Source organism: Trachypithecus francoisi, unplaced genomic scaffold (genome assembly GCF_009764315.1).
Source record: "Trachypithecus francoisi isolate TF-2019V2 unplaced genomic scaffold, Tfra_2.0 Lachesis_group3, whole genome shotgun sequence".
NCBI lineage: Eukaryota > Metazoa > Chordata > Mammalia > Primates > Cercopithecidae > Trachypithecus > Trachypithecus francoisi.
This window is the reverse complement of record NW_022681468.1, coordinates 69479582-69746198: the sequence shown is the minus strand read 5'-3', so window position 1 is coordinate 69746198 and position 266617 is coordinate 69479582. Positions and strand designations below refer to the sequence as shown.

The 266617-nt window shown below is 39.2% G+C and overlaps 3 long non-coding RNA genes and 1 pseudogene across 4 annotated transcripts; 2 read left to right on the top strand and 2 right to left on the bottom strand.

Annotated features, from left to right (window-relative positions):
- Positions 1-34950: 34950 nt before the first annotated feature.
- On the bottom strand, positions 34951-39537 carry LOC117071310. Its single transcript, XR_004432239.1, has 3 exons — positions 39395-39537; positions 38146-38288; positions 34951-35496 (listed from the first exon to the last, which is right to left on the bottom strand). It is a non-coding gene; the product is annotated as an uncharacterized LOC117071310 (long non-coding RNA).
- Positions 39538-56744: 17207 nt separating this feature from the next.
- Positions 56745-159080, top strand: LOC117069804. The gene is made up of 5 exons (XR_004431672.1): positions 56745-56896; positions 79242-79386; positions 84311-84485; positions 157394-157628; positions 158938-159080. It is a non-coding gene; the product is annotated as an uncharacterized LOC117069804 (long non-coding RNA).
- On the bottom strand, positions 147563-149096 carry LOC117069803 (annotated as a pseudogene). The gene has a single exon (XR_004431671.1). The product of XR_004431671.1 is annotated as an interleukin enhancer-binding factor 2-like (transcript).
- Positions 159081-164135: 5055 nt separating the features above from the next.
- Positions 164136-250358, top strand: LOC117071309. Its single transcript, XR_004432238.1, has 3 exons — positions 164136-164394; positions 249184-249330; positions 250181-250358. It is a non-coding gene; the product is annotated as an uncharacterized LOC117071309 (long non-coding RNA).
- The last annotated feature ends 16259 nt before the right edge of the window (positions 250359-266617 follow it).

The window sequence follows — 266617 nt, the reverse complement described above, 5'->3', positions numbered from 1 at the left end:
TTCCCTTAGCTAAAATGATCTTTTTCCCATTTTAAGGCTTACTCAAGATCGAGGTTCTGTAGACTCCCTAGTGTCTGATTCCTTGGCTTAGTCCAGACCATTTACCTAAATCATCAGCTTTTGAACTCTTAGTTTCTGATCTTCACCCTAACACATATAATTGCATATGGCAACTTTGTGAAATGTAAACTTCTTTTGCCAGGCTTGGATCTAGGATGCTATCCAACCCTATCCCAGCCTAAATCTCCACCTGGAAAATTTGGCTTTCACATCCAGCTGATCATGAAGCCCTGCCAGTTTTGTGTCTTAGAAACTTCTAAACTCTATATCCTCAGCATTAGGCAGGACCATTTCAACTGCAAATTACAAAAACCCAATTCAAGCCAGTTTTGCAAAATAAAGGAATGTATTCTTCTTCATTACTAGAAATTGAGTAGGCTTCAGAGTCAATTAGTTCAATATGTTCAACAATGTCATCAGGAACCTACCTCTCTCCACCTCTTAGCTCTGTTTCTTCTGTGCAGCCTTTGCTTTTCAGCAAGCAGAGTCTTTTTATGGTGGGAAAGATGGCACTGTGCAGCTCAGGACTTACAGAGTGCTTGTGGCACATGACCTCTGAGTAAGGAAATTGGGGGACTGGGGCACAAGAGTGGGAAGGAGACTTACTTTGGCAGGATGTGTGCTTTTTACCTTGTGGTAATGACTAAATAAGTGCACCAACATATCATTACAAATTGTATTACAAAGTGAAAATTCAATCCGTGGAGATATGGGCTAAGTAGAAAATAAAAACCCTGTTACTAAGGTGGAAGGTGAGGACAGTATTGTCAACAGTACCAAATACTGTCTAAGGGACAAGCAGGAGAAGAGCTGAAATGTATAAGTTTGATTTAACAACATGGAGGTCAGGGGTGAATTTGACAAGAGAAGTCTTGTTGAGACCAGTAATCAGAATATGGTGGGTTGTGAAATGAAAGAGAGATGAAGAAAAGAAGAGGAGCAGAAAAGGGAGGTGACTGTAGGAGGGGAGATATTGGAAGGCAATGGGAAGGAACCAGCAGAGAGAGGCAGTTCGAAGATACAGGAAAGAGAAGAAACACGAACAGAGTAAGGTACTTGAGAAGGCATAAGAGGTAGACCACTTGTTCCTCTGAAATAAGAAAGAAAGACAAGAAGATTCATATATAGGTAGGTTTGTGTTATTGTTCTGGTGGCAGGAATTTGAGGAAGTCATTCTGATGGCTTTTGTTTCCCTTCTGAAAACAGAAGTCTGATTGCCTCAGATTGACTGCTGAATGATTTGGCAGGATAGGAGATGGCTGAACCCAAAAGTTTGAGAATAGAGATGTAGAGAATAAGAAAGTACCATAACTAGAAAAACATAGTTCTGTAGTTGTCATTCAGGACTGAGAGCCCATTTGAGGTTGATGATGGTAAAACTGTATTAGATTCCATCTACTTGACTGTTTGATTTTTCTCCAGCAAAGCTCAGAGGATGAGTGGATGAGGCAGAGGGTGATGTCACCCAGGGTTGGAAGGGCAACAGGACAAGGGCATTTAAGGCTCTGCTTTTAATATGTAGTCAATTCTGCTTTAATAACTTTTCTATTTTTTTCATAGTTTTTGATCTAATGGGTATGTTTAATTCATGTTTTTTTTTCAGAAAATTCTGTATTTGATATATATATTTAAGATTTTAGCAGAGTTGCTGATAGTGTTTTGTAGAGAAAAAACCCTGCCATATCTATGACTATAGCTTCCATTTCATTCATTACTTTCTATGTATATGTGTTCTTTTTTCTTGATTAGCTGGAGGTTTGTTTAGGATATACTTTCATTTTCAGAGAAACAGGTTTTAGATTTATTTGTCAATTTTACTGTTTTTAAGATACCTTTTAGCATTGCTCCTCTGTGTGTCTGCTTCCTACATTAGACAGTAGACCTTAGTGGAGAGGAGCACATTTCACCCATCCCTGCATTTTCTAAGGCAGTTTACTCGAATGTTTTCTACAACATGGGATTCAATTCATTTTTATAGGATTGACTTAAATGTTACTTTGTGATAATTTTATTTTAAATGTTATAAAAGAAACTAGGGATTTAATTAGATTCACCCTACTTTCTTTTAGTTTGGGACTTATATGTATGTGTTTTTCTACCCCTAAAAAATCAACATTTTTATGCGTTGTATTTTATGAGTTACAAGGCTGTACTTATTGGGGGACACTTGGGATAAGGAGGAAATGTCAGGAAGCTCTATCTTGTAATATCTGAAATTGGTATTAAGAGCTTATTTTTGAATTGGTTTTCAACTAGCAACTTGGTGACCTGAGGCAGAGCTTTAACACACAGTACTAAGTGGTGTGAATACAATAGAACTGACAAGATTAATTTTTCTTTCTGCAAAAATGTTTTGGTGGAGGATGATATGGTTTGACTGTGTCCCCACCAAAATCTTATCTTGTATTATAGTTCCCATAATCCCCACATGTCATGGGAGGGACCTGGTGTGAGTAGTTGAATCATGGGAGTGGTTACACCCATGCTGCTGTTCTTGTGATAGTGAGTGAGTTCTCATGAGACCTGATGGTTTTTTTATTTTTTGTTTTTTTTGAGATGGAGTCTCACTCTGTTGCCCAGGCTGGAGTACAGTGGCACAATCTTGGTTTACTGTAACCTCCACCTCCCGGGTTCAAGCGATTCTCCTGTCTCAACCTCCTGAGTAGTTGGGACTACAGGCATACACCACCATGCCTGGCTAATTTTTGTATATATATATATATATATATATATTTTTTTTTTTTTTAGTAGAGACAGGGTTTCACCATGTTAGCCAGGCTGGTTTTCAACTCCTGACCTCAGGTGATCCACTCGCCTTGGCCTCCCAAAGTGCTGGGATTATAGGTGTTAGCCACTGTGCCCAGCCAAGACCTGATGATTTTATAAGGGGTTTCCCCCTTTGCCCAACACTTCTTCTTCCTGCTGCTACGTGAAGAAGGACATGTTTGCTTCCTCTTCCACCATGATTGTAAGTTTCCTGAGGCCTCCCCTACCCTGTGGAACTGAGTCAATTAAACCTCTTTCCTTTATAAATTAGCCAGTCTTGAGTATGTCTTTATTAGCAGCATGAGAATGGACTAATACAGAAGGTTAGTGAGTGGATGGGCATTTGGGCATTCTTGTATACTATATGGGGAAGTGAATATCATTATGGCCTGTATGGAAGACCGTTGGCAATATCTAAAGCCTTAAATATGCACATGTCCTTTGTCTCAGAAATACTCCTGCTAAGAATGTATTTTACAGCACTAATATAGACAAGAGGGCAAAGGTATATATATGTACATAGATATTCATTGCATTATTTAGAATAGAAAAATGAAACAATTTAAATTTCTAATATATTGTTTAGATTTTGATACAGCTATACAATAACTGGCATATTTTGCAGGTACTTTGTTAAAAAAATGAATATGAGGGGTGTGTGTGTGTGTGTTTGTGTATACACTAACAAATCTATATAGACATAGTAGCCAAGGTAGCAGCAGGATACAGGAGGCATACTCAAATTGAATAACTTGACTAGGGTTCAATATAGGGACTATTTATAAGGCATAGGCAGAATATAGAGAAACAACAAGGAATAGTATAGAACCTGGAGTTTGTAAGAGTGTGGAGGATAGGATGTTCTTACCATGTATAGGCCTATCTGAAGGAGCCAGAGGAATTAGGTACGAAGATTTATGGGGAGGTGGGCCTTTTGACAGGATTTGTGACTTTTTGTAAAAGGATGTAGCCCTCTCACAGCAACTCTACAGCATGGTTGCTGGGAAATGAATGTCTTGGCCTCTCTTTCCTTCTTCCCCCTTCTCTCTCCCTGGTGTTCTTCATTGAGTAAGCCCTACCAGAAGTCAGATCTCAAAGGGAGTCTTTGATGAAGACCATATAATTAGTCTCTCATGGCACAAAGCAAGGTGGAGAGGATTGGGAGTAGCACTAAAGGGACAAACAGAAAATACTGACCTCAACGTATGTACACAACATGTTAGTGGAGGTAATTCTTGACAGTGGGGTTTTGGGTTAATATTTTCTTCCTTAATTTCATTTTCTAATTTTTGAAAATTAATACATATGACATGTAATTTTTAAAAGTTAAAATTTTTTTCCATAGAAATAATTTGCCTCAAATTATCTGATAATTATGAATTTGCTTTGCCAAAATTCAGTCGTTTTGTGTCTACGCAGCTGAATGCCCTCTTCTAACCTTTAATCCTTATTTACTTAAAAATATCCTCAGGGTTTCTTTAGTTGGAAAATAAGTTTTCCTAATTCCAGCCAATGTTAGCACTTGGGAGTGGGGTAGGGAATTGGCTTTATTTAGGAATATTTATTACCTTGATAAAATTTTGGGGACCACTGAGACCATTTGAAACCATATTATGAATACAAGTACTCTGAGTTCCTCAGAAGCAGCTTTAAAAGCCTAATATCATTCTATAATCCTGATAGAATATAGAATAGAGAATTTAGTTGGATTAACAGATAGCAGTATTAAAGCATTTTATTTACATAAATTATGAAACCAGATTAAGGTAAATAGCCTATCATATGTCCTTCAATGTACATATAGAAAAATTTCTATTACTGATTTGTGAACATTTCTCCTCCATGGAGCAGCTTTAATATATACCTTTTTTCTTCCTTTATTATGAAATCTTAGGTTATCAATAATAATATATAATCATTCTAAAGATGATGTTGGTATTGACTACACTTAACTAAGAGATGAGAAGGGTCTTTTTAAGGTCTATCTACAACCTTTAATAGAAGGCGTTCACTTTGAGAAATAACCTATATATGCATTGTTAAACTTTCTTCTTCTTTTTCCAAGCTATTGCTTTTTCCTTTAGTGGCACAAAACATTTTAAAATTGTATTTTCTATTAGTATTTTTTTCTGGGGAAAAGATGGGATGTGTGTATGGCATGTAAAAATGCTATGTATCAAAATCAACGATAAAAAGAAAATCTTAAAGGTAGCCAGAGAAGAAAAATCATTTATTAATTTCCTATCACTGCCATAGAAATTATCTCAAACATAGAGGCTTAAAACACAGATTTATGATCTTACAATTCTCTAAGTCAGAAGGACATGGGCCTCACTGTGCTAAAATCAAGGTGTGAGCAGTGATTCAAAGGAATCAAGGCTTCATTCTTTCCTGGACACTCTGGGAAAGAAAGTGTTTCCCTGCTTTTTCCAATTTCTAGAAGCCACCCGGATTCCTTGGCTCATAGCCCCTTCCTCCATCTTCAAAAACCAACAATAAGGCATCTCTCTGATTCTGCTTCCATAGTCACATCCTTTTTCCTGACTCTCTTTTGTCTGTCTCTTCCATTAAGGACTCTTGTAATTACATCGGACCCAGCCATACAATCCAGGATAATCTCCCTATTTTAAGGTAATCTGATTAGCAACCTTAATTCTATCTGCAGACTTAGTTACTTTTTGCTATATAACCTAACATAGTCACAAGTTCCAGGAATTAGGATGTGCACATCTTGGCCATTATTCCACCTAGCACAGTCTGTCTTCTGGCCCCTAAATATACCTCTCTGTCTTGAATGCAAAATACATTCACCTCATCCCCAGCTCTCCAAAGATCTCATCCTGTCATAGCATCAATGCAAAGTCAAAAATCTGAACTATTCACTAACTCAAAAGTCTCAAATCTTACCATCTAAACCAGGCATGGATAATTGTTTTGCGTACCACATACATGTTATATATGAAGGAACAAAGATAACAATGACAGTAGATTTCCCATCTGAAACAATATAAGTGATAAAGCAGTAGAGGAAACATCTTTCAAGCAGTGAAAAAAAATTTTAATTTTGGATTCTATACTCAGCAAGAATATATTTATTTTATTCAGTGAACCCCAAAGAAGACAGAAAAAATGGAAAAGGGAAAATAACAGATGAAGATATAAAATATAGCCATATGATAGATTTAAACTAACCATATCAGTGATGATAAAATGCAAATGGTCTGAATACCCTAATTGTAAGGCACAGCTGATCAGATTGGATTGGAAAAAAAAGCAAAATCCAATTATATGCTGCTTACAAGACACACACTTTAAATGTAAAGACACAAACAGGTAAAAAGTAACAGAAAAGCGAGACGGGTGGATCACGAGGTCAGGAGATCGAGACCATCCTGGCTAACACGGTGAAACCCCGTCTCTACTAAAAAAATACAAAAAATTAGCCGGGCGATGTGGCGGGCGCCTGTAGTCCCAGCTACTCGGGAGGCTGAGGCGAGAGAATGGCATAAACCCGGGAGGCGGAGCTTGCAGTGAGCTGAGATCCGGCCACTGCACTCCAGCCTGGGCGACAGAGCGAGACTCCGTCTCAAAAAAAAAAAAAAAAAAAGTAACAGAAAAGAAGAAGATATTCCATGCTAATATTAATTAAACAAAAACTAGAATAGTTATTAATAGCAAACAAAGCAGATTTCAAAACAACATTAGCATGGATGAAGAATGTGATATCATAATGATAAAGGAGTCAATTCATCATGAGCAAAAAACAATACAAAACATTCAGGCACCTAATAACAGAGATTCAAAATACACAAACCACAAATGTACAGAATAGACAATTCCACAATTACAGAGATTTAAAAACTTTTTTTATCAATGACTGATAGGACAACTAGACAGAAAATCAGCAATGGTATAAAATACTTGAACAACACTGGTAACCAACTTGATCTAACTGACCTTTTTAGAAAACTCCAATAGCAGCAGAATGCACATTTTTTTTCACATGCACACAATACAAGATAGACCATATTTTGAGTACATGAAACTTGTCTCTGTAAGTTTAAAGGTATTTACACATAAAAATGTGTATTCTCCACTCACAATGGAATTAAATTAGAAATCAATAAGCAAAAGATCTTTGGAAAATTCTCAAATATTTGGAAACTGAAAAGTACATCTAAGTTCTAAAGAACCCGTGAGTTAAAGAAGAAATCAAGGCCGGGCGCGGTGGCTCAAGCCTGTAATCCCAGCACTTTGGGAGGCCGAGACGGGCGGATCACGAGGTCAGGAGATTGAGACCATCCTGGCTAACACGGTGAAACCCCGTCTCTACTAAAAATACGAAAAACTAGCCGGGCGAGGTGGCGGGCGCCTGTGGTCCCAGCTACTCGGGAGGCTGAGGCAGGAGAATGGCGTAAACCCGGGAGGCGGAGCTTGCAGTGAGCTGAGATCCGGCCACTGCACTCCAGACCGGGCGACAGAGCAAGACTCCGTCTCAAAAAAAAAAAAAAAAAAAAAAAAAGAAGAAATCAAAAGAAAAATTAGAAAGCATTTTGAATTGAATTGAAATGAAAACACATCACATCAAAACTTGTAGAATACTGCTATTATACTAAGCAGATGTCTGCAAACCAAAAACCAAACCAAACCAAACCAAAACAAAACCAACAAAAACTCTCAGCAAACTAGAAATAGAAAAGAACTTCCTTAACCTGATAAAGTGCATCTGTGAAAAATCTAGATGGGCAAAGATACAATGCACTTTCCCTAAGGTTGAGAAAAAGGCAAGGATATTTCTTTTCAAGATTTCTGTTCAACACTGTATTGGAGGCACTAGCCAGTACAATCAGGCAAGATGTAGAAAATCTGAAGGATTTTAAAAAAATGATATGAAATATGAATTTACCAATGTTGCAGAGTGTAAGATAGTCAACCATCTTATAATTATATATTTTATATATTATGAAGTCCACTCTTGAACAAGATGGCTTTGAACTGCACAGGTCCACTTCTACGTGGATTTTCTTCCTCCTCTGCCACTCCTGAGACAGGAAGATCAACCTCTCTTCCATTTCCTTCTCAGCCCACTCAGTGTGAAGGCAATGAGGCTGAAGACTTTTATGACAATATGCTTCCACTTAATGAATAGTAAATACATTTTCTTTTCTTATGATTTTCTTAATAACATTTTCTTTTTTCTAGCTTACTTTATTACGATATAGTATATAATACATATAACATATAAATTATGTATTAATTGATTGCTTATGTTATAGGTAAAGGCTTCCGGTCAACAGTAGGTTATTAGTACTTAAGTTTTGAGGGAGTTAAAAGTTATACACAGGCCAGGCATGTTGGCTTATGCCTGTAATATCAGCACTTTAGGTGGCCAAGGTAGGATGATCCCTTGAGGTTAAGAGTTTGAGACCAGCCAGGGTAAATAGCAAGATCCCAATCTCTATAAAAGTTTTTAAAAAATTACCTGGGCATGGTGGCACATGCCTGTAGTCCCAGCTACTTAAGAGGCTGAGGTGGGAGGATTGCTTGAGCCGGGAGGTGGAAGTTGCAGTGAGCTATGATCATACCACTGCATTCCAGCCTGGGTGACAGAGCAAGACTCTGTCTCTAAAAAAAAATTAGGAAAAGTTATACATAAATTTTCAACCCTTAATCCCTGCACTCAGGGTCATATATATATATATAATATACATTATATATATATATAAATCATATTATAATGAATTATGTCTCTGAATGCTAGAAATGGACAATTAGAAATTGAAATAAATAATTCTATCTATACAGCATTAAAAATATGAAATACTTAGGAATAAATTTGACAACAGATGTGCAAAACTTATATACTGGAAATTGCAAAACATTGTTAAGAGAAATTAGAGACCTAAATTAATGGAGAGGTGTAGGATAGGAAGATTCTGTATTGTTAAGATATCTGTTATGAGAAAAACTTGGGACTGTAACATATCCCCAAAAAAAGGGAAGAAGCCAAGAGACCAAAGAATGACTTAGACAAGTCCAGCTTGTTAAGTAGATGAGTTTATTAGGACTTACATACAGTGTACTCCTGGACAGCAGCAGGATAGCTCTAGAGATCTGGGCCACTTCCTGTCTCTAAACTGCCTTTAAGCTAATTTTCTGGCTTTTTGGCTATTGTGTTTGAGTGATGAGACTATTTTTCTTGGTAGATTCTTGAATACTCTCTGGGATATTTGGGTTCTTAGAGACACCTGCTCCTCAGCTGGGCACCATGGACTTGGCTCACCAACCAGCCTTCAGGGTTCAGGCAGTGGACATACACTCTTAAGTAACCTGGTGGGGGACCTGTCACACTACCATCTACCTTGTTCCCCAGCTCTTATACTCTTCCCACCAATCTTGCACAAGAGTCCCTGCATGGGGTATTGGGGTAGAAGTTTATGGGTCTGTTATGTATAACCATGGCTGTGCATACAGACCACATCTACAGTATACAAAACAGCATATAAAGCAGAAACTACAATTATGGTGCCTATTAGAAAAACCTAACTCCGGTAAGTAGGTAAGGTGTGTAACCAATTTGAGAATGACTGATTAGGTTATATCGTGGATCTGACACCTGATTGGTTATATCATGGATCTGAGTTGGAAAATCATTGAAAGCATCTGTGACTGTATTAATCCATTATCACACTGCTATAAAGAACTGCTCAAGACTGGATGATTTAGAAAGGAAAGAGGCTTAATTGACTCACAGGTCCACATGGCTGGGAAGGTCTCAGAAAATTTACAGTCATGGCAGAGGGTGAAGAGGAAGCAAGGCATCTTCTTCACAAGGCAGCAGGAGGGAGAACGAACACAGGAGGAACAACCAAACACTTATAAAACCATCAGATCTCATGAGAATTCACTCACTAGCATGAGACTAGCATTATTCAATTACCTCCACCTGGTCTTTCCCTTGACATGTGGGGATTATGGGGATTACAATTCAAGATGAGATTTTGGGTGGGGACATAGCCAAACTATATCAGTGACATTGTTCTCTTCATCAGGGTTATAGGTGCAACAGGTAGTGCCTATAAGGGTACATGTTGTTGGGTCTCCGTGGAGTTGGTAATCAGGCGTCCAGGTGGATGTAAATCCCTAGTGAACCTGGGTTGCATTATCACTGCTGTTGAATCAGTCACTCCAGTTATGTGGGGGGAAAGGCAGAATATTCCAAGGCATATCATTCTTATTGGATAGGGGGAGGTATACTTATACTCAGTAATCAGACTGGTTGCTGACTGCTGCAGTAGTCAGAGCTCCGTTTAGAAAGACATTACCAGCTGCGTGTAAACTAGTCAACCATTGTGGAAGACAGTGTGGTAATTCCTCAAGGATCTAGAACTAGAAATACCATTTGACCCAGTGATCCCATTATCGCATATATACCCGAAGGATTATAAGTCATGCTACTATAAAGACACATGCACATGTATGTATATTGCGGCACTATTCACAATAGCAAAGACTGGGAGCCAACCCAAATGTCCATCAGTGATAGACTGGATTAAGAAAATGTGGCACATGTACACCATGGAATACTATGCAGCCATGAAAAAGGATGAGTTCATGTCCTTTGTAGGGACATGGATGAAGCTGGAAATCATCATTCTCAGCAAACTATCCTAAGGACAGAAAACCAAACACCGCATGTTCTCACTCATAGGTGGGAATTGAACAATGAGAACACTTGGACACAGGATGGGGAACATCACACACTGGACCTGTCGTGGAGTGGGGGGATGGGGGAAGGATAGCATTAGGAGAAATACCTAATGTAAATGATGAGTTAATGGGTGCAGCACACCAACATGGTACATGTATACATATGTAACAAACCTGCACGTTGTGCACATGTACCCTAGAGTTTAAAGTATAATAAAAAAATTAATAAAAAAAAAGAAAGAAAGACATTACCAGCTGCCATGGGTAGCAGGAAAAACAGCCTATGGGCATACATACATGTTTAGTAAGGACATTCATGAGTGCATTCACTGTTTGTAATGTTATTACCATTGTATTTTCTGCCATTGGCCCTATTAGGGAGACAACAACAGGCTTCAGGCCTAGCTGACAGTATCACATATGGCTTCCTTTCCCAGGAGCAGGCATAATAGCCAATTGATAAGTTTCTGGCCTTGCCCATGCTACCCATACTGTGATTGCTCCAGCAGGTATCGGTGCTGCTGTGTGTTGATGTCTAAGGCTCTTGGACCTCCATCAAGGGAGCACAGCTGGGACCATCTCCCCTCCCGTAGTCTTCATGGCACTCTCTGGTGCCATAAAACTGACCCAATATGGGGGCATTTTCCAGCTCAACTTCATGTCCACGTAGCTGTCACTGCTTGGCAGATCCATGCATGTTCTCAGGAGCACAGCCCAGCTGTCTGCTTCAGGAGCATGTCTCAGTGTCTCAGAGGTAACCCTGAGAGTTTGTGGGGCCTGTTTTACAGGTCCTGCCAACCATTCATAGGAGTGACGCCATGTGTGGTAGTGGGGTGATTCATTTAAAGTTTGTATGGTGGCTCACACCTGTAATCTCAGCACTTCGGGAGGCCGAGGTGGGTGTATTACTTGAGGTCACGAGTTCCAGACCAGCCTGGCCAACATGGTGAAACTCTGTCTCTACTAAAAATACAAAAAAATTAGCTGGGCGTGGTGGCCTGGTGGATCCCAGCTACTCGGGAGGCTGAGGCAGGAGTATTGTTTGAACTTGGGGCGGGGGCAGAGGTTGCAGTGAGCTAAGACTGCATCACTGTACTCCAGGACCTTAACCAGCTGTCCTGGGATAGTGCACATAATTGGGTTTTTTACAGGCCATTCTTTTTTTCTATGAGGCCTGCCCCTGTTAGGTTATAGGTAAATGAAACTACCATTTTATGTTTTGTTCTAATGCCCAGATACCTTTGCTAGACCCCTCAGTGTACTAGGCCCCAACAGGTGTTGGTAGGGTCCCCTCATATATGGTGGTTTGGCCTGGGAGGTAGCTCTGTGGTCATGTCAGCTCCTTCCACTTCTTCACAGTAGGTGGGTCTGAGCACCTCCTGCAGTGCCTGACTTTGAGGACTAGTGGACAGGACACCCCTCCATGGTGGACAGGCATACCTTTTCTGGAGGATGTGTGATTGTGCCATCCCAGAGGTGGGCTTGGCTAGGAGGCCTTTCATTTACCCTTTTATGGGGCAGATAGTTTTTATTGTGATGGTCTGTTTTGTGATGATGGCCTCTGCTTGTCACAATGCCTTATATATGGCCAATGGCTGTTGCTTTAGGACTCTATAGTGGGATTCCGCCCCTTTCCATTATTAGGATGAAAACCCTACAGGTACTATTCTTGTTGGTTGCTTTTGCCACAAACCCCATTCATCCCCAAGGCATCTCTAGCAACTTCTAATATAGAAAGCTACTGCGGCAGTGGAGCTCTAGTGCTTGGACTTGTTTCACTAATATTTTTGTTTTGTCAAATGTCTCTTGCTCTATGTGTCCAGTCCCTTTTTTTTTTGAGACAGAGTTTCGCTCTTGTTGCCCAGGCTGGAGTGCAGTGGTGCGACCTCCGCCTCCCAGGTTCAAGCGATTCTCCTGCCTCAGCCTCCCGAGTAGCTGGGATTACAGGCGCCCACTACCATGCCCGGTTAGTTTTTTGTATTATTTGTAGAGATGGAGTTTCACCATGTTGGCCAGCCTGGTCTTGAACTCCTGATCTCAGGTGATCCACCTGCCTTGGCCTCCCAAAGTGTTAGGATTTCAGGTGTGAGCCACCGTGCCTGGCCTTTTTTTTTTTTTTTTTAAACCATTTTTTATTAGAGTGTTTAATAGCTAGAAGGTTTGTGCCAAATGAGGAATGAATATCCTCCAGTAACCCAGTAAACCTAGGAAAACCTGAAGTTGCTTTGCTGTCTGGGGAACAGGCTGCTGTGCTATCTTATCAATCAGAGTTCTAGGTATGTTTTGTGTCTTACCCAACCAGGTAACTCTCAGGAATTTGATGGCTATGCCAGGACCTTATTTCTTCTAGGGGTTGCCTTTCCATCTTCTGTCCTTTAGGACATCTGTGATGGTTTGTAGAGCAGTGATATGGTTTGGCTCTGTGTTCCCCCAAATTTCATGTTGAATTGTAATTCCCAATGTTGAGGGAAGGACCTGATAGGAGGTGAGTGGATCCTGGGGGTGGATTTCACCATGCTGTTCTCGTGATAGTGAGTGAGTTCTCATGAGATCTGATGGTTTAAAAGTATGTAGCACTTCCCCCTCATTCTCTCTCTCTCCTGCCACCCTATGAGGAAGGTACTTGCTTCCCCTTTGCCTTCTGCCATGATTGAAAGTTTCCTGAGGCCTCCCAGTCATGATTCCTGTTAAGCCTGTGGAACTGTGAGTCAAACCTCTTTTCTTCATAAATTACCCAGTCTCAGGTAGTTCTTTGTATTTTTAGTAGGGACAGGATTTCACCATGTTGGCCAGGCTAGTCTTGAACTCCTGACCTCAGGTGATCCGCCTGCCTCAGCCTCCCAAAGTGCTGGGATTACAGGCATGAGCCACTGTGCCCGGCCCAGGTAGTTCTTTATAGCAGTGTGGAAACAGACTAATATAAGCAGTCTCCAGATCTGCAAGAGACTCTGAGATTAGCATGTTATCATTAGTATAGTGAAACAGGGAGCTTGGGATTGGCAAAGAGAGTCTAGACTGGCAAAGAGAGTCTGTGCAACCATACTGTGGCAGGGGCTAGGCAGGTATCCTATGGTAGCACCTGGCCAGTCCATTGTTGGCCATCCTAAATGAAGGCAAACTGGTCTTGTGAATCTTCTGCTAAAGGACAACTGGAAAAGGCATTAGTCAAGTCAATCACAGCATGAATATTCCTCAGCTTAAGGATCATTTAGTCTAGCAGGTGAGCAATATTGGCTACAGCTGCATGTATGGGGACACCACTTTGTAATCCACCATCATTTTCCAGGTGCCATCTGGCTTCTTCACAAGTCACACAGGGCTATTATAGGGACTCTGGGCTGGCCTATCTGTACCTTATTTAATTGCTGAGTTGTTTGGGTGATTTCAGAGTGTCCTCCTGGCAGGTGGTATTGCTTCACATTCACTGCCTGCCTGGGCTGGGGCAGGTGTGCAGGCACCCATTCTGGCCCATCCTCTTTTTGCTCCTTGATTACTTTCTGGACTTTGTTCTTGTTTTTGTCCAGCTCACTGAGGTCTGCCAATGCTTCTCTCATATCATAGATTTTATTTCCCATTAATGGACTCAGAAGTGTAACCAACGCTCCACATCTAGCCCTTTTTAAGTTGAAAATGACCCAGATATTTAATGAGTATCTAAAATAATTTTAAGATTTAAAACTACACAAAAAGTTTCCTACAAGCATTTACCTCATTTATACTTACATAATTTATTCATTTTTAGTAGTTTATCTAAATTATTCATGAGAACCAAGACATTGGACAAAGCTAATTATCATTCTAAGTTACTTCCTTCTTAACCATTTTAATAGCCTCTGAATATCAGGTGTTCACCTAAGCAAGAAACTTAAACACTTGGGAAGTTTTGCTGATAACTCAGAAAATTTAGCTGTTTTCATTGAACCCACAATATTAAATTAGCCTTATTTGTCCAAAAAATTACACAAACAGGCCAGGCACAGTGACTCATGCCTGTAATTCCAGCACTTTGGGAGACTGAGGCAGGTGGATTGCTTGAGGTCAGGAGTTCGAGACCAGCCTGGCCAACATGGTGAAACCTCATCTCTAATAAAAATATAAAAATTAGTTGGGTGTCGTGGCGTACGCCTGTAATCCCAACTAGCTACTCGGGAGGCTGAGGCTGGAGAAAAGCTTGAACCCAGGAGGCTGAGGTTGCAGTGAGCCGAGATTGCGCCACTGCACTCCAGCCTAGGTGATAAGAGTGAAAGTCCTTCTCAAAAATAAATAAATACGTAAATAAATAAATAAATAAATAAAATAATAAAAAATACACAAAGATCATTCTATATTTGGCTGGGTTGATCATCTTATAACTTTCACATCAAGCCCTGACATCTTAAAATATTTTAGCAGAAGCAAAATATGTTGCTGAAAAATATATTTGCAGAAGAAAATATAAAACTCATCTAATCAGTAAATGCAGACAAAAATGCACGCTGAGAATTCTGAAGACATTTCTATTTTCATTTTGCCAATAATTTTAAAGCCAACTTAACTTATGTTTTACATCTTAGCTAGAACTGACTGAACTGTATAGAAAAACAAAATATCCAAGTGGCCTTGAATTGGCAAGACCATAAACAGTGAGTTTTATCTCAATACCAGTAGCTTAATAACAGGAGATTAAAAGCAGGCAGAAAAGAAAATAGCGTTAGAAGACTCGACTTAACTCTGTAGTTGCAGGTTAACCATTTGAACTCTGATTTTATTTTATTTTTTTGTAATTTGCCTGCCAGTTTTAAAATGTGCACAAGAAAGGGCCATAATACACAACCAGCTAGAGTAGTAGAAAACCTGGCATGGGTTTAAACTTCTCCAGGGGTTTTTACCCTTTCTCCCATTTCTACTCTTAATGATTTCTCAGTACCCAGCCTTACTGCAACCATAGCATGTTTGCTATCCTTATAGTACTTTAATGTCTTAGCTTCTTGGAGTACATGCTCAGTCCCACCAGTGTTTTCTGAGTGTCCTCGTACTCATGTGGTAGCCCACAGGGTTGAGTAGTTGGGCAACTCCACCCAACATGAATGTTGCTAACTACCCTGGGGATTCTCCCTGCAGACACCCCTTCCTAACTCATCATTTGGTCTCGTAGATCCTGTTGGTGATGCCAATAGTTATGAGAAAAATTTGGAACTGTAACATCTTCCCCAAACAGGGAAGGAGTGAAGAGACCAAAGAATGACTCAGACCTAAGTTCAGCTTGATGAGCAGATGAGTTTATTATGACTTTTATACAGGGCACTCCTGGACAGCAGCAGGACAGCTCTAGACATCTATGCCACCTGCTGTCTCTAAAATGCCTTTAAGCTAATTTTCTGGCTTTTTGCATACTGTATTTGAGTGATGAGACTGTTTTTCTTAGTAGGTTCTCAGATACTCTCTAGGATGTTTGGGTTCTCAGGGACACTTGCTCCTTGGCTGGGCACCATGGCCTTGGCTCACTGCCCAGCCTTCAGGGTTCAAGCAGCGGACATACGACCTTAAGTAACCTGGTGGGGGACCTGTTACACTACAATATCAAATGTCTCCAAATTGATTTTTGAGTCAATGCAGTTGCTGTAAAAATCTCAGCATATCTTTTTATAAAAATTAACAAGTTAATCTTTAGATTCTTTTTTTTTTTTTTTTTTTTTTTGAGGCGGAGTCTTGCTCTGTCGCCCAGGCTGAAGTGCAGTGGCCGGATCTCAGCTCACTGCAAGCTCCGCCTCCTGGGTTCCCGCCATTCTCCTGCCTCAGCCTCCCGAGTAGCTGGGACTACAGGCACCCACCACATCGCCCGGCTAGTTTTTTGTATTTTTTTTAGTAGAAACGTGGTTTCACCGTGTTAGCCAGGATGGTCTTGATCTCCTGACCTCGTGATCCACCCGTCTCGGCCTCCCATTTAGATTTTTATGGAAATCAAAGGATATAGAATAGCTAAAACAATTTTGGAGAAAAACCAAAGTCATGGGCTTATTATAAAGCTGTAGTAATCAAGACAATATGGCCTTGGATAAAGATAGATAAATAGATCAAAGAAACAGAATAGAGTTCAGAAACATATACATACTGTCATAGATAACTGATTTTTGAGAAAAATCAGTGGAGAAAACTTTTTAACAAATGCTTCTGGAAAAATTAGATATCTATATGCAAAAAATGAAATTTGATCAATACCTTGTATTGTATATAAAAATTAAATAAAGATGGATTAGAGTTCTAATGTAAAGCCCAAAGTTAATAAAACTACTAGGAAAATATATGAGAAAATTTTTGTGATCATGGCTTAGGCAACGATTTCTTAGATATAATAACAAAAGCACAATCCTCAAAAGAAAAATCTGATAAATTGGACTTCATCAAAATTTAAAACTTCTGCTCAAAATTCACCAATTTTATACCTATATATAATCAGTTTATTGTATATTAATTACATCTCAATAAAGGTTTTATTTTTCTCAAGATGTATATTCATTCTTCCTTGTTCAAATAGTAATGGGTTGTGATAGGAATGAAGAATCCCCAGAATACGTTTGTAAGCTAATTTTTATAGGTAAAATATTAGTTGGAGAGGCACAAAAGGTCAAGTTTTTTTTTTTTTTTTGAGACGGAGTCTCGCTCTGTCGCCCAGGCTGGAGTGCAGTGGAATGATCTCAGCTCACTGCAAGCTCCGCCTCCCGGGTTCACACCATTCTCCTGCCTCAGCCTCCCGAGTAGCTGGGACTACAGGCGCCCGCCACCTTGCCCGGCTAATTTTTGTAATTTTAGTAGAGACGGGGTTTCACTGTGTTAGCCAGGATGGTCTCGACCTCCTGACCTCGTGATCCGCCCGCCTCGGCCTCCCAAAGTGCTGGGATTACAAGCGTGAGCCACCGCGCCCGGCCAGGTCAAGATTATAAAACCATGTGTCCCCCAGGGCTTTCCTTTCAGTGATATGCTGCAGTATTACTATGCGATCATCTTTTGGTCATTACACAAGGAGTACTAATGAAGTGTTTGAGACCAAAAACAAATTGCAAAATCTCCTTTTTCTTTCAATGTTGCGTAAATAATAGTAATAAGCACTTTCCAATGTTCACTTTTTTTTTTTTTTGAGACAGAGTCTCACTCTGTTGCCCAGGCTGGAGTGCAGTGGCGCCATCTCGGCTCATTGCGACCTCCACCTCCTGGGTTCAAGTGATCCTCCCGCCTTAGCCTCCCAAGTAGTTGAAATTACAAGCATGTACCACCACGCCTGGCTAATTTTTTGTATTTTTATTAGAGATGGGGTTTCACCATATTGGCCAGGCTGGTCTTGAACTCCTGACCTCAAGTGATCCACCTGCCCTGGCCTCCCAAAGTGCTGGTGTTACAGGCATGAGCCACTGCACCCGGCTCAATGTTCACTTTGACAGAATGTGAAAACATCTGAAATTGTCTCATTATCCTCTGACTTCTCTCCTTGCAGATCCTTAGCAGGCAGTGTGCATGTCACACAATTCTAAAAAGCATCACCTTGAGGTGGTATCTAGGCTGGTTGGGTTCTTGGCAGTATCATGAAGTTTTCATACATACAAAAAGGAAGCTTTTAGAAAGAAACTGCAGGTTTGTTTCCTGTGATATCATTAAATATGTTTTTCCTTTTGATGCAAATAACATGGCATTTTTTTCAAAGCTCAAGATGCAAAACATGTCTCTGGAAGAATAAATGTTTGGGAGCCTTGGACATTCTGGATAGCAGAGATTGTTCGTGAAATTTGTCTTTGAAGGATATTGAAAGTTTGGGAGGGTTTTTTTTCCCCTCTCTGGTTTTTACCCTTGAGTTAAAAAAGATTAGCCAAGAGACTGAGTCCTCAAAGATTGCTCCACAACTTTTCTACCAGTGCATTTCAATCCTGAAGAGTGAAATCAGCCTCTTTTACAGTATGTTTTATATCAATTTTTATCTGGTCTCTCTCAGTCGCTAATTGCCTCTAATTTCAGCTCAACTTATATGGTGGCTGACATAGAAATCTAAAATAATTGTATTGGTCACTTTTTATGTATTTTTTTTTTTTTTTAGAGGCAGGGTCTTGCTATGTTGCCCAGGTGGGATTCAAACTCCTGGGCTCAAATGATCCCCGCCTCAGCATCTGGAGTAGCTGGGACTACATGTGCACTTGTCTTGTATTACATTTTAAGAATGCAGGCATTAAGGAAGTCTCTAAAGGTGAAGCAGGGTAATGGATACATGACTTTCTTTTTTTTCCATCTTTGATCGACTATGGACATTTATGGCTCATAATGAGCACATGTGGCTAATATTTCTAGTTAGAGCCAATTGAGGCAGGTGATTTGTCACTCTCTAAGAGATTAAGTATCTCTGCTTTTCAGCGCTGACTGCAGTGCCCTTGGCTCAGCTGACATCTCTACATTTGTTTGGTTTTCATTTCTCCAGAATTGGAGTTCAGATTATATGAGTTAAGGTCTTGCACAATACTTATTAATTATTTTATCCTTTAAAAACAAGACAAATATGTTTAACAAGCTAGTTGGTGTGTGTGTGTGTATGAATAGATACAAAAACAATTGTTTTGACGGTAAGCTATACAAATGCAACATACATTTTATTAGCAAATTTATAGTCTATACCTTATTTTTCAGGTCATACAATGCTGCATATGTATACCCTATTGGCATCATTACGAAGTAATTCCTAGTTTTCATGTGTAAGTTGTGGCATAGGACTCAATGCTTGGTAAGCTGATATTCATATATTTTGTTTTATTTTAGCTCTTAGAATGAGCCAGATATTTGAAATATTTGTGGCACTTTTCTTTTTAAAGGTCAAGACATTTAAAACTATGTGCTTTGGGTATTATGAAGTTAGTTCTACAGATAAAGAACAAAACTGATAATTCCCTAAAGTTTTATTAAAGTCAATTTATATTTAAGCTATACGTATAGCTCCTAAACATTGGTGAATCTATCTTAGTCCAGGACCTTACAAATTTTCACCAGGACAATTGAAGTATCCTTTCAATTGGTTCCTGCTGTGGACAGACTAAATGGCTGTAGGATGGCTCCAGTGATTCTACCCCTAGTGGTCTGCCCTGTATAACTTCCTCCCCGCAAATGTATGCCACGCCTGGGACTTGCTTCTCACCTACAGAATATGACAAAGATGAGGAGATTTTTCAGATATAATTAAAGTTCTAAATCAGGTTTTGAGTTAATTGAAAGATTATCCTAGGTGGGCCTTACTTGATCGGGTGACAGCCCTTCAAAGAGAGACTGGGCTTCCCCTGGGGTGACAGTCTCTCTTTCTTGATAGTTTTGAATAAATAAACTGTCATGAAGTCAGTGGCCTTATTGAAGAAGCCCATCTGGCAAAGAACTGTGAGTGACTTTTTAGGAGCTGAGAGTAGCCTCTAGCAAGGATCTAAAATCCTCAGTCCTATAGCTGCAAGGAAGTGAATTCTGCCAATGACCTCAGGAAGCTTGGAAGATTTCTCCCCAGTCCAGTTAGCCTGAACTTTCTTAATGAAAATTTTGATTGTATTTCTCCTTTGCTTAAAATGCTGCAATAAGTTCCTATGGTAAAAAAGATGAAGTCTAAACTTTGCGAGTGTGCTGAGTCTTCATGATTCGACACTCGCCTGCCTTTTCCTCTCCTCCTCATGCTTTTCTCCCCCGTGCAGCCTGTGCTTTCATCGTCGAAATCACCATGAACCACCATGCACCAAGCACGTTTTCACTTCTATGCCTTTGCACGTGTCCTTTTTCCTGGAGTTACTTATTCACTTCAATCCTTGGGAGGTGTTAGGGTGATTCCTCAGTATTCCTGCTCTTTGCCTTCTGGGTATATTGTAGGAAGGCATTGCCCTTCCCCATAAAACTAGGTATGATTGTGTGACTTGCTTTGGCAAATGAAAATGGTGCAGAAGTGACACCTGTCTTATAGGTGGAGATGCAAAGAGCCAGTACATGATCCATCATTTCCCCTTTCCTTGCTGTAGCCACCAGCCATGCACCAGATGCTGGAGGCTCTGACATGGGAACCAGAGTTCCCACGGCAACCTTACAGGTTTTGCAAGCAATCTTGGACATTTATTGTCATAAGCCATCAAGATTTGGGGATTTTTGGTTACTATGGCAAAATTTATGTTGTACAGGCTGATACATCACTCCCCTCTTGTTGATATAGTTATCCTATAAGACTCAGCTCAAATGTCTGACCTTTCTAGGCAAAATGAAGTGTTTTCTTCCTTGTGTTCCAGTAGACCCTTAAATGTATCTTTTTAGTTTCTTTCTCATAGATTGCTGAGAGGATTATCTGAGTAAATATATAAAGTGCTTATTAACAATGACTGGTTTACTATAAGTGCTACCTATTATTACAATTTTATAGCACTTCTCTTGTTTTATTGCAATGATCTCTTAAATATTTGTCTTCTTTTAGACTATGATTATTTAGATGGCAAAATCTATGTTCTCTTTCATCACTGTATCATAGACACCTGGCCCAGTGCCTAGAATATAGAAGTCACTTACTAAATATTTGCTAATAAATGTATATTTAACATATACCAGAAATCTCTATTCCTAAGTTTCTTCATGTAGAACTTTAATCCCAATGTATATTTTGTTACCATAATTTATAGACAGTGTATAGGATAAAGTTATGCTTTTCTTTAGTTTCATAGCTGTTAAACAATGAGGAACAGTTACTAGACTATGATATTAAAGATTTTAGTGACTTGAATTCTGTATCTGTGACCTTGGACACAAGCTTCTTCTACTCAAACAGATTTACAAGAAAAAACAACCCCATCAAAAAGTGGGCAAAGGACATGAACAGACAATTCTCAAAAGAAGACATTTATGCAGCCAACAGACACATGAAAAAATGCTCATCATCACTGGCCGTCAGAGAAATGCAAATCAAAACCACGAAGAGATACCATCTCACACCAGTTAGAATGGTAATCATTAAAAAGTCAGGAAACAACAGGTGCTGGAGAGGATGTGGAGAAATAGGAAAACTTGTACATTGTTGGTGGGACTGTAAACTAGTTCAATCGTTGTAGAAGACAGTGTGGTGATTCCTCAAGGATCTAGAACTAGAAATACCATTTGACCCAGCCATCCCATTACTGGGTATATACCCAAAGGATTATAAATCATGCAGCTATAAAGACACATGCACATGTATGTTTAATGCGGCACTATTCACAATAGCAAAGACTGGGAGCCAACCCAAATGTCCATCAATGACAGACTGGATTAAGAAAATGTCGCACATATACACCATGGAATACTATGCAGCCATGAAAAAGAATGAGTTCATGTCCTTTGTAGGGACATGGATGCAGCTGGAAACCATCATTCTCAGCCAACTATCCCAAGAACAGAAAACCAAACACCGCATGTTCTCACTCATAGGTGGGAATTGAGCAGTGAGAACACTTGGACACAGGAAGGGGAACATCACACATTGGGGCCTGTTGTGGGGTGGAGGAGGGGGGAGGGATAGCACTAGGAGATATACCTAATGTAAATGACGAGTTAATGGGTGCAGCACACCAACATGGCACATGTATACATATGTAACAAACCTGCACGTTGTGCACATGTACCCTAGAACATAAAGTACAATTAAAAAAAGAAAAAAAAAAAAACAAGCTTCTTTTTCCTCATTTGCACAATGGATACTTACCTTGTGGTTTTTATAAGGAATTAATTAGAATTATTTTTGTGGAATAGCACAGTGCTTGACACATGGAAAATATTTAGTCATTTATTATTTTTATATATTGGCTATTATGTAAAAATAATTATTGGTTCTTATTGTACTTTGGGCTTTCCCTGGCTTGCTTAATCTACATGTTTTAGTGTCTGTTTACAAAACAAGGAGTCTAATACTTAATCCTTTCTTTTTCATAAAAATGATATAATTTATAATTTTTGCCACATGCCTTGAGTTTCATACTCTAATTGTAAGTAACATGAAATAGTATTGTATACCTATAACCATTTGAGTTAAAAACAAAACCAGATGTTGTCATTGTATGAGGAATTCACTAATGTATTTAGCATTCTCAATATAATAAAATCCTACAAATTATGCTTACTCAAAGAGAAAAGTGAAAAGCACATTTTACATATTTTTCCTGCCAATGTCACAATTACACTGTTTCTATCTAAAAAAACAACAACAAACAAACATTACCTGCATTAAATCTAGATGTACCACTTTATATAGATCCTTGCATCTTTTTAAAAAAATTGTAATTTAACTTAATTTTAAGTTCCAGGATACATGTGCAGGTTTGTTAAACATAGGTAAAGATCCTTGCATCTTTAAAGGTAGCTGGCAAAAATACTCTCCATGTGTAATCTTTAACTCATTCTAGAAAACCTGTCCAATTCTTTTCAAATGAAATTGCAATCTAGTCAAAACTAAGTATCCCTTTAGAAACAGAATAGAGGAGTAAAGAAGATTAAAAAAGAAAACGGTCCAAAACGTGACTCATTCCTCTGGTTTGAGGTTTTTAAAAAGACATGCAAGGAAGAGCAGAATATAGATTTTCATTTTGTGGTGAGTAAAAAATTACCTTAGTGGTAAAGTGGGTACCATTTTGCATGAAATACTGCAATTTCTTAAAAGCGTAATCTAAAAACTTATTTGGGTCATTGTTAGCAAAGTTCACACCAAGTTTCTTCAAAACATAGCTCCTAATCTTTTTCTAAACTTTTCAGAGTAACTACAATTTTAGAACGAAGAAAATATTTTGATATCAGCAAATGTTTCTTCAGCATTGTAATAAAATGCCCAATTCATTATCTTAGCAAGACTTACATTACTATAGTTAATTTTTTAGTCCTTTTTTCATTCATATACCATGTTCTAAAATTAATTACAATACTCTAAAATGTAAATTGTGGAAACGAGTATTTAGAATTTATTTTTTTTTCTTGTAAAAATGCTTTTAAAGTTAGAAGTACCCTTCAGTGGTTGGGCCAGATATACTTTTTAAATTTACTTAACTTGTGAAATAAATTAAAATATTTTGTTTCACCATCTATGAAGACCTTTCTTTGTCTCCTTGTGAAATAGGAGTAGAGTTCATCATTGTTAAAATGAATGTTTGAAACTTAGGATTCTTAGGGTCTTGCTCTGTCACTCAGGGTGGAGTGCAGTGGCGTGATCATAGCTCACTGCAGCCTCAACCTCCTGGGCTCAAGTGATCCTCCCACTTTAGCCTCCTGGGCAGTTGGGACCGCAGGCATGCACCACCATGACCAGCTATTTTTTTGATTTTTTTAATAGAGATCAGGGTCAAACTTTGTTGCCCAGGCTGGTCTTGAACAACTGGGCTCAAGTAATCCTCCCACCTCCACTTCCCGAAGTGCTGAGATTACAGGTGTGGACCATTGTACCCTGCCTGAAAATGTGATTCTTATAAATTCTTAACTAAAATAAAACTATTTAAGAAAATACTGTTTTATTTATACATCTGTTATTTCCATACCAGGAAAATTTCTAGATTAGGAAATTCAGATGTAGAATTGGCAATTATGTATTTATTTGAATACAAAAATAATGTAACTCTCACCAGTATTTTCTGGTGTCATAAATGTTAATATTAAATATTTAGAAATCTATTAACAAGTCATGATGTTATTGGTTCGTGTATACAACACTTATTAAACCCATACGAACAACAAAATAAGAATAGAAGCAATTTTTGCTAGAGTGTAATACTTTCTGTTTTACAAAAGCAAGTACTGAATAAGAAAAGCAATTTAGAAAAATCCTTTTATGAACAAAATATGACGCATTTCAACTTGCTAATTCAGGACAACACGTGCATTTTTGAAGACATAAATTGTCAGTCATGATAAAACGACCAAAGTCTAATCTGGGGAAAAAGACAGCATTATTGTCATAACAATCTCTTTTATAATATAGTGTGCGTCATGTGCATGAGTTTGGAAGACAGACAGACCTTGGCTTCTTTCCTGGTTTCTCCCTTTCCTGCTGCGTAGCACAGTTAAGTGACTCAGTGTCTCTCATTGTCAGGTTTATCATTTATAAAATAGGGATATCTCCCGAGGTAACACACACACACACACACACACACACACACACACACACACACATACACGGTAAATGATGCTTTAAGTGTTTATTTAACAATTCTCTACCCAGCTGAAAATTAAACAAAAAGAGTTTCATGGAGTCATTCTGAGATGCTCATAGAAGTATTAGCAAAAAGGAACTAGTCTGTTTTATACTTCATGTTCACATGTAGAAATCCTTGTAGAAATCCTTGTTTCACACAGCCTAGTACAGGTAAACACTTAATACCTATTACTATTATTGTTGCAAGTATAGTATTTTATTCCTTACAATGTATTTTCACATAGAATCTCTCATTTGAGATAATAAACTCCTGGATGACAGCACAACTTTTATTACAGAAGTATATACAAGTATTTAACAAGTGTGATTGTTACTGAATGTGTTCAGATGAAAAGACAGCAGATTACATTCCCTGTGCTTTCATGTAAGATCACAATGTGTTGAAGATATTATTTTTGTACTTAAATAGTATCTGACTTTAAAACCATTTAAAGACATTATTTCATTTATTCACCCATGTCAAGCTTTATCCCACAAATCCATCTTTTATTCCCACTTTACAGATGGGGAAGAGAAATGTGAAATAACTTCTCTAAGGCCATTGGGCAATCAGCTCTATAATAAACCCTCTCTTTATGATGGAATACTCAGAATGTGCTACCTTCTGTTCTGGATGTTGATAAATCCTGAAAATTCCAATCTTGTTTGTAAGTGTTTGAATGCAGAGAAGTGAAAAGAAGGCATTAATCAGTTGTGGTGTGAAGCCTTTGGTAGCAGTCTTGCCATCCAGTCATGGCTATTTATGCCTTTAATCTCTCAGTGACCAGCAAGTGTTAAATCCATTTTTAAAAGTACCTTGTAACCTCCAACCTTAAGAAGATGAAAAATGGTTTGGGGAGCAATTAAAAGCCCCGTGATATGTGGAACAATTTTTTAATGAGATTTCCTGAAAGTACTTACATTTCACCCAAAGGCTGAGAATTCTTTTCTCTCTTTGTCTGGATGGAGTTAGCTTCTTGCCAGGAGGAAGCAAAGTAATGTTGGTAATAGTCTCAAAATGACCTATGAGAACATTCTGCTTTAGGGGCTACTTCTAGGAGGCAAATGACAATTGCTGCCATTCTGTCACACCAAAACATGCTAGTGGTAGTGGGGACCAATTTGTATACTCAGCAAAGAGGTCTGGTTGCAATTGAGCCAATTGACAAATTTCAGTTTTTTTCTTGGGCACAAAACACGTTCTAAGAGCCTTGTGGGAAAAGGCGATATATGTGGAGCTCCTATTATTCCATTCTGATTTACGTGCATTGCTACTTATGAATGGCTTCCTTTTAATTAGGTGTTTAATTTAAAACAGAACCTGTGACTATAATAACCCCCAAAGCACAAACTTGGAACATTAACCATTTGGGGTTGGGGGTAGGTGGGAATTCAGAAAGCCATTCTGCCACAGGGCTAAAACTGATGTACAGCACATGAAAGAATTATTTATTATTTTATAGGACCATTAAGAAAACATTACGGAAAACAGCTTACACTGCTAAATAAAATTTAATTTGTTTTCCAGAATTATGATTTTTGTAAAAAATTATATCTCAATGAATGTATTTCTTTTTAACTTTTGAGTAAAGTAGGTTGGAAAGGGTCTTTAATTTGGGTGTTTAACCAGAAAACCTATTTTGAAGAAAAACCTCTTTCTTAATTCCTTGTTGCTTTGCAGACAGTATGTGAATCTGAAGGCAGGATTTAGGATGAAAGCAAATGAAAAGGGACATTGAATAATTAATGGTCATAGGAAAGAAAGAACACTCAATGGAGTCATCAGTAAATTTCTGTAACTCCAAGACTCTAACACCCTTGAGAAAATACACACACACACACACACACACACACACACACACCACACACCACACACACACACAGTAAACGATGCTTTAAGTGTTTATTTAACAATTCTCTACCCAGCTGAAAATTAAACAAAAAGAGTTTCATGGAGTCATTCTGAGATGCTCATAGAAGTATTAGCAAAAAGGAACTAGTTTGTTTTATACGTCATGTTCACATTTTAGAATAAATGTAATGTGATCATTTTTTAATGGGAAAATAAAATATAGGTGACTTCTCCAGGAATCAATATCCTTTTTCTCCATTCTTGGTATTTTGCAGGCTGATTAATTTGCAGAGGTTGGCTTTGATTGCTGCTGAAGTAGAGAGCACTATAGATTCTCTGTTATTCTACAGTCCACTTGGATGAGCTCTGTGGTTCTATCTCTATATATTATCTACCTTTCCGCATGGTGCTTAGTACCGTAGTTCTGTGCCTCTCCTAAACACATTGTGAAAATCTATTGTGCTGAACTCTCAAGTCTCTTGCTGTGAATAGATAACTACTCTTTTTTCCCTCCCCCGGGAGAGCTGTTCTGTTAGGTAAAGGTAAATGAGCCAGACAAAAACAGGCATTTAGAAAACAGCTTTGTGTGTGTATATGAAGGATGTTGCTGGCTAACTTTGAAAGCAAAAAGGGAAGGCACTGAAGGTCAGAAGATTTATATAATTCGTATAGCAATTAAAGAAATAATGACTGAGAGAAAACATGCTCAACGTGGAATGTGGGATACTCTCCAATGCTTGAACGGAAGAGTTCGATATTTGCAGTCTTTAACACCCATAGGTGTAGTGTCTTGGTTACAGTTGTTGGCCATCAGTCAATCCTGGATAAACCTTTTTTCAGTTTCTAATGAACAATTAAATGAATGATATCATAACTAGTCTCTAAATCACCTCTTTTCAAAAGTTTGAGATAGAAACAAAGCATAAAGATATGTTTTTTTTAGTTCTAGTCTAGCTAGGAATGTTTCTGATAGATTACTTCTTTGATCAAATATTTCTCTACATTTGAAATACTTCATCATTAAATGGTGGAATTATTGTAAGCCCTTTGACTTTTAAAGTATAGGTATATTTGAAGTTGCTTAAATGTGTACATTGGGAAAAACTGGGTAAAGTTTGCATAGATCCAAAGGTTAAATTAGTTTAAATACATACTGAGTCAAGTATTATAATATAAAAATCTTTAAATATATTTGACCAATTTTTTAGTATTTGATGATAACTTTATTATACAGCTTGTTCAAGTGACTGTCAAAACCATCTTAAAAATGCATTTAGAAGGATTATATAACCCAGTTATATGTTAAATATATTCCTTATGCAGAAAGAGATTTATGCTTTAATAATTATGGTGATCTCTAAATAATTAGTAGTTGTTGAAAATATCATTTAATTAATTATATTTTCTGAAAAATAAATATAGCATTAAATACTTTTATGTGAAGCCTATGTATAAAATAATCTGAATTCCTTCTCAGGAGCAAATCCAGAATGATATTGCTGAATAAACACCATTATTGCTACTGCAAACTGCTACTTAAGAAATTTGCTCCCTATTAACCTTATAGAAAAATGAAAAACCATCTTCTAGAAATGAACGCATTTATTGCTGTGAATATGTAAATTCCTCAACATTTCTGCAATGTCAAAATAAACTATTTTTAATCTATATTTATAGATCAGAGTTGGGAGCAATTTCTCTGTCTTTTACAAACAGCCTTGACTGCCTACTCTGAGTTCAAAACTGCCTTAAAATGTGTCATTTTTTTGTATACAAAAGGCATTCTAAAATTGTATTATGCAGTTATTGTGCTGAAAGAATGACCCTTGCCATGCTTTGTTTACTGAATGTCAAATTTTCATTTGTATTACAGCTGTGTACCATAGCAGTTTCGGTTTTGTATGAAGGGCAACTAATGCACAAAACAGTCAAACCACAGAGCAGTAATTAGTCTGGAAAAGATCAAAGTGTGCTCTTCTAAATCCAGCCAATTTGCTCTGGGTGTGCAAAACCAATAGTCTTTCTTTTGCTAAGGTCTCTTATTAATTTTTGCTTTCGTTTGTTGCAGAGCAGCTGCTTTACTGTCAATCCAACATCCTGCTTTAAAAAAATCCATTTTGATGCCACAAATGCAATTTCAATGGGTTTAGGAATAATAACCAGCTTTCCCCCCACCCCACTTCTAGGAGATAGAAACTTGAAAGTTTTCAGCATCTGTAAAGTGAAAGAAAGCAACATAAAGCATAGCACTGTTTAGATTTGTTGCTCTAGAAAGGGCCGAAGAAGACTGATTAGTAAATGTTTCTGCTGTTAGTGCTTTTAATTAACTCTATTATATTTTGTCACTGTATGTCTATTGCTTTCTCTTCTTCTTAATGTGAATTCTTTTTATCCTTATGGCTGCATTGTGAATTTCCATGGAAAAATTATTTAGTACTCCAAATTATTAATTAAGTTCAATCCAGCTGAAAAAAACTTAAACTAATACTTCACACATCTCAGGATAAATACAGTAAAATAAGTAGTATCACTTGCTATTTTCTTGCTGTAATTATTATTTTTTGAGTGAGTATGAAAGTTGCATTTGAGGATGATGAATAAACCTTATCACAGGAGGTAAGTGAATAAGACTGGAGAAGGAGAAAAAGAGCATAATATCATCACTTTAAATGTCTTTATCCAAGCAATAAATATTAACACGTACTAGCTGAATAAATATGTTTTTTGTGTCTAGTGTTACAACAATTTCCCGGTTTCACAATAAACTATTTAAATTTGATTATGAACTAGTCTACTCCAAATGTGTGGCAAATCTTTGTTTTGGTGTCAATGTCACTAGCTAACCAGACACTAAAACACAGTCAAGCAAGCCAAGAAGTGTAATGATGCACAGAGTTATTATAGCATGGTAGAGCTAGTGCAGTGGCTCATATCTGTAATCCTAGCCCTTTGGGAGGCTGAGGCAGGAGGATTTATTGAGCTCAGGGGTTCAAGACCAGCCTGGGCAACACAGGGAGACCCTGTCTTCACAAAAAATAAAAAATTAGCCTGGCATGGTCACTCATCTCTGTAGTCCCAGCTCCTTGGGAGGCTGAGGTGGGAGGATTGCTAAAGTCCAGGAGGTTGAGGCTGTAGTGAGCTATGATTTTGCCATTGTACTCTAGCCTGGGCAACAGAGACCCTGTCTCAAAAAAAAAAAAAAAAATCAGCATAATGAAGAGAAGTACATATAAGTAATTTGCAAAAATTTATTTATATACTAATGTGCAATGTCAATTAAATGACCAAATAGGTTTGTTCTTGAAACATTTTCACTTGAACAGGAATTAAGTGCTTTTGAAAAGTGACAAAATGATCATGTAGTGAAGTTAAGACATCTCTTTCTTTATATAACAGGTATAAGTCAGGTACTAACTCTTGATTTTACTCTGAATTAGCCATGACATACTAAATGAACTTCGGCTTCAGGGTTCTTCATCCTCATATAATATTACATGGTGTCTTACTAAAATCTGTTAACTCCTGTAACCCCTATGATGCACCGCATGCTTTTCCATTTATTATTATTTTAGGGGTCAACTCTGAAGACGATAGTAAGTGTGATGGGAGTAAATCTATACTAAAAATGAAATTAAGATATGTAACCTACATTTCAGCTACTATTACACAAAGTCTTGAGATTCAAATAAAATCTCATTGCTTACCTTTCTCTAGCATCATCTAGGCCTTAACCTGAATCTCCCTATAAGACAACTCAAAACATGGCATTTAGCATTTAAAATTGCCTCAGGAAATGCATACAAAAATTCTGAAAATGCTTGAACTGAGGATTTTTTAAAAAAGATATTGAAAATGAGCGCTCTTAGAAAATTCAATAGTCTTTTTTTTTTTTTTCCAAAAAGAGAAGAGAAGCTAATTTGTAAACTGTCGGTTGGTGGTCTCATTATCAATTATTAGGAGGGTGGTTTGTAAATCCTTGCAAAAGTAATTGTCTCTGCTAATGCAGCAAGGCAAGAAAATATAGAAAAAGTGCAAGAACTGGAAGGGAAGAGACAGTATTGCCATTATTCTTAGATGATTTGACATTTCATTTTCACAGAAAATTTAAGACAACTGATAGGCTATTAAAATTAATGAAGGAGTTCAGTGAGGTTGCTAGATAGACTCCAACAATAGCAACAACAAAAATATTAAGAGGAGTTCTACACTTTCACCAAGCAATTAAAATATGCAATGGAACATATGATGGCGTTTATTAGAGCAACAAAGCTTGAAGAATCTAGAAAGTGACTTGAAATGCAGAAAATACTGATGGAAAAATATTAAAACTTGATAAAAACGATATAAAGAAACTCTTAGAGTCTGGAACATTGTAGGGACCGAAGAAATATTTGTTGAATGAATGAATCTGAATAAATGGAGAGATATGGTTCTCTCTCCCTTTCTTGCCTCTTTTCTGAATAAATGGAGAGATATGGCTCTCGCTCTCTCTCTTTCTCCCCTCTTTGTTTTTTTAGAGACTGCATCTCACTCTGTCATCCAGGCTGGAGTGCAGTGGAACGATCATAGCTCACTGTAACTTCAAACTCCTGGGCTCAAGCAATCCTTCTGCCTCGATCTCCTAAAGAGCTGGGATTACAGGTGTGAGCCACTGGGCCTGGATGGCATTCTCACAGATGGGAAAGTTAACATTGTACAGCCCGTATTATTTATTTGTTTTTTAATGTTAATTCCAATATGGTGGGAGAAAATGTAAGGGGAAGAAACAATATTGGGAATGTGGTATAAGGGGGGAGCAACAACGACAACAAAATAAAAAATAAAATAAAATAGGGCCAGGCGCAGTGGTTCCCACCTGTAATCCCAGCACTTTGGGAGGCCGAGGTGGGTGGATCACTTGAGGCCAGGGGTTCGAGACCAGCCTGGCCAACATGGCGAAACCTCATCTCTACTGAAAATACAAAAATTAGCTGGATGTGGTGACACGTGCCTGTAATTCCAGCTACTCGGGAGGCTAAGGCAGGAGAATTGCTTGAACCCAGGAGGCAGAGGTTGCAGTTAGCCAAGATCATGCCACTGCACTCCAGCCTGGGCAACAGAGTGAGACTCCATCTCAATAAAATAAAATAAATAAAATAAAATAATAGACATGCAGGTACTGATGACGATAGGGTGCCATGAGCCAATCGATTTCATAGCACGTGCCTGAGAACCAAGAGAGGCAAAAAGAAAGAACACAAAACTTTTCAATTTACAGAAGCTAGAAAGTTACAAAATAAAGCCAGAAGCTATGGCGGATGTGCTTGATGGTGATCATCATCCCAGGAGAGCTTGAAAAGTGAATTGATGGATTGACTTTAGCAAGATGAAATCAGATAGGTGCAAGGGTAAAGTCTTGTCCTTAGGTCCAAAAACTCAATGGCAATAACAAAATATAGAGAGAAATGCCTTAACAATATCACATGTGAAAAAAATGTAAGAGTTTAAGCTGTGTGAATTAACTGGATGTAAAACTGACTTACCCCCCACCACACAAAAAAGGAAAATAATCTGTTTTTAGGCTGCATTGATAAAGTAATAAAGTGTCATATAAACCAATAATTCTCAACTTTATATTTGTAAGCCCAGCCTTCTGACATCAATACTTATTTCCCACAAGCATCTCAGATGCAGCAGATACATTAGCTTTTTCTCCTAAATGTTATTCTCTTGGTATTTTCTATCTGGGAGGTCCTGTCTTGGTGAATGTACCACCAAGAGTGAAGTTACTTATGCCCAAAACTAAGAGCCAAGTCATCTTCATTTCGAATCTTCTGTGATGCTCACACACAGTTGGTTTTCCAGGTTCTATTCACTTTAGCCACTGTTCATATCTCCTCTCCATCTTTACTATGTTGATTTAGGCGTAATTATCTTTACTGGACTGTCAAGGTAGTTTCCCAGCTCATCTGTTTCCAAACTTGCATGGCTATCTACTCTTCCTCTAGATTATACTTTCTTTTATTGAGACAGAGTCTCACCCTGTTGTCCAGGCTGGAGTGCAATGGCGCGATCTTGGCGCACTGCAACCTCCGCCTCCCGGGTTCAAACGATTCTCCTGCCTCAGCCTCTCTAGTAGCTGGGATTACAGGTGCCCACCACCATGCCCAGCTAATTTTTGTATTTTTGGTAGAGATAGGGTTTCACCATGTTGGCCAGGCTGGTCTCAAACTCCTGACCTCATGATCTGCCCACCTTGGCCTCCCAAAGTGCTGGGATTATAGGTGTGAGCCACCACACCTGGCCCTAGAATATACTTTCTAAAATACAAATCCCATTATGTTATTTTTCACCTCCAAACCCTTTAATAAATTTTCATTCAGGCTTTTCATTGTCTCTATATATGTGCCCTATCCATAGGGATATTTGGAGCAGACATACCCAATATGTATATATTTACTGATTTTGTATATGATAAAACATACACAAAATATAAATTTTAAAAGGATGAGATACAATAAAAATTAAATTTGTTCTGAATATCATTTACTAATAGTACAAATTAAAACAGCCAGCCTACTTTTGCAATGTGCTTAAGTAAATAATGTTTTAAAATAATGTTTTTTAAAAACTTGGCTTATTAACAATATTTTGATGTAGTGATTCAAAGATGAGGCTTTTGAATTTTGTGTTTGTTTTCGGACAGAGTATCACTCTCTTGTCCATGCTGGAGTGCAGTGGCACAGCTACAGATCAGTGCAGCCTCCACCTCCTGAGCTCAAGCAATCCTCCCACCTCAGTCTCCCAAGGAGCTGAGACTACAGGTGCACACCACCACACCCGGCTAATTTTTCCTTATTATTTTGTAGAGATGGAGTCTCCCTATGTTGCCTGGGCTGGTCTCGAATTCCTGGGCTCAAGCGATTCTCCCCGCTTAGCCTCCCAAAGTGCTAGGATTACAGGCGTGAGCCAGCAAGCCTGGCTAAATTTATTTTGATACTTGTTTTTGATTGCTGTAATGGTTAAACACAGATAACTCAAAAATAAATGAAAGAAGGGCATCACTGGCTATAAGTAAAACACAATTTTTATTATTTAATACCATTCAATTTTTCAAACTTTTTTTTTGAAGTTCATCTTCCTTTCTTTTAATCAGTTGTTCTTGTGCACGAAGAGGTATTACATTTCAACATTTTTAGTGACAACAAAACCTCTGTTGAAACCTTTTATTTACAAAGTTTTTGAGTAAGTTAGAAAATTTCCTTTGCATGCTTTTAAGTATGCAGATATGAGAACTATACTCATACACTGTTTTTGGTAATGAAAGCACATAATTATCGAATTGCTGCCATTTTGAAAATGCTCTGTCCACCATTTCTTCTGGAAAACAGTTGCTTTCTCACTTACTGTTAAACTCTTACCTCTATTCTGAAAGTATGAATTAAGTCTATTTATTTAGAAATATGTTAATGGCAATATATTCCCATTATAAAATCGGTAAGCACATTTTGAACATTTATTTGTATGAGAAAAATATGTAACTCATCTTTAAGTATGAAAGTTCTTTTTAACTTCTTTGCTGTGAGACAATCAACAGATCTCTGAGTAATATGTAAGATTTTTGTGGTAATTTTTTTACCTCATTAAAAGATTACTTTAAAGTATTATAGATTTGACTATAAAGATTTTGTTTTAATAAAATTAATTCCATCAATAGAGTGTTCATCTGGCATCACTCTTCTCCCTCCTTCCTTCCTTCCCTCCCTCCCTCCCTCCCTCCCTCCCTCCCTCCTTCCTTCCTTCCTTCCTTCCTCTCCTTCCTTCCTTCTTTGTTTCTCTCTTTCTTTCTTTCTTTCATTGTTGTATAATGCTTTTTTAAAAAAATTTGTTTTTATTTTAAGTTCCGGGGTACGTGTGCAGGTTTGTTACATAGGTAAACACGTGCCATGGTGTTTTGCTGCACCTATCAACCCATCACCTAGGTATTAAGCCCCTCACACATTAGCTCTTTTTGCTAATGCTCTCCCTACCCCCACCCAATCCCGACAGGCCCCAGTGTGTGTTGTTCCTCTCCTGTGTCCATGTGTTCTCACTGTTCAGCTCTCACTTGTAAGTGAGAACATGGTGTCACTGTCTTTTCATGCATGTCTTGCCTGTAATGATGTGGGGAATGAATTTCACTATGGTGCTAACTTTGTCACTGTACCCTAGGATCTCCTTTTTCTCCTTTTTAGTTAGTTTTTATACTATTTACTTAACACAGTGTTTTAATAGATAGTGATGAAAATATATGCTTACGTTTTATTTTATTGGCTCACAAAAAAAGTTGCTCTTCAAGTATTTTATTATTGACACAGAGTCTAACAAACATAAAGAACAGATACTTGTTAGAAACATTTATATTTTGATCCAGCTATTTAGCAAATTTTGTAATATGTGTTTCTTCAAATATCAAGCTCTGTTTCTCCTCCTCCTTCTTTCTAATACCTTTTAGTCACTGTTTTAGGTTGGGTTCCCAAGGAAGCAGATCCTGAGGCATGGATTCGAGTGTAAGAATTAATCATAGATTTGGGAGGAAGAGATCCCAGGAAGGGATGGCAGCAGTGAGAAAAGGCAGGAAATGAAGCTACCGCAGGGAATGTTCTCAAGCAACTTTCTGCTGTGGGCAGCTCCCCCGGGGCGCTCTGGAGCCAGTGCAAAATTTTTCTGAGTTGTTTCACATGGAAGGCAATACATTCTCCAGCTCTTATCTGCCTGTCATTGGCTAGACACCAATAATGAAGCACTTCCGGCCTACCTATCTGTGGTCCTGGAGAGAGCCCTCAGGTGGAGAACACAGGTGTTGGGACAAGATGCAGTTGTCTGGCATAGGCACAATCCGGACAAAAGGAATGTGGGTAGGGCCACTGCATCCTGTGAGAAGGTCACCACACCGCCCTCAGAATGTTGTTGACCATGCTTCCTAAGGCAGAAAGAACAGGTATTTTTAACTGGGTGATGAGCAAGACTCCATCTCAAAAAAACAAAACAAAACAAAACAAAACAAAAACAAAAACAAAAATCCTGCAAAAGAGACTTTTTAATCTTTATCAAATTTAGTCAATTTTTGTAAAGTCTTCATAGCCTAGATATAAATCCATATTTTAAATAGCCTTCTTCATATATATGTATATATCTATATACACATACATACACACACACAGACACACACACAGACCCACATATTTGTGGTTAATGAATTGTTAGTATTTTTACCCGGCAAAGATATTATACAAGGAATAGAAGAATCCGTTTTGCCTTTTTCTCAGTTTCTCTTGTGCTAACTCTATTAGAATTATCTTCAGTGTGGTATTTCTTGGAAGAGTTCTTTTAATTTACCTATTTTATGAGAATTATTTGCTTAAAACTAGGTAATATTCATAAGTTTATTTAACTGGACACCATAAAATGCAACATGTTACAATACTTAAAAAAAGAATGACGAGGTGATGGTCCAACCCTTCATATTGTGGGATTCCATTTTCCTGCAGGATGCTCTGCTCACAGTATATGACATGTGACAGTTTGACATTCAGACCTATTGCCAATTGAAATGAAATATTAGTGAAGTTTAACATTTCCCTAAATCTTGGAGTAAAAATAAAATAGAAGTTCCGATAACTTACCCCAGTGGATCATCTGGTGCGTTCCCTGTGGTGTGTGCACCCCAGTTTGGAGACCCCTGGACTGTAGGACACAGTTCAGATGCCTTCGTGTGGCACACACTGTCCTCCATTGGTTACGCCTCCAACCTCAGTTCTTGCCTGGTCATGCCTCATACCTTGCATTTTGGTCAAAATGAACTTTTTGAAGTTGAATTTATCATGTTGAATTGTATGACAGAGCCTTCATTTATAATTGCTTCTGCCTGGAATGCTCCTTCTTTGGACTGTCCGGTAACACCTCCTCCATGAAACTTTTGCTAGTCCTTTCCCATGCCCGAGGGAGAACTGAAAACATCCTCTTGGGAACATTATAGTACTTTCCTCCTTAGCCCTTAACCCTTCTTTTGGACATACTTGCTAACCTTCTTGGCTCCCTTTTTTTTTTTTTTTTTTTTTTGAGATGGAGTCTTGCTCTGTCACCAGGCTGGAGTGCAGTGGTGTGATATCGGCTCACTGCAACCTCCGCCTCCTGGGTTCAAGCGATTCTTCTGCTTCAGCCTCCCGAGTAGCTGGGACCACAGGCACGCACCACCATGCCCAGGTAATTTTTGTATTTTTAGTAGAGACGGAGTTTTACCATATTGGTCAGGCTGGTCTCGAACTTCTGACCTTGTGATCAGCCCGTCTTGGCCTCCCAAAGTGCTGGGATTACAGGCATGAGCCATCACGCCCGGCTTGGCTCCTCTTACAGACCTTTATCTCCTTGAAACCAAAAATATTGTCTAACTTATCTTCATATCTTGGGCATATAGCCCTCAACAGAAACACAGTCACGCTGTTGAATTAACTATGGAGGTGGCACTGCACTGGTCAGCTAGAGTAGAGGACTGTGTTTAGCTCTGTGAGCCTCTTGAAGAAGGATTTGGAAAACTGATGTGTACCCAGAAGGAAAGAATTGCAAACAATCCCGGACAAATTCTAGCCTGGGACCAAAGTATAGAATAGCAGAGAAGAGGGATTTGATTCTAATATAAGGAAGAATTATTTAACAATTAGAGCTGCTTGAACAGAGGATGAATAGCTTTGAAGTATGGTGGTTTTGAAGTATGGTTTCTCACCACTGAAGATGTTGAAATAGCCTGAATGGGTAACCTCCTTGAGCAGGCTGAACAAGGGCTTAAAGCATCTGGAGTGATCACAGTGAGTGAAGGAGAATTTAGATAATCTTTGGACTGCACAACAATCTAGCTGAGATTTGAACCCCTTTGATATGTCTAGTGATAGGTTTAAACTTTAATAGATATTGTTTGAAAGAAAAGGAGTAAGGATATTTTAAGTAAACAATCCCTCTGTCATTCTGAGTCTCTGGATCTAGGTGAGACACAATAGTAATGCTGTTTTGCTTTCTCATGAGTCAGGTGACACTAAAGGCTAAGAAAGTCTTTGAGCTTGTACTGATGCTCTTATTTTTCTTTGTAACTACAGACAACCAAGTTGCTTCCTTTTTTCGTCTTAGAAGTAGTCTATCCTCACCCTACCCAACCATGGATTTAAAATTTGTGGTCTGAGAACCCATAACAAAGTGATAAAGTCTCTTGGGTTTGGGAGCAGAGGCAGTTGTCTTAATCTTCCATATATTTAGGGCTGCCTGAGACAGAATTTTAAACTACAATATTGAATCAATTAAACTTAATTCAGGATATAAATAGTAAACATGGCCAGGTCCAGTGATTCATGCCTGTAATCTCAGCACTTTGGGAGGCTAAGGTGGGAGGATTGCTTGAGGCCAGGAGTTCAAGACCAGCCTGGGCAACATAGTGAGACCCCATCGCAAAATAAAAAAAAAAGAAGTAAATATATACCACAGGTTTAATACTTTAGTCAGTATAAAATAATCCAATTATTACACCTTTATGGGCATGAATCTTATATGGAAACAGAGGCTCAATGAGGTTAAAGAGACTTACCTAAATATTGAACAACTAATTGGTTTCAGAACCTAGACCACAATTGTTTGCATCTAATTCCACTTCCATGGGTTTCTTCATTGTATCACGCTGCCTCAAAAGTAGAAGATGTGGTTGCTGCCCTGAAGGACTTTTGCAATCTCCTAAAGGGATAAGACATATCCATAAAACAATGATGGAATAACAAAAGTAAAATGAAGTGCACTATATGTGTTACAGCTAAGGAGTAGTTGGAAAGGTCAAGAAGGTGAGAAATCACAGGCTGGAGGATATGGAGAGCAATCACAGGCTGGAGGATATGGAGAGTAATCACAGGCTGGAGGATATGGAGAGTAATCACAGGCTGGGAGAGATGGACTTTTTTATTACGAGCAACTGTGAAAACAGTTCTGAAAGATAAGTAGGCTTACAAAATTTTTCTTTGGTTCCCAAAGTGCATGTTGGCTTTGTCCACATTCACCAGCGTCTTTTCTTCTCTTTTATTTCTTTTTAGTTTAAGAAAAGAAACTATCTGTGTCATACTGGCCAATAGGACACAAGCATCTAATTGCAGCAAATTCTTATACATTCCAAGTTACCCCCACAAAAACAGGTCACCATGGTAACCAAACAAAAAGAGACTAGAAAACAGAAGCAGAGTATTTACTTAATGTCTGATGGGCTTTCTGCATGATTTTCATTAGACCTGCTGCTGGCTTTCTTTCAGGTTTGGGTGCCAGTCACTGTTTACTTTGTAAGTTGTTAAAAGATTAAAAACTTTATCAGGCCTTACAATACAGAAAATTGTACTGAGCAGTGAAGTCAGAGCTGTTGATTTTTAAATACACAAATCTTACTCAGATTTGTTAATTTGTTACATAGAGTTAACCCAGGAGCTATGTAACTCTTGCCAATGGAATTGAAGAGAACAGAAGGGTCATTTGATGATGGTAGAGTCTTTTAAGAATGCTACCAGAAAAGGTGATAGATCTGAAATAATTTTGTTAAGGGCCCTACTGTTTATTTTTGCCACCTCCATTAAAAAGGTGTACACTAACCAGTTGGTGTAGAGAATTCATTGCTAAATATTTTATGTCAAAGTCTTTAATAGACCATACTAATTAATAAAATCCACTGTGCTCTATAGTTTTAATCCTTGGGTGAGGAAGATTTTGACGATGAAATAGAAAGCCACTTAGGTTCATAAAATATATCTGACGTTTTCTGAATGTTTGACCCACTCTCTTCTTTCCTACTATTGTCTTGGTACCTCTTTGAAATGCAAAAACATTACAACTTCAAAAGCGGTCCAGGAAGATGGCGTCTGCAGCTTATGACAAGCTCTGGAAGTGTGGCCAAATATGCAGCATGTCACTAGGTGGTAGCTTTGCTAGGGATCTTGACATAATTGACTTTCCTTCCTTAAAGAAAATTAAAATTTGTGTACAATAAATTGTTTCAATTGGCACTTGCTTTTAAAACTCAAACTCCACGTATGTCTTGCTAAAAAGTGATTCTACAATGCAAATGTTGTTTGTTGGAGAAGAAAAGAAAGCTGGATGCTTGTTTAGAAGCTTAGTGGGCATGAGGGAGAAAAGTTATTCCACAAGGGAATAGATCTTCTATGGAATGTTTCTGCTGTGTGATATAGATCTACCCATGTACATATATGGAATTTGCTGTGTTGACCTAAGATACCTTCTATACATCTTTCTCAGCTAGTTCTCTTTATCTAGTAACTGAGTGTGGAATACTTGCAGCAAGATTTTCTTTCAATGAAGGAATTCGCCTCCCAGGAGTAGAGTCCACACAATGCCAGACTAATTCTGCACTAGGGTCAAAAGGAAGACAGGTAAAAAATAAACATGATTTTTTTTCATAAAAATAATATTTGTGGCTGGGCGCGATGGCTCATGCCTGTAATCCCAGCATTTTGGGAGGCCGAGGCGGGTGGATCACGAGGTCAAGAGAGCGAGACCAGCCTGGCCGACATGGTGAAACTCCGTCTCTACTAAAAATACAAAAATTAGCTGGGCATGTGGCACACGCCTGTAGTCCCAGCTACTCGGGAGGCTGAGGCAGAAGAATCGCTTGAACCTGGGAGGCGGAGGTTGCAGTGAGCCAAGATCATGCCACTACACTCCAGCCTGGGCCACAGAGCAAGACTCCGTCTCAAACAAATAAACAAACAAAAACCAAAACAATATTTGTTTATAATAACAATAACAACAAAGTACACAGGAGAATGTTTACTATGTATATTTGTATTAATGTCTCAAATATGATCTATGCTATTTTTGTTCTTTGGGATGTATACTAATCCTTCTACCTTCTAAATTGAGCTGTTTATGTGAAGGGCGGTCATACAACCCTCACCAGTATCATCAACACCTTCCTCACCTTGTAACCATAGAGGAAGAATTGGAACCAATGTAATGATTGATTGTTATTTGGAATGTTTCTGTCCCAGCCTCCCAATTTAGTCATTCTTTGGAAAGGAGGGGGTAGGTGTGAGTGAATTTTTGGAGTTAGGATCGAGTAAGAACAGGAGTTACTGAGTTTCAGCTTTAAAGTTAATGGAGGCAGATTTTGCTCCCAGGAGACGCGCTGGTGGATGTATTCCCGTCCTTGAGTTCCTGCACATAATATCTAGTCCATACACAGAAAAGGCCAAGCTTTAAGGACTTGAAAACAACACCAGAAGAATCTTGCAAAGAGTTCTTTCCTGAAATTATGGAAATTGGGAAAGTAACTTTGTCCTTTGTCTATCTTCAGGGAAAAACGTAGGCCAGTGGGAGAAAAAAGGGATTTTTGCTAAATTCTTTCTGATTCTTCCTACAATAGCATTTAAGTGCTTGCTTTCTAACCCTTATCAAATGATTGATATTGACTTTTCCTCGCTTAAGTAAAATTCATTCTTTGTTTCATTTCTGTCCAGTGAACAAAATGCTAGTAACTTTTTCCAGGTGTAGTCTCAACTAGTTTCAATTAGCTAAAAACTTTATTTAGAATCTTCAGCATGTGGCATAGGCAAGATTTAAGAAATTAAATTACTTACCTCTCCAATTCCCCTTTTGAACTCCCCCACCCAAAAGTCAGCAGATTTTATTTCACTTGATTGCATAAAAGACCTAGCAGAACTACCTCAGCTGCTTTTTATTTTTTTAATTTGTGAGTTTGAGTCTGCTGAGCCTTGTCAATAATTCCCTTAAGTGTCCAAAGGAACTCTTCTCTTTCTTTGGCTTCTTCTCTCCCACAGGGCCCATTATCTCTCTTAGCCTGCCTTAGAGAAAGAAGAGACATTCGCAACATGGTCTAACTTCTCTGAAGTCAAGGAGGTCTTCAAAAGCAAAGTTTGGGCCACTGGGGGAGGGAGTGCAGGAAAGGAGACCACAGGGAGGAGGGAAGGAATTGTAAACAAAGGGACAGCTGGGGATTGACCCATTCTTTCTGGGCAATTGTGGAACTTCTTTAGAGCCAGTGAAGAAAGTAAAATCCAGAGGCAACTTTTAAAAAGTGCCATTTAAGGTCTGACTTCTTAAGCTTATTTGCATAAAAAATGAAGATAAAAGAAATAATGCAAGCCAGGTGGCAAGGTTCTAACCCAATCCAGTTTTCACTTACGTTTATTTTGTAAAAAGGGACCATTACATTTTCTATTTGGCAATGATGGGGTTCAGGACATGGTACTCCAAAATATTGCACCTTGGCATGTGAGAAAACACAGAAGCAAGGAAGTCATTCTCACCCTGTCCGCGTTCTTCCCCTGAAGCAGGTAAGAAAACCTGGAAGGTTTTTCTGATTTTCCTGTGAAGCGGGTCATAAGACACTCATTTGAGAGGTGCCCTTCCTCTACCAGGAGGAAAGGAACATCCTTACCTCTGAGGACACAGGGACACAGAGAAGAATCTGAACAAACAGGCCTTGCTAAATACTCCCCACCCCCATTTATTACATTAGATCATACTTTTTATCCAATCATATGTCTTCGTGACTCTCTAGTTGTTTGTCAAACTTAAAGATTATAAAGGTTTACCACTTTCTTCCGGTCTTCATTTCCTTATGAAGGCTCCCGTGTTATGCAAAGTGTTATGCAAAAGTTATATTAAGTAAATTTGTATGCTTTTCTCTTGTTAATTCTTCTTTTGTTATAGGGGGCTCAGCCATGATCATAGAATGGGTGAGGAAAAGATATTTCTCTTTCTCTACAAAAATATGCCAGAGTAACCCAAATGGGTAAGCCAGGGCATCCCTTGGTTGTAGTTTCCTGGACCAAGACCTGAATACCCTGAGATGCTACCCCACTTAAATGATCTATGCTATTTTTATACTTTAGAATACATACTAATCCTTCTGGCTTCTATATTGAGCTGTTTATGTGAAGGATGGTCATGTAGCCTTCAGGTCCCCATAAGAAGTCATAGATTAAAAAATTTAAGTTTAGGCTGGCGCTGTGGCTCAGGCCTGTTATCCCAGCACTTTGGGAGGTTGTGGCAGGTAGATCCCTTGAGCTCAGGAGTTCCAGACCAGCCTGGGCAACATGGTGAAATCCTGTCTTTACAAAAAACTACAAAAACGAGCCAGGCAGGGAGGCGCCTGTAGTCCCAGCTACTCAGGAGGCTGAGGCAGGAGAATCGCTTGAGCCTGGGAGGCAGATGTTGCAGTGAGCTGAGATCGTACCACTGTACTCCAGCCTGGGCAATAAGCCAAACCCTGACTCAAAATAAATAAAATAAAATTTAAGTTTATAAATCTTAAATAGCTTTGGGTGAAGTATGATTAATAAGGAAATTATGGAGAGAGAAAAAATAATTTTTTTTTCCCCTTGATTGTGTAGTTTGGATTTTCTTTCCAAATAAATAGCTGCTTCCACTAGCCAGGTGGAAGCATCTAGGTCTGTGACCACATTGAGGCACTAGGAAGGTGGTGCACGCAGAGTGTGCCTTGCCCTCAGCATCTCTTCATTTAGCTGCTCCTGAGTTGTATCCTTCATAATAAACTGGTAGGAGTAAGTACAAAATAAAAATTAGCCAGTTGTTTCTTTTACTAACATGAAATGCAAATATTTAATTTTCTTAACAAATTGAGGGCAAAATTCCATTTCTGAGGAATGAAAGATCAAAGATTAATTAACTTTATTATTTAAAAAATAACTTTTTCTAAGTACAAAATTAATTCACTTTCATTATGAAAAATTAGGGGAAAATGAATGTGACATTACATAAAAAATCACAAATAATTTGCAAGACCCTCTTTACTTGCTTCATAATCAATCTAGCCTGAGGAAAATAGTAGGAAAAACTTATCAGAGTTAGAAGGCGAGGAATAGTGAGGGAGAAACCTTTCATATGCCAGCAAAAGAGAAAGAAAATAAATAAAGATTCTTAGGGCTAGTTAGTGGCTTTGGGGCACCTGTCTCTTTCCCTCTTGAGCCTAGAACTGCTGACCTGGAATATGATTCCCCATAAGACATTAACATATGTGAGTGAGAGGATTGTGTGGGTCACTTTGGAGCTGAAGTCTTAAAAGGAAGCTCCTGTGGGAGAGCTGCCCAGCACCATGCCGGCTTGGTGACCAGATACAGTGAGGCACCACGAGGGCCCCTGTGTAAGATCAGACAGATGATGTGGGCCCCTGAGAATTCCCTCCACGAAACTCATTCATCTTTAAACGAGATCATAACAAGTTGTTGGGACCTACTCTTTAGTTGGGATTTCCCCAATGTTACCATTCTGGAATATTTAAAAAATCATGGACCGGCGTGGTGGCTCACACCTGTAATCCCAATTTTGGGAGGCCAAGGCGGGCAGAGGACAAGGTCAAGAGACCAAAACCATCCTGGCCAACATGGTGAAACCCCATCTCTACTAAAACTATACAAATTAGCCCGGCGTGGTGGCATGCGCCTGTAGTCCCAGCTACTCGGGAGGTTGAGGTGGGAGGATTGCTTGAACCCGGGAGGCAGAGGTTGCAGTGAGCCAAGATCACACCACTGCACTCCAGCCTGGGCGACAGAGTGAGACTTGTCTAAAAATAATAATAATAATAATAATATCGTGTGTGTGTGTGTGTGTGTACACTGTATGCTTTGGACTTTATCTTCCAATAAAATTATAACTTTGAAAAGTTAGCTGAGATAAGATATGCTATACATTTTTTGTATGCTATTTTTCATTTGGGACTGGAGAAATGGTTTTGAAGGAGCTGAAGAACTAAAGTAGTATATTTTGTATACTACTTCTGTATATTTTGACTTGTAGTGAGTAGCCAAGCAAAATCTTGGGCCCTCTGAGAAGGCTGAGGTTGTCATGCAATGATCTCGTTCTGTAGACTATCACCAACATTTAAGGATTAGGAATCTGGGAGACTTTGGGACTGGTTCATCTTGATGTGAAGTTTGGATGATAGTGGGATTATAATTGTGGGCTATTCTTCCATGTGAATGTGTGGGAATCCAGTATATTTGTGAATAATTCAGAAACTCAGGGATCTTAAAGAGAATTTTAAAATAACTATAACAATCCTCACTTTTTAGTTCCTTTTATGTTTCTTCCCAGAAATACCTATTTAGAAGGAAAACTTGGGGGCTGCTCCATCATCTTCTTTCTTTCATTTGCCGTGATTAGGGGAAGAAGGGCTACAAAATTGGCTTGATCATTACCTCTTCATAATTTAGTAGTGATTCAAGATGTTCTGTTACGAGAAGTAGCAATATGGGGCCATAATGTGACATCTGTTTTACACAATCAAAACATTAGTTTGCTGAGCTCAAATGCCCTTTTAGTGCTTCTGGGATAAGCCCCGAGAAAATGCTTTATCTGCTTCTGTACACCTGTGAGGAAATAAACGGCTTTAAGAAAGCTTCTCAACTGGAGGTGTAACTCTAAGAAAAATTAGAACAAACACTCACTTCATCTCTCACCCAAAGTGTCTTCTGCAAACCAATTCAAAGAGCCTCAGAACCAGAAAGAGAAGGAGGCATATCTACACAATGTATCTGGAGATTGGAAGCTGGAGAGAGGATTGAATTGCCAGCGAACTTTGCACTGTGATTTCATATTGAAGTGGCTGCATCTGTGCCACCTGTTGATGGCATGATTGGAGCATTAGTCCTTGCTCAGCCTCCGCACCATTGATAACTCTGCTTAACATTGCCACAGCGGAAGCTTTGTTGGAAGCCGCAGTCACTTTGCCTCGGCAATGGTGTACATTGGTGCCCCATTCAACCTTTTTTTCTGACATTAGCACATTTCAATGGGCCACCAGTGAAGCCATTCAGTGAGAACATGCAACCGGGGTTTCTGGGTGGCCTAGGGCTGAGCTGAGAATTCTCATTAATGGACTGCAAGACTTAGCCTATTGAGGTACATGAACTCAGTGACCAAAGAAAAGTGAGACAAAGATGTCCCTCACAGGAACATGTAGGTCAGAAATGGACAAAAGCAGACACGGACCAGTCAAAGCTATTTGATTACTGAGCTGAAAAGGGAACACCGACCCATCCCTGCGGTGGGGCAGCCCAACTGATTTGATAGAAATCTCCAAATGCCTGCACACTCTGAGAGTGAGGCATTTACTAGAATTGCAGGTGCTGTGTGAAGTTATTTTTAAAATGTTTTTTTCTTCCACTTGTCTTTGTGGTAATTTCCTATTTGACAGTACTTAGAAAAGGCCCCAAATAACTAGAATGAAAAGAAAGGGCAAAATTGAACTAGAAAAAGCATGCTTAAAAGTGAAAGGTGATCACGGGCAACATTCCCCCTACTGCTGGTCCTCTGAGCTACTTTCAAGCTCTTAGGGACTAGAAAATGTTCTTTGAGAGCCAGAACTTTTGCATGTTTAGGATTATAACTTTAATACATTAGCATAATTTCAAAACTTTTTTACTCTAAGATATAGGATAAAAAAATGTAAGTATGAAATTTTGCAAAAAGATAAAGGAGAAGCAAAACTGGAAAAGTTTAAGAAATCACTTTGGGGTCTATGAACATGGTCAGTAAAAACATGCTTAACTTGAATTAATCCTACGCTCTTGCTTGTTGAGGTATACATTTCTGTGGGAGATATATTAGTCCCATACTTAATATGATCTGTGCAAATATCCTGAGAGCTAATACTCAGATGCATATGAAATTTGAAAAGCATTCTGCAATTTTTCCAAATGGTATTTAAATAACTGTACTAATATTAGGTTGGTGCTAAAGTAATGGCAAAAATTGCAATTACTTTTGCACCAACCCAGTAATTCATTCCAAACCAAGTTTAATTATTAGGACTTGGTTAAAAACTTTACCGCTTCTTGAGATAGTAATATATTTTAAAATGTTCAAAATGTTGGTGTTATGAGATTTTGGGAACCTAAAAATACCTGTAATCCAGTTCTTTTTATAAAAGGAAAAGGGAAGAAAATGTGTTTTTTATCCCATCATACATAATGCAGCTGTTTTTTTGAGTAAGAGATACAATTTAAAAAGTGTGGCTCAGGGTAAAGGAAGAGACACATTCTTTTTTTTTTTTTTTGAGACGGAGTCTTGCTCTTTCGCCCGGGTTGGAGTGCAGTGGCCGGATCTCAGCTCACTGCAAGCTCCGCCTCCTGGGTTTTACGCCATTCTCCTGCCTCAGCCTCCGGAGTAGCTGGGACTACAGGCGCCCGCCACCTCGCCCGGCTAGTTTTTTGTATTTTTAATAGAGACGGGGTTTCACCGTGTTAGCCAGGATGGTCTCGATCTCCTGACCTCGTGATCCGCCCGTCTCGGCCTCCCAAAGTGCTGGGATTACAGGCTTGAGCCACCGCGCCCGGCCGGAAGAGACACATTCTAACAAGTGTCATATCCATTTACATTGAAACAACTTCATGAGGGAGAGGACTTCCGGGTCCATTTAACCTAGCTCTTCTGTTATATCCATAGTGTTACTGAAGCCTACAGAGATTTAGCAGGCTGCCAATGGCCCACCTAGCACCTGGAATTGAAAGTAGCACTTCATCTCCTTATGGGAATTGTTTCATTAGAATAGTTATAAGTCTTTTCCTATTAAAGAGCTAGAATCCTTAAATTTATTATTTGTTCTACTGCATGTTAAATTTAATAAATGTAAAATAGATGTATATGCTGCACACATATCTGTGTTATGCTACTTCTAGTAAATATTTCCCTACCCATTTAAAGCTCTAGTAAAAGCTAACAAGAACAACATCAAAAGTGGCTGTTCTCCAAAAACAAACCTTTGAGACAATCTAGCTTTGCCTTTTCGAGAATTTCTAAAGTCAGTTCCCTTTCTCTTACCTTCATACTGTCAGAGGCGTTTGAACCAAAGTGACTCCATCTTTAATAGGGGCTGGGTAAAATGAGGCTGAGACCTGCTGGGTTGCATTCCCAGGTGGTTAGGTGTTCTTAGTCTCAGGATGAGATAGGAGCTCGGCTCAAGATACAGGTCACAAAGACCCTACTTATAAAACAAGATGTGATAAAGAAACCAGCCAAAAACACATGGCGACAAAACTGACCTCTGTTCATCCTTGCTGCTCATTCTATGCTAATTATAATGCATTAGCATGCTAATCTACACTCCCACTAGTGCCATGCCAGTTTACAAATGCCATGGCAACACCCAGAAGTTACCCTATATGGTCTAAAATGGGGAGGGACCCTCAATTCCAGGAAATTCCTGCTCCTTTCCAGGAAAATTCATGAATAATCCACCCCTTGTTTAGCATATAATTAAGAAATAACCATAAAAATGACCAACCAGCAGCTCTTAGGGCCGCTCTGCCTATGGAGCAGCCATTCTTTTCTTCCTTTACTTTCTTGATAAATTTGTTTTCACTTCACTTTGCCCGAATTTCTTTCTTGTATGAGATCCAAGAACTCTCTCTTGGGGTCTGGATTGGGACCTCTTTCTGGTAACAATAAAAACTCTTTAACTTTCTTTTGGCATATCTTATCTAGTTCACTTCTAATATTTCTCCTTTAGGCTACTTCAAAATGTGTAGGCAAAATAATTTTTTCCACCTACATTCTATTACTTAGAAGAATCTTCTCCTGGAAACTCTTCAACTTGAGGCTTCAGTTGTTTTTTAGTGAAGGGGTCCAGAATATGCCACCCCCAAAAATACCACTTTGGCATAAGGATTACTTTAAGCTGAGGGCAACTGAAGAAACAGCAGACCCAGGAAAAGTTCTTTGCCCTCTCTGCTTCTGCCTTAAAGCAGGGCATAAATTTCTCTTTGTAAAGGTGACAGAAATTGCTATTTGTAAAAGCATTTCCCTCTTCCATTCCAGGAAGACCAGAGAGGGCACAGAGAAGAGTGTGCGTAACAAACCTTTCTAAACAACCTTTATCCATCATATATTTCCTAGTAACCTTCCCACAATTTATTATACCACCCCTAGGAGGCCAAACCCACTTTCCTTTGTCTAGTCACTTCTCTATAATTTATTGCCCTTTGTTAAAATTGTATATAAGCCCCCTCTCTAACTGCTTCTTTGGGTTTTTACTTATTTTCTGTGAAGCCCCTCACACATAACATATGAACTCAATAACTATTTATTCCTTTTCTCCTGTTCATCTGTCTTTTGCCAGTTTAATTCATAGGCCCCCAAACTCAATAACTATTTATGCTTTTCTCCTGTTAATCTGTCTTTTGTCAGTTTAATTCATAGGCCCCCAGATGGTGAACCTGAGAGGGAAAAGGTTTTTCCTCCCCTACATTAGCTAATCACTAAATTCTCACCCCTTCTGCTCCAATCAAGTCCATGTATGTTTTTTCACCTCCAGTTTCCAGCTCTTAGTGCATGGTGCTTCCATGTTGTCTTGCCCAATATGGTTTTATCTCATTTGAATTGTTCTTTTTAGTTAAAAATTTACTCTCAAATGCTTTACTGTTAGTCACACATGTGTTGGCAATGAGTGAAAATGGGCCCACTAGGAGACACTATAACATAATCTTTGTTATTGTTTTTGGAGGGCATGGCTTAGGATTAGAAGAAATGGGAATTTGTTTATAAAATTTGAAACTGTCTATTCAATAAGTAATTGAATCTTTAGGACCTCTTTTAAGGACAATGATTTTAAATATCTCAATTTTGTTTGAAGATACTGCCAAAGCAAAGTTGGGATAAATCATCATATTATTATCTGCTGAAATTTTATCTAAATCTAAGCTTTTTATTATACAGATTAATGGAAATAGGAGTTAATTTGGGTTTTCATATCTTTGTTTTATTTTTCCACCCAAGAAACTGCTGGGTTTGGATTTATTACTATATTAGAGATATAATAATAGTTTCCATTTAGCTAATAATACTATGTGTGAGAAACCATGCTAAACATTGACATGCATTCTCTAATCCTCATAACGACCCTATGAAGTAGGCACTTTACTATCTAAGTTTGACAGATGGGGAAACTTCAGCTTTGAAAAGCTAAGTAACTTGGCCATGGTTACTTGGTTATTAAGTAAGGAATTGGAGAGAGAGTTCTTAGAAATGGTTTAGCCCTGGTTTCTTTAAAGAAACAAAGTCTTATTTATATCTTTTTTTGTTTTTTTTTTTAGACAGAGTCTCGCTCTGTCACCCAGGCTGGAGTGCAGTGGCGTGATCTCAGCTCACTGCTGTTTTGTTTTATGCGACCACCGAATCAGGCGCCAGAGATGAGGCAAGTAGGCAAAGTAGAAAAGCTTTATTAGCTAGCCAATGCGAAGGAGGAAAGGGCGAGGTTCACCGGTCTCCTGCGGTGGAGGCCGAGGAAGTCGCTCCGGCATTCTCAGGTGAGGTTCTCCGGTCCACGAATGCGGGGGCCGAAGAAGTCACACTGGTTCCTGCCCGCAGCGTACTTTTATGCATGGGTACTGGAAGGGGGAAGGCAGTGGGTGGGATAAGGGCGTGGTAGGGGGCGTTCCCTAGGCGCAGCCAGGTAGGTTTCGGTTTCCTCCATCGGACGTCACGTTGCACCTGCGCAGTTGGTCTGTATTTTTCCCGGGCGCAGGCTGCATTTTCCCGCGAGTGGGTAAGTTGGTGATGAAGAACCCGGAAATGTGCCATCTTAGTCATCTTTGTCCTTTCCCCCTGTCCAGACAACTGCAACCTCTGCCTCCCTGGTTCAAGCGATTCTCCTACCTCAACCTCCCGAGTAGCTGGGATTACAGGCACATGCCACCACTCTCCACTAATTTTTTGTATTTTTAGTAGAGATGAGGTTTCACTGTGTTAGCCAGGATGGGCTTGATCTCCTGACCCCAGGTGATCCGCCCACCTCAGCCTCCCAAAGTGCGGGGATTACAGGCATGAGCCACCACGTTGGGTCTATAATTATATCTTATATGCCCTCTGAGTCCCCTTTCTCTTTACTATGTTAATGACACATGATGCTTTCCCATTAGTTCAAGGTTGGTAAGTGTACAGCCAAGGGCAGGGAAAATGTACATGGATATGTCAGACCACCATGTTGTAGCTAAGACTCATGGTCACAGTGGCTTTCATATGGAAGATGCAGGGAGGGGCATGCTCAACTTTCAGACCAGTGCCTAGGTACATTCATATTAGGAACTTGTTTGCTAACATTGGCAGCTGGCTAAATGGAGGTGATAAAACGCTCTTGTTCTCATTTCTTATTATGCTCACTGATTCTGACCTCTGCTCCCACAGATCTCCATTTGTTTTATCCTTCAGGTGTTCTGCCCTCTGTTTTGGTTTCTCTGGAACACAAATGAAATTATTTTCTGAATTGTGAAAGTCCACATTATCAACTAATTCAATGTTACAGTCATGTTTCTGCTGTTTGGATGCTTGTTCTATTGTGAAAACTTACTCAGGCTTGGGGTTTAGGAAAGGGCCTTTTATAGTTTTCATCAACTGAAGAAAGAGCAGCATTAGGTATAATTATACATTTTGATAAAGTGAAGCACAAATCTGTTATGGTTTATGTTAACAGCCTAAACAATGGTGGTCTTACAAATGGTCTGAAGTTAGCAGCTCATGGGAGAAGGCTGACATGTTAAAACACAAATTTGCCTAATCTGACACTTCAGGTTACTCCAAGGCGGGTGGAAAGTTGGCAGCAGCGACTTGTGTCATTGCCCTAAGGAGAAACAAAATATAAACCTTTTACAATCTCCCTGGGAATTTTAAAAAAAATACCTTAAGGCCCAAGTCCTCCCACTTCAGACCAACAAAATAAAAATGATCTGGGGACGGGGTCCAAGGATCAGACTTTTTAAAAGCCTCCCCAGGCGATTCTAATGTGCAGCCATAGTTGAGAAGCACTAATCAAGCATAACGTACAGATGAAATATTATCATGTGTAACATTGTACAAGGTTCTTTGGGAGATATAGAAATCAGGAAAGACATGGTTCTTGCCTTCAAGGAACTTTTGATTTGGATGAAAAGACTCTTGCCACAAAAATGGTCACCAATAATATAATGCAGTCACTCATTGTTAGTAAGTGATGTCATAGTTTTAGTGGAGACTGCTTACCAGTGTGTAGCCTCCAATCCCTATCCTCCTACCACCAGTAATAATAATTGCCTCCTGAGATTTTATATGCCCCATTTAATCTTCTCAACTGCTTATCACTTACGTATTATTCCCATTTCACTGCAGAAAGACTAAACCTATGAAGTCTGAGAGACAAGTTTTGAACCCAGGTCTGTTGGGAACCAGCATCTATGCTTGCTAACCATTAGGTTATACCATTTGGTCTCAGTAGATGCATGGTCAATAATAGCTAGAGTGAGTGATAGGCCATAAAATGTTTCTGAGCACTTTAATATAGTTATATTTCTTAATTATTTTTTAAACTGCCAATTAAAAATTTTAAATCACAGAAAGGTTGAAAGAATAATACATTGAACATTGTATAGCCTTTACAACTACATCCATCAATTATTAACATTTCACTACCTCTGCTTTATTTTGCTCCCTATTTATTTATTTACTTATTTAGAGACAGGGTCTCACTCTGTCACCCAGGCTGGAGTGCAGTAGCACGATCTTGGGTCGCTGCAACCTGCACCCCCTGGGCTCAAGGAATCCTACCACCTCAGCCTCCTGAGTAGCTGGGACCACAGGTGTGCACAACCATGCCCGGCTAGTTTTTGTGTTTTTAGTAGAGATGGGCTTTTACCATGTTGTTCAGGCTGATCTTGAACTCTTGAGCTCAAACGATCCACCTGCCTTGGCCTCCCAAAGTGCTGGGACTATAGGTGTGAGCCACCGTGCCTGGTCCCCATTTATATATATATGTGTATCCTTTTCTGTTATTATTGAACCACTTGAAGTTGCAGACATTGTGATAGTTGACCCAGTAATACTTCGGTTTGCACTTATATCTAAGTGTAAAGACAATTTTCCATATACCCATTACACTGTTCCTACCGAAGACAATTAATGTGAATTCAGTTTTGTCATCTAACATACGGCCCATTAAACATTTCCCCAGTTATACCCAATATATCTATTTAGGTGCTTTTGTTGACCCAAGATCCTATGAAAGTTGATTAATTCTGTGGTTGTAATGTTTAGAGACTTTTAGTCTAGAAGGGGTCTACGACTTCTTTTATCTATGATATTGACTCTGTTTTAATGATCTAGGTCAGTTACCTTGCAAAAATGTCTCCTTTTGGAGGATTTGTCTGATTGTTTTCTCACAATTAGGCTCAGGTTAAACATGCTTTGCAAGAATATTGGATAGGTGATGTATATTTCTTTCTTTCTTTTTTTTTTTTTGAGACGGAGTCTCGCTCTGTCGTCCAGGCTGGAGTGCAGTGGCACGATCTCCACTCACTGCAAGCTCCGCCTCCCGGGTTCACGCCATTCTCTTGCCTGAGCCTCGCGAGTAGCTGGGACTACAGGCGCCCGCCACCGCACCCGGCTAATTTTTCGTATTTTTAATAGAGACGGGGTTTCACCGTGTTAGCCAGGATGGTCTCGATCTCCTGACCTCGTGATCTGCCCGTCTTGGCCTCCCAAAGTGCTGGGATTACAGGCCTGAGCCACCGCGCCTGGCAGGTGGTGTATATTTCTTATTGAATCCACCAGGAGGCACACACCAGGCTGTTCTACTATTGGTGATGCTAAGTTTGATTACTTGGTTAGGGTAGTGATGTCATGCCTGATTTCCCTATTGTAAAGTTAACCCATGTGGTGATATTTTAAAACCATAATCTTTGACCCAGTGATTTTGGTATCCACTAATCATTTTTACATTGGTGGTTGAAAAAAGGTGATTTTCTAACTCTATCGTTTCCTCAATATTTTTTAGTTAGTGTATTCGTCTGCTTGGGCTGCCAAACGAAACACCACAATCTGGGTGGCATAAATTGAAATTTATTTTCTCATAGTTCTGGAGGCTACAAAGTCAAGATCAATGTGCTGCCAGGGTTGGTTTCTGGCGTGGTCTCTCTTCCTGCCTTGGAGATGCCACCTTCTCACTTTGTCCTCACAGGATCTCTTCTCTGTGTATATGCATGGGGCGAAAGAGGCGGGGGGGTGGAGAGAGAGAGAGACGGCAAGCATGAGAGAGACCTTTGGTGTGTTCTTCTTCTTCTTCTTCTTTTTTTTTTTTGAGACGGAGTCTCGCTCTGCGGCCCAGGCTGGAGTGCAGTGGCCGGATCTCAGCTCACTGCAAGATCCGCCCCCCGGGTTCACGCCATTCTCCTGCCTCAGCCTCCAGAGCAGCTGGGACTACAGGCGCCCGTCACCTCGCCCGGCTAGATTTTTGTATTTTTTAGTAGAGACGGGGTTTCTCCGTGTTAGCCAGGATGGTCTCGATCTCCTGAGCTCGTGATCCGCCCGTCTCCGCCTCCCAAAGTGCTGGGATCACAGGCTTGAGCCACCGCGCCCCGCCAGGTGTGTTCTTCTTCTTATAAGGATACCAGTTCTGTTGAATTAGGGCCCAACCCTTAGGGCCTTGTTTAACCTTAATTACCTCCCTAAAGATCCTCTTTGCAAATACAGTCACATTGGGGGTTAAGGCTTTAACCTACAAATTTTGTTGGGGATGTAATTCAGTCCATAACAGTTGGTATTCTTCTGTAAAGTAGAGCCTTCTTTTATTTTTCCCTTACCTCCTCCTCCTCCTTCTCTTTTCTCCCCTTCTCTGCCTCCCTGTCTTCTTCTAAGTATCACTATGGACTCATGCATTTATTTTTTATTTAATGTCATAACCTATCTCTGTCATTATTAATTTTAATGATCAAATTGTCCAAGATATGGACAGTGGGAACTCCTTCAAATTAGTTCTTGTGTCCTTTTGACATGCCTCTATTAGTGTGTAAGCACTGTCTTGCTTTCTTGAACAAGATATTCCAGGTTGCCTTGTATTTTCCCTATTCCAACCATTTCTGGAATCAGTCATTTCTCCAAGTAACCCTGGTTCCTTTCAGTGAGAAATGGTATTTAGAAACACCATTTGTGTGCTTGTTTTTACTAGTTATGATTACCTTCTAAACCAGTTATTTTTAATAAAGTTTTCTATATTATACCTATAGAACCTGTGCCAGTGAAGGCTTTATTGAATTAGAGACTAACTCTTCAAGAGTACAATCAGGCATTTAATAAGCATTTGGAAAGCCTTTGAGTGGCTTGGGACATAACATGCACTTAGTATATGGACAAAAGAATGAATGAATGAATGAATGGCCTTGGGTCGTGGGTTTTTCTTGATCTGCTGGGAGGGTCTTCTAACCCCAGTATATTTACTCAGGCTGTGGTGAGTAGAGGAGATTGAGATCAATTCTAATGTTTTATCTACATTTTCAGCATGTATCACTCTCTCCTATTATTGAGAAAAATCCAGATTCCCATCTCCTGAGCCTCTATAAGCTCTTACGGCTGTTTTCCCAGGCAACGAATCTGTGGCGCCTCCAACTCCTCATTTGTGTTTTTCCGTGCATCCCCTCAGGTTTCTAGGGCGGTGAGATGACTTATCTTGAAAGAAATACTTGAAATTTTTTCCCCAGTTTTACAAAGCAGATAGCTAAGGAATTTTTTTCACAGATGAAGAGAATCCAGTTAAAATGAAGCCAGGAATACAGATTTCAGAGCACTTGAGAATCTCGTACATTTAATATCTATTCTGAGGAGCAAGGATTCAGTAACAACCACTCTTTGAGGATCTATTTACTGTCAAAGTGTAATTGGATTTTGATATAGCAGTTCATTTTGGTGGGGGTGGGGATGGGAAGGTGATTACAAAGTAACAAACCAAATGTAAGCGATGGGACCTTTGATTTATTTTTCTTTTCTTGCTCCTGGATCTTTACAGATACTGGGAATAAACCCCTTATCCCCCACAGTGGTCTTAGAAAACAAGGCATACACTTCAACTACTTCTGCTGTGAATAATCCATTGAATCCAAACAGTATTATACTAGATTCATCAGTGTTCACACAGAGGTCATATCCTTACATATCTCTTTGAATTTGTGGGACGCATATGGTGTACCACTTCTATAGAAGAAATATTTTCATTTTAGAATTCAACTTTTATAACCTTTGGCAACATGTAGTATCAATGGCTCTTTGTTGTTCAAAAAAAAAGTAAAACTGTAAGCTATCCCCAAGGATATTCAGGGCGTTGCTATAGCAACAGAATCTGCCTCCCAGCACCACAAGAGAAGCTATGAATAAAAGATGGTGTTCTAAGGACAACAGAATAGAAGAAGTTGTTTCGATCCTTCTAATACCTGATATTTGCTGTTATTTTGTTAAATGCAAAATAAAAATCTTGGGGAAAGGCCCAGTTTCAATATAGAAAAGGATGAATTTCTATATTGTACATCAGATGTTGTGAGGAAAAAGACATGCTTTCTGAATAGTATCAGCCCATGGTAGGAAAACCAGGGAAGGGCCAAAATATTTGATTTATATATTTTTCTGTTTAGCTTTGTACTTCAGATGAAGAACCTCAAAGACAAATGTGTTAATCAGACATACAAAAGAATGAGATTATTTTAAATTCTGATCCAAAATAGTTTCCTGATTCCATATTTAAACACAAGCGTAGTTTACATAAAGGTATCATAAAACAAAATGTCCTAATTTCAACTTGCATTGTTTATTCTGAATCCAGTTCTTTCATATATACCTACTTTGGTCATCGATTTTTAATGATTTCAACATAGCTACCTATCTACCTACCAGCCTAGCTATGTTTCATGATATCAGGTATTTTAGGACCTAAATCTGAAGGTGAAACAAAAGGTTTCAGTTGATTCAAAAGTGAATGAACTTTGAACCTCTCTATTCCCTCCCTCCCCACTGACATGTACATATGTATATCTTGCCATGTGTGTCTTCATATCATGTTTAGTTTTTATGAAGCTTATTTTATTGTGTGACGCTATTGGTGAAATGTTATTCAGAGAGGAGGTGAAGAACTTACCCCTCTGTAAATGCTTATTTTCAAAATATTCAGAGCTACATAAAATTACTGCCAGAAAATATGACTATTGGAGCAAATGGAATGCTATAGACTAAATTGTATCCCTCAAAAATCATGTGACTAACCCCCAATGTGACTTTATGGACATATGGCCTTTATGGAAGTGATAATGACTAAATGGGGTCATAAAGGTAGGGCCCTGATCTGATAGGATTAGTGTCATAGAAGAGTAGGACACCAGAGCTTGCTTTCTCTTCACTTGCAGGCATGAAGAAAAGGCAATGTGAGGTTACATCAAGAAGGTGGCTGTCTACAAGTTGGGAAGAGAGCCCTCACTAGAAATTGACCATGCTGGCATCTTAATCTTGGACTTTCAGCCTCCAGAACGGTGAGAAAATAAATTTCTGTTGTTTAGGCCACACAGTTTATGGTATTTTATGATGGCAGCCCAAGCTGACTAATACCCCTGTATTAAAATTATAATATTTTGTATAATTATTTTCTTAATTTTCCATCAAAGTCAAAGTATAGCTCTGTTTGTAGGGGAAACAGGCAGGTGCAGAAATAATCTTAAAGTTTCTGTAGAACTTTTCTTTTGCTTGTATCACCTTGGCAACTTTACACAATTAGTAATCTAAAGGTTACTTAGTTATCCAATGTGTGTCTCAAAAACATAATTTTGGCTATGATATCTAGAAAATATGACCTTTTGCTTTGGTTGGAATAATTTTCCCACTGAATTCATGGATTAATACAAGTATAGGGGCTTAAGGAAAACGTAGCATTTTGTTTTTGAGCTTTATTTTAGTTTAGGTGTGGGTAGACAATGTTTGGGAAGGATGGACTAGTAGACTGTGTGTTACTGCTAATCTTATAAGAATAAATTCTGGGTAAGCATTGTCAAAATTTTAGAGACTTCCCTTATTGTTGTTAATCCTCCTTGGATCCTTCCATAATTTAAAGTCTCCAGGGATATTTTGATTAGTAAGGAACCTATTCAACCGAGCTGATTATATGACTTGGCTGTTTCTGACTCTTAAAACTAGGCACTACACCAAAATGTTAATAACGTGTGGTGAGAACAGTGGTGGGAACATGGGCAATTTTTTCTCCTTACTTTTCTACTTACTGTCTAAATTTTGTATAATAAGCAGTCATTACTTTCATAATGGAAAAAATAATAAAGTGAAAAAATACTAGATACAAGAAGAACTTAATAAAAATTTCATCTTCTTTCAAAAAGAATTTGAGGTGGTTTACAACAAAAGACATTTGAGGTACTATAAAGCTAGACAAGCTAGAAATTAGAAATCTAAAATTATGAAAAGAGGAGGAAAGTAAATACTTATGAGATTTAATATAGTTATGATAACTGAACATTGTAGTAACCGAATGTTGTAGTCAGCGCTGAGCTTCCTGACAGTCAAGAAAAAGAGATACTGGATTAGAGATTTCTCACTGTCCAGTCAAAAGAAAGTATATAGTATTTTGTAGAAGAACATTTTTTCCTTCATAAACTCCTAAAAGGAATTTGCCATAGTATATTCTTATTTGTGTAAAACATAAAAAGAATATATTTATATGCTTGTAAATTCAGAGAAAATTTCTGGAACCTAGAAAACTACTGATGATAATATGATGTCTTTAGTCACTTTTGCTGTTTAGCACAACTTCCTGCTTTTTTTGATGACAGTGTCCATCTTCCTTAAGGGAACTACTTTTCTTCTATTCAGTCATGAGTTTCTGAGCACTGCCAATCACAACACTTCATTGACCTAAGCCAAGCCAACTAGAGCATACCTCTGGAATTTTTCTAAGGGGGAAGAAAATCTCTTTTCCTGTTGGATGATGTTGATGGAAGGCTATGGTCTCTCATCACTGGAAGCCCTGTTCTCCTCCACCAGAGAAAAGTGAGAGAATGACTAACAGCTCATAGAAGCAGAGATAAGAAGTTTACACCCCATGTTCCATTCCCTGTGGCCCTTAGGACTGCCCTTCTCATTCCTCTCTTGTATTCTAATTCAAGCTACAGGTCTGGCATTTGCAATGGAAAGAATCCTGACTACTTGATGGCCTCTGGGGCTTAGAATTGTGTGGGTAGGAAAGAAGATAGATGTGGGAGTTTTTCTATTGCTTAAAAACTTTTTTTTGGTAACAACATGAAAAATTACTTTTATAATAAAAATGCCAGTGGAAATAACAAGGAATTTATCATGAGAAAATATGTGTAAAGGACATTGAACAAATAAAGAGGTCAGTACCTCAGAAAAGACCTTAAAGCAAATGCTCCAGGGTTTTATTCATGTCTCTTTCTTATATTGGGCTTTGTTAAAATCTGAGAATAACACTGAAGAGGTACTCAATGAAGGAACTAAGTTAATGTGGTACTTTATACTAGACTGCATGGTAGAATATTTAGAGAAGTGGACAGAGAATAAATCTTAGGCTATCAACCTTTCAACTCAATGGCCTTCCATCAGAACTGGAGAGCAGTCAATCCCAGGTGAACTTTTCTGGTGAGAAGTAAGTGTGCATATACTGTTGAAGGCACACTGATATGATTTGGATTAAAGATGAACAGATGGCAGGGGTGACGTATGTGGTTCTGCTCTTACCTGAATGAAGGGTCATGTCACTTGCAAATGGAGGTGAGTCACTCAGGTCTCTATGGTGGGGTCACATTTTTCTTCAAGAGGCAACTTCAGATCTGCTCAAGTCCTTGTAAAACATTTCCCTGAGACCACAGGGTAGCTTAAGATGGATATAGCACATCATAGAGAAAAGAGACTTGAACTCTACCCTTCTTCAGCATGACTCCCTGATACCTATAAACTCAGCAACCTCCCAGTGCATCTACAGATCCACGGATACAACTGTTCTTTGGACAAATCTGTTGGAAGTACTTCAAAGTCAACATTCTAAAGCTGAACTTATTAAATATCCCTGTAAACATGTCTATATTTTTTGTTCCCTCTCTGGTTGTAGGATATCTCTATCTATGCAGTTATCCTAGTCAGGAATCTGGGAACCAGTCTAAATTTCTTCTTTCCCCTCACTCTCAATATATAATTGCCTCTTTGCTTAAAATATTTATAGATTTTTGTCTTCTCCTTTCCATCTCAACTCTCTATTTTTGGTTCCACCTGATTATTTTTCCTAAGATTAATTAATTGGTGAATCAATTAATTCAACAAGTATTTATTGAGCATCTGTTGTGTGTCAAGCATGGTACTAGGCTCTGAGGATTCAGTGGTGAGCAAAACTGACTACCCTGTCTTCATGAAGCTTGTAATCTAGGGAGTTACTGCAATGCATCTCGACTGGGCTCTCTGCCTCAAAAACACATGCTCAGTCTATCCCTCTTAGTACTGCTTGAGCTCTTTCTAAAATAAAACTCCAAGATGCAAATCTGAGCTAAGTGTATTACTTTCAGGATAAAATACAGACTTCAAAGCCTGGCACACAGGTCAGTCATGACCTGACTCTGTCTTTAGTCTCATTTTTTTTTTAACTATAGTAGCATAAAGAGTGATTAAAGAGTGAACCTTCCTCCAAAGCCATTGCTGAACATTACTCTCATTATTTATGCCAGGCCTCATAGTAGGGTAAAATCACTAGATAGTCTGTATAAAGAATATGAAAAGAAATAATATTTCCTTTCCTCTCTGTTTTTAAAACTTTATATTTTGTTTCCTGGCTCAGAGAGTAATGGATTCAGGTACTTGATTTGGAAGTTCCTTTGCCCTTCATGAAATACTCTCTTAAAAGAGGGTTTATAGTCTAGGCGCTACAGCTCACACCTGTAATCTCAGCACTTTGGGAGGCCGAAGCGGGCAGATCACTTGAGGTCAGGAGTTTGAGACCAGCCTGGCTAGCATGGTGAAACCCCGTTTCTACCAAAAAATACAAAAATTAGCCAGGTGTGGTTGTGTGGGCCTGTAGTCCCAGCTACTTGGGAGGCTGAGGCAGGAGAATGGTGTGAACCCAGGAGGCAGAGGTTGCAATGAGCCAAAATTGTGCCACTGCATTCCCGTCTGGGTGACAGAGTGAGACTCCGACTCAAAACAAACAAACAAACAAACAAACAAACAAAAAACAAAGAAAAAAGTGTTTACAGATAAATTATTAGGCCTTATGAGAAATTTCAGCAATATTACTGGAAAAAGTTCAATACACAAAAAAATAGAAAATATTAAAGCAATGACATGCGCAATAGCAACAAAAAATGCAAGGTACTGAGAATATATTTACCAAAAGATATGCAGGACTTTAAAGGAATTAATTGTAAAACTTTGCTAAAGGATATAAAATATAATTAAGTAAATGGAGATATGTAATAATTCTACAGTGAGAAGACTCAATATTGATGTAATTTTTTTCCAATGTAACCCATAACGTTGATTTTTCTATTAAGAGTTCTAGTTTTTTTTTCTTGAAACTTGACAAGTTGAAACTAAAATTCATATAGAATAATAAAATGCTAAGAAGAGCCAAAATAATTAAAAAAATAAGTGAGGGGAGGGATATCTTACTGTATAACAAGATTTAATAAGAAGTGAGAGCAATTGGCCAGGCGCGGTGGCTCACGCCTGTAATCCCAGCACTTTGGGAGGCTGAGGTGGGCAGATCACGAGGTCAAGAGATCAAGACCATCCTGGCTAACACAATGAAACCCCATCTCTACTAAAAATACAAAAAAGTTAGCCAGGCGTGGTGGCGGGTGCCTGTAGTCCCAGCTGCTTGGGAGGCTGAGGCAGGAGAATGGCGTGAACCTGGGAGGCAGAGCTTGCAGTGAGCTGAGATCGCGCCACTGCATTCCAGCCTGGGTGACAGAGCGAGATTCTCAAAAAAAAAAAAAAAAAAAAAAGAAGTGATAGCAATTAAAACAGTGTGATATTGGCATAAACATAGGCAATTAGACTATAGATAGATGTGAGATGTTGGAATATAACAGCAGTGCCAGGATATATCAATAAGAAAATTACAGACCATTTAATAAATGATACTGGGACAATTGGCTATCTATGTGGAAAAGAATTAAATATTTATTTCATACCACAAGCAAAATTAAATTCTAGAAAGATTCAAGACCTAAAAGAGAAAACTAAAACTTTTTAAACTTGAGGTCATCTTTAATCTCCAGGTTGGGAAGGAATTTTTTACATGAAAAGCACAAGTCAGATAGGGAAAATAAATATGTTAACCATATTAAAATTTGAATGCAAAAAGTACCATAAAGTTAAATTTAGTCATTTTGAGAAGATATTTGCAATATATTATCTGAAACTGAATTCATGAACTGTTACTAAAAAATGTACCTGAATTTCTTTCTCTCTTTTCTTTTCTTTTCCCTCCCTTCCTCCCTCCCTTCCTCCCTTCTTCCCTTCCTTCCCGCCTTCCTCCCCCTTCATCCCCCTCCCTCCTTTTCTTTCTTTCTCTCTCTCTCTTTTCTTTCTTTCTTTTCTACTTCTGCAGCTCCAACCTGTATCTTTATTTTCCCTCTGTATGAAGAATACTATTATCTACTCAGTAATCCAAGCCAGTGACTAACATATGAAATAAATTAAGACGCAAATCAAACAACACAACAATAAAAGGGCAAATGGTATAAGAAATCAAATCACAAAAGAAGAAATCCTCCTGGTTAATATATACAAGATATTCAACTTCACCTTTGGTAAGGGAAATGCATATTAAGCTATAAGGCATTACTTCATGCCCATGAGATTGGCAATTTTTTTTTTTTTTTTTTTGTTTTGAGGCAGAGTCTCGCTCTGTCGCCCGGACTGGAGTGCAGTGGCCGGATCTCAGCTCACTGCAAGCTCCGCCTCCCGGGTTTACGCCATTCTCCTGCCTCAGCCTCCCGAGTAGCTGGGACTACAGGCGCCCGCCACCTCGCCCGGCTAGTTTTTGTATTTTTAGTAGAGACGGGGTTTCACCGTGTTAGCCAGGATGGTCTCGATCTCCTGACCTCGTGATCCGCCCGTCTCGGCCTCCCAAAGTGCTGGGGCAATTTTTTTAAGTCTGGTGATACCAAGCATTGGCAGGAATGTGGTGAAGGAGGAGCTGTTTTATGATAAGGGAAAGCAGTTTGGCAAGACCTGATAAAGTGGAAGATGTACAGTCTTTAGTGATTCCACTTTCATTTTTGTTAGTGTATTTTTGTCATAGCAAAAACTTGTAACACCTGAAACTTCCTTGAGAGATAGAGTGGATAGATGCATTACTGTGTATTCACATATTTATTGTAATTACTAATATGTTTGGGATATATATGCTGTCTTTTCCTTTACATTTGTCCCATGTTCTCTGTTCTCTTTTGTTCCTCCTTATTTTTGTCTTTTTAATGAATTAAACTGTTTTTTTGAGACGGAGTCTCGCTCTGACACCCAGACTGGAATGTAATGATGCGATCTTGGCCCACTGCAAGCTCCACCTCCCGGATTCAAGAGATTCTCCTGCCTCAGCCCCCTGAGTAGCTGGTACTACAGGTACACGCCACCATGCCCAGATAATTTTTGTATTTTTAGTAGAGCTGGGGTTTCACCATGTTGGCCAGGCTGGTCTCAAACTCCTGACCTCAGGTGATCTGCTTGCCTCGGTCTTCGAAAGTGCTGGGATTATAGGTGTGAGCAACCGCACCCATCCTGAATTAAACATTTTAATGATTTTATTTACTCCCTCTATTAGCTCGTTAATTTTGTCCCTTGTTCTATTCTTTTATTGGTTAACCTTGAGATTACACGTGCCCTTGGCCAATTAAATCTACTATAAATTATGTAGTAAGACTTCACAGTTTTTTTTATTTCTATTTAATCTCATTCCTTTTTGTGCCATTACTGTCATGTTTTTTTTTTTTTTTTGAGGTAGAGTCTCACTGTGAAGTGCAGTGGCATGGTCTTGGCTCACTGCAACCTCCACCTCCTGGGTTCAAGCAATTCTGTTGCCTCAACCACCCCAGTAGCTGGGACCACAGGTGTGCACCACTACACCTGGCCAATTTTTGTATTTTTAGTAGAGATGGGGTTTCACCATGTTTGCCAGGCTGCTCTCCTGACCTCAAGTGATCCACCTGCCTCTGCCTCCCAAAGTGTTGGGATTACAGACATGAGCCACCACGCCCAGCCTAATTAAACCATTACTTTAAATATATAAATTACCAGAGTAAAACATATAAAAATGAGTAACACTGTTGGAATTTAACTTGCTCAGAAAACCATACCTGATTCCTGTTGTTAGATAGTTAAATCATGCTAGAATTATTTGTATTACTCTCTGAAAAAAAGAATGAAGCTGTCTGTAGAAAACATATTCATAGATTTTTATAAAGCCATGAAACTCAGCAATGAGGAAGCCTGACTTACAAACCTTTCCTCCATTGATGTCATTAACTTTTTTTTGATCTGAAAATTATTAAAAATTCCTTTCTAGGATTTCCTAACTTTCATAGCTCTACTGGTGAATAAATAGTTTCTTTATGGCCTGAACTCACTGAATCATGAAAATCTTACCTAGGGTTCAGGTCAGAATTTTCCTATACTAAATTCTCTCTATCCATTAACTCTGTAGTCTCACCATTGTGAATTTTATAAAATTAAGACTCAAGTTGAGTTAGTGGAAGGAACATGGAATAGGGGTTCAGATTTCTAATTTCTAGTCTTACTCTGCTACTGACTGTGATTTGGATAATACAGACTTCTCTGGGCCTCTGTTTCTTTACGAAAGTAGGTAGATTTTGTTTTCCAAAGATGGCTGTACCAATGAATATATCCCATCTCACATTTTCTTCTTACAGTGTGACTGGTAGTCTTCTCACCAAGAGATGGGAGTCTGTGTTGTCTCCTCTTAATCTGGGCAGGAACTTGTAACTACTACTATTGTAGCAGAAGTGATGCTATGTTACTTCTGAGGCTAGATCATAAAAAAAAAGCAGTCTCCATTTGGCTCTTTCTCTTTTGGGACACTTGCTCTTGGAACCCAACAATTCTACTCTGAGGAATCCAAATTAGTCCATGCAGAGAGACCAGACAGAGAGAGATGAGACTCATATGGAGAGGAATTAGTTTTACCATTTCAACTTCACTCTGTATCCTGTCTTCCAAATTCCTGGGTATTTCTGTAGAATTGATGTACATACATCTTGTTGGCTTTCCTTAATGCAGGCATTTAGTTTTTAACTTTCTCTGGTTTGTTAGGTTACTGACCATTCATCCTTCTTTTTTCCAGATTCCAAGATTTTGTTTTTCTTTATCTTTCATTCGATGTTGTCTACCCTCCTGCTCTCTTTATCCTTGAGGCATCATGTCTTTTTATTTCTCTTAATTTGTTTAACAGGATTAGGAATGAAGCAGAGATAACTTTGTATTCTATCCTCCATGGTTAACTGGCAGTGCTGTCTTTCTCTTTCTGAATTTATATTACAACTATATTTTCTTCTTTGGCCTTGCACGATCTTTGAGAGTTCTGACTATAACAACTACTCAGACTTCCCGCAGGGTCAGAGGTTTGCTATGATGTTTCTAGTCAAAGACACTGTTAGGTGCTTTGTTTTAGTAGCCCATGCAGAAAAGAGTGGGAATTAAAAGGCAACAAGTGATCACATATATGATCACTTGATTTTTTTACAAAGATGCAAAGGTAATTCAGTGGAGAAAGAATATTCTTTTCAACAAATGGTACTGGAACAATTAGATACTTGTATGCAAAATAATAGATAAATAATCAACAAAACCCCAAATCCACCACATAGCAATTCATAACTTGTACCATATACAAATACGAACTCAAAATGGATCGTAGACCTACCTATAAAACTTAAAGCTGTAAAATATATAGACAAAAACATAGGCAAAAACCATTGTGACCTTGGATTAGGCAAAGATTTCTTAGATGTAACACCAAAAATAAAAATCAGTAAGTTGGTCTTCATTAAAATTAAGAACGTTTGCTCTTCAAAAAACACTGTGAAGAGAATAAAAATATAAGCCACAGACTGGGAGAAAATACTTGCAATCCACATACCTGAGAAAGGACTTGTATTTAGAATATACAAAAAACTCTGAAAACACAGCAATAAAAAATATCAAAGGAATGAGTTGAACGAAAATAGCCGTTTTGAACATCTATCATAAAACATAAACAAAGAATTGTTTTTTAAAAGTTATTTTAAAAATATTTGAACAGACATGTCATCAAAGAAGATATGTAATGGTAAATAAGTACATAAAAATGCCCAACATCATTAGTTGTTAGGGAAATGGGAATGAAAACCACAATTGATACTATTCTATTACATACATATTAGAATGTCTACCATTAAAAGGATCAACCATATCAAGTGTTGCTGAGGACATGGAACAACTGAGACTCTGTTACATTGCTGGTGGAAATGTAAAATGACACAAACACTTTGGAAAACGGTTAAGCACATACCTACTCTGTGATGCAATCGTTCTACTCTTAGGTATTTACTCAAGAAAAAAATGAAAGCATGTGTCCACACAAAGACTTGTGCACAAATGTTAATAGCAGATAATAACCAAAAACATTTGCAAATAACCCAAATTCACCTTCAACGGGTGAATAAATTGTCATAGATTCAAACCATGGAATACTGCTTACTTATATGAACAACATGAATAAATCTTTCTTTTTTGAGACAGAGTCTCATTCTGTCACCCAGGCAGACTGTACAGTGGTGCAGTCTCAGCTTACTGTACCCTCCATCTCCCAGGCTCAAGTGATTCTTCTGCCTCAGTCTCCCAAGTTGCTGGGATTACAGGTGCGTGCCACAGTGCCCACCTAAATTTTTTTTCTGTATTTTTTGGTAGAGACAGGGTTTCACTGTGTTGTCCAGGTTGGTCTCAAATTCCTGATCTCAAGAGATTCTCCTGCCTTGGCCTCCCAAAGTGCTGGGATTACAGGTGTGAGCTACCATTCCCAACTGAGCAACATGGATAAATATGAAAATAATTACTCTGAGTGAAAGAAGCCACACTAAAAAGAGTACATACTATAGGATTTTATTCATGTAAAGTTCTAGAAAATGTAAACTAATCTATAGTGATAGAAAGCAGATTACTGGTTGTCTGGGTATGGGTGAGGCAGGAGTAAGAAGGCGCTACAGGAAGAATCTTTTGGAAGTGAAGATTATGTTCATTATCTTGATTTGGGAAATTTTTTTCACCTATATACACGTTAGAATTTACCAAATTGTATACTTTCAATATGTATGGTTTATTAAATGACAATTATACCTCAATAAAACTGTCAGAAAAGGGGCAACTTAGAAATTCTGTCTCTGAAGAGTTAAAAGTTGTCATTAGAAAATGCTCCACTAACTTGAAATGCTTCTTGGTTCTCATTTGGAAATATAAAATGATGACTAAAAACTACTCAATATGCATGCCAAATTGAAGCTGATTAACCTCTGACCTTTCTACATCATTTAATGAGGCAGCAGGCGCGCTGGCACGAAGAAGGTTCTGTCAAAATGCTGAGTTTGCGATGATTCCTTTCCTGCAGCTCTTTGTTTTGCTCCCAGCCCACCTAATTTGACTCTTGTGTTCATACGAGTACGAGGCCGAGGGCTTTCTGTGAATCCCAATCAGTCACAGTTGTTGGCAGAAGCAGCCTTGGGAGAATGATAGTGTTGTGATTATTCATGTATAAAAAGATGTGTGTGATCAACAGAAAATAAAATTTCCTTTTGTCTCTGGTCAGTACAATGTAACAATTATTACCGTATTTGAAGAAAACGTCAGTGTGGTCATTTTGTTTAGGTTATTTTGCATCCTGATAAGCCAAGAAAAGAGAGTGAACGCAGAGATAGGTGTTGTGTGATAAAGAGCTGACTGAATTTTCTGTGCTGTACACAAAGACTGAAAACAAATTGCCCACAGATTGAAATAATTTCCATGGGGTCACAAATGTCAACAACATCTTTCAGAATTGGTTTTCTTTTTAAAACTGGGAATTTCTTTCACGATGTCATCCAGCTTTGAAAACGAGCCTCACGTGAAACATGTTCCAAGCCTTTAGAGGGCAACTTGGAGCTTTTAATGATATGTCATTCTTTATATTATTTATTTCTATTACTGTTATCATCATGATCACTACCATCATTGAACATTTACTGATGTCATGTGCAGAGATTAAAAAAAAAAGCAGGTAAACTACACATTTAAAACAATGTGAAAATTAAGGCCCCTTTTTATAGTTTCATTTAATCATGTGATGTCTGTATATGATGGAGTATCTATAATTTTCACATAAGCAGTGGAGACTTTTCTTTCTTTCTTTTCTTTTTTTTTTTTGTTGAAGTGGGGTCTCACTCTGTCACCCAGGCTGGAGTGCAGTGGCACCATCTCGGCTCACTGCAGCCTTGACTTCTTTGGCTCAAGCAATTCTCCCACTTTAGCCTCTCGAGTAGCTGGGACTACAGGCGTGTGCCACCATGCCTGGCTGATTTTTTGTATTTTTTTGTAGAGACAGGGTTTCACCATGTTGCCGAAGCTGGTCTCAAACTCCTGGGCTCAAGCGATCTGCCCGCCTCAGCCTCCGAAGTGCTGAGATTAACAGATGTGAGCCACTGTGCCTGGCCAGCAATGGAAACATTCTAAAAATTAGCTGTTAAAAGGAATTTTAGTACAACAAGCTGGGTGTGGTGGCTCATGCCTGTAATCCCAGCACTTTGGGTGGCTGAGGCAGAAGGATTACTTGAGCCCTTGAGTTAAGAAACTAGCTTGGGCAACATAGTGAGACCCTGTCTCTATTTTTAATTTACAAACAAAATTAGGCCCGCTCAGTGGCTCACACCTGTAATCCCAGCACTTTGGGAGGCTGAGGCGAGTGGATCACTTGAGGTCAGATGTTCAAGACCAGCCTGATCAACATGGTGAAACCCCATCTCTACTAAAAATACAAGATTAGCCAGGCATGGTGGTACATGCCTGTAATCCCAGCTACTTGGGAGACTGAGGCAGGAGAATCACTTGAACCCTGGAGGCAGAGGTTGCAGTGAGCCAAGATCTTGCCACTGCACTCCAGCCTGGGAGACAGAGCAAGACCCCGTCTCAAAAAAAAAAAAAAAAAAAAAAATTAAAGTAATTTTAGGATAACAATTACTGGATGATGACTATTAGTATGAGGTTAAGGCAAATCCTTCTAGGATCTTCCTATCATTATTACATAAAGTTGTTTAAAGGACTATAAAGATTGTTATGGGGAGAGGCCATGATGTAAGGTGATTTTCTTACTCATGCACATGACTGAGGTACAAAACATAAACTCTTAGCAAGAAAGGACCACTTTGTCATCTATCTTACCTCTTTTAGCATGCATGCATACATTCAATAATACTCATGGAGTAGCTACTATCTAGGAATACACACAGGTAATAAGCAATCACTTGGTAAGGATATGGTAGCACAGAGGTATGATCTGGGTATTTGAAGGGGCACAGAGAAGACTCCTAACTTCATGTTGCAGAAGAGTGGTGGTGTTCAGAAAAGGCTTTCTGGACGTCTCCGCTAAGATCTGAAAGACAAATTGGTGTTATCAAGGCAGAAGGATTGAGGAGGTAGAGGAAGGTCGACGCAGTGGCCCGCACACATGAACACTCAGGGGAGACAGAGAGTGGCCTGACATGTTTGTAGAGCTAAATATAGTCCGGTCTAGTTGGGGCACAGAATCTATGGAGGAATGGTGGGCCATGCAAGTGGGGAGGTAAACAAGGGTCAGAGTAAGACCTGCCATAAAGGTCAATGCAGAGTTACTCACATAGTTTAAGCAGTAGACTCACTTGTTTAGAATTTCATTCTAGAAAAGACTTAATATTGTTTGTTAAGAAGAAAAACAATTAGATTTGAAAGCAGATGATTTATAAAATATTATAACATTTTGTTAAATATATGAATATTAGCAAGTGTGATTTATCTAGCTCTTTTTAGATACATGTTTTGGGTAGCTTTCATTCTATTTCATTGTAATATGGCTTTTGAAATAGACTCATGTTCATGTGTGACTATATAATTCAGAAGTTAAAACCACAGGTGAAATGCTATTTCCCTTGGACTTGAGGAGATAGAAGCCTCTCCCATTTTACTAAACTAAGAAAAAAAAATCTTTATGCATCAAACAGATTAATAGTGTTCTCACAAACACAGATTTCATGAAAACCAACTAAAATGAAATAGAAAAGAGGGCAGAATGCTGTTATACTTACTTATTATGTTAGCTGGGTTTGTATTTTTTGACTTAATAAGGAAAACTCAATATATTTGGGAAGTGGAAATTAAGATATCCAATAGATACACACACACACACACACACACACATATATATATATTTTTTTTTGTAAAGACAAGTTCGTGCTATGTTGCCCAGGCTAGTCTAGAAACTTCTTGACTCAAGCAATCCTCCCGACTTGGACTCCCAAAGTGCTAGGATTACAGGCATGAGCCACCATGCCCAGCCAAGTATCTGTATCTTGAGTCACGGTTTTCTATATAGCGATGCATGAACCCATGCATGAAGTAGTTAATTTATGTATTCAGCAAACATTTATAAGTGCAAATCATATACCAAGCATGTTGCCAGAAGTATGAATGAAACAGGCACATACAACCCCTACTCTCATGAGCACATGGTCAGCGTGTGAGGAAGAGACATATTGACTAACCAGTTGCAGGGATGGTAACCTGTCCTCACAGTCAGTGCAAAGCTTCCTGATGTCTAGGGGCAATGGTAAGCTTGAGTGCCAGGTACAGGAAGGCGATTTGGATATCTCTCTCCAGTCTCTGAAGAATCTCTGTAAATTCTCCAGCCTATATTATGTTCAATGAGCTCCTAGCCCTTATTCAGTCATCAGCACTTTAGTCCTTTCTGATGTGGCTTATTTGATCAATTCCAGTTTTCCAATGTATATTTTTTTCCCTTGTGAGGTAGGAGTTTTGCTGAAGAACCTCATCTTTGGAGTGGTAAGATGGCTGGCTCAGAAGTTACTTGACCACTGTAGGACCAAGGAAGAGTCTGGAAAGGTGGAGTTTGAAACATACTCTTTTTAGAGAAGCTGTGACGCTTGGGCATGGCCTGGACACTCTAATTTTGGGTGGTTGTCAAGCCCTGCACTATGTTAAACAGAATAGTTTTTTCCTCAGTTAAAAGTGTTTTTCAATGGGTATTATCATTTTTGCTTTGCAAAACTCTTATAGGTTGAAGTTCATATTCTTTTTAAATTGATGAACAAGGTGGGATCCATGGAGCTTAAATTGAATGGCAGGCTCCGTGGTTCTTATATTTACCTTAAATCACTTTTTATTTGCCCATGCTAAGTCACAGGATTGGTTTGATTGCACAGTAGGCTCTTTAATTAAATGAATGGGTGTGAAGCTGGGACCATACTGGATTTACTACACTAAGGCATGGTTAGGCGTGTATCTTTTTATTTACTTATTTATTCATTTTAGGCCTGTATCTTAAAAGTATTTTATGCATCTTTGAATGGAGCAAAACAATCATAGCTGGTGAAACATCATAGAGGTGACTTGTTTTAATTTCTTTAGTTTTTATTTGGTAATGAGATTTGTTTGAAGGTACATCCAGATGTGGGAAAGCAAATCTGCAGCATTGATTTGAATGTTTTTCATTCATGTTTTCACTGTGTTTCTTTCTTTTATTTTTAGAAACTAGTCTCCTCTTCATACTTCCTGTAGCACATTGCCGAAAAGTTTGCCCCTTTAGCTTCTGGGGCTCCCTGATAAAACTGTCACAGTCAGTCATTGGCATGTGTGCTTAGTTATTTGATGTACTGCAAGAAAAAAAAAACCCATATATGTTGCATAAAGTTGGGTTCATAAGCTGCATGTCTGAACAACTAATCTTTTTCACAGAGAGAAAACTGTATTCACATAATTATGGACCCTAACAATGCAAATCCATTTGTTCACTACTGTTGGTGCATGACTTATTGGAATGGATTTTTTTTTCTGTCAGGCTGCACTGTGGGTATGTATACACATTGAAGACAGTCTTTAATGCTTCCAAAGTTTAATTAGTGGAACATTACAGACACACGAGAAACCCCCTTGTGGTGGAGTTCTCTATTACGCTGCTCGCTCGTGTCTGATTTGCTTCAAATGTGGTTTCTCCATTTTAGAGAGAAACTGGTATATAAGGTGGCTCTGGGAATTAGTGAAAACCACTTAACATTTACATAGAGATATAGGCACAGTATAACTAATACATAGATCCTGTTTGATTTAAAATATTGTCACTTTTGTTTCCTATTTTGCAAAACCCCAAAAAGTGATTTGGTAGACAGAGCCAAAGGGAGTCCACAAACCATAAGAACAAATCACCCCCATCTGATGGTATTGTAGTTACAGAGTATTTAACAATCCCATGTGACTCCTATATGCCAAAGCTCTTGTGATCTCAGAAACAATCAGTTGTTTATTTCATTAAATTACTGGGCAGTGAACTGTGGAAAACAATTTTGGCTTTGTTGCTGGGAAAAGCTGAGTTTAAGGCATGGATCTCTGCTCATTAGCTATGAGATCCTGAGCAAGATTTTTTTTCCTTCTTCACGTCTGTAAACTTTTGTTCATCTGTGACATGGGGCTAGCAATAGTACCCATCTGTGAGGGGGTTGTGAGGATTAAATGGGACAGTGTGGGTGAAGTATTTAGAAGAGGCCCTGGCACATAGTCAGCGCTCAGCAAATGTGGTTTTGCTTCTATCAGCCTCTCAGTTGCCTAACTGGGCCCTGAGGAAAGAGGACCTTCTCTGTAAATTTGCTTGTGGTTTTGCTTGTGTAGAAATGTGCCTGCCTGAGAATGGAAAGCTGTGGCAGACATTAACCCATGTTCTCAGAGCACAGCGGACCCTTAGGAGGAGCAGGATGTAGATGGAGAATGCTTTGCCAGGGATCAAGACATGGACTCTGGTCCAGCATTCAAAACTATGGGACTTGAAATTTTCTAGATTAGTTCCTCGTCTCTCAGTGCCTAGCACACAGTAGGAGTTTGTAAATATTTGTTGTCTAGATTTAAAAAATTAATCTGTAAAATGAAGTGATTGGATGGAACCGTTCAATCCATATCCTCTTACAGGGCTCCCCTTCCTAATGGAGAAAGTTCCTTAATGAATGGACATCTGCTCTCACTCCATCATGTAGAGCTTTCTGTGGCCACTTCCAGTTACTTTGATTGTCAGGGGCTCCAGTTTTGGGTGGTAGCATGCTTCTGGGAATGGCAGTGGTTTAAGGAAGAAGCATCAGAGGGATAAAGAGATGGCTTTGTCAGAAGATGCTAAAATAAGATGTGGAATGCTTCCATAAGCAATCAGCCCTGTACTCTTCATTGTCCCCAAAGCACAGGCCTGCTCTATCTCCTTAGCATTCTCCATAGCTAGGACTTCTCCATAGTCCAATCAAACTCTACCTTTTATGTTTATTGGAATCCTTTGGTAATTATTTTTCTCTTCAGCATTGCCCTTGGAATTTTAACCCAACAGCACAAAAGGTCTTCAGCGGAAGGGAGGAGTGAGATGATTTAACTTCGGCATGAACTATTAGGAATGCATCTGGACCCTAAGGAGTTTCCAGGGCTGACTGTGCTGCTTTCTTTCTACTCTTTTAGGGTTGACCATAGGAGCAGTTCATGAGAAATTGTTCTTGTGTCCTGTGCTCCAGTGTAATTCGAGGTGGGTTTCTTCCACACTCATTATACTTGGGTATGTGAGGTTGCCAGGATCATTACAGAACCTGAGCTGCCTTGTTCTTCAGCTTAGGGCGACTGAGGGAAAAAGGAGCTAGAATGGTGAGAAATGAATTTTGGACAGGTCTGAGGAAGTCAGAAGTGAAATCACCTTCGCAAGAATTGTAACTGAGAACATTATTACAGTGAAAGAGATCTGACTTAACCAACTCCATCTTGCTTCTGACCTTCAGGCTGTCCTTGTTTATTCCTGGGTATAGGCCAATTAACTTTTGGAGGAACTTAGTTTATAGTTTAACTTTGAAACAAAGTTACGGCTGACAATAATAGCCCTTTCCCCTAACAAATCCCCTTCCTGTCTAGGGACTAGACTGCCTTTGGGAGATTAACAAGTTAGCCACAACATTTGAAATTATGGTTTAGGAGTCATGCAGCTGGAGGCTGCAAGATTCTGAACCTCCCCAAATTGCCCCTGGGAAAACATCACTGTTGTAAAACCTAAGATTAGGGCTTGAGATATTTTGCAGGCCCTGTACTCAATGGATCAGCTGGCACCACTCAGATTGATAAACTGGCTCATGTGGTCTTATGGCCCCCACTGAGGAACGGACTCAGCAGAAGAGGACAGCTTTGGCTCCCTATACTTTCATCTCCGACCTGACCAATCAGCACTCCCCACTTTCCAACCCCCCTACCCACCAAATTATCATTAAAAACCCCAATCCCTGAGTTCTTGGGGAAACTGATTTGTGTAATAATAAAACTCCATTCTCCCTTATAGCCGACTCTGCGTGAATTAAACTCTTTCTTTCTTTTTTTTCTTTTTTTGAGACAGAGTCTCACTGTGTCACCCAGGCTGGCGTCTCGCTCTGTCTCCCAGGTTCAAGCGATTCTCCTGCCTCAGCCTCCCGAGTAGCTGGGATTACAGGTGCCTGCCAGCCACCACACCCAGCTAATTTTTGTATTTTTAGTAGAGTTGGGGTTTCACCATGTTGGCCAGGCTGGTCTCGAACTTTTGACCTCAAGTGATCCACCTGCCTCAGCCTCCCAAAGTACTGGTATTACAGGTGTGAGCCACCGTGCATGGCCTAAACTGTTTTGCTATTGCAGTTCTCCTGTCTTGATAAATCAGTTCTGTCTAGGCAGCAAACAAGGAGAACCCACTGCATGGTTACAGCAGTTTAAGAAAATAAAGTTGAGATAAAACATAGCATGATATTTAAAGAATTACTGTGTATCAGGTATTGTATAAGCTTCTAAAATACATCACTACTCTCAATCTTCAAATTATCTCATGACATGAGTAATATAGCTATTCTCATTTTACAGGTGAAAAACTGAGGCACAGAGAGATGAAGTAAATTGCCTAAGGTCACACAGGAAGTGGCAGAACTGGGATTTAAACTTAGAAAGTCTTGCTGTAGAACATGCACTTTTACACAGCTAACATTTAGGGAAATGCCATAACGATACTCTGGTTGCCTTCAGCTTGGGCAGCATGGGAGCAAGTCTTGCAGGGGTCCTGCATCTTGAGCAATATCCAGAATTATACAGGAACATTTGGACATCCATGAGAGCCAACAATAGACCAGCAAGGGCAAATGACTCCTATATCTACTTCTGAATGTGTGGTGTCCCAGGCTGTCATTTCTATTAGAGATGTACTTGCCTTCCTAGGGTCATAGTGCAGTGCTTCAAGCCACACCTTCACTTTTCTACCCCGCTGTCCAACCACTGTCGGCTCCAGCCATCACTATTCTACACCATTTCACTCCATAGCAGTTGGAATGGCTGACGATATTCCAATAATTGTCTTGGTTTTGGCGAGTGTTCCACACTCAAATATATCTGCTCTTTATTCTCAGTGCCTCCCAGAAAATACCACCATAGATAAAAATAATGTCTAGGTCCCCACTCTTGTTTGCCTCTAGGTGTGGCCATATGACTCATGTTTGCCAGCAGCATGTGAGCAGATGGGGCCTCCCAAGTCTGGGCCTTAGGACCCTGAGCATGCACTCATCCATATGCCCTCTTTCCCTTCTAGAGAGCTGGAATACAGAGGTGCCTATGACCCAGTTTTGATCGAACAGGAAATTGCAACACCCTAGGCTCCTCCTACTCAGAGTACGCTTCATATCCCTGCAGCCGGGCATCACCTGGAAACTTGTTAGAAATGCAGACTCTTGCCGGGCATGGTGGCTCATGCCTGTAAATTGAGCACTTTGGGAGGCTGAGGTGGGTGGATTGCTTAAGGTCAGGAGTTCAAGACAAGCCTGGTCAACATGGCAAAATCCTGTCTCTACCAAAACATACAAAATTTAGCCAGGCGTGGTGCATGCCTGTAGTCCCAGCTACTCAGGAGGCTGAGGCGGGAGAATCACTTGAACCCGGGAGGTGGAAGTTGCAGTGAGCTGAGATAGCACCACTGCACTCCAGCCTGGGTGACAGAGCAAGATTCCATCTCTAAAATAAATAAATAAATAAATAAATAAATAAATAAAGGCAGCCTCTCAACCCCTATCCCAGACCTTAAATCAGAACCTGCATTTTTTAAACAAGAGCTGGATGATTCACTGCACATTAAAATCTGATGAAACAACAGCATAGAAAAATCCTGGTTCTCTGAGTGATCACATGGAGCATGGCTTTCCCGATGACTGTTCCTCTCATTTTAGGAATGTTACAGCAAGAATAGCATAAACCTCTGTGGTCAGCCACTCTAATGTGGGGTCTCCTTGTTAGAATGGCTTAGCCCTTATCCTAAGTAATGCTGTATCGTTATCCTGGTTTTAAGGATGAGAAAAGTGAGATTTAGAATGTGTACCTTCAGGGCTCTGACAGGAAGCAGGATTTAACTTGAGTGGTTTGAATGAAGAGATTAAGGATGGAGGGCTGGTGTTCAGGATAGAGTGCTGATGTAAGGTTTTTTTCCAGGAAGCTTGGCAGTAAAGGAAGGAAACCAACCGTTGGCTGAAAGTAGCCTGGGGGTCAGGAACCTGAATATATTGGTGGGCAGTGGGAAAGGAGCCAGTAGCATGGAAAAGATTAAGGTTAAGGAAGTGTTTGATGGGATCCTGAAGTAGGGGAAGAACAAAAGCATGGTCTAGGCCAGGTGTGGTGGCTCACACCTGTAATCCCAGCACTTTGGGAGGCTGAGGCGGGCAGATCCCTTGAGGCCAGGAGTTCAAGACCAGCCTGGGCAACCTGGTGAAACCCCATCTTTACTAAAAATACAAAAATTACCAGTGCATGGTGGTGCACACCTGTAGTCTCAGGTACTCTGGAGGCTGAGGCAGGAGAATCGCTTGAAGCCGGAGGCAGAGGGCTGATGGTGCCACTGCACTCCAGCCTAGGTGACGGAGTGAGACTCCATCTCAAAAAAAAAAAAAAAATAAGCATGGCATTAGGGGAGAGGACGTTTCCTCTGAGATGGGGGAAACGATAAAGATGTGTGTGGAGTTGGTCAGTGTATGATGTGTGTGTGTGTGCATGCCTGTGTGAGTGTGTACGCATGAGTGTGACTAGGCTTGAGGGAGCTCATATCTTCTCTGTGAAGTGGGAGATAAGGTCTTGTTCTGAGAGAGAAGGGGCTATTTCCTGCACTAGTTTGAGGAGACCCTGTGTGAATCAGGAAGGGAAAATGGTGAGTAGATGTGGGACAGGGCTGTGTGTAGAGTGAACATCTCAACTGCTTTAAGTCTCTTTGCTTTGTTCCTGGGCACAAGGTGGTCAAATTGGAGAATCACTCTGGTCTGGTAGGAAGTTGTAGTTTTGATGAGGAACATCCTATATTAGATACAGTTTGGTAAAGAATTTCCTCAGAGTAAAACCTGGACAATGGCATCATATCCTGAACCAGCACATAATATTTGAGGCAGTAAAATGGCATGATCATTTCTTTGTCCTTTGATAGAAGCTGCACCCTGGACCCGGGACTGAAGCCCATGTGTTCCCCTGGTTGCTTCGAGAGAAGGAGACTGTGTACAATAGAGTGTCCTGCTTTTGCTTCACTAACTCAAGCCCCTGTTCAGAATTCACATGTGGGAAAATTATTTGGAAAGGGCCATAACCAGAGCTGACTGCCAACAGTTCTGTGTGTTGTGTGCCAGACAGCCTGGAAAGGTGGGGAGTTGGCCTGGGGGACTCAAGGTGCTTGTCACCTACTCAGCAGGCTCTGGCTGGCGATACCCAGGTCCCTGGGACATTGCCATCTGATAATCATCTCCACATTAGCCGGCTTTGTAGGCCAAACCATCGGGCCAGCTGGTGGCTTCTCTTTGGCAGCTGTTTCAAGAAAAGGATTTCTTTTACAGAGACAATGGATTTTTTCATCCATGTTGGGATGGATTTGGGGGTTTCTCCAACAGTGCTGAATTGTTTGTCCGACTTAAAAAAAATAAGTGAACAGGGACACATAATTTTTGACCTCCCTGTAACTTCTGACTCTAAGTCTACGGAGTTAAAGTGCTCCACTTTGTATGTAACCATTTCTGAAAAATTTTTTCGTGTTGGAATATCATGTTGTATATAGGCAGGGGATGATTTTAGAAGCATTATTAAATGTTGTCACAAGTTTCATAGAAAGATTTATATTCACATAAGATAATATGGCATAATGCATGAATTACTAGATATTTAATTACATAATATTTTTGATATAAATTCATTCAATACCTTTATATAAAATTTTTGACCTTTTTTTCTTAACTTCAGGAATAACATAACCAGGACTTCTTGGGAGAATAACCTTGTTCTGAACACTGTTTCTTTTTAACAGAAAAAACAAACTTGATTATCTAATCATTAATTAAATAGAAAGAAAAAAATTAAAATTTAGTTAATGGAACAATCATCTGCTTTAGTTTTGTCATATATTTCTGGCTAAGGTAGTATATTGATTTTGCTTTGGGAAAAAAACTGTTTATTAAATCTATTTTCTAGTTATAGGCAAACATAAAAAATAAGCATGCATGAAAAAAGTCCTCATAGATGTTGTTAAATGGAAAAAGCAAGTTATAAAATAATACGTATAGTATGATTCCCAAACTTATAAAACAAATAAGTAATGTATCTACATACAGATATACAGAGATGCATTTGCATGTATCTAGGTGTGGAAAAAGTAATTGGAAGTAATGCTGAGATTTTAATTTCATTTGTTATTGACTTTCTTGCATTTACTGTTTTCCCGGATGCAGGTACTTCTCATGTGTGGGCAGATGGGAGTAGGTTCTTCAAAATAAAGAGCATGATGCTTCTCAGATGAGGGTGGTAACTGAGGCCTCTTGATGAACTTAAAATGCTGGATGTCACGTTATTTTCCAGGGGAAGATAATGACGCAAAATTAGAGGTCTAAAATAATTGAACCCTCTTGTTTTCCTCAAAATAAAAAAATGTGTATGCAATGTATTCATTTATTTCTAGTTGTTACACTGTCGGCACTATATATTTGAGGATTGGATAAAATTTACATAATCAGAAAAGAATTATTAAAAGTAAAGGAAATTTCCAAGTGATGACTACAAACAATTCAAACAATTTGTTAACCTGTGGAAAATGTACCTGATTTTAAGTCAAACAAATCACATTCACTGCATTAACAGGTACTCTCATGAGATGATGGTTAAGGAAATAAAAATGGAGAGAGGCCAAGGACGAAATTGAACATGTGGCACACATTGCCACTGTGTGTCTCTGGCTGGTCTTACACCCATCGCAAACGTGCATGTCTTGGGGTGTGGCAAATTGTTACACAGAAGATACTTAGTGCTGAACAGATTCTGCTTTATATAGCAAGGACATTTTATTACAGTCTTGGAGCCAATATAGTCTGATTTTTTGAAGACTTAAAAACACACCCACAATTTAAAACAGGCCTAAGGGATGCGCGTGGTGAGACATCAAGCCCAAGGCAATTTGTTGGCAGAATTAAATTCTGGCTAATTTCCTTAGTGCCAAAGTGTCCAGCGCTCTCATTAACTGCACTAGTTACCAATGGAAAATTTGTCTTTCAGTGCAGGGCACTTTGCTGAAGTGGAGCCAGCCTCTTGAGAAGTGCCTGGAAGATTGGCTTGGAGTATTCTGAAGTGGTTTGGGGCTGCCCAGAGATTCATGGGCATGGTACAGTGACTCCTGCCAGGGACTCCTTTGGCCTCAGAGGTAGGTTCTGAAATGAGGACTTGTGCTCATGCCAGGCCCTGTTGCTAAGACAGCTTCTGTGTGTTATTGTGTGGGAAAAGGAGGTTCAGCTCCGTGGCCCACCTCCCAATCACTGGGAGAGGAATGTGAAAGGCAGAGCAGGGGACCTGGAGGAGGAATGCACAGTGATGAAAGTGCAAAGGCAGGAGATGGGTCTGGAAAAGACTCCAGTCACTGTCACTTCCAGGGCAGAAGAAGCCATAGTCAAGGGTAATTGCAAATCAGGGAGCATGCAATTTATTGAGTTCAGGTATCTTGGGAAAGTATAAAGAAGTGAGAGGACTGGGACATGAGGTAAAGATGCCAAGGTCTGCTGCAGTGAGGTGCAGGAAGGGTAAGCTGGGGTATAATGGGTGGGAGGTAAAATCAAAATGCCTTTGGATTTACAGGTTGAGTGGTATGCAATGCAGAATTTTAGAATGTTCTCTGTGATGACTTCTGCATTTTTACTCAACAAACTCCCATTATCCTATTGTGTTTTCTGTTTGCTAATGTAATCAACAAAAGGAATGCCTTTATTAAGTGACACTCAAGTAAAGGAATGACCATATTTATCTTCAGCTTCTTTCTTTTTCTTTCTCTCTTTCTTTCTTTCTCTTCTTTCTTTCTTTCTTTCTTTCTTTCTTTCTCTCTCTCTCTTTCTTTTTCTTTCTTCTTCTTTTTTTTTTTTGATGATGTCTTGCTCAGGCTGGAGTACAGTGGCACAATCTCGGCTCACTGCAACCTCCGCCTCCCAGGTTCAACCAATTCTCATGCCTCAGGCTCCCAAGTAGCTGGGCATGCACTACCATGCCTGAGTAATTTTTGTATTTTTAGTAGAGATGGGGTTTTGTCATATTGGCCAGGCTGGTCTTGAACTCCTGACCTCTGGTGATTCACCTGCCTCAGCCTCCTAAAGTGCTGGGATTATCGGTGAGAGCCACTGCACCTGGCTTTAACTTCATTCAGTCTCTAAATTGACTAACAGCTTAATGCAATGAGATGAGGTGGAGATTGGGGGCTGTGGACAACTGGACTTTGGCCATATTGGAGAACATGGCTGTCAAAGAGATATGCATATCTCACCCTTGCTGTATGCTATGGTCTGAATTATGTGTTCCTCCCAAATTCACATGTTGAAACCTAATTACCAAGGTGATAGTATAAAAGATGGGGCCTTTAGGAGGTGATTAATCATGAGAGGTATGCCCTCATGAATGGGATTAGTACCCTTTTAAAGGGCTTGAGGGAGGGAATTTGGCCTCTTTTTTGCCCTCTTGCCCTTCTGCCTACTGCCTTTGAAGACACAGCGATAGGCACCATCTTGGAAGCAGAGACCAGCCCTCACCAGACACTGAATCTGCTGGTGCCTTGATCTTGGACTTGCCAGCCTCCAGAGCTGTAAGGAATAAATTTATGCTGTTTATAAATTACCCAGTCTCAGATATTTTGTTTTAGCAGCACAATTGGACTAAGATACTATGGTAAAACACATGGCAGAAATACTTTGGATTTATCCTGTAGAAGTTCACCTTGGGACTGTTTTTTTCCTTTCAAGAAGTGTTTTTCCTGGCTGGGCGCAGTGGCTCATGCCTGTAATCCCAGCACTTTGGGAGGCCGAGGCAGGCAGATCACCTGAGGTCAGGAGTTTGAGACTAGCCTGGCCAACGTGATGAAACCCCATCTCTACTGAAAATACAAAAATTAGCTGGACGTGGTGGTGTGCACCTGTAATCCCAGCTACACAGGAGTCTGAGGCAGGAGAAGCGCTTGAACCCAGAAGGCAGAGGTTTCAGTGAGCTGAGATCATCCCACTGCAGCTCCAGCCTGGGTGATAAAGTAAGACTCAGTCTCAAAAAAAAAAAAAAAGGAAATGTTTTTCCTTTTGAGAAAGGAGAGACTAAATTTATGTATTACTTCAGGCATTGGGATGATGCCATCCTGGGATGCAAGAAACTCTTAGATGAAAGAACAAAATGGGTCAGGTGTGGTTTCTCACTCCAGTAATCCCAGCACTTTGGGAGGCTGAGGCGGCCAGATCACTTGAGGTCAGGAGTTTGAGACCAGCCTGGCCAACATGGTGAAACCCCATCTCTACAAAAAATACAAAAATTAGTTGGGTGTGGTGGCGTTTGCCTGTAGTCCCAGCTACTCAGGAGGGTGAGTCAGGAGAATCGCTCGAACCTGGGAGACAGAGGTTGCTGTGAGCTGAGATTGCACCAGCCTGGGTGACAGAGGGAGACTCTGTCTCCAAAAAGAAGAAAATAAATAAAATAAAAAATAAAAAAAACAGGATGGTTTGAGACATGGGATATCATTGGAGCTAACAAGAGAGAGGGTATGATTAGAATACCTTGAGTACAACCGGAGAGTCATAAGAAGAAAAAAAAAGAAAGGAAAAGTTGGAAAAGTTAAAGATTCTGCTAGGAATTGTGGTGTAGCTGCGAGAAACTGAACAAGTTAGAGTAGACTTATCAGTAGATGTCTGGAGGAGCCAAGTAGAATGATTTATTTTATATGCCTAAGAAAATGGCTGCAGAAAATAAATACAGGAAATAGGAGTTAGGATAGAGTAGGGAGGCGTCCTTCAAAGGATCCCCCAAGTCCACAAGTTACCAGAGAGAGCTATTTCATCTATTCTGATAGACTTGGTGTTTTAGGATGAGAAATTTCCTTGTGAATACAGCATATAGTGAGCTATGAACAGCCAGATGGTAAAATTTTAATGTTTATATACTATTTACTTATTTACTCATGCTCTGTGGTTAAAGAAAAGAGGCTCACATTCTCACTTTTTGCTGTATGTTGCTTCTGTCTCTGTAATTCTTAGTGTGTTAAAATGCAATCTTTTTTCGAGATATCAGTGTCCTTGCCCCTCTAATAAACTTCCCTAGCTCCTGGGAAAGAAAGGGCAATCTTATGGCCACAGTTTTGTCTGATGCCATTGGAGAGCATAAATGACAGTTTGGGCAAAGTATTATGAGAAGTCTTTCAGTAACGTCTAGTTTGCAGACTTAAATATAATAGGGAATTTTCTTTTTTAAAAAAGATTCCCCCAGCTCCATTAAGGTATAAATGACATAAAATGATATACATTTATTGTATACAATGTGATGTTTTCATATATGTATATGTTGTGAAATGATTAAATCAAGTTAATTAACACATACTTAACATTTTTTGTGGTAAGAGCATTTAAAATCTACATTCTTAATTTTAAAATATATATTATTATTAACTGCAGCCACCATACTGTACAAGAGATCTCCAAACCGTATTTATCCGATTTAACTAAAACTTTGTACCCTTTAGCCAACATCTCTCCCCCACCCCCACCATCCCAGCTCCTTGCAACCACCATTCTACTCTCTGTTCCTATGACATTGACATTTTTAGATTTCACATGTAAGTGAGATCATGCAGTATTTATCTTGCTATGTCTAGCTCATTTCACTTATCATGTGCTCCAGATTCATTATGATGTTGCAAATGGCAAGATTTTTTTTTCCTTTTCGGGCTGAATAGTATTCCTATGTACATAAATGCCACATTTTCTTTATCCATTAATCCTCTGATGGACTAGATTGATTTATTCCATATCCTGGCTATTGTGAATAATGCTGCAGTGAACCTGGGAGTGCAGATCTCTTTGACATAACTAATTTCATTTCCTTTGGATAAATACCCAGAAGTGGGATTGCTGGATCATATGGTGGTTCTATTTTTAACTTTTTGAGGACCCTCCAAACTGTTTTCTATGATGGCTGTACTGATTTTCATTCCCACTAACAGTGAACAAGGGTCCCCTTTTCTCCATATCTTTGCCAAAAACTGTTATCTTTCATCTTTTGAATAATAGCTATTCTAACAGGTGTGAGGTGAATATCTCATTGTGGTTTAGATCTGCATTTCCCTGATGATTAGTGATGTTGAGCATTTTTTCATAGACCTGTTGGTCATTTGTATGTCTTCTTTTGAGAAGTGTCTAATCAGATCCTTTGCCCATTTTTTGATCAAGTTGTTTTTTTCCTTGCTACTGAGTTATTTGGATTCATTATGTATAGTTACATGGATATTAATCCATTATCAGATGTATGGTTGGCAAATTTGCAACATGTAACGAGCCATACAGAGCAAGGTGGCATTATTGAGTAGTTCTAGGCAAGAATCTTCTGACTACTTAGCCTGTGTCAGAGTGTGGTTCCAGGACCATCTGCATGAGAATAACCTGTTAGAAGACATAACATGTGAAAATCCTTCTTAAAAATGCAGATCCCTGGGCTCTACCCCAGGCCTGCTGAGCAAAAATTCTTGGGAGTCTCAGTAATCTGAGTTTGCGAACTTTCCAGATGATAATAATCCACAATAAAATGTGCAGATCCCCACCTTAAGGGAAGGAAGAGGATACAGAACACCTTGCCCCCACTTGTTATTGCAGCTGGGTCTGCTCTGAATTCTCTCAGTTTTGGAGACCACATTTTAAATTCTTGCTACCAAATCACGGTCCGTGGACCAGCACCATCAACATAACCTAGGCACCTGTTAGAAATGTAGCATCCCAGGCCCCATCCCAGACATACTGAATCAGAATCTGCATTTTAACAGATGATGTGCATGCACAATTAAAGTCTGATAAGCACTGCCCCACATTACGCTAATGTCAAACAGCAGGGGAAGGATTGAGCTGGCAAGTGTAAGGGCTGAGCCCAATAGGTAACTCTCTTTTCCCTCATCTCCCAGCTAACTTAGAGACAGACCCAGGAATCAGATAGATGGATGATACCCACTTTTTTTTTTTTTTTTAACTGAGAAAGGCTGTATTGGAGGACATGACTTGAGTCAAGTACAGTTACTAACTCTTCCTGGAATTGAATGTAACCTCCCAAATGTCTGGCCTCTTTGGCAGCTCTGCCCCACTAAGCTCTCTACACGGCCGAGACACCAGACCAGAATGCGCTCTTTTGACAGGCAGAGAGAGCCAAAGGGGAAAAGAGCTGAGTCAAGGCCGCCAAGTTCCTGCTTCCAACGGTACCATCCGGTCACTCACGCCTAGCAATGAGGAAGCCGGGAGTCCTATCTAGGTAAGTCGTTCTGCCTGGAAACTCGAGGCCTGAGGAATGAGTGCTCTTTCCTAACATCAGATGTAAAAACTCAGAGCTTTTGTCCCTTTGGAGACCACGAGTTACATTGGGCAGCCAGCTCAGTTGGCTTCAGAGTCACTGTGACATAGGGTTTCTGATGATGTCTTGTGGAGTCTGAGTGAGTAGCCCCTCTGTCCTACCCAGCGACCTCTTTCCATCACATGCGGGTTCCACAGCTAGCAGGGCTGGAGGACCCCATGGAAACCCAGGTGGTGGCTGCATCTGCAGATGAACTTCTGAAGGCAGGACCCAATTGGCAAGGTGTACGTTTTTGAGGATAGAGAGCTGTATTTCACCCCTTGCTAAGGTCTTGTTACTTTAGAATCTTCCTTCGGTCCATGAAGAAGCCGCTTTCCTTCCAGGCGAAGGGTTCTCACCTCCATTACAAGAAAATGACTGAATTCAGACTGATTGCCTTAATGCCTGATGGTGTGTTGTTAGTGATATGTAAAACCAGGCATTGAACCCCAGTGTGTCTAGCATTGTCTAATCATTTAATTGGCCATAATGATTTTATTATCTGGGTTGTAAAATGGGACAATTGGCAATTTTTTCCCAAGTGTTTCCAGGTTGATTATATACGTAAAGGGGAGGAGGTATATAATATCTATACACCCAGTAACTGCTTTTTCAAATTACATTCATTCCTCTTTATTTTATTTGAAAGTGTATGGAGTTCAACATAGTTCAAGGAAAGCATTGTGGTAAACAGGCAGCTTAAATGTGAGCAGTGTAAAGAGCAGCAGCTTGCAGAAATATTGCTATAGATACTAAGACCGCATCCTGCCTCGATACGGACCACACATAATTGAATCATGTTCAATAGAAGGCCATTACAAAACCGAACTTATTTGCAATGCTAATGTGGGGAAGACAGCTGTCACAGGGAATTAAATATGATCATTCAGAGCTTGAATAAATGAGGTGTCCATTATCTTCTGGCTGTGTTGCAGGCTGCCTGAAGAACACAAATAAATGATACTGTTGCAGTAACCAGCCCATGGTTTTGTCTTTTAGTCATAGAAATATGAGAGAGAGGGAGGTGGGGGCGGGAAACAGGAGTATAGAAAAAAGGCTTGGCAGATAAATATAGGCAAGAGTTTTGTGCCCCTCCCCCTAAGAAACCATGAATGCACAGACATAATCAAACTCTATTTTTGATGCCTGAAATAGATTTTAATTCTATTAAAGATTTTCGTCAAGATTCGTCCTTTCTAAGACTCAAATCACAGCCAACTCACAAAGGAGGCTGAATGTTGAAAGGGTAGAGTGGGGAGTAAACAAAGCGAATCCTTTCGTCCCTTCCCCAAGGCCTTCCTTCCCATCCAAATGGATAATAAATATAACAGAACTTCTTCATGGATAATCAATCTGCCAATGAGCATAAAAGGTACTTGGATCAATGCTGGTTTGAAAAATGCCATTAATTATCCAATTAACAGAAAAGGAGGCTTCCTTTGATTAGATCTAAGCAAACTATCTACAAATCAGTTTTCTTACATTAATAACAGATACTAAGCTGTCATCTTTTGATGAACACGTAAGAAAGTTCGGGACAATCTTTAAAAAAAAGCACTTAAAGATATAAGACCATCCTTGTTTCCTGAGGAATATCTGATACACGTAATGCTAGAGCATGGTTTATTACTCTGAAATTACATGACACTGTGATTGAGAGAGAAAACCCAACCTTCTATGAGCAGTGGTCTTTCTTTATGAAAGACAGCTTCTGGTGCAAAATGACCCCTTGGAGATAAACAAGGTCTGTGGAAGGCTTGGGTTCTTGTCTTTTTGATTTTATTCTTCTCTATAAATATCAGGAAACTTAGCAGTCATCCAAAATGCAAAAAGAAAAAAAAAAATGATACTAAAAGAAAGAAATAGATTATGTGTGTTTGTATCTATTTTTGTATATCCTAAGGAACTTAGCATTGGATATTTTCAGTATTATAGTATATAATTACATTTATGCAGCATATAAATTCAATTCAAGAAGGTGTTATATTTTTAACTTCTAAGGGCTCTGGGTTTCTTAGTGCTGCTTGTCTGTAAATTCTAAGAAGGTGGTTTCAGGCGTTTGTGTATTATTTTAGAAATGAAATGTGAAAACTGGAATTCCAAGAATTTGTAGTGTAACAGAGCTGTATATAAAGATTATTCCTCCACACTCAAAATATAACACTTCTTCTATCAGGGCTCATTTTTTTTAGGTGGTTAAAAATCTCTTCCTTTGAGGGAAGATTATTGGTAGGATAGTCATTGTGATGTGAAGAGAAAAGATAAATCGGATTTTGAAATTCTCTAGAACCGTGTCTTGGAAGGAACTTTAAGGAGTGATGGCACTAATGCCTGGGCTGGAAGAGCTGCTACCTCAAACAGAAGTTATCCTGGATTCAGGATTTCTAATTTACTAGAAGCTTGAATAATTTAGTAGAGGATTAAGTATATGTCTTGGCTGCAGCCTTAATGATTTTTTCTGAAATAGAATTTTCTGTCTGATTGCAAATATATATGTTTATAATAAAAACTTCAAACAGGACAGAAATGTATGAAATAGCAAGTAAAAGTTTCACATAATTTCAGCCTTCCAGAGATAATCACTATTAACAGTCTTATTTCTACATTTTTCCCTGTGCGTATACAAATCTCTTTTTTCTCAAAAATATATGTATGGTATGAGTCCACAGGTTTTATTTGCTTAGTTATATGTCAATAGGCATCTTTTCACATCTGTACAGATAGATCTGCTTTTTTTTATATCGCAGGTATAGATGTACTTAATTTTTAAAAATGAAATATTCTGTTGTGTGTAATAATACTTATTATAATTTAACCCAAGGGTTGGCAAACTATAGCTTGCAGGTCAAATCCTCACTTGTTCAAGTAGATGAAGTTTTACTGGAACACAACCACACTCATTTGTTTAATGTCTGTGGCTGCCTCAGCACTACAGTGGGCAAGCTGAGAAGCTGCAATGATGTATAGCCTTCTAAGCTCAAAGCTGTACAGCTATGTTACTGTATTGCGCATTTACAGAAAAAGTTTATCAGCTTCTGATTTAACCAATCATATGTGTTGAGTGTGTAAATTGATTCTAATTTTGTACCATAAAAATAATATGGCAATAAATATATTTGTACATATAAATACTGAAACCCATGTTTGTGTATTTATTCACTATTTCCTTAGGATGGTTTCTGAGAGAACTGCTGAGCCTTGCCTTAACTTCTGTGGCCGATTAGTCTTCTTCCACTTGATAAATTCCTTTGCTAAATGATGTTTCATAACAACCAATTTTTCGTGACATAGATTTTAGAATCAGGAAGACCTGAACTTTCTGCTTCTATAATTATTAGCTGTGTGATTGCACAGGTTTTTGGCTGCAAACAACAGAAATCAATTGTAGTTAATTAAAGCCAGGAGATTTATTGGATGTTGTGCAGTCAAGGGTGAACCCAGCAGGTGCAGATTGCTCAAGCCCTGAACATTCCAAAGAAAGGCCTGTCTTTAGGAGGACTGGCCCTTGACAGGTTCTTGGGAGACAGCCTCTGAGCCCTTGGAGCATCATGCTTGAGACAAGTGTTTTGTACTCCTGAGGCCTTGTGTCATGTTGTATCAGTGTGATCTCTGGGGACTGGACACTGAGTAGCAAAGTAGTGGTCACACAGGTACTGCCTAGCTATCTGACCGGCTGGCAATAGACACACCCTAGACACCAAGAATTGGGTGAGCTTCTGTGGTTGGCAATGCTTCCCTTGTGTTGCTGCACATCACTGATGGGAGAATTAAGTGCTGTCCATGCAACTCTGCTCAGAGAGGACAACTAGAGACTTGCTTCTGGTTCCTCTTGGACTCCACCCTAGGAGTCTTTTTCCTTTGCTGATTTTATTTTACTTTTAATTAATTTCTTTTTAAAGAAATGGTGTCTCACCCCGTTGCCCAGAGTGGAGTGCAGTGGCACAATCACAGCCCACTGCAGCCTTGAACTCCTGGGCTCAGGCTATTCTTCTGCCACAGCCTCCCGAGTAACTGGGACTACGGGTGCTACCATGCCTGATTAAAAACTTTTTTTTTTGGTAGAGACAAAATCTTGTTTTGTTGCCCAGACTGGTCTTGAACTCCTGGCTTCAAGTATTTCTCCCATCTCAACCTCCCAAAGTGCTGGAATTACAGGTGTGAGCCACCACAGCTGGCTTCTTTGCTAATTCTGATCTTTATCCTTCTGCTGTAATAAACCATAATCATGAGTATACATAACAGTTCTTCAGAGTTCTGTCAGTTCTTCTAGTAAATCATGGAACCTGAGGGTGGGCTTGGGACACCTGACATCTGCATATGTATGTGTATGCATTGTAGTGAGTAGCTCATACATGTAATGAGAAGGCTAGAGAGTGAGGCTTGGAATCAAGACAGAACCTGTACAAAAGCATGGTCCATTATATTTCTTGTCAGGTCAAGACCATTGAAATGATCAGGCACTAACTTTTCTGTATGGGACTCAAGAATCAAAGTTCTGGAGAGTGCTAACTTAGGGCATGTGCTGCCCTCCCTCTCTTGCTGCATAGGTGATGGGAGGGAACCTCTGAGGGAGAGAGCATGTGAGGCTGTAGGCCCCTTGCTGTGGTGGGCAAACAGTACACACACCTCAGTCAGCAAATACTTATTATCTACTCTATACCTGTGTTATGAGCACTGAGGATATAGGTGAGAACAGGAAAACATCCTGCCCTTAGGGTGCTTATGTTCTGCTAAAGGTAATTCTTCAAAAGGGAATTGATGTGCTCTTAGGGAGGAGTTGTGGATGCTGGATAGTCAAAAGATAGCAACCATCTACTTCAGTAGACAATTACTCAACCTTTGTAAGTCTCAGTTTCCTTGTCTGCAAAATGAGGATCAATGATGATGTAATTAGACTATTGTATGGGTTATCTCGAGATAATCTTTATGTTTGGCTTGATTCAAGAAATTATATTTATTGTTTGAGGATAAGAGAGTTCTAAATTTTGAAATCAAACTTACAGGGTTCAAACTCCAGTTACTTTTTAACTCTTGATCTTACAGAAGTTATTTAATGTCTGAGTTGGAGTGTCTTCATATGTGTACAATCTGTGCAGTCACACAGGTCCCTGAGCTTAGTTTAATACTCTGTTGCTGTCGCTTTGACACTCTTGGTAATTTTTGCACAAGAGGCACTGTGTTTTCATTTTGTACTGGGCCCTGTAAATTATGTAGCTGTGGTCCCATCTCTGAGCTTTCGTGTCCTCATGTAAATGGAGATGGTAATACATACTGCATTATTTTTCAATGGTCTGATTTTAAACTCTTGGTTTAAAGTTTTACATGAAAAATCTTATCCTTTTCCATTTGTCTCCCTTTCAGACATAATAGTATCACATGGTGCTCATATGGGTCCATTTCATTTATTTTATGGAAAGAAAGCAAACCTCATTTCTTTTTTTTTTTTTTTGAGACAGAGTCTTGCTCTGTCGCCCAGGCTGGAGTGCAGTGGCACGATCTCAGCTCACTGCAAGCTCCGCCTCCCGGGTTTACACCATTCTCCTGCCTCAGCCTCCTGAGTAGCTGGGACTACAGGCACCCGCCACCATGCCCGGCTAGTTTTTTATATTTTTCAGTAGAGACGGGGTTTCACCATGTTAGCCAGGATGGTCTCTATCTCCTGACCTCGTGATCTGCCCGTCTCGGCCTCCCAAAGTGCTGGGATTACAGGCTTGAACCACCGCGCCCGGCCACAAACCTCATTTCTTATAGGAAGATGAAATATTAATAAGCCCAAGGCATAGACAAGTTTTGTGCTCTGCAATGAAGAATCATACCCTGAGTGTTTCAACATCTTTCACAGACCACTCAGTGTTTTTATATGAGGAAATTGTTGCATTTAAAGCTGAAGATATAACAAAATGTAGAGCAATTCATCAACTTGTATAACAGGAATATAGCTGGCCCTTGAAGGCTGGTGCTTTGATGTAGAGTGTGGTATAAAAGCAAACTTCAGTATTGTTAAATGCCCTCTTATAACTAATTCTTGCAATTTAGGTCCTTGCAGTCTAGGGCAGAAATAAATAAAGAACCATGTCCCCCTATACTGGAGAAAGTAAATTTGAATGAAAGGTTAAAGTAAAAGGAATAAACCATTTCAGAGTGCTTCAAGCATGACGGCATGGTTGTCTTTTTAAATATAGTACTTGTATTTAATTTGCACCCATCAGCAGGTAGAAAGAGAAATGTAAAAAAGAGAAAATAACTTTACAGATCGTCAGAGGTCTATTGAGGTAATAAGAAGTCTAAGGTAAGCATATGTTCAAATCCTAGCAATTAAAAAAATTCATATTTGGATTTCTATCTTCAACAATAGTAAATTATGTGTTGGTATGAAATCTAGTACTATTTGGAGCCCTGACCAAATTTCTTCGAAAACTTTGAGGCCTCCAAACATGCCAGGAAGATGCATGCATGTATGTGCATGTGGGTGCGCCTTTGTTTGTGTATAGTGTGAAGGTAGGAAGTGTTTGGGACTGCCTCATGGTCAGGTGGAAGTACACTTTAGGTTTGATTCTCTTGGTGGCTCTGTGAAGGGTTATATGTAAACAAGCTAGGATTTTATAATTTGGCAACCAGGGGCTGTTTAAAAATTCAGAGAGAAGCTGTATTGAAAACAGAAAAATCTTTAACTGGTTTTTTAAAATACCAGTGGAAAAATAGTTTGCGAAAAGGAAATATACCTCAATTGAGTTAAAAAATGAAATTATTGAAATTCATTGAATTGAAAAGTATTCCTACAGAAGGAGCAAAAATTGGATTAAAAACAACAAAAGTATTCCTCCTGTGATGGTTATGCTAATTACCCTGATTCGCTCATTATACATTGTATATGTGTATCTATCACAGTATCATTCTGTACCCTATACACATGAACAATTATGTGCCAAAAATAATTTAAACAATAGGGTATACAAAAAAAGAAGGAAAAAAGTATTCCTCTTAACTTCATGACTCTATGATTAGCAGTGAAGAAAGACAAGGAAGAACACGTACAGCCCTACAAGCAGGCTCTGCAGTGCGGGGAGCGAGGGTGGTGTCGGCTGTGAAAATGGTGGACCCCTTCCAGGAAGAGCTTTTAATTTTGCAATTAATAGAATGTCTGTTTTATTTTGCACCAAATTTAAGCTTACAATGCTACCCCCACTTGAACTTTAACCAATAAGAGGAAAATGGGCATTGGCATGGGGTCCAGGGGATGGGAGAGTGAGAAGAGCACGTGGTTTTAAAATTCATCGTTCATTAGCTCATGTTTGTAAGCTGAAAGCTTCTCTTCCAACCTCAAAGGTCAACAGTGTAATAATGCTCTTTATTACCATAATTATGATAAATAGTTACCTTTTGCCACTTTGACTGTGCCACTTTGAAAAATTACTTTTGAAAATAGTTTTTCTTCAGTCCTCCCCTCTCCCCTACCCCCAGAGAGTGGCGAAAGGGAATTACTGGTGTTGAATCATGCAGGGACTCAGAGGATACACAAGTGGGTGGGCACAGGCGCACAGAGTGCGCATGTCTGGGAGAGGGGTTAGTGAAGAACAAGACAATATCAATGGTTTCCCTTTCTGCAGTGGGAAAGTGATTGGATTTCAATTTGGAGACTTTAGGGTTGAGTCTGGAGTTCAGTAAAGCTGCTTGTAGAATGCGAGTGACAAATCCTTTTTGTGTGTTCATATAAGGTATATATGTGTTGGGTTTTTTTCAAGGACCTCAGAGATAACATAACTTGAATCCATGACATGGAGTTGGTCAAAGTGTTAGGGAGAAGTTCAGCCAGGGTCTACAGCATAAATGGGGACTTAAGTTGGTAAAATAGTCTAGGTTTTAGACTTAGCAGCTTGTGTATTTTTTGTTAAGCTTGAGAGAGGAATGAAGGGGCTGACAAGAGTCAAAGAGGTTTTGGGAAAACAACTTCTTTAAGATGTTCCTCAAGAAGGGTGTGTGCAACACCTTATGATCGGTAGAGTTCAGGGAACATCAGAAACATGAGGATAATACCTAAAAATGGAATGCCTCCTATGGGACCTGGACAATTTATAAGAGGAATATTATATTTTTAATGTTAATGAAACAATCTTGGATTAGAATGTAACCTGCTAACAAGAAGGCGTATTTCACTTTAGGCGATTGTTAAGTTCTAGCCTTGCTAGAATTTTTCTTACCTGATTTTGTCATTGAATGAGCAGAGAGATATCTTATACTCAGTGTTTCAACCTTGATAGTGTCATTCAAGTATGAACTACGATATACTATCATAGTTGGCTAATTTATAAAGTGTTATATACCAGGATAATCTCCCAGACATAGTTGAGATTTAGGTGTTTGAAAAACACTCTGTAATACTTAAAATGAAAACCTGTCAACCACCTTTTACTTCTAACTGTTACTCACTGATTGATTTTCACTAATACCCAGTGTTTTCTTCTTACCTTATCTCTATCCTTAATAGGATTGAGTAATATTTTGACTTTTGAAGAAGAAAGATGCTGGGCGTTCCAACCAGATAAAAAGCACCAGCAAAGGCACAGAGGGCTGGAGATTTAGGGGTGGTGGAGTTGCCCAGAAGTGTCTGGAGATGCAGTGTGATGTTTTAGCAGGGACTCTAGGGTGAGAGGAGAGGTTGAAAGAGACTATTGTAAGATGGAACCAAAAGATAGATTGGGGTTAAATCGTAAGGACCATTACAATCTGTGATCTGTGATTTCAAAAAGTGACTCTGGTGGCAGTGTGGAAGCAGGATTAAAGTGGACAAAGTACAGTGAGGTCAGAAAACCAATTATGTTGTCACCTGATGAGAGACGATGAGGCAGACTCTGTCCATGTCTGCAGGATGGGGAAAAGACAGAAAGTTATTTCCTGGGCAGAGCTGAAAGGATTTAGCGCAAGACAGATGAGATGGTGGAGAGAAAAGGGCAAGTCAAAGGTGACCTTGTGGTTCACAGTGAAGTGGCGAACTTCACCTTCCAGAGCTGTGTGGTGCAGCTCAGGGTGGGTGTCTTAGGCTGCCATAACAAAGTACCACAAATTGGTGTCACAGGGTTCTGGAGGCTAGAAGTTCATGACAAAGGTGTCAACATAGTTGGCTCCTTCCAAGGGCACTAAGGAAGGTTCTGTTCTAGGCCTGACTCCTAGCTTCTGGAATTTACTTGGCTTGTGGTAGCATAACTCTAACCTTCACATGGTGTTCCCCCTGCATGTGTGTCTGTGTACAAATTTTCCCTTTTTATAAGCTCACCAGTCATACGAGATTAGCGATGCACTCTATCCTGTGTGACCTCATCTTAACTAGTTAGATTTGCAACAACCTCTTTCAAATAAGGCCACATTCTGAGATGCTGGGGGTTAAAACTTCACTATATGAAGTATTTGGGGGCACATGTTTAAACTCAACAGGGGTATGTGAGGTGATAACAATTAATTTTGGATTAAGTTTTAGGTGCCTGTGGGCCCAGCATCAGCTGGCTGATAGAAATGGGGTATGAACTGTGTGCATAGATTTGGTCATCATCTACATATAGAGAACACCCATCTACTGAAGAATTGTCCATGGATTATTTCATAGCGGTGGGAGAGGAAGCATTTGCCTGAGGAAGAAGAAAAAGAGGAAGAACATAAATACATTGAGTACCTAGATGGGGCTGAGGACCTGCTGTCCCCAAATGTGACACATTAGTATTTGAGAAGGCAGCAGAAGCAGAAAGCCCCCTCTTGCCTTCTTCTCATTCTTCTACCCTGCAGCAGGCCATGAGATCCTCATCTGAGAAGTGCCCTCCCTATACCTGGAGGAAGGAAGAGGAAAATGTAGAGATGCCAAGAAGAATCTCAGCAGGCCTTGCCAAGTCCCCCCTGAGTTTATTACTTTTAGTTCATGCATGCTTTGTCCAATCATACTTCTCCACGGCTGTCCACCTCTTCATCAAGCCTAACATAAAAAATACAAAAATATACTTTCTTTGGGGCTTCATTTCTTTTTCTTCTCCTCTTCCTCCTCCTCCTCCTCCTCCTCCTCCTCCTCCTCTCCTCCTCCTCCCCCTTCTTCTTCTTCTTCTTTTTTTTGAGATGGAGTCTCGCTCTGTCATGTAGGCTGAGGTGCAATGGTGCAATTTTGGCTCACTGCAACCTCCGCCTCCCAAGTTCAAGCAATTCTCCTGCCTCAGCCTCCCAAGTAGCTGGAATTACAAGCATGTGCCACCACACCTGGCTAATTTTTGTGTTTTTAGTAGAGATGGGGTTTCACCATGTTGACCAGGGTGGTCTTGAACTCCTGACCTCATGATCTGCCTGCCTCAGCCTCCCGAAGTGCTGGGATTAAAGGCGTAAACCACTGCACCTGACCCGGGGCTTCATTTCTGAAGGCTCCTGTGTTATGTAAAACTTACCTTAAATACATTTATTTGCTTTTCTCTTGTTAATCTGTCTTTTGTCATAGGGGCCTCAGCCATGAACCTAAGATGGGAAGAAAGGATATTTCTTCCCCCTACAACCTCCCTATGATCCGGCTTTCTGCTCAGTGCTCAGATATCTGAACTCTCACTTGATCCTCATGGGGACCTGGTGAGGGAAGGTTTGAGTGGAAACTGAGGCCTGGGATTACATACATAACAAGTGGATGGTAAAACTGGGATTCCCATCCAGATGTTTTTGATTTTAGTGGAAGATGCCGCCTCTTCCTGTGGAGAGAGTATAGGATAAGAAAGAAAAGGGCTGGGTAGAAAACCCTGGAGGAACTTGTGTGCTCAAGGGGCAGGCAGTGGGAGACAGTGAAGCAGAAGAGAGAAACGAGAACTAGAAAACATAGCCACTGGAAATCCAAAGTAGAGTTTCAAGAGCAGGGGGAGAGCAACAGTATTAACCATTTTAGACAGGCTAAGGACCTAGAAGTGTCTCTTTGGTTTAGTGCCCTCTCTGCTCTTTGAGCATCCATTTGATTAAGAAGTGAAATTATAACAAATTTTCGTCCACAGTGATTACAGGCAACAGATTCACTATAAAATATAAAAGAGAATTGCTGTCAATTTTATTCCAAGCTCACCACAGTCAATGTGCTCGTTGGGGAGAAACACCAATTCTGATAAATTGCTCTATCCATGTATGTACATTGACCTAGTGATGGCTTTGGAGGCAGATTTTCTTCTTACGTTCTGAGCATTGGGACTTGTTGCCAAGGTTGTGGGCACACTGTGTGTGTGTGTGTGTGTGTGTGTGCTGTTGTTTGGCTGTTAAGAAATGCTTTGCTTTGTATAAGCATGGCATACAAGCTAGCAGGGAAATCTGAGCATATTCTAAACGCTAGGTTAAGGCATTTGAGGACATGTGAGGCTATTCGGTGATAAATAAGCACTTTCTGGCTTGTTGCCCGTACCTGCTTTATATTCACTTCAAAGAAGCAAATTTTCATTAAAAACAAAGCAGTTAAAATGTCAAGGTGCCCATTCTCTTTTTTCAGATTCTCCTTTTTTACATTACAAAATAAGTGGATTGAGGGAAGCATAAACTGCAGCTAAATAAAGGCTTTTCTTGGCATTCCTTGGAGAAATCAAATCCAAGACCAGTGGTGAAAGGTGATTGTACTATATCCACTACACAGACTATTTCTTCTAATTATCAGCATGAATGTAATTACTTACAAGCATCTCAGGCTTCTATGATCATGTCCCTTAGAGCATTTCATCTTTAATGATTTTCCTTGATAGAAAGCCAGTTGGAAGCATTTGTTGCATAACATTGCTCAACCAGAAAGAAAAATACGTACTTCTCGAAAGAAAGATCTGTATGCTTTCTTCTCGATGGTACTTATATTCTGCCAGAATTTGATTAGGAGCTATCTTGGCACAAAGATTGCTAATGACCGAGTCAAATAACTTATATAGATTAAACAATTTCTTGGAAAAAAATACAATGTAGTATAACATCCCTTTCCCAAGAATATTGAATTTCAGAATTGTAACCACTTAAGGTGAACTGTTAAATTCTCTAACTTCTGGGGGCAGACAGTATGGGAAGAACAGCTTCCTGAGGGAATCTGTAGATTCTCAGGTGAGATAGTTTCAAGGGAAGAAATTTCTGGGCCTGGGGTGAGACTATAGACTTATATGATAGATTAAGATTTTTAAAGAAATATGGGATATAAGAGGTTACCTAGACTCCCTCCTTCAAGAAATGAATGATTTATCCAGAGAAATTACAGTCCAAGTGCTTAGTAATTTGCCCCTTGTCGCACAGTTTGTTGGTGTTAGAGTCACACCAGTTGCCAGGCCTCAAATTCCTTCCCAATTATTTTTCTTGTCACTTTTTTTCCCTAGGATTTAAAAAAAAAAAAAAATTACAAAAGACTTCATTTATTTGGTATTGTTGAGAAACATGTTTTAAATGTTTTATATCGGCTTTCTGGATAACTAAAGTTTACCCCTTAAAGTGTCCCTTTAACGTTTTTAAGGAAACTGGTCATCTTAAAGAGTACGCTGAACATAGCTGTTCTTTGAGGAAGCAGTGTCATTAGTGTGAACATCAATTATTTTGCCATGATTGCATGGAATCCACAGTTGCCCTCTGGAGTAATTGAGGTGAAAGGGCAATTGCTATTCAGTGGCCATTCAGTTGCTCAGCTGTGTTTTATTTTGATGTCTCTTATCACCATTTTGATGCCTAGCAGGCGCTTCTCCCTCCACTCTCCAGCATGCTCTCCTAGGTGCTGGTGCTGCCTCTTGCTGAAGGTGATTGGGAGACTCGCTTGCAGGATACAATGTGAAGTTTTCTGATCACTATGTGGTTAAGGATTTTTTTTAATTTGATTTTTTAAAAGTTTTTATTTCCATGGGTTTTTGGGGAACAGGTGGTATTTGGTTACATAAGTTCTTTGGTGGCAATTTGTGGGATTTTGGTGCACCCATCACCCGAGCAGTAGACATTGAACCCAATTTGTAGTCTTTTATCCCTCACCCCCTTCCCACCCTTTCCCCATCCACTGAGTTCCCAAAGTTCATTGTATCATTCTTATGCCTTTGCATCCTATAGCTCAGCTCCCACTTATGAGTGAGAACATATGCTATTTGGTTTTCCATTCCCGAGTTATTTCACTTAGAATAATGGTCTCCAATCCCATCCAGGTTGCTGCGAATGCCATTAATTCATTCCTTTCTATGCCTGAGCAGTATTCCATCATATATATATATTCCATCATATATATATATTCCATCATATATATATGCCATCATGTATATATATATATATCACAATTTCGTTATCCACTCATTGATTGATGGGCATTTGGGCTGGTTTCACATTTTCTCAATTGCGAATTGTGCTGCTATAAACATGCATGTGTAAATATCTTTTTCGTACAATGGCTTCTTTTCACCTGGGTAGATATCCAATAGTGGGATTGCTGGATCAAACAGTATTTCTACTTTTAGTTCTTTAAGGAATCTCCACACTGTTTTCCATAGTTTTAATAGTTTACATTCCCACCAGCAGTGTAGAAGTGTTCTCTTTTCACCCCATCCCTGATAATGTCTATTATTTTTCAATTTTTTTGATAATGGCCATTCTTGGGGGAGTAAGGTGGGCAGTTAATGATTTTAGCTTTCTTTTTGCTTGAAAACTGAGTCTAATAAAATTAAATACCTTTTGTAATCTCTATAATCTTGACTTAATTGTTGACAATAGGACGCTCACATAGGGGGTTTCTTGTTTCCCTAAGTAACTCCTGATTGCTGACTCAGTAGCTCTCTTGCCTGCAGACTGTCTCTTGTTCCTGGGAGATGTTTTGGGGGTGATTCTTAAGCTTCAGGAGGCATCAGATTCACCTGGAGGCTTGTTAAGTCACAGATTGCTGGGCCTCACAGAGCTTCAGATTCCATAGGTCTAGGATGGGCCACGGGATTTGCATTCATAACAAGTTGTCAGATCCCAGGGTCTGGGTCCAGCCCATGCTGAAGTCCGAGGGAGCGGGTGGATGGGCAGAAAGAACACCTGGGGGGCCGTAGGCAGGTGAAATGCAGTTATTTTCAGCAGCTTTCTCATCAGTGGTTTTCTCACTGTCTGCTGTGTCTCGGCTGCTTGAGCTGGCCACCCCCACACACAGCTGCGTGGCTGGCTCTACCTTGCCTTCAGGGTCAGCACCTTAACCCTTTCTCTGGGCATGAGCAAGCCGAGATGTATCCTGGCTCTCTCCTGTCTGTCTGCAAAGACGGACAGCTCTGGCACTCTCTCTCTTTCTCTCTGGGTGCCAGCGCGCCTGCCATTTTAAGCCGTGTTGAGCCAAGTCGAGCCAAACCCCCAGGAGTCCCTGTACAGCGTCAGCAGGACAGTTATACCTTTTACAGACAATAGTGGCATAGGGTCAAGTATGAACTTATACAAACAGATTATATACCAAGTGGAGGTGTGCGCTTACGTGCCAGACTCACTGAATCATGCAGGCCTGGATATCCGCCTCGGCCTATTCCTTGACCAAAGCACATCCATGTACCTTATACTCTACCCGCCAGGCCGAGGGAGACACAGGTTTTGGATACACAGGTATGACACATAGGCTTTGGGCATGCAGGCCCGATATACATAAGCCTTGATAAACTGCCCAGCCATAGGCGCAGATTACCACAGGTGTCACCCTTTGGGTGATTATTATTTACACTGCCCTGAGTTTAGCTCATTAGCTACTCTGTTTACACCTGGTTTCAAACCATATGGCATCAGTACAAGGCTGGACTGTGACAACAGTCCAGACAGCAGTAGCACCCCAGCTAGACCTATCTGTATATTATGCCCTATTAGGAATGGGGGATGCCCTTCCTAACAGTGAAGGCTCAGGATCTAGAGGTGCCTCAGGCCCCATGGCCTTATCTTCCATTAGGACTGCAGGCCCCAAAACCTCTTGTAAATCTGCTCAGGGACTTGCACTTAGTGTACTTCACTGTTTGAAGTAGGTGCCCCACTTCACTAAAGTGGATGTCTGCACTCCGGGGGTTGTTATCCACAAACACACCCATCCTGCTACTGGGTAAGTTGTCTGCACAATGACTGTAACTGTCCTGACATGCTTTTATGAGCCTGAAGGGCAGCATATGCAGTTACTAACTACTTTCCCAGTCTGGGGGGTGGTTATCCATGAATGCACCCATCCCGCTATTACTAACTGCTTCTCTATTAAAGGATACTGGAGCTCAGCTCCCTTCCATAGTTGGGACCAAAAGCCTACTAGCATACTCAGGCGCTCCCTGCACTGCTATAGGCCCTAACTGTAATTATCTGTGGTCGTATGCACATCTAGCTTAAACGGGCACCTCTGGTTCACTACTCATAGGACCTGTACCTGTTGAATAGCCTGCTTGGCTACCAGGAAGGCTGTCTCAGCCGCATTATCCCAATCCTAGGTAAGAGGGGTGCTGCCACTTCTAAACCTGCAAGCGAATCAGAGGTTAATATAACATCATCAACAAAACCATGATATATGATGGGGCTATACATATAGCCTATGCATAAGCCCACCTACTTAGAACAGTGAAGTACACTAAGTACAAGTCCCTGAGCAGATTTACAAGAGGTTTTGGGGCCTGCAGTCCTAATGCAAGATAAGGCCATGGGGCCTGAAGCACCCCTAGATCCTGAGCCCTATGCATATAACACTGAGAAAGTCCATTGTCATCTTTCCATGAAGGCAAACTGTTCCTGGCTCTCAGTGGACTGTCCCAGTTCCATTGTCCAGCAGTCCATGAAGTCTGTGACAGACAGCACAGCTGCCAAGCCGTGCAAAACATCCATCCCCAGAATCCCATCCTTAGGCATGGGAGAGACATACACACTGCATAAGCAGAGAGCCAAGTGGCCAATGCCAAGATGCCAAGACGCAGGTTTCACTTTCACTGACCAGTTTTCATGGTCATCAATAAATGCAGCTCTGCCCGGAAACTTATCCAGGTGCAGCGACCAGTGGATTGCCAAGTCTACAGGTGACTCTGGTCATCCAGTGCTCCCCATAAGCCGGGTATCTTGGCTAGTTTCTTATCAAACAGAAAAGGCTTTGTACTTCTGCCAACTGCAGCAGGTACTCTTTGAACTGGAATGGTCCGGCGGGACGGGGCAGTACAGTAATGTCCTCCTCCTCCTGAATGACTTGCAGTAAGTCTGTACATGACTGCAGACATTATTTGCTTAACGGGGGCACAGGCACCATAGGAAATGTGTTCCGCCATGATGGGGGTGTCTGGGCCCAACAGCTGCTCATGCTCTATTTTCTGGCGGATCACTGGGCGAGCCTGCAATGAAGGTTCCTCCTCCTCCCTGCGCTGCATCCTGCAGGGACTGGGCATGCACTTCCCGCAGCACAGTTACAAATGCCCCCCCGACTCTGCTGGTAAAGGCATGCTGCTTCTCAGTGCTGCGTACTTCCAGGTGCTTCCGTGCTTTCTGTACACTCGCGGGGGATATGTCCACTGCCTCCCATGTTTCCACTAGGGCTCATCCAAGCAGCACGGGTACCACTGGGTACCACAGCCCATGCTGCAGCCACATAGCCGAGCCTAGAGCCCTGGAGGCTGAAGACCCACTCACTTCATCCCATCCTTGTCGCCAATTGTCAGATCCCAGGGTCTGGGTCCAGCCCATGCTGAAGTCCAAGGGAGTGGGTGGATGGGCAGAAAGAACACTTGGGGGGCCATAGGCTGGTGAAATGTAGTTTTATCCAGAAGCTTTCCCATCAACAGTTTTCTGTCTGCCCTGTCTCAGCTGCTTGAGCTGGCCGCCCCCACACACAGCTGTGTGTCCGGCTCTCCCTTGCCTTCAGGGTCAGCAGCTTAACTCTTTCTCTCTCTGGGCACAAGTAAGTCGAGCTGTGTCCTGGCTCCCTCCTGTCTGTCTGCAAAGATGGACAGCTCCGGCTGTCTCTCCGCATCAGCAGGCCTACCATGTTAAGCCATATTGAGCTGAGTTGAGCCAAGCCCCCAAGAGCCCCTGCACAGCGTCAGAAGGACAGTTATGCCTTTTACAGACAATAGTGGCATAGAGCCAAGTATGAACTTACACAAACAGGTTTTATAAGAGTGGAGGTGTGCGCTTATGTGCCAGACTCGCTGAGTCATGCAGTCCTGTATATCCACCTTGGCCTATTCCTTGACTAAAGCACATCCATGTACCTTACACAAGCTATAGGACATGTTGCTAGGCTTGGGAGCATGATTTTGAGAGTCACTGAGAAAGTCATCATTCTCCATTACTCTCCAGAAAGAGACAATCAAGATGGACTGAGACTCTCTGGGCCTCCAGGCATCTACTGCCAGAGGACATTGTCCAGAGCCACCTGTGTGTTCATGGGGGCTGCTGTGTGGCTTCTCATATTGGAGAATAAAGAGTCTGCTCTCATGTTATTGTTAATAGGTTCCTACCCTTTGGCTTGAGAGTCATAAAAAGCTACACTTTTACTGGTGTCTTTGGTAGCAAATGGGCTTTATTCTTGCTTTCCTATTCCAGAACATTTGTTATTTAATTGGATTTCTTACATACACGTCTCTGGGGTTTCTTAATAACTTTCAAAATCAAAGCATGATAAACCCTTTAGCATTCACTTTAATATCCCCAGTCACAGAGAACTTGAGTACCGGGCTCACAGGCCTCTTTTCAACTCCAGCTATGTTGATCTTGGTCTTTGTTCTCCCTCACTTGCATGTACATGTAAATGTGTGCATATGTATGCATGCATATTCCACATAGAAACATCATCCTCAGGAACTTTAATATCCATATCATCGACTCTGCCAACCTCTTGAAGCATTGCCCCTAACCCTCTGTCTGCAGTAAGAGGTCATGACTCCATGAACAGTGACATTTGTCTCTTGACCTCCCCCCCCCCACCTTCCTGCTTAACCCTGCCCCCTTTTGAACTCACTGAGCCTATGCTAGGAGATTGTGTGGCATAATAGAAAGAACAGGGGCTTTGGAGTTAAATGTGCCCAGGTTTAAATCCTTTCCAACTGTGTAACCTTGGGTTTTTATGTCTGTTGTGGGAGATAATACCTACATTACAGGGTTGTTGAGAGAGTTAAATTAGGCAATACATGTAAAGCACTTAGCATGTAGCAGATGATGAACTAGTGATATTCATTACCCTCCCTACACTTCAGCTGCCCACAGGGTTAATCACACCTTGGGCCTCACCTGTCACATAGATTTGCTCTGCTTCCAAGACCTTGAATCTGGAGTTTCTCTCTAGAGCCAGAACATACCATGGGGAGGTAGGATGGCAGGGGATGCTGGAACAGCAACGGGAGCAGAGGAAAATGGCAGAGATCCTAAGCCACTGGGTAGCTAGCCCTTATATCTCACCTTATTGTAAAGTTAGGGGGTTGATTCAGAATCTCTAAGGCCCTCTCTAGCTCCAATATTATATTATTCTTCAACTCCAGCTGAGTTTCCTCATTGCCATCACCATGACCTTCAGTTCTCTGTACTTTTGCAGCTCATTAGTTCTCTTCTCAGCAAATTTGCCTTCCATCAATCTTTCATGTAAGTCTTCTCTCTTCTATTTTTCTACCATAAATCCTATGTTCTAGACAAATGGAATTATCCTGGTTTATTTTTCTTCATGGTGTGCCTTTCTTTCTACTCTAATGTGTTACTTATTTTGCTTTCATATGTCTTCCTTACAAGGATATAAGCTCATTGAAGGCAGAGACTTTTACTCGCTGCTCTACTCCTGAACCTAGACTAATGCCTGGACATAGAAGGTGTACAATAAATATTTGTTGAATAAATTCCCTGCCTTCCCATCATGCTTCCAAATTTGTGTTCCTTAGGGTTACTCCAGTTTCTGATTAACATAGGGGCAGGAAATACATTGGAAATGTAAGGATGATGGATCCTGATCCTCCTGACTTGGAATCTAACCTGACCCTGTGTACCTTCCTTGGCAGTGACTGCCTGCCAGAGAGTACTTTCCTGCCAGTGGTAATGGTCCAAGTGTGTGCACCCATGACAGTAGGTGTTGGACTGCTGGCCACCTTTCTGGGGCTTCTGTCCCGCTAAGACACATTCTCTCTCTCTCCTTATCGGGTTTGTTCCTGAGGTACCTTAGACCCTGGCATATTCCCATTATAATGACATTAAGTTTTCTTCAGGTCAAATCAGCTGGCCCCAGTGATGGAAAGGCTAGGCAGGTGAGAACCAGGAGGAAAGAATCCTCATTCCAAATGAATGTCTGACATTTGACTGGACAGAGATTTCCCAGTGTAAGTCTGAAGACAGGTTCTGCTCTCTAAGAGATTGCAATCTGATTGGGAGACAAGACACACATACACAGAACCTTTTATTTTGTCTCTAAATTATTTATCGAATGTGTCTTCTTCTTCCCATCTCCATAATCTATACCCTAGTTTTCTCCATATCCAAACTCTGCACCCCGATTTGAGATACCATCTCCTTTTGCCTGGACTACTGCCGCTTCCTACCTCATTCCAGCATGTCCAATCTTGCTGCTTTTAGTCTATTCTCCCATAGAAGAATGACCTTTCAAAAATCTATATCAGATCATGGTGCTTTCTTACTTGAAGCTTCCTGGTGGACTTTGAATTTAATTGACCCCCTACCTTGACTTACTGGGATCTGCTTGGTTCTTCTATGCCCACGTCTCCTTCTTCCTCTGGTGATCTCTCCACTTACCAACTTTGATGCAGTCACAAAGAACTTCTGGCACTTCCTTAAACACTTGATGTCTTTCCCACTTCAGGGCCTGCCTGTGCACATGCCATAGGTCTGCCTGAAATGCTCTGCTTCTCCATCATCCACCCTCGTCTTCACATGGCCAGCTCCTTCTTATCACTGAAGTCTCAGCTAAAAAGGAATCTTCTTGGAGGCCTTCTCTGAATCAAATTCCCTGGTCATTTCACTGTGGGGTATTTGTTTCCATCATAGACCTTATCACAGATGGCAATGATTTACCTGTTAATGTACTTGTCTGTCTGCATCACTAGACTGTGAGCTCCCTGAGGCCAGGGATTATGCCTTCTTCAGTGTTCTACTCTTCTAACCTCAATACCTAGCACAGTACCTGATATGCAGTAAGCCCTCAATATGTATTTTAACACTAAACAAATAATGAGTAGCTGCCAAACACGATGCTCCATGGAATGGCACTGTGTCTTTGTATAAGATAGCAAATCAGTGAAAGATTTTGTTAATTGCATTTATGGTAACTATGCTCTGTGCCAGTTGTCTTCAGGATACCTTTACATAATTAAAAACATTTAAAAGCTATGTAATAGTTAAAATCATGCAAAAATATTAAAATTAATGTAAACTGTGTATTCTGCCATAATGGATACTTTGGTATTTGTCATGTAGGTAGTATATTTCAAGAACTTCTATTCATAATGTGCATCATGCTTGCTTCATTTAAAATCAATACTGAGATGTAGTTTCCTTATCCTGAAAAACATCTTTAATAAAGACAATTGCACTTTGAGGGAGATGACCCTCCTTTCCTAAGGATTCCTTTCAGACTCTCCAGGAGTGGAGGGTAGCTCTCAGTTACAAATCCTTCTCTGTTAGGCCTTGAATTGTAACAGTCTTCTTGGAGGTTACAAAAGATAACTTTCTCTGTTGCATCAACTTTCAAAAGACAGTTATTCTAAAACATGTACTGCAGATTGCTTAGTAAAATATCTGCCGGATGTGGTTGTAAGTCATCTTATGAACATGCTACATGTGGTACTCAGCACGGGGTATGTTTCTGAAAGAGCAGCTGCCTCTCATTTCATCTGACCCTATATTGATTCATCGTATTTACTGGATTCAGTGGCCGGCTTAGTTGTGTTGGAACATAGGCCTGATGCCTGTTGGCAGCTCTGGCTGTCTGGGTGCCTTTCAGTTTTATCCCTTTGATTATCAAGCAGTTTTGTGTTATTGATAAATTACAGGTATGGTACTCAGAGGGAGGATGGGGGGCAGCTCAGAGTGAATGGCGGTGCCCTTGGGTCTGATGCTCACTTGGACTCATCCATCTAGACAATTCTATGTAGTGGAAGGTGTGTTTATGGGATTAGTTATTAATCACGAAACAGGATAGGAGTTACTTGACTGCTAATGATAACATTGGATGAGCACATAAAAATCATCATAATAAATAATATCATCCCTGTAGAACTCTTCACATGAAATCAGTCCCGTCAGACAAATAGTTATTTACATAACACAGAATCTTAAAAAAATTCCAAAAAACAACCACCAAATAAGCAAAATGTGTGCATAGAATCTAATAAAAATTAGTACCTTAAAAAAATCGCTGCAAGCTATGTTTTCTGTAATTATATCAAACCCTAGAGTTTTAACCATGTAATAGTAATTTTTTAGTGTTTTTGCCGTTATTGTCCTTTTGATTTACTTAACTATGTCTAACTTGAACAAACAATGTTAAGTGGGGAAACAGATGCGATTAAATAGTCTGTAATTATGTTTTTAGTCAACTGCCACCATCACAGACTCCTCCTGCTACTCGGACCAGAAAAAAAAGTGACCTGACTGATTTCACCAACTGCTTTGCCAGGCCCTGATGCAGAATAGATGGCCTTATTAAGCAATCAAAAAATCAGCCATTACAGAGGAATGGTAATCAACGGTGTTTATACAGCCCACACACTAGCCCCACAATACACAATCAGGACCGTGAATTCTGCTAATTGGGTACCTTCTGTGTCCAGAGGTGCCTGCAAAGGGAAACAAAAGGGACTTGAAAATTAGTGTTTGTAGCAATTAGTTTCTGTCTAAAGGCTTAACCCAGCTCAGGGAAACCATGATTCAAACAGGGATTATTATAGCAACTCTGGTATTTAAATGTCTTCTGCCATTATTTGAGGTAGGATTTAGCTTTGGCAAAAGTAACGTAGATTCATCTTCTTTTTAAAATTTACTTAAAATGATTTTTGTTTAGAACTTTTCAAAAATCAAAACCATTAAGCCATTTGCTGCTTTAAATTTTCTGGCACTGAGTGTTGTGTGTGGATGTGTGTGTGTGTTTATACCTTATGATCTTGTTCAAGACCAGTTGAAAAGACTGTTAAATACATGTATTGTTGGGAAGCTCTGCCCGAGGAATAATATAGTCGAGTTTGCTGTGCCATTATATCTCAGAATGATCTGTAGTTTAGTGGGAACCACAGGGTGTAATTCTTGGTGAGGGAAAAAGGGACAGCAAGTGTTTTATTTAGAAATGTATGTACAAATTCACATTCTAAGTAATAGTGCTCAAATAGTCCAGGAGGAGAATGTAGAGTCTCTGTGTGTATTTCATCTGAGTAAACTAGCAGGGCATTTCCAAATGGACCCTACTGAAAGCCCAGTGGATTTTATAAAATTGATTACAAAAAGCCTTTTGCCCTTTTCTTCCCTTTTAGTCTTTAGCATTTCTGACGTGATAATCAGACAGACAAACCTCCATGCTTTGCTTCTGTCTTTATGGACTCCCTGCTGTAGATGCTCAAAGGGCAAATTAACAGTAGCACAATTCGAGGGACCTCTTCACCTCCCATAGAAAGCATCAGCTGCAGGTTCTTGCTGTCCTGAAGCTCTCCACACGATTATAGAAGGATCATAACAATGAAGAAAAATAAAAGATTAGGGAGGGGAAGGGAAAAACCTAATGATTCAGAAAAAAACAAAAAAAAAATCGGCGCTTCACTTTCTGTGATTTAGAGGCTACATGAGCAAATGGCAGTTTGTCTTTTTAAATTTATTAATCATTTGCTCTCTCTAATTATTTAAATGATGGCTCACCATTGTGTCAATAAGTATAGTAAAAATTGTATTATTAACACCAAATTTCACGTTAAGACAGAAATTATTGAAAGAATATTGGTACTTTGAAAACAATCAGAATGATAAGTATGATAGTTTTAGAGACACTAACAACATTTTACTCCTGACTGATTACATTACATATTGATATTAGTGAGCATCAGTATGTAGTGCAATCAGTCAGGAGAAAATGAGTGAAATGTGAACTAATGAGAGCTAATTGTATCACATAATAGCAAGGACACAATTCTACCAATTAAATTAGTTTGAGATGAAACAAATATGAATATAATAATGTTTATAATAATGAAGCAATTACAGCTAATGAAATAAACATTAATAAAGACTAGAATCCCTAGCCCATTTCTTCCCTTCTCCTTCTAATTTCTCCAAACTTCGAGTTGTGTTGTATTCACTGAAATCTTTTCAGCCATTGATGCTTGTTTCTTTGTATATTGGAAGCTATAGGGATGAAGAATAGAAACCTTTGTTATCTTCATGTTTCTTACTGTCATCCCTATAGAAGGCTCCTCATGGTCTGGTGTATTTCTTGGCAAGGTACCCCTTTCCCTCTGATGAATAAATCATGCCTTGTTCCACAGAGCTTTTACTTTCATATACTGTCTTTTCTTTACCTGGGTTAGGAAATTGGCACTTCTTGGTGTCAACATTGATCTCTCTTGACATATTGGAGAGTTAACTGCTCAGGTCTAGTGCCTCTCCGTTGTGTAATTCAACCGGATTTTGCTTATTAGTCACTTCCTTGGTGTCCCTAAGTCTTTGATGATCATGCCACTTAGTACCCAGATACAGAGAGTCTCAACTGGGATGGCAAAGCCAGTTTCTTAAATATCTGATTAGGAATGTACTCTCCAGGAGAAATTGCACTCATGTCTCTCAGAAGATAGTTTTGGAGACCCAACTTCAGTCTTTCAAACTATCGACATCAGTGAAACAATCAGGAACCATATTCTGTATTACAATTTAGATTTCAGCCTAAATGTCTATGTTGCTGAGCATCTTATAGAACAGCGGGTGTAGGTATTAGGGAAGATGATACAGCAGTATGTTTCTGATCAGCTTTGAAACTCACCCATTTAGTGAAGACTATTACCTTCCAAGGAATGATGCATTAATATAAATTATGGATTAAGAAAAAAGTATTTTCTGTGGTGCATGCCTGTTCTATTATGAACACTACATTGGTAATTAGTGGCAATCTTGAAATGATTTAGTAATTTCTTCTTGATTATCTATTTGGATGTTACTCTGGTTGGTGTATTTATATTTATTCTCAATCTAGGCTAGTTAGTAAATAATATTTGGCCATTAAAGTAGGTGGTACTCTGTGCTGTGAAAGTTTCAACAAACTTCCTCATTTGGCTACCGTGTTTTTATCATGTATATTATTGTGTTTTTGCTTTTGCTTTTGTGTTACATTAAAAAGACATCAGAACGAGCTGTGAGTTAATGTTTCACTTATAAAAGGTTATGGATTACTCTCAGCTGGTTTCTCAGGCTGACACAGGGTTCATGATTAGAAGAATGAAAACAAACATGAATTGAAAATGTCACTAACCTTTATTGGACTCTGAGAATCCCGGAGTCTGCGTGACAGGAGGCTTTCCTGTTTTCAGCAGTATAAAGAAGATTGAAACAAAACAGCACGGATCTTAGCTATTTACATCTTTTAATGAATGCTCTTCACGTTTGGGTTCCTTTGTCTGTCTCCCAGTTTTCAAGGGTTTAGCTGTGAAAAGTGCGGATGGTATCACATACTCCTATAAACCATGGAGCATCTGTCTAGTATGCTTTTTCCTCCAAATTACACTTAATGTTAAGGGCATATATACAGCTGTGCTTGTATAAGGTAGCCTCTCAATGTTCACCAGCACTGAGTTGGAAAGTATTTTCAAATATACTATTAGTAAAGCTGTATGTTTTTGTGGGTGTGTGGTGAAGGGATATTTAAGATGAGATCTATTTTACATGTGATGGGCCCATTAGGTTTGAATCTGAGAGTGCTGTCTTTAAAAACCTTTTATGAATGGTAAACCCTACACCCCAGGACCTCATTAGACTAGAGAAAGTAAAATGAACTGAAACAGTTTGTTTACATGAACCATAAAGTATCCAGAGATTAAAATGTGATATAGGAGATAATAAACACATCTGACCATCAATAATTTGTTTGAGCTTTAAGTTTCTATGAAGAATCCCTGTCTTTGTTTCTATACAATGAATTGGGCTTGGTTGTTCTTGACCTATATATGAATAACCTTACAGCATCTGAAACATATGTATATTTTCCTTTCCCCCTTAATTTCTCTCCCTGCTACCTCTTGATCTGGCACACTTTGTGACAAATTGTACTATATTTTTCACTGATTTCATGTGTAATTTGAGAAAATATTCTATAAAGATCACTAAGGAGATCTTAAAGCATATTCCTTTAAACTGCAAATATATAGTGGGTGAGGAATTTTAGACTTTTACAAAGGTATTTACTTGTTCCCAAATTAAAGTGAGTTCTATAGCCCCATGCTTAGTCCAAAATTATTTCAAATACTGGTATTTCATGGTGTAACTTTGGCCTATAATACAGATTTAATGACATTCGTTGATGGAGTATAAGTGTTTTGGAAACAGATCTATGCCTTTGTATTCCCAGTTTGTCTAATTACATATTATTCTTTTAACCCAGAATTTGTTTTTCCTTTTAAAAGAAGATCAAAGTAATCCTTTGGCCAGAATAAAATTTCATTTAAAAATATGGAGCATTTTCTGTTTTTATTTTATAATAGTCTTAGAAAAATTATATCTAATTAATAATAACATAATAAAGCAAAACTTATGCCCAAATATTAATCGTTAAGATCGACATCATTATTATTTTTTTCTAAAGAGTTCAGTGCTTTTTAGAAAGATCACTTCTAAGTGATCACTTGGAAGATCTTCTATTGATTTATTTTTGTTTTTTATTTTTACAGGTACATAGTAGGTGTATATATTTATAGGGCACATTAGATACTTTGATATCGGCATACAATGTGTAGTAATCACATCAGGCTAAATGGGCTACCTGTCACCTCAAGCATTTATCCTTACTTTGTGTTAAAATCATTCCAATTACACTCTTTTAGTTCTTTAAAAATGTACATTATTGTCGATTATAATCACTATGTTGTGCTAGCAAATGTTAGATCTTATTCATTCTATCTAGCTATATTTTTGTAACCATTAACCATCCCCACTTCTCTGTCCCCTCCCTCCATTACTCTTCACAGCCTCTGGTAACCATCATTCTACTCTTTATCTCCATGAGTTCATTGTTTTAATTTTTAGCTCCCACAAATAAGTGAGAACATGTGATGTTTGTCTTCCCATGCCTAGCTTATTTCACTTAACATAATGTCCTCCAGTTCCAGCCATGTAGTTACAAATGGCAGGGTCTCATTCTTTTTTTTATGACTGAATAGTATTCCCTTATGTATATGTACTACATTTTCTTTATTCATCTGTTGATGAACCCTTAGGGTGCTTCCAAATCCTGGCTATTGTGAATAGTGCTGCCATAAACATGGGATTGCAGATATCTCTGACGTGCTAATTTCCTTACTTTTGGGTATATACCTAGCAGTGGGATTGCGGGATCATATGGTAGATCATATTCTAGTTTTTGAGGAACCTCCAAACTGTTCTCCATAGTGGTTTTACTAATTTACATTTCCACCAACATTATAAGAGGGTTCCCTTTTCTTCACACCATCGCCACAGTTTGTTATTGCCTATCTTTGGATACAGGCTTTTTAAATTGGGGTGAGATAATATCTCATTATAGTTTTGATTTGCATTTCTCTGATAATTGATAATGTGGAGCAACTTTTTATATGCCTGTTTACCATTCATATGTCTTTTGAGAAATGTCTATTCAGATTTTTAAAAATCCCATTATTAATCAGATTATTAATTTTTTTCCTACAGCATTGTTTGAGTTCCTTATATATTCTGGTTATTAATGATGGGTTGTTGGCAAACTACCCATTTTCTCCCGTTCTGTGGGTTATGTCTTCACTTTGTCAATTATTTCGTTTGCTGTGCAGAAGCTTTTTAACTTGATGTTCATTTTTTCTTGGCTTGCTTGTGCTTGTTGGGTATTACTCAAGAAATCTTTGCCTAGACCAATGTTTTCTTTTAGTAGTTTCATAGTTTGAGGTTTTAGATGTAAGCCTTTAATCCATTTTGATTTGATTTTTGTATATGGAGAGAGATGGGGATCTAGTTTCATTCTTCTGCATATGGATATCCAGTTATCCCAGCACCATTTATTTGAAGAGACTCTTTTCTACAAGGTACGTCCTTGACACGTTTGTTGAAATGAGTTCACTGTAGGTGTATGGATTAATTTCTAGGTTCTCTATTCTGTTCCATTAGTCTATAAGGTGAACATTATTTTTAAGCATGAAGTTAGAAAACTTGGTGAAAAGAAAGTTACTATTTTGGTACTTGTTTGGCTCAAAAGTGACAATTTTATTATTGCTTCAATTTAAAAGATTTATCTATACATATAATATTCTTTTATTTCAGAATAATCAAATGGGCTTTTTTCAATTTAAAGTGTTTCCTCTTTGGGAAAATGTACAGGTTTTTCAGAGAAAGCAAATCACTCAGGCTTAAATTGGAAAGATTGTGGGACAGGAACCTGGTTCCAGTTTTGATCTTGCTGCTCTTGGTGATTTCTGTAATGTTGAAAGTCACTAAACTCACTGTCTTCAAATTTCCTTTCCTTCTTTCTTTTCTCTCTTTTTTTTTTTTTTTTGAGACAGAGTCTCACTCTCTTGCCCAGGCTGAAGGGGCGATCTCGGCTCACTGCAACCTCCGCCTCCCAGGTTCAAGCAATTCCCCTGCCTCAGCCTACCAAGTAGCTGGGATTATAGGCACCTGCCACCATGCCCAGCTAATTTTTTGTATTTTTAGTAGAGATGGGGTTTCACCAGTTTGGCCAGGTTGGTCTTGAACTCCTGACCTCAAGTGATCCACCCACCTCAGCCTCCCAAAGTGCTGAGATTATAGGCGTGAACCACCGCGCCTGGCCCAGTGTTCACTTTGACAGAATGTGAAAACATCTGAAATTGAAGACATTATGAAATAAGCCAGATACAAGACAATAAATACTGTATTAGTCACCTTATATGAGGGACCTAGAGTAGTCAAATTTTACAAAGACAGAAAGTAGAATGGTGGTTGTCAGGGGGAGGGAATATGGAATTATTGTTTAATGGATACAGTGTTTTAGTCTGGGAAGATGAAGTTCTGGAGATAGAAGGTGGTAATTGTTGCATGACAATATCAATGTATTTAATGCCATTAAATTGTTCATTTAAAAATGGTAAAAACTGTAAATTTTATGATTTGTGTATTTTACCACAGAATTCTTTTCATTGTCAAGGTTACCAATGACCTGGAAGGTGCCAAATCCAATGCTCAGTTCTTGGTTTTCACCATACTGAATCCCTCAGCATCATTTAACACAGAAAATCTTATTAAGTATTTTCTTCATTTGGTTTCCAGAGAATTGTAGTGTCTTAGTTTTGTGGTTTCTTTCTTTCCCTGTCTTTTCCTTTCTTTCAGTGGCTGCTCCTTCCCAGTAATCTTTGCCATATCCTCCTCCTCTTAGTGATACCAAATGCTTGGGAGGCCTCTTCTCTGCATATCTAAACTTGCTCTTCATGTGATCTATCCAGTCTCATGACTTCAAATATCCACATGTAGATGACCCACACTTGTATCTTTAACCCCTATTTTTCCCCTTATGTAGACACTATTTTAAATATCTTCATTTATATGTCCAATAGACATTTCATATTTAACATTTAAAACAAAGGTTGATTTATTTTTTTCTCCTAAACCTGTTTTTCACCCATTGTTTACCATCTCAGTAGCTGGCAAAACTCTACCTGGTTTCACATGACAAAAATAAATAAATAAATAGAGAAATCTGAGCTCATTCTTGACTATTCTCTTTTTTACATCATGTATCTGTTCCATTAAAAAAATCCTGTTGGTAGTGCTACCTTCAAGATAAATCCCAAATCTGATCACTTGTGACCATTTCTTTTTCTGATACACTGGTCTAAGCCATCTCTATCTTTTTCCTGGAACTTAGCATTGGTTTCCTAACTAGTTTCCCTGCTTCTTCTACTCTTACTACTTCTCCCTCCTTCAAGTCTCTTCTCTTTCTAGCACCTCTGGTGTTCCTATAAAAATCTAAATCTGATCATGGCAAATACTCTAATTCTTCCAATCCCACTTAGAGGAAACTGTAGTAATAAATATTTTGATTATTTTAGAAAAATACTGATATTCTTTTTATCAAGTAGAGTTTGGTTAATGCTATGGCCTGAATGTGTCCCTACCCCCACTGCCATATGTTGAAGCCTAAATTCCTAATGAGGGAGTATTAAGAGGTGGAGCCTTTGGGAGGTTATTAGGTTATGAAGGCTCTGCCTTAATAAAAGAGGCTTGAGGGAGCCTGTTTGCCCCTTCCACCTTGTGAGGACAGATGGAATGCACCATCTAGGGGAGGTGGGCTCACACTAGACACTGGATTAGCTGGTGCCTTGATCTTGGACTTCCCAGCCTCCAGAACTGTGAGAAATAAATTTCTGTTGTATATAAGCTGCTCAGTCTAAGTTATTTTATTATAGCAGCCCAAATGGAGTAAGACAATCAAATTTGTTATATGATTCTTTTAGCCCATGTATTCTTTATGTTGGGATATAATCCAGAATTTATAGAGAAGGAGTGTTTTGTTGATAAACAGTTTCTTACTATCTTTTCCTCAGGTCACCCATTTCTCTTAAGTGGCCTGGTCAAGTAGTGATGATACTAAAACAGGTAAAAAAAAAATCCTGCCCACCTCTCTTATCTTTCACTATTTTCAACACACAAGATTAGAATGAAAATAAGGTGACATTTATATTAACGTTTTGCTTAGGGGTGCCAAATTAAAGAGTAGATTAATACATTTACCTTGCTTTTTTGCCAATGATTTTTTAAGCTTTTATTGTTCTCCTAGTAGGTTCTTTTGACTCTTCAGTATTTTGGTAAGGCCTTTTTTTTTTTTTTTTCCCAAATTTTCATCACGTACCATTATTTATTTCTTTTTCCATCCAGGTTACTAACAGTGAGTCTGAGTGATTGTGTTCTTCAACCTCTCTTAGATTCTGGGGCCTTGCACATCCACAACAACCATACAGGTCTTAACGATGGGGTAGCAACATCTAAAGTATGGCCATTGCAAAGGACACTTATCTATCAGGTTCTTTCCTGGGTTGTCATTTAAGGCTGCTTTCTGCAGCATACTTTCTGGTATTTGACTCCAATTTGTTTTAAGGGTCCCGTATAATTGGACCTCCATCCTTTGGGTAAAGAAAACAGCTCTTTCAGGGACAAGTCAATTAACCACCCTCAGCCATGCATGGTGCCTTAATAGTGTGGGCAGGGAATTGAGTTACTCTCAGCTACTCGCAGGAATATGCCCAACTTTAGCCTAATAGTTGCTTGGTTAGTGCATAGTTTGTTAAATCTCCTATGGGAGGCAAAGACTTTATAATTTTTCTGATACTTAATAGAGTAGCTTCAGAGTAAATCTAGTGGTATTTTTCTGAAGTTGTACTCATATTTGTGCTGTTTAACAAGAGAGTAACGTCTCCTAAGTTGTCCAGGTCATGCTCTAGAGAGAAGCTCTTTTTCATAATTTACAGGACGTGAACTGGATTTCTTAAATCACAAAAAGCACTGACCTAAATTTTGGTCTTTGTTTTTTTTTTTTTATTTTTTTGAGCTCTTGTGACCTTGCGGTGATGAATTCTAGTGAGGTGGGAGCAAGGTGTGACAGTGTTTGTGGAGGAAAAGGTAGACCTGGCAGGTCTCAAATTGGCTTCTAAGAGTGTCCCAGTGTCCCAGCCTGACTCACGAGCTGCCTGCTGCAGTTCTGAAACTTTCAGCACCTTGAAATAGTGTTAATTATTTGGATATTGCTTGACTTCTTCCAACCCCTTTAAGTCTTAGAAAAAAGAAAAGATACGATTTTATTGGTGGTGAGGGTGGCTAAGTATACACCACTAGAAAATGACATTTTCTGTTTTCTCAGCCCAGGTGAGCAATTAACAAGCAAGCTTTCCTGTATCCTTTTCCCCATACTGGACCTGGTGAGACCATGTCTGGCCTCAACTAAATAGCTTGTGATATGCCTGATTGATGCTCTGGGAAAAGGGAAAAGTATTCCAGCAAATAATCCAGATATCGTACGCAGTTATTTAGACTAGCCCACGGGTATGATAACTGTAACTCTAAACTTAGACATATTCTGGAACCACATGATGCTTTTGTTGGTGATTTTGGGGTGAGTGTTGTGCATTTTTATGTCTCTTCTGGTGAAGATGCCTAGGCAAATGTGTAATATGTACTAGACTAAATCTAGTTTTCTGTGCTCTCATTAGATATGTGATAATTGACTCATTTTTTTTTTACTTTTAATCTTATGAGGAATGCCCTTTGCTAATGTTTCATGAAAAGCTATGGCTGGCCGGACATGGTGGCTCACGCCTGTAATGCCAGCACTTTGGGAGGCCGAGGTGGGCGGATCACCTGTGCTCAAGAGTCGGAGACCAGCTTGGGCAACATGGTGAAACCTGGTCTCTACTAAAAATACAAAATAATTAGCTGGACATGGTGGCACACACACTAATCCTAGCTACTCAGGAGGCTGAGGTACGAGAAGAATTGCTTGAACCTGGGAGCAGATGTTGCAGTGAGCCGAGATCATGCCGCTGCCCCTAGTCTTGGTGACAGATCAAGACTCCATTGAAAAGAAAAAGAAAAAGAAAAAGAAAAGCCATGGCTGAAATATAGAACTCATGAAGGTTTACTCCATTGTTACTGAAGTGCTGAGCACTGATCTGTAAGCCTATGCAAAGACATTGTAGGATGGGCAGCTTATCCCTTTGCTGATTGCTGTAAATTTTACTGAACACCCTGTATGTACTAGCCACTGAACTAATTGCTGTCAATTGAACTTGAAAGGAGAGTGGCACTTTCCTTTCATTGTCTGTTGGGATGCAAGGGTCTCTGGTTTCTTTACTGTTAGTGTTATTCCTAACCTCCAAGTTCATTTTTTTATTCTAATTGACAGTTAAATCCAGATAACTAGAAGAATGAACTAGCAAGAGAACTGTTGGCATAGCTTCTTTTAGTTCTGAGAGCCTTACAAAACTCTGAAAACTAGAGATTAAAAATACTTGGGTCCAATCTCTGAATTCTAGTAACTGAAAATGAAAATTGGAATAGTATAAAGAGATTTGGTCTTGGCATCATAAAGAAGAGTTTTGACTTCTTAGCAACAGAACACAGCCTCTCTATTGTTTTTCTACAAAGTCATTGATCTACAAAGTTTATCCTTTTAAAATATATCTATCTTTGTCATCAATAGGAATTTTATATCTAATGTTGTTTCCTTTCATTCATTCACAAATTTTACTGAACACCCTGTATGTACTAGCCACTGAACTAACTGTTGGTTATTGTTGCTGCAAATATCTCTGCTCTCATGGAGCTTACAATCTGGTGGGAAAATATACAACAAACAAACAAACAAACAAGCAATTATATACATAGTTGATTCCTATTGTAATAAGCCTTTCTTCATATGGCGGTTTAGACTTTAAAAATGTTTTTCTCTCCAGATTTTTCAATTTCTTAATAATACACAATTTTTTGAATTACAAAAAAAATCCGACTTTGTTTTTCTTGAGATGGAGTCTCACTCTGTTGCCCAGGCTGGAGTTCAGTGGTGCGATCTCAGCTCACTGCAACCTCTGCCTCCCAGATTTAAGTGATTCTCCTGCCTCAGACTCCCGAGTAGCTGGAATTACAGGCGTGCACTACCATGCTTGGCTAATTTTTGTGTTTTTAATAAAGACGGGGTTTCACCATGTTGGCCAGGCTGGTCTCAAACTCCTGATCTCATTATCTGCCCATCTTGGCCTCCCAAAGGGCTGGGATTACAGGTGTGAGCCACCATGCCCAGCAGAAATTCTATTCTTTTCAAGGAGCGTTTCTATATCCAAATTTGGCTTTTGATAAAATGAAACTAGATGCTGACTCTGTACTTGCATGCTGTTGGAAATAAATATCAGAGATTTAGTAATAAAATACAACTTGAGAATTATTTAGTACTCCTTTGTATAAACTGAAAATACTCTAAATCATTTAATAAATATTTATTGAGGGATTTATTTATGCACGTCACTGTGCCAGGCCCTTTAGGGGATGCATAATGTATCTGCAAAGTGCTTAATATATAATAAGTGATATAAGACTTGTAAAAAATAACTATAGTATAAGGCAGTCTGTGACAAATGTCTTAAGAATGAAAGAAGAATAGTAAGAAATCAGATTAAAGAGATATTTCTGTTTGATTATATGAGTAATCAAGGAGGCTTTATGAATGGAGTCATGTTTCAATTGGCCTTGAAGGATGGATAGATTTAATTTAAAAATCCAATAGTAGGCGCGGTGGCTCACGCCTGTAATCCCGTCTCTACTAAAAATACAAAAAATTAGCTGGATGTGGTGGCAGGCACCTGTAGTCCCAGCTACTGGGGAGGCTGAGGCAGGAGAATGGCCTGAACCTGGGAGGCGGAGCTTGCAGTGAGCCGAGATTGCACCACTGCACTCCAGCCTGGGTGACAGAGTGAGACTCCCATCCAAAAAAAAAAAAAAAAAAAATCCAATAGTAACAGTTCATTTAAAAACTTGGAACATATATAAAACCATAAAGAAGGAAACAAAATTATCCATGACACAACTCAGACACAGACACTGTTCTCAGGTGTATCTTTTTCTAGTTTTGTTGTACACAGACATACATAATTAGGAGTGTATTGTTCATATAGTTAGGTGACTTATTTTCTCATTTCAATTATATCTTAATCATTTCTTTATTATTAAACAGTTTTAGAAAATTTCATTTTAAACTTATACATAGTTTTCCATCCTATGGATTTCTGATGGATAGACTCTAAAGGAATGGTACTAGGGAGCTTAATGAAAGGATTTTGAGCAATAGAATGACAGTCAACATGTGGAGAAGATGGTCCAGGAGCCACATTAGGATGGTTTGAAATGAACTGAGCCTGCAGCAGGGAGATGATGCTAGGACTCAATTACATTAGCCTGAGTGTCAGTTTGTGTGAGACTAAATGGAAGAACTAGAATGGAGATGTAAGAGAAGAGGAAGAAAGCATGGGAGATGCTGTGACGGAAGATCTGAGAAGACCCAGTGACTTTTGAAAGTAGAGGGAAAAGGGGAAAGAAACAGTCCCAGGGAAATCTCAAGATTTCTAGCATACAGGGTTGGGAGAGGGATTGTACTATTATCAGAAATGTAGACTTTACAAGTGAGCTGCATTTGAGAAACTGAGAAATGCCATTTGCTGGAAATTTTCATTTTATGCCTCTGGAATTTGATAGGCCAAACAAAGAGATAAGAATATTTAGCGGGTAACTAAAATACAAGATGAAATCTTATGAAAGAAATGGGGATGAAAATAATTGGTAGTCATTCATTCATTTTTTTCATGCATGCATAAATGCTTTAATGAATGTTTATTGAGCATCAAGTATCACTTATTTCTCCTAGATTTTCTTTTCTTTTCTTTTCTTTTTTCTTTTTTTTTTTTTGGTGATGGAGTCTAGCTCTGTTGCCCAGGCTGGAGTGCAGTGGCACGATCTTGGCTCACTGCAAGCTCCGCCTCCCGGGTTCACGTCATTCTCCTGCCTCAGCCTCCCGAGTAGCTGGGACTACAGACGCCCGCCACCGCGCCCGGCTAATTTTTTGTATTTGTTAGTAGAGACAGGTTTCACCGTGTCAGCCAGGATGGTCTCGATCTCCTGACCTTGTGATTTGCCCACCTCGGCCTCCCAAAGTGCTGTATTTTTCCTAGATTTTCAAATCTGCTAAGTTTTAAATATTTCAACTACTGTACATTTTTTAATTTTCAAGAGCTGTTTAATTTCTGATTGTTCATTGTTCTTGCTTCATGGATACATTTATTTTCTTAACTCTGTGAGGTATTATAATTTATTTGGAGTTATTTTCAGCTCTATATTTTGTCTCTTTTTTTCGGCTTCTTTCTTTTTTACCTGTTTGTTTGGGTCTCTGAGGCTGTCTATTGTAAGAGTTAGTCAGACACCAGGAGGCTGATTGGAAGGGGTGTGTGTGTGTGTGTGTGTGTGTGTGTGTGGTGGTAAGGCTTGTTGGCTAGCAGGCTTCCCTGTGAGGCTATTTGGTGATCTGAAGGTCTGGGTTTATTTTTTTCCAGAGACAGGTGCTCCATGTTCTGCCCTGGGTGTGTGTTAGTTGGGACGGTGGATTTGGGTGTGGGGAGAAGAGGTAGAACTCCGGCTGTTGCTTTTCTGAGGTTCTGTGGGAGAAGGGGACTTGGTGGGGGGTACCACCATTTTGTATGTAACCTTCCTTAATTCTTTCATTTTCAGTTCTGGCTCTGTGTCTGGTGTCTCTCAGTCTGGAGCCTGAAGATAGTTTTTGATTTCCCTTTTGATTTCTTCTTTGACCCATGAGTTGTTCAGGAATGTGTAGTTTTATTTTTATGCATTTGTGAATTTTCCTCTTGTTACTGATTTCTAGTAAACATTTTGTTCAGAAAAGATACCCAGAATGATTTTAATATTTTTGAATTTGTTAAGCTTGTTTTTTGGCCTAACATATTGTCTGTCCTGAAGAATGTCCCATGCGTGCTTGAGGAGTGTGTATTTTGCTGTTATAGGATGGAATGTTCTGTATACGTCTGTTAGGTCCGTTTGGTCTAACGTGTAGTCCAAGTTCAATGTTTCTTTATTATATGTCTGGATGATCTGTCCACTGCTGGAGTAGGGTGTTGAAATCCCTACTATTATTGTATTGTTTCTCTCTCTCCCTCTAGATCTATTAATATTTGCTTTGTACATTTATATGTTCCAATGTTGAGTGTATATATATATTTTTTCCTTTTCTTTTTTTTGAGACAGAGTCTCAGTCTGTTGCCCAGGCTGGAGTGCAGTGGTACAGTCTCAGCTAGTGCAACCTCTGCCACCCGGATTCAAGCAATTCTCCTGCCTCAGTCTCCCGAGTAGCTGGGATTACAGGCACCTGCCACCACACCCAGCTAATTTTGTACTTTTAGTAGAGATGGGATTTCACCATCTTGGCCAGACTGGTCTTGAACTCCTGACTTCATGATCCACCCACCTTGGCCTCCTAAAGTGCTGGGATTACAGGTGTCAGCCACCGCGCCTAGCCTGTGCACACGTGTGTGTGTGTGTGTGTGTGTGTACATATATAATTGTTATATCCTCTGGTGAATTGGTCCCTTCATTATTATATGATGGTCTTCTTTGTCTCTTGTGCCAGTTTTTGACTGAACGTCTATTTTATCTGGTGTAAATATAGCTATTCTGGCTTTCTTTTGGTTTTATTTGCATAAAATATCTTTTTCCATTCCTTCAATTTCAGTGTAAGTGTATTCTTAAAGCTGAAATGACTCTCTTGCTTGTAGGCAGAATATAGTTTGGCTTATTTTAAAAAATCCATTCAGCTCTTCGATGTCTTTTGATTGAAGAAGTTAATTCATTTACATTCAAGGTAACTACTGACAGGTGAGGACTAACTACTGCCATTTTGTTAATTGTTTTCTGGCTGTTTTGTGCTTCTATTGTTTCTCTCTTTCTTGCTGTCTTCCTTTGTGATATGATTTTCTGTAGAGATATGCTTTGATTCCATTCTCTTTATCTTTTGTATATCTATTACAGATTTTTGCTCACATTTATCATGAGGCTTGCTTACATAAAATACCTTGTAGCTATAACAGTCTATGTTAAGCCGATAACGTTGATCACATACAAAAACTCTGTACTTTTACTTCTTCCCTCAACATAAAGTTTTTGAGATCACAATTTGCATCTTTTTTTATTGTATGTCCCTTAACAAATTATTGTAGCTATAGATTTTTTTAACCATTTTGTAATTTAACCTTTATATAGACATATCTCATTTTATTGTGCTTCACAGATATTGTGTGTTTTGCAAATGGGAGGTTTGTGGTAGCCCTTTGTCAAACAAGTGTGTTGTTGCCGTTTTTCCAACAGCATGTGCTCACTTTGTGTCTCTGTGTCACATTTTGTTAATTCTTGTAATATCTCAAAATTTTCATTATTATATCTATTATGGTGGTCTATGATCAGTGACCTTTGATATCACTGTTATAATTATTTTGTGGTACCACAAACTGCACCATGTAAGATGGTGAATGTAATAAATGTTGTATGTGTTCCGACAGCTTCACTCACTGGCCATTCCCTTTTCTCTCTCCCTCTCCTCGGGCCTCCCTATTCCCTGAGACACAATAATATTGATATTAGGCCAATTAATAACCCTACAATGGCCTCTAAGTGCTCAAGTGAAAGGAAGAGTCACAAGTCTTTCACTTTAAGTCAAACGCTAGAAATGGTGAAGCTTAGTGAGGAAGGCATGTTGAAAGCTGAGACAGGCTGAAAGCTGGGCCTCTTGTACCAAATGGCCAAGTTGTGAATGCAAAGAAAGTATTCTTGAAGGAAAATAAAAGTGCTGCTCCAGTGAGTACACAAGTGATAAGAAGGTGAAACAGCCTATTGCTGATATGGAGAAAGCTTTAGTAGTTTCAATGGAAGATCAAATCACCCACAACATTCCTTTAAGCTAAATCCTAATGGAGAGCAAGGCCTTAACTCTATTCAATTCTATGGAGGCTGACAGAAGTGAGGAAGCTACAGAAGAAAATTTGGAAGCTGTCAGAGGTTGGTTCATGAGGTTTAAGGAAAAAGCCATTTCCATAATATAAAAGTACAAGGTGAAGCAGCAAGTGCTGATGGAGAAGGTGCAGCAAGTTGTCCAGAAGATCTAGCTAAGATTATTGATGAAGGTAGCTACACTAAACAACAGATTCTCCATGTAAATGAGACAGTTTTATATTGGGAGAAGTTGGCATCTAAGACTTTCATAGCTGGAGAGGAGAAGTCAATGCTGGCTTCAAAGCTTAAGGGACAGGCTGACTCTTATCTGCTAATACAGATGGTGATTTTAAGTTGAAGCTAATGCTCATTTACCATCCTGAAAATCCTAGGGCCCTTAAAAATTATGCTAAATCCACTCTGCCCATGTTCTCTAAATGGAACAACAAGGCCTAGATGACAGTATGTCTGTTTAGACATGGTTCACTGAATATTTTAAGCCCACTGTTGAGACCTTCTGTTCAGCAAAATGATTTGATTCAAAGTAATACTGCTCATTTATAATGCACCTGGTCACCCAAGAGCGCTAATGGAAATGTACAGGAAATCAATGTTATTTTCATGCCTGTCAACACGATAACCATTCTGCAGCCCATGGATCCAGGAGTAAATTTCAACTTTCAAATCATATTTTTAAGAAATATATTTCGTAAGGCTGCCCTAGATAGTGATTCCCTTGATGGATCTGGGCAAAGTAAATTAAAAGCCTTCTGGAAAGGGTTCATCCCTCCAGATGCCATTAACATTTGTGATTCATGGGAGGAGGCCAAAATATCAACTTTAACAGGAGTTTGGAAGAAATTGATTCAAACTCTCATGGATGACTTTTAGGGGTTCAAGACTTCAGTGGAAGAAGTCACTGTAGATATGGTAGAAATAATAAAACTCAAATGAGAAGTGGAGCCTACAGATCTGACTGAATTATTACAACCTCATGATAAAACTGGAACAGATGAGGAGTTGTTTCTTACAGATGAGCAATGAAAGTAGTTTCTTGAAATGAAAAGTACTCCTGATGAAGATGCTGTGAACATTGTTGAAATGACAACAAATAATTTAGAATTATACATACACTTAGTTGATAATGCAGTGGCAAGGTTTGAGAGAATTGACTCCAATTTTGAAAGAAGTTCTACTGTGGGTAAAATGCATCAAACAGCATCACATGCTACAGAGAAGTCTTTTGTGACTAGTCAGTCAATGTGGCAAATTTTATTGTCTTATTTTAAGAAATTGCCAGAACCACCCCAACTTTCAGTTAACTACTTCCCAGATCAGTCAGCGGCTGTCAGCATTGAGGCAAGACCCTCCCTCCACCAGCAACTTGCTTAAGGCTCAGGTGATTATTAGCATTTTATTTAACAATAAAGTGTTTTTAAGGTCTGTGCTTTTTTTTAGACATAGTGCTATTGCACACTTAATAAACATTGCAACCTAATATAAATAATACTTTTATATGTACTGGGAAACCAAAAGATTCATGTGACATGCTTTATTGAGATATTTGCTTTATTGTGGTGGTGTGGAACTAAACCTGCAATATCTCTGAAGTATGACTGTACTAGGAATAAGTAATTTACACACCACCATTACAGAATTAGGGTATTTTGAATTTGATTATGTACGTATTTTGACCAGTGAGTTTTATATTTTCATACATTTTTATGTTAGTAATTGGTGTTCTTTCATTTCAGATTGGAGAATTTCCTTTAGCATTTATCATAAAGCAGGTCTAGTGGTGATGAACTCCCTCAGCTTTCATTTGTCTGGGAAAGTCTTTAGATATATAATTTATTTGTTAGCTTCTTATTTTATTCATGCATTGTTTTCCTAATTTAGTTTTGGCATCTGTGTTTTCTGGTAGTTCACTGAACTTTTAAAAGGATTATTCTGAATTCTTTGCTTGTCAATGTATAGATATCTGTTTCTTTAGGAGTGACTCTTGGAACTTTGTTAGCTTCCTTTGGTGGTGTCACACTCCCCTGATTCTTTATGATCTTTTTATCCTTGCATTGGTGTCTGTGCATTTGAGGAAGTAGTCCCCTCTTTCAGCCTTTAGAGGTTTGCTGTGGCAGGGAAATACCTTCACCAGTTAGCCCAGCCTGGGGTTGTGGAACAGCCAGCTGATAGTGTCTGTGGGCCAGTGGGGCTTGATCCTTGGGTCTCTGTTGGGTGTGGCTGCTGCCCATGCCCAAGGTAGGGTATGGTTGCCGACTGGGCTCTCTTGTTGTAGGGGGCTGCTGGCTGTGCTCTGTACTCAGTCAGGGTTGCTACTGTGCTCCTAGATTGACATGACTGCAGTCTGGGCCTTGCAGTTAGGTGGTCTGTAGGCTGGACTCCCTGGTCAGGCAGGGCTGCAGGCTGTGCTTTGCAATTGGGTGTAGATAGACTGGGCTCTCCGGTTGGGCAATGCTAATGGCAGGGACTTGGTGACACCGTCAAGATCCTGACACTGGTTGCTGTGAGTCCCACTCTCTCTCTTTATTTCTACCTAACTTTAGGTGGTCCAGCCCTGCCAATTCCCTTAGCATTCCCTGTGAGGTGAGATGGCAGTGGGTCTCCCAGACTCCCTGGGCCCAGAATACTGGGAAAGCTGGATGTCTGCCTCAGGCTTTCTTTTCCCCACTGGAGAAACTGTAACTCTACTTGGTGTGGTGCTGTGTGGCCTCAGCGAGGGGTGACATAGTCAAAGTGAAGTTTACCTTTTCCTTCTAAGGCAGTTTCTCTGCATTTTTGAGCTCCACAGTGGATGCTTCAGCCACTTCATCCCTGGATTCAGGGATTTTCACAAAGGCATTCATGTCTGTGAAGTTGCCAGTCAGTATTTTTGTGAGGTGGATTAGAGCCAGGAACTTCCTATTCCACCATCTTGCTGATGTCCTCCACCTTGAAATTCTGAATCATTTTTTTTTTTTTTTTTTGTTTGTTTTTGTTTTTGTTTTTTTTTTTTGAGACGGAGTCTCGCTCTGCCGCCCGGGCTGGAGTGCAGTGGCCGGATCTCAGCTCACTGCAAGCTCCGCCTCCCGGGTTCACGCCATTCTCCTGCCTCAGCCTCCCGAGTAGCTGGGACTACAGGCGCCCGCCACCACGCCCGGCTAGTTTTTTGTATTTTTTTTTAGTAGAGACGGGGTTTCACCGTGTTAGCCAGGATGGTCTCGATTTCCTGACCTCGTGATCCGCCCGTCTCGGCCCTGAATCATTTTTGAATGAGGGGCCTTGCATTTTTATTTTTCTCTGGGCCTTACAAATTATGCAGTCAGTCCTGTAACAGTTGAGTGGAAAAGGTGTAGAATCATTCGCTTCTAAGTGAGAATAGTGGCCATCGAACAGAAACATCACAGCCAACGTCTTGTCGGGAGGACTGAGGGCAAGGAGGGAGTGCCTTTTGAGAGAACGCACAGTTCGAGGAGTGACAACTCTTTCCCCGCTTTTCCCCTGTTTCAAGTGGTGAAGGCCGTGGGTCATCCACTTGTCCTCCACCCCAAGAGAAGTGGCAATTCTGGAATGGTTCCCTGCCTCACTAAGTTGGGGAATGGGAATCTGTTTTTTTTTTTTTTTTTTTTTTTTTTTGAGACGGAGTCTCGCTCTGTTGCCCGGGCTGGAGTGCAGTGGCCGGATCTCAGCTCACTGCAAGCTCCACCTCCCGGGTTTATGCCATTCTCCTGCCTCAGCCTCCGAGTAGCTGGGACTACAGGCGCCCGCCACCTCGCCCGGCTAGTTTTTGTATTTTTTTAGTAGAGACGGAGTTTCACCGTGTTAGCCAGGATGGTCTCGATCTCCTGACCTCGTGATCTGCCCGTCTCGGCCTCCCAAAGTGCTGGGATTACAGGCTTGAGCCACCGCGCCCGGCCGGGAATCTGTTTTTGTTCAAATGTTGCCAACACAGCTGGGTAAGCATCTGGAAGAAATGGCTATGAGAGAGTGGGCCACGATTCCTCCCACACCAGGTCTTGGGAGGCAAGACTAGTCTGCACTAGGGAAGAAGGGACAGAGAGCAAGCGAAAATGGTGTGGGGTAGGAGGGAAGTCTTAAAATGAAAATGGGAATGGAGTTTTATGATGAACAAGAGTGTTAAGAACCAGAATGAGAGTGTTTTGATAATCGAACAGTGAAAGCTTGAGGAATTGGGCATTTAAGTGTCATTAAATGAGCACACCATCCAGAGAGAAGCGGTGTTTAACAGAGCACTTCAAAAAAGAATCTGGGTTAGGGGAAGCTGGGGAAAGAAGGTAGAAGAGTGAGGAGGAGAAAGGAAGTAGGAAGTACAGGTGAAATAAGGTTGGTTACAGGTTGATGGTTGTTGAGCAGGTGAAGTACATAAGTGCACCTTGCTGTTTTCTTTCCTTTTATATATGTGAAGGCTCTATAATAAAAAGTTTAAAAAGTATGGACCCAAACGGATCACCTGAGGTCAGGAGTTTGAGACCATCCTGGCCAACATGGTGAAACCCCGTCTCTACTAAAAATACAAAAATTAGCCAGGCGTGGTAGCGCATGTCTGTAATCCCAGCAACTCAGGAATCTGAGGCAAGAGAATCATTTCAACCCAGGAGGTGGGGGTTGCCGTGAGCCAAGATCATGCCACTGCCCTCCAGCCTGGGTGACAGAGCGAGACTGTCTCCAAAACAAACAAACAAAAAAATTGGCCCCAAAATGCTTTAAAAACCTGCTTTGGAATTTTTGTTGTTTGAATATATTTGACCCATTTTAATTTGTCTTATTTTTTATTTTTAAGGCATAATGATTTTATCTTTTAATATTCTTTTTGTTTGTTTTTGAGATTGAGTCTCACTCTGTCTCCCAGGCCGAGTGCAGTGGCGCCATCTGGGCTCACTGCAACCTCCGGCTCCCAGGTTCAAGTGATTCTCCGGCCTCAACCTCCCGAGTAGCTGGGATTGCAAGTGTGCACCATCATGCCTGGCTAATTTTTGTATTTTTAGTGGAGACAGGGTTTCACCATGTTGACCAGGCTGGTCTTGAACTCCTGAACTCAAGCAGTCCACTTGTCTTGGCCTCCCAAAGTGCTGGGATTACAGGTGTGAACAACTGCACCCAGCCTAGATCTATTCCTAGTTTTACCTTTAATTTTTTATGCCTTTACATTAAAATACCTGTCACTTTTTAATATATTAGGAGAGTCCTAGTCTTACCATTTTACATTTCTGAGGTTCTTGTTCTCTTTTCTTGATATTTTAAAATATTTTTAACTTTTAAATAAGTTTAAACCTTAAGTGTCCTTTTCTCTCTCTTTCTCTCTCTCAGCAGCACTAACCTCCACCACTCTCCTCTAGAGTTTTACAAAAATTATTTAGGCTAAAAGCACTTTTAAAAACCCTGTTAATCTTACTGTGCAGATAGCACATTTGATTTGCTAAACATTGTTATTTCTTATATCACGTAACTGGTCTCTTCCAGTTTCTAAAATATGCAGTCCTACCACACACCATTGGCAGCATGTATCAGTATACAGGTATACACTAGTGGTTTGCTGTGTCTTGGACTCAAATACTTGGCCTTATATATCTTTTTGTAAAACTCATTTTGGAATATTTTTGCCATTCTGACTATAGCCAGCTCTTAGTTACTTGTAAGAATGGAAGTGTAGAAGTGAGGGTTTTTTTGTTGTTGTTGTTGTTTTTTTTTTTTTTTTTTTGAGACAGGGTCTTGCTCTGTCACCCAGGTTGGGGTGCAGAGGCACGATCACATTTTGCTGCAACCTTGACCTCCTGGGCTCAAGTGATCCACCTCAGCATCCCTAGTAGCTGGGACTACAGGTGTGCACCACGAGGCTCAGTTAATTTTTGTAATTTTTGTAGAGACGGGGTTTTGCCATGTTGCCCAGTCTGTTCTCAAACTCCTGGACTTAAGCAGTTCACCTGCCTTGGCCTCCAAAGTGCTGGAATTATAGGCATGAGCCACTGCACACCCAGCTTTTTTTTTTTGTTTATGTGGTTACACCTAATATTCTCTTCAAGCCATTCTCAGGAGACCTGCTTCAGAAGGCTCTGAAAGTTCTCCTTTTTGCAGTTTTCTTTTCACACTGCTTGCTTCTTTGTTACATTATGCCCTCTCTATCCTGAAGTGGCTCTGCACTTTGAAGCAAGGATGATTATTCTGTTTTTATTTCCATTAAGGGTCATAGAAGTCTAAAACTTCAACCAAACAAATAATTAAGTGAAAGTATAGGTAACGTAAGTGAAATTTCTTTTAGACCCTTGCTTTACAGGAGCCTAACTGGGTTCTTTATAAAATTGCTGAAGTCTATCATGGTAGACCTTTTAAAATATTTAAATCAGTTTCCTACAAAAAATTAAATACTGTACACATATGCATAAGTATAAGCGTTTGATTTATTCCCAGGATTATGTCAGTATACTAATAGTGGTTCAGTTTCTCGAGGAAAAAGTCATATTAACCAAACTGTTGATGGTTGTATAGATAAAATATTTAATAATCTGCACTAAGAAATATAAGAGATGGGGAACACTCTTTGTGTAGAAGTACCTTGAAAGGTTTAAAGTCAGAAGCTTGGAATTCGGTCAAGGAGGGTTCATAATTCTGTATAAGAGTGCCAGGGAGTCTGATGAACGTGCAACCATAATAAAGAAATTTTTCTCTTACGACTGGTCCCCGAGTGGGCCATCCTTTTCCTTGGTCAAATGTGTAGATAAGCATTCATTTTTCTATGTTCCAGCCTACGCATTCTTCCTTCTGACCAACAGTTTCTTTCTTTAGGGATGTTGTACCATTGATTTGCTCATAGTTATATTCCTACTTCTACCTATTTCTGGCCCAGACATTCCTTTTTTTTTTTTTAGAAGGTCTCACTGTGTCACCCAAGCTGGAGTGCAGTGGCATGATGACAGCTCACTGCAGCCTCAACCTCCCAGGCTCAAGTGATTTTCCTACCTCAGCCTCCTGAGTAGCTGGGACTGCAAGCATGCCCTACCACACCCAGCTAATTTTGAAAAAAGTTTTGGCCGGGCACAGTGGCTCACGCCTGTAATCCTAGCACTTTGGGAGGCCAAGGTGGGTGGATCATGAGGTCAGGAGTTCAAGACCAGCCTGACCAACATGGTGAAACCCCATCTCTACTAAAAATACAGAAATTATCCAGGCATGGTGGTGCGTGCCTGTAATCTCAGCTACTCAGGAGGCTGAGGCAGGAGAATCACTTGAACCCGGGAGGCGGAGGTTGCAGTGAGCTGAGATTATTCCACTGCACTCCAGCCTGTGTGAAAGAATGAGACTCCATCTCAAAAAAAAAAAAATTCTTTTGTAGAGATGGGGTTTTTCTGTGTTGCTCAGGATGGTGTTGAACTCCTGGAGATCAAGGCTGCAGTGAGATGTGATTGTGCCATTGCATCCCAGCCTGGGTGACAGAGCAAGACCCTGTCTCAAAAACAAAACAAAACAGTAAAACCTTACTTCTACACTTCCATGATATTCCAAAATGAGTTTTACAAAAAGATGTATAAGGCCAAGTATTTGAGTCCAAGACAAACCACCAGCTCAGATTAAAGCCTGTACGTCTGAGATGGTCAATGAAGATTTGTTTGGATTAGACAGATCGTTGCACTTCATTTGTTCAGTGTCAAACATTAAAGAGGGCTTGCATCCTTAGACACTAGCACATCTTGTTAAAAAGTCTGATGTTTGCTCCTGTTTCCAATACTTGGAAACTTTAGGGTTCTTCTCATTCTCTTTTTTGTTTTGTTTTTTGAGACAGAGTTTTGCTCTTGTTGCCCAGGCTGGAGTGCAACGGCTCAATCTTGGCTCACTGCAATCTCCACCTCCCGGGTTCAAGTGATTCTCCTGCCCCAGCCTCCTGAGTAGCTGGGATGCACCACCACACCTGACTAATTTTGTATTTTTAGTAGAGACAGGGTTTCTCCATCTTGGTCAGGCTTGTCTCGAACTCCTGACCTCAGGTGATCCACTCGCCTCGGCCTCCCAAAGTGCTGGGATTGCAGGTGTGAGTCACTGTGCCCAGCCTCTTCTCATTCTTGTACCCATAGTAGAACTTGCTTTCTCTCATCTTACCACCACTTGCTTGGTTCCTCAATATTTTCTCTCCTCTTTCCAGCTGGAATCCCCCAACAGGAGCCTCACTCTCCCATGCCTAGGAATACGTACTCCAAAAATATTGAAACTTGTGCCCAAAGATGTATCTGCTAGGATATTCAACAACCTAAATATTCATCAAAAGGAAATCGTTAAATGGATGTATAACCGTGTACATCCATATAGATATTATTTGCATGATTATATTTATAAACATTATATATATATATATATATACATACACACATATCAATTGTATATCTGGTACTAGAATGTTTTGAAAACATTTACACAGTAAATTCTGAGCAATGGCTGTCCAAGAAAGAGGAGGAGGAGTTAGTTGAAGGATTGTGAGAGAATAGGTAACCTTTTACTTTTTATACTGTATACTTCTGTATTTTTTGAAAAATGGCCAAATGAGCATCAAAAGATTGAATGATATACACAGATTTCCTCTAGCTAATATTTTATCTGGATTTCATTTTTCTATGAGTCAGAGATCTTTCCCATTTCTCTTTGCCTATTCTGATGATAGATGATTCCATCTTGTGATTTCTCTGTCAATTTGAAAACTAATATGACTTTGAATAAATAGTTTGGATGACATTTCTTCCTTGATACCAGCGTTTCTGAAAGAGTGTAGACCTAAAACACTAAAAACATAGTATGAGTTATTTGTTCTGCATTCCCTTGAGACATAATGTTGAGCTTGAAAGTAGGTTTAGTTTTTTGAATACACAGTTCTTGGTTTAATAGTTAAGTGTCAGGCCAGGTACAGTGGCTCATGCCTGTAATCCCACCACTTTGGGAGGCAGAGGCAGATAGATCACCTGAGGTCAGGAGTTCGAGACCACCCTGGCTAACATGGTGACACCCCATCTCTACTAAACATACAAAAAAAAAAAAAAAATTACCTGGGTGTGGTGGTGCATGCCTGTAGTCCCAGCTACTCAGGAGGCTGAGGCAGAAGAATGGCTTGAACCTGGGAGATGGAGGTTGTAGTGAGCTGAGATTGCACAACTGTACTCCAGCCTGGGCAACAGAGCAAGACTCCATCTCAAAAAAAAGAAAAAAAGAAAAAGTTAAATGTCTGCAGAGTGCTAGATACACAATCATATGTAGAATAGGCATGTTGTGCATTCATTATTTCTATAGTATGAACCAAAAAAAAAAAAAAAAACAAGCAAAAATGCACACAGAATGAGGAAAGAAAGAACAAGCAAGTGTATTTTATTTATTATGATAATCCTCCTCAAGTCCCCTCTTCGCACTTTTGATCTAGGTGAAAGCAAGCTGGGAACCTAATTAAACCAGTGCTAGAGAGGCCAGGAGATACAATGCACAAAAAAACCCGATTCTGATCAACCAGATTTTGAAGTTGAAGTTAATTAAGGCAATATACAAATAATCCCTGCAAGCAGTGACATTTAAAAATGCATGTTCAATATTCTGAAGCAGTTATGTAAATTATCAAGAATAAGACTCCAGAGGAAATGTAAAAACGCAGGCTCAACTTTTAATACCTTTTGGTAATGTTTTTATTGGACTTAATGTTTGCTGGGGGACCGTGTGTTTAGAGGTAATCTGACAACAAAAATGCAGCCCCATGACGTGGGGAGCCATGGAGGAGGGAGCCCACCAGGAAGGAGACCTGTAGTTAAGGGTCAATAATAACCATAAAAGTAAGAAAACTAATGACATTCTCTGTGGTTCTGTGGTGGTTTTGAGCCTCCCTGCAAGGTAAGAAGCAGAACCAAGATGCTGAGGTGTGACCTTAGTGCTTATGAGGTTTACACCTTGGATAGGTTCTTAGAATGGGGATGACAAAAATTTTAACTGTGAAATTGTATCATATAAGTTAGAAGTTGCACAGACTTTCAAAGAATTCTAGTTCAGAGATTTCTATAGGACGAGTAGGGAACGTGGTAATTGTTCTTTTTACATATCTGGGAAAAAATGCAGAATATTTAATATTTCTAAGATCATACAGCTGGCCAGTGGCAAAATGGGGAACTGGCCCCTGGGGTTCTCATTCTCACTTCTGTAAGGTATCTGCAAATTCTGGGGGCAGCAACTTCTGGCACAGTTTTCTCTAGAAGCAATTCTGTTAACACAGGATGTAATATCATCATGAATTTCTCCCTGCTTCCCTCCCAATCATGCTTGTTTCTCTGTCCTTCCCCATTCCTTCCGTCTTTTTCTTCTATATCATTGGCATTGGCCAGCCGTTTCTTAAGACCTTCTAACTTTGCTCCCCTCCATGGCATTTCATCTTTGTATATATGTCCAGAGATCATCCTAGAAATTGTGAATTCTCTTGTATATTGTCAGTTCTATTTTGGTTGGGTGCTTCTTTTTCTCTTGATGGGAGAGGAGAGGAGAAATTGTGCTGATCTATTTTATGTAGCTCAGAATTGAATTTCTAGAGCCTCAGAGACTTAATAGAACTGGAAATGTGCTCCACATTTTGCCTATCAACAAAGTCTAATCAAGAATACATTCTTTGCCAGCAACATTCAAAATGGAGATGATTCCAAGCTGTGGCTTGGAAATAAACTCCTTTTATTGCATTTCAATTTATAGTGTTCTTCGCTTTTATTTTGTACAAATATTCAGGGAATTTTCCCATGTCGAAGAACCTGATGCATAAATTAAGATATTTCAAGTAATGTCATTTATGATCTGTGGAGAGATCATTTTGGGTTGATATGCGATACTATTCTGAGTTTCAGACAACAATCTATGTACTTATAATGTGTTCCTACATACACTTCTTACAGGAGGACTAATTGTCTTGGGATTAACAACATAATTTAATGGGACTGGTATATTATTCAGACCTCAGTTTGCAAACCTGTGGGTGTTCTTTTGTTTTTGTTCTCCCTTTTTTTTTTTTTTTTTTGCTTTTCTTTGATTTTCCTCCACAAACTCTCTCATGGGACACAGCTCGCAGAGCTGCTCAAAATTAATTTAAGACCCCAAGACAAATCACCAGTTCTTTGATTTGTAATAGCAGAATCAGGTAACATTTAAGAGCAGGATAAACAACATGTGAAGTATTCATGGGAATGGAACTGTCACTCAGGTTGAACAATTCAAAAGTTTGGAAACTGCTATTTGCAAATTCATCTTGTGGATCTACTTGGTGGAATGCTGCTTCTAACTAAAAACAAGGGAGAAAAAAAATCAAGTGGAAGAAATGTTTAAGTTCCCAGAACCAGAAAAAATAAAATAAATCTCAAATACTCACATTAAATTAACTCTGGGAGGGGCGGAGCAAGATGGCCGAATAGGAACAGCTCCAGTCTCCAACTCCCAGCGCGAGTAACACAGAAGACCGGTGATTTCTGCATTTTCAACTGAGGTACTGGGGTCATCTCTAGGGAGTGCCGGACAATCGGTGCTGGTCAGCTGCTGCAGCCTGACCAGCGTGAGCTGAAGCAGGGCGAGGCATCGCCTCACCTGGAAGCGCAAGGGGGAAGGAAATCCGTTTTCCTAGCCAGGGGAACTGAGACACATAACACCTGGAAAATCGCGTAACTCCCACCCCAATACTGCGCTTTAAGGAAACAGGCACACCAGGAGAATATATCCCACACCTGGCCGGGAGGGTCCCACGCCCACGGAGCCTCCCTCACTGCTAACACAGCCGTCTGCGGCGATCTATCCGCAAGGCAGCAGCGAGGCTGGGGGAGGGGCGCCCGCCATTGCTGAGGCTTAAGTAGGTAAACAAAGCCGCTGGGAAGCTCGAACTGGGTGGAGCTCACAGCAGCTCAAGGAAACCTGCCTGTCTCTGTAGACTCCACCTCTGGGGACAGCCCACAGCTGAGGTCCAATAGGGAAAGCAGCGGGGGCAGTGCAGAGGCGAACGACTCTGTCTGACAGCTTTGGGGAGAGCCGTGGATCTCCCAACGCGGAGGTTGAGATCCGAGAACGGACAGACTGCCTGCTCAGGTGGGTCCCTGACCCCTGAGTAGCCTAGCTGGGAGACATCCCCCACTAGGGGCAGTCTGACACCCCACACCTCACAGGGTGGAGTCATCCCTGAGAGGAAACTTCCAAAGGAAGAATCAGACAGGTACACTCGCTGCTCAGCAATATTCTATCTTTGGCAACCTCTGCTGCTGATACCCAGGCAAACAGGGTCTGGAGTGGACCTCAAGCAATCTCCAACAGACCAACAGACAGTCCTTCTGACTGTCAGACGGAAAACTATCAAACAGGAAGGACACCTATACCAAAACCCCATCAGTACGTCACCATCATCAAAGACCAGAGACAGATAAAACCACAAAGATGGGGAAAAAGCAGGGCAGAAAAGCTGGAAATTCAAAAAATAAGAGCGCATCTCCCCCTGCAAAGGAGCGCAGCCCATCGCCAGCAACGGATCAAAGCTGGTCAGAGAATGACTTTGACGAGATGAGAGAAGAAGGCTTCAGTCCATCAAACTTCTCAGAGCTAAAGGAGGAATTACGTACCCAGCGCAAAGAAACTAAAAATCTTGAAAAAAAAGTGGAAGAATTGACAGCTAGACTAATTAATGCAGAGAAGATCATAAACGAAATGACAGAGATGAAAACCATGACACGAGAAATACGTGACAAATGCACAAGCTTCAGTAACCGACTCGATCAACTGGAAGAAAGAGTATCAGCGATTGAGGATCAAATGAATGAAATGAAGCGAGAAGAGAAACCAAAAGAAAAAAGAAGAAAAAGAAATGAACAAAGCCTGCAAGAAGTATGGGATTATGTAAAAAGACCAAATCTACGTCTGATTGGGGTGCCTGAAAGTGAGGGGGAAAATGGAACCAAGTTGGAAAACACTCTTCAGGATATCATCCAGGAGAACTTCCCCAACCTAGTAGGGCAGGCCAACATTCAAATTCAGGAAATACAGAGAACGCCACAAAGATACTCCTCCAGAAGAGCAACTCCAAGACACATAATTGCCAGATTCACCAAAGTTGAAATGAAGGAAAAAATCTTAAGGGCAGCCAGAGAGAAAGGTCGGGTTACCCACAAAGGGAAGCCCATCAGACTAACAGCAGATCTCTCGGCAGAAACTCTACAAGCCAGAAGAGAGTGGGGGCCAATATTCAACGTTCTTAAAGAAAAGAATTTTAAACCCAGAATTTCATATCCAGCCAAACTAAGTTTCATCAGTGAAGGAGAAATAAAATCCTTTACAGATAAGCAAATGCTTAGAGATTTTGTCACCACCAGGCCTGCCTTACAAGAGACCCTGAAGGAAGCCCTAAACATGGAAAGGAACAACCGGTACCAGCCATTGCAAAAACATGCCAAAATGTAAAGACCATCGAGGCTAGGAAGAAACTGCATCAACTAATGAGCAAAATAACCAGTTAATATCATAATGACAGGATCAAGTTCACACATAACAATATTAACCTTAAATGTAAATGGACTAAATGCTCCAATTAAAAGACACAGACTGGCAAACTGGATCAAGAGTCAAGACCCATCAGTCTGCTGTATTCAGGAGACCCATCTCACATGCAGAGACATACATAGGCTCAAAATAAAGGGATGGAGAAAGATCTACCAAGCAAATGGAGAACAAAAAAAAGCAGGGGTTGCAATCCTAGTCTCTGATAAAACAGACTTTAAACCATCAAAGATCAAAAGAGACAAAGAAGGCCATTACATAATGGTAAAGGGATCAATTCAACAGGAAGAGCTAACTCTCCTAAATATATATGCACCCAATACAGGAGCACCCAGATTCATAAAGCAAGTCCTTAGAGACCTACAAAGAGACTTAGACTCCCATACAATAATAATGGGAGATTTCAACACTCCACTGTCAACATTAGACAGATCAACGAGACAGAAAGTTAACAAGGATATCCAGGAATTGAACTCATCTCTGCACCAAGCGGACCTAATAGACATCTATAGAACTCTCCACCCCAAATCAACAGAATATACATTCTTCTCAGCACCACATCGCACTTATTCCAAAATTGACCACATAATTGGAAGTAAAGCACTCCTCAGCAAATGTACAAGAACAGAAATTATAACAAACTGTCTCTCAGACCACAGTGCAATCAAACTAGAACTCAGGACTAAGAAACTCAATCAAAACCGCTCAACTACATGGAAACTGAATAACCTGCTCCTGAATGACTACTGGGTACATAACGAAATGAAAGCAGAAATAAAGATGTTCTTTGAAACCAATGAGAACAAAGATACAACATACCAGAATCTCTGGGACACATTTAAAGCAGTGTGTAGAGGGAAATTTATAGCACTAAATGCCCACAAGAGAAAGCAGGAAGATCTAAAATTGACACTTTAACATCACAATTAAAAGAACTAGAGAGGCAAGAGCAAACACATTCAAAAGCTAGCAGAAGGCAAGAAATAACTAAGATCAGAGCAGAACTGAAGGAGATAGAGTCACAAAAAACCCTCCAAAAAATCAATGAATCCAGGAGTTGGTTTTTTGAAAAGATCAACAAAATTGACAGACCGCTAGCAAGACTAATAAAGAAGAAAAGAGAGAGGAATCAAATAGACGCAATAAAAAATGATAAAGGGGATATCACCACCGACCCCACAGAAATACAAACAACCATCAGAGAATACTATAAATGCCTCTACGCAAATCGACTAGAAAATCTAGAAGAAATGGATAATTTCCTGGACACTTACACTCTCCCAAGACTGAACCAGGAAGAAGTTGAATCCCTGAATAGACCAATAACAGGCTCTGAAATTGAGGCAACAATTAATAGCCTACCCACGAAAAAAAGTCCAGGACCAGATGGATTCACAGCTGAATTCTACCAGAAGTACAAGGAGGAGCTGGTACCATTCCTTCTGAAACTATTCCAATCAATAGAAAAAGAGGGAATCCTCCCTAACTCATTTTATGAGGCCAACATCATCCTGATACCAAAGCCTGGCAGAGACACAACAAAAAGAGAGAATTTTAGACCAATATCCCTGATGAACATCGATGCAAAAATTCTCAATAAAATACTGGCAAACCGGATTCAGCAGCACATCAAAAAGCTTATCCACCATGATCAAGTGGGCTTCATCCCTGGGATGCAAGGCTGGTTCAACATTCGCAAATCAATAAACGTAATCCAGCATATAAACAGAACCAAAGACAAGAACCACATGATTATCTCAATAGATGCAGAAAAGGCTTTTGACAAAATTCAACAGCCCTTTATGCTAAAAACGCTCAATAAATTCGGTATTGATGGAACGTACCTCAAAATAATAAGAGCTATTTACGACAAACCCACAGCTAATATCATACTGAATGGGCAAAAACTGGAAAAATTCCCTTTGAAAACTGGCACAAGACAGGGATGCCCTCTCTCACCACTCCTATTCAACATAGTGTTGGAAGTTCTGGCTAGGGCAATCAGGCAAGAGAAAGAAATCAAGGGTATCCAGTTAGGAAAAGAAGAAGTCAAATTGTCCCTGTTTGCAGATGACATGATTGTATATTTAGAAAAACCCATCGTCTCAGCCCAAAATCTCCTTAAGCTGATAAGCAACTTCAGCAAAGTCTCAGGATACAAAATTAATGTGCAAAAATCACAAGCATTCTTATACACCAGTAACAGACAAGCAGAGAGCCAAGTCAGGAATGAACTTCCATTCACAATTGCTTCAAAGAGAATAAAATACCTAGGAATCCAGCTTACAAGGGATGTAAAGGACCTCTTCAAGGAGAACTACAAACCACTGCTCAGTGAAATCAAAGAGGACACAAACAAATGGAAGAACATACCATGCTCATGGATAGGAAGAATCAATATCGTGAAAATGGCCATACTGCCCAAGGTTATTTATAGATTCAATGCCATCCCCATCAAGCTACCAATGACTTTCTTCACAGAATTGGAAAAAACTGCTTTAAAGTTCATATGGAACCAAAAAAGAGCCCGCATTGCCAAGACAATCCTAGGTCAAAAGGACAAAGCTGGAGGCGTCACGCTACCTGACTTCAAACTATACTACAAGGCTACAGTAACCAAAACAGCATGGTACTGGTACCACAACAGAGAAATAGACCAGTGGAACAGAACAGAGTCCTCAGAAATAATACCACACATCTACAGCCATCTGATCTTTGACAAACCTGACAAAAACAAGAAATGGGGAAAGGATTCCCTATTTAATAAATGGTGCTGGGAAAATTGGCTAGCCACAAGTAGAAAGCTGAAACTGGATCCTTTCCTTACCCCTTATACGAAAATTAATTCAAGATGGATTAGAGACTTAAATGTTAGACCTAATACCATAAAAACCCTAGAAGAAAATCTAGGTAGTACCATTCAGGACATAGGCATGGGCAAGGACTTCATGTCTAAAACACCAAAAGCAACGGCAGCAAAAGCCAAAATTGACAAATGGGATCTCATTAAACTAAAGAGCTTTTGCACAGCAAAAGAAACTACCATCAGAGTGAACAGGCAACCTACAGAATGGGAGAAAATTTTTGCAACCTACTCATCTGACAAAGGGCTAATATCCGAATCTACAAAGAACTCAAACAAATATACAAGAAAAAAACAAACAACCCCATCAAAAAGTGGGGAAAGGATATGAACAGACATTTCTCAAAAGAAGACATCCATACAGCCAACAGACACATGAAAAAATGCTCGTCATCACTCGCCATCAGAGAAATGCAAATCAAAACCACAATGAGATACCATCTCACACCAGTTAGAATGGCAATCATTAAGAAGTCAGGAAACAATAGATGTTGGAGAGGATGTGGAGAAATAGGAACACTTTTACACTGTTGGTGGGATTGTAAACTAGTTCAACCATTATGGAAAACAGTATGGCGATTCCTCAAGGATCTAGAACTAGATGTACCATATGACCCAGCCATCCCACTACTGGGTATATACCCAAGGATTATAAATTACTCTACTACAAAGACACATGCACACGTATGTTTATTGCGGCACTATTCACAATAGCAAAGACTTGGAATCAACCCAAATGTCCATCTGTGACAGACTGGATTAAGAAAATGTGGCACATATACACCATGGAATACTATGCAGCCATCAAAAAGGATGAGTTTGCGTCCTGTGTAGGGACATGGATGCAGCTGGAAACCATCATTCTTAGCAAACTATCACAAGAAGAGAAAACCAAACACCGCATGTTCTCACTCATAGGTGGGAACTGAACAATGAGATCACTTGGACTGGGGAAGGGGAACATCACACACTGGGGCCTATCATGGGGAGGGGGGAGGAGGGAGGGATTGCATTGGGGAGTTATACATGATATAAACGTTATGCACATGTACCCTAGAACTTAAAGTATAATAAAAAATAAAAAAAGAAAAAAAAAAAGAAAAAAAAAATTAACTCTGGATTTATCTTGCTAACATGGCAAGTCGTTATATGCTTAATACAATTGAGATACACGATTTTGGTGAGTGGACAATATTTCTTGAAACAATATTTTTCACAGTACGTGAAATATAAGAGGTTGGGATAACACCAAATTAACCCTGAGGGAGACAGTCACTGATATGCTCATTATTTTATATGGGAAGCTGAGGAGAGTAAAGCTGAAGAATCCGATAGATAGACAGACAGGTCTCAAGCTGTGAACACATGTGTTTTCAAAGTCCATTTAAAATTGGTAGTTTCTAACTTTTCAGCACATTTTCCTATGATGATAATAGTGAATTCTCAATAATGTTAGCTATGGGCTAGGCCCTTTCTAAGTGCTTGTGTGAATTGTCTCATTTAATTCTTTCAAAAATCCTATGACTTAGATTATAGTTAACTTAATTTTGCAGAAGAATCTGAGGCCTGGAGATATTAAATTGTTCAAGGTTACACAGCTGGATGCCAAGCAGTCTGACTCTAGAACCTGTTTTCTTACCCACTTTGCACATACAGTTGATGGTATGAATCATAATTAGGTTCTGTTTTGATGATCTGTTACTGTATAACAATCTACCCTCTTCCCCCTGCACATTTTATTTTACTTACAATTTTATGGGTCAGAAATTTAAAAAGGGCACATCTGGGCATTTTACATTTGTCCTACCTGTTGTCAACTGAGGTAGCTAGACTGAGGCTGGGGGATTCACTTCCAGTGTGGCTCACATGGCTGGCAACTTGGTGTTGGCTGTCAGCTGAGAGCTGGATGGGGGCTGTTGGCCAGGGTCCTTGGTTCTTCTCTACAAGGGCCTTTCTGTGGGGCTGCTTAGGCTTCCTCACAGGATGGCGGCTGGATTCCAAGGGTGAGTGTTCCAAGAGATGTGAAGTGGAAGCTGCCAGTTTCTTTTTTTTTTTTTTTTTTTTTTTTGAGACGGAGTCTCGCTCTGTCGCCCAGGCTGGAGTGCAGTGGCCGGATCTCAGCTCACTGCAAGCTCCGCCTCCGGGTTTACGCCATTCTCTCGCCTCAGCCTCCCGAGTAGCTGGGACTACAGGCGCCCGCCATCTCGCCCGGCTAATTTTTTGTATATTTTAGTAGAGACGGGGTTTCACCGTGTTAGCCAGGATGGTCTCGATCTCCTGACCTCGTGATCCGCCCGTCTCGGCCTCCCAAAGTGCTGGGATTACAGGCTTGAGCCACCGCGCCCGGCCCAGTTTCTTATGGTCTGGGCCTGAAAAACTAGTACAGCGTTATTTCTGTTTGTCAAAATTGTGATAGAGGCCATTTAGATTCAAGGAGAGGTGGTCTACTTCTCAGTGGAAAGAGTGGCAAAGAATTCGCAGTCATCCTTAATCTACCACAGGTATGCCAAATAGACCATAGAAGTCCACTTATTTACCATGTGACCTAGATTAATGTTCCTCAAAACTCATGTTTAACCTCTTCCTCTATCAGTGTAGTTTTAATTTAAATCTTACTTTTTTTTTTTTTTTTTTTAGAGACAGGATGTTGCTCTGTTGTCCAGGCTGGAGTGCAGAGGTGTGATCATAGCTCACTGCAGCCTTGACCTCCTGGGTTCAAGCAATTCTCGTGCCTCAGCCTCCTGAGTAGCTGGGACAACAGGCGCTCACCACCATACTGGCTAATTTTTGTATATATGTATATATATATGTATATATATATTTTTGGGTAGAGATGGGGTTTCACCATGTTGCCTAGGCTGGTCTTGAACTCCTGGCCTCAAGCAATCTGCCAGCCTCAGCCTCCTAAAATGTTAGGATGACAGGTTTGAGCCACGGCACCTGGCCAAAATCTTAACTTTTAAAATATGTTTTCTTCCAACTCTTATGGTTTATGATTCTTTGAGACAAGTGTGCATTATTTTACAATATAAAATCCCTAGAACAGAGTTGGGATTCTAGGTATGTTTACCATTTTTCCTTTTGCTCTTTGCAACCATAAGATTTAACAACAATAAAGAATTAGGGCCAGGCGTGGTGGCTCATGCCTCTAATCTGAGCATTTGGGAGACTGAGGCAGGAGCAAAACCCGACTCTACAAAAAATATAAATATTAGCCAGGCATGGTGGTGTATGCCTGTAGTCCCAGCTACTAGAGAGGCTAAGGTGGGAGGATTGATTGAGCCTGGGAAGTTGAGGCTGCAGTGAGCCATGATTATGCCACTATACTCGAGTCTGGGTGCCTTAGTGAGATCCTGTCTCGGAAAAAAAAAAAAAAAATACAAAGAATAAAGAATTTGGCCAGGGACAGTGGTTCATGCCTGTAACCTCAGTGCTTTGGGAGGCTGAGGTGGAAGGGTCCCTGGATCCCAGGAGCTCCAGGCTGCAGTGAGCTCTGATTGGCCATAGCACTCCAGCCTGGGCAACAATGTAAGACCCTGTCTCTAAATAAATAAACAAATAAAACCCAAAAGAACAAAATGGATTGTTTCTAAGTGCAAATATTCTACTTTATTGGTTGGGCATGGTAGCTCGTGGCTGTAACCCTAGCACTTTGGGAGACTGAAGCAGGTGAATCATTTGAGGTCAGGAGTTCGAACCAAGCTGGCCAACATGGCAAAACCCCATTGCTACTAAAAATACAAAAATTAGCCAGGTATGGTGGTATATGCCTGTAATCTCAGCTACTTGGGAGGCTGAGGCAGGAGAATTACTTGAACCCAGGAGGTGGAGGTTGCAGTGAGCTGAGATCGTGCCCCTGCATTCCAGCCTGGGCGATGGAGTGAGACTCCATCTCAAAAACAAAAACAAAAAAACAAAAACAATAAAACCCAAATAGTCTACTTTATCTTTTACAACATAAACATTTCATTTTCCAAGTTGCATAGTAACATTTCGTTGTTTGTCATCAAACTCTGTATCTGTGGTCTCTTTAGTAGGGACAGGGGCTATGTCTGATTCATCCCTTATACTGAATTCCCAGAGTAAATACAGTAACCTCGGAAATAGTAGGCACTCAAAAATATTTCAGGAATGAAATTTAACAGGCGAGAAAACAACTTGAAAATCTAACGTGTTGATTCCTAACAAAGGAAAAAATGCATCAGGTGATGTGACAGTTTAATACATGTGTTTTTCACTTTAAATGTTTTAACACAATTATAAACCAGGGACACAAATCATCCTATTCTGATAAATTTAAAATATACAAAGTTAATATTAATGCACAGTTATGAGGATGTGTATCTACCAAGAGCTATTTATTGATACCTCAAAAAGTAAGACCTCTTTGTCTTTCTAGTGAAAATGTATTTTAATCTAATTGTCTGCCATCAGGCATTTTCCATTTAGCTAAAGTTAACACAAATATCAAATACTTGGCCTGAAGTACCATCTACTTACTTTGATTTAGAGCAGTCATGTCCAACTTGCGACCCTCAGGCCACATGCAGCCCAACATGGCTTTGAATACGGCCCAACACAAATTAGTAAACTTTCTTATAACATCATGAATTTTTTTGTGATTTTTATTTTTATTTTTTAGCTTATCATCTAGTATTAGTGTTAGTGTATTTTATGTATGGCCTAAGATAATTCTTCCAATGTGGCTCAGGGAAGCCAAAAGATTGGACACCCCTGATTTAGAGTTTCTCTTTTCATTTGGTCTTTTATTTCTTTCTCAGAAATAAAGAATAAATAAGACTGAACATGCAGAGCACTAGTTAGTTTGAACATTGGCCTTTTAGGTACCAAGCATACATTTGGACCTCCTTCTGCCACTCAAGGCCTATGAAATCATATTGTTAAGCTGCCTCATAAGACATCTAGGGGCCTCTGAATTTCTGGTCTGAGAGTTCTGGGATTATTAAATCTTGGCTAAGTTCAGAAATGCCACTCACTGTTCACATGTGGAGAAAAAGGTTTATAGAAATTATTTTCTTCAGCAGTAGATTAAAATATTTAATTAGAAAAAGCGAAATTTGTTTGTGTCCTCTTTTATTTCACTGAGCAGTGGTTTGTAGTTCTCCTTGAAGAGGTCCTTTACATCTCTTGTAAGCTGGATTCCTAGGTATTTTATTCTCTTTGAAGCAATTGTGAATGGAAGTTCATTCCTGATTTGGCTCTCTGCTTGTCTGTTACTGGTGTATAACTGCTTTAAAGTTCATATGGAACCAAAAAAGAGCCCGCATTGCCAAGACAATCCTAAGTCAAAAGGACAAAGCTGGAGGCGTCACGCTACCTGACTTCAAACTATACTACAAGGCTACAGTAACCAAAACAGCATGGTACTGGTACCAAAACAGAGATATAGACCGATGGAACAGAACAGAGTCCTCAGAAATAATACCACACATCTACAGCCATCTGATCTTTGACAAACCTGAGAGAAACAAGAAATGGGGAAAGGATTCCCTATTTAATAAATGGTGCTGGGAAAATTGGCTAGCCATAAGTAGAAAGCTGAAACTGGATCCTTTCCTTACCCCTTATACGAAGATTAATTCAAGATGGATTAGAGACTTAAATGTTAGACCTAATACCATAAAAACCCTAGAAGAAAATCTAGGTAGTACCATTCAGGACATAAGCATGGGCAAGGACTTCATGTCTAAAACACCAAAAGCAACGGCAGCAAAAGCCAAAATTGACAAATGGGATCTCATTAAACTAAAGAGCTTCTGCACAGCAAAAGAAACTACCATCAGAGTGAACAGGCAACCTACAGAATGGGAGAAAATTTTTGCAATCTACTCATCTGACAAAGGGCTAATATCCAGAATCTACAAAGAACTCAAACAAATATACAAGAAAAAAACAACCCCATCAAAAAGTGGGGAAAGGATATGAACAGACATTTCTCAAAAGAAGACATCCATACAGCCAACAGACACATGAAAAAATGCTCATCATCACTCACCATCAGAGAAATGCAAATCAAAACCACAATGAGATACCATCTCACACCAGTCAGAATGGCAATCATTAAGAAGTCAGGAAACAACAGGTGTTGGAGAGGATGTGGAGAAATAGGAACACTTTTACACTGTTGGTGGGATTGTAAACTAGTTCAACCATTATGGAAAACAGTATGGCGATTCCTCAAGGATCTAGAACTAGATGTACCGTATGACCCAGCCATCCCACTATTGGGTATATACCCAAAGGATTATAAATTACTCTACTACAAAGACACATGCACACATATGTTTACTGCGGCACTATTCACAATAGCAAAGACTTGGAATCAACCCAAATGTCCATCTGTGACAGACTGGATTAAGAAAATGTGGCATATATACACCATGGAATACTATGCAGCCATCAAAAAGGATGAGTTTGCGTCCTTTGTAGGGACATGGATGCAGCTGGAAACCATCATTCTTAGCAAACTGTCACAAGAAGAGAAAACCAAACACCGCATGTTCTCACTCATAGGTGGGAACTGAACAATGAGATCACTTGGACTGGGGAAGGGGAACATCACACACTGGGGCCTATCATGGGGAGTGGGGAGGAGGGAGGGATTGCATTGGGGAGTTATACATGATATAAATGAATTGATGGGTGCTGACGAGTTGATGGGTGCAGCACACCAACATGGCATAAGTATACATATGTAACAAACCTGCACGTTATGCACATGTACCCTAGAACTTAAAGTATAATAATAAAAAAAAAAAAGAAAAAGAAAAAGCGAAATCAAGGAAAAGAGGAGTAGACCACACTAATAATCTGCTATATAAAGATATGTTCTTAATCTTCAATGGAAACATTCTTATGTGAATAGCTAATCTTCAGGACATTGGCTCTCACAATTTTCGGTTGTGAATAATCCAAATTCATTGCTTCTCTTCCTATTAAAATTTGTCCTGTTTACATATGCACTCTAATTCTTGTTAGAGTGCATTGCCCCAGGTAGCAATTTAGCAAACCAATGAGTAGAAAGGAAGTGCCAAAGAAGAGTCTTAAATAAATGCGTTTGGCTACTTATTTTGTACTTTAGTAACAGCTCACAGACTAAAAAATTATAATTATTGGGTAAAAGTAAGTGTGGATATTTATTCTTTATAGATTTTATTAATGCTTGTGGTCTTTTCAATGACTGCTGTAATAAAGATTAGCCTTTCATAAGGATGAAGACCTATACAAAAGAAGGACTAACATTGAGAGCATAAGATGAGATTAAAAGATAAAAAATATGCATAGAAATTCGTACCCTTAAATATTTAAGGAAGATAGTCTGCAAATAAGTAAAAATCAGGTCTTTTAAATGATGATAAGGATAATGATATGGTGATAATGATGATATGGTGATGATGATGATACATAAAGGTAATGATAATGAAAACCAAAATCCATACTCTAGCACATACATTTGGAAAAGAAAATAAAATAAAGTAGAAGAATTCAGAAAGGTAACTAGTCTGAGTCAGCTTCTCACCTCCTTTACATACTTCCCCAACTCCAATCAGAACACTCCAGTACTGCAATGGGAAATGATGAACCAGGGCGTTTAAAAAACCTCACTTCTAATTTCATTAAGGCCGATTGCAAATGACTTATCTCAGGGAAATGAAGCACCTTCATCCCAGCCGTTTCAATGGGGGGTTGCATTTCAGAAGCACACACAAAAAATTATGAAAATGAGTATGCATGAAGGTTTAATAGCTAATTTTCCAAGTTGATTATCTTGGCCAGTTCATTGGGATGCTCTTGCTTCTTTGCTAATTTGTTTCATCCTTTTTATTGTCTCCTTTAAATAGCAATTACGGAAGATAGCACTCCATTTTGCCTCCTACTTGCCCTTTTGCTAAATCATGATTTCACCCTGTGCCAGATAGTTACGGGTGTATGAAGAGATGGCACTGGTGAAAGGCAGAGAGGGTGAACACACTTGACTCAAGTCTGAGGAATCCAGGAAAAAGTTGCCAAGATGAAAATGTGTGTGTGTGTGTGCGTGCCCACACATGCATGTGTAGTGAATACTTTAGAACAATTCCTCTATTCACATATTCAGAAGTGTAAAACATGCCTATTTGGAAGTACGGATTCACTTACATAGTGTCTATCAGTGTGCTGCAGCTATTTAAAAGCTAGCTGTCAACTTGGTAAGATATGGGAACCTTTCTATTTTGTACCTGCTGTTTTAAAACTACTGTATATATTTGTACATGTGGCAGGCATCTACTAAATGTTATAATGATTTTTTTTAGTATACTGTCATTAAAAGGCATTTATCAAGTGCTTGTTTTAATATAGCACTATCTTAGGTGAAAGAAAAGATGGCCTCCTTGATATGTAACACTCCACTGATAAAATTTGCAGTCTGTTCTTAAAACACTGTATTCTGATGAGGAAAGTACAAAAGGTCTCAACTTAACATGTATTGATTTTATACCTTTTTTGTAGACGAAGTAGGAAGAACAGTTTCTGTTCTCAGGCAGCTCTATTTGGGGGATAAAAATAGAATATGAAATAGAATGCAATAAACAAATTACATAGCTATACTTTTTGAAGTCCAGGACGGGCAGTGAGGTTAGGCTGTAAGACCTCTTAAGTTGTGAAAGCTTAGTTAAAGACAGGAGTTGACATGGTCAGGGTGTCAGCCAGTGGGGTTCTCTGTAGCCAGATGGCTTTGTTAATTTGCAAAATTCACAATAAAAGTCATCCATAGTCATTGCTCTCTTTCTCTACCGAGTCCCTTAGTCTTCAGGCTCATATCATCCAAATTAATGAAGGGAAAATCTATAAACAACAGCTTCATTGGGAATTATGTCACTAAGGAAAAAGCAGAAATTTGTAGATCTTCAAAGCAGTATTTGCTCTCAGGTTATCTCCTTTTATATTTATTATTTATATATGCCCTACTAGGAAGTACTTATGTTGTTTTTCTTAGAAACAGTTTTCCAGACACTAACAGTTCACAACATTTCAACAGCAAAGTTATTAGTTGAGAGAGGGGTTTTCAGGGGCTGGGGATTCTAGAGTATGAGGAAGAAATGTTGGTATCCCGTTTCATTACAGATGGATGGCATAGGTCATAAATGGGAGACTCTGGCTGCTAAGTCAATATCAAAACCCACTGGACTGACACTTCCTTCTACAGGGTTTATTTTCCTTCCTGTTGTCTTCCTGACCCATGAAAATGCCTGCCACCATGTAAAGCCCACTGGCAGCTAGCTTAGGCTCCAGTCTTCCCCCTTGGGTAGGAAAGGAAGTGAAGGGAAGGCCACTTCTGAGTTTCCATGCTTTCCTCTTTCTCTTCTTGAGGTGGTTCTTCTGTCTTCTCCTTTTCTTCTCTCCTTCCTGTTTCTCTGGCAGCTTCCCTTAAGCCTTTTCTGAAGATGTTACTATCACTCCATCCCAGGTAGATATTTCAGAAGCAAGATGGCTGGCATCACCCTCCTGGCCAAGGATCTTCCTAAAGCCACCATGTGAGAGGATTCGGACCAGAGTTGGAGCTGTGTGGCAGACCATGTCCTGCAGTTGCATGGTCATGACTGTGTGTATTCTCACAGGGGTCAGTGATACCCACTGACCCTGTTGGGAACGGTCCTTCAGTCAGAGTCTGCAAGCAATGCTCGTATGCAACGGGGCCAAAAGCTGTCTAGTGAGGTTGTTCATCACAGCAGAATGACACAGTAGCTCAAGGATCCAGAATGTGAGTGGCTCAAAGTCAGGAAAATGAATCCTCAAGTCCTTGAGTAGTCTGATGAAAACTTTATGGACTGAGAGTCATTTCTCTCAATCCAGCAGGCAGGTGGGATGGCTGCCAAGGCATTCTGCAATACCTTGCTATCCAAATAGACTTTGGGGTCCAGTTTTCCAAGATGCAGTGACACTGTTGTAGTGAGAGCCTTCACTGGAGCATCAGAAGAACTGATTTCAAGCCAGTTTTGTTGGTCAGCACAGTCAAAACTTCAGCAGGATCTTGTGCTGTGAGACTTTCCACAGCTTTGTTCCCCAGGGCAGTAACAGCTTCCATTGTTGGCAGAGTCTTTAGTATTACCATCGGGGCAGCTGCATTGTGGCCTGTAGCCATCATTCTCTCTTTGCATGATCCTACCTGTCAGACTTCTTGAATTTGCACTTCAAATTAGAGCCACAATCAAATATCAGTCACATTGTTTATTTTTGTCACCAGAGAAAGGACAGAGTCCTGTTCAGCAGAGTTGGGAGCCAGGTACTGATTTCTCTTTAGCAAGGCCTCACTGAAGGACATTTCATCAGGTGCTGGCTTAACCCGGGGGAAGGCCATTTCACACAGAAATCAAATAGGATATGTGGCACAAAGAGCCCGAACCCTCCTGCTGGGCCTCTTCTGGAACCAAAGCACCCACCATGACCCTGTCCTCTGTCATCTCTCATGGCACCTTAAAATCCCCCACACTGGAGGCTGCACCAACCATCCCTTTCCTCTCAGATACCTCGTTTTAAATCATGGTAGGTTTAGACTTTATAAGCCTTTAGCATTACATATTCCATTGTTTATCTTTCATTCTCTAACATTTATGAAGGTAGAATTTTCCTCTCCAAATTGTAATGTGATGATGAAATAGCAGAAAAGATCTCACTTTTCTCCTCTTGGAAGAAATATGGAATTCAGAAATACAATCTAAAATCTGTCGTCAGCTCAGCCGTTCCTGACTCAGTGTTACAGTTGTTCAGAGAAGACAAATTGCCATTAGAGCTGAGAGGGACTGTCACAAGATTCTCTAGTTATTCCTGTAACTAGAATGCATTAGCCTTAGAAGATGTGTTTGTATACTGGGTGAAGGACCCTAGTTTGAATGAATGAATGAATAAGTGAGGAATCTAAAAGGCCATTGGGCGGCTTAAAGAATGGCAGCTCCTTCTTCTCTTGCTCTGTTGTGAGTCATCATTGGGAAAATAAGCAGCCTTCACTTTAGTAGAGAGGAAGGCAGCATCCTCAGTGGAAATCCTGCCATGCAGATGGAGTTAGTGTTCTGGGAAAAGACTGAGAGTTCAGCGGAGTTTATTAACTTGGGAGTTGGAATTCTAGAAGAGCAGCTATGGGAAGATTATTTGCTAAGGAAGAACATAGAACCAAATTGGAGTGAGTGTGTGGGAGCGGGGGGATGACTAGAGGGGCTTATACTTTGGTAGCTTAGGAAGACCTGGATGAAACGCAAGGTCAGATGAGATGGGCTCAAGCTTCCATTGTGAAATTGTTTCCATTCTGCAGCTTCAGGGGTATGTGTGATCTTGTCATCTTTCCTCTGTCCTATAATCTCTCCACAAGGCATGTCCTCCATAGAGCCCAGCACATAGTGGGTGTTCAACACAAATTTATGGATAGTATGAATTCATTAAGAAGCATACAGACAGGAAATGCAGGATACAGGCTTAGGTCTTCATTGCTTCTAATTGCTAGATCTTCTGTGTTTCCAAATTATTTTTGTTAAATTAGTTCAAATACTTGCAGTGGTTTCCTGTGGAAGATGGATTCAGCCAGTTCAAAACTACCTCTAAGGGCAGAACTGAGGACACTGGTAGAAGTTAGTGAGAAGTAGATTTGGCTTAAAATTTTCTAATAACTAAAGTTAGGAATTAAAAAGGTACTGTTTTTTTAAAAAGTAGTGAGCCTCCTAACACAGGAAGTATGCAAGTAAAAAACTGAATGTCTATGTCTTGGGGATGTTTTAGAGAGGATGCCTTCCACCAACAAGAGTTTTGTATTATTTCTGATATTGTATTAAGTGATAGTCTAATATGATAAAATACAAGTAATCTATTTTGGAAAGGACACATAGATACAATTATTGAAAAGCACAATAGAGAAAAGATTGCATCTATATTATTGCTATATAACCATATGCCAATATGTCTAGTACATAATATTAGAAAATGTGTCAGGGTGTAATAAGTCACTTTTTAGAATGCCCTAGGCAGAATGTAGGAGCAAATCTGAATTAGAAAGGCAGAAACTGAAGAGGACTGGAGTCATTAGGGAAGGCTTCATGGGCCAGCTGGTTCTTTCATAGGGCCTTGGAAAAGGTTAGAATGAGGACAGGCAAAGGGGAAGTCCCTCCAGGGAGGACTGTGCAGGAGTATCAGTGGGAGGAGGTGTTGGGAGGAGGCAGGATGATTGGGCTCACTCAGGCTCTCTGTATGTATGTGCTTTGCACAGAGAAGATGGGAACAATCAGTGGTTATTTGAGGGAATGACACACGTTGAAGTCCCTGTTGTCTGAAATCCTGCAGTATCCTGAGTTCCACTGGAGCTTAGAGACCTGGGAGTCCCAGCTGGGTTCCTAACTAGCTGTTTGGTCAGACACATCACTTAACCACCCTGAGCCTTATTTTTCTCAATTATAAGCCAAGACGGTTAAATCAGTGCTGCTTAAACTTGAATGTGCAAATGAAGAGATCGTTAAAATGTAGCTCTGATTTCATGGGTCGGGGTAGGGCTTGAGATTCAGCATTGCTAACAGGCTCCCAGGCGATGGGCAGACCACCCTTTGAATAGTAAGGGGTTGTATGACTTAGGTACCTCCGTGATATGAGCACTCTACAAACTAGTTTTAATTATGGTCTCATACTTTTTTTTTCATAGTTGCTTCTTCTTAGGTAATACGATTGAGAAGTATCTAGCACAGAGCTTAGTCCGCAGTGGGTACTCAGTAACATTTGTTTATTAACGTAAAGTTTCTTCCTTGGATACTGTGTTTACCTTAGAGATGCAGTCGTTTTTGTTCAGTCCTGCATTTCAGACATGTAGTGCACGTTCAGCAAATCTAATAAAACTCAAAGAAAAATCTCGGTGCTTTTTAGATCTCTTCTCTTGTCTCATGACTCCTGTTTCTTCCAGTAGGAAAGGAAGTAATGAGCTGTCTAAATATCTGATTGTTGTGTTGCTTTAGGGAAAAACAATTAGACTGCCTTGCCATTTGCCAAGTAGATGGAATGAAGGTTTCACTCCATTAACACTCATTCCATGAGTCATTCTAAATTTTTGACAGTATGCCAATAAACCCCAGTTAATTCACCAAAATTGCCGCTGGTAGCATTTTGCCTCTGCAGGTAACCAGCAGCACTGTAATCACTTACTCCACAAAGATAATGAGGTTGTATGGTTTTTATTTATGCTACCAATTTGTTTTAATATTGTTATTGTTCCTTTTATAGTAAGGCAGATTGGTCTCTGTCTTAAAGGACTGAGAAAGAAGGGATATTAAGGTTCCCAAACTGAATGTAAGTATTAATATTGAAAATAGTATTATTGTTTTTTGGACTGACAGTAGTAATTTAGAAGTGTTCTAAAGAGGTTGTATTGATTGAATATATACTTATTTTATTCTTCAAGATTTTTATCAGACTCCAGTTGGCTTCTAACAAAAGGTTTATAAAGATAATGAGATTCCTTCCAGTTCTAAAACACTATAACCTCATGAAATATGACCAAGAGTAATGTATACACAGGACAATTTATACTTGGAACATGAAGTCTACCAAGTTGTTCCTGAGGTTTTTTGCTTGCCACCAAATATAAGACAATATCATTGAAAAGAAAGAAGAGAAAATACAGATACAAAGGTCTGTCCTTCAAGGTAATCTAATAATTCAGTAATAAAAATCTGTCACACAAATTTGGTATGAAATCTCTGCAAATTAGAGAAATCCATTACAACAATCAATCTAATAGAATATCAACATAGCACTGAATTTGTTTTGTAAAGAAATACGCTGTCTGTACCCAAGCCATATTTAAGGGTTATTCCGTAGTTTATTTGGGTTGAGAAAAACTAATTTGAGTTACTAGACTTTAGATAAGTGTCAGAAGTCCATATTTAACTCATTTAGGCAAAAGGGATATTTAATGGAAGGGTCTTGGGGTAGTTGACATGACTGAAAGAAGAGTAGGATGACCAAGTCACCAGCCGAGCAGGAAGGAATGCAGCGGGGCCTCAGGAACCCTCAAACCAGGAACCAGCTTGTCAGGACTTTGTCTCTCTTTTTGGTTTCTACTTCTCTTGGTGCTGGCTCTATTTTCTCCCACTGCAGACCAGCTTTCTCCACTTGGCAGTTAATGGGGTTGTTGACACCTTGCATGGGAGTTCTCCTTTTACAGCTTCTTCTGTCAGAGAGAAAGACTGACTCTCCCAGATCCATTTATTTAAAAAAGGTAAGGGAGAACTCTGGTGGGCTGGGTCAGGTGGCTGCTCAGCCTTGGATGCCAGCTGTGACTAGAAGGTCAGGATCATATAAGAACATGCCACATTTTCCTGTAAGCACGTGGTTGGAGTTGGGAAGGGGGAAATTAATTCCAACATGAGGGAGGAATACATTTGCTAAAAGATGGAGGCCCGTGGCTGGGCAAGGACTCCCAGTGTGTTGGTCCATAAAATAGTTTGGAGTAGCACCCTATCCGTGCTTTAATTCTCCTTGCCCCTCTATTGGTTATAGCAGGTTGGGAATTCTATGCTAGATGTTCTATAGTCCCATCATGTAAGCTGCAGGGGTCTTGCACTGTCTACTTCTTGGAAAACAAAACTGCCAGTGTTTCCTGGGCCCCACACTTGTCTATGTGGTGGGTCTATTACTGCTTTTGTAATCGATTAGCCTGAGTTACAGAAGAGGGAAAAGATAGGCTGACAGATGGTATTTGCAGTAGATGCAGAAGAAGATTTGAGTGTCTCCTAATACAAGTCCCCTTCCTACTCCTCCCTCCTGTCTGCCCCCACCAGCCAAGGAACATGTGTGGTCCTCACAAGTAGACTGCAAGCCACCCAGGAGGCAAGAACAATAGCATGCATGCCTTTAAATCCTGGGAATCTCTGAATACGGTTCTTACACAGCATGAAAGTGTAACACATATTTGTAGATTTTATGTTAAACCAAGTTTAACCTGTATAAAAATGTAAGAGATGTAGCTGAGTTACATTGTGATTTTTAAAGTTCCTCCAATGTGAGCATTTTGCATGCAGTATGCACATTGCTATTGTTTCCAAGTGTAAATAAGAGGGCAGAGTCCTATTTATTAGTAATTCTATTATAGATCTATAATAGTTATAGATGTATGATACTCTTATTAAAGACACAGCTACAGCAGTTTTAATTATTCACCCATAATGAATGAACCTGGTCCCTGTTTAAGAAATGCAAGATTTGTATGATTCAAGCATATTCTCTCTTACAGGCAGACACTAATGAGTCCTATGAAGGTAATAGACTCTTATCATTGAACCAGAGCCTGAACAAATGTGTTCATTAGTCTTACTTGTCTTCTGATGATAGATAAGTTGAATCTTGAGCTGGACACATGTCCAGATTTGAACTTCTTTAAAACATAGGGGTTACATTTTAACAGAAAACTTCATAATCAGTAGATTGTTATCATTTGTTGTAGAAAAGAATTTGCTTCTGATGCTTATCATGAAGATTCTCATGGATACTTTGCATTTTTTCCTAAATGGGAATCTTTTTATTATTTTTTCCTGATTTTATAAGTAATACATTCTCTTTGTAGGGAATTTAAACAATTCAGAGGTGAATATTAAATTTAATTCAAAACCCCCATAACAATATTCCTCAAAAGAATCACTGTTAACATTTTGATGCATATTTATTTATATGATTTAACAAGCCCTTGTACAGCAATTTGTGTACACTAAGCTCTTGTCCATCCACTTTACAATTGTGCTTCATTTACTCCTCTTGACAACCCTATGAGGTAGGTATTATTATTTCCCTATTTACAGAGAAGGAAATGGAGTCTCAGAGGCTTTAATAACTTGCACAAAAGTACATAGCTATAAGCGGCAAAGTTGGGATTCCAACAGAGACCCTCTGACTCCGGAGTCCCTGCTCTTAGTTATATACCGGGCCTCTACGCATCCTTCCATCTCTCCATGACTAAAATTTAAAAAAATATATCCCATGTTTCCAAGTTGACCTGCCTCCTGCAGTCAGTTTTTCCTTTAATAGCCTCTTAAAATGGGTCAAGACCCCATCCATGGAAAGTGGGAAGTCCACTGTGCCTTTCCCCAGTATTTCTGTGGATTCCCAGTGGTGGTGTGTTCTGGGACATTCTTCTGAATCCCACTCCCTCATAGCATCTTGTCCATGCGTTTGCCATCTTGTCTCTTTGTCTCTGGACACCTCCTCAATGTACCAGTAACATAGATAAGGTGGTTATATGTAGAGAACTTTTCCTGAAGATCTGAGGATAAGGAAGATAATTAAAATTAGGAAAAAAATTAACACAATGTTTGAAATGATTGTTCTTAGACCCTGAGGGAAAATTAAAATGTCAAAAATTTAAAAATGGTTCCTTTTTGTACACATTCCAACATCCAATATTACTTTCCTATCTTGTGAGCTGCTTTCTCTCTGACTCCTTCTCTCAATTACTTTTTTCCTTGTTTAATATTCTCAACGCCCACCCCTCCACTTTTTTTGAGGCAGTCTCCCTCTCTTGCCCAGGCTGGAGTTCAGTGGTGTGATCTCAGCTCACTGCAAACTCCGTCTCCGGGTTCAAGCGATTCTACTGCCTCAGCCTCCCAAGTAGCTAGAATTACAGGTGCCTGCCACTACTCCCGGCTTATTTTTGTAGTTTTAGTATAGGGGGTTTTGCCATGTTGGCCAGGCTGGCCTTGAACTCTTGGCCTGAAGTGATCCACCCTCCTTGGCCTCCCAAAGTGCTGGGATTACGGTAGTGAGCCACCATGCTCAGTCCCCTTTTTACCTATGTTATCACCCCCAAACCCCAGTCCTTTCTTTCTCTATTATGCAAAATGACTTAGCTCTACTTCTAAATTTTAAAATCTGTTGTTTTTCCAGTGGTTCTCAATTGGTGGGTGGTGGTGTACGTATGAGTTTACCTTTCAGAAGATATTTTTGTTGTGATAACTAAGAATTATTCAGCTCTGAATGTCAACAGCACTGAGGGTGAAAAACCCCAATCTATAAAAACTGTTTATTTTGCTTTTGGGAACTGTTTTCCTTTACTTGAATGGTGTAATTTTGGGGGAGCCAAAATTACCTAGTAGTCATAGTATATATACTATGTACTATATACATAGTGCCTATATAATACCTACAGAGTAAGCCACAGTACCTGCTCTCTGACTTTTACCGTGAGCACCCACAAGGCTGGGTCCAATTTTGCGGGACTAGGTATGGACATTTGGATCAAGTTGGACCAATCCTCACCTGGGTTGTATTCTACAGATGCCTTCCATGTGTGGAGGGAGGGAATTGACAGGGATATTCATTGCAACACCATTTGTGATAGCAAAAGCTCAGTAACAACCCAAGTGCTCATCAATAGGTGACTGATTAAATTACGGTAAAGCCGTACAAAGAAATACTATCATGGTAGTTTGTACCAGTACCAGGTTAACTGGGTAAAACTTAGAACTATGTTTCCCAGAATCCTTTCCTGTAGGATTCTAAGTGAGAATTGGCCAAAAGAGGAATTAGTGGGACATTTGCAAGGTGGAAGTGAACAGCACCTGTTACTCTCTTAAAGGCATGGAGATTGGATGGGAGACAGACTCAGAGAGGCTGGTGGTTGCTGGCAAGCCCTCACTCTTCTTTGTCCCATGTTCAACTTCTCCTCCTGACTGGCACCTTGCTAGAGACCCACAGAGGAAAGCAGCTTCCCATAGGTTCCCCCCAGCTTCCCCTTTGTTGAACTGCTTTGTGGCCTGAAGTACTGTAGGGGCTTCTCATATTGACTAGTAACTCTTCAGAAATGTCAAAATCTCCCTCCCAGATCTTTACTTCTCCAGCTCCTCCACCACTTGTACAAGGTCTAATTTCTATACTATCTCTCTCAGCCCGTAACTTTAAGTGGTTTTGCCTCCCTGATAAACTCTGGCTGATACAACTACATGACCTTAAAAAATAATGTGGCAGCTCCATATACCAATATAAATTCATCTCCTAGATAAAAGGGAAAAGAGCAAGGTGCTAAACTGATGAAAAATGTTACAGATAAAGCTAGAGTCCCCTTTGACCAATACCTCTAATCCTGGTCCCCATTTCTTTCTCCCAGAGATTAATACTATTATTAGTCCTAAATCAATTCTTATGGTCTGAGGAAGAGTCCTTGGCAAATTGTAACTCCTGTAGGAGACATTTTGCTAAGATTCTTTTATTAACATATATATAAGTAACATACAATAAAATGCACAGATTTTAAGTGCTCACATTTTTGATAATTTTATGTACTTGTGTAATATCACCCCTTAAAAACATATGGAACATTTCCACCCTCTGCCATTTTCCTTGTGCAATTTTCTAGTAAATTACCCTAATTCTGCAACCATGATTTCATTTCTAGCTCCATAGATTTCATTTACCTGTATTTGGCTTTCATAGGAATGGAATTGTACAATGAGTACTCTTATGAATCTGGCTTCTTTCATTCAGCATAATGTTTTTGAGATTTGTCCATGTTGTTTTATGTATTAGTAGTTCATACTTTTTATGCTTGAATAATATTCCATTGTATGAATCTACTTTCCTGTTGATGGACATTTAAGTTGTTTCCAGTTTGAGGCTATTATAAATTCCTGTAAGTTTTTTAATACAGCAAAGAGATTGTTGAGATTATGATTATTAGTATTTTAAAGACTGTGCAATCTCTAATTTTCCTAGAGAACTTCCTTCTACAAAAAAATCACAAATTAGGTACAAAGTTATGATTTCTGTTTTTTTTCAGAGCCTTTCCCATAGTTGTGGGAAAGAAGATGGATAAAGTTATTGTTAATCTATAGATGAAGGAGTGATGCCAAAGTTTTCAAGGCTTCCAGAGTCACAGGAGGAGTCACTTGGCAAATCCAGTAGCAGAAGCCAGGTACCAGTTGGAAGACCACAATGTGTTTGTTCAGACCTGTGGGCCTCCTGGATCCTTAGCAAAAGACCACAAAGACAAGTGTTGAATGCAGCTTTTAAAAGTATGGAAGAGACAGTAAGACAATTCTAAGCATGGACTAGAATATAATTTAAGGTTTCTGTGACATGGTGATAGAACTCTTTCCTAGAATTAGGAGAGCTGAACTAACGGCTCCCAGATAATTGAGTCATAATAATTAAACTAGAAAAGTGGCGTCTTCTTTTCTGTGGTTGAACCTAAATGTAGTTTTTACTTTTAACTAAAACTAGGTCAATTAAGACCATTGGTGTGTGGTATTTATTGGGGATTTAAAATAAAAATATTTTTGTTCTTTTATAAAATTTAAATATAAATAGATTGTTTTCCCTATAGTATCTAGTGTTAATTATTTGGGCTGACACAATTAATGGCATCAAGAACACATAATTTTGTTTATTATACTAAGAAATTATTCAATTACATAATTGTTTTAATAGGTTAGGTGATCTTATAGATTTTTTATCTGTTTTTGCAATAGCTCTATTCTGATTTCTTTGTGAGAAAGCTTTTAATGTTTCAAATATTTTGAGATAGACTTTTGTTAAATTAATCTCATAAAAAATAGTATATATTTTTCAGTAACTGGAGATTTTCATAAAAGCCATTGAAGATATAATATTAAAAGATCTGCGGTTAAGATAGCTGTTGTCATAAAAATCTGTTGATGAATTTTGAATTTTGACTATTAACTGTCCGTGCTAATCAGATATTCAGAGAACAATAAGCAGCATTTGCTGAATTCATTTTTAAGGAAGTCTCAGTTAATATAACTGATTCTTTTAAATCTCCTCCTAAAAGAAGGTATTTCTTTGAAATATGCTCTTGCTCAAAGTTTAAGATCTGCAACAACTTCTTATGCTCTCAGAGTCTATTCTTGAGCAATTTAATATTATTGTGACAGGTATTTATTTACCATTGAAGTAAGAATCATTATTTGCTGACACTTTGTGATTTCTCTTCAAGTAGTCCTATTAGATGTGATAGGAATGAATTAACTGAATTTGACCATGATGCTCATAACTTTATTTCCCCCGCAGAGGCAGCAAAGCAGTCTTCTTGCATGCTACACATCTGATTTTTCTCTTCCCAATGCTGTTTTTTTTCAGTTCATGCTTCATTAGTAAAAATATGGGTCTTAATTTAAAACACACTCAATTCTGAACCCAGAAATTCCGTTAAGTAGATATATTTGAATAGGTCAGTTCTCTTGAAGGATAGTTTTCACCCAAATGTAGTGTCTGTTTAGTATTTTTGTACCACAGAAAAATATGTTTTGAATGTTGTTATTTACCTGTAAGTTCTTTACCCTTAGTTTTTTGCTCTGTCTGCAGGTTAAGTGACCAGCCTAAGGCAAGAGCCAGATTTGGAGCTTGGAATATGATAGCCCTTAGGGTGCTTTATTCTCTGAGACAATCCACACTTCTACCTCAGTAAAGGAATCAATTGAGGGCTCAACTTTTCCTCTGCAAGAAACCTGCTCTCTGGGACAGTAAGTCACGCCCCCTGTGAAAAGATCTAAAAAACCAATTCATCTTTGTTATTGCTTCATGGCATCCTAAGAGTATAGAGTGATAGCCTCTTCATGAGGAAAGTCAACTGAAGGCAGGCTGCTGTGTAATGCCATGGATCTGATTTTCAGTGGACCACTCTGTTTTAATCATGTCGTTATACAGAGACCGTAAGGCATGAATGACATTGCATGTGTGAAAAAAAAAATACGAGTTTTGTGATTTGGCTGAATGGAAAAGTGCTGTGTCTAGCATCACAATATCTTTTCTGACCTCAGCTGAATATTGCAGTCTAAATCACCACACAGTTCAGGTCTTATTTACATATGGTAGCATCTGATACTGTTCATTTACTGTTTGGGTGTTAGTCTTGCCTCTCCCAGAACATATTGAACTATTTGTGTTGGGGGAGCAAATCATATCATTAGTATCCCTTAGTACGTCTGCTATGGTCTGAATGTTTGTGTCTCCTCCCCTACAAATTTATATGTGGAAATTCTATCCCTCAAAGTGATAATATTAGGAGGTGGGGCCTTTTGGGAGGTTATTGGGTTGTGAGGGTAGAATCCTTGTGAATGGGATTAGCAATCTTGTACAATAGTCCCAAGGGAACTCATTCATCCCTTCCACCATGTGAGGATGTGGTGAGAATGTGCTGTCTATGAACCAGGAAGCAGACCATCAGCAGACACTGAATCTGCCAGTCCCTTGACCTTGGACATCCCAGCCTCCAGAACTGTGAGAAATTCCTGTTGTTATAAGCCAGCCCTTTTATAGTATTTTGTGATAGCAGCCTGAATGGACTAAAACAATGTCTAAGACATTTGGCTGATTTAATTGTTGACTAAAAGAACTTTTTTCAAGGATATGGTGCATAATTATATAAATGTCCTTTATTGCCAGCCATACTGACTGTACAACTTATGAAGTATCATTCCGTGATGATTAAGAGCTTGCGTTCTGGAATCTGACTGTAATGTTTCTTCTACTTGCTGTCTTTGGAATCGAAGACACATTCCTTAACCTCTTTGGGTCTTAGTTTCCTCATCTGTAAATAAGAATAATAATGGTTACTACCCATAGTGTTGTTATGAGTTTTAGGTGAGTTACTATTAGTAAAGCAGAGAACAGTGTCTGGCTCATAAGAAGGGCTTGCTATTGCTATTTTAAGAAATAGTTAAGCCTGTAGGGTCTTGACATCCAGGTTGGCTATAGTTTGTGGGTTCAGGAAACCTGAAGATTCTATTCACAGCTGGCCTAGAACCTCTGTGAAAAGTTTTGAATTATGACTCCAGAGCTGGCTCTGGAAAGTTCCCAAATGGTCAGATGAGTACACATGAGAAATGGAATTGAGTATGAATATAGCCATTTGCGAGAATTTTGGCCTGAGGCTAAGATGAGTTAAATTGATTGACTCAGAAGTCATGGCAGTAGGCCAGCCCTATGTACCAGAAGTTCTGTTATTTCAGCAAGAAATAGTTAAGGAAAATTCGATCAGAGGATCCTAAGGCTCAGTGAAATTCTGAATTCAAAATCTCTTTCAGCAAAGTCACTTACTATTGTAGTAGGTTCCAGTTAGTTGAAGTGTAGTCAACCCCAGCTTTGGTCAAATCATCATATGGTTCTGAACCACATGGAGCAAATGGTAATGGAGAATGTGGTCACTCATCTCCAAAGATGGCACACAGGGAAGCCTCCTTTCCAGCACTCATACTTGTTTGATCTTCTCCCTGTGAATCTAGGATGGTCCTCCCAACTTGCTTTTGCCCCCACACAGTGCTGGGGATGCAGTGCTATATGGCTTCTGAGGCTAGGTCATAAGAAAGCTCACAGATTTTGCCTTTCTTCCTGGAAGGCTCTGGGGGGGGCTAGTCATGAGGCAAAAAGTCCAACTCTCTGAAACAGCCATGCTGTGAGGCAGTGGTGTACCAAGGCACTTAAAAGTACAGAGATTAAAGGGATGCATTGTCTATAAAGAATTTTAAAAGTATGCTAAAACCAACTCAAAGTTGGTCTTCCTTTTATTATCAGCATGCACAAGTAATTCTTAACAAGGCTCAGTGATAACATATCCCTTCCCATGAGTGGATCAGTCCCACAGCCTCTTCTACCCACCCTGCCTCCTGCAAGCCAGTGCTGTGAAGCCCAAGCTAGCCCTGTGGCAAAGGAGATGTCTGCCCAGTCTCCAGCTGCTTCAGCCATCCCAGCCCAGGCTCCAGCCATCCCAGCCCAGGCACCAGTCACTTGAGGGAAGAAGCCATCTTGGATGTCCAGCCTAGTCTGGCTTTGAGAAGACTCTAGCTCCTGCTGCCATCTTACTGCAGTTGCATGAAGGATCAAATGTCATAGCCATCCAGCTGAGCCTTGGCAAACTACAGACTGTATGAGGAGTTTTTTTAGGGCACTATATTTTGGGGGTAGTTTGTTATACAGCAATTAATAAACAGAAAATAGAAGAGGCATGCAAGAAGAAGAGAGCCTCTTCTATCTCTTAAAACAGCAGCAGGTATCCTTGGCTGTGTGGGGACACCAGATATCAGCTTATCTTGATGTTGACAGAGGCCAAAAATACTTGATTTCACTACCGGATGGAAATTATATTTGTGTAGATGTTGCTAAGCAACAAGAGATCAGAAACCTATAAGGAGTGACCATATAATGCAAAGCATTGGGTCAGCCAACTAAGTTCCTCCTGCACTTACTTTTTAGAACCTGCTTATGAAAGAAGCAATGTCCACAATGCGTGGGGGGAGGAAAGTCTCCTGGGACCTTAAAGGAAAGTGTACACTTCATCATAATTTGCCTGCAATGATCAGCAAACTAAAAAGTCAACAAATAACCTGAAAAATGGTCACTGTTTGTGATGTAAAAGAAGAGTAAGCTTTAGCAATAAATACTAACAGCACTGGGAACTCTGTCTCATCCTCACATCCTTTGAAAAGGCATTTGTAAGTGTTAAAATCCTTTCCCCTTGAAATACCGCAAAGCTGTAAATATTTATTAAAACATCCAAATCAGTAGGCAGTAATGTCTTTCTGAGCTTTACAAGGGTATTATTAGGTGGTCAGTGAACTTGAAGGTTTTTTTGGAAGTCAGTGGGACCTAAAAACTTTTCCTTTGACTGGTCAGAAAAGCAGGCTGAGAAAGGGGGAATCTTAACAAGGGTTTTGTGAATAGCCTAGTAGCAGGTGCATGCGAAAACACTAGTGGTCAGAATAAAGTCTACACCCCTTAACTGTTCCTCACCAGCAATCATTTTCATTATTTCTGCTCAGTGGCCTTTTGTTCCCTCCATTTTTCTCTGATAATTAGATTTCTTAAATTACAAAAGGTAGGGGGAGAAATGGTAAGCTCAATAGAAGACAAACAGGAATTGAATGTATGTATGCATTTATTTTTAATATGTTTTAGCAAAACCTATATGTACCCACCCCCCCCAACACATATACATCACTGGGCTTTAGAGTCCTTGCTGAGACGTGGGTTTGAGGGAGACAACCACGCGTGGTGAGTTGCAGAGCCTGCCCTCCGCCTGCCAGCGTTGCTGTGGGGAGTGCACTCTCTGTCGAGCACTGCTCTAGCAGACCCACCAAATCCCATGTAAGTGGTCAGAGCACAAATGAGGCTGTCGGTGGGTAGTCCTACCCTATTCATGAGCTCTTTCAGAACAATTTTCATTACTTTTTTTAAATACTGTTTTTGGCAAACACTTGATACTTGAAATAAAAAATGCATGAGTCACCTACTGGGATAGGCACAGTGTGTGGTTCATTGAATTTAGCTAAATTGTGAGTCATCCATCAATAGTCCTCTTGGTGAACATACTTGTAATAATTTCACACATTACAAACAAAAATAGGTATGATTTTCAAGATTCTTGAAGCTGTTTCCCTTGGGGATTCTTTGGATTGTGTTTAGAGTTTTTTGTGTTGCTAGGTGGTGAGAAACTTGTCAGCCTTGTTTTTAGATGGATCCAAAGCTTGTGTCTCTGTCACATGGTAAAAGAACTTTGGTTTGGGAGGCTCAGGGGCAGAGTATGAAGCTGAGCATCGTGAAGTGGGGGAAACAGGAATTAGTAATTAATATTTGTCCTTGTCAGATAATTGACTTTTAAGATTGATTTTGGCGTCTGAGAAATGTCTGGCTCCACTCTCAGAACACAGTCAGAGCAGTAAGAATATGCACCTGTGCCCCCCACCCGCTTTTTTTCTGATAGGAGAGAGCTGAGCAGGGTGGTTATGTGTCTGTGCACTACTGCCCTCTGTTGGATGGCACTAGAGTTTCTCTGTACCCACACCCCGGTTGAATGAGTGCTCCTGGTTGACTGACAGGTGACCCAGGCAAATATGTCAGTATTGGACTAAGACCAATGAAAAAAAATAGTTGGCCTGTATAAGCTAAGAGAGACTTCTGTCTGGTAGAGAAATAAGAGTGTAGACTTTCTGACCTGTTGGGTTCTTGTGTCTATTCTGGTGGCTGCCAGGCAAGAGGCTGGCATCTGCTGCTGAATGACAGGACAGACTTTGTGATTAAACTGCTAGATCTTTGGCTTTTCAGGAAGTGAAAATAATCACAAGATAAAGTATCCTTACTTGTATTTTTCCCCTTTCATAAGTGCAATAGGGCATAAAAGGGCTTTGACTTTTGGCTACAACCGGAGGTGAAAGTTTTTATATGGGTATAAAAAGAGAAGTTAAAGCTCTTTGCAAGCTATGGCTAAAGTGCCCATGTCAGTAAGATGTATGCAGTGACCCAGGACACTGGCTGGGAAGTTTTCTTCATTTTGGCAGATTCCTCTGCCCTCCTTCACCTTCTCCAAGGTAGTGAGAGTAAGTGTCCAGGCAGGAGCTTTGGGGATCCTGTCCTGCCACTACTGGCTGAGTAACTTGGGAAAATTGTCTGACTCTTGGACCACATTTTTTTCTCACGTGTAAAATGAGGCATTTGAAATAGATGCTATCTCAGAGTCGTTTCATTTCTGAGATGCAATAAATTATCTTTTGTTCCTAGATGATAATGTAAGCACAAAGGACAAAACTATTTAAAGATCACACACATACCCTCTCAAACACATCATCTGCCTTTGGGAAAGCAACGTGTTCACTGTGATAATTCAGCACCAGGACCTGAGGTGGTGGGAACAGCTTTGGCTGGTTTGCTGCTCTCCAAGGAGCTCCTGTGCCGGCCTCATTGGACAAGCATCCCTGCCCTGAGGCGCAGAGTCTCCAGGACCAGCAGATGGCGCACTTGCACAGTCCACACGTTTTCCAGGTTCTCAAGGTAAATGGTACTGATTAACATCCAGAAATAACATCCACTGATGTTTGAACAAATTGCAGCGTTTTCCAGGCCACTAAAACCATGGCACTTTGTGAGCTGGAATATTTGCTAATATTTAAAATGGTTAGAAAGATTGTTAATCTATAATACTTTCGAGTGTTAACAGCCTCTTTCACCCACACATCAAAAAGCCCTTAATAAATTGGCCTTTTTTTTTCAGGTAGGGAAATTAGGGCAGAGGGTCAATTGGCTAAGATCACAGCAGAACGAGTCCAAATAATTCAGACCATACACCTTGGTGATCTTTTAGAATTGTCTTTCCTCTTGCCCTTCCTTTCTTTAATGCCCACTTCTCTTGGTTGTGGAGAGGAATGTGCGTGTTGACTGGGGATGTGGAAGAGGAATTGACATCTTTTGCGCTTTGGGGCATTGCCACCTGCCATGGTCATCATAACTCCTGATCACCTCAACCTATATTCCGAATACCTGTGATCATAAGAACTGGCATTTACTGATTACTTACTTTGAGCCAGGCATTGTTCTAAGCACTTCTCACACATTAATCATTTAATCTTTCCAGCAGCCCATAAAGGAGGCAGAGAGAGTACGTAAATTACCTAGAATAACAGATCTTTGCATTTCTCTAGGCTCTAAAAGCAACAATGACTTCAATCTATTTTTTAGTGGTAATCACTCTTTCACCCCAAATATTTTCCAGCTAACAGATCATTAACTGATTTTTACTTTAATATTTAAATTGAGAAATTTATTGGAGCTTTGGTGATATCATGTAAGTAAGCCTTGGTTATAGTAGCTTGTAATGCTATTATTAGTGTAGAAGATTTCCTTTCACAACCTTGTGCTTAGAAGGAGTGATTCACTAGAAATGGAAATAAGATGTAAATGAAATGGGAAGCTTGGCAATTTAATCACTCAAGTAATATATATATTTTCAAAGTGCTCACTTAATCCATTAGTCACAAAGCAGCATTAGAGATGTGTTGGGTGGTTTCACTCCAACAACATTTATTTGTTTCAAAAACATACGTAGTGGTTACTGCATACCATGCACAAATATTAGTTCACTTAATTCTCCTCACAACTATGATAAGCCCCCTTTACAGATGAGAAATCAAGGTAAGAGAGGTAAGAAACATAGCTAGTAAGTGGTAGATCATGATTTAAACCAGCCCCTAGCTTCAGATCCATGCTCATAACTACTAGGTTGTGCTACCCCTATCAATAGCAAGCAGGTATGCTGGCAAGATATAGAGTAATTTAACCAGGGTCAAAGACAGAAACAAACAGTTATAGTGTTGATTTCCTCCTAACAACAATCCTTATATAGCAAATAATTTCTTTCTTTCTCTCTCTCTCTTTTTTTTTTTTTTTTGGAGACAGAGTCTCACTCCATCAGCCAGGCTAGAGTGCGGTGGCACGATCTCGGCTCACTGCAGCCTCCACCGCCTGGGTTCAAGCGAGTCTCATGCCTCAGCCTCCTGAGTATCTGGGACCACAGGTGCATGCTGCCATGCCTGGCTAATTTTTGTATTTTTAGTAGAGACAGGGTTTCGCTATGTTGGCCAGGCTGGTCTCAAACTCCTGGCCACAAGTGATCCACCTGCCTTGGCCTCCCAAAGTGCTGGGATTATAGATGTGAGCCACTGTGCCTGGCCATTATATAGCAAATAATTTCTAAAATAAAAAGTGAGACTAAAAATAGCTAAGTTAGCTGCTAGCCTTGATAAAGGAGAATAGGAATTATAAAGAACAAGAAACTATAGGGAGACCTACAGATGTTTTGTTTGTTTTTGAGACAGAGTCTCACTCTGTCTCCCAGGCTGGAGTGCAGTGGCATGATCTCAGCTCACTGCAAGCTCTGCCTTCTGGGTTCAAGTGATTCTCATGTCTCAGCCTCCTGAGTAACTGGGACTATAGGCGTGCATCACCATGCCCAGCTAATTTTTGTATTTTTAGTAGAGATGGGTTTTCATCATGTTGGCTAGGCTTGTCTCAAACTCCTGGCCTCAAGTTATCTGCCTGCCTCAGCCTTCCAAAGTGCTGGAATTACAGGGGTGAGCCATTGTACCTGGCCTGTGTTTTAAAATGAGTATTAATGTTTGTGATACTTAGAATAATAATTAGTTCATCATTTTTACTGAAGACTAATCAAAAGGAAATTGTGTAGCATCACAGTTGTGTGTGAGTGAACATCTGTTTTTTTCCTCCTTCCCCTTTCTGTAATGATGTCATCCTTCACGGCACCTTTCCCAGGAGAAAAACCTTCTCCATTTATAAAGTGCATGGGAGTCAGCTGGGGATCTTGTTGAACTCTGGATTCTGATTTGGTGGGTCTGGGATGCAGCTCTGGATTCTGATTTGGTGGGTCTGGGATGCAGCTCTGGATTCTGATTTGGTGGGTCTGGGATGCAGCTCTGGATTCTGATTTGGCGGGTCTGGGATGCAGCTCCAGATTCTGCATTTCTCACCAGCTACTAATGCTGCTGATGTGAGGCCTGCTGGGAGTGGCAGGACTCCTTCCCTTCCTCATCCTGCTTGGGTGTGGGATTGCCAAAGACAGTACCTTCCACATCACATTCCTTCTACCTTCTGCATAGGAGTGGTTGTCATGTGATCCAGATTTGACTAGATATGATTCCTATCTGGAATTTGGTTCTCTTGCTTCCAACTCATATACCTAGGAGAAGCCTGGCTTCAGGAGGAGGCAAGGAAGTCAATTCGTTGAGAGCTGCAGAAAGAGGAAAGGAGAAGGAGGAGAGAGAACAAGGATGACTAGATGATGTACTTTGAATTCTGGAGGCCAGCTCTATCCAGGAACACAAGCCAATAAAGTCCCTTTATGCTCAAGCTAATTTGTATCATTTCTGCTACTTGCAATTAAAAGGCCTAATACAGAAGTAATTTAGATTTGATATAAAGGAGAATTCTTTACTGTAGCAGGAGGGTGCTTCGCAACTGTTGCTAAAGACCATTGGGAACAGAACAGATACTGAGGTTATTTTGGGGAGACTTGCAAGAATAATATTAAAATATTTAATAATTAGCATGGCATGGATGCTGACCAGTCAAAACAGACACCAGCCACAGTGACATTCTGGGAACACCAGCCTTGGTCACCTGGATGCCATTTGTAGTAGGTACAGGATCTGCAGTATTTTTGTGTTGCGAATGATATGCCTGAATTCTTTAGTCATATAATTTTGCTAAAGAGGCTTTCATTAATGCTTTACAAGATATAATGTTCTCTTACTTTCTTTTTTAATAAATTATAAACTTCCATTTTGCCCCAATATTTTTACACAGGGTTAATTCATTGTCATGTCAGGTGATCATCTTCATGTTTTTTTAGAATAATCTTCAGAATGTTCTCCTATAAAATTAATTTTAATATCCCTAGCCTTTACTTAAATAGAATGATCTTATATTATTCTAAATGCATTAAGTAGATAACTGATTAATATTACAAAAATGGATACCTGTAATCTTTAGGAATTCTAGAATATTAGATGAAGTCGAGAGTGATACTACAATTTGATTTAAACATGCTAAAAATATACCAGAAGAAGCCAGAGTCAGTTTCCAGGAGTTACAACTATGGTGGATTCTATCTTTAAAATATGCTGTTATGAAGAGAAGTGGGCTAAAAGGCACAAACATACAGTAAGATAGAAGGAATAAATTCAATGTTTGATAGCAGAGTAGGATGATCATGCTTAACAAACATGTATCGTATGCAGGTGACGGACACCCCAAATACCCTGAGTCACTCAGTACCCATTATGTGTAACAAAATGTCTGATGTACCCCACAAATTTGTGCAAATAAAAAAATAACATATTCTATTAATGTCACCAGGAGTAAAATAAATTTTTGTGGGCTGTGGATTGGTGGACAAGGGGAATATGGTGATGGAAAAATCCTGGAGACACTTAGGCCCAGCCACTCTTTTAATGCTTTCTCTGCTTACTTAGTTTAAAGGCGGGAGCACTGCATTAGAAACCCAGAGATCTGGCTTTTAGTCTGACACCTCCCTGAACTCCACTCTGCACCCCCACCTCACCTTCTCAGTTCCCCCTTCCCCCACCTGCCCTCAAGCCCCAGACTTTTGTTGTAGAACAGCAACAACAGAGGGAAGAAGCTCTTTCTAGGAATGAGATGCTCTATGTTATTCTTTTTTTTTTTTTTTCTGAGACAGAGTCTCGCTCTGTCGCCCAGGCTGGAGTGCAGTGGCCGGATCTCAGCTCACTGCAAGCTCCGCCTCCCGGGTTTACGCCATTCTCTCGCCTCAGCCTCCCGAGTAGCTAGGACTACAGGCGCCCGCCACCTCGCCTGGCTAATTTTTTGTATTTTTTTAGTAGAGACGGGGTTTCACCGTGTTAGCCAGGATGGTCTCGATCTCATGACCTCGTGATCCGCCCGTCTCGGCCTCCCAAAGTGCTGGGATTACAGGCTTGAGCCACCGCGCCCGGCCTGCTCTATATTATTCTTAAAGGGAACATGCAAGCTCATGACCAGAGGTTAAGATTCTCCAAGAAAGAGTCAAAAGGCCTTGATACAAGAAAACAGGATTCCAGAGCAACCTGGCATTGTTCCAGTCTGAAGTATGGGGTGGTTCCAAAATTGGGGACTGTGGAAATATATTACAGGGATCTGTGGCTCTAGAACACACAGCAGACACTGTGAATGCACTGAATAAATATCTCCCACGTATTGCGCTACTGTTTTCTAATCTATGGAAGTGCCGTTTAAATGACCAAATTACAGTTATTAAAAATGGGAATGAATTCATAGTAGCTTTCTGTTATATTTTTCCTTAAAGACCTAAGATCTAAAATATGAAATGCTAAGTCTAGATCATATGGCAGTCTCCTCCTTTAAAAGTTTAAGCATGTTAAAAAAAATAAGTCCATGAAATTTTATAGGTAACTTGGATTTTTTAAAAAAATGAAAACTGAAATTCTTTCAGCAGTGAATGTGTGTGTTTTTTTAATTCCCTGGATTGATCAGAGGGTGCTCTCTCTCTATCCTTAGGACTGTGAAGAATTACCTAGAGGCAAGACAAGAGCTCATTAATTAAATATTTCCGCGCTGGACACTCATCTGCCTGACAGTTCTCTCATTATGTGCCCCTGAGAGGGGGACTAGTTGTCAGCAGCTGATGTAAAATAATTTTCTCACTGTTATAACTGCATGAGCAAAGCCTTGATAGCAGTTCTTCATGTCTATTAGGTAAATCATTTGAGGGAAAAATGGTTTTGCACTGAAGGGAAAGTCAAAACATCTCATGCAAAATCTTAAATAACTTGTTTTTTAAAATAAGAAAATAATGAACTTTCTCTAACTATAAGTATCTTTTGTTTGTGACCCAGGGATCTCTCTACCTTTGCTGTCTCTTTCCTCAGGTATATTTCTCTATTTATTCATATAGAGAATATTCTATATGCCCTGATGTGCTATATCAGAAATACCAAGCATGACTAATTCAGTTATCCTCAGTAAATATTATTAACTGAGAAATTTGGCACTCTTTGTGGCCTTTTTGGTGGGCAGGATCTCTGGGTACTCCTTCCGTATTCTTTTGCTTGATAGAGATGAGCACATTTAAAATCCAAGTCTATGTCTATGATCTATATCTGCCTGCAGCTAACCCAGTTGAAAATTTTGCTTTGTGATTTCTTTTTATTAGGTTGGTGCAAAAATAATTGCAGATTTTACAGCCTCTAGTTATCTGGTCAATTATTCGGGTTCCAACTAATCACACCCTATTTCTGTAGTTGATTTAAATGCAGTAAAAGAAGGCACATCTTGACATGTAAAAAGTCATCAAAGATCTACCTCCAGAAAAGCACTGGATTCATAGTTTTACAAACCAATTCCTTAAAACTTCAATGAAGGAGATACTATTTTAAATATTTCAAAACTTCACAATGCATTTTATAATCACTCTGATGCTCAAGGAAAACAACATATAAAACTTCCATACAAAGATGCCTTAGTGCCCTGCCCACATCCCATGGGGCAAGGGTGAGTTCTGACTTCACCACAGCCAGTCTGTTATTTCTTCTGTCTCAGACTTTCCCAAGCCCTGGGAGCTTGCTCAGCCTGCATGTGGGAGCAGCCCAGGATTGCGGGGGATTTAGTGTCCCCAAAGAGAACTATCAGCCACCGGGGTTAAAACTCAATAAGGAGGCATTCCGGTATGCATGGTACACAGTTCCTCTGAGGATCCCCAAGGGGAATGGAGCCCCAGTTGCCCTCAGTAGTAATAGCTCATCAATGTACCCTTTATTGTCTTTTCCTCTGTCTCTGTCTCATCTCTCCACTCCCTCACTTCAAGTACATTACTGGACTAATGTCCCTATATCAGGCTCTGCTTTTGTGGGGGATCCTAAACTAGGACTGGAGGAAGACAAGTTTACTGAAAAAAGTAACTGCTGTCAACAACTAGTATTCAAGTCACAGGTTTTCAGCAGTCAGGGCATCATGCCACAGAGGCTCCTGCTTTAAGAGTCAGCTGCTGGACAGAATCCAGGAACCTCAGCTGCCATCCCACTGTTGCTGCTGCTGTTGGCTACCGCTGCTTTTGGTATTACTGTCGCCGCTGCATCAAGTTTAGACTGTCCTTGCAGCTGCTGCCACTATCAGATATACCATCAGAAACCAGAAATAGGAAGAGGATGGCTTCTCCCATCCTCCAGCCTTCCAGTCTTCTCCCAGTGCCTTCCATTGGCAGAACATGCTGGAAGCTAGTTGGAAGAGTGTCTGGAAGATGCAGTTTTCAGTGTTCCTGTCTCCTTACCATATATATCAAAGCACAAACTTTTGTGAGTGAGGCCTTAGAGCAAAATGATTGGCTATTGAAACCTATAACCAAAATCGTACGTAACTGAAATTCTAGCTTTTTAAAAGTCAGGGACAAGCCAAAGATTCAGGTTATCCCAACTCTGTTTTTTAAGTTCAGGGGTACATGTGTAGGTTTGTTATATTGGTAAACTCATGTCATGGGGGTTTGTTTACAGATTATTTCATCACCCAGGTATTAAGCATAGTACCCATTAGTTATTTTTCCTGATCCTCTCCCTCCTCCCACCCTTCACCCTCCAGTAGGCCCCAGTGTGTGTTGTTTCCATCTATATGTCCCTGTGTTCTCACTATTTAGCTCTTATAAGCGAGAACATGCAGTATTTGGTTTTCTGTTCCTGCATTATTTTGCTAAGGATAATCAACTTAGGTTGATTCTATGTCTTTGCTATTGTGAATAGTGCTGCAACGAATATACATGTTCATGTGTCTTTATGATACAATGATTTATATTCCTTTGGGTGTATACCCAGTAACGGGATTGCTGGGTCAAATTGTAGTTCCATTTTTAGGTCTTCGAGGAGTAGCTATACTATCTCCATAATGGTTGAACTAATTTACACTCCCACCAACAGTGCATAAGTGTTCCCTTTTCTCTGCAACCTCGCCAGCACCTGTTATTTTTTGACTTTTTAGTAATAGCCATTTGGACTGTTGTAAAATACTATCTCATTGTGGTTTTGATTTGTATTTCTCTAATGATCAGTGATGTTGAGCTTTTTTTCATATGCTTCTTGGCTACACGTATATCTTCTTTTGAAAAGTGTCTGTTCATGTCCTTTGCCCACTTTTTAATGGGGTTGTTTTTTTCTTGTAAATTTGTTTAAGATCCTTCTAGATGCTGGATAGTAGGCTTTTGTCAGATGCATAGTTTGCAAAAATTTTCTTTCATTCTGTAGACAGTTCTTATTTTTTTGAGGTGTATTGATATCTAGTTCACATACCATACATTCATGGATAATGTGCAACCACAATCAGTTTTAGACATCACCTCAAAAAGAAGCTTTGTACCTTCCATCCCACCTCCCTCCACTACCGCATTCCTCCCTCTACCCCACCCTTAAGCAACCATTCATCTATTTTCTGTCTCTATAGATTTCTTTATTCTGGACTTCAGTATAAAAGTAATCATACAATATTTGGTCTTTTGTGACTGGCTTCCTTCACTTAATGTTTGCAAGGTTCATCCATGACTGTAGTATTTATCAGCACTTCATTATTTTTTATGGCTGAATAATATTACATTGTAGGATTATACCATGTTTCACAATGTTTAACATTTTCCTTTAAGTTGTTTAAAGTTTAGTTTAAAAAGAAGCACGAATCTTGGGAAATTAAAGGTAAAATTGTCCCTATTTTCTGATTATAGAATTGTGTGCCTTGAAAAGTCAAAAGGATTAAGGAAAAATGATTATAACTAGAGAATTCTGCATGGTGACTTTCCTGTATGCCAAACAGTTAGCAAACATTTTGAAAACTACTTAATTTATATCTATGAAAGCTTCTATACTTATGAACAAAAATAAGATGCAATGTACAGGCTACACACACACACACATCTTCTCAGAGACATGCAACTTCTTTAACTCAGAAGCAACATGTTCCTGGAGTAAAGACATATTGTAAATTGAGTGTAAATTAATTTATAAGTATGGTACTTTTGTATCAAAATCCTAATAACATTTAGGATTTTGTTTCTAACTTTGCAGAATGATTCTTAAGATTACCTGAAAGAAAAAAATGATGGGAATATATGAGTAAAATTTTGAAAAAGAAAAGCAGCAAAGTGAGAATATATTATTAGATATTTAATGTATTATAAATCAAAAATAAATAACAGCTTGTTTCCATAGCAAGAATAATAAGTAAAATGTAATACGAAACTCAGAAGCAGAGTTCAGTATGTATAAGACATTTGTATGTGATAAAAGTGTAATTACAACTCATCGTTATTATTATTAACTCATCAATTATTATTGAATGGGACACCTGACTAGTGATTTTCAACCCTGTAGTCATCAAAGTTCCTAGTTGCAGACAACAAAACACATTTTAATAAATTACCTTTTGCCTAAAATTAGCTAAAGTTATTAGGTAGCCTTCAGAATCTCCAGGACAACTGGAAGAAAGTAACTGTCAACCTAGAATTCTTCACTCAGCAAAAGTATCCTTCAAAGAGAAGGTAGAATGAAAATATTTCCAGACAAAAACCTGAGAGAATTGTTCACAAACAGGCTTTACTAAAAATAAAGTACCAGAGGGAGGTCTTTAGGTAAAAGCAAAATGATTCCAGACAGAAACACAGAAGCACAGGAATAAATGAAGAGTAGTTGAAGAGGCAAATAGAACAAATATAAATGAATGTTTGCTATATAAACAAACAAAGGGCTCATGAAGTTTAAAATGTGTGTACAATGAAAAGGATAAAAAAGGTGGTGGTCGGGGGTAAATGGAGTTAAAGTATGCTAAGGACCCTAACATTATCTGGGGAATAATACAAGAATTAGTTTGTACTCTAAAAAAAAAAAAAAAAATCAAGAATGCATGCTGTCAAGGAGGGTAACAACTAAAAGAATAGTAAAATAATATGTAATTAACAAGTTAATAGAGGGGAAAATAGAATAACAATATACGTAATTCATTAAAGACAAGAAGAGAAAAAGTAACGTAAAACAAGTTGAAGAAATGGTAAGTAAAACAGGAAAACAAACAAGTTGGTAAATATAAACCCAAATTTATCTGCAAGTACATTCAATATTAATAGACTAAATTCTCCAATTTAAAAAGAAAAGTTGCCAAACCGTATTAAAAATGAACTCTGCCCAATTTTATTATACTTAGAAGAGATACATCTTGAATGTAAATACAAAGGAGAATTGAAAGTTAAAAGAAGGCTGGGCATGGTGGCTCATGCCTGTAATCCCAGCACTTTGGGAGGCTGAGGCGGGCAGATCACAAGATCAAGAGATCAAGACCATCCTGGCCAACATGGTGAAACCCCGTCTCTACTAAAAATACAAAAATTAGCCAAGCATAGTGTCACATGCCTGGAGTCCCAGCTACTTGGGAGGCTGAGGCAGAATTGCTTCAGCTGGGGAGGTGGAGGTTGCAGTGAGCCGAGATCGTACCATTGCACTCCAGCCTGGGCAACAGAGTGAGACGCCGTCTCAAAAAAAATAAAATTAAAATAAATAAATAAATAAGTAAAACAAATACCATAGAAAACCTAAGCAAAAGGAGTTATTCTGATATCAACCAAAAACAAACATTACTATAAGTGAAAAAAAGACATTTTAAAATGATAAAGGGTCAAATAACCCTCAAATAAAGCGATTATAAAATTGTATGCATCTAATAACCCAGGTCCCAAATATAGGAAGCACATTTTTTAGAACTAAATGAGAAATGGAATCATAGTGAGAAACTCCAGAATCATAGTGAGAAACTCCAAAACATGTCCATCAGTAATTGATAGAACTAAAAGATGAACCTCACAAAACTCTTAAGTATATAGAAGATTTATTAATATGATTAATGAAACTAACAAAATGACTGTTATCCACAGATAGAATACTGTAACCAGCAACTGCAGAGCATGGAACATCATCAATATTGCACATATGCAGAGCCATATAGCATTTCTCGACACATTTTACAAGATAAAAATTTGCAGATATGTTCTTAGGCCTCAGTGCAGTTAAGCTAGATAATAACAGAGTGATAACAATAAAATGCCCAAATCTTTGGAAATACACTACTTAATTACATAAGGGTCAAAGAAGACAGTACAATGAAAAGTAGAAAATACTTTCAACTGAATGATAATAAAAATATGATATAGCACAACTTATTGTAGAATATAACTAAAACCATGCAGAAAGGAAAATTTTTAGCCTTAAAATGCTTACATTATTTCACTGAAAAAGTCATGATCAAAGTATCCATTTTAAATAAATTAGAAATGCTACAGAAAATTGGGCCCAGAGAATGTAAAAAAAGGAAAAAAATGAAGATGAAAACAGAAATTAAAGAAGTAAAAAACAAACATACAATAGAATAAAAATGCCAAATCTGATTATTTGAAAAGATTAACAAATCGATAAGCTTCTAGCAAGACTGATCAGGGAAAGAAAGAGTGAAGCCACAAAATAACTAATATCAGAAATGAAAAAGGAGACATCACTGCAGATTCTACAAAATCAATAAGAAAATAAGATGATATTACAAAGAACTTTATGTGAATAATTTTGAAGATGTAGATAAAATGGACAAAGTGCTGGAAAATAACAGCTTAGCAAAAATAATACAACAAGATATGGAAAATCCGAGTAGTCTTATAGCCATTAAAATAAGTTGAATATCTTCCCAAATGGAAATCTCTAAGCCTAGATGCTCAAACCTTCATTTAAAAAAGCATCATTCTTAAATTATCCCAGAGAGTAGAAAAAAAGTATTTATTCTTAACGTGTTTTATAAGGCCAACATAACCTTCATACCCAAACGTAACAAAGACATTGTAAGAAAGTACACCCAATCTTTCTGTGAACTAAGATGCAAAAATTCTAGATAAAACATTTGCAAATCAAATCTATTGATTTATAAAACAATATCTATATCTCAATCAAGTTACTTTTACACCAAAGTTGCTTTAATATTAAAAATATTAAGGTAACTTATAACATGAAAGAACAAAGAAAAAATATGATTATTTTAGAAGATACAGAACAAACATTTGACAAAATTCAATGATTATTAAGAAAACTTAGGAATAGAGGTAACTTCTTTAATCTGAAAATATGTGTCTTCAAAAGACAAAAAATTAGCGAGGTGTGGTGGCGCACGCCTGTGGTCCCAGCTACTCGGGAGGCTGAGGCAGGCAGAGAATCACTTGAACTTGGGAGGTGGGGTTTGCAGTGAGCTGAGACCATGCCACTGCACTCCAGCCTGGACAACAGAGCAAGACTCTATCTCAAACAAAACAAAACAAAACAAAACCCTATAGCAACTTCATACATATTGGTGAAATATTGAAAGCTTTCTCTTTGATATCAGGAATGAGACAGACTGCTTTCATCAATACTATTCAACACTTTCTGGGAATCCTCGACAGAGAAAAAGGCAAATAAAATAAAAGTTATAAAAACTAAAAATAAATAAACAAAAATAAATAAATAAACAAACATAAATATTTCGTTATTTGCAAGTGGCATGATTATGTGTGTAGAAAATCCAAACAAATCTGCAGAAAAACTGTTAGAAGTAATGAGTAAATCTAGAAAGGACCTTATATATGATGTCAATATAAAACGCAGTAAACAATTGGAAAATAAAGTTTTTAAAATAACACAATGTCATCAAAAACATTAGATAACTAGAAGAAAAATCTAGCAAAAGATGTGTAAGTCTTCTCTATAAAACATTATAAAAACTATAAAACTAAGTGAAGAGACATGCCATTTTTATGTATTGCAAAAGTAATTTTTTTTTTTTTTTTTTTTTTTGATGAGTCAGAGAGTCTTGCTCTGTCACCTAGGCTGGAGTGCAGTTGCTCAATCTCGGTTCACTGCAAACTCTGCCCCCCAGGTTTAAGTGATTCTGGAGCCTCAGACTCCCAAGTAGCTACGATTACAGAGGCGCCCGCCACCACGCCCAGCAATATTTTATGTTTTTAGTAGAGATGGGGTTTCACCATATTAGGCTGGTCTCGAACTCCAGATCTCAAGTGATCCACCCACCTTGGCCTCCCAAAGTGCTAGGATTATAGGCATGAGCCACCGCACCTGGCCTGGAAAACTAAATATTGTAAAGATGTAAATTCTTCCAAATTTATCTAGGTAGGTTCAGTGTGATTTCAAATAAAGTTGCAGTAGACAGTATATATAACAAAACTAGGTGACATGGTGTGTGAGGGATGGAGATGTGCCACCCAGGGAAGACTTGCTGCCTAGCTGCAAGGATCTGTTAGCTACTTCAGGAGCTGTCTCAGCTGCAGAGAGCTGCCTTCTTGGGATCATACCTTCCCAGGGCAGCCCACATGCAATGACGGAATGAGGTGAGGTATAAACTCCTGGCCATTTTGGCACAATATGAGAGAATTCTGACAGCATTCAACAGTCAGGTTCTGGGAGAAGATTGAAATTGGGAAGGGGCACCTGGAGGAGCTCCAGTACTGGCAGGCAAAGTTCTATTTCTTTTTTTTTTTTTTTCCCCGTCTTCATAAACATAATTTTAATTGCAACATAACAGTCTCTTCTAAAAATTCCTCCCTTCCTTCCTTCTTTCCTTCCTTCCTTCCTTCCTTCCAAAAATTTCAATCTTTATTTTAGGTTCAGGGGATACATGTGCAGGTTTGTTACCTGGGTATATTGCATTATGCTGAGGTTTGGGGTACAGTTGATCCTGTCACCAAGGTAGTGAGCACACTGCCCATCAGTTAGTTTTTCAACACTTGTCCCCTTTCTTCCCTCCCCACCCAGTAGTTCCCAGTATGTATTGTTGCTTCTTTTTGTGAGAACATGTGGTATTTGGTCTTCTGTTCCTCTGTTAATTTGCTTGGGATAATGGCATCCAGCTGCATCCACGTTGCTACAAAGGACATGATTTCATTCCTTTTGTGGTTGCATAGTATTCCATGATGTATATGTACCACGTGTTCTTCATCCAATTCACTGTTGATGGGCAGCTAGGTTGAGTCCATGTCTTTGATACTGTGAATAGTGCTGCAGTGAACATATGAGTGCATGTGTTAAGTTCCATTTCTTGACGTGGGTGGTGTTTGACTCATAATAATTCATTAAGCTATACATTTGCCTCGTGATATTTTCTGCATCTATGTTTTACTTTATAAGTACCTCATATCATATGGAAATGTCAATTTCAGGTTGATTATAGTTATAAATGTGAAAATTAAATGTCTGCAAGAAGTAAAAAATAAAATTTCTAGAAGAAAACAAAGAAGAATATCTTCATGACCTTGAGAGTGCAAGGATTTAAAAAACAGGACTTAAAATGCACTAAAGCTAAAGGAAAATATAGATAAATATGACTAAGTTAAAATTAAGAACTTTTGTTCAGCAAAAGGCAACACAAAGAGGCTGAAAAAGCAAGCCAGAGAGTGGGAGAAGTTATTTGCAAAATATTAATACATACCCTACAAAAAACTCATATCAAAAATTTATAAAGAACTCATCCAAACTGATGAAAAAGTAACCCAATAGAAAAATGGGCAAAAGACTTGAGCAGGCACTTCGTAAAAGAGGATATCTAAATGGCTAATAAACATGTGCAGTCTCCAGCCTGCTGGCCGACCCTGCAGAATTTGGACTTGCCAGCCTCCTCCATCATGCAAGCCACTTCCTTAAATCTCTCTTTATATACATATCCTATTGCTTCTGTTTTTGTGGAAAACCCTAATACAACATACAATGTGTAATTGCTTAGTACATCATTAAGAACAAAAGCACTTAGAAGTGGCAACTGTATACTCTTTCTTGAATGTGTTAGCCTCCCCCTCCTACCTATACCCACATCTAGCATATGCTACGTTTTCACTAATTACTTATAAAATTGATGAATAGGCCAAGTGCAGTAGCTCACGCCTGTAATCCCAGCACTTTGGGAGGCCAAGGCAGGTGAAACACTTGAGGTCAGGAGTTCAAGACCAGCCTGGCCAACATAGTGAAACCCTGTCTCAACTAAAAATACAAAAATTAGCCGGCATGGTGGTGCATGCCTGTAATCCCAGCTACTTGGAGGTTGAGATAGAATTGCTTGAACCCAGGAGGCGGAGGTTGCAGTGAACTGAGATAGCACCATTGCACTCCAGTCTGGGTGACAGAGGGAGACTCCATCTAAAAAATATAAATAAAACAAAATGGATGATTAAATTCACAAATCAATTCTACAGAGGGGGGTCTTAAAGGAAAAGGCTTCATGTAATTTAGGAAGTGTTATATATATAAAGTTGACTCAAAACTTGGGAATGGTTTTTATTTAATTTTTATTTTTGATTTGTTACTAAACACATAAAGAGAAGGCCTGTGGCTTTATAGAGATTATAATAATTGGAAGCAGAGGAAGCTTGGTTCATTAGTTGGGACATGGGCAGAGAATGTGTGCTTTCCAGATTTGGCATTGGAAAAATAACACTTAGGAAATAGGAAAGTGGTTCTGTGTGGTCACCAGCCATGAGGGCCTTGAAAGATGCTCTCGAACAACAACACAAATAATATATGGATGTCTTTCTCTCTGTCTCTATCAATCAATCTATTTAATCTATCATATTTTTAAGTGACCAGGAGAAAAAGATGGGAAACCCAGAGGGACAGGAGAAAAAACTGAAACCAAAACCAAAACCAAAACACCATGTTTGCTCTACATTTTCAATCTGAATTAAAATAAATGGAGTTTAAAGTATTTTACAAAGGATCAAAGTGATCAGATCATGAATTAGAAGAAATAAAAATGAGGGTTAGAAGTGACAGATGGGAACCTGGCCTGGAAAGCAAGCTGAAGCTTTCTGCCACTGAAGAGGTTCAGAGGAAACAATCAAAACGTTGTGAACAGTGAAAGCTTTTGCCACAATGAGAAGAGATAATGCCCCAGAAACTCGAGGCCACCCAAAAAAAGAGACTTATTGTCTATAAAATAATACCTGAAATGTCCTTTTTCCCTCCTCTGGTGGAAAGCTGCCTCCCTTTCTCTTACTCATCTCATCTTACAAGTCAAATTGCTCTTACCTGTGATTGACTGAGGGAGGTGATGATGCCTTCAAATTGAATCCATTTGGTGCATACTCTAGTGATGGCTTCTATGACTCCAGCAAAGGCTGCTCTGATGCTAGAGGCTGGGAATTTTTGTTGGGAGAAACAGCTGAGAAGGAAGAGAACCAACTATCCTAAAAAAAATAGCCAGTGAGCTGATATTATATTCTTGGCATCACTTATAGGTTCCAGAGATGAATCAATGACCCAGGCAAAGTTTCTGTATTCATAAAGCCTGAATTATATTGGGAAGAAACAGACAATAAACACATATAAAAATATAAAATAATTTCAGGTAGTGACAAATGCTAACATACAGAGGAACTGAGGGGTGCTGTTTATCAGGATTAGGTGGGGAAGCCCTGTTGTTAAAGTTGAGACTGAATCATTAGAAGGAGGCAGCACATCAAACTCCCCATGAGTAGAATTCCAGGCAGAGGCGATAACGTCAGGAGCAAATACATGTGTTTAAGGGACAAAAAGAAAGGCAGGTGTCAGGAGCGTGGTTGTGAGGGGAGATGGCAAGAGATGAAGTAGGAGAGGGATGGAGAGGTCAAATCACGTGGGGCTTTAGGGACCAAGATAAAGAGTTTAGATTTTATTTTAATTGCCATGGAAAGTCATTGGCAGATTTTTCAGCAGGAGAGTGATATGATCTGATTTATGCATTCCATCCATTTTTGACCCTTTCACTTGAACTTTGCCTAGCAATTTTTTAGCCTGGCAGTGCCATTAGAGAGCCTCAAATTACTAGCTCTAAATCAAATTGATGAGAAGTGCTGTCATTCTTAGAAAAACATTGAAGTCAACATAGCAAGAACCAACTCAATTTAAAAAATAAGAGATTTTAACAGACACTTCAGCAAAAGAAGATATATGCATGGTCAATAAGCATATAAAAAGATGCTCCACATTATTAATCAGGAAAATGCAAATTAAACCAATGATGAGGTACTACCATACATACACTGTAATGGCTAAAATTAAAGGCAGGCAATATTGAGTGCTGACGAGGATGTGACGTGAGGGAACTCTCACACATCACTGGTGGGAATGTAGAGTGATTCAGCCACTTTGGAAATGGCTTGGCAGTTTCTTATGAAGTTAAAATATTCACTTTTTTTGCCATACAATTCAGCAATCCACTGCTAGGCGAGTGAAATAAAAACATGTCCACACAAAGATGTGTGTACAAATGTTCATAGTAACTATTCATAATGGCCAAAAATCTGGAAGCAAAATCTGGAAACAATTGAAGTGTCCATCAGCAGGTAAATGGATAAATACAGTGTATTCATGCAGTGAAATTCTATGAAGCGATAAAGAGGAGTGAACTACTGCTATAAACAGTACAAATGAATATAAAAATTTTTCTCAACAAAAGATAGGCACAAAAAGCATATATAAAGCAGAACTTCACTTATATGGAAATCAATAAGAGGCAATGATTCACGGTAATAGAAGGTAGATGAATGGTTGCCTAGGGGTTGGGGGTGGTAGTGTAGACGGCTTGAGGAAACTTTTGGAATGATGGGAATGTTATATATCTGGACTGTGGTGATGATTACATGGATGCGTACATTTATCTAAACGTATCAAACTGTGTACTCAAAATAAGTGTATTTTATTGTTTGCGAATCTTAATACATAGCAGGAAATACTTTCTGTATATTCTCATTAGGGAGATGTTACCTCTCAAAAAAAATCCTGTAACCTGGCTCTGTCAGCCTTGACCCAGTGAGGAGGTGAAGACCCTGGCCTAATCAGTACAGAGACACAACTTTCTTCCTTCCTTCCTCCCCTTTCCTACTTCCAACTCATTCCCTAGGCCCTCCTGTCCTCTGCTCTGACCCTTGAATCTTAGGTCACAGAATTTCCTGCCTTGGTTGTATAATTCACATCCTTAGACTTTATTAGGGCGGCCTATCATCTTCCAGGAGCTGTGGATCCAGTTGGTGTAATCATTTCTTTTGGGAAAACTGGCTAATTCATCCTCTTACACCCTTTTGATTGGACCACTTTGTATCAGGTTATTTTTGAAGACTTTCAGTACTAATCTTTTCTCATTTTTGATCTAGTTCTTGTATTTTTCCTGGAACTATTCAGCTTATTATAATTCTCTGTATTCCTCATTCCTTCCTTACACTGAAAGAAATATATGAGTGTACTTTACAGACAGATATATCCTTCATAGAGGCAACAGAACACCCATAGATGCCAATAGTTACATGTGCTACTGCAGAATAATGAAAAGAAGACTTTTCTTTATGAGCACCCTAACTGTGGGGTGCCTAAAATTGGGTCTACCACTTGAGTAAGTGGCTGAGTTAAATATTTTGACTTGAATTTCATAACTTGTCACAGTGATCCCATTGGCAGTAGAGTGGTAGGTTGCAAAGAAGGCAATTAATTATCTCTCTGTCGCCCTGTGTATTAAATTTTGTTCCCGCTCCCTAAAGAGAGGTGATGCTATGGCTTACAACTACTGTGCTCTTGCAGAGCTCTCCACACCAATTAGAAGGGTTCTGTGTTATGACAGTCTTTTATAAGATGTTATGACACTCTTTGATAGAAAGCCGTTGTCCCATTGAAGCAGAAACTTCATCAGAGGCACTAAGAATCAATGGTGTGCTCTAGATACCCTGAATGAGAGGGGACTCTGTGCTCACTGGGTCCATCAAACAAAGCGCCTCCACATAGGTCTTTCCATGTGATCCAGCTATTTCCCTACATTGATCTCCTAGCCCCACCCTTATTTAAGTATACAGTTGGAGGAAGGCCTGTAATATCGCGTTTAACTCACTACTGGGAATACTTTATTGTGTTTATTTAAAACTCTTAAAGCTCTCTTCTGTGAAAGGCAAAATTGCCCTTAGCACATGAGTGGGTAAAGGGTATGGGATTACTTCTTGATTAGAGTCATGTTTTTGGTTAGGAAAAGGTGAAAGTCACTGCTGTAAGCCATGTCATGACACTACTGGGAATTGTGGATTTTAACATCTCCAACTCTAATTTCCTTTAGGAAGCCTTGCCTGTGGTCTCACATCAAATTTTCCTATCTGGACAGTGAGAAGTTTAATCTCAGAGACGTGAGACCAAGTTGTTAATTACTTAGCACCTGAAATTCTTAGATACTGTTATGTTTCCATTATCAGGGCCAAGAACTGCATAAATAACTCACTGCATTGGTTGTCTCAGTCTCATTTCTCTGTAACTTTCTTTAGCTTTAAGTACAGCCAATTTCAATAACAAATAATAAGCAAACAAAACAACAAACTGGAGATTCAAAACTTGCTAACTTTCTTCCCCCTGGACCTTTTCAGATCAAGGGGTCTTAAACTGAGCACATGGAATCTTAAGAAAGTGTGAAGTTTTATGGGAAGATGTGCAATTAATTCAACCACTTGCGGTCCTAAATATATAGCTGGATACTTCTTAACCTTGGCATATCTATTCTTATCACATTTGTTGGTGTCTTTGAATCCAAACAGGTTCTGGTTAGACCAATAGTGAAGAATTATGCTGAATTAAGTAATAGTTTTCAAAAGTGTATAAGATGTACATGTTAATGGTGCTATCCAGTTGCTCATTTTCGTCTTGGAAAGTTTTCCTATTTTTATACAGAGGAATTACTCTGCTTGTTTACCTGTAGTCCTTCCTGATCCTGATATACTGTCTAGGACAGTATATATGTCTATATTTTCCTGTTCATCAGTACATAGCAGTCATTACTCTGCTGGCAGGTGTTTTGTTTGTGTGTGTTTTGTTGTTGTTTGGTCTAATATTTGATATGTAGAAATGTATCATAAAAGGATGAGACAATGGAATAGACCTCTCAGAAACAGAACTGGCCGGGCGTGGTGGCTCATGCCTGTAATCCCAGGGAGGCTGAGGCAGGTAAATCACAAGGTCAGGAGATCGAGACCATCCTGGCTAACACGGTGAAACCCTGTCTCTACTAAAAATACAAAAAATTAGCCGGGCATGGTGGCGGGCACCTGTAGTCTCAGCTACTCAGGAGGCTGAGGCAGGAGAATGGCGTGCACCCGGGAGGCGGAGCTTGCAGTGAGCCAAGATCGCACCAGTGCACTCCAGCCTGGGCGACGGAGCAGGACTCTGTCTCAAAACAAAAAGAAACAGAACTAAACTGTAACGCAGGAAGCCTGAATTCCAGTCTAAGCTTTGCTGTGTACTAGCTGTATAATTTTGGGCAGATCACTTTAATCTGTATCTTCATTTCTTCATTTTAAAAACGGAGGTGATGACATTAACTTTAAGCATTATGTGGAAGCAAACACAGAGCCAGGCATAAACTCAATGTTGAATAAATGTTTGTTAATTCTACATCTAAAAATGTTAATGTTCTATAGCTCTAAGTTTTTATAGATTCTACAATAGCTCTAAATATTAAAAAATATGCTCGTGTTTCTCAAAACCAGAAAATGGCAGAAGTTGAGGATTATTGTGATGAAGGTAACAGCAATGAATTCTGAAGAGCATGCATTTGTTTTTAATCTTTAAATGATTCTAAGATGTTGGTGCTTACCAACATATTAGAGTCAAGATAGGAAGAAGGGAGAGGATACAAAAATGAACAAGATATTATTCCTGCCTTCCGGGAGCTTACAGACTCAGGCCTACCATCAACATGATAGGAAATCTTGGACACTGGTGCATTTGTTTTATGCTCTATGAGCATCTCAACTTCAGTAGAGAATTGTTAATTTATTTGAAGTTGTTTTACATTTGTAATGGTATAAAATATATTTTATAGGACTTTCTATTTGTATTTAGTTAGAAGTTCTTACTTTAATCTAGAATCATTTCTGTCATGTTTCCAGCTACTTTCCGTTAAAATTCCTCTTAATCATTACCTACCCTTGTTATCAAGAGCTAGTCAAACCAGTCTCATAGTGTATGTGTTTGTGTGTGTGTTTATATATATTTTTTCCCTCCTTATTTGTTTACTCCATTAGTTGTCATACAGGCTAAATTGCTGTAACAGAGACCCAGAAATGCAGTGGCTCTGTCCTATGAGTTCGTTTGAGGATCTGGGCTGGTGAGTCAGCTCTGCCATGTTGAACACGTGGCAGTGGCTTGTCCTATGAGTTCATATGAGGATCTGGGCTGGTGAGTCAGCTTTGCCATGTTGAACATGTGGCTTCCATTTTAGACATCCAGGGTAGCTGTGTTAATTATTGACACTTCTCAGCCAAAGGGAAGAGGGCAGAGGAGGTCCATGGCAAGGAGCTTTATCATTAAGTAGGTGACTCAGCAGCTACACACAACACTTCTGTTCACATTCCATTGGCCTGAACTTCATGTTACTACTTCTGGCTGGAAGGGAGGCTGGGCAATATACTGTCTAGATGGGCAGTGGGGGATCCTATACTTAAAGGAAAAAAGAGAACGGGCACTGGCTGATAACTAGCAGTGTCTGCCACAGTCACTTACTCCTCCATCAATATTAATTCACATGTGAATACCAGTCTCTCATTTGTTCATGTTCTTATTGGCAACATAGGGATGTGACTGATAATTCCAGCAAGACAAGAATACAAGAATGATACTGGTTCTTGGAGTTAGTTTCTTATGTCTGTCTGTCTGTCTACCTACCTACCTACCTACCTGCCTATCGACCTTATTTGTCCTGTGGGTACACAATTATCTGCAATTCTGATGTATGAACCTCTTGGTTATGGGTACGTTCATTTTTGCCAAGAAATCTATATTTCCTTGGGAAAGTTAACTGCATGCAAATGAATAACTACGAGTTAACTAAGAGTAGAAATAATTATAAAACACTTGTCAAAAGTGAAGTGCCATAGCAAAGCTAAAAAATGACACTAAGAAAAAACTGATTGTCGTGACTTCAAAGGAAGTGTGAGGTTGGAGTGTTTTGACGTGTATAGCATTTAAATGATCTAAATAGGTGTTTAGGTGCTCACATGAGAGACTGTTCTAGCTACTCAGGGGGAAATAAGAGTCTGTTCTATCCACTCAATGCTTAGATGTTTCCGTGAGAATTTTATCATCTTTAAATATTATTTAAAAAGTAAAGATTGTGTTGTTCCTGGTTATATTTATCTAAAGGAAAAACATTGCCTAACAAAAATATGACATTCTTCTTAGACTGCTTTGTTCCTAGAGCCTCTGCCTCTGGTATAATCTGTTGCTTCTAGATCCATGTGTTGACCAGACATACAGGAGTTAGCGCTGCAAACCAGCAGTGAACTCTTGTCAGAGATGGAACTTTGGGTTAGGCAACTTTCTTGTTTTAAAAACGTGTATTTACATATTTATTAGATATAGGCAGCCTCTCCAAAGGCAATAATCTGGTTATTTGAATGTTAAGTGAAAGAGAAAGGAAGAGATTATATTGCTTCTAAGTATCAGCAGTTTTAAAATAAGAAAACATAAATAGTTTGCATAGGAAACCTTGGAGTGTTTGAGATATCCCAAAACTCAACACCATCTACACCCACGAATGCTTTGGTTTAAAATATTTATTCTGGTGTGTTATTTAGCACAGTGGGAAAACCTCTGGCTCTGGGCTCAGTTAGAGTTGAGTGCAAATCTATCCTGTGATCTTGAGCCACCAAGATCTTCTTTCTCCATACCTGAGTTTCTTTACTGGTAAAATGGGTACTGGAATAATAATAGTACATAATAGGGTTTCCTTCCTTACTCCCTCCCCTCCCTCCCTGCCCTCCCTTCCCTGCCCTCCCCTCCCTCCCTCCCCTCTCTCCCTCCCTCCCTCCCCTCTCTCCCTCCCTCCCTCCACTCTCTCCCTCCCTCCCCTCTCTCCCCTCTCTCCCTCTCTCCCTCCCTCCCCTCTCTCCCTCCCTCCCTCCCTTCCCCCTCCCTCCCTCCCTTCCTTCCTTCCTCCCTTCCTTCCTTCCTTTCACATAGTCTCACTCTGTCGCCCAGGCTGGAATGCAGTGGCACAATCTTGGCTCGCTGTAACCTCCACCTCCTGGGTTCAAGCTATTCTCCTGCCTCAGCGTCCTGAGTAGCTGGGATTACAGGCGCACACCACCACCCCCAACTAATTTTTGTATTTTTATCAGAGACGGGGTTCCACCATGTTGGCCAGACTGGTCTCGAACTCTTGACTTCAGTTGATTCACCTGCCTCAGCCTCCCAAAGTGCTGGAATTACAGGCCTGAGACATCGTGCCTGGCCTTTAGTAGGGTTTTGAGAAGTGAGATGGAGCATGTGAAGTGCTTACCACAGAATATGGTAAATGTTTGACAAATGTCAGGAATGCTTTTCTGTTTTTCTTTGCTCAGATATTTTGTACAGAGTGGCATTCACAGTATTTTTCTGTGGATTATTTCAAATCTCAGACTCGCTGGGGTTCCATAGAAATATTCTCTTATGATGTGGCAGTATACCTTAGTGGTTGGGCCCAAACATCTTCCACTAATCTCTACCTGTGTACCTTGGGGCAAGTTAGTTAATCTCTCTGTGCCTCGGTTTTCTCATTTGTAAAATGGAGATCATAATAGTACCTACCTCAGAGGTTCTTATAAAGACTGACTGAGATATGTGAAAGTTCTTGTGAAAATTAAAAGGTAGGTGAAGTGCTTAGTTTGACATACAGTAAATGTTCAACAAATGTAACATATTAATTTTAAGGCTTAATTTTTTTTTTTTTTTTTTTTTAGTGAATTGGTAAATTTAGTGAATTTGGGTGTCTAGTACCACCATTTTGAATATAGTTCAATTCCTCATTTTAAGAACAGTTCTTTCAGTGCCCCGTGGCCTTCAAAGCAGTTTCTCAACTACAGGGTGCGCTATCATGAACACGTGGCAGAAAGAAACACCACGCTGATAATCTAACATTCTAACTGACTGTGAAGTACTTAGTTCTAACACCACCCTCAGGTTTGTTATAGTAGAAGCTAATTAATAAATCTGGATGTTTATATTTTCCCTTTTCTCCTTTTTAACTTCCTAATGAAGTAAGCAGATGGCAGACAACTGGCACCAGAGGTGAAGAGAACTGGCAGTGCAATGGTTAACTTCCTTTCCTAAAGGACATGTGGGCTTTATCCTAGTATCCCAACTCATTACTTGTAGCATTGATGGAGAGGCCTGAAGAAAAGGATCCCAGGTAGAGAGCAGGTGTATCGGGCTGCTGGGGTTCTCCCTCAAAACTAACTGTAGACACAATACAGGTGACATGGCAACACTCAGAAGTACCTTCAAACCACGTCTAGTGGCCTGTGATGCTGGGAATCTGCATGACCTTGTGAATGCTTTGAAGGCAGGAGCGTATCTTACTAGACTTAGTTTCTCTGGCATCTAAGTAACACTGGCATATAGTAGGTGCTTAATAGCTTTTTGCTCATAAGATACCTGGAAGTAAAACATACTCTTCATAATTTTGTATTAGATTTGATTTTATTTAGATGTTGCCAGTGCTGGGAGATTATACTCTGCTACTTTATACTAAACAATTTTGTGAAGGTTTATATTTACTAAAGAAACTTTCTATTTAAAGAAATCTGTGAAAATCCTTTTGTAAAAATTGATTAATTTTTAATACTGTATGCTTTGTAAATTTCTCTCTCTGTAAACAAAGAAGCATGAATCTAAAATAAACTGTTACCGAGCAGGCATAACAGCCAGGGGAATCTGAAGTAGCACCTTCTTCCATTTAAAATGTAGATCTGTCTTACTCCTTGCTTTCTTCTTTCGGGGCTGCCTGCCACTAAATGTTAAATGGAGACATCTGTACTGGCAATTGAAGAAAATAGACATGAAGGCACAATAGACTCTTCAGAATGAAAGTATTATATTTCACCATTCTCTCGTTATTTAAAGGTGTAAGGCTTAATTCCCATAGAGCCTATTCCTAAGTAAGATTTTAAGGCATCCCCTTGGGGCAGAGGTGAAGGGGGTGAGGGAGATAGGGTGAAATTTGGGGGTTTCTTTCAGAAGTTGTGCATAGGAGGCTCTCACAGCGACTGTCCCCTGGCTCTGCTCCCATTGGCTGTGGAAAGTGGGGTGGGGTTAGCCATTTCTGTAGTTGCTGCTGGGGCAAGGCATGGACCTCTGAAAGAACCAGACACAACCTGCCTGATGTGGATCACTCTGTGTGTTCTCCAAGAGAGCACTCTGGCGCATGGCTTGACCTGCCTTTCTCTTTCAACAAAAGGAGGAAAGTGAATTCCTTCTAGAGCTTGTTTAGGTCCTCCTTGGCTCCTTGGTGCTGGGCTCTGGCAGGATACAGCCGCTGAAGTGTAGTGCATTTTAAAAAACTCTTTCTGGGAAATGAAAACATGATTTTGAAGTAGTCTGTAGTATTGAAATGCAGCACTCTGCTTCTTTGCGAAGCAAGACTTACTGGAGACTCACTGGTACAGAAGGGCCCTCAAGGCAAAGAGGCTCAGAAACAGCAGGAATGGGATCTTGAGAAAGGTACCGCTCATCCTAGGAAACAAATTGCTCTAATTAAAAAAAAATGTGTCACGTTAGCAAGAGGAATTCAGCTGGCAATGTGACGGTGGAAGCAAGTTGTAAAAAGCCTCCATAGAAATATCTACTCTACTGACTTCATAATCTCTGCTGCTTTTTGAGGTGTGATGAAAGGGATGGGAAATTGTTGGCCAGTGGCCTCCAACACTTCTGGCCATTCCCTTCTCCCCTCACCCTCTTCTCCCAGGAAAAAGAATCTCTTGAAAACATTTTCATTTTCCTTTTCATCCTCCTGTCTGAGTACATGGCTTCAACTGGGAAAGATGCTTTAAGACATTAACATTTTATCAACTTAAGCCTCTTTCAGCAATTGCCCACAAATCCCTATGGAATTTTGAACACTTAAGATGAATTAAGTTGTGCATTTGTTAAAAATTCTGTGCCCTTAATAATAAAATAGGACCATCAAAGGGAAAAAACATTTATTAAAATATACATAGTATTTGAGATCACAAATTTCTATGTCTACCTGGAAGCACTATCCTCTACTTTCATTAATGTTTATATTCTTGCTTTTATTTGATTCTATTTGCATGAATTAAAATGTTTTGTTTTATTTTGCCATTTGCTTTTAGAAATGCTAAAATTTAACCAACTTTAATTGAATCATATTGTCTATTGGTATAGGACATTCTCATTCTATTTCATAATAGAAAAACACCAAAAGCAAAACGCTATAATGAAGCAAAATACAGTCTACATGTTTGGGGATTATAAATCTCTGTAGGTTCTTTGAAGAATTATCCAAAATTCCCATAGAGACATAGTTTTTTTTATGTCAGTGGTTCTCAAAGTTTAATGTACCTGTGAATCACCAAAGGGATTTTTGTTAAAATGCAGTTCTGATTCAGTAAATCCTGGGCAGGGTCCAAGATGATACAATTGTGACAAGCGTGCACATGCTGCTGATGCTTCTGGGATACAGACACACTTTGTGGAGTTAGCACCTACAGACATTTGCATTTTAGTTTCTTTGGTTTCAGTGTGCTTTCACCGGTTGGTGGAACTCAAAGTTTACTTAGAAGGATTTAATAAAACTTACATTTTTCATACTGACTTAGCAATGATAAGCTTTCTTTTCTTAAAGGAAGAGAAGGTGAGATTCACAGACGAGTTCTCAGCTTGCCCTGGGCCCTCATGCCCCTTCTATAGTTGTCTAATGGGACTCTGGAGCTTCTCCTTTTTTCTCCTAGTCATGTAGAATTGAACTTTGCATTCTAGATATCAATTAGAGATGGGCTTTTTTTTTTTTTTAAAGTGTACTCCTATTTTAAAATATTTCCTTATCATCAAACTTTTACCAAGAGCCCTGAAGAATATTCAATAAATCGCAGGCCTTAGAGATAACAGCTTGTCTGTATATTTTTGGCTGATTATAACACAGAAATAAATATTTCAGCTAAATAATGATAAAATCATCTGTTTTAAATGTTGGTTGTTTAAATGTTGTCTCTCCCATTAGACTATTAATTCCTTGAGGGCAGGGTCTATGTGTTAGGTTGTTCTTGCATTGCTGTAAAGAACTACCCAACACTGAGTAATTGATAAAGAAGTGGTTTAATTGGCTTACAGTTTTGCAGGCTGTACAAGCATGGTACCGACATTGCTTGGCTTCTTGGGAGGTCTCAGGGAGCTTTTACTCATGGTGGAAGGCAAAGTGGGAGCAAGCACTTCACATGGTGAAAATAGGAGCAAGTGACAGAAAGAGAGAGACCAAAAGGTGATGGGGTGTGGGGAGGAGCCACACACTTTTAAATGATCAGATCTTGCGAGAGCTCACTATCATGAAGACGTCACCAAGCTAGGAGGGATCCATCTCCATGATCAGAACAGCTCTCACCAGGCCCCATCTCCAGAATCGCGGATTACAATCCATGGTGAGATTTGGGCAGGGACAAATATCTAAACTACATCAGTCTACGTATGTTTCACCTGTGTACAGTTGTATAACTGTAGTTGCCAATAGAGGTTTTAGATAGAGCTGGCAAACCATAAATACTGGATAAATGGAATTCAAGTATCAAGTTGACATAAAGATTGTCACACAAAAAGATCTCTAAAAATGACAATGGCCACTCATGGAGAAGGCTAGGGTTCTTTTTCTTCTTAGGACTTGCGGTTCCTCAGACATGTATAGGCCTGCCATTGACTCTGTGTTGCTCTCTGAATCTTAATTTTCCCACTGTTTTTTTTTTTTTTTTTTTTTTTTTAGGTGGAGTCTTGCTCTGTTGCCCAGGCTGGAGTGCAGTGGAGTGATCTCAGCTCACTGCAAGCTCTGGCTCCTGGGTTCATGCCATTCTCCTACCTCAGCCTCCCAAGTACCTGGGACTACAGGTGTACACCACCATGCCCAGCTAATTTTTTTTGTATTTTCAGTAGAGACGGGGTTTCACCATGTTAGCCAGGATGGTCTCGATCTCCTGACCTTGTGATCTGCCTGCCTCAGCCTCCCAAAGTGCTGGGATTATAGGCGTAAGCCACAGTGCCTGGCCTATTTTCCCACTTTTGAAATGGAGATGAAACATCTGTCATGAGTAAGGAATGGTAAGAGTGAGCTATAGGTGTGGCTGTTTAGTGACTCTACCAGTGTGCTTTGCTGGAAATAGACAAATGGCATATATAAAATGTCCTCGGTAGGAGCCAGCCTTCCTCTCCAACAGGCAGAGACAATGCTTAGTGTTCATTACACTGTGTTTTAGTCACCATGCAGAAAGATAATTTTTTTTTAATTTTTTATTTTTTTGAGACAGAGTCTTGCTCTGTCACCCAGGCTGGAGTGCAGTGGCTCGATCTCGGCTCACCGCAACCTCTACCTCCTGGGTTCAAGCGATTCTTCTGCCTCAGCCACTCCAGTAGCTGGGATTACAGGCATGTGCCAGCATGTGCCCTAATTTTTGTATTTTTAGTAGAGATGGGGTTTCATCACATTGGCCAGGCTGTTCTCAAACTCCTGACCTCAAGTGATCCACCCACCTTGGCCTCCTAAAGTGCTGGGATTACAGGTGTGAGCCACCACATCTGGCCTAAAATATTACATTTTTAAACTTTCTTTGTAGGTGGATAGGTCTGGAATGATATGATTTGGAAAATGAAATGTAGGTAAAAAAGATGATATAATTTCCAGACTTGATCCTTAAACACATCTTGCATTGGCCAGGCGTAGTGGCTCATGCCTGTAATCCCAGCACTTTAGGAGGCTGAGGTGGGTGGATCACCTGAGGCCAGGAGTTTCAGACCAGCCTGGCCAACATGGTGAAATCCCTTCTGTACTAAAAATGCAAACATTAGCGAGCGTGCTGGCATGTGCCTGTAATCCCAGCTACTTGGGAGGCTGAGGCAGGAGAACTGCTTGAACCGTGGAGGTGGAGGTTGCAGTGAGCTGAGATTGTACCACCACACTCCAGCCTGGAAGACAGAGTGAGACTCTATCTCAAAAACAAACAAACAAACACCATCCTGCATCAACTGCTAGCCTTCTCTTCCCATTTTCTGGTAACACTGGAAGCCACATGCCCCAGATGGGGTAGCCACAAGATGAAAGCTGTTTAGGTCCCCGAGCTTGGAGGTTAGTCACCCAAGAGAGCCACATAACCCACATGGGACTGTGCTGTGAAAGAGGAAAACAAAACGAAACAAAACAAAAAAACGACCAAAAACCTTGATATGTGAAGCCACTGAGATTTTTGTGGTTACAATGGCTAGCATTAATAATCATTAATAATTCTAATTAATATGCCCCCTAAGAGATTTTCTAGTCTGGGGGAGGGAGGAGAAGCAATAGAGGGGATAAAATGAGATAGAGGGGTTGTGGTGCTTGAGAGAAGGGGATAGGGGTGTGGATACCATGTTCAGAGTCAGTCTACTTCTAGGAGAACTTCTTACTGTTCAACAACAGCTGTGTTTATTGTCGGTCCTACTGGCATATTGTGAACACGTTCCTTTCACAGTAGTCAGTAGGTCTCCCTAGATGACTGGCTATAACGCTCATCTGTATTTCAGAACTCTGTCTGGGGCTGGGCGTGGTGGCTCACATCTGTAATGCCAGCACTTTGGGAGGCTGAGGCAGGAGGATCACTTGAGCTCAGGAGTTTGGATCAGCCTGGACAACATAGTGAGACCTCATCTCTCTCTCTGTATAAAATCTTTGGCTGGTTACTGTCTAACATAAATCAGTTGGACTCCTCTCTCTCTTACTTCCTCTCTCCCTAAATACAGAAGGTTCCTGTTCTTTTGTGAATCAAAGAACATGAAGGTGGATCCCTGAATATCCAAAATAGTAGGATGGAAGGAAAACATCTCATTGGTGTCCTTGGAAAAAGGTATACAAAACTAGCTCATAAGCAAGGACAGTATGAGAAAGCATAGCCCTGTTATAAAAATAGCTAACATGGCCGGGCACAGTGGCTCATGCCTGTAATCTCAGCACTTTGGGAGGCTTTATGTGGGTGGATCACCTGAAGTCAGGAGTTTGAGACCAGCCTGGTCAGCATGGTGAAACCCCGCTTCTACTAAAAATATAAAAATTAGCTGGGTGTGGTAGCATGCACATGTAGTCCCAGCTACTCAGGAGGCCAAGCAGGAGAATTGCTTGAACCTGGAAGGTGGAGGTTGCAGTGACCCAAGATTGCACCACTGCACTCCAGCCTGGACAACAGAGCAAGACTCCCTCTCAAAATAAATAAATAAAATAAATAAATAAAACAAGCTAACATGTAATGGTGTTTATTATGTAACCAGCACTGTGCCAAAAGATAGACACATATCATCTCATTTAATCATCACTACAGCTATATAAATTATTTATTGTTTTATTTAATAAAAGAAGAAACGTTTTATTTTTTAAATAAAAGAAGAAGTCACAGAAAGGGTAAATTGCCCTGATCCCATGGTTAGTAAATGCAAGACTCAATGATTTCTCATTGCTTTTGAGACAGATAACAAATACCTCAATATACCTTACAAAATCCCATATGATCTGGTTCTTGTCTATGAACCCATCTTACTACTGAAGCCAGACATACTGACCTTCTTTTAATTTCTCAATCATATAATGTTTTTTTCCCACTCTAGTAACTCTTTCCCCCATTCCCCTCCTTCCTTTTTTTTTCTTTTTCATTTGGAGAATTTTTCCTTGACTAAGTCCCGACCTGAAATTCTGTCAAGTCCTCTTTCTCCACACACTCATAGTAACTTGCACTTTGGTTCCTGGCATTATCAGAAACATTTATTTGTATTATCCCTGGACTATTGTCTGTTTCTTCTAGAATGTGATCTCTGTGAGGCAAGGACTAGGGCTTGTTAGCTCAATATCTCTATTTGGCCCATACTAAGCTCACAGTAAATGTTCAGAGAATGAATAAAATGAATGATCCTTAGGTTTCTAAATTGGTCCCTAGAATAAATATTGATGGAAGACGGGATGAGGGTGGGAGAATAGGTGAAGAATATTGCTATTTGAAAAGAACTCTGAGAACATATCACTTGCTGGTATTCTTAATAGATTCATTGTTTTGGAAAGAGATTTCTGTTTGCTTTTTAAATATTTTTCACAGTTTTGCAGTGATAGGTACTCTTGATATTTTTTTGAAGATAGTATTATTCTATACAAGTGGAGGATGGTGGTGCATGCATGTAGTCCTAGCTATTTGAGAGGCTAAGACTGGAGGATTGCTTGAGCCCAGGATTTCAAGGCCAGCCTGGGCAACATAGTGATACACTGTCTCTAAAAAACAAAAGTAAACAAAACCCCTGCCAATTTAAAATAACAAACAAACAAAAAAACTGAGTTTTCCAGCTCCTGGTGGCCCTGAATTTATCAGAAAGGATTCTTGAATTTATAAAAGTATTGACCAGGGGTGACCAGGTGCGGTGGCTCACACCTATAACTCCAGCACTTTAGGAGGCCAAGGTGGGTGGATCACGAGGTCAGGAGATCAAGACCATCCTGGCTAACATGGTGAAACGCTGTCTCTACTAAAATTACAAAAAATTAGCTGGGCCTGGTGGTGGGTGCCTGTAGTCCCAGTTACTCGGGAGGCTGAGGCAGGAGAATGGTGTGAACCCAGGAGGCAGAGCTTGCAGTGAGCGGAGATCGCACCACTGCACTCCAGCCTGGGCTACAGAGTGAGACTCCGCCTCAATAAATAAATAAATAAATAAATAAATATTGGCTGGGCGCAGTGGCTCACGCCTGTAATCCCAACACTTTGGAAGGTCGAGGCGGGCACATCACGAGGTCAGGAGTTCAAGACCAACCTGGCCAATATAGTGAAACCCCGTTTCTACTAAAAATACAAAAAATTAGCCGGGCGTGGTGGCAGGCGCCTGTAGTCCCAGCTACTCAGGAGGCTGAGGCAGACGGATCGCTTGAACCCAGGAGGCGGAGGTTGCAGTGAATAGAGAGTGCACCACTGCACTCCAGCCTGGGGGACAGTGCACGACTCCGTCTGAAAAAAAAAAAAAAGATTGGCGTTTTGTGTAGATTGAGTAAATGACATGTCTTTACATATGTGTACGTATCTACACTCTTCAAAAAATATATGTAGATGCTACTGTAAATAATACAATGCCAATTTATTTAATAGCATGAATAAATTTCACAGTAATTTTTCATAATTATGCTTTCCCTCTATCAGCAGATACCTTCACTCTAATTGTTTTACATATTCTTAATATGAAAACATGGTCCTCATACTTAAGTGGCAAAAAGAGGACTAAATCTTCTAACTAATACAAAATGAATTTTAGAAATGTTATTAAAATAGAAGTGATCTTTAGGTATCAGTGTTCTAGTTTTATATTGTATTTTTACATTCCTCATGGAAACTGGCTTCTTAAATCAAGGCCATCTCCAAAATTATGTTTGGTTCTTCTTTTTATGAGATATTTCTTTGTTTGTTCTCTCCTTAGCTTTTTTGTGGTATAGAGAATACTCGTGGACCAACTACTAAAGGAAAAAATTGATATTTAAGGGACGTTATAAATTAATTTTGACTTGTTAGAATATTAGGAAAATATTGTCATGCTACAAAAAATTTTCATTTGCTTATAATTATCCATTTGATTATATTAGTAGGAATTAAGAAAAGTGGAAAAGTATCTTTCCAATAAATCAAAGTTCTTACAGTATCTCTTCAATCCATCCTATGCATGTCTCCAAAGTAATTTTTCTAGATTTCTTATTTAACATTTTAGTTTCTGCTTAAACACCTGCAGTGGCTCTAATCACCTGCAGATTAAAGCCCAAATATTTTAGCTTAGTGTGCCATGTTCTCCTCAATTTGTTTCCAACTTGTTTTTCTATTTTTATTTCTCAATATGTCCCTGCAAATCTGCTAGAGTGTGGAGGTTAAGCATTTGGTTGAGAGCAAGAAAAACTTGGATCAAGCCCTAGTTGTACCAGTTGCCATTAGGCATTGAGTTGAGTGCCTAACACTCAAAATCACATTTAAACCCCACAGCAGCCATTGTGATCTTGACTTTACAGCTCAGAACACCAAGACTTTAGGGAGTTAGGCAACTGGCTTGATGCCATGCCAGCTAAGTATATGGCCTGAAGAATGAGACACGTTTTCAGTTTCTGTAAACTGGTCAATTCTTTAATTGAAACATGGTCAATTTTTAAATTGAAGATGTGAGGCATACATGGTAACTTTGAACATATTCGATTAAAAAATATCCAAATCTAAATGAGAGAATGTAAATACTGCCATAGAGTTTATCAAGTGGAAATTAACTTATTTCCACAGTTTTACCCTAGGATTTGTTTCGAAATGAAGCCTGACATTTAAGGAAGAAGGATGATTGGATGGGAGCAGAGTGTGTGGAGCCACCTCAGGCCCTCTGTGACTTGGCATGCCACTTGGTCTCCCTGAGCCTTACTTACTTTACCATATTGTAGAATGTGCGCCCCAAGGGTCTTCTTTCTGGCCTCACACCATCATTATCAGGATATGTAAAAGTACTAGAAAATGTATCAAACGCTGGGCAAATAAAAAGTACTACTACTATCTTCTGTTCAAGATGTAACTATTTTTCCCATAGCAATAGAGGATGGAATCATACTAATTTCTACCATGGAATCATACTATTTTCCACCTTGGTGATAGGAATACTTTCTTAGGACATAACATTTTTTCATTTTCTCCTACATGATTGTGTACATACTTGAATTTAGTTTAATTTTCCACGGACACAACTCCATTTTGACTGCTGAGTAGATTAATAAACTGATTCAGAAAATCACTAGACGCTTGGTTGGCTGATGAATAGGACAGAGATTAATAAGCAACTTATTTTTAAGTTTTAAAAATATAACCGGGAAAACATCAGCCAGTTGCAAAAACGTTGTCGTATTTTCTCTTTACCAATACCTTACCTCACTGTTCACAAGCTCTAAGCTAAGGGAATATGTGCAGACTAATCAACATTCCCACCTGTGTAGCAAGACAATTGGTCAGTGGATGGGAGAATCACTACAGTTCACAGGATCTCCTTGATCTGGTTTCTCTTTTTATCTTTTTTTTTCTTTTTTTGAGATGGAGTCTTGCTCTGTAGCCCGGGCTGGAGTGCAGTGGCGCAACCTCGGCTCACTGCAAGCTGCGCTTCCCAGGTTCTCGCCATTCTCCTGCCTCAGGCTCCCGAGTAGCTGGGACTACAGGTACCCGCCACCACGCCCAGCTAATTTTTTATATTTTTAGTAGAGACAGGGTTTCACCGTGTTAGCCAGGATGGTCTCCATCTCCTGACCTCGTGATCAACCCACCTTGGCCTCCCAAAGTGCTGGGATTACAGGCGTGAGCCACGGAGCCTGGCCCTTTTTTTATCTTAAGTATATGTGACAGCCTGATTGTAGCATGTGAGGTCAAAACTGTACTCATGTGGTTTAAAAAAATACAAAACTTAAGTTTCTAGTTTTTTTTTTTTGCATAAGAGGCAGTATAAGTCAATATAAAAAGCACCATATCCGTAATTACTACACATTGCTTTGCTTTCATATATGGAATAGATTTTGTGAAACCAAGTAAATCATTTCCTAATGTTTAGTCCTCATATGATATAACACATAGTAAATAGTGCCAAGTACTAAGATGTGAAATACAAGCAAAACGATTCACAGAATACAAAGCATTCATTCCAAATACTCATAAGAATAAATGAAGAGTAATAAATGAAAACAATCCACCTATTTTACTTAATTCTCAAACGTAGCATAATTTCACGTTTAGAAAAGAAAAAATACAAGATATAAATATTTTCCATAAAGCTGAACCGAAGCTTTGAAGAACTTTTTCCTATAAAATTATTTACAAGCAGAAATGTTTGTCCTGAATATCAAGATGAACACTTGAATGTTTGTTTCAAAGAATTAAATTATTTCAGTGCTGTCCTAAAGCTGTAGTTTCAAAATCATGGAAAGGTTTTTGAAACCAAATGCATTTCTTTTTTTGAGGATATAGATACACACATGCACACACACACACACACACACACACACTCTTAAAAGACCTGGGCTCATTTTTCAAAATGCAGAATACATTTTTCCAACTCCATTATTCCTCTCCCTCTGGCTTGTTGAGATGAACACTTTACTAGGATAAAGGATTTCTTCTGTAAGCAAGTCTTATGTCAGATTAATTGGAACCAATTGAGAACGCAAACACCATTCACTTTCTAGCATTGATAACGCTGTTGGGTTGGAACCCATCTGCTGCTGTTGCCAAAAGTACTTGGCCACAGTTGCAGTTTGGAAAGAGATGGAGGAAAATGGACAAGGGAGCACTTCTCAGAGTGCAAATTTAGGCTCCATACAAGGAGCTTTCCCTTCCTACAGGATGAGTAGTGGAATGGCCTCACAATTTTTTTTTTTACCGATATGATTTTTAGAATTGCTGTGGATCATAAAATGCTGTATATCTCCTATTATTTCCCATTAATTTTTTTTTCTTTTTTTGAGAGGGAGTTTCGCTTTTGTCACCAGGCTGGAGTGCAACGGCGTAATCTCGGCTCACTGCAACCCCTGCCTCCCAGGTTCAAGCCATTCTCCTGCCTCAGCCCCCTGAGCAGCTGGGATTACAGCTGTGCACCACCAAGCCCAGCTAATTTTTGTATTTTCAGGAGAGACAGGGTTTCACCATGTTGGCCAGGCTTGGCTCGAACTCCTGGCCTCAAGTGATCCACCTGCCTCGGCCTCCCAAAATGCTGGGATCACAGGCATGAGCCACTGGCACCAGCCTATTTCCCATTTTAAATGGTAAAATTATTGTTGAGTATCCTGTCCTTGTTTCTCTATTGTATGTTAAGTGCGGTGAAAGCAGAGAACTTTAATTTTTTAATTCATAGGTTATCAGACCAAGGGGAGCCCCCAGGGAAAGACTGAATATCAACTGGAGAGCCTAAATTTTAAGCTGATTGTGGTAATTGGCTGAGACTTTGTAGGTGTTTTCTTTGGTTGGAGTGTTTTAAGTGTAGAAAGAAGAATGAAATATTTTAGTGACCAGAAGGGCAGAGCAAAATCCTACCCATTCACCACACTGTTTTTCTTTCTGGACAGAAAATTATTAAGATCACTTTCAATCTGACATTTTAATAAAAAGGCTGAAACTGGAGTTATGGTTGTAGATGAGATGGAGTAAACATGTGTCACCTTTTCTCTCCCACTGAATATAACTATAAAACCCCAATAGAATGCATAGCGGCAATTGTTGGAAGATTCTGGAAAGTAAATAGGAGCAGGTGGATTGGAACAAAACAGAATTTGAAGTATAATCCAATTCATGGTGAATCTACTATTTTCCCTCTTTGATGTACCCCAACTTGAACTCAGTGTGCCTGTTAACCTGGAAGTGAGCACTATAGTTCAGGTGGAAAGGGCTCCAAGAGAAGCCTCTGTCCTTGGTTTGAAGCCTAGGAAAGGAAGCCCCTAATGCTCAAGGAAAATGTGAATATGCACTCATTCCTGTTCTGTTTTCTTCATTGTTTTATTTCCTAGCCCACTCAGGCAATTCTGAATGGTAACAGTGGAAGCAGCTATGACAACCCCAAAATCCAAAACTTTGAGGAAGAGGACCCCTCCTCTCCATTTGCTGGAGCTGTTGTTCCAAGACAGTGGGACAAACCCCTGTTGATTCCCTGCCTCTGTTCTCCCTCTGCTTTGGCCAGGACACAGGTTTAGTCATGCAAGTGTGTGACACAGAGTGTGACACAGCAGGGTAACCAGAACTCCAAGTGTTTGTCTAGTGGACCATGTAGCGGAGGCCCAGGGAATGGGAAAGTATTGGAGAGCTCTTGGGAAGGGAGGAGCTTGTGAAATCAACCCCATAAAGTTGTTTATGAGCACCAAGCTCACCTTTAAGCTGCACCAATATAGGTCTGATCCTCATATGCATACCAAAGACTTTGAGAACTGAACTAATAGACTGTCCAGGGTTCAGACTGACCATTTGGCAGTACACACTTAGGAAAGATCCAAAAAGCATGACAGAAGCTTTGAAAATTGAACTGACTTTGGAATCACAGGCTATAGAGAGTGTACTGAAACTTGTGTCTTGTACATACTCAGTCAATTGCCTGCTAAAACCAAATATCAATATTCTTCACAGAACTTAAACAAGACCCAGAGTGACAGGATATAATATTCAAAGTGTCTAGAATATAATCCAAAATTATTTAGTGTTCAAAGAATCACAAAAATCTTAACTCACATCAAAAAAGACAATCAATATATGTTAACACCAAAAGTATACAGACATTAGAGTTATCTGACGAAGACTCTAAAGCAGTTATTTCAAAAACTTTTGAATGAATAGTCATGCTCTTGCAACAACAGTTAAAGCCTCAGCAAAGAAATTGATACTATAAACAAAAACAAAGTGGAAATTTTAGAATTAAAAAATACAATTATCAAAAAAATTAAAAGGCTTACTGGAGGGACTTAATAGCAGAATGGAGATGAAAGAAGAGTCAGTGAACTTGAAGATAGATCGATAGAAATTACTCAATCTGAAAAAGATTTTTGAACAACTGGAAAAAGAATTAATAGAGCTTCAGGAACCTGTGGAGCAATAAGAAAAATCGAATTTTCTTATCGTCAAAGTCTCATAAAGAAAGGAAAAAATACAATGCTGAAAAACACTTGAAAAAATAATGCCCCAAATCTTGCAAACTTGTTGAAAGACAAAAACTTAAGTTTATACTTATTAAGAAGTTGGGCAAGTCTCATACATTATAAACTCAGAGAAATCCATGTGTAGAGACATTGTAATCAGACTGCTAAAGTCTTAAAACAGCCAGATTAAGATAATGCATTACATGTACGGGAATGATGATTTGAATGACTGGATTTGTCATCAGAAAGCAAAGATGCAGGGAGGAGGAGGCATAACATTTTTAAAGTACTGAAAGAAAAGAAGCGTCAACCTAGAATTTTGTTTCTAGCTAAAATACTCTTCAGGATTAATGGTGAAATAAAAATTTCTCAAATGAAGAAAAAGAGAGTTTATAGGCAAAAGACCTATTCTAAAAGAATTGCTAAAGTTAGCTTTTCAAACAAAAGTGAAAGGATACTGAAAGGAAAGGTAGAACATCAGGAATAAAAGAAAAGAAAAAGACATGGAAAACATCTCGGTAAACATAATAATAGAATATTCTCATCCTCTGAGTTCTTAAAAATATGTTTGGCTGTTAAAAGCAAAAATTGAAATTTGTGGGATGAGGTTCTCAATGAATGCAGTTGTAATTCAAGACAACTATAGCGTAAGTGGACAGGCTAAAGAAATATACAAAGTGGTAGGGTTTCTGTGTTCCAACTGAAGTGGTAATATATGGATTCATAAAAAAAAAAACTGCAGAAAATTGAATGTGTACCTCAAGTGAAATGACTAAAAATACCATATAAAATAAGAATAGATACACTAAAATGAAATATTTTAAAAGGCTTAAATAACCAAAAGAAGGCAGAAAAAACACAGGAACCCCCCCCCAAAAAAAGGGAGACAAAAATAAATTGAAGAATGGGAACCTAAACCCAAACATGTAAATAGTTACATTAAATGTGAAAGATCTAATTGCACCAATTAAAAGACGGATATAATCAGAATACATTTAAAAACATGACCTAACTTAATGTACTGTGTACAAGAAACTCACTTCAGTTTGATACATAAGTAGGTTAAAAGAATGGAAAAATATGTACCATGCAAACACTACTATAAAGAAAGCTTGAGTAGCTATGTTAATGTCAAATAAAGAAGACTTTAGAGCAAAGAAAATTACTAGAAATAAAAAGTGCTATTACATACTGTTAAAAGGATTAACTCAAGAAGAATACACAAATACTAGACGTATATGCAATAACAGAGCTTTAAGATACATAAAGTAAAAACTAACAGGGATGAAAGTACAAGTAGACACATCTATAATTAGAAGGTTCAACATTCCTCTCTCAGCAATAGATATAATGAATAGATGGGACTTGAGCAAGAATATAGAAGAACTACAGAATGGTTCAACCAACTGGATCTGTCATAAAACACTCTACCCAAGAGCAGCAGAATAGACATTCTTTTCCAGTGCATGGAACATTCACCAAGATAGACCATCTCATAGATCATAAAATAAGGCTGAGAAATTGAACATCATTGACATAGTACAAAGTATCTTCCGAGGCTACAAGAAAATTAAACCAGAAGTAACAACAGAAAGATAATATCTCTAAATACTTGGCAATTAATCATCAAATCTTAAAATAATGGGCAAAAGAGAAAGTCTCAAAGGAATTCAAAAATAGTTTGAAGTAAATGAAAATCAAAATACAAACTGTAGGATGAAGTTAAGTGTTTAGAGGGACATTTATAGCACTAAATATGCATATTTTAGAGGGAAAAATGGTCTTAAAGAACTTAAGCTTCTACCATGATACACTTGAGAAAGAACAAATTAAACTCAAATCAATAAGAATGAAGGAAATTATAAAGACAAAAGCAGAAATCAATGAACTTGAAAACAAAAAATAGAGAAAAATCAAAGAAACTAAAAATTGGTTCTTTGAAAAGATCAATGCAATTTGTGAAGCTCTAGCAAGAAAACAGAGAGAATGCAAATGATTGATACCAGGAATGAAAGAAGGGACATTACTATCAACTCTAACATTAGAAAGAAAATAAGAAATATGCCAAATAATTCTACTCACATAAATTAGATGAAATGGATTAATCTTTTAAAAACCACAAACTCCCAAAACTCACCTCAGATGAATAGGTAGCCTCAATAGTTCTACAACTATTGAAGTAATTGAATTTGTAGTTAAAAACATCTGAAGGAGAAATCTCCAAGCCCTGTTGGTTTCACTGGCAGTAACAGGATTTTGAATGTTCACAACACAAAGAAATTATGTGTTTGAGGTGATAGATATGCTAATTACCTGATTGTATCATTACATGTTGTATACATGTATTGAAATATCACTCTGTATCCCATAAATATGCACAATTATTACATCAACTAAAAAGGGAAAAATGTCTTTACATGAATCCCAGGTACTCTTAAAAATACTTGTTTGATAGACCATAAAATGCTCAAACAGCACGATGGGCTTTAAAATAATTCAAAGGAAAATACTATACTAAAAGAAAATTGGTGGTGATAAAAACAGGTGAATATAATTATTTTGATAACTTTTTTTTTTTGAGACAGGGTCTCACTGTGTTGCCCAAGTTAGAGTGCAGTGATGGGATCATGGCTCGCTGCATCCTTGACAACCTGAGCTCAAGCAGTCCTCCCACCTCAACCTCTTGAGTAGTCCTGACTACAGGCATGTGCCACCACGCCTGGCTAATTATTTGTATTTCTCGTAGAGAAGGGGGTTTTGCCCTGTTGCCCAGGTTGGTCTCTAACTGCTGCTCTCAAAGTGATCCGCCCACCTCGACCTCCTAAAGTACTGGGATTACAGATGTGAGCTATCGTGCCTGGCCAAGAACACTTTAAAAACTATAATCATTGGAACAAACAGAACTCAACAGATGGGATACATTTTTTACTAAACCCAAAGAAAGTAAATTGAAAAGTGATGTTGAGAAACTAATCCCAAACATAAGACAGATAAGGGGATAAAAAATATGAAAGAAAAATTAAGAAACGTAGTATATAGCTTGAGGGACTCCAATACATGTCTAGTGAGAAGCCCAGGCATAAAGAATGGAGTGAAAGGTGGAGAGGCAATAGCTAAAGAGATAATAGCTGATAGTTTTCAGAATTGAAGAAGGACAGTAGTATTCAGAATGAAAATACACATTGAGTGCTGAGCAAAGTAAATATATGTTGAAGGGTGACAACAAGAAAAATTACCTCGTAATTAGATACAAATGTACATGGGAATTTATACCAACCAATCTCTGACACTTGCACATATTACATTAGAGTAAGTTGTGTAAATGAAATTAGAATTGTTATTTTCATTTATGTAGCCTCCAAAGCCCCTAGAAAAGGGCTTTGCTGATTGTAGATACATAGTATATTTGTTGAATAAATGAAAGAAAACTTAGGCAAGGAAAACGACTTCTCTCTATCTTGCTTCCCCATATCTGTGGTCATTAATCAGGGTATACCTGCCTCAGCTGACTTTTTCAAGTGTGAATGGGAAGGAGTTGGTGTCTGAACTTGGATCTTTCTAAATCATTTTTCATGGCTTTTGTACTCCTAAGGGAGGAATTTTTTTTTACGGATCTGAGGTTAGGATGCTTGCTCTGGCTTTGTTTTGAATTCTATATCCTAGTCTCACCTTCCTGAAATGACAGGCTTGGCTTTAGTACAACTTTGTTTTTAACTGCCTGTGTCCATCCAGCTACTGAAGTCAAGGCACTAGGGTAGTTTGGCCTGAGGAAGATCTGAATGGAAAAACCATTTGCATTCTAAGCTTTCATCAGTGAAAAGCCATGTTGCGAAATAAAAATATGCTTTTAAGGGGACATAGTTTGTCTGCCATGACTGATTTCCTGGACCTGCCACCCTCATGCTATTTCAAGGCCTCTCCAATCCTGTCTTCTGTCTTGGGCAGCAGCAGCCCTCAGCTCCCAGTGAAAACCTTTTCCATATTCTTTTTTATGCTGTATTTTTGCTTAAAATGCAATATTCACATAATTTAGGTGATAACATAGGCATGGTTTTCCCACTATTTCCCTCATCTTTCTTCCTGATAATGAATATTTAGACAAAATCCTAATCATCTACTTTTAAAAAATCCACTGGAATCCTGATTAAAAAACTAAACTGCAGATTTCTGTGTATTTCCATCTCCCACTCCCTTCCTGTGAATTTCCCTCCTGTGGATTCCAAGGTCATTGACAGAATATTGAGCTAATCAAAAGCAAAATGTTTCAGCAGCTTTCAAACACTGATTTCAAGGGGTTGTTTGGATTTTCTCTATATTAGTAGTATGAGATTTCAGGATTTCCAGTTAGATGTATGGGAAAAAATAATTTTAAATTAGTGTCTAATTAGAAACAATTAGAAACTCATTCCAATCTGTAAAATTCAGCAGGGATCATTATTCAAAAAGTCATTAAAATCAATGTGTTATTGACAAAAAGAATTTGTATTTCTCATCACTTACACAAAACTTTGGAATTTTCTTTGATCTTGACAATCAGTAGCTTTATTGTGTCAATCATAAAACATTTTCTTAATAGATTTATTTAAATTATGGGAAAATCAATAGTTACCTGAGTATGAATCTTTTTTTTTCTCTCACTGAGGGAAAAAATATCAGAAATAGAAGTGTTAGTGGCATATAGTTTACACATTTTTCTTAATAACTTGCAAATAAATGTCACATTATTTTTGTCTATGTAGAATGCTAAATACTGTGATGTCATGGAGTGTTTTGTAGGCATAGCCCCTGATGAACAAGGTGATTTGTATGTTTGTGTGTGAGTTATACCCAGATATGATATTACACCCTAGTCCCTGTCTTTGTGGTTGCTAAAGTTATAGGTTCAAATTAGAAAAAGATGGTGGTTGGGAAGAGAGGTCTTTAAAGATTGCTCACTCCTGTAATGTATGGATAAAGACTAAATATTTTAAATCATAATCCTAATTACAAGTGTCATTAATAAAATGTAAGCCTCAATCAGCGATACCATATTTTATTATAGCACTGAAATAAAAAAGAAACATGGGGAAGTTATAGCATTTCCCACTGTTAGTTTATAAATAACAATATTTAAGCATAAAATATTAAACCAACATAATTAAGGCTCTTATACCTCAAGAGTCAGTTAGCAATAATATTGAAAGTATCTAAATTACTAAATGGTAGAGGAACAGACTCCCATGTAGTCTGGCTGCACTAAAATAGAAATGTCTCAGTTAAAGTCAGTGCCATGTTTTCTAAGGAACCAGTCAGGCTTATGCAGTTAGTTAGAATAAGATGCCTGAAGTGTGAATGTATAAAGTTGACTGTCATACACCGTGACCCTCTGCAGCTCTCCAGTGCTCAGTTCATGCTTCTCTTGTAAGTGTAGCTTCTTGAAGGCTTGTGTGAGAGCTGTTGAGGGTGAGGGTAAATTTCCTAATATTTCTCCTGCTTCAGGTAGAGAGTTAAAAAAAAGGGTGGGGTGGGGTAGGGAGGGACTTAAAACGTTCCTTTTTTGCAGATATTTTTTGAAGGTTCAAAAGTGGAGAGGTGAAAGTCAAATATGTCATGTTTCATAGTACTTGAGCAGCTGCAAATTTCCTACTATAGAAAAAATGATCTTGTGGATGGTTCAGATGTACACCTCAAGATAATTGAAACTTTCACCAGGGGTTTTGAACTTTCTATAAGAAAAAAAAAACAATAATTGGAAATTGTTCATTGTGAATACATTAGATTTCTACAGACAAAACATTCATGAAGTGCAATTATAGCCAGTATTGCTATATTAGTATGAATGTTAATAGCATGTTTGTTTTTGAAATGGGTTATGCATTCTGATAAATGTCTGCTTTAATCTAGTCATCTGTGTATCACTTGTCTAAGTACTCTCATTTAAGATGCCATATCCCTTCTTGTAGCAATAAAGGGGTAAAGCAACATTAATATTAAATAATTAGAAAAACAAAAGGGGAATGATTAAACATATTTACATAATTGAAATAACACTGTGTCGCAGTGGGAAATCGGGACAATGTTGTCTCCTTTCAAAGTAATTCATAATTCAGATTTTTAATTATGGCATATTCATTCATTTAAAGATGATTCTGGATGAGAGGGCCACTAATGAAATACAATCATTAGCATCTAAACAAAGTAATTTACAAAGTCTCCTTTAGGGGAAAAGATTTCTAGAACATCATCAATCACACAAGATATGCAAAAACAAGCAATTAAACCACACACAAGAACTACAACAGCCTTATATATCAGTAATGTACACATGAAAACATAACTGATTACAATGATTAGACTAGGGTAGTGTGGTTAATTTGTATTTTATGTAGTGATTCCATGGAAGAATGCACCCGGACAGACACATTACACACAAGAGGAACTTCGTTTCATTCATACATACTTAAAACACATTACCAAAACTCCCCAAAAAATCCCACCTTGCAATTTGAGTCATTGCCTGGACATCCATGCGGGATCAAAATTCTGCCCAGTTTAATAAAACATCTTCCTTTCTCTTGCCCCCTCTTTTTGCCTGCTGCTTGCTTTCATAAACTGGCAAAATGTGGAATTAGGAGAGTATTTTGTGAGAGGCAGGTGCTACATTGGTTTCTCATTATTTGCTCAAATCCTGCTTTAGGCTTCCAGTGACAAAGTGCTTCCTGCCCTCACGGGGTCAGTGATTTACTGGCTCTTCCTCCACATACACAATTATGAATCATTAAGCATGTAGCAGGCCTAACTGGATAGTAGGATTCTCTGACTTTTAATGCCTATATACAGTATCTTGCTAACGGAACCCACAAAGGGGCTGGTTTCAAACACTGCTCCTATGGGCCGAATTCTAATCTTGTTGAAAACCTACAGTACTTCCTTCTGCCAGCTGGTTTTTCTTTGTGAAGGTAGAAGGAAGGCTTTGGTGCCAGAGGAGAAGAAATTAGAAGAGTGCTATTGTGTGGGGAGGGGGGACTCTACTGAGGAGCTGGCACCCCAGTGTAGGCTGAGCTGCCTTTGATAACCACTAGCTACAGAAGCCAAAATATGCTCTATTTAGTACTCGAAGGATAAAAATACTGGTTAATTTTCAACAGTGCTCCTTCATTTGACTTTACAATTCACAACAGTGAACATTAATGCAGGAATGGCTTGGTTGAGGAGGAGTTTAAAATTAGAGCCCCTCTTCTCATTAGCCCCAACAGCCTGACCCAGGGTGACTGAGAAGCAATTTGTCGCCAGATTCTCATTTTTCTCCTGTTATGGCTCCTTGTAAATGAAGCGCGGCAATTTATTGTAGCACCTCTAGGAGTCAAGAACATAATGTGTAAAACACATACAAAAAAATCTTTCTTCACATTCATTAACACCCAGCACATAGAGGCTGTTCACTTTTCCCTCTAATGAAGGAGGGGGATCTTAAATCTGAAGCTTTCCATCAAGTGAAGAAGTCCTCTTCAGGCCATTAGACGGAGGCCGAGTTGGATTGAAGAAAGGTCATTGACAAAAACAGAGAATGGCAATACGAGGAAAAATAGAAAATGGATAAAAGGAAAGACTTTACAAGCCTCAAAGAATGGAGAGTACATTTTTGGCATCAATGATCAACCCTTCTCGTCTCCCAGTGTATTTTCTGTTGTCAGTGAAGAAAAGAATACCTGGCTTTTTATTTAGCTGGAAATTGCTCTAGTGTTTGGTCAATTCTCATTTCTTCACCCTTGATCTGACCTTGCAAGAGGCATTAAGTTTGGTTCATTTGAAGAGTGTATTGTCTATGATCTTTAAAACATGTCTGCTTCTTCCCCCTACCCCCGAGCTTTAAAAAAAATTGTGGTGTCCATGGTTTTAATGCATTCTGATTGTGTAATAGGCTGCTCTCGCCCAGGGCTGGCCGTGTGCTTTATCTTACCTGCGTGATTAATTCTGACTAATGATTTTGTTGTGTTGGGGTCCCACAAATGGCACCTCCAGATGAACCTAATAACAAATTACTATACGGAGAAAACTGCAAGAGTCCAGGAGTCCTCATCTGATTAGATGTTGAACGTTGGTGTCTAGGGTACTCAGATGCTCTTCCCTACTTTATAATGTACTGATAGGCACTCAATATTTCTGGTAATAATCATGGTCTTTTAAAACTCATTTCAGAAAAGTAAAACTTTGAGTTTGTAGAACCAGGTGAAAATGTCAGTAAAATCTGACAGATTTTCTTTTGAGAGTTTCTTGAGTGTCTATATTAAGTGCCAGCCAGGTACCGTGCCAGGCAAATAGCATAAATTAAGTTGCTCCTCACAACACCATATGAGCATGTGAAAATAGAAAGAGGAGATTACATATAGTAATATAGAGTCCAGATATTATTATCTTCCTTCCTCCTCACTATGCAGATGAGGAAACTGAGGCACAGAGAGGTTAAATTACATGCTGAAACTTACAGTTAGAAAGGGGCCAAAGCCTGCATGCATCCTCTTGACCATACGAGCTACCACTGAGGGCACTTTTTGCTCTAACCTCCAATAACACCTTCCTCTCCTTGTTTCAGTTAAACTTAACAGACATCTTTTATTAATGCTACACATTAAAATTTTCTCTTTAAACTATTGAGGTTTACAATGCTAAGGTTTTAAAATTCTATTTTACTGACTATATCAAATTTATTGTAGGGAATTTAACACTACCATCTCTTTTCTGCTTAACCCAAATAGTCAACTTGCAGTTTTATGTTGCTTTATTTTTCTATTGTTTATCCTTCTTAATCCTACTCTTAGTATCTCTGATACTTGGTTTGGACTTGCTATATAGTCAGTTGATCTTTGGTTTTTAGTATTTTATTTGTCCTTATTCATAAAAGTAATGTCTATTGACCAAATATGGTTCACATTTGAAGGACAAAATTTGACAGTTTAAAAAGGTGAAATTAAAGAAAATTTGAGAAGAATTCAACCACGTTGTTCTGCCTTTTGGGTCTTCAGTCAGCACCCAAGTAGAACAGGCTGGTGGCGCTGTCTGGTATTCATAACTCATTCCTAGATGGGATCTCAGATTTTACCTGGGCATGTGCTGCCACCTGAAAACTCCATGAGACACAGACCTCAGCAACTTAACAGGAAAAAACATTAGATGGTTCAAATGGCACAGCTGATATCTCAGTGTCACCTTGTGATTGTGATTGCTTGCATCTTTCAAAGTTCAGCTGGACTGTAAGTTTCACATGGAAGGGAGGGTGTCAGTCTTACTGTGTTCCTGAGGGCAGAGCATAGTACCTGCCAACCAGGAGACACACAAGTTATTACTGATGGCAGAATTCTTCTTTAACTAAAGGGGGCCTGTAGTGTCTGCTCTCTGTAGGCTTTAGATAAACTTGAGCAAATGTGCATTAGCCAGAAATGGATGGTCAACATTTTCTGATTGCTTATTATTTTATTTAGAACCATTCAATTACTTTTGAATTGTTGTCACATCCTCCCATAATTCTTATTTTCTTCAATGGAATGTGATTCCTTGGGGGACAAGAAGTTTTTCTGTATAATGCTTTTATTTAGTGTATAGTAAGCACTAAATAAAAATTGTGGATTGATACTCTAAGCATTTATTCATCTCTTGATTGACTCAGAAAACATGTATTTGGAACTCCTGTATGCTGCCAGGCTCTGAGCTAGGTGTTGGAGATAAAAAGGTGAAAAATTCATGTTCTTAATAAGTTCAAGGATAGTGAGGAGAGACAAATACATAAACAGATGCAAATATGGCATTTCTTCACTGATGATATTCCAAACTGAGGAGCCACAAACTCTGTCTACACATCCAGTATCCAGGACTGTGGAGTTGCTATAGTCAATTGAGCTTTGGTTTTTGGATCATTGACTGGATTTATTTCTCACCTTCCAAAAATCTGCTTTAGTGTGAAGACACCAGGATACAGATTATGAAATCAGTCATGCTCAGAGTTTGAAACAAATACATTCAATATCTTCAGAATTGTCCCACTCAGTTAAATCTTAATTCAATTTCTATATGATGTCACTTGGGTATTTGAAGGCTGTTTTCAGGTCCTCATAAGGTCTGTCTTCTAGTTCATTCTGCTTTATTTCACGTTTCCCACTTCTGTAAAACATGAAGACCATAAGAGACAAATTTATAGTGAAGCTAAATTTCAAGGTACCTCACTCACATAGGGCCCTAGAGATGTGCTCACATGGGCATATATCTTTGTAAAACTGCTGCCCCTTTCCACTTAGAGTTCCCATTCATCACACTTCCCCTCGGGTAGAGTATTGTCATAATGGCCTTGAACATTTCTGGGGTGCGACTAAGGGAAAATGGATTTGGACATGCATATTGTCTGGGTTCAGTGGGATCCATTTATGTGGCTTGAAGTCACTTCTGCGTATACTTAAATTATTCCAGCTACTGTAATCCTAATTTGAAATTTGAAATGAAACATGAAATTCCAAGGAATCCTGAATAGCCAAAACAGTCTTGATAAAGAAGAAAGTTGGAAGACTCACATTTCTTGATTTCAAAACTTATTGCAAAGCTACAGTAGTCAGACAGTGTAGTAATGGTATAAGGAGAGACATAAACCAATGAAATAGAATTGAGAACTTAGAAACAAACCCTCACATATGTGGTAATTGGTTTCTAACAGGAGCAACAAGACCATTCAATGGTTTCTTCAACAGATGGTTCTAGGAAAACTGACCACCCATATGCCAAAGTACCACTAAAGTATTCTTCAGGCAGTAAATAGGTGGAAAAGTACTGTAGAGGTGTGTCAAGCCCTTACGTAATATAAATATTATGTTATTATAATGGATTTTGTGGTATCTTAGTAACTTTTCCAAATTGAATATTTCTTATTCTAAATAAATATCTACTTTCATGTCTGATTTTCTCCTTATAATTATTTTTCTTAAAGAAATTCCTTTTCTGTACACCAATTGTATAAGCTTTAGGTCCCCTAAAGTCTGGATTTGTATCTGGAAATCAGGCAGGATCGCCACTAATCCACATAGCACATGGCATGACACATAAACTAGTTGAATTTCAGCTGTGCTCCCTCCCTGGGCTGGGTGACCTCACACAAAGTCCATTTTATAAATTCTACACAGCAGCCTGTCACCTGCTATATATGATGTTTTGAGTGGGTGTGATCTCTGTAAAAAGTAAGACTATCTTCTTCTAGACACCACAGTTGTAATATGAATCTTTAAAAGAGGCAATGGCTGTAGTTTGGGCATTGAGGCAATTAAGCACTCTGTAATTTCATAAATTTAAAAAATATTTATTGAGTACCTACCCTGTTCAAGGTCCTGTGAGAACCAAAAAGACGAGTGAGACCAAATTTTTCCAAGTCATGGTTTAGCAGGACTGCTAAGACATACTCATAACTTAGTACCATATCATAAACAGTGACACATCCCAGAGAGGCTCCGAGGAAGCATGATGGGTAGAGTGATACTATCAAGTGTTGTCTAAACTGGCACACTTTGAGAGTGCAAGAAGATGCTTCTAATAATTATGCTAAGACCACAGACATAAAGTGGGGCAGCCCTGGGCACACCAGGACCAAGCAGTCACCTGGTTATGGAGAATTGCGGCTGAGGAAAAATCACAGTGGAAACAGGAATCCATGTTAGATATAGAAACTGAGGCCAGAGAACCAGCGAGTTACAGACATGTGAAGTAACAGATCACAGACTTCTGATCACAACTTGTCTCAAGGTCGACAAGACCATGGTGCTCCCGATGCCTCAGAGAAATGTTCATTGTTCGTTATGACAGTGAAAAAACTCAGACAGACACTAATAAGATTACATACCTCTGAGTAGTCTCTATTCTGAAGTCACATATGAAAAAGTATTTTTCAGTAGTGGTCAAAAGCATTTTCTTAAGAGACAATGTTTTCTGATCAAATTATGTTTTAAAATTGTAACATTATACTGTCTGTCCTACCTTTATCAGGTTGTCTACAACTTGATTAGTTGCTTAAAAGATTATTATTTCCCTGTGTTCAACCCACATGTCTCAAAGGACAGGGCTGAGAGCAACCAATCAAAACCCAGGGTTTGGAAATGGCCAAGTATCATGAGGAATAATCCACGGACTATTTTAGATACAAAAATTCTGACAGCTTGTTCTTGTGACAAAGATGTTAACAAGGAAAGAAAATGGCACTAATTTAATCTATTCTTATAGTTCATTCTAAAATGAGACTAGCATGACACCAAGTTATAATAATAAATACTATAGTAATTTCACGATTCTTCCTACGTGCTGTTCACAGTCCTTTCACATGCAAATATGCCATCCATTGCCTCATGACAGCGATTTTAAGTGCATTAAAGAGTTCTGAATCTTCTTATACTTAGCTCCTAATTACGTTGCAGGAACATACACAGAATAGTACCGTATACTGGCACTAGGTTGATAGCATCTCTCTTTACAGTGGGTTCCTCTCCTCCTGACAGAGCATCTGTGTTCAGGAACATAGGTTGCACCAGTAAGATAATCACTAGGAGTAGTGAAAGAGAGAAGTAAAATTTGCCAGAAATGAAGTCGTCGTGAAATACCCAATACACCTTTGTTTTGTAATAGAAATTTGCATTTATATAAAGTTTCTTTAAAAATGGAGAATAGTTAAAAGATATGTTTAAAGATTTTTTAAAAGTTTTTGAGGATATGCTTGAAAAAGACCACATTATAACTATGAAGAAAAGATATTCAAGATCAGTGCTCTTGAGTATCCCTTCCTTGCCTTTGGGGCAGTCAACTGGCCACAGGTGCATTGGGTGCAAAGCGCAGTATTGCTATTGGGTGAAATTCCGAAGAAAGCAGAAGTGTTATGATTTTTTTAGGACCTTAAAACCCACACCTATTGGGATTTTCTCTTATGTGTTAGTGGTTGCTAGTGGCTGACTCACAGAATGCTTAGATCTAGTGGGCTGGATGAATGTGGTGTTTTTTGGTGGCTTCAGAGAGAATAAAAAGTCTGGAGAAAGCATCTTTCCCGGATTTAATCTAGTTTATGAGCCATAGTACTATCTAAAGCAAGCTTGTTTAACCCGTGGGCTGTGGGCCACATGCTTCCCAGGACAGCTTTGAATGTAGCTCAACAAAAAATCTGTAAACTTTCTTAAAACATTAGGATTTTTGTTTTAAAACTCATTAGCTATCATTAGTATTAGTATGTTTTATGTGGGGCCCAAGACCATTCTTCTTCAAATGTGACCCAGGGAAGCTGAAAGATTGGACACCCCTGGTCTAAAGGTAGCCCAAAGTAAGTATATTGGAAAATTCTTCACTTCAATGAAACTATTGAGAAGCGGTGGTCAATTTCATTACTGGCTTTTGTTTTTAAATACTGTCATGTTTGGTGGTTTAATGGCAAGTGGTTGTGAAGGACTGAATGAAAATGTCTACTTTCTGGGAAATGACTTTGGATTGGGTCCCTCCCACCCCTTCTACGCAAATTTCTATGAATCCAAAATGGTTAATGAAGGAACATTTCAGGTGACAATGCTTCTCACCCATTTCTTTAGCATCTTTCCCACCAGGAGCATTAAGACCAGGCTCTGACCCTGTCAGTAACTTCTCTGTGTGCTTGTTTAATTAATTAAGGACTGTAGGTGTATCACAGCCTCTGAATTCAGCTTAATAGCCTTAATTATGCAGGAAAACAATACACTGTGTAAATTAGTACACACCAGACATGACATAATTACCAGGGCAGGGTGGACAGCATTTTGTTGAAGTACTGCTTTAAATGACTCATTTCAATGTTGAAAATGTATTTTTTTTGTATTTGAGAGCTAATGCACTGAATTGTTCTTTCAGAAATCTGGCTCCAATCGCTTTAAAAAGGCAGGTAGGAGGAAAATAATAAATTCTGTGTCTTCTGGGATAAAAACCACATTTTGTATTTTACTGCTGGGCAGCACAATCACTGTAATTCTGGAAGGTTGCTATTACTGTATGAGCAAACTTTTTTTTGTATTACTACTGTTTATTTTAATGCAGGGGCATGTTCTCTAGTAGACACATAATGAAAATGGCCTTGTATTAAAATTGTTTACCTGCTGTTTGCTGAGAGGAGTTTTAAAACTGGAAATAGAAAAGACTTCCTATGTCACCTAGCCCATCCCAGGAAGGGCAAAGAAAAAGATTATATCGTAATGCAGCTTTCCTTGGGGAGTCCAAAATAGACCACAGTCTTCACACATCTCACGGAGTAATTTCTTGGAGGCAGGATGAGATGGTTTGTGTCAATTCAGGAGGTAAAACAGTATTTCTACAGATGTTGAAAAAGAGGCGTAGCAATTTATTGACAAATTTATTGACTGAGGTCCCACGTTTGAGGACTTTAAGATCAAAAGAAATTTGTAACATTCCCTAAATTGATTGTGCTGAATTATGCAATCAAGTAGGGTTTTCCTACTAATGTATCCAGTTATGTGGGTCAGTACATAAGCATTGAGAGGAAAATGATATTCTCTTTGGAGATAAAATGTGCTATAACAATGGCTTGGTTTGAATTTTACTACTTCTCCTTTCCTTCCTAAATTTTCCAGAGGCCATGAGAAGAACAAGAAATGGCAAAAATGTACATAAAATCAGGAAGAAGCTGATGCGACATAAGAGGCCTAGATAATTTACATCAGAAATGAACCCCCTATCCGTCAAAGGTTGAAGTGACATTGTAGTAATAAAGCTGAATTCGCCCTTGGCAAAATTGTGGAGCAGTCCTGGTTGTCGCTTCTCCTGGTTTTGAAGACATTTCCATCATTTTCTCCACCCTTTCTTTCTCCTGTTAGTCCCCACTTACCCCTGCTTTTCCACCCTGGGACCCAAGAACCCCACCTAGTCAGCCAGAATATTCACCAAACTAAACTGGAAAGAAACTGACGTTGGCTCTTTACCCATGTATTTACAATTTCAGCTTCTCATTTTGGCACACCCCTTCTGTCAGACCTCCATTGTGATTAGAGAAGCTCTTACTTAGCAAGCCTTTGTCACTTGAGAATTTCAAGGGCCTTCATACTGTGACTGTGGTCAGCAGCTGCTAATATGGCCCCTAGTGATCCCTGCTTCCTGGTGTTTGTCCCTGTGTGTCATTCCTTCCGCCTGAGTGTGGCTGGAACTAGTGACTTGCTTCTAACAAATAGAATATGGCAAACATGATGAGATACCACTTTTGAAATTAGGTTGCAAAAATACTAGAGTTTCTTTTTTAGGCTCTCACTCTTTCACTGGCTTGCTCTGTCTGAAGGAGGCTGGTGTCATTTTGAGCTGTCCTGTGGGAGGGAACAGAAGGAAGCCTTTGACCAACAGTCAGTGAGGAGCCAAAGCCTGCTAATGACGTGACTAACCTTAGAAAGTGATCCTCCTGTGTTAAACCTTCAGATGAGAACACAGACCTAGATGACAGCTTCCCTGGAATTTCATGAGAGACCTTGAGCCGGAGACATCCAGCTAAGCTATGCCCAGGTTCCTGACCCACAGAAAATGTGAGGTAATAAATTTTCATTGTTTTCAGCTTCTAAATGTTGTTACACAATGAATGATAAACAATGAACTACCTCGTTTATAACAACAATATATTTAAGTTAAAACAATAATTAAACTGAACTCAGACTAATGAGTTCTGGTGGTTGGAACACAGGGCTAATGAGGCTAAGTTTATAATTTTTGACACACTTCTGAACCCAAGTAGTTGCTTAACTTTTGTCCTGATCACAGGTTATACCATGTTGGGCTACATTATAAATTTTGCCTTTCATTCCAAGGGTATTTCCACATTTAGTTGATTGTGGAACACTTTTTCAAGCAGAATTTCATGAGACTAGTGCTCTAAGGAACACAGTTGGGGAAACATTAGTAAGCTATTTTCTGTTGTTGGACATATAAATTGTTGGCAGTTTTTAGCCTTTATAAATAATGCTCATCTTGGAGAACATTTTGAACCATTTCCTAGAATATATCCCTAAAAGTAAAATGGCTGGGTAAAATAGTGTAAATTTTTAATATAAATTCTCAGATTACTCTTCAGAAACATTACACCAATTTTATATTTCTACCTTAGTGTGTTTTCCTCAAACCCTAACACTGGAAGTTATTTTAAAACATTTGCCAGTTTGATGGGTGAAAACTATATCATGTATTTTATAATACATTTTATGTTTTTGACTACAAATGTAGTTAAACATTACATTTTTCTTTGGCGAATTGCTTAGTTTTGTTCATCTTTGCTCATCTTTCTATTCATGTGCTTGACTTTCTTCATTATTGTGTGGAAGTTTTTTATATGATTTCATGTGAATATAGTGCTTTGAAGCCAAATAGCAGGGTAAGAGTTTGGAGAACCAACAAAGGACAGGGGTTGCGGGCACATTATTTTAGACAGCATAGTTGGTAAGACTGCTCAGAGGAGGTGACGTTTGTTTATTGGAAACACCTTTTATTTGCCTTCGTGTAGGAGATTGTGCATTTGTCCCTCTAGGTTCACTCTCCGCCCTTCCCACAGAGCTCCTCTCTGGGAGGCTGGCCCATGGACACTGTGACAAACACTTCCTCTGGCTTCTCATTGGGTTTAGCAAATGAAGAGCCCAGCAGGAGATTAGAGGGTGGAAGGAGAGTGAGAATGGGATGTTTCTTTTCTTCTTTTTTTTTTTTTTTATTATACTTTAAGTTCTAGGGTACATTTGCACAATGTGCAGGTTTGTTACATATGTATACATGTGCCATGTTGGTGTGCTGCACCCATTAACTTGTCATTTACATTAGGTATAGCTCTTAATGTTATCCCTCCCCCCTCCCCCGTCCCCACAATAGGACCCGGTGTGTGATGTTCCCCTTCCTGTGTTCAAGTGATCTCATTGTTCAATTCCCACCTATGAGTGAGAACATGCGCTATTTGGTTTTCTGTTTTTGCGATAGTTTGCTGAGAATGATGGTTTCCAGCTGCATTCATGTCCCTACAAAGGACACGAACTCATCCTTTTTTATGGCTGCATAGTATTCCATGGTGTATATGTGCCACGTTTTCTTAATCCAGTCTGTCACTGATGGACATTTGGGTTGATTCCAAGTCTTTGCTATTGTGAATAGTGCCGCAATAAACATACATATGCATGTGTCTTTATAGCAGCATGCCTTATAATCCTTTGGGTATATCCCCAGTAATGGGATGGCTGGGTCAAATGGTATTTCTAGTTCTAGATCCTTGAGGAATTGCCATACTGTTTTCCACAATGGTTGAACTAGTTTACAATCTCACCAACAGTGTAAAAGTGTTCCTATTTCTCCACGTCCTCTCCAGTACCCGTTGTTTCCTGATTTTTTAATGATTGCCATTCTAACTGGTGTGAGATGGTATCTCATTGTGGTTTTGATTTGCATTTCTCTGATGGTGAGTGATGATGAGCATTTTTTCATGTGTCTGTTGGCTGTATGAATGTCTTCTTTTGAGAAGTGTCTGTTCGTATCCTGTGCCCACTTTTGGATGGGGTTGTTTTTTTCTTGTAAATTTGATTGAGTTCTTTATAGGTTCTGGATATTAGCCCTTTGTCAGATGGGTAGATTGCAACAATTTTCTCCCATTCTGTAGGTTGCCTGTTCACTCTGATGGTAGTTTCTTTTGCTGTGCAGAAGCTCTTAGGATATTTCTTTCTCTGCTCCACTTTCCTCAGTGGTCACCTTGACTGATTGTAGTCCTTGACTGAAGGTCATTGCTTCTCCCAAGGCAGCTCTCTCTACATGACCCTCTAACTATTGGTTCCAGCAGCCAGGCTATCCCTTCATCCCCCAGCTCTAGAAATAGTAACAGTTTTATCTCTTGTAGTTTACCTAACCCCAAGCACACCTTTATCGTTTGCAAATATACTACCTTTAAATTATCCTAATTTGAGTGTGCCATCTGTTTTCCTTTTGCACCCTGTACTAGAACCTGTTGGCGCCCCACCCAGATCCCTTCTACCTGCCCAGTGTAACTGTCTTCCTGCTACTGTGACTGTTGACTGCTTATGGCTTATAGTTACAGTCTTCTCCAGAGAATTGCCTTTGGCCCCTGGGAGTCACCTTGCTTAGAAATGCCTGGGAAGTTAGGCCCTCCTACCCTTGGGGCAGCCTGCAGTCAATGCTGACTGATTGGAGGGACCAGGATACAAAAGCTTAAGCCCTTAGCTAAGGTAACTTGATAAAAGAACAACATGTGATGAATCATTTTACAGATTCTCGGCAGTAATATGAAACCTCACTATTTAAAACTGTGAGATACTTTCCCAGCTAGACAAATTGACCGATAAAGAAGAGAGAGAAGACAGACCGTATACTTGGGAGTTTCATATGTGAGAAAGGGGATAAAATCATCAATAAATGATGCTGAGGTACTTGGCCATTATATAGTACAAGATAAAATTAGATCGCTATACCACATCATTCACAAAAATACATTCCAGATAGCTTAAAACCTAAATGTCATCAGCAAAGCTCTAAAACTTTCAACCAAAAAATGGGAGAATATTTTTATGCCTTTAGAAAAAAAATTTTTAATTGACCAATAGAAATTGTATATATTTTTATTTATTGTATACAACATTGTTTTGAAATATGTATACGTTGTGGAATGGCTCAATTGAGCTAATTAACACACACATTACATCATGTACTTATCATCTTTTGTGGTAAAAACAATCTACCCAGTGATTTTCAAAATATGTTATTAACTATACAACCATGTTGTACAATAGCTCTCTTGAACTTATTCCTAAGATATAATTCTTAAACAGAGAAAGCACAAAAGGAAAAATTAATACATTCTGACACACTGAAACATAAAACTTCTGTATAAAAGGTGGGAGATGAAAATAAAAGTCACAGACTGAGAAAAGACATTTGCAACTCATATTACCAATGAAATATTAATATGCAGAATATATAAAATGCTCTTAGAAATCAATACTCTCAGAGAGAAATATTGTTAAAATATATAATGGTAAACTGACAGAGGAAGATAGATGGCTGATATGGTTTGGCTGTGTCCCCACCTAAATCTCACCTTGAATTCTAATAATCCCCATGCATCATGGGAGGGACCCTGTGGGAGGTAATTAAATCATGGGGCAGGTTTTTCGCATGCTGTTCCCATGATAGTGAATAAGTCTCGTGAAGTCTGATGATTTTATAAACAGCAGTTCCCCTCACATGTTCTCTCTTGCCTGCTGCCCTATAAGATGTGCCTTTCTCCTCCTTCGCCTTCCGCCATGATTGTGAGGCCTTCCCAGCCATGTGGAACTATGAATCCATTAAACCTCTTTTTCTTTATAAATTACTCAGTCTCAGGCCTGTCTTTATTAGCAATGTGAAAATGAACTAAAACAATGGCCAATAAATATATGTAAAGATGTCCAACTTCTTTAGTACTTAGGAAATGTAAATTAAAACAAGGACATAACATTTTATATTTACAAATTTATTAAGTTTGATAATATCCAATGTTGGTGATAATGCTAACAAAACAAGAACTCCATGGCGTGGCTGGAGGGAGGGAAAATAAGTATAAACACTTTGGAAAGCTATGTTAGAACTACCAAGTAAGGTTGACAATGCATTTTCTCCATAGCCCAACAGTTCTACTTCTGGGAGCTTATCAGGGAGACACTCTTGTTCAAGGAGACATATACAAAGATGTATATTTCTGAGTTGTTAATTGTTACAGGTTAAGAAAATTTTATTGTCAAATAGCAGGGGGATGAAAAAAATACACTGTTGTTTGTTAGTCCAGTAGAATGCCTAAGAATGAAATGAATGAATTGGATTTGAATGTATCAACATAGCAAGTCTCAGAGACATAATGTTGTGGCTAAAAAAAAAGGCAACGTTGAATATAGAGTATCAAACATTTAGGAAGTTTATCCAAAGGAAAGAAATAAACATATATGAGTATGATAATACTTATTTCAGGAAAAGGGTTACTTCTGAGTAGACAGGAATGAGGAAGAGATGGAGGGTGGGACTGTAACTGTATTTGTAATGTGTTGTTTCTTTGAAAATAAGGACAATCTAAAGGAAATGTAGCAAAATATTAGTACAGACAATCTCAGTGGTGAATACATTAATATCATGTTCCTTGAGTGTAAATATAACATAACTTTAAAAAGACTAGATATTAAGGCCATGATATATAAAAAAGTTTAAATGAACAATGAAAATAGTAAAGCCTATAAATAATGCCTAAGTCGTTTGTCTTAACATGACTCTAAAACACCAGTTAAAGTCTTGTTGATGGAGAAGATACTTGATGTAAGGAATTAATAAACACCACCTGGGTTTTTTTTTGTTTTTTGTTTTTTTTTACTTTTTTTTTTTAATTATACTTTAAGTTCTAGGGTACATGTGCATAACGTGCAGGTTTGTTACATATGTATACTTGTGCCATGTTGGTGTGCTGCACCCATCAACTCGTCAGCACTCATCAATTCATCATTTATATCATGTATAACTCCCAATGCAATCCCTCCCCCCTCCCCCCTCCCCATGATAGGCCCCAGTGTGTGATGTTCCCCTTCCTGAGTCCAAGTGATCTCATTGTTCAGTTCCCACCTATGAGTGAGAACATGCGGTGTTTGGTTTTCTGTTCTTGTGATAGTTTGCTAAGACTTTGTAGGGACATGGATGCAGCTGGAAACCATCATTCTTAGCAAACCACCACCTGGGTTTTTGAAAAAAGCCTAAGCCTTTTGCCGCAAGGTGGGACAACCATGTGGTGATAATCACACTCCAGAACTCCCTTGGGGTCAGGCTGGGGCTAGACTATAGCTGAAACCACATCTTGAGTTTCTTTCCCTGCCTTATCCTGTTCCCCTTACATTATTATAATTTGCTCAGGAGAAAAGTCTCTCAGTTAATCACTTGTATAGAGATTCCTGTTTCAAGCTGTGGTTCTAGAGACCCTGATCTAAGATAGAGTTTGATTGACACAGCCTTGATTCTTGAAACAACATTTTCACTTGGTATATAATTCTAGGTCATAACTATCTAATCTTGAAGTTGTTATTCTGTTTACTTCTAGCTTCATTGTTGCTTTTGAGAAGTCAAGCATCAGTCTAATTGATATTACTTCGTTGCTGGTTTGCCTTTTTACTGTGTATTTAAAAATATTTTTATCTTTGGTATTCTGCAGGTTCATTACAATATCTCTACATATATGTTTCTTTTTATTTACCCTTCTAGCATTTGTTTGGCTTCTGGAACCTGAGAATTTATGACTTTCATAATTTGGGAAAATTCTCAGCCATTTACTTTTCAAATATTGTCTATTTCTATTATCTTATTTCCAAACTTCAATTAGATTTATTACTCTAGTCTCCTGTGACTTAATCACTTTTTTAATGCTGTAATCTGTGTAATTTCTCTAGATTTATTTTCCAGTTATTTTCTCTTCAATCATTTCAAATCTGTTTAATAATATTATTTACTATATCTTAAATTTCTAGATATTTTATTTTTTAAAAAAATACCTAATCATTTTTGTAGTGTCTTATTTTATATTTTCACTGATATATCATAGTTGTACATTTTTTTTGGATACATGTGATAATTTGACAGATGCATGCAATATATGATCAAATCAGAGTAATTGGGATATCCATCACCTCATTTTTTTATGTTGGGAACATTATAATTCTTTTTTAGCTATTTTGAAATATATAATAAATTATTGTTAACTATAATTTCTGTACTACACCATCACATACTAGAACTTATTCCTTCTAACAGTATTTTTGTACCCTTTAACCAACTCTTCTTCATTCCCTATACCCACTTCCTTTCCCAGCCTTTGTAACCATCATTCTGTTCTCTACCTCCATGAGATTCAGTTTTTTAGCTTCCACATCTAAGTGAGAACATGTGATGTTTATCTTTCTGTGATTGGCTCATTTCACTAACATAATGACCTCCCATTCCATCCATGTTGCTGCAAATGACAGGATTTCATTCTTTTTTTATGGCTGAAAAATACTTCATTGTTATAGATACCACATTTTAAAAAACTACTCATCTATTGATAGACACTCAGATTGATTCCATATTTTGGCTATTGTGAATAGTGCTACAATAACCATGGTAGTACAGATATCTCATCGACATACTGATTTCCTTTCTTTTGGGCATATGCCCAGCAGTGGGATTGTTGGGTCATATGGCAGTTCTGTTTTTAATTTTTTGAGGAAGCTCTGTATTGTTTTCCATAATGGCTGCATGTAGTGCAGCATTTATTAATTGTTATTAATTGTAGTATTGATACTCTTATTTTAATGGTATTTATTACATAACCATTATATTCTATATGTAATAATTCTAATATCTACAGTATTTGAGAGAGTTACTCTTCTTTCAGTGATTTCTGATTGACTTATTTACTCTTGTATTTTATCTTTTTTTGTGAGCATATATATTTTTATACATTTTGCAGGGATTTTGTTGAAGCCTGGGATTTAGGTTAGGTTCCTTAGTAGATGGTTTGCATTTACTTCTGTTGGGAACATGGTGACACTCCCATTCCAGCCTTAAAGAAATTTCTCAGCTTCAAATTAATTGGATCATAGAGGTAGAGAAAATTCTGGCTCCAAACATACATGAAGAACAGGTTGTTATGTATTCTAGAAGAACATTTTTTCTTCAATTTGGGGTCAAGGCTTAGACACACATTGTTTTTCCCGTTTTACTTTGGGAGGAAAGATTTTCTTTCTAGCTCAGATGTTCCCTGTAGGTGTAGTGTTTTTTTCTTTAGGGGATCTGTGTACTTGAAAGAGGAGGAGGTCTCCAATCTAACTTTCTCTTTCAGTGGGCTCTAGGTTTTGTTTAAAATTGAGATCAGAGTGCCCAATTCAACTTTCTATAATGATGGAAACGTTCTGTATTTGTGTTGTCCAACATGGTATCCATCAGCCACTGTGATTATTGAACACTTGAAATGTGGCTTATGTAATTGAGAAATTAAATTTTTAATTATTTTTAAAAATTGAAATAGCCACAGGTGGCAAGTAGCTACTGTATCGAACAGTGCAGCTCTGGACTATCAGGGATCAGCCATTGTCTCAGGACAGGCATTGTTTTCAGTGTTCTCTTACCTTTTGAGATTAATGTTTTTGCTTTAACTTTTTGGTTTCTATGATTTTTTAAAAAAAACTTCTCAAACTATTAAAATATCTAAAAATGTATTTTTAAAGCAATTTTAGCTGTTCTCTGCTGGGAAAGTTTTTTTTTCAAGGTATGTAGTTTGCTGTGTTGCTGGGAATAGAAGTTGTAGATAATATTATAAGCAGATTCTTGAAGGGAACGAGGAAGGAATTCACGCAAAAATGAGATACAGGGGAGAAAAAAATGCAAGGTCCCTTGGGGAAGGAATATCTTTGAATATTTAAGAACTATCAATACCACAAGTGTAACTAGTATGGAGTATCAAGGGGGAAAAATAGTAGAAGATATAATGTCAGAGAGGCAGGCTAGAGATAGATAGGTCTTTTTAGGGTATTATAGAGCGTGGAAAGCAATTTGGATTTTTATTTCAACTATGGTGGGAAACCATTAGTAGTTTAAATGGGGGTGGGTGGTGTGATGTGATTTATGTTTTCCAAAGATTACTAGGATAGTTCCAAGGAATATATGTAGCAAGATCAGTAGTTTAAGTGGGAGATGATGAACACTATATGGATTACCGTCTCTGTTCTTAAAACACACAAAGAGCACCACATACCATGGCACGTTGCTATCAATAGCATGCCTTTTATTACCAACATTGTTCATGCCACAATGCCCTTATCTCTACACCTGCTCCAAGGCAGGCCACTTGGAGGATGAATTCATGCAATGAGGGATTTTAATGCCATAATTTTACTTCTGCAAACTCTGCTTCCATTAATTATTTTCAACAAGATATATTTTAGTAAATTCCAAAGTCTTCTTGTTTAAGGTAATTTCTCTTTCTGTTCCACAAATTACCTGGAATATATCATTAAATTAAATAGAATATCTGAGAGGAAAGGCTGTTTATGGGCAGGACATCATTTATTGAACATAAGTGCCATTATTCATCATTATGCTCATTACAGTACAAAGGATTTACCTGCTTTTGACATCTGGCCTTTTAAAGTCACCCAATTGTGGCTGCCTGTGAAAGGTTAAGAAGAAGTACAGTCCATTTCTCTAATGATAGAGCTGTAGAAGCTAATGGCAGCATAAGCCATTCTAACAAGTAGGAACAACTTGAGTAGTACTTTTAATTACTTTTAGAGGAAAACCTGAAAACCTATCAAGAAAGAAAAATGGAAGTTTACTTTATAATGAAAAAGCTTTTACTTCTTGTTATTACTACCACGGATGAGGGGAGAAAAAAGGAAGCATATCTTAATATGAATGGAATTTAGTGTGTGTGTGTGTGTGTGTGTGTGTTCATGGGTAATTTACCCTAAAGAGCCCCTGAGTAGTAGAAAACTTGGAGGAGGAATAAGAAGTTGGAGTTAAGTATGAGTTCCCATTCTGGCTGAATAATTTGTTGAGTGGCCTTAGGCAAGTCAGTTTTCCTCTTTGGCTTCATGTTCTAATATTCCACAGTTTTGCAACCTCTTTTCCCTTAAAGAAGGTAGTCGTGGGCCGGGCGCGGTGGCTCAAGCCTGTAATCCCAGCACTTTGGGAGGCCGAGGCGGGCGGATCACGAGGTCAGGAGATCGAGACCATCCTGGCTAACACGGTGAAACCCCGTCTCTACTAAAAATACAAAAACTAGCCGGGCGAGGTGGCGGGCGCCTGTAGTCCCAGCTACTCGGGAGGCTGAGGCAGGAGAATGGCGTAAATCCGGGAGGCGGAGCTTGCAGTGAGCTGAGATCTGGCCACTGCACTCCAGCCCGGGCGACAGAGCAAGACTCCGCCTCAAAAAAAAAAAAAAAAAAAAAAAGAAGGTAGTCAATTTCTACCGGAGAAGTGTCTCACTTGTAAATAACTGCTTGACAGCTGTGATGTCTGCCTCTGCACCTGTGATCCACAGAGGCACTGACTTCAAAATTTTCTGTCTGCTGCTCATGCTGTATGTGTCATAAGCTTGAGTAATAATTTTGGATAATGAAGGTGGCGCTGATAATGAAATTGAAAATGCACAAACTTGATATTTGTTGTGTTTTAAATCTCTTTTATTAGGAAGTCTTCTAAAAAGCCTTAAGAGATATTGCTACTGTGAGCATAACCTACTTACAATACCCAATCAATGTCTTTTGCCCCTAATTTTTATTAGTGGTTGTATTACTCATGTTTCTCTAGAGGGACAGAATATATTATATATATTAAATATATATATTATATATATAAAAAATGAGTTTATTAAGTATTAACTCACATGATCATAAGGTCCCACAATAGGCTGTCTGCAAGCTGAGGAGCAAGGAGAGCGAGTCTGAGTCCCAAAACTGAAGAACTTGGAGTCTGATGTTCAAGGGCAGGAAGCATCCAGCATGGGAGAAAGATGTAGGCTCAGAGGCTAGGCCAGTCTAATCTTTTCATGTTTTTCTGCCTGCTTTATCTTCTAGCTGTGCTGGCAGCTGATTAGATGGTGCCCACCTAGATTACAGCTGGGTCTACCTTTCCCAGCCCACTGACTCAAATGTTAATCTCCTTTGGCAACACCCTCACAGATACACCCAGGATCAATACTTTGCATCCTTCAATCCAGTTAAGCTGACCCTCAGTATTAACCATCACAGTGGTAGACTCCCTGCAGAGCACTCTCTGTAAAGAAAGGACAGGATGAGGATTAACCATTAGACATTTAATTTTGGTGGTGGTTTAAATTTTCTATTTATACTTTAGAAGTAAGTTTCTAAGATTGCTTATCTAGGATTAATAAGAGGTAAGAGTAAGAAGATATGATTATGAGGAGGCATGGGTAAGAGAGAGGGTAGCCAGTATCAGTGGGGTGGTTGGAAAAAGGATAAGAGTAAGAATGCAAGTATGAGGAAGGGAGATAGGGCAGGATTTATTCTATTTACCCAGTAATTATGCTTATAATAGAGGTCCCTTATCAACTCATTCATTTATTTATTCAACAAATACTTGTTAATTGATGTTATGCTAGGTGCCAGGGAATAAAATGCAAATAGGATATCATCAAATAGTGAAGAGAGATCTTCACAGGCTTATAGAAGAGATACAAAATTATTTGGGAGTCCAGAGAGAAAAGAAAGTTGTTGTTCTTAAGTAGGTCAGGAAAGTCTCCAGGAAAGAGATACTGAATGGGTAGGAGTTTTTCATTTGACAACAAATACTTAATGAGCACCTATTATGTGGCAGACTATTCTTGCTCTTGAGAATACAGCATTAAGCAACACAAAGTCCTTATTTTTGAGGAGCTTTCATTCTGGAAGGGGAAGACAAGAAAGTTACATGCAGTGTTTCTTTTTTTCTTTGTAAGTGTTATAGAAAGAAAAGAATAACAAGGTAGAAAATAATGGATGGTGCTATTTTATTAGGGTGGATGAGGATGGCTTTCAAAGAAGATAACATTTGAGCAGAAACACAAAGGGAGGAAGGAGTAGGCCATGCAGATATCTAGGATGTGAGCACTGCATGCAGAGGTGAAAACAAGCACAAAGGCCCTGAAATGGGAGCAGCTTGACATGTTTGAGGTACGACAAGGAGGCCAGTGTGGCTGGAGCACAGCATGCAAGGGAAGAACAATAAAATATGAGATCATAGAGATATCAAGGGGGCCAAATTCTGGAGGGTCTTGCGGCTTATGTAAGAACTTTAGATTATACTCTGAATGAGATGGGCAATACTGGAAGATTTTGAGTAGATGATGATTATAGTGCTGGGTATAATTAACAGATTATGTATCCACTGGAGAGGGGGTCAGACAAGGAAGGAAGCTGGGAGGCTCTCACAACAATCCAGTTGCAGGGTGATGATGGCTCAGATCTGAGTGGTAGGAGCAGCATAATGAGAAATGGTTGGATTCTGTGTGTATTTTAAACTCGGAGCCCAAGAGATTTGCTATTGGATTGGATATATTCTGTGAGAAAAAGAGAAGAGTCAAGGATAACTCCAAGGTTTCTGACATGGAGATGAAGCAGCTATAAGATAGACATGTGATCTTACATAATGTGGAGCAACTAACACATTGAAGGCTGCAAAAGGAGCAGGTATGGTGGGGGAGGTATGGGGAATTAATACTTATATCTTAATATGTGAAATTTTAGATGTTTATTTATTAGACATGCAAGTGGAGATGATGAGTAGATTATTGGCCATATGAACCTGGAGTTCAGGGGAAGAATCAGAAATGCATTTGAGAATTATCTACATATTGATAGCAATAAAGTCCTGGGACTGGATGAGATTTCCTAAAGAGTGAGTGAAGACGGGAAGAGGCTTAAATGTGAACCCTGGGTCACTCTGACATTTAACATCTGGGGTGATAAGGAAGAAACAGTAAAGGAGAGAACAGGAAGAAGTGGCTGCCAAATTAGAAAAACCAAGGTAATTCAAATGGAGAAAAGGACAGTTTTTCTAATAAATGGTGCTGGACAAACTGAATATCCATGTGGGGAAAAAATGAATCTTAGCCCTTAACTCACTCTATATACAAAATTAACTCAAAATAGACCCAAGCATCAGATCTGAAATGAGATAAAGCTTCTAGAAGAAAACAGAAGAATATATCCTTGGTATAGGCAAAGATTTCTTAGAACACAAAGTCATAAAAGAAAATAAATTGGACTTCAAAATTTCAAAACTTCTACTCTTCAAATACACTGTTAAGAAAATGAAAAGGCAAGCTACAGACTGTCAGAAATTATTTGCTGCACATATAACATTTCTTTATATATTTTGGATATAAAACCTTTGTCAGTTATAACTCAGTAAGAGACAGACAACTCACCAAAAAATTTGACAAAATTTTAGGCACTTCACAAAAGAAGATATGTGAATGACCAAGAAACACATGAAAAGATGCTCAACATCATTAATCATTAAGGATATGCAAATTAAAATAGCAATGAGCTACCACTACATACCCACTAGAATGGCTAAAATTTAAAAGATTGACGTAACCAGGTATTGGTGAGAATATGGAACTCTTATACATTACTTATGGGAATGTAAAATTATACAACTACTTTGAAAAACAATTTGGCAGTTTAGTATAAATATTCTCTTTCTGTACAGTCTAGCAAATCCACTTGTGGATATTTCCCCAAAGAAATGCATATATGTCCATACAAAGACTGTGCATGGATGATCATAGAAGCTTTATTAATAACAGCCTTGAACTGAAAACAATTCAAGGTAATTGTGGAATATCCATGCAATGTAATACTGAGCAATTAAATAAGACCAAAATGCTGATATATGAAACAACATGGATGAGCTCCAAAAACATGTTGAAAGAACAAAGCCAGATGTAAAACAGTATATAGTGCACAAGTGCATTTCTGGAAAATTGTAATACAGACTAAAATAATCTGTAATAACAGAAAATAATAACTGGGCTCCAGTTTTAAAATACATACAGAATCCATGCATGTCACATTATACTGCTTTTACCACCCAGATCTGAGTCACCATCACCCTGCAACTGGATGATTATGAGAGCCTCCCAGCTTCCTCCATTATTCGCTACCCCCCAGTACACACACACAACATGTGTATATGTGAATTTAGATTCTATATGCAATTATGGTCCTTAGTTTGGAACACACACAAAAATCAATTTTATGTGGGTTAAAAATTAATAGGCTATATTTTAGAGCTAAAACTTAAAACTATAGAAAAACTGAATGGATCATGAAGTGTTCTTATACAACCCCCCTTCCCCACAGTTTCCCCTGGTTTCAGCATCTTGCATTAGTGTAGCATATTTGTTATAATTAATAAACCAATATTGATAGACTATTATTAACTAAAGTCCATAGTTTACATTAGGGTTCTCTTTGTGTTGTATGGTTCTGTGGGTTTTGACAAATGCATAATATCAGGTATCCACCATTACAGTACCATACAGAATAGTTTCACTGTCCCAGATATCCTCTGTGCTTCACCTATCCATCCCTTCCATCACCCTCCAAGAATCCATGCAACCATGGACCTTTTTATTGCCTCTATTGTTTTACATTTTCTAAGATGTCATGTAGTTGGAATGACAGAGTATGTAAACTTTTCAGACTGGAATATTTCACTTTGCAATATGCATTTGTTTCCTTGGTGTCTTTTAATGGCTTGGTAGTGCATTTATTTTTAGTGCTAAATAATGTTTCATTGTATGGATGTATCACAGTTTGGATTATTCATTTATCTATTGAGGGACATCTTAGTTGCTTTCCATTTGGAGCAATTATGAATAAAGCTGTTATAAACATTGTGTGTAGGTTTTTGTGTGGCCATAATACCAAAACACATTTTAATTCATCTGGGTTACTTAGGAGCATATTGGTATTTGTATTAAGTCCATGTTTACCTTCGTCAGAAACTGCCAGATTGTGTTCTAAAGCAGCTGTGCCATTTTGCACTTTCCACCCATAATAGATGAGAGGTCCTGTTGGTCCACATTCTTGTCAGCCTTTGATATTGTCAGGTTTTTTATTTTAGTCATTCTAATCCATGTGTGGTAGTATCTCAATTTTCAATACCCTAGTGACATGTGATGCTGAACATATTTCATACGATCATTTGCCACCTGTTTATCTTCTTTGATGAAGTGTCTGTTCAGATAGTTCTTCCATTTTTAAATTGGGTTATCTTTTTTTGTGGCTTGTCTTTTCATTCTCTTAAGAGTTTTTTTTTCACAGAGCAGAAAATTTTAATTTTAATGAAGTCCAACTTGATTTTTTTCTTTTATGGATTGTACCTTTGATGTTCTAAAAACTCATTATCAAATCTTGGATCATTTAGATTTTCTTCCCGTGTTATCTTCTAGAAGTTAACATTTTGAATTTTAAATTTAGGTCTATGATTCATTTTGAGTTGGTTTTCCTGAAAAGTGTAAGGTCTGTGTGTTTTGTTTTGGGGGAGGTGGGTAATGCAAATGTCCAGTTTTTCTAGTACCATTGGTTGAAAAGACTATCTTTTCTCTGCTGGATTGCCTCTACTCTTCTGTCAGAGGTCAGTTGATGGTATTTGTATGAGTCTATTTCTGGACTCTTTATTTTGTTCATAAGTGTAAATCAATTTGTCTATTTAAATTAATACCACATCATCTTAATAATTGTAGTTTTAAAATAAGTCTTGAAATAAGGTAGTGTCAGTTTTCTGATTGTTTTTATTCTTCATTATTGTATTGGCTCTTCTGAGTGTTTTGTTTTTCCAAATAAACTTTAGAATCAATTTGTTGATATTCACAAAACAGCTTGCTAGGAATTTGATTTGGATTGCATTGAATCTATAGATCAAGTTGGGGATAACTGATATCTTGACAATATTGATTTTTTTAAATGCCTGAACATGAAATATCTTTCCATTTATTTAGATTTTCTTTGATGTTTTTCAGTCTTATAGTTTTCTTCATATATATTTTGCCAGATATATAGATATATAGATCTATAAATATCCCAAGTAGCTGGAATTACAGGCATGTGCCATCACACCTAGCTAATTTTTGTATTTTTAGTAGAGACAGGGTTTCACCATGTTGGCCAGGCTGGTCTCGAACTCCTAACATCAGGTGGTCCACCTGCCTTGGCCTCCCACAGTGCTGGGATTACAGGCTTGAGCCACTGTGCCTGGCCAGATTTTTATATTTTATCTATATATGTATATAATCTATCTAAAAATATTTTTCTCATATATATGTATATATTTTATCTATGCCAGATTAATTTATATGTATATATTTTATCAGATTTACACCTAGTTATTTTGGGTGCTTTTGGTGCTAATGTAAAAGATATGCTTTGAATTTCAAATTCCAGTTGTTCATTGATGGTATGTAGGAAAGTTATTGACTTTAGTATATTAACATTGTGTCATGCAATCTTGCTATTTGCCGTAATTGCTTATTAGTTCCAGGAATTTGTTTTTAATTTTCCACATAGACAATCATGTCATACGTGAACAAAGACAGTTTTATTTGTTTCTTCCCATCCTGTATGCCTTTTGTCTTCTTTTCTGGTCTTACTGCATTGGCTAGGACTTCAGTGTAATGTTGAATAGGTGTGGTGAGAAGGACATCCTAGTCTCATTCCTTTTCTTAGGCAGAAAGCAACTAGTTTCCCACCATTAAGTATGATGTTAGCTGGAGGTTTTTGGTAGCTATTCTTTATCAAGCTGAAAAAGTTTTCTTAAATTTTTAGTTTGCTGAGAGTTTTGATCATGAATAAATGTTGGATTTTTCAAATGCTTTTTCTGCGTTTATTGATATGATCATGTGATTTTTCTTCTTTAACCTGTTGGTTTTATGGATTATATTAATAAATTTTTGAACACTGAATCAGCCTCGCATACCTGCCATCTAGTTGTGATGGATTGATTTGCTGATATTTTGTTGGAAATTTTAACACCTGTATTCATGAGATACATTGGCACATGATTTTTCTTGTAATATCTTCATCTGGTTTTGGTATTAAGGTGATACTGGTCTATTAGAATAAATTAGGAAGTGTTCCCTCTGTTTTCTGGAAGAGATTGTGAAGAATTGCTATCATTTCTTTCTTGAATGTTTGGTAGAATTCACCAGTGAGACTATCTGGGCCTGGTGCTTTTTGTTTTGGAAGGTTATTAATTGCTCATTCAATTTCTTTAATAGATTCAGGCCTATTCAGATGGTCTATTTCTCCTTGTATGAGTTTTTATAGATCTTTTGAGGAATTAGTCCATTTTATCTAAATATTACCACATTGTGGGCATGGAGTTGTTCAAATAGTCTTTATTATCCTTTTATTGGCCATGGGGTCAGTAGTAATGTTTCCTCTTTTATTTCTGATATTAATAATTTATTTTTACATTTTTCTGGGTTAACCTAGCTAAGGGTTTATCGATTAGATTGCTCTATCTTTGGTTTTGTTGATTTTCTTATTTCTTCCCCACTTTCAATTTTGTTAATTTCCACTCTAATTTTTATTAGTTCTTTTCTTCTGCTTGCTTTAGGGTTATATCACTCTTCTTTCTCTAGTTATCTAATGTGAAGGCTTAGGTTACTGACTTTAGGTCTTTCTTCTTTTCTAATATATAAGTTCAGTATTACAAATTTCCCTCTAGACATTGTTCTTGCTGCATTCTGCACATTTTGATAAATTGTATTTTAATTCTTATTTACTTTTTAATTTTCTTGAAACTTCTTCTTTGACCCATGTGTTATTTAAAAGTGTGTTGTTTAATCTCCAAATATTTGAGATCTTATTGATTTCTATTTTAATTCAATTGTGGTCTAAGAGCATACTTTGATTTCTATTCTTTAAATTAGTGTTTATGTGTTTATATTTAAATATGTGTTTTATATTTAAATATGTGTTTTATGGCCCACAATGTGGTCTATCTTGGTGAACATTCCCTGTGGGTTTGACAAGACAGTTTATTCTGCCATGGTTGGGGAAGTGTTCCAAAAATGTCCATTAAATCCAGTTGACTGACAGTGCTGTTCAGTTCAACTGTATTCTTATACTGATTTTCTGCTTGCTGGATCTGTCCATTACAGATAAAATCTACAACTATAATTGTGGATTCATCTACTTTGCCTTATAGTTCTATAAGTTTTGCATAATGTATTTTGGTTCTCTGAATACACATTAATGATTATTATGTCTTTTTGGAGAATTGACACTTTTATTAATATGTAACACTCTTCTTTATCCCTGATAAATTTCCTTGCCCTGATTCTGCTTTATCTGAAATCAACATAGCTTCTTTAGCTTTCTTTTGACTGGTGTTAACATGGTACATCTTTCTCTATCCCTTTACTTTTAACCTGAGTTTCTACACAAGCTATGTATCCCGTATCCAAAATGCTTAGGACAAAAATTTTTCAGATTTCAGACTTTTTTGGACTGTGGAATATTTGCATTATATTTACAGGTTGAACATTCCTAATCTGAAAATCTGAAATGCTCCAATGAGCATTTCCTTTGAGCAACATGTCAGTGCTCAAAAGACTTTGGATTTTGGCACACTTTTGATTTTGGATTTTCAAATTAGGGATGCTCAACCTGTGTCTAAAGTGAGATTATTGTTGGGTCTTGTTTTTGATCCACTCTGATAACCTCTTTTAATTGGTATATTTACATCATTTAGATCTACTATCGTCTGAATGTTTATGTCCCCTCAATATTCATGTTTTGAAATCCTACCCTCCAAGATGATGGTATTAGGAGTTGGGACTTTTGGAAGAGTGTTAAGTTATGAGGGTAGAGCCCTCATGAATGGTATTAGTGCCTTTATAAAGAGGCCCAAGGAGGCTTGTTCACAACTTTCACCACATGAGGACCCTGAAAGAAGGTACCATCTATGAACCAAAAAGTGTGCTCTCACCAGATATTGAATCTGCTGGTGACTTGATTGTGGACTTCCCAGACTCCAGAACAGTAAGAAATAAACTTCTGTTTTATGAGCTACTCAGTTTATGGTATTTTGTTATAGCAGCCTGAAGGGACAGACATCTAAAGTGATTATTGATACAGTTGAATTAATATCTGCCACATTTTAAATTGTTTATTTGTTTCACTTTTGAAAAATCTTCCCATTTTCTAACTTCTTTGATTTTAATTGAGCATTTTATATGATTCCATTTTCCCTCCTTTCTTAGAAATCAGTCAAAAAAATTTTAGGCCTTGACCTAGAGTTTTCAATATACATTTACAAATAATCTAAGTACACTATCAAATAGTAGTATGTAGCTTCATGGGAAGTGCAGACACCTTGTAACATAATCTTCCCAATTTCTTCTCATTCCTTATAACATTGGTGCATTTATTCTATTTATGGGAAGCTGTATATATTGTTGCTATTATTATTTTGAACAATTATATATTACATAAGATATGAATAAGACAGTTTTTTTTTTTAAAAAAAAAACCCTTCCTTTATACCTTAACACTCTTCCTTTCTTTATGTAAATCCAAGTTTCTCACCTATATCATTTTTCTTCTCCCTGAAGAACTTTTCACATTTCTTGCAAGGCAAATAAATCTATTGCTGACAAATTTCCTCAGTTTTTGTTTGTCTGAAAAAGCCTTTATAATTTTTTCACTTTTTAAGGATATTTTCACTGGATATAGAAATCTCTGTTGGTGGTCTTTTTCTTTCAACACTTTAAATACTTCATTCTACTCTCCTCTTGCTTGCATGGTTTCTGAAGAGAGTTCCAATATAACTCTATCCTTGTTCCTCTGTAGATAAGGTATTACCCACCCACCCTCTGGCTTTTTTCAAGATGTTTTGTTTTTGGTTTCCTAGTTTGGATATCATATGCCTAAATTTTGGGTATTTGTTCTCCTTGGTATTCTCTGAGCTTTCTTGATCTTTGGCTTGGTGTTTCTTATTAATTGTGGAAATTTATGATAAGTTATTACTTCTAATATTTCTTTTGCCTCTTGCTGTCATTCTTCTCCTGGTATTCCCATTATATGTATGTTGTACCTTGTGTCATATCCCACAGTTCTTAGATGTTCTGGCGTATTATCTTATTTTAATCTTATATTATTTTGTGATTAAAACATCTCTCTCCTTTCTCTTCTCTTTGGTGGGCTATCTTCCCTGGGTGGTGACTTTTAGAAGAGTTTCTTAGCCTTTTTCCCCCCTATGCTTATGTGAGACTGAAACCGAGGCTGGAGTTAGCTAATTGACCTTCCATCAGGTCAGATAGAAAGGCTGTAGTCGTTTCCCTGAGAGACAGCCTTTGTTACAGAGGACAGAATGAAGACCAGAATGCTCTGGGCATATTTCAAAGTGGGTACTTTTCCCTTGTCTTTATTATTATTGCTTTATACCTGTCTTTGCTGGAAGCAAGAGGGAACTTTTCTCAGACGTTCACTGTGATAATCTGGTGGGTCTCTTGGAGGGAAAACTCATGAAATTGATTTTTCATTTCATTGTGATTTATGACTGCAATGCTCTGATGGATCTAAGAAGAATTGTTGATTTTCAAATTTTCAGCCTTCTTGTTGTGAGGACAGGAATGATGACTTGCAAACTCTTTACATGTCAGAGTGAAAACCATAAGTCTTCTATGTGGATTTTAGATATGAATATAAAAGGTAAAATAATGGAATTTCTACAATATTACATACAAATATATCTTCATGATTTGAGATAGACAAGTTTTTGAAGGTAAAAAAAATGCTAAAAAAAGAATACATTGGACTTCATTAAATTAAAAAACAAAACAACTTATGTTCATCAAAAGACATCAAGAGAAGCCAGGAATGGCAGCACACACCTTTAGTCCTAGCTACTCAGGAGGCTGAGGTGGGAGGATTGCTTGAGCCCAGGAATTTGAGGCTATTGTGTGCTACAATTGTACTTGTGAATAGCCACTGCACTCTAGCCTGGGCAACATAATGAGATCCCATCAAAAAAAAGACATCAAAATAGTGAAAGTACAACCACAGAGTAGGTAAAGATATTCACAATACAAATAACTTAATACTCAGTATTTTAAAAGATCTGCTATGTCAAAGGGCTTGTATTCAAAATATGAGAACTAAAAAAAAAAAAAAAAAATGCGAGGCACAGTGGCTCACACCTGTAATCTCAGCACTTTGGGAGGTCGAGGCAGGCAGATCACCTGAGGTTCAGGAGTTTGAGACCAGCCTGGCCAACATGGTGAAACCCTTTCTCTACCAGTGGTGGCGGGCACCTGTAATTCCAGCTACTTGGGAGGCTGAGGCAGGAGAATCGCTTGAATCCGGGAGGTGGAGGTTGCAGTGAGCTGAGGTGGTGCCACTGCACTCCAGCCTGGGCAACAGAGCAAGACTCCATCTCAAATGGAAAGAAAAAAAAAAAAAAATAAAAAGAGAAAAACAACCCAAGTTTTTAGCAGGCACTTCCAAAAGAAGACATCTGTTTCAGTCAGCTTGGACTGCTATAGCAGCATACCATAGACTAGTTGGTCAAACAATACACATTTACTTCTCACAGCTCTGTAGGCTGGAAGTCTAAGATTAGGATTCCAGCATGATTATGTTCTTGGTGGTGGTCCTCTTTGATTTGCAGATGGCTGTCTCCTCATTGTATCCTCACATGGCAGAGAGAGAAATAATCTCTCATCTCTTCTTATAAAGGCACTAACCCCATTCATGACGGTTCCACTCTCCTGACCTAATTACTCCCAAATAGTTCTATCTCCTAATACTGTCACATTGGAGGTTAGGATTTCAACATATAAATTTTGGCAGGGGCACAAATATTTAGTTTATAACAATATCCAAATAGCCATCGAGTCTATGAAAACATTAGCCGTGAGGGAATCACAAATTCAAATCATAACTGTACACATCCATCAGAATGGCAAATTTAGAAATCAAAACAATAAAAACCTATACTGTTGACACGATGTTGACACCCACAGTGTTAAGCAATAGAAACTCCCACATACTACTATTAGGAGATTACTTGTACAACTACTTTGGAATATTCTTTGGCAGTATCTATTAAAACTAAAACATGGGCCGGGCGCGGTGGCTCAAGCCTGTAATCCCAGCACTTTGGGAGGCCGAGACGGGCGGATCACGAGGTCAGGAGATCGAGACCATCCTGGCTAACACGGTGAAACCCCGTCTCTACTAAAAAAATACAAAAAAATTAGCCGGGCGAGATGGCGGGCGCCTGTAGTCCCAGCTACTCGGGAGGCTGAGGCGAGAGAATGGCGTAAACCCGAGAGGCGGAGCTTGCAGTGAGCTGAGATCCGGCCACTGCACTCCAGCCTGGGCGACAGAGTGAGACTCCGTCTCAAAAAAAAAAAAAAAAAAAAACTAAAACATGTATTCTTTGACCCTCAAAATTCACTCCTAGGTTTACACCCAACAGAAATGCATCTATATGTGCACCAGAAGACACATTCGAGAATGTCCATAGCAGTATAATTTATACTAGTAGAAACATTCAAATTATAATAAGAGTGAAATGAATAAATAAATCTTCTTACATTTGTACATGGAATACTATATGATAAAAATAAACAAGCCAGGCATGGTGCCTCACCTGTAATTCCAGTGCCTTGGGAGGCCAAGGTGGGAAGATTGCTTGAACCCTGGAGTTTGAACAGCCCGGGCAACATGTCAAGACTCCGTCTCTACAAAAAAACACAAAAATTAGCCAGTTGTGATGGTGTATGCCTGTGGTCCCAGCTACTTGGGAAGCTGAGGTGGGATGGTCACTTGAGCCTGGGAGGTCGAGCCTGCAAGTGAGTTGAGTTGGTGCCACTGCACTCCAGCCTGGGTGACATAGTGATACCCTGTCTCGAAAAAAAATAAATAAATAAACTACTGCTACAATATTAAGTGAAAGGAGACAGAATCTAAAGAAAATGTGTATGATTCTGTTTATGTAAAATTAAAACACAGGCACAAATAGTCAATGCCATTAGAATCGTGGTTACCTTCAAGGAGATAACGAGTGAGAGGGGACACAATGAGGGCTTCTGGTGAGTGATCTGGGTGGTAGTTACATACAGGTGTTCACTTTGAAAAAATTAATGAAGCTGTTAACTTATGTACATTATTACTTCAATATGAAACTTACTTTAAAAAACAGGTTATATAATACATACCCTCCAAAATTATGCATGCAATATCACAAACATGCTGAAAAGATACCAAAATATTAACAGTGAATATCAATGAATAGTGAGATTTTCATTTTTGTGATTTTGTTGTATTTTTCAAATTTACTTCAATGAACCAAATTACTGCTGTGATTAGAAAATATCATTAAATATTACAGTAAAGATCACTCTAGGAACTGTGTGAAAGACAGGTTGGGGAGAGGTAAGACAAGAATGTCAGGAGGCATTGGTAACAGTCACGTGAGAGGTGATGAGGGTCTGACTGGGGTTGTGTGGTCAGGGAGGTGGTGCATTATGTTGAAATCAGGAGTACAAGAGGAGTAGAGGCCTCTTTCCTCTTTCTCTCCCTGGGGGAGGGGCAGGGAGCTTGGGAAGTTCAATTTTAAACATGTTAGGATTGAGTTCCCTTTTATCCAAGTAGAGATGTCTGTAAATAATTTTAATTATTATGTAAAATGTCTAATTTCAACACTGCCATTTGATGACCCAATCTGAATACACTAAGTCACCAAATGAAGGAATTTTTTTCTGTGACACCTTCCCTTCTTGGCCCCATGCATTCACAAATTAGTTTTTTATATCATATAAATGAGAAAACAGTGCCCTGATGGGTATTATATTCTCTGCTGGAGCTTTTTCTCCTTTAAGGTGAGTTTTCATGGCACAAATTACACCTCAGGAAAAAGGCACAACTTCTTGCAAGACAATGACTAAACTTTAGAAGATGAAGATTAAATGGCCAAAGAGCTATAATTACCTAATTATTAAAGATTCTAACATTCAAAACCCAAAGAATTCACTATTGAAACTCCAAGGTAGTTAAGTGACTGAGAATTATTTTTCTTCCTTATCTGTATACCTAATGTAAATCAGAGAAAAGGAATCGAGATAGAAAAAAGCCTTAATAACAATTTTGAGGTTCCACAGTAAAAACTTTATCAAGAGAACCTAGTTAGATGATGATATACAAACTACTATAGGTGAATAAGTAGCTGGTTGCTACTCCAGTGCCCCAAGAGTTCACAAGTGGTTCTTTAATGCATACACTCTTTATTTTGTATTTATTAGAGTATATTATATATATATACACATATATAATAGCTTATTTTATACACACACACTAACCTTTAAATTATAATCATTTGTAGCATAAAAGAGTCTTAATTAGAAGGTTGTCCTTAGATGATGCAGGAGTAAATGATATAGTAATAATGGAAGACCAAATTTCAGCCCATCTGCACAATTGAGTCTGCCAAATCTTGCTAAATTTGCTTGACTGAACATTTCTTCCTTTCTTTCTCTGTGTCCTATACAGTTTCACAAAATAATCCTAAGATTTGGATGCTCCTGTGCTGTGCTGGCAGTATCTTTTAGTGGTTGGTTAAGTTTGATAATATAACCAAATTGTTGGTGAAAGGGATATATATATATATATATATATATATATTTCACATTTGATTGAGAAAAGCACAAAGTCATTTCCATTTTCTTAACCTAATAAAATGCAGCTCTCCTTTGGATTATTGTTCATTCAATAATATAGACTAGACTTTCACTTTAGCAGAAATATTATTGCATCCAATAGATCATATCTTACTATTCTCTGTTCTTTCCAAATCATGCTCTGCATGAAACTTTTGGTTTATGGGCATTTCCCCTAATGAGAGTACCAACTTGAATGTGTTCTGTAAAATGACACATTGTTCAAAACTGGTTTTTCTAGCTTTTGTGAAGACTATATGGTCTATGGGTTCTGCCTGGTAAGTTTCTGTACATCACTGTATGTCTCTGCTCTTGGTGAGCATTGCAGACTGAGAACAGCTCTACTTTTGATGGATGTTTGTATGTTTCCTCAGTGACTGATTTTTATTAGTTTCAAAAGATAATAATATATGCATGCACACACGCTGATGTTTCTGAAGGGCATTGTGATGAAAGATTAGAATGCTTTTTGCCTTCCTCCTGATCAAACGGTGTGTCTTAGAGAGCATGGGTACATTTACTTTATCACCAAAAAGAATAAAATCTCTTGATATTGTTACTTATCATTCATCTTCATTCATTCTTTTTTCTTTTTCTAATTATACTTTAAGTTCTGGGATACATGTGCAGGTTTGTTGCACCCATCAACCGGTCAGCTATATTAGGTATTTCTCCTAATGATATCTCTCCCCTAGCCCCCCCACCCCTTGACAGGCCCCAGTGTGTGATGTTCCCCTCCCTGTGTCCGTGTGTTCTCATAGTTCAACTCCCACTTATGAGTGGGAACATGCAGTGTTTGGTTTTCTGTTCCTGTGTTAGTTTGCTGAGAATGATGGTTTCCAGCTTCATCCATGGCCCTGCAAAGGACATGAACTTATTCTTTTTTATTGCTGCATAGTAGTCCATGGTGTATATGTGCCACATTTTCTTTATCCAGTCTATCATTGATGGACATTTGGGTTGGTTCCAAGTCTTTGCCATTGTGAACAATGCCACAATAAACATACGTGTACATGTGTCTTTATAGTAGAATGATTTATAATCCTTTTGTTATAAACCCAGTAATAGGATTGCTGGGTCAAATGGTATTTCTGGTTCTAGCTCCTTGAGGAATCACCACACTGTCTCCCACAATGGTTGAACTAATTGACACTCCCACCAACAGTGTAAAAACATTCCTATTTCTCCACATCCTCTCCAGCATCTGTTGTTTCCTGATTTTTTAATGATTGCCATTCTAACTGAAGATGGTATCTCATTGTGGTTTTGATTTGCATTTCTCTAATGACCAGTAATGATGAGCTCTTTTTCATGTTTGCTGGCTGCATAAATGTCTTCTTTTGAGAGCTTTTATATCCCTAACCCACTTTTTGATTGGGTTGTTTTTTCTTGTAAATTTAAGTTCTTTGTAGATTCTGAATATTAGCCCTATGTTGGATGGATAGATTGAAAAAATTTTCTCCCATTCTGTAGGTTGCCTGTTTACTCTGATGATAGTTTCTTTTGCTGTGCAGAAGCTCTTTAATTAGATCCCATTTGTCAATTTTGGCTTTTGTTGCCATTGCTTTTAGTGTTTTAGTCATGAAGTCTTTGCCCATGCCTATGTCCTGAATGGTATTGCCTAGGTTTTCTTTTAGCATTTTTATGGTTTTAGGTCCTAAGTTTACATCTTTAATTCATCTTGAGTTAATTTTTGCATAAGGTGGAAGGAAGGAGCTCAGTTTCAGTTTTCTGCATATGGCTAGCCAGTTTTCCCAACACCATTTATTAAATAGAGAATCCTTTCCCCATTGCTTGTTTTTGTCAGGTTTGTCAAAGATCAGATGGTTGTAGATGTATGGTATTATTTCTGAGGCCTCTGTTCTGTTCCATTGGTCTATGTATCTGTTTTGGTACCAGTATGATGCTGTTTTGGTTACTGTAACCTTGTAGTATAGTTTGAAGTCAGGTAGCGTGATGCCTCCAGCTTTGTTCTCTTTGCTTAGGATTGTCTTGGCTATGTGAGCTCTTTTTTTGAAATTTAAAGTAGTTTTTTCTAATTCTGTGAAGAATGTCAATGGTAGCTTGATGGGGATAGCATCAATCTATAAATTACTTTGGGCAGTATGACCATTTTCACGATATTGATTCTTCTTATTCATGAGCATGGAATATTTTTCCATTTGTTTGTGTCCCGATTTCCTTGAGCAGGGGTCTGTAGCTCTCCTTGAAGAGGTCCTTCACATCCCTTGTAAGTTGGATTCCTAGGTGTTTTATTCTCTTTGTAGCAATTGTGAATGGGAGTTCACTCATGATTTGGCTTTTCTATTGTTGGTGTATAGAAATGCTTGTAATTTTTGCACATTGATATTGTATCCTGAGACTTTGCTGAAGTTGCTTATCAGCTTAAGGAGATTTTGGGCCGAGATGATGGGGTTTTCTAAATATACGATCATGTCATCTGCAAACAGAGACAATTTGACTTCCTCTTTTCCTATTTGAATACGCTTTATTTTTCTTGCCTGATTGCCCTGGCCAGAATTTCCAATACTACGTTGAATAGGAGTGGTGAGAGAGGGCATCCTTGTGTTTTCAAAGGGAATGCTTCCAGTTTTTGCCCATTCAGTATGATATTGGCTGTGGGTTTTTCATAAAAGCTCTTATTATTTTGAGATACATTCCATCAATACCTAGTTCATTGAGAGTTTTTAGCATGAAGGGGTATTGAATTCTATCAAAGGCCTTTTCTGCATCTATTGAGATAATCATGTGATTTTTGTCATTGGTTCTATTTATGTGATGGATTACGTTTATTGATTTGCATATGTTGAACCAGCCTTGCATCCCAAGTCATGAAGCTGACTTGATCATGGAAAAGCTTTTTGATGTGCTGCTAGATTCGGTTTGCCAGGGTTTTATTGAGGATTTTTGCATCGGTGTTCATCAGGGATATTGGATGGAAATTTTCGTTTTTGGTTGTGTCTCTGCCAGGTTTTGGTATCAGGATGCCAGCCTCATAAAATGAGTTAGAAAGGATTCCCTCTTTTTCTTTTGTTTGGAATAGTTTCAGAAGGAATGGTACCAGCATCTCCTTGTTCCTCTGGTAGAATTTGGCTGTGAATCCATCTAGTCCTCTAAGTTTTTTGGTTGGTAGGATATTAATTACTGCCTCAATTTCAGAACTTGTTATTGGTCTATTCAGAGATTCAGCTTCTTCCTGGTTTAGACTTGGGAGGGTGTATTTGTCCAGGAATTTATCCATTTCTTACAGGTTTTCTAGTTTATTTGCATAGAGGTGTTTATAGTATTCTCTGATGGTAGTTTCTTTTTCTGTGGGATCAGTGGTGATATCCCCTTTATCATTTTTTATTGCATCTATTTGATTCTTCTTTTATTAGTGTGGTTAGCGGTCTATTTTGTTGATCTTTTCAAAAAACCAGCTCCTGGATTCTTTTTTTGAAGGGTTTTTTGTGTCTCTATCCCCTTCAGTTCTGCTCTGATTTTATTATTTCTTGTCTTCTGCTAGCTTTTGAATTTGTTTGCTTTTGCTTCTCTAGTTCTTTTAATTGTGATGTTAGGGTGTTGATTTTAGATCTTTCCTGCTTTCTCTTGTGGGCATTTAGTGCTACAAATTTCCCTCTAAACACTGCTTTAGCTGTGTCCCAGAGATTCTGGTATGTTGTGTCTTTGTTCTTATTGGTTTCAAATAACTTATTTATTTCTGCCTTAATTTCCTCATTTACCCAGTAGTCATTCAGGAGCAGTTTGTTCAGTTTCCATGTAGTTGTGCGGTTTTGAGTGAGTTTCTTAATCCTGAGCTCTAATTTGATTACACTGTGGTCTGAGACTCTGTTTGTTATGATTTCTGTTCTTTTGCATTTGCTGAGGAATGTTTTACGTCCAATTATGTGGTCAATTTTAGAGTAAGTGCAATGTGGTGCTGAGAAGAATGTATATTCTGTTGATTTGGGGTGGAGAGTTCTGTAGATGTCTGTTAGTTCTGCTTAGTCCAGAGCTGAGTTAAAGTCCTGAATATCCTTGTTAATTTTCTGTCTCATTGATCTGTCTAATATTGACAGTGTTAGTCTCCCACTATTATTGTGTGGGTGTCTAAGTCTTTTTGTAAGTTTCTCAGGACTTGCTTTATGAATCTGGGTGCTCCTGTATTGGGTGCATGTATATTTAGGATAGTTAGCTCTTCTTGTTGAATTCATCCCTTTACCATTATGTAATGCTCTTCTTTGTCTCTTTTGATCTTATCTTTTTTTTTTTTCTTTCCATTTGCTTGGTAAACATTAGTCCATCCCTTTATTTTGAGCCTATGTGTGTCTTTGCACGTGTGATGGGTCTCCTGAATACAGCACACTGATGGGTCTTGACTCTTTATCCAATTTGCCAGTCTGTGTCTTTTAGTTTGGGCATTTAGCCCATTTACATTTAAGGTTAGTATTGTTATATGTGAATCTGATCCTGTCATTATGATGCTAGCTCATTATTTTGCCCATTAATTGATGCAGTTTCTTCACAGTGTTGATGGTCTTTACAATTTGGTATGTTTTTGCAGTGGCTGGTATCTGTTGTTCCTTATCTTGTTTTGTGCTTCCTTCAGGAGCTCTTATAAGGCAGACCTGGTGGTGACAAAATCTCTCAGCATTTGCTTGTCCGCAAAGGATTTTATTTCTCCTTTATTTATGAAGCTTAGTTTGGCTGGATATGAAATTCTGGGTTGAAAATTATTTTAAGAATGTTGAATATTGGCCCCCACTCTCTTCTGGTTTGTAGGGTTTCTGCCAAGAGATCTGCTTTTAGTCTGATGGGCTTCCCTTTGTGGGTAACCTGACCTTTCTCTCTGGCTGCCCTTAACATTTTTTCCTTCATTTCAACATTGGTGAATCTGACAATTATGTGTCTTGGTACTGCTCTTCTTGAAGAGTATCTTTGTGATGTTCTCTGTATTTCCTGAAATTGAATGTTGGCTTATGTTGCTAGGTTGGGGGAGTTCTCCTGGATAATATCCTGAAGCATGTGTTCCAACTTGGTTTCATTCTCCCCGTCACTTTCAGGTACACCAATCAAATGTAGATTTGGTCTTTTCACATAGTCCCATATTTCTTGGAGGCGTTGTTCATTTTTTATTTTTTCTCTAATTTTGTGTTCATGCTTTATTTCATTAAGTTGATCTTCAGTCGCTGATATCTTTCTTCTACTTGATTGATTCAGCTATTGATACTTGAGTATGCTTCATGAAGTTCTCGTGCTGTGTTTTTCACCTCCATCAGGTCATTTATGTTCTTCTCTAAACTGGTTATTCTAGTTAGCAATTTGTCTAACCTCTTTTCAAAGTTCTTAGCTTCCTTGCATTGGGTTAGAACATGCTCCTTTAGTTTGGAGGAGTTTGTTATTACCCACCTTCTGAAGCCTATTTCTGTCAATTTGTCAAACTCATTCTCTGTCTGGTTTTGTTCCCTTGCTGGTGAGGAGTTGTGATCCTTTGGAGGAGATGAGGCATTCTGGTGTTATAAATTTTCAGACTTTTTGCGCTGGTTTTTCCTCATCTTTGTGGATTTATCTACCTTTGGTCTTTGATGCTGGTGACCTTTGGATGGGGTTTTCCGTGTCTGGGTGTCCTTTGTGTTGATGTTGATGCTATTTCTTTCTATTCTTTAGTTTTCCTTCTAGCAGGTCACTCTGCTGCAGTTCTGCTGGAGTTTGCTGGAGGTCCACTCCAGGCCCAGTTTGCCTGGGTATCTCCAGTAGAGGCTGCAGAACAGTAAAGATTGCTGTCTGTTCCTTCCTCTGGAAGCTTCATCCCAGAGGGGCATCCACCAGATGCCAGCTGGAGCTTTCCTGTATGAGGTGTCTATCGGCCCCTGCTGGGAGGTATCTCCCAGTCAGGAGACATGGGGGTCAGGGACCCATTTGAGGAGGCAGTCTGACCCTTAGCAGAACTTCTACGCTGTGCTGGAAGATCCACTGCTCTCTTTAGAGCCATCAGGCAGGGCCATTTAAGTACGCTGAAGCTGTACCCACAGCTGCCCCTTCCCCCAGGTGCTCTGTCCCAGGGTTATGAGGGTTTTATCTATAAGCCCCTGATTTGGGCTGCTGCCTTTCTTTCAGTGATGCCCTGCCCAGAGAGGAGGAATCGAGAGAGGGAGTCTTGCTACAGCAGCTTTGCAGAGCTGCGGTGGGCCTCTCCAAGTTCGAACTTCCTGGCAGCTTTGTTTACACTGTGAGGGTAAAACCGCCTACTCACACCTCAGTAATGGCAGACGCCCCTCCCACAACCAAGCTCGAGTGTCCCAGGTCAACTTCAGACTGCTGTGCTGGCAATGAGAATTTCAAGCCAATGGATCTTAACTTGCTGGGCTCTGTGGGATGGGATCCGCTGAGCGAGACCACTTGGCTCCCTGGCTTCAGCCCCCTTTCCAGGGGAGTGAACAGTTCTCTCACTGACATTCCAGGTGCCACTGGGGTATGGAAAATAAACAAACAAACAAACAACCCTGCAGCTAACTCAGTGTCTGCCCAAGTGGCCGCCCGGTTTTACGCTTGAAACCCAGGTCCCTTGTGGTGTAGGTACGGGAGGGAATCTCCTGGTCTACGGGTTGGAAAGACTGTGAAAAAGCATAGTCTCTGGGCCAAAGTGCACCGTTCCTCATGGCACAGTCCCTCAGAGCTTCCCTTGACTAGGGGAGGGAGTTCCCTGACTCCATGCGCTTCCTGGGTGAGGCAACACCCCACCCTGTTTCGGCTCGCCCTCCGTGGGCTACACCCACTGTCTAACCAGTCCCAGTGAGATTAACTGGGTACCTCAGATGGAAATGCAGAAATCGCCTGCCTTTTGCATTAATCTCGCTGGGAACTATAGACTGGAGCTGTTTCCATTCAGCCATCTTGCCTGCCTTCCGGGATTTATGTTTTGAGAGAGTCAATCCTTGATAGATTACCTTGTACTTTTGTGGAGAGGATGTTATCATTGTCCCTGATTTAGGGGAAAATGCTAAGAAAATAAGTGATTTTCAAAACCTTGCCATGATGCCATCAGTAATGGAGTTTGGACTAGTACTGGGAACCTCTAGGTATTGACTTGAGACTGCATGCTTATAGGATGTCAGTTCTCTTCAACAGAAGTGTTTTTAAGCTTTTCAAAATTTCCATAAAAATAAAAATGGAAGGCAGTTTTTTCTTTTTGAAGCAAATTTTAGCTGTTTTTACATAATAGCTGCTTAAGAACTGAAAAATAAAGCAAAACTACTTGTCTCAGGTTTTGTTGTATAAATTGAGTGAAATAGACAACAAAAATAGCCAGGCTAGGTGGTGCACACCTACATAGAAGGCTGAGGCAGGAGGATCACTTGAGCCTAGGAGTCTGAAGCCAGCTGGGTCAATATAGTGAGAGTCCATCTCTAAAAATAATAATAAACTTTAAAAATTTTGAAAAGAATAAAATAAGCATAAATGGGGAGAAATTAAAAGGAGACACTAAAAAATATGTCACTGCTCCCACATCTTCTCTGTACTCCCCCAAGGCGCAATTTTTTACTTCTTTTCACCTTTGTTTCCTATGGAATCCCAGCCTTAACAATGGAAATTGGAAAAAGCAACTAGATACCATGGAGGAAAAAAAAGAACAAAGAAATACATTAAGGAACTAAAGAAAGGAAGGAGAGAGGGAGGGAGGAAGAAAGGAAGGAAGGAAAATATAAAAGAAAATCTGGATGTAGACTGTAAGTGGACTAACTTCCAGAGGTCAGGGCCACATGGGCTGAAAACATGTTTAGAACCCGATTTTACAGGAATTCTGCACGTATCTAGAAGGGCTTTTGCCAGAAAACTGTTAAGCTTAACTACCATTCTGTTGTGAATGTTTCGTGATATAAGGTTATTTTAGTCCTATATTCAAGGTCAAGAAATGTTTCTTTTTAAAATATAAGGGCATGAACCCTCCTTTGTCAAGTTCATTAACAGAAAATGATATCTTTATTATTTGTCAGTGGATTTCCAATCAATTATCATCTGATGCAAAAATAATCCCAGGAGGTAAGATTAAGTATTGTTTAAATCATGGAACCAAGACCTATAGTCAGACATGACCTCAATAATGCAAATGCGTCTGGGAATAGCTGGGAAGACAAATTCATTTATAACAACAGACGGTGTCAAGAGAAGATTAAAATATATATGCACCACATAGATGAAATAATTGTAATCAGGACAGCAGAATTACCACAATTGGAGAATTTCACTGAATAGCTGAATTTCATGTATAACACAATCAAATTTTCTGCCTCATTCAATCTCACCAGTGTTCATTTCCTGGATGTTCTGACTAATTTAAACTATGGTTAATTGAATACTGAAATATTCGGGAAACTATGACAAGAACAATTTGCTATGGACAATTTCCACCTGTACTCTCAAGACTTAGAAGCCATATGGATAGAATGAAATAGGTGAGATGAATCATATTTCACTAAATGTTTGCCACAAAATTAGTTTTTGCTTAGGAGGATATAAAGGAAGGGGCTATAAAATGCTAAGGTTAAAGTATTTGTTGAAAGAAGGTAATATAAATAGATACAAATTTCAGTGTTTGCTAGTAGAAAAGATTTCAAGCAATTTCAAAGTTGTAATCCTTGCATTTATGTGTTATTTTCTTATAAAGGGAATTTGCCTGTTCAACTGCGCTTTAAAAACCAGTCATTCTTTTCATCATGCTAAATTAGAAAATTTTCCAGGAAAACGTCTTAAGTGTATTAAAGTTAGAACTATTTTTTTAATGTAAAACAACCATCCATACTTGAACATTTACAGATTGATTCTCAGTTTTCATATATAGACAGATGATTTGAAAACACTGGATACTACAATCTATACATTTCCCCACTGACCTCCACATCCCCATCCCTTTACATTGTAGTTCTGCATTGCTGCCAGGAGACATCAGAACCATTTTACAATATAAATACACTGGAAGGAAGAGATTCCTGTAGAACATTAACAAAGAATGATATCTTTTTTAATATATCTTTGCTATATATATATTTGTAACAATGTAATATGTCTTTGTAACAGTGGTATCTTTGTTAATTCCTACTACTTAATGTTAAGTTAATGTCATAGGACACTTAATTTCCCCAGGCAGTGTCATATCTTTGACCAAAAGGGATGAAAATATCAAATGTTAGACCTGGAAGTAACCTTGGGGTATGCAGGGGAATAACCTCTTTATGCAAATAAAGAGCCGCAGCGGTCCATTGACTTCTTCTCACAGTGAATATTCTCACAGTGAATATTCTCCAGGATTCCATCATTCTTGGCCCATCTCTCCCATCCCAAGTCATTTTTGCCCTCTCCCCGCAGGTAGTCAGAAGACTAGAAGTGAATAGGTGAGCAGTAGATAGAGCAGTTTATAAGACAATGTTAAGACCATGATGAAAAGACATTAGAGGAAGCAGTAAAAAAGCAGTATGTGACTCTTAGAGCAGGTAAGTGTGCTTGCCCCATCAAGCCACGCATAGCTCTCCCTCCCCTAAGGATAGGACCTGACTATATGTTTGTCCTATATTCTTTCTACCTCTATGGCCTCTCTGGTGACTTAAAGGCACATTCTCTCTCCATCTCTGTCTGTTTCTCTATAAGATTATTTTCACTTTGACCATTGCCCTCATTTATTTACCCTCAGCATAATGACAACAGATTGAGAGTTAAAAATAAATCCCTTGTTTCCAATCTATTAAAAAAGAACTTAAATTTAAGGATGGGTCAAAAAGAGAAACGATATCACAAGTATTTTTTAAATTAACATTTTAGGTATTTTACTGATCACCTTTAACTCAACTGTAGTTTCAGCTGAGAAAATTAATAAAACAGTTAGATGGGTGTTTCCTGATCTATTTCTTTTTCTTCTTTTTTTGTAGGAATTGATGGTGTCTTGGAATATCTGCTTCAGGAAGATAATGAAACTCATGATTTAGGGCAGAAGAAGCCATGGGAGGAACTTTCACATTTGGTGAGTCAAGTACAATTTTGTTAGGGCTTTTTGAAACTGCATTTGAAAACTCTTGAAAACTTGCTTATTGGTTTTGTGATTTGTGGTGTATATCAAATATTGAAAAGCTTTCAGTAAGCAGGATGAGAAGTTCTCTTTTAAATACAGTCAGAGGCACTATAAAAACTAGCAATTCTAAACCTACTGCAAAATAAAAATTGCCCAAAAGAACTGTCATTCTAGAGTGCTTACATGCTCCTCTTATCAGTCAGCCAAGATTAATGGTAAGTTCAAAAGGTCTTCATATTGTTGCTTTGTCCATCCATCTTTCCACCTGTCTGTCCATCCATCCACCCAACGGTTATTGTGTGCTGGATTTAATGCTAGGTAGTATGTAAAAGTATTCTAGGCAGCCTACAGCAACAGCTTGCTCACAAGCTTCCTCTGTCTTCAGACAAGTCCTAAGTGCTTGATGACTTTTTTTTGTTTGTTTTTTTTTGAGACAGAGTCTAGCTCTGTCGCCTAGGCGGGAGTCCAGTGGCACGATCTCGGCTCACTGCAAGCTCCGCCTCCCGGGTTCACGCCATTCTCCTGCCTCAGCCTCCCGAGTAGCTGGGACTACAGGCACCCGCCACCACGCCCGGCTAGTGTTTTTGTATTTTTAGTAGAGATAGGGTTTCCCTGTGTTAGCCAGAATGGTCTCGATCTCCTGACTTCGTGATCTGCTTGCCTCGGCCTCCCAAAGTGCTGGGATTACAGGCGTGAGCCTCTGCGCCCAGCCGATGACTTTTTAATAAAATATGCTACAGAGAACGTAAGGACAAAACATGTTCCTGACAAAGCAGAGTAAAATATGTGTAACTTATTAAGGCTCAACTGTGTCTGAATTTTTAGTGCTATGTGTTTTAAATTGTTTTAAGTGAAAACACACTAATAGATTTCCTTTATAAAAGTTCAGATATTCCAGACAAAGCAAAAATATCCTTTCTAAGCAGTGTGTTTGATGTGTGTCCTTCCAGACTGAAATATATACATATACTTGGTTTTTAAATCAATAGACTCACATCATATGTGCTGTGCTACATCCACCTTTTTGCACTTAATATGTCTGGGAGGTATTTCCTTTATCATTGCAGTTGTCCCAAAAATCTCTGTGGTTCCTAGGGAATGTACCTTTATCTTTTTTTTTAACCATCATATTCATGTGTCAGGCAGAAACAGAAGGTATGATAATATAGACCTTGCCTAATAGTGAATATTATGAAATAACTGTGCAGGGATTGCCAATTTTTGGTGGGGTTCCTTCTAAAATTTTTTTTTTTTTTAATTATACTTTAAGTTCTAGGGTACATGTGCATAACGTGCAGGTTCATTACATATGTATATTTGTGCCATGTTGGTGTGCTGCACCCATCAACTCGTCAGCACCCATCAATTCATCATTTATATCATGTATAACTCCCAATGCAATCCCTCCCCCCTCCCCATGATAGGCCCCAGTGTGTGATGTTCCCCTTCCCCAGTCCAAGTGATCTCATTGTTCAGTTCCCACCTATGAGTGAGAACATGCAGTGTTTGGTTTTCTGTTCTTGTGATAGTTTGCTAAGAATGATGGTTTCCAGCTGCGTCCATGTCCCTACAAAGGAAGCAAACTCATCCTTTTTTATGGCTGCATAGTATTCCATGGTGTATATGTGCCACATTTTCTTAATCCAGTCTGTCACAGATGGACATTGGGGTTGATTCCAAGTCTTTGCTATTGTGAATAGTGCTGCAATAAACACGTGTGCATGTGTCTTTGTAGTAGAATAATTTATAATCCTTTGGGTATATACCCAGTAGTGGGATGGCTGGGTCATATGGTACATCTAGTTCTAGATCCTTGAGGAATTGCCATACTGTTTTCCATAATGGTTGAACTAGTTTACAATCCCACCAACAGTGTAAAAGTGTTCCTATTTCTCCACATCCTCTCCACAACTGTTGTTTCCTGATTTTTTAATGATTGCCATTCTAACTGGTGTGAGATGGTATCTCATTGTGGTTTTGATTTGCATTTCTCTGATGGCGAGTCATGATGAGCATTTTTTCATGTGTCTGTTGGCTGTATGAATGTCTTCTTTTGAGAAATGTCTGTTCATATCCCTTGCCCACTTTTTGATGGGGTTGTTTTTTTCTTGTATATTTGTTTGAGTTCTTTGTAGATTCTGGATATTAGCCCTTTGTCAGATGAGTAGATTGCAAAAATGTTCTCCCATTCTGTAGGTTGCCTGTTCACTCTGATGGTAGTTTCTTTTGCTGTGCAGAAGCTCTTTACTTTAATTAGATCCCATTTGTCAATTTTGGCTTTTGCTGCCGTTGCTTTTGGTGTTTTAGACATGAAGTCCTTGCCCATGCCTATGTCCTGAATGGTACTACCTAGATTTTCTTCTAGGGTTTTTATGGTATTAGTTCTAACATTTAAGTCTCTAATCCATCTTGAATTAATCCTCGTATAACGGATAAGGAAAGGATCCAGTTTCAGCTTTCTACTTATGGCTAGCCAATTTTCCCAGCCCATTTATTAAATAGGGAATCCTTTCCCCATTTCTTGTTTCTCTCAGGTTTGTCAAAGATCAGATGGCTGTAGATGTGTGGTATTATTTCTGAGGACTCTGTTCTGTTCCATTGGTCTATATCTCTGTTTGTGGTACCAGTACCATGCTGTTTTGGTTACTGTAGCCTTGTAGTATAGTTTGAAGTCAGGTAGCATGACGCTTCCAGCTTTGTCCTTTTGACTTAGGATTGTCTTGGCAATGCGGGCTCTTTTGTGGTTCCATATGAACTTGAAAGCAGTTTTTTCCAATTCTGTGAAGAAAGTCATTGGTAGCTTGATGGGGATGGCATTGAATCTATAAATCACCTTGGGCAGTATGGCCATTTTCACGATATTGATTCTTCCTATCCATGAGCATGGTATGTTCTTCCATTTGTTTGTGTCCTCTTTTATTTCACTGAGCAGTGGTTTGTAGTTCTCCTTGAAGAGGTCCTTGACATCCCTTGTAAGTTGGATTCCTAGGTATTTTATTCTCTTTGAAGCAATTGTGAATGGAAGTTCATTCCTGATTTGGCTCTCTGTTTGTCTGTTACTGGTGTATAAGAATGCTTGTGATTTTTGCACATTAATTTTGTATCCTGAGACTTTGCTGAAGTTGCTAATCAGCTTAAGGAGATTTTGGGCTGAGACAATGGGGTTTTCTAAATATACAATCATGTCATCTGCAAACAGGGACAATTTGACTTCTTCTTTTCCCAACTGAATACCCTTGATTTCTTTCTCTTGCTTGCCTGATTGCCCTAGCCAGAACTTCCAACACTATGTTGAATAGGAATGGTGAGAGAGGGCATCCCTGTCTTGTACCAGTTTGCAAAGGGAATTTTTCCAATTTTTGCCCATTCAGTATGATATTAGCTGTGGGTTTGTCATAAATAGCTCTTATTATTTTGAGGTACGTTCCATCAATACCGAATTTATTGAGCATTTTTAGCATGAAGGGCTGTTGAATTTTGTCAAAAGCCTTTTCTGCATCTATTGAGATAATCATGTGGTTCTTGACTTTGGTTCTGTTTATATGCTGGATTATGTTTATTGATTTGCGAATGTTGAACCAGCCTTGCATCCCAGGGATGAAGCCCACTTGATCATGGTGGATAAGCTTTTTGATGTGCTGCTGAATCCGGTTTGCCAGTATTTTCTTGAGGATTTTTGCATCGATGTTCATCAGGGATATTGGTCTAAAATTCTCTTTTTTTGTTGTGTCTCTGCCAGGCTTTGGTATCAGGATGATGTTGGCCTCATAAAATGAGTTAGGGAGGATTCCCTCTTTTTCTGTTGATTGGAATAGTTTCAGAAGGAATGGTACCAGCTCCTCCTTGTACCTCTGGTAGAATTCAGCTGTGAATCCATCTGGTCCTGGACTTTTTTTGGTGGGTAGGCTATTAATTGTTGCCTCAATTTCAGAGCCTGCTATTGGTCTATTCAGGGATTCAACGTCTTCCTGGTTTAGTCTTGGAAGAGTGTTAAGTGTCCAGGAAATTATCCATTTCTTCTAGATTTTCTAGTTGATTTGCATAGAGGCATTTATAGTATTCTCTGATGAGTTTGTATTTCTGTGGGGTCGGTGGTGATATCCCCTTTATCATTTTTTATTGCATCTATTTGATTCTCTCTCTTTTCTTCTTTATTAGTCTTGCTAGCAGTCTGTCAATTTTGTTGATCTTTTCAAAAAACCAACTCCTGGATTCATTGATTTTTTGGAGGGTTTTTTGTGTCTCTATCTCTTCAGTTCTGCTCTGATCTTAGTTATTTCTTGCCTTCTGCTAGCTTTTGAATGTGTTTGCTCTTGCCTCTCTAGTTCTTTTAATTGTGATGTTAGAGTGTCAATTTTAGATCTTTCTTTCCTGCTTCTCTGTGGGCATTTAGTGCCATAAATTTCCCTCTACAGAATGCTTTAAATGTGTCCCAGAGATTCTGGTATGTTGTATCTTTGTTCTCATTGGTTTCAAAGAACATCTTTATTTCTGCCTTCATTTCGTTATGTACCCAGTAGTCATTCAGGAGCAGTTATTCAGTTTCCATGTATTTGAGCGGTTTTGATTGAGTTTCTTAGTCCTGAGTTCTAGTTTGATTGCACTGTGGTCTGAGAGACAGTTTGTTATAATTTCTGTTGTTCTTGGACATTTGCTGAGGAGTGCTTTACTTCCAATTATTGTGGTCAATTTTGGAATAAGTGTGATGTGGTGCTGAGAAGAATGTATATTCTGTTGATTTGGGGTGGAGAGTTCTATAGATGTCTATTAGGTCCGCTTGGTGCAGAGATGAGTTCAATTCCTGGATATCCTTGTTAACTTTCTGTCTCGTTGATCTGTCTAATGTTGACAGTGGAGTGTTGAAGTCTCCCATTATTATTGTATGGGAGTCTAAGTCTCTTTGTAAGTCTCTAAGGACTTGCTTTATGAATCTGTGTGCTCCTGTATTGGGTGCATATATATTTAGGAGAGTTAGCTCTTCCTGTTGAATTGATCCCTTTACCATTATGTAATGGCCTTCTTTGTCTCTTTTGATCTTTGATGGTTTAAAGTCTGTTTTATCAGAGACTAGGATTGCAACCCCTGCTTGTTTTTGTTCTCCATTTGCTTGGTAGATCTTCCTCCATCCCTTTATTTTGAGCCTATGTATGTCTCTGCATGTGAGATGGGTCTCCTGAATACAGCAGACTGATGGGTCTTGACTCTTTATCCAGTTTGCCAGTCTGTGTCTTTTAATTGGACCATGTAGTCCATTTACATTTAAGGTTAATATTGTTATGTGTGAACCTGATCCTGCCATTATGATATTACTGGTTATTTTGCTCGTCAGTTGATGCAGTTTCTTCCTAGCCTCGATGGTCTTTACATTTTGGCATGTTTTTGCAATGGCTGGTACCGGTTGTTCCTTTCCATGTTTAGGGCTTCCTTCAGGGTCTCTTGTAAGGCAGGACCTGGTGGTGACAAAATCTCTAAGCATTTGCTTATCTGTAAAGGATTTTATTTCTCCTTCACTGATGAAACTTAGTTTGGCTGGATATGAAATTCTGGGTTTAAAATTCTTTTCTTTAAGAACGTTGAATATTGGCCCCCACTCTCTTCTGGCTTGTCTGAGAGTTTCTGCCGAGAGATCTGCTGTTAGTCTGATGGGCTTCCCTTTGTGGGTAACCCGACCTTTCTCTCTGGCTGCCCTTAACATTTTTTCCTTCATTTCAACTTTGGTGAATCTGGCAATTATGTGTCTTGGAGTTGCTCTTCTCGAGGAGTATCTTTGTGGCATTCTCTGAATTTCCTGAATTTGAATGTTGGCCTGCCCTACTAGGTTGGTGAAGTTCTCCTGGATGATATCCTGAAGAGTGTTTTCCAACTTGGTTCCATTTTCCCCCTCACTTTCAGGCACCCCAATCAGACGTAGATTTGGTCTTTTTACATAATCCCATACTTCTTGCAGGCTTTGTTCATTTCTTTTTCTCCTTTTTTCTTTTAGTTTCTCTTCTCGCTTCATTTCATTCATTTGATCCTCAATTGCTGATACTCTTTCCTCCAGTTGATCGTGTAGGTTACTGAAGCTTGTGCATTTGTCACGTATTTCTCGTATCACGATTTTCATCTCTGTCATTTCATTTATGACCTTCTCTGCATTAATTAGTCTAGCTGTCAATTATTCCACTCTTTTTTCAAGATTTTAGTTTTTTTGCACTGGGTACGTAATTCCTTTTAGCTCTGAGAAGTTTGATGGACTGAAGCCTTCTTCTCTCATCTCATCAAAGTCATTCTCTGACCAGCTTTGATCCGTTGCTGGCGATGGGCTGCACTCCTTGCAGGGGAGATGCGCTCTTATTTTTTGAATTTCCAGCTTTTCCCCTTTTCTGCTTTTTCCCCATCTTTGTGGTTTTTCTGTCTCTGGTCTTTGATGATGGTGTCGTACTGATGGGGTTTTGGTATAGTTGTCCTTCCTGTTTGATAGTTTTCCTTCTAACAGTCAGGACCCTCAGCTATACGTCTGTTGGAGATTGCTTGAGGTCCACTCCATACCCTGTTTTCCTGGGTATCAGCAGCAGAAGTTGCAGAAGATAGAATATTGCTGAACAGCGAGTGTACCTGTCTGATTCTTACTTTGGAAGCTTCCTCTCAGGGGTGTACTCCACCCTGTGAGGTGTGGGGTGTCAGACTGCCCCTAGTGGGGGATGTCTCCCAGTTAGGCTACTCAGGGTTCAGTGACCCACTTGAGCAGGCAGTCTGTCCATTCTGAGATCTCAACCTCAGTGTTGGGAGATCCACTGCTCTCTTCAAAGCTGTCAGACAGAGTCGTTCGCGTCTGCTCAGGCCTCTGCTGCTTCCCCTGTTGTTTTTTTAGCTGAGCCCTGCCCCCAGAGGTGGAGTCTATAGAGACAGGCAGGTTTCCTTGAGCTGCTGTGAGTTCCACCCAGTTCGAGCTTCCCAGTGGCTTTGTTTACCTACTTAAGCCTCAGCAATGGCGGGCGCCCCCCCCCCCAGCCTGGCTGCTGCCTTGGGGTTAGATCGCCACAGACTGCTGTGTTAGCAATGAGGGAGGCTCCGTGGGCATGGGACCCTCCCGGACAGGTGAGGGATATATTCTTCTGGTGTGCCCGTTTGCTTAAAGTGCAGTATTGGGGTGGGAGTTACCCGATTTTCCAGGTGTTGTGTGTCTCAGTTCCCCTGGCTAGGAAAAGGGATTCCCTTCCGCCTTGCGCTTTCCAGGTGAGGCGATGCCTCGCCCGCTTCAGCTCTCTGGTCAGGCTGCAGCAGCTGACCAGCACCGACTGTCCGGCACTCCCTATAGTGAGATGACCCAGTACCTCAGTTGAAAATGCAGAAATCACCGGTCTTCTGTGTCGCTCGTGCTGGGAGTTGGAGACTGGAGCTGTTCCTATTCGGCCATCTTGCTCCCAACTTCCCTTCTAAATTTTTGCTCACTTCTATTAAAGGGTTGAAGTGTTAGCAGACAAAAGTCTAAATATAGTTGGCCTGCACTGGAAGGTTAAAAGTACATTTCTCCTAATAGAGTTCTTATGATCACTAAGGAAAACATCATCTGAACTTTATAGTGACCAACAAATCAGGTGAGGACAGGCAGTTCAGACCCTCTAGCCATGAATTCTAAGGTGGATGGTAGAGGCTATACCATAATCTTTCTTTCTGTGATATAATGACTTTCATGGCTAATTAGATCTATGGCCAAGAAGGTCAATCTCCTGGATGTTAGAGCAAGCACATTTGTAAAAGAGAAATTATTTTAAACCCAGCAATAGTGAGTGCAAAGTTATTTCAATACTTTTTCTCCTTTTTGCAGATGATTAATCCTATTTGTTTCACCAACTTATCTTGAAATCTTAATTATTTTCTAATAAATGACTGAGAATAGAGGAAGCTAGCTGGCCCATGTCCTCTGTTAGGTTTTTTTTTTTCCCTCCTTCTTTGCACACTGGTGAAAAGACGTTGATGCATAACTTCTAGAGATGCCATGCTTACTATGTCATTATAAACAGCTTACTCTAACTGGGACCCCACAACCACAGGGAAAAACATACAATTTTATCTACAAAGAAGACTGAACCCATTTTAACTTCTGTATCAAATCCTCCAAGTAGGTTGACTTCAATAGTTGTGTTCAGTCCTGGGTGGAATATGGTCTCATTACAGAACTTCACCACCAAATCCTAGTTCTCAATGTTATCTAAAGCTGCCTTCTTCCTCAAAGATCTCAGTCTCCTCCCAAAGCCCAGGGGAGTGTAAACAAATCCCTCTCTCTCAGGGTTACATGAAAAGCCAAGTCATCATCCAACACAATAAAATAAGCTGGTGAAGGAAAGAACCAATCAAATCTCTTTGATTCTGAGACTTAGGGAAAGCACTCACAAAACCTCATAGTCTGCCCATCAGAGGGGAGAAAACGCTCCAATTAAATGGGAAGAGTACTCATTTTAAGCACTCTAAAATGTTAAGATTTAAAAAATACAGTGCTTAACGTTCTGTAGAGCTACAACAAAGAATATGCTAACCTTAGTATTTACACACCAAGCTTCTGCCAAGCCATTTTATAATGTACCTTAGACAAATTTCATGCTTTCTCACAGAAAGACACCCCCTCCCTCCCCTGCTGTTGGCCTGCATGTTCCCAGAGCATGTGAATTGTATCCTTTTGAAGTCCAGGGATGCTGGTGGCTTGAAGGTAAAACTCTTGCCAGTAATATTGTTGCTCCCGATGCTCAGAACTGTTGCTGCTGAATGGCTTATTTTCTATCTTGATATTTTCTCTATGTGACTCTGGCTGAATAGGCCACTTTTTCGTCAAGCTAGTTTCATGTGTGTTGTCTGTGTTCTAGAAAATGGAATTAACTACCACTTTCTAGTTCCATTTCCATGATCTTTACCTAAACAAAAGAACACCCTCTCTTTAATAAAACGTTATGCCTTTGCATTCCATTAAACCCTATTATTGGAAGTTTAAACTATTGATTCTGATATATATATTCTACTTTTTGTGTGGCTGAAGAAATACTTTGCTGCTACTCTAATTATATGCTGGAGTTAGAATCCTCCCAGCTAGTTAAGGTTGGAAGGATTCTAGTTATGTTGTCTACTGTATTCTTCTTTGTAGCATAACTAGAGTACTGTCCACTGGAGTGAAATAATAGAAGCAGAAACTCAGATTTAAAAAGAAAGGAAAGAGAGAAAGAAAGGTTTTTAATAAAAGTTTATTTATTTATAGACAGGATCTTGCCCTGTCACCCAGGCTGTAGTTCAGTGGCACGATCATAGCTCACTGCAGCCTCAAACTCCTGGGCTTAAGTAATCCTCCCACCTTAGCCTCCCAAGCAGCTAGGACTGCAAGTACATGACACTATGCCTGGCTAACTTAAAAAATAACTTTGTTTAGAGATGGAGATCTTGATAAGAACAGCTCCAGTCTCCAACTCCCAGCACGAGCGACACAGAAGACCGGTGATTTCTGCATTTTCAACTGAGGTACTGGGGTCATCTCACTAGGGAGTGCCGGACAGTCGGTGCTGGTCAGCTGCTGCAGCCTGACCAGCGAGAGCTGAAGCAGGGCGAGGCATCGCCTCACCTGGGAAGCGCAAGGGGGAAGGGAATCCCTTTTCCTAGCCAGGGGAACTGAGACACACAACACCTGGAAAATTGGGTGACTCCCACCCCAATACTGCACTTTAAGCAAACGGGCACACCAGGAGAATATATCCCACACCTGGCCGGGAGGGTCCCACGCCCACGGAGCCTCCCTCATTGCTAGCACAGCAGTCTGCGATCTAATCGCAAGGCAGCAGTGAGGCTGGGGGAGGGGCACCCGCCATTGCTGAGGCTTAAGTAGGTAAACAAAGCCACTGGGAAGCTCGAACTGGGTGGAGCTCACAGCAGCTCAAGGAAACCTGCCTGTATCTGTAGACTCCACCTCTGGGGACAGGGCACAGTTAACAACAATAACAAAAGCAGCAGAAACCATTGCAGATGCAAACGACTTTGTCTGACAGCTTTGAAGAGAGCAGTGGATCTCCCAACACGGAGGTTGAGATCTGAGAAGGGACAGACTGCCTGCTCAAGTGGGTCACTGACCCCTGAGTAGCCTAACTGGGAGACATCCCCCACTAGGGGCAGTCTGACACCCCACACCTCACAGGGTGGAGTACACCCCTGAGAGGAAGCTTCCAAAGTAAGAATCAGACAGGTACACTCGCTGTTCAGCAATATTCTATCTTCTGCAACTTCTGCTGCTGATACCCAGGCAAACAGGGTCTGGAGTGGACCTCAAGCAATCTCCAACAGACCTACAGCTGAGGGTCCAGACTGTTAGAAGGAAAACTATCAAACAGGAAGGACACCTATACCAAAACCCCATCAGTACGACACCATCATCAAAGACCAGAGGCAGATAAAACCACAAAGATGGGGAAAAAGTAGGGCAGAAAAGCTGGAAATTCAAAAAATAAGAGCGCATCTCCCCCTGCAAAGGAGTGCAGCCCATCGCCAGCAACGGATCAAAGCTGGTCAGAGAATGACTTTGACGAGATGAAAGAAGAGGCTTCAGTCCATCAAACTTCTCAGAGCTAAAGGGGGAATTACATACCCAGCGCAAAGAAACTAAAAATCTTGAAAAAAGAGTGGAAGAATTGACAGCTAGACTAATTAATGCAGAGAAGGTCATAAATGAAATGACAGAGATGAAAACCCTGACATGAGAAATACGTAACAAATCCACAAGCTTCAGTAATCGACTCGATCAACTGGAAGAAAGAGTATCAGCGATTGAGGATCAAATGAATGAAATGAAGCGAGAAGAGAAACTAAAAGAAAAAGAGAAAAAGAAATGAACAAAGCCTGCAAGAAATATGGGTTATGTAAAAAGACCAAATCTACGTCTGATTGGGGTGCCTGAAAGTGAGGGGGAAAATGGAACCAAGTTGGAAAACACTCTTCAGGATATCATCCAGGAGAACTTCACCAACCTAGTAGGGCAGGCCAACATTCAAATTCAGGAAATACAGAGAATGCCACAAAGATACTCCTTGAGAAGAGCAACTCCAAGACACATAATTGCCAGATTCACCAAAGTTGAAATGAAGGAAAAAATGTTAAGGGCAGCCAGAGAGAAAGGTCGGGTTACCCACAAAGGGAAGCCCATCAGACTAACAGCAGATCTCTCGGCAGAAACTCTACAAGCCAGAAGAGAGTGGGGGCCAATATTCAACGTTCTTAAAGAAAAGAATTTTCAACCCAGAATTTCATATCCAGCCAAACTAAGTTTCATCAGTGAAGGAGAAATAAAATCCTTTACAGATAAGCAAATGCTTAGAGATTTTGTCACCACCAGTCCTGCCTTACAAGAGACCCTGAAGGAAGCCCTAAACATGGAAAGGAACAACCGGTACCAGCCATTGCAAAAACATGCCAAAATGTAAAGACCATCGAGGCTAGGAAGAAACTGCATCAACTGACGAGCAAAATAACCAGTTAATATCATAATGGCAGGATCAGGTTCACACATAACAATATTAACCTTAAATGTAAATGGACTACATGGTCCAATTAAAAGACACAGACTGGCAAACTGGATAAAGAGTCAAGACCCATCAGTCTGCTGTATTCAGGAGACCCATCTCACATGCAGAGACATACATAGGCTCAAAATAAAGGGATGGAGGAAGATCTACCAAGCAAATGGAGAACAAAAACAAGCAGGGGTTGCAATCCTAGTCTCTGATAAAACAGACTTTAAACCATCAAAGATCAAAAGAGACAAAGAAGGCCATTACATAATGGTAAAGGGATCAATTCAACAGGAAGAGCTAACTATCCTAAATATATATGCACCCAATACAGGAGCACCCAGATTCATAAAGCAAGTCCTTAGAGACTTACAAAGAGACTTAGACTCCCATACAATAATAATGGGAGACTTCAACACTCCACTGTCAACATTAGACAGATCAACGAGACAGAAAGTTAACAAGGATATCCAGGAATTGAACTCATCTCTGCACCAAGCGGACCTAATAGACATCTATAGAACTCTCCACCCCAAATCAACAGAATATACATTCTTCTCAGCACCACATCACACTTATTCCAAAATTGACCACATAATTGGAAGTAAAGCACTCCTCAGCAAATGTCCAAGAACAGAAATTATAACAAACTGTCTCTCAGACCACAGTGCAATCAAACTAGAACTCAGGACTAAGAAACTCAATCAAAACCGCTCAAATACATGGAAACTGAATAACCTGCTCCTGAATGACTACTGGGTACATAACGAAATGAAGGCAGAAATAAAGATGTTCTTTGAAACCAATGAGAACAAAGATACAACATACCAGAATCTCTGGGACACATTTAAAGCATTCTGTAGAGGGAAATTTATGGCACTAAATGCCCACAAGAGAAAGCAGGAAAGATCTAAAATTGACACTCTAACATCACAATTAAAAGAACTAGAGAGGCAAGAGCAAACACATTCAAAAGCTAGCAGAAGGCAAGAAATAACTAAGATCAGAGCAGAACTGAAGGAGATAGAGACACAAAAAACCCTCCAAAAAATCAATGAATCCAGGAGTTGGTTTTTTGAAAAGATCAACAAAATTGACAGACCGTTAGTAAGACTAATAAAGAAGAAAAGAGAGAGGAATCAAATAGATGCAATAAAAAATGATAAAGGGGATATCACCACCGACCCCACAGAAATACAAACTACTATCAGAGAATACTATAAACACCTCTATCCAAATAAAGTAGAAAATCTAGAAGAAATGGTTAATTTCCTGGACACTTACATTCTTCCAAGACTAAACCAGGAAGAAGTTGAATCCCTGAATAGACCAATAGCAGGCTCTGAAATTGAGGCAATAATTAATAGCCTACCAACCAAAAAAAGTCCAGGACCAGATGGATTCACAGCTGAATTCTACCAGAGGTACAAGGAGGAGCTGGTACCATTCCTTCTGAAACTATTCCAATCAATAGAAAAAGAGGGATCCTCCCTAACTCATTTTATGAGGCCAACATCATCCTGATACCAAAGCCTGGCAGAGACACAACAAAAAAGAAAATTTTAGACCAATATCCCTGATGAACATCGATGCAAAAATCCTCAAGAAAATACTGGCAAACCGGATTCAGCAGCACATCAAAAAGCTTATCCACCATGATCAAGTGGGCTTCATCCCTGGGATGCAAGGCTGGTTCAACATTCGCAAATCAATAAACATAATCCAGCATATAAACAGAAACAAAGACAAGAACCACATGACTATCTCAATAGATGCAGAAAAGGCTTTTGACAAAATTCAACAGCCCTTCATGCTAAAAATGCTCAATAAATTCGGTATTGATGGAACGTACCTCAAAATAATAAGAGCCATTTATGACAAACCCACAGCTAATATCATACTGAATGGGCAAAAATCGGGAAAATTCCCTTTGAAAACTGGCACAAGACAGGGATGCCCTCTCTCACCACTCCTATTCAACATAGTGTTGGAAGTTCTGGCTAGGGCAATCAGGCAAGAGAAAGACATCAAGGGTATTCAGTTAGGAAAAGAAGAAGTCAAATTGTCCCTGTTTGCAGATGACATGATTGTATATTTAGAAAACCCCATTGTCTCAGCCCAAAATCTCCTTAAGCTGATAAGCAACTTCAGCAAAGTCTCAGGATACAAAATCAATGTGCAAAAATCACAAGCATTCTTATACACCAGTAACAACAGAGAGGCAAATCATGAATGAACTTCCATTCACAATTGCTTCAAAGAGAATAAAATACCTAGGAATCCAACTTACAAGGGATGTCAAGGACCTCTTCAAGGAGAACTACAACCACTGCTCAGTGAAATAAAAGAGGACACAAACAAATGGAAGAACATACCATGCTCATGGATAGGAAGAATCAATATCGTGAAAATGGCCATACTGCCCAAGGTGATTTATAGATTCAATGCCATCCCCATCAAGCTACCAATGACTTTCTTCACAGAATTGGAAAAAACTGCTTTCAAGTTCATATGGAACCACAAAAGAGCCCGCATTGCCAAGACAATCCTAAGTCAAAAGGACAAAGCTGGAGGCGTCACGCTACCTGACTTCAAACTATACTACAAGGCTACAGTAACCAAAACAGCATGGTACTGGTACCAAAACAGAGATATAGACCAATGGAACAGAACAGAGTCCTCAGAAATAATACCACACATCTACAGCCATCTGATCTTTGACAAACTGAGAGAAACAAGAAATGGGGAAAGGATTCCCTATTTAATAAATGGTGCTGGGAAAATTGGCTAGCCATAAGTAGAAAGCTGAAACTGGATCCTTTCCTTACTCCTTATAGGAAGATTAATTCAAGATGGATTAGAGACTTAAATGTTAGACCTACCACCATAAAATCCCTAGAAGAAAACTTAGGTAGTACCATTCAGGACAGAGACATGGTCAAGGACTTCATGTCTAAAACACCAAAAGCAACGGCAGCAAAAGCCAAAATTGACAAATGGGATCTAATTAAACTAAAGAGCTTCTGCACAGCAAAAGAAACTACCATAAGAGTGAACAGGCAACCTACAGAATGGGAGAACATTTTTGCAATCTACGCATCTGACAAAGGGCTGATATCCAGAATCTACAAAGAACTCAAACAAATATACAAGAAAAAAACAAACAACCCCATCAAAAGGTGGGCAAAGGATATGAATAGACGTTTCTCAAAAGAAGACATTCATACAGCCAACAGACACATGAAAAAATGCTCATCATCACTGGCCATCAGAGAAATGCAAATCAAAACCACAAGATACCATCTCACACTAGGTACAATGGCAATCATTAAAAAGTCAGGAAACAACAGGTGCTGAAGAGGATGTGGAGAGATAGGAACACTTTTACACTGTTGGTGGGATTGTAAAGTAGTTCAACCATTATGGAAAACAGTATGGCGATTCCTCAAGGATCTAGAAGTAGATGTACCATATGACCCAGCCATCCCACTACTGGGTATATACCCAAAGGATTATAAATCATGCTGCTATAAAGACACATGCATATGTATGTTTATTGCGGCACTATTCACAATAGCAAAGACTTGGAATCAACCCAAATGTCCATCAGTGACAGACTGGATTAAGAAAATGTGGCACATATACACCATGGAATACTATGCAGCCATAAAAAAGGATGAGTTTGCTTCCTTTGTAGGGACATGGATGCAGCTGGAAACCATCATTCTTAGCAAACTATCACAAGAACAGAAAACCAAACACTGCATGTTCTCACTCATAGGTGGGAACTGAACAATGAGATCACTTGGACTCAGGAAGGGGAACATCACACACCAGAGCCTATCATGGGGAGGGAGGAGGGGGGAGGGATTGCATTGGGAGTTATACCTGATATAAATGATGAATTGATGGGTGCTGACGAGTTGATGGGTGCAGCACACCAACATGGCACAAGTATACATATGTAACAAACCTGCACGTTATGCACATGTACCCTAGAACTTAAAGTATAATAAAAAAAAAATAAAAAAAAGAGATGGGGATCTTGCTGTGTTCCCAAGCTGGTCTCTAACTGGCCTCAAGCCATCCTTTCTCCTTGGCCTCCTGAGTAGTTAGGATTACAGGGATGAACCACTGTGCCCAGCTAGAAAGATTTTAAGA